The sequence below is a fragment of the Sabethes cyaneus genome, chromosome 2 (assembly GCF_943734655.1).
Source record: "Sabethes cyaneus chromosome 2, idSabCyanKW18_F2, whole genome shotgun sequence".
NCBI classification, from domain to species: domain Eukaryota; kingdom Metazoa; phylum Arthropoda; class Insecta; order Diptera; family Culicidae; genus Sabethes; species Sabethes cyaneus.
In genome coordinates, this window is record NC_071354.1 from 170180880 (window position 1) to 170432994 (window position 252115).

Here is a 252115-nt window from a genome sequence, read left to right on the forward strand (position 1 = left end):
CACGGATATATTTTCAAGTTGACAAACCTGGCGAACTTATTTAGCTTTTGCCAGAAAAGCGGAAAGCGAAAACTTTTTTAAATGATGGCTGTCAAGCAGCGAAAGCTTAACTGGTTTTATTGCTGCTTTCAGCAGAGCATGATACGACTAGGGTAAGTTATCCTATAGTGGACCGTTTACCTAAAAATGGACCTCGGGTACAGTTTCGGCGTTTAAAAGCTTATGCTTCTTATTTCCGAGGAAATATGACATGAAACAGAAAGTACTAAACATACCACACATTCCAGTTTATAAAGATTTAGCTGCATTCAATTAATATTAATGCCTTAAAATCGATATTTTCAACAAGTGAGGGTTCATTATAGGTTAACAACGCAAAAGATGTCGCCATTAGTGAACCTTCTCCATGCAAAATACACTAGAATTCCTATAATGGACCCGGTCGCTATCCTATTGTAAATCATAAGGTCCATTAAAGGAAAACGGACATTCCAATCTGTTTAAAAAAATGTGCAAAATATAGAGATTTGCAACGTAAATTGATGTTTTTAGGCTTAATCGAAAGTTACTCGTATTGTAAGCAGGGTTGCCACATGCACAGATTATTCTGTGTTTAACAGATATTTGAAACAAATCGCCTGTACAGAATCTGTATGCATAGAATAAAGATTTTCGCCAAATTACACAGATTAAACAGATTTTTGAGCTTTTACATGAGAGTGAAAGGGACGGAAATAGTCAGCAAAATGACTCTCCATCTCTTTCACTCTCATTGTTTTGTATTGGACAGATTTTTGCACAGATATTTTTCCTCGCCGTACAGATTGTCAGATTTTTCCAACAAAAAACTCACAATTATATGTGGCATCCCTGATTGTAAGTGCCATCGGTTGCGTGTTTAACGTTATCAGTTTCAAATAATTCGTGGAAGAAAACTACTCAAGTACTAACTGGTCCACTAATGGTTAATTTACCCTACTTGAGCTTATAACCTGCTGCTTATAGCGGTTATGAAAACATTCTGAGGAGTGGGCCACTTGGTCAGAAAGCAGTTTTATAGCGGTCATCAGAAAGTTCTGGTGGGGCTCATAGTTTTATTGGCCGTTTTATTAGATTGATCATGAAAACCACTATACGAACGTAATAAAGCTTGGAATTGTTACTTGGGATGGGAAGGTAGGGTGTCATTCCAAAAAAAAATTAAACACGAAAAGGGATTGATTTTCAATGTACAGTAATCCCCCCAATAAGGACGCTAATAGGGACCACGTGAATGGAAACTGTGTTAATGGAGTCTACGTAGCATGTGGGAATTGACTTAATTGGTTCCAGCATGGAATAACTCGTAATCTTGACCGTATAGAGCGTTGGTGCCTTCGACAAAGTTTTTCAGCAGATCGAGGGTTTTTCGTTAGAATGTAGCATTTAAGAATTGCCCCACTACGTGGCGCTAGCGTATATGTAATATTTTTTGTATAGGCTGTATCTTGCGCTGCTGACTATCTAGAAAGTTGCGGTCTTCGGCAAGGTTACTCAAATGACTGCCACCTTCAATGTGGCATGAAAAATAGTGCAGAATTGACTCAACGGATGGCGCCAAAATCAAATAATAAAATAATAAAATTAAAATTACTTTTTGTTTTCTAAATAAGGTTAAGGTTCTAAATTAATCCCTACAGTCGAAGACCATTTGAACCCACCCTTGAGCCCAATGCCAATGCAATGATTTTTGTTTTAATACTGTACATGTGACGTGACGCAGTAGTTCTCAAAATGAGGAGGAATTAGCGACTGTTTTATCCGAAAAAAGCCTTTGGATGTAAAATTTGCTACTTTGCATCAGCTAGTTGCTTGCATTTCTTTACAAACTTGCAGAGGATGTTAGATAATTATTGGTATTTTGACCGGCATAATTTTAACTGATATTTCATATGTTAATTGAAAGATAATAAGTTCCCAGCTAGCATTTTCATATGTATAAACAAGGTAAAAATCAGCATTACGTACAGATATACATGCTAAATAAATCGTATTTCATGCGCAAAATTGGCATATCCGTACTATTTTGGAGGCGATATATGTGATTACGAATAATTTTGAGCGTTACGACTTACGACTATATAAGTATTTATATACGATAATATCCGATTAGGCGCGAGTCGCTCCGTACTACTCTACGATTTTGTGCTGAAAATCATATGTATGTCAGTCATTATCATTATATACGACAGAAAATCAACTTGATCCCACTTTATCCAGCTTTAGTTACGATTTCGAGTTTGTTAGGAAATATTTACGATAGTTTTCGTACATTGATATACGAGTTGGTACTAGCTGGGTTATATTTCAAATTAACGGTGAACGGTGTTTGTTTTTCGAGGAACTTAACAAATGCGAATCGGTGCAAAGCGGTGCTTATGCAAAATGTGCATCCAATGACAAATATTTTATTCTTTGAGTTAGCTCCTTAAGTCGGTTAACGTTCGCAAACTGGATGCCAGTTTCAAACCAGTTACCTGACGTTGACTAGTGCTACAAGCAGGGATGGTTCGATCACTGTGAGTTAATTTTGATTCATTTGAAAGTACTGTCTCATCCTAGTAAAATTTGGAACAGTTATAAAAGGGACATTTGTAGAACTAGTTATTATCTACAATATTGTAGAATAAACTTCTTGCGGTGGGTTTTATCACCGTAACTTAGTTATTTATCATCATCATATTTGTTGATTATGTTTACATTTAATATTTTTTAAAACTGTGGTTCTACAATTGATGAAGGCACGGTAAGGGAAAGTAATGAAAAGTTTTTTGAAATGAAGTGGAAAGACTGGAAAGGTGAGAGGGGGAAGGAGTTATTGGTAGCTACGCTTAACAAGTTATCGTTGTGACTCCTACCTTTTGTCCAATGCTGGAAGGTGCATGGGTCGAACCAAGCTATAATCTGAAATTAAAACCGGATTCGAACCCACAACATTACTTTACTTGCCCCTACCGTCCCTTCATCAATCGTAGAACCACCGTTTCAAAAAATAATATACCTTGTTAGTCGCAAGGGCCTGCACAGTGTCATCACCCCGCCAGTAAACACAAAGTTAGATTAAACTTCTCAGTCGGTGGTTCAACAATAGATGGAAGAAGAGGCACGATCTGTGTCTAAAAATAACCCAACCCATGTCGCTAGCTTAATAAGGGAGGTTGTGCAGTCTCCTTTTGTCCAGCGCCTCTATGGTTCAAAAGTATAAGCACCAGCGAGCCACATGCCCTGGCGGGTATAATCTTAGATTATAGCTTGGTTCGACCCATGCACCTTACAGCACTGGACAAAAGGTAGGAGTCACAACGACAACTTGTTAAGCGTAGCTACCAACAACCCCCTCTCCTCACCTTTTCACTCGTTCCTCTCTATTTCAGAAAACTTTTTATTATTTTCCCCTACCGTCCCTTCATCAACTGTAGAACCACCGTTTCAAAAAATATTAATATATGTTTGACGTTTGACCGCATTGCAAGGTCAAGGCTGAAAACACAAGGTTTAGTCTAGTTTACATTTGACTCAATAATAATTTTCGTAAGCAAAAACTTAGGCACACATAATTTTCTTATTAATTAAACGGCAGGAATTTGATGTGAAGTTAAATGCTGTTTTTCCAAAAGAAATGATTAATAAAGGTAATGACTATATTGCAATCTTAACCATGTTGGAACCTCTTTAGAAATTAAATTATATTGATTATATCGATATTTCAAAGTATGTATTCATACATACCATAAATTAGAAATGTGGTCAGTTATTTAAGGAATAAATAGGACAGCGGCTGTCAAATCCCTCTGCAATCGAACATCCAGGGCCATTTTAGTTCAGTTAGTCAATGAACTGCGAAATGCAACCATCCAGACTGTTATTGTCGTCATAGCCGAAATTTTGTCCATTGCTGCAATTCCAAAATTCAGCCAACTAATGCGACATACACACGCCGTGGAGCCGTCCGTTCGTTTGATCGAACTTACTGCCCGATTAAATCACGTCCAATTAATCAATACGAAAAAGGATTTTTGCCTCGCTAAAGCTTACACTTTGCAGCATCGGCACGGGTTCTCTCCTCATTCGGTTTTCCGGTTGCAACGGCCGCGGTCGGCGTTGCGATACGAGTATTGATTGCCCGGTCGGTTGCGCTGATACCGTTAGGTATTACGAGCCTTGATGAAGCAGCAAAAAGGGTTCGCCAGAGATTACTGGTTTGTTTTCCGGACTGCGACGAGTTTTTCTTTTTTTTTGTCGGTGTGTTCATCTCTGCTTTGCTATCCTGCCAGCCAAAGCGCCATGCAGTCGCTTGGCTTATGGTTCGACGAACGTGTTCAGTTTGATTAATTGGCGAACAATATGAGAGATTAGGGGATCGACGATAGAATCGAATGAAAAATACAAATCAACTAAAGCGTAAGCCGCAACGAATGGCCTCCGGTGATTTGTGGGCCGATCTGTAATGGTTCGTTTTTCTGTTTCGCTTGTTTTTATTCAAATTTCCTATGTATGTACCCACAATAGCCGGCGAGAATATGCGTCAAAAACTTGCATTGAATAGTAAAAGATTTATAATGTTTGCTACATGCACAGTGCATAGAATAAATCATTGCCTTTGGCACGATTTGTGATTGAAGGTTGAACGATGACGGTCGTTCAATTTTTTAGGTGAAATAGATGCAACTACAGCGAAACAGTCCGGTTGCTTTCATTTTTGAATCAATTTTGCAGAGATCAAATAATAACGTGTAACTTATTCTTAAATTTGCTTTGTGATTTTACACAAATATTCATTTGTGTTTGAAATTTCGTTTCAGGATCCTCCGCTAGTGCCAAATCGTCAACCCTCCCGCTGCCGCATCGTCTGGGTCCGGAGCGGCCACAACCGGTGCGAGAACGTGAGCGTGAACGCGACCGGGATCGTGACGGATACTACAGCGACCGAAACGAGCTGATACGTGAAAGGGAACGGGATCGAGACAGAGACCGTGGCTATCTCAGTGATCACAATTCGAAGTAAGCTATCAAACAGCTCCAAAATTTTTACTTGCTAACCATTATTTGATATCTACTCGGATAGCTACTCAACGGCTACTCGCTGTGCATCCTGCATCGGCGAATCGGCACGAGCTCAATGGTTCCGCCACTCGGACGGCTGGCGGTCTGGTAGCTCGACATTTGGCTCTGGCTCTGGGCCGGGTTTGGTTCCCGGACAAGCGCCAGGAGCCGGAACGGTCCCCGGTGGTCACAAACGTTCACCGTGGGATTCTCTGCCTTCGCTGCGTCAGGATTCCAGCCTAAATGATTCGGGCTACAAGAGCAACCGGGCAGATTCGTTCGAGCAAAGGTAGGTTACAGCGTGTGCCAAGAGACACGGAAACGGTACGGGATTAGTATTATCAAACTGATGTCAAGTTCTATCTCGTCCAGGGGTGTGTTCGATCGGCAGGACAGCCTCCGGTCGGACTACATGAGCGATCGGGAACCACGGTACGGCATCGTGCAGCAGGCGTCGATCGACAGCACCGATTCGCGGCTGTGCTATCTGACGTCCTCCGAGGTAAGTGGAATGTTTTGCTATACCGATATTCTGCCACTAATGACAAAGATTGTATTTATATACCAACATGTGTTCAAATGTTTGCATATTATAGATTTAAAACAAATTATCACTAATTTGGTTTCGAATAAGCCAAACTCAAAATTAAACATTGAGGGAAATTTACTTTTTAACGTATGCTGATCATGCATACTATATGAATCGTACTATTTTTAACACAGTTTAGTGCAAACGGAAAACAAGGTTTAAATTTTAAATTATATTCTTCTGATCTTTTGCTATTATACTAACTTGTTACAAGGAGAGGTGCATTCGCGGGAAATGGCACACATAAAATTGTAACTTGAAAATCAAGTTTACGTTTTACTTTTTCCACTTTAAATGATCGAGTTTTACCTTTGACTCTACTCTTGAAATAGGCAGCTTTCCTTATACCTTATTTTTCACTTTCTCATATTATGATGAGGGAGTATCAATTCCAGACGAAATAGAAGAATTTTTGAAAATGTCGGAATCCTTTCAGCTATTGCTCCAATGAAAACCAAACTTAGCTACAACTGTCAAAACTATAAATACTGTTTAATGAAAGTGCTTCCCTTATAAAACTGCTTTTGATGGTCCTGGTCATCAAATTTTGGTTCGAAATTCGGATTGTTTAGTAATTTTTGACAGCTTAAACATAATGCACGGACAACAGTACAGTATAAATGCTTAGATTGTTCTATGAAAGCTCCAGATTCATATGGCCAGGGAAATTTTTGAAGAGATGAATCGTTTCGACTGGCTAGTCATGACAGTATTGCTGCAATTTGATTACTCTTTTATACAGATAAACAGATTTAATAGCTGTATTCGACCGTGTTTAAAATATTGCTGAATCGGATGGAGAAGCTTAGAATTTCTTCTGCATCCACAAGATGGATGAGGTCTTACCTTACCTGCCGTATGTTATGCGTCAAAATCGGCCCATAAGAATATGAAATGTTTTGCAAGTTATCGGGAGGTCCTAAAGGAAGCAATTTAGGCCCATTGCATTTTAGATTACTCATCAAGGAGCTCTCAATAGTCTTACCAACTGGATGCCGCTTGTTTTGTGCTGACGACATTAAAATATACCTGTCTATAAAAACTGTACTTGACTACTTGAGACTACTACCAACGCTCAAGTCATTTGAAGGCTGGTGCCTCAAATATTTACTGACAATTAGTGGCCTCAAATGCAACATGATTACGTACCACCGCAATCAGAATCCGATTATTTTTATATACTGTATTTCGGATTATGCACTGCAACGAGTTGACCACGTTCGTGACTTAAGTCTAATTAGACGTAAATCTCGATTGTGCGCTTACCTTTCGCTTGCATGAAGTAACACGTGGGACCTTTAACTTAACAAGTTCCATCCAAAGTAACAATATGAATTTTATTGCACCCTTAATGCGGTTTTCATGACCAATTTTTTTGTCATAAATATTGTGGATGGCAGCCCAGTTCAACACAGTCTACAAATTATTTGATTTCGGCTTCTCCATCGATACATTTAAGGGGACATAAATGACTAAAATATTTGTAAAATTAATTATTTTTTTACTTCATATTTTGATTCTGCAGCCTATCCGCTTATTTAGATACTAATTTTGTAATGATCCGACCACGGGAAGTGGCCGAAAAACGATCTTACATATAAGCATTCCAGTGCAACGTGGAATAACCTCGACGGAATAAACTATAAAGCTTGAGAAAAACGAAAAAGAAGAAGAAAAGATGGCCAAAAAATGAAATTTTATCTTCTTTTCCTTTTTTCTCTGATTGTGTTTCGTTAACAAAGCTCAACAGTTATACAAATCTTTGTCAAGCTAATACCAACAAAACAAAAAAAAGTTTGTTTCAATACACTGAGTGGTTTCTGACAGCAAGGTACATAAACTTTGAAAATCGTGGTTTTTAGGAGGGGCGTTTTATTCCGTCTAAGTTGTTCCACGCCTCACTGGAATGCTTAGGTGTATGATCATTTTTCGGCCACTTCCCGTGGTCGGATCATTACAAAATCAGTATCAAAATAAGCAGAAAAGACTGCAGAATCAAAATCTGAAACAAAAAAAATAATGAAATTTTCAAAAGTTTTAGTCGTTTATGTCCCCTTCACTTAACTCTGCCGAAAACAATGATTTTGTGTTTCTTTGTGTTTAAAGTAATTGTATTTAAGTTTTTGTGTTATTATTATTATTCGCATTCATTAAAACCACACTCATACTGTGTCCAATGAATTTTTAAGTAAACGAAAAATACATACACTTATATTAGCTCCATGTTCAAAGCAGGAGTTGAATAGCCAAAAAGAGTTCGATGGTCCTACAAATTGATAAACTGAAGTGCATCAACTCTTCTGTTTCCAATAAGTCCACTGTGACTAAGAACCCTTATATTCGGTCCTTAACTTGGTCACGACAAGACAGTTTTTAGAGGAGTGATTGAATACATTCCCAGACATGATTTGACTTTACACCAAATTCTTTTTTTACACGGGGGATGCATCCCGTGTAAAAAAATCCGTGCAAAAATGAATTTCGAGAAATCGTGTAAAAAATCGTGTTATTTCGAGAAACCGTGCAAAAAAAGACGTGCAAAAAAAATTCCGCGTAAGAAAATCCGTGTAAAAAAAGAATTGAGTGTACAACTGTTGTTGGCAAAATTTTCGAAAAACCGTGTTAGCTATATTTTGCTTTTAATACGGCTTCTAAAGAATGATGTTCGATTACAAGTATTTAACCATCTGGAATCAAAGTTGTACCACATGCAATAGTATAACTTTCCATCATATTCTTGTTTTTATTGGCTGTTAGTCTACTAAAGGTAGAAACGATTTTGTAATCTTTGCAAGATTTTCAATAACTACTGAACAGTAGTTATTGAACTGAAGCGGACTCTTACGCACCCAGTGAGTGAGGCAAAAGTACGCATAATGTAATCTCGTTACTTTCCATTATGTTTGGATGTAAGTAAGGTCCAAAATTGAAGCCAATATTTTTCGAAACAAAATCTCTATTTCATATTACAAAGGATGAAAAAAGCTAATGATACACATTATCCAAAAAATTCAAAAAAGATACGATAAAATTGTTCGTGAGAGGTCAACGCGAGCCTACAAAGGCTTGTCCTTCCATGCCCTTTTGGATTCTTGTAGATCCGCAGAGCCTTTTGAAAACAGATTCTTCATTGTTCGTTTAGTTCAGTGATGCCCAGGCATATGCATGGTGCGGGCCAAATCAGATCACCCCACGAATGCCGCGGGCCGCAATGAACTCTGGCTATTTCTTCGCATAACAAAAGGTAAAATATGCGGCAACAGAAACCATTTTCATTTTAGGAATCACTACAAGATTTAAACCGGAAAGCATTCAGATTCACAACATGCACGAAGCATAACGACTAAACTGAGTGACTCTCGTGTCATCAAATGCTTTACTTATAAGCCCACCATCCTTAACATCAGTTAGCGAGCCACAGTTTGGCCATCACTGGTTTAGTTCCTTTTAAAACTTCAGTCTCAGTTGGAAACTTTTGCCACAGGTTTTTCCTGCAGAAGATTGCATTCCAATTGGATTCAACTTAACGGATGTGCAATATTGCAAATCTACCGAGAAGCAAACGATGCCAATCCGTTCACAAGCGAGTGAGAGAAGCATAGCATCCAACGCTTACTTCACTGACGCAAGCGTAGGACAAGCAACCGATGGTGCTGTTTGCATACGTCCTGCTACCTCCACAGCCTCGTAGCGTTATGTACGCCTTCGCTTACACACACATATACACTCGCAAAACCTTGTCGCAGTGACTGAAGAAATAAGAAAGGGAGTCCAAAATAGATGCTTATGTCATTCTGTTCGATAAAACGAGAACACGTGTGGGATTAGACCACACAGGTGAGGGCTTCATAGCACTGCGGGTGTACTTGTAATTATTTCTGACCAATATTCCGTCTTTGTTGTGGGTTCTTGCGCTTGGCAACTGGTTGAATCTCTACAGGAGTCACATTAGATCGCTTTGAAAGATCCAGGGGTTCATTATGACCAAGTTCGCTGGAATCTATTCTACCTGAAGTTGAAGGTAGTTAATCTGGCCGTGTAAAACCTTGGTTCATTATACTGTCCATAGCAACAGGACATTGTGGAATGTCTGTTACCCACAAACCTTGAAGACGTGTATCGTTTTTCAATTGTGGCACATTTACCGTAAGCAGAACAAATAGCCATGCTATTTGGAATTGTGTAATGACTCTTCCCGTATGCATAATTGTTGCATGCATTCGTCTCGAAACCCTTAAAACTAGTGATCCAATGGTTGGAGTTAGTGGCTTTTATGAGTACTCAGGAAACCAATAAGCATTATCAATGCAATTCAAGTGCAAATCAATAAGTATTTAAGTCACCTCAAATGCTACTTAAAAACTATTTTGGCGAAATACACAACCATTTTACTGCTAATCCTCTTACAGTGCTATAGTAATGCTATATATGCAGTCAAAAATCTAATAAACAGCAATGAGCTCAAAAAATGCTAGATATGCTAAAAAGCGACTGATTTACTGCTATTGTAATGCTTATTGGTTGCCGGGTAGTAATCGAAAATATGTGAATACCATTTTGCCGGCAAAAAGCACAGCTTCCGGGTTAAGATGAGAACCGTGATTGTCCAGAATTCACATCTGGACTAGAGGCTTTCGTTCTCTGACTGTAGTACTTTCACATTCATAACAATACTGTTATTGTTTTGGTTGAACTATGAAAAAAAACGAAATATAATCATTTTTATTACTTAGCACATTTTGACAGTTCCAAATATGATTGGATTGTGCGACAAAAACTATTTTAACGACAAATAATTTTTACGAGACACAGACACTTGACAAAAAGCAAACAGTATTGTACGTGTAATTCAGAAACATTTTACGTCAGACCTAACATGTAACACTTTGTAGCAATCCCTGAAGAAGACTGAAATACACAGTTGAAACATTGGAAAGATTACAAAATCTGTTCTAATATCAATAGACTGACAGCCAATTAAAACGAGAATATTAAATTCTACAGTCGACAGAACAGAAAAACCGATAAAGAAATGATAAAAAATCAGAGGGGTTGTGCACAAGACACGACCGCAAAGGTGACGTAGGACTACGTAAGTCTATTTGTAGCGATAGTAGGATATATCCATGTATGTAATAATACAATTCTCGCGTAACTTTTTAAAAGGACCTAAGTAACAATGAGAGATTCTCTTTGGGCCTCTTCTCTTTCGATTGCCACGGCGATGCAAATGCACTTTAAAACATCAGCCTTGCATAAATCGGTTTCTGGGGTCAGTAGCTAGCTAATCGTCAAGAAAACTTTTGTTGAACTGCATTTATGTAGCCGCAATAATCGGAAGAGAAGGCGACCAAAGAGAGTCTCTCAATGTTACTTAGGTCCTTTTGAAAAGTTACGCGAGAATTCTTCATTATACATGCTACATGCGTTGCACGTAGCGTTTATCAAAGTAGGAACATTGTATACGTTCAATCTTCAACAGATTTAGGAGTTATTTCTATGAATTGATTAAATCTATTTTATTAAAACGAATCAGTCACACTAACAGTAAATCAATTTCCATGATCTGTTTCTGTCTTGAATAGTGCTTTTCTTCTGGTAATCAGTACACGGTACGCGCTAGTTTTCAAAAAGCTGAAAATTTTACGCAAAACTTTTCTGCAACTTACAAAAGAAGAACACTGATTTACAAGCTGTAGACGCTTTGGAAGTGATAGAAAATATCGTCAGTGACCAGAAAACTTATTCCCGCCATTTGTTGGTCGTCCGAAACGGCAAAAAATTCAACTTTTCAGGTTGCCCAGTTCAGGTGGCCAGCTGCAAGCGACGTGGGATAATTCAGGTGTTTTTATTGTCGTGAGCGGCACTTCCGCAGTTAATTATTCCATGACGGCAGCCAGCTCCATCTTCAATAGTTTCCTTTCCTGAGCAGCCAATGAATACGACTGACCGGGAACTGCACGACTCGAGCGTGACTTTCGCTGGCCTTGATGCATTCTCCTTTGTGCCCTCCAGTCCAAACATGCCAATAATATATTGGCAGTAGCTCAGCTAGCGTTTGAATAATGCTGTTCGCCGGCTTACCTCGTGTTATGTACCAGAGCAAGTGACAAGAATCGGTCTCGCCTATTTTTCGTAGTCCATCATTCTATCATCTACGTTGAATAAAATGGAGCATTTCAATTTCAGTCTGATCAAAAGAGCAAAGTTACCAGTGAGCCGTTTGCCTTTTGCTGCCAAAGAAAAATTACGCTACGCATTATTACTGTAGCATTGGTGATGCATAAATTTGTGTTGCTAAAGAAAACCGAGTGAAAAGCCCTAAGTTCAAAGTTTCATAAGTTTCATCAATTACCGAAAACCGTTTTTTTCCATGTGTGGACTCATTACTGCGACCAGTATAGTTGATCTATTGTAATATCGCCCGGGTGTTTGCTGTATGACCTGCACTGCATTTCTTTTTTGCTATAATCGCTATTGAGTGAGCGATATGCTTATTAAATTTTATGCGTGCTTGCGTGTATTGGGGTTTACCCTTCCTTCAAAGCTTAATCTACTTTACCCACTTATTCCTCGCTGCCAGCACTATCCCATATTATAGCCGTCCCTGGCGAGGACTCATTCGTACCTCTGACCAGTACACTTAACTATAGGAGGGACATTTGCACTGTCAAGAGGCTTCAGAGGGTAAATATAGAATTCAGCACGAAGGAAGGATAAATGGAGGGGCCTGAGAATAAACCCATGCTAAAGTCACTTGACATCGAATGGCTTGATTCTACTAAGATTCGAACCCACGACCACTCGCTTGTCAAAGCAGACTCGGTAACCTTGCGGCTACGGAGCTCCCCACCGAAAACCGTTCATTTAAGAACGAACAAATTCTTATATGAAGATGGAAAAGATGTTACTAAAACTATTTCATTTTATTAAACCCATGGTTTTATGCATATCAATGAACAGTATGTTTCGACTTAAAATAACACTTTGTCGACGTGATATGTTGAAAATTTAAGCCTTGTTTTCCGTCTTCTTGGGCAGCAACAAAACGGCTTGGATGTTCGGAAATACATTTCTCTGAGCAGTGGTGACACTTTGTTCAACTCTTCGCCGTTGCAGATGGCCAGCTGCAAGTGACGATAATTTGAACGAACGAAAGCCGCTGACCGACTGACGAGTGACGACGCGCACCGTAAGGCAAAGGCAAACAATGTTTCAAATACAACCTTTATAATTATACCAGGGATGGGACTCGAAAACTACCTGTCCGATCCTGTGTCGCAAGTTAGCTGCTTGCCGATGTGTCGCCAACGAAAGCCGCTGACCGAATAACCATGCGCAGTAAAAGGCATAGTAGCCAAAACCATATCAGCACTGACGAGGGAAGGCAAAAATATGAAAATAATTCAATTTTTCAATGACGCGCATTGAAAATCAATAGTTTTCTATATTTTCAATATTTTCCAAATCGATTTTCCGATCAATTGGTGTAAATATCTTGAAAATCTATTGAAAATTTACTGAATTATAAGCCGAAGCGTGCACGCATTTCCACTTTGATGACGTTATTTCCAACAACCAATCACGAAGCGAGAATTCTGGTAAAACACAGTTCAACACGAAGAATCCATACTTTTCTTCATTTGGGCCAATTTTTAGAAGATTTTTCAATCGATTGGTGTAAGAATACTGAAAATTTATCGGGAAACCACTAAGCTATTAGCGTTCAAAACCTGACCACTTTTCGAGAAAGATTTTTTGGAATTACCCCCTGTACCAACTACCTTCCTGAAAGACGTAGTCTTACGTCAAAAGACGACGAAATAGCGATAAGAAATGCTAAAAAAGACACCACCAAGAATAAACCAAAAATGCCACAAAAGACGATAAAATACGACAACAAATCACTGAAAAGAGACAACTCAAAGACGTGTAGATGCCAGAAATGTGATGTTATAAAGAACAATAAAGGACTAATAGATGCCGAAAAGACAAAACTGGATGACAGGCAGACGAGAGCAATATTCACATTAATAAAAAAGACGAAAACCTAAAGACAAAAGACGAATTACTCAAACGATGTAAAATGTAAGATGCAAGACGAAAAACAACAGCGACGGGCGAGTGATAACAGGTCAAGAACAAAAGTTTTGGAATGATACAGGTCAAATCTAAAATGTATCATGCACTGATTTGATTCATAAAAGTATTAATTTCCTTCAAATGCGATCAAGAACAATATCCATAAAACAAATAGATAAAAAGTGATCACGTTTAGACGGAATTTATCCATGTATACAGGGTGTTAGGTGAATCGGTGCAAATATTTCAGGCGGTAATAGAGGACCACATTTGATGAAAAAATCCTTCTACGCATATGGTCAAATTTCAATCATTACCGACTTACAAAACATTTTTAGTTTTCGGTTCTGTTTACCTTAAATTATCTCTAGTAGGTATAAAAAATATGCTTTTTCGTCAATTTTCTCCTAGAAAAGCGTGATAAAGTTGACTGCTTTTATCTACCAATTTAAAGCTCTTGTACCGTTCAGCAATTCGTTTTTCTGACGTGAAACGGCTATCTCTTGTTTCGTTGCAATTTAATTTTAAAAGTATTGTTCTGGATGTTAAATTAGTTTCTAGAAAATACACGAATTCATACATCACGCATAGCACACTAGATCACCGCGTGCGAACGAACACAATCTGACGCTGATATTGATAAGTACATAAGTTTATAAGCCGCCTTTTGTGCGTTTTAAACGAGACTATTTTTACACAAATTTCGGATTTCATGCGGTTTTTTACGCGAATTACGGAAGTTTCGCAGTTTTTTACACGATTATCGGAATTTATGCGTATATGCTGTATGAGTCTATATTTACGCGAAGTTTTGAATTACACGGAACGTATCCTTCGCGTAAAAAGCGACTTGAGCATGATAAACAAATTTCCGTTTATAAATTAATAGTTACGGCCAAGCAACTTTTTTTTGAAACAAAAAAAAAATCAATGACGTTTATCTCTTACATAGATACAGACATATTCGTGTGTGCAATTTCCCACGTATGTACCGTTTAGTTGTGATAAAGAACGGTTCGATAACTTTGACTCAATTTTGATTTATTTGACAATACCGTCTCAGCGAAGCAAAATTTGAAACATATGTGATATTTATAGAGCTAGTTATTATCAACAATTTTGCTGAATAACGCTAGGCTGTATCTTTTGTATTTATAATCCTATACAACTGGTACCCCCTTGGTAGCCAAATAAACATTTACTTGGCTACCAACGGAGTAGCAGCTTTGCAGCATCATGAAGAAAAAAGATACAGCAAAACTTTATTTAGCAATACTGTAGATAATTACTAGTCCTACACATGTACCATATAAAACTTTTTCAAATTTTGCTTGACTGAGACGGTACTGTCAAATGAATCAAAATTGAGCAAAGTTATCGAACCATCCCTGGTTGTGATTGGAGCATAAGTTCCCTCCTGAGACTAATCGTTGATTTCCTTCTGGTTGAAGTATGAAACAAATTATCCATCAACTATTATAATAAATTCTCATATATAAAATAAATGATGATGAACCAGTCAATTCCCCACTGTGATGAATGTGATGTGGCTGTGACGGAAAATTCACAGCTTCCCAAGCAAGGTAAGTGCCATACCAAACATCAACCGCTCATTAATTCGCATCTGAATCCGAAAAGTAATGTTTCAGTTACCTGCCTATCATATACACTACTAAAGTTGTTAAACATATTTTAACAAATGGAGCCTTTAACCGCAAAGTACAAACAAACCTCCCAGGGACATCGAAACCCATGTCGTTGCTATCCAAAACAAACACTTGAAATGGTATCACATTTACTGAGAAATATTACCATCTCAAAGGGGATAACCCCTAGAAGCCAAAAGCTCACTCTTCACCGACCATATCGCACTCTGCATACTACGCATGGAAAGCACACAAAAGGTTCGGATGCCTAAGCAAGCAGGGAAAAAGCAAGGAAAAAAACTCCAAAACAGCAGGAGCGGTTCCGCCCAACTTTTAAGCAGCAGAGTTTCAGCTATCGGGAGAAATTTATTACTACATCGGAATGGGTAGTTAACGTTGCCAAATGTATCTGTATACATTTGTGCAAGCATAAATTCTGATACAGTGTCATACATAGTTTTTGAGAATTTTTAACTCCCTAACTATAGTCCAATTTCCGCCACAAAAAATGAATACCTACATCAGGAAAAAGCATGCCAAAAACATTCCTATAGCTGCACGCATGTATTTGCTATCGTTGACCGCAGAGACAAGCATTTAACCACGGAATCGCAAACAACATTTCTTTGCCTTGTCTCGCGCCTAACGTTGCCTGTAGGAAGACTTCAGGTACAATCGAATAACAAACGGCCGCAAACAAGAGCCCCATCATTTAAGAATGGCAAAGGTGATTGAAATTCTTTTCCCTTTTTAATGATCCCCCCGAAATGGAAGGTCTATAAGGATCGATTTCTTTTTTTTTTTTTCGAGCCGTACCCGGTTTCCCAATACCGTTGTTGCCCGGGTTCGTGTTGTATTGATTGGGTGGAATATTAAAAATTTATAATATCTGAAACAGTTTGAGCTGGAGGGTTGCGCCAAAAAAAATCGAATACTAAGTAGAGTGTTGAATTATGCAGATGTAGAAAACACCGGCAATACTGGGAGGGAAGCTCATTGGAGCCTATTGGAAAAGCGAATTTTTGTTGTTTGAAATCTGTAGGACCAATCGGACGTGCATTGCAGCGAAAAGTCGATGATAAGAATGTTTTCGATTGATAGATTATTCTCCGGTATTCGGATGACTCAATTATAATCAAGTCAATTAATCAAATATTTTTTGTCCCGATTAATAGTAGGAAAATGAAACAACCTTCATAGTCCCATAAAAGTTTTTTTTCATTCGTCTTATCAAACTCTAAATAGAATAGAATTGAAAACCTCACCGATAACTCCAATCACAATTTATTTTGAAAATTTTGTTTGAAAGAAGAAAAGCTTCACATTTATCAATTGTAAGTTTATAAGGAAACAATCGGAAGCAGTTAAAAGTTTCCAACACGACTGCTACTCGAAAAAAAAACTCTACTTCGCAATCCTATACTCAATCTAATTTCGATGGTGTACATTCTGTAACTGTGAAAACAGTTATCTTTAAGGAGGTGCTCACAGAGGAAATAAAAAACTGTTTCCATTACTCAAAAGCTTTCCGCTTCGATGCGTTCTTCAGATGTACGCTGGGATAAAGGTGGTACTTTTTTTTCAAGACTATTTTCCATCCATCCAGTCTTTGCTTTAATATGGTACGTTGCTTTTGATCGAAAATTATTCTTAGTACCATTAACTACTCCTATTTCAAACTGGCTTCATTATCTATGCTGGTGAATTTGAGAAATTGAGAAACGAGGCCCCTAAAAGAGATGGTCAGATTTTAAACCGATAATTTTATGCGCTCTATATTCAGTAACAATTTTCACTGGGAAACCAACACCAAACAATCTGTCAGCCTATGGATGACCCCACTTCAAACCTAAACTTTCAATACGAACCCCCCGCCCGCCCTTCTGGAGTATCAATTTTCCCCCTTACATTTGCTCCAGCTGGTGGTTGAACTTCGAACAACGTTCGGTCATTGTCGACCTTCAGCATAGCTAACAACTTTTTTTTTTTCATCCAAATCGACTGGTGAAGACGAAAAGTTAGTCGACTTCGTGGTCTGTGGCAGGTAGTGTTGGAGGCAGGGTGGAAACCTAACGAACCACATCAACAGACAGCCCAGTCGCTCAGCTGACTCCAAAAAGGGGGATGATATTTCAACTTTGCAAACTTGTTTTTGTTATTTTGCTCTAAACGTGGCCATGTAAAATGAAACCTGAAAAATGTGAGCTCTCGATAAGATAGGTAAAGGATTGCTGCATGACGGTCGTGATCACATTTTGCTCGAAAAGTTTTCTTTTTCTCGGTAGGTATGGTGATTGATTATCCCATTTCCCTGTTTGTAGTTTGACATTGGAAGAACCTTATCTGTACGAACCGGAATTAATGAGTTGTTAAAACCTTACGGGCTAGATAAGGTATCTTTTTCTATCTAACAGGAGCAATCTATCATCAAATGACGAACATTTTGATTTGAACTGTTCCGTTTTCAATTATTTTATTTTGTAAATTTACATTGTCACATTTCAGTGGCAATGAAATATATTAATTCTAAATCTTACTCTGCACCAACGAAATTATCTTCAATATTTGCTCAGGCAGCAATTATTTACATCAAAGGCATTAATTTTTCAGAAGTATATCACATCGTAAATGACTTAATTATTGAAGCGAATTATTTAGAAAACCATCATAGCATATTCATCGGACTGATATTTTGGAAATTTTATTCAAAGCCCAAACAGATAAAACTCTTTACCCAACTAGAACAGCTTCGCAAACAACAGCTGAAAACCCTTTTCCTAAATCGATTGGAAGAAGCGCTCTAATTGGCCGAAAGCAGCATCGATTAGGGCAGTTTGCAAACTTCGTACATTCATTTAGGAAAACTTTTCAACGTTCGCTTTCTCAACCCCACCTCTGTCCAATTTGGAGCTTGCCATTTTGGCGTTCCGGTTCGGCCGGGCAGACGGTCGAGAGTGGAACTATTTGCTGCGCGCAGCAACTCTCATTAGTATAAAAATGTCCGAACAACTTCACAACACTTGGCAGCAGTACAGTGGTAAACTTTTTCTTCTGCCCAACAGTTGCATTCTATCGTTACGTCAGAGCCACGACGCCCCAAATGCTGCGAACGACGAAACGGTTGAGGGCCAATGCAGACTTCGATAGAGCGATCGACGCTAACGATAATGAGAACTTTTCAATTTAATTGATATTGATTTTGCAGCATCCATCGGTTGAAATCATCACAATGTGTAAAAGTGCTGGCTCGTTTTAATTACGTAATCGTTCGTCACATCCATTTAATTCCCCAATTCAACAGCCAACTGGGCCCTTTGTTTGGTAATGCACTTCGAAGTGCTCTGGCTCAGAGTGCATCTATGAAATTATTCCATCCATAAAACTGTGTCACACACATACTTGATATATCGGACAAAGAAGAGCAACCATTAAAATTTTTACTGCTGCCAATTTTCGTGGACTACCGTTTTATCGAGATTTATAGGATGGCTTGTGGAAAGGTTAGCAAACCGTGCGCCTCCATTGAAACCAATGCAATGCGTTCCGCCGCTCGACTCTTCCTGAGTCAACTTCGTTTCGCGACTAGGAAACCGAATGGATTATCCAATTATATAAACAATTGAATTTGCATGCACCAGCACGGAATGAACTTGCTGGCAGTTCGAAGTGCAACAGTATAACCTGGTAACCATTATTCATTTGGCTCACACACTCGCACACACAACGGGGGTGTGCCAAAGTTCTAATTTACATGCAAATGGTGTGGAAAAATCACCGATCCGTAACAGCAATGGACAGCACAGCAGCGGTGCGGTGGTTCCATTCGGGCGTTGTATGCATTTGAGTCTGTTAAACTATTATCGAATTATCGTTCCATCCGGAAGGTGAAATATTGTCCATCTGATGCCTATAAAAATATATGTATAAATGATCACTTTTAACCTTCACAGAAGAGTAAAGTGACCTTTCAGGGGTGGTAAATGGTTTAAGTGAATAAAAAATTGTATATTAAACGAGCTGCCATAAATTTTTAAATCCATGTGGAATTGCAAACCGTTCAACAAACATGTAAAATGTTTGGACCCTTAAAGTTGAACAAAACTTTAGTTTGGGACCCATCAGGAAACCGTTTCTGCAGAGAATGCAATACTGATCCCGCTGTGCAACTGGTACCGCGGTTGATTACCAAACTGAACGTTTGCTCTGGTGAAATATGTCCCAAGACCCGACCGCGCACTGTCGGTTTGCTTTACTCAACAAAATTTCGATCAGCACTGAGAGTGAGTAAGCGAAATTTTCCCGCAAGTGGTTACATTAAATGTAATTGCTTTATAAGCTAATGTGTGGGTGCAGATATTGATTGCATTATTGGACACAGATGGTGTGATGTGTGATATATTGCTATCGGTGAATTTTTTTGCAAATTGAATTTTCGACTCATAACTCTCCCAGTTTGCTAGCCAGACTAATTTAACTTAACGGGAAATGTAATTTATTAAGCTCGAATCGATAACTGTTTCTGGCGGCAGAGCTGTGGTGCCATCGGAAAAACCAATCGAGAATCCAAATGGCAAGTAAGTAGCAACTTAAACGGGTAATGCCCCTCTCTTTACTGCTTGGCTCACAGTGCATAATCGGTTTAATTTTTGGCCGTTAACAGAGTTATCAAGCCCAACCAACCGAAACGTCAATAATGTTGTTTTGCTTCTGCTGCTCCAGCCTCCAATTTGTTTTGTTCCTAGTACGATCTTTAATATTAGGCAAGTTTTTCACAGGTCTTTTAATTTCGTTCTGCACGTATTTGCAAGACAAATATTCGTGGACGCTAACACCGATAATCTAAAATTTCATGGTTGTTCTTAAATTAGTAAACATGGGTCAGGTTATTTTCAATTTTCGCCAGAGAAGCTCGTTTATTTTCAGCATAAAGTACTGTACACGTGTTTTGGTTTTATTTAGAGCTCACTTCGTACAATCTAAGTTGGCAATAAAGTTTCGAAAAGTACGGCTTGAAATTTAATTTACCGATTTATCTTTTATCGTTTTATATTTGTCAACCAAAATTATTATCTATTGTTCATGCTTATCATAGCATCATGAATGCTCGTGTCCTTTAAAACACTTATGTTAAACGTAGTTAATACTTTACCATTTATAATGGACGAAACTATTTTATATTGCAAAAAAAAACTTGGCGTGCAGTCGCAAATGTGCAAACATAAATACGACGCAAGGTGGAACGTTCACTTGTGAAGCAATGGGTCACATTGTTTATATGTCTCATCATATGAGTGGTGCATCTGGAAATAGTACACTCACTGTCCGTGGACTTCTGCAAAGTTTTTACAAAATGGATTTTCAATTCGACCTCAGCGCCACACATCGTGGCGAATCGTGGGAGCGGTTAGTCCGTTCGATAAAAACTGTTTTCGCTGACCTATCAACCACTGGCCACTATTAAAGAACAACGGGCGTCTTTATAATTATTATAAAACACAATTTGTGAGCAATTACACCATACAGTTGAATATGTAGCTGTATCCAACTTTTGCGAGACGTAATTTATGATTAACCATTCTCAAATAGCTCGAAAATACGATTTATGATCTATTGGTTTTGTCATGCCTAGTATGATAAAGCTACTATTGTAAGAAATAGTTACACTATAACAACTATAACGCTTTTTTGTTTCACTTCCAGTTGTAGATTAGCTTAATTATATCAAGTTTGCCTTTCCAGATTCAATAAACGTCGTTGTGTGTCGCCAGAATGTAATGAAACTGTTTGCTCCATCATAAGCATTGTTAATAAACTTCGTTTTTAAATCCTCTTGGTTTACCTTTTCGGTTTTATTTTAAAACTTTACCTTAATAAATATTATGTTATTATACTGAAAATGTTCGGTAGTACATCTAAAATGTATTAAGACAGGAAGTTTGGTTCTGAAACATTTTATTCATAATAGGCCCTACTTGCCCCGGGTGCTTTGAAGTGTCGTAAATATCTCTTAACAAATTCAGAATCGTAACTAAAGCTTAACAAGGTCCGCCCAAGTTGATTTCGAATCCTATATGATGATAATAACTGAGACACATACGATTATCAGCACAGAATTGTATAGCAGTACGAAGGGAATCGTGCTTAATCGGATATTATCGTATATAACTACGCATATAGATAAAATATGTATAATTATTCCTAGTCACGTATATCGCCTCCAAAATAGTACGTACATGCTAATTTTGCGCATCAAATACGATTTATTAGCATGTATATCTGTAGGTTATGCATATTTTGAACATTTGATATATATAAAATAGGCCTGTGCGAGATATCGAATAATTTCGTACAGTTTCGCCTAGCCCGCCTAACCAAAAATATTTCATTGAATTTCGTCAAATTTCATTCGAAATTTCGCGAAATCGAATTTTAAATTTCGTCATTTGCGAGATTTCGCGAAATTTCGAATAAAATTCTAGATAATGGAATTATAACAGTTTGCAAGATTTCTCAAGCAACTCATCAAAAGGTCCAATATAACCATGAGAGATCCTCTTCGCTTTTGCTCTCTCCGGCTTCAGCAGAGAAACAAACGCACTTGTATGCATCTCCATTGCATCAATCGGTTGCTGGCATCATTGGCTAACTAATCCTTAAGAAATCTTGCGTTGAAATGCGTTTATGCGCCGAGGTAATCAGAAGAGAGAGACTTTGAAGTGAATCTTTCATTGTTAGATTGGACCTTTGATAAGTTGCGCGATATTTGTTTTAATTGTGTGCATCGTATTTATGTTTGTATTCTCTTCACAGTCACCAAATCTCTGTAACGTTAATTGAACATGAAATATTAACACAAAAATAGGGCCCTACTATGTAAGTCATGTCGAGCAACTCGACTCGACTCAGTCACTGTCGAGTGTCTAGTAAGAGGAGAACGGGTAACATAGCGGCTCAATGCACCACTAAAATAAAACAACTCGCTCGTCATTTCTGAAGGTTGAGTCACTCACTTTTTAGCGGTTGAATGAGATGAGTTACGCAATGAAATCTTGTCGAATATGACTTACATAATACCAAAAGTAGACCAGTCAAGAAAACTTTCGCCGTGACAAAATCGGAGTCGAAAGGTGGTTCTATGGGAACTTGATGCAAAATAATTCGTCAACCCTAACTCTCTGTCTTGAACAAATATTTGAATTTAAAAAACGAAATAGGGTGATTCATCTATTTTGAACAGGCGTTATGGACAAATTTTGCTTCAGCTGCAAATATCAAGTTAGGTAACATGTACATCCGCCTATAACGCCGAATCACGGAGCTTGACAGATAAGTTGGGTTCGAATCCAATTATACTTGTCTCACATTATAGCTTGATTCGGGCTGGTACCGAATGGCCGAAACACAACTGGCCGAATTTCAACAGCAGTCACAGAAGGCCGAATCACGAAAGGCCGAATCACGAAAGGCCGAATCACGAATAGCCGAATCACGAATGGCCGAATCACGAAAGGCAGATTTTTTTCGGAATGCCTAAATAACTATTCAATGAAAAACATGAATTGGCAAGTAGTTAACAAATACCTTTAATCAAACAGAAAACAAAATAAGCAACACAACTATTTACTATAAAGTATAGATGATTGATAATTTTTTGTTCCCCTAAGTGCAAATAAACTTCGTACATTATAATGTGCAAGACCTATTTACCAAGTTAGTAGCGAATGTTTCCTAGATGATTCACGGAAAAACGGTCGCAGGCCGCGAGTGTGCGCCGGTGACCTGTCGTCGGACCTGCAGAAACCACTTCTATTTAGGTGCATGCATTTTCCTAGGTTTACTGACTAGTAGGGATTATCTCTTAGTTAAGTCCAAATGAGCGACAGCGAGTAAGGACAGCATATACCCCACGTTTTTGCAGGTTGAAGGCCGTGAATATTTTCGGCCAAATATGACGTTCGGGCTTTTGTGATTCGATCTTTTGTGATTCGGCCATTCGTAATTTAGCCATTAGATATATTATGCCATTTGTAATTTCAGCCATTTGCGTTTTATTCATTCGTGATTCGGCCATTTCTGTTTCGGCTATTCGTAGGTAATCCCTTGATTCAATCCGTGAATCTCCCAGTTTGGCAAAAAGAACGGATTTCGAACCTATAAGTGTTGCTTTAATACTTCTCCCCGGATATAATTTTCGCTCTTTCCCACGTTGCGAAATACTATAAAACACATATGTTTCATTACTTTCTTCTAGTGTTTCCTTCGACTCTTAGAAAGAATATTGTTAAAAAAATTATTTTTTAAGCTATCGAATGATAAACTTGGAAAGCAAACTGAGTTAAGAACTGAGGAAGGCGTCAATTCGGGTCTTTATCAAGGATGCTAGAATGTCATGCTACGGTTCCTTTCAGTTATCAGCGAATGTGGTTGATTTATAACGCCGAGTATTAAAGTTACTCAATAAGAGAGTCTCAACAAGAGAGCACAATCTCAGCACGTTTACGGGTCTTATGATAGGACGTTATCCGAGCAAATGTTATCTTCAAAATCTTGATTTTGTACAAGATGATGTCTTTGACTTCTGTAATGCTGAAAACGAAACCTCGGAACTACAGAGACTACAGATTACAGAGGCGACAAGGCACTCAAAAATCGCTAAATTTTGAATCAATCTTTATTTGTGATGGTACTCTCCGTTTTGATTCAAAATTTAGCGGTTTTTGAATGCCTTGTCGCCTCTATACTCGGAACACCAGGCAGTATCTACGGTTAAACAAAAAAAACTATTCCGAGTTATGCAACACTGATTCGCATTCGGCAATTTCCACGAAATTGTTAATAGCACCATTCATTGTGATAGATTGAATTGAAGTATAATTTTCCTACAACTAACATGTGGACATCGAGTTAAAATATCAATTAGCTAACGTCCTCTGCATCTTACTAGGTCATTTCAACACTCTACTTTACAGCTATTTGCATACTTGACAGAAAAACAGTTGAAACTGTGAAAATTTGCAATCAACTAACTGACGCAAAGCAGCAAATGAAACGCTTAAAAACTATTCTCGGATACGACAGTCGCTGATTATCCTCGCTTTGAGAATACGTCACATGCTGCGTTACGTCACATGCACAAATCCTGCTTCAATCCTGTTTCCATGCAAGACAACAGTTCCGAGCAAATTCTTGCAGTATATGGATGCAATCTGGCAAAAGGAAAGGATGACCGCTCACTGTTCTATGCCGTTTCACTTTCAGGACAGCAAATTGGACTAGATTCATTGTTTAAAGATAAAATCGGTTGAAGAAAAAGGGTGGTATTGCACTCTGGCGTACTTTCCAAGCACAGATATCAAATTGGTAAAGGTTTAAACGTCGTTTAAAGAATCTTCGACCTGTTGGGATGGGGGGTTTTGTTACTTTTTGCCTTTCTACTATATAAATATATAGTATAAAGGTATAGAAATCACTTGGAAAACCGGAAATGGAAAGAAGGTCCTGCGGGCCGAATGTTATATACCATTCGACTCAGTTTCGAAAACTGAGCATTTTCTGTGTGTGTGTATGTATGTGTGTGTGTGTGTGTGTGTGTGTATGTGTGTGTGTGTGTGTGTATGTGACGCTTTTAATCTCACTCACTTTTCTCGGAGATGGCTGGGCCGATTTTAATGTTCTTAGTGTCAAATGAAAGGTCTAGGTGTCCCATTGGTCGCTATTGAATTTCATACTGATCGGACTTTTAGTTCAAAAGTTATGTATAAAAATACGAAAAATATGGGACTTCATTATCTCATAGGTCTCTTAACCGATTTGAACAAAATTGATTGCATATGAAAGAGGAGCCTTGGAAACCCTTAACTTCCAAATTTCATGACGATTGGACTTGTAGTTTGAAAGTTACATAAAGAAATGTGAAAAAATAGTATTTAAAACATATTTATGTAACATATAAGCATTAATTTAATGAAAAACATCACACATTTCATGATTATTTGAAAATTACTGCTGAGATCTATCAAACGAAACCGAGTTATTTAAAATCGGACGCTTCATTCAAAAGTTATTCAAACTTTAACACTTAAGCACCGTATATTAAACCGTTAAAACGTGTGAAATCAAAACATATCAATTAAATGTTGATTGTATTCAATGTATAAGATGTGTGTGATGTATGTGTGTATGTATGTATGTATGTATGTATGTATGTATGTATGTATGTATGTATGTATGTATGTATGTATGAATGTATGTATGTATGTATGTATGTATGTATGTATGTATGTATGTATGTATGTGTGTATGTATGTATGTATGTATGTGATGACAATTTGCAATTTTAAAATTTGCAATGAAATTCAAGAAAAGTGAGAAACATGTCAATTGTCTGAAGTTTTTGAAGCCTCTTCGTGGAATACGAACTCTGAAATTAAAGAAAAGAAAAAACTTTTACCGACTAAATTCCACTATTTAATATTTATTCGCGACAGATACGTATACGCTTTGAAATAAGACACTGATGAAGCCTGCACGTCGTAGGTGAACTACGTATCTGTCGCAAATAAATATTAAATAGTGGAATTCAATCGAAAAGTTTTTTCTTTTCTTTGATTTCAGATTTCAACTGTCATTTTCTTCACTTGCTGTTATTCACAATTGTACAAGAAAAGCAAAAAGCGAAGAAAAGCAGTTTATTTAAGCATGTAGGTATAGTGGTGTATAGAATCAAAAATACTAGTGAGTTGATTTTTCCAAATAAATTTGTACAAATTCCAAACAAATTCTGCGCATCAATAGATGCGCTTTTCAATCAATAGATACTAGAGCTTAGAAATGTTATATGAAAAATAGGAAGTAAACGTTGCACGGTAGAAATTTTGTAAAATTTGTTTTCGTTAGTGATATTTTAAAGGACAGATGTCTTATGTCATGTATCATGTTTTAATAAATAAATCAAAAAAAGACAAGCACTGGGAATCATATCGTTCGTATTTCCCATTCTCAAGCATGTTTATGGCACAGCTTTGGCACTATTTTTCGACCTCATCTTGTTTTCCTAACCCTCTAACATTGTAAAAACGATGCGGTCAAGCTAATGACTATCTTTTCATGAAAGTACATTCAAAAGAAGCTTAAGTTTTGATTTTCATGCAAAAATAATTATCTGGAGTGCTAGCTAAGAAATAGTTCCATTTCTCGTTTTCATATCTAATGCTCTATTCAGTAATTTTTTTCTAATTCAGATATATTGCAAAATTGAAGCCAAGCAAACCAATAGTAAAATTTTGAGATCAATCATTTTGTTGTAGATATCCTTTTTCTTCAAAAGCGAAATATAATAATAATTTTTCTGAACTCTTGTTTTTCAAAGATGCTAACTTTTGAATGCATGGTATTAATATCAAAATATCAAAAAATGTGCTATGAACAAATACTTCATATTGTCAATTCAAAACAAGTTTCGTATGTGGCTCAGAAGCCCGAAAGTTAAGGCCGTCTGTAGTCCCGTTAGAGGGTTAATTTCTAATTTTCTATACATATTCATTCAAGTCTGTAAAAATTATGTTTTGTGTTTACATTATTTTTCTATAAATATTATAAAACTAAATAAGGTGTTCATCAAGTAACATAAATGACGCTGACATGTATTTACGCACCCAAGGAAAGCAAATATAATTATTCTACACAATACGTTGTGAATTTTACTGGCAAATAAGGATTTTGAGGAATACGGAACGGATATTTAAAAATATAGTCTAATATAATATCTATACATCTACAATTAAGTTCCTGAGAAATTAAATAATGATTATTGTGGCAGTAGAAAGGCTAGGTCACGCCGCTAGGTGGATTAATTCGGGTTTTTTATAAAAAGAGACCACACTAAACAGACGGCGGGTTTTATTGTCATCCTTGCCTGTGAAGCAAGGTAATCACAAAAAACTATTATGAATCGATTGGTATTCAAACCATCAAAATCCATACATAATTGGCAGAGCTCATTTTTTCGTTTTTTTCGTAATGATCGCATTTTTTGATTTTTTGGTCCTACGTCAAAAATGACAACTTTAGAGCTCCGTCATACATATTTGCGACGCTGCTGAAAAGGTGATTCGAAAACTATCCCCAATAAGCCTCTTTGTCGACCGGACAAGCCAATTGATAAACACTACGAGTGTACCCTATTATGCACACGGACGATAGGCATATGAACGTTAGGCATACGGACGTTAGGCATAATGGACGTTAGGCATAATGGATGGTAAGGCATAATGGAAGACAGACATAATGGAGGATTTTTTTGTATATCCAGCTTTTTACGAGTCATAATGGTGGACTGCGTAATCCGTGTTCGTAATATTTGAACAACATTTTTGCAAAACGCTGCAGAAATAGTGCATTGCATATAGTATGCGTCAGATTAGATATGAGTAGCTGAAACACAAATGGCCGTATCACGAATAACCGAAATTCAACTAGACGGAATAACAAACGGTGCATCAGATTTATTGGCAGAATCAAAATGACCAAAATACGAATGGCCGAATCACAAATTGCCGAAATACACATGGCCGAATCACGAAGGGACGTATGTCATCGAAAATATTCGCGGCTTCCAACCTACCGAAATGTTCGTTATAAGGCTCTGGGGGCACACAATAAAGCATCTAAGAATATGCTTAAGTAACATTTATTTTGAAAATTTTCAAAATTTTTGTTGCATTAGTGATACTCAGAAGTATTTCAGTGCTAAGTTTGCATTATAAATAATGCTGATTGCCTTTACTGTACAATGTGTTCTCCACATAAGAAAATGAATGTTTTTCGAAGATCTTGATCACTTCCAGATGTACCAAAAGGAATTCTTAACACATAATTCAAGTAATGTTTTGCCTTTCTACTATATAAATATATAGTATAAAGGTATAGAAATCACTTGGAAAACCGGAAATGGAAAGAAGGTCCTGCGGGCCGAATGTTATATACCATTCGACTCAGTTTCGAAAACTGAGCATTTTCTGTGTGTGTGTATGTATGTGTGTGTGTGTGTGTGTGTGTGTGTGTATGTAACGCTTTTAATCTCACTCACTTTTCTCGGAGATGGCTGGACCGATTTTAATATTCTTAGTGTCAAATGAAAGGTCTAGGTGTCCCATTGGTCGCTATTGAATTTCATACTGATCGGACTTTTAGTTCAAAAGTTATGTATAAAAATACGAAAAATATGGGACTTCATTATCTCATAGATCCCTTAGCCGATTTGAACAAAATTGATTGCATATGAAAGAGGAGCCTTACAAACCCTTAACTTCCAAATTTCATGATGATTGGACTTGTAGTTTGAAAGTTACATAAAGAAATGTGAAAAAATGGTATTTAAAACATATTTTTGTAACATTTAAGAATTAATTCAATGAAAAACATCACACATTTTATTATTATTTGAAAATTACTGCTGAGATCTATCAAACGAAACCGAGTTATTTAAAATCGGACGGTTCATTCAAAAGTTATTCAAACTTTAACACTTAAGCACCGTATATTAAACCGTTAAAACGTGTGAAATCAAAACGTATCAATCAAATGTTGATTGTATTCAATGTGTGCGATGTATGTATGTATGTATGTATGTATGTATGTATGTATGTATGTATGTATGTATGTATGTATGTATGTATGTATGTATGTGTGTATGTGTATGTGATGACAGTTTGCAATGAAATTCAAGAAAAGTGAGAAACATGTCAAGTCAGAAGTGTTTGAAGCCTCTTAGTGGAATACGAACTCTGAAATAAAAGAAAAGAAAAAAACTTTTACCGAAAAAACTTTTAAATTCCACTATTTAATATTTATTCGCGACAGATACGTTTACGCTTTGAAACAAGACACTGATGAAGCCTGCACGCAGGCTTGGCATACACTTTTCGCCTCGATTTTGCTCTTTTGATTACTGCATCTCAGCTAAGCAAAATTTGAAAAAGTGATGTATGGGGCATTTGTAGAATTTATTATTATCTTCAATATTGCTGAAGTAAGCATTACTGTGCATTTTGTATTTATGGCGCTATAAGGCTGCTACCCTCTTGGTAGCAAAAAGAGCGCTCTTTTTGCGGCATTGCTGCCCTACAGCGCCGTCAATACTAAAGATACAACTTCACTTTCTTCAGCATTATTATAGATAATTACAAGCTCTACAAATGCTCCATATGTCACTTTCTGAAATTCTGCTTGGCTGAGGAGCAGTAATCAAAAGAGCAAAATCAAAGCGAAAAGTGTAAGCCAAGCCTGCCTGCACGTCGTAGGCGAACTACGTATCTGTCGCAAATAAATATTAAATAGCGGGATTCAATTGCAAAGTTTTTTCTTTTCTTTGATTTTTGATTTCAATTGTCATTTTCTTCACTTGCTGTTACTCACAATTGTACACGAAAAGCAAAAAGCGGAGAAAAGCAGTTAATTTAAGTATATAAGTATAGTGATAGGATCAAAATACTAGTGAGTTGATTTGTCCAAATAAATTTATACAAATTTCAAACAAATTTTGCGCATCAATATGTGCTCTTTTCAATCCTTAGATACTAGAGCTTAGAAATGTTATATGAAAAATAGGAAGTAAACGTTGCACGGTAGTAACTTTGTAAGATTTGTTTTCGTTAGTGACATTTTAAAGGACAGATGTCTTATGTCAGGTATCATGTTTTAATAAATAAATCAAAAATGACAAGCACTGGAAATCGTTTCGATCATATTTCTCATTCTCAAGCATGTTTATGGTGCAGTCCTAACCCTCTAACATTGTAAAAACGATGCGATCAAGCTAATGACTATCTTTTCATGAAAGTACATTCAAAAGAAGCTCAAGTTTTGATTTTCATGCAAAAATAATTATCTGAAGGAGCGCCAGCTAAGAAAAACTTCAATTTCTCTTTTTCATATCTAATGCTCTATTCAGTTATTTTTTCTAATTCAGATATATTGCAAAATTGAAGCCAAGCAAACTAATAGTAAAATTTTGAGATTAATCATTTTGTTGTAGATATCCTTTTTCTTCAAAAGCGAAGTATGATAATAATTTTTCTGAACTCTTGTTTTTCAAAGATGCTAACTTTTGAACGCATGGTATTATTATCAAAATATCAAAAAAAATCTACACTTTGGGCTAAAACCACTCAAAAAAAAATATCAAAAAATATGCTACGAACACATATTTCATATTTTCAGTTCAAAACAAGTTTCGTATGTGGCTCTGAAACCCAAAAGTTAAGGCCGACCGATTATAAAACTAAATAAGGTGTTCATCAAATAACATAAATGACGCTTACAAGTATTTACGCACCCAAGGAAAGAAAATATAATTATTCTACGCAATACGTTGTGAATTTTACTGGCAAATAAGGATTTTGAGGAATACGGAACGGATATTTAAAAATATAGTCAAGTTAATTATAGATGTTCCTGTGAAATTAAATAATGATTATTGTGGCAGTAGAAAGGCTAGGTCACGCCGCTAGGTGGATTAATTCGGGTTTTTTATCTTGATATCATTGAATACTTAATCACTGGTGTGATATCTCATGTACGAAAATCCTGTAAAGTGTTGAAAACTCAAGACTTAATTTATAAATTAAAAAATTGTATGCGACGAATTCGGTAAGCGAGTTGTATTTATAATTTATAACCAAAGAATTGTACAGTCAAGTTTATTCTGTTAATGTTAAGAATCTAGCCTTCATGAAAGGTTGTCAGATGTAGAAACTTAATGCCACATGCAGAAACCTATTCATTAAACAGAAGGAAACCTGTAGGGTGCATCCCAGTTCGTGCGGTAGTGGAGCTGTGATCAGGGTCCCATATTACTGAAGCGGTTTCTAACGGGTGACAACTAAAATTTTGGAATTTTTTCGAGGCCCCTATACTCACAACAAACGAGCTCAGGGAGAAATGAGAGTGTATATGTGTTAGCTCTTTCTCTCCTCTTTCTGTCAATATTTTTTGTTTTGTTTATGCTGGCCAAGACTTGCTTAAAATGGCGTCAAAACAAGAAGCATTCCGCGAGCTTGTTGTACCCTTCTACGACCTTCCACCGAAATCTCGGGAAAAACGTTCAACGGTACAACGTTTAAATAAAAAGCAAATATGTTGCTCCTTCGACTGTTTACCATATCCTAAGATGCCCTACAACTATTCGCAAGCAAGGTAGTGGAAGATCGGCCAAAATTATAGACGCAGAAGGACATCGTTCTCTTTCTCGTTTCTTTAACAACAAGCCCTCTGGTTTGTCTTAATTGATAAGATGCACCAAACGAATGTTTGAAGAAAATCTTGATACCGTTTGTACAAAAATAGAGGATAGAGCTTCATCGCATTGCGCCAAAAAACCTCAATCGTTCATGAATACCCATTCGATCCCATATTTACCCAAAAACCACGATCCGAAAAATCTGTCTAAGTGCGCCCAATCGAAGATTTTTTTGGGATTTTGAGTTCCTTGGTGAACAAAAATAACTGGATTGCCACGAATTGCAAACAATTGATTGGTAGAATCAAGAGATGCATTCGCAAAGTTGACATGATGGTCGTACAACGCTCCTGTTTCGACGTCAAATGAAAGCTGTTGCAAAATTTAATGTATTAATGGAATCGCGCACTGACAGTCGTCGACTGATGCACCGCTTCGCTCAGTCGATAGAAGAGACAAGAGACTCGCAATCCGTTCCGACCCACGAATCATCAATCACAAAACGCATACACCGATATCCGAAGAGCCAACGAACTAGTCTAAAGCTTTGATAAGCCGAATCGAAATGTCACAAGAAACAAACAAGGTGTACATTATACTAATGTCTATTTAACAAAAGATCCGCCTCAGCTGTTGCTTCTGCTCTTACTTGCTAACACATCGCTTTCTTAATGTTGGGGGCCCCATTTCTACTACCTACGGTTTCTCGGTGAACGAAGTGTGTTTTGTCGTTATTCTAATCCGATCGCATCATTGCTGGTTACAAACACGCACAAATCGAAGGCCGTAGCCTATCGCGAATTGGATGTTACACTCGCACTATCTGGATGTCTTGCCGATGCTGCTTGTCTTTGAGCAAGTGCTCGTACGTCTCGGGATCAGCTATCAAGTCCGAGTCGGCCTACGTGACCAGGTCTGTCGATCTGGTGATTCTGCGCGCGACGCAGGTCTCAATGAATACGGTTCAAACAATACGGTCCTCGTCCGGCCGATAGTAGCTACCCACTGTAGAAGTGTCGTCGAAGCACGAAAATCAGATTGGGTAAAGAAAAAAGCCCTGTAATGAATACATCGATATTGTCTACGTCACATCACATGTCAAATTGCGTTGCCGTTTACCTCTTTTGAGGGCTTGTCGTTGTTATTGATAACGGTACTGCTTCGATCGGGCGCACCATATATCTACGAGTGGATCCTGGATCGATGTTTGTCACCTATGCTTTGCCTTGCTGTTTGGATGGTTCAAGTCGTGTACTTCACACTTCAGGCTGCCAATTAGATTTAGGTTAGGGCTGTGTTACCGCGTGTTTGTCATTGGTTTACCTGTGATCGCATGAATTTTCCCGTCGATGACTCCGTGTGATAATTGAGATTGATCGTGAGTGTCTTCTCCTCACTCAGCAGGCTGGTAATTCTAAATAGTAATATAGTTACCATTACTATTTCGGCGATAATTAATCAGGGTAGCTACCTGTTATGCTTACACCGGTGCGTATCGTAATGCGTCCGTTAGGAAGATGTGGGTTTCCGCACTCAATATCACAGGTTTAATGAAGCAGAATAATATTCACGCGAGAAGCGGTTACGCGGAAGCGGAATAAATCCAAAATTAAGACACGTCACCGGAGTGATGACTAATCCACTTCGTGCTTCGCCGGAAACTGATCTGCTCTTGCGAATGTGTTAGGTAGCTTAGCATTGAGAGCGCTTTCTAAGTGATCTCTTTTGGAGAGTTGGTATAATTTTTCCGTAGTTCTTTTACTACAGACGTGCGGGCTGCGTACTTACAGCGACTGCACTGTGGGAAAATTGAGCGCATTTTGTCGGCATAATTTCGAAGTGTAACAAAGCTTCGCCCAACAGCCGATTACGGACCGTTTTCAAATGTACACTAATTTTTTTCCAATGATGGATAATGTATCTTTAATTTCGGTAAATCAGATCTTCTTCATGTATCTTTGTCTTTTTTTGACGGCTTGAGAAAAAAATTCGAAAATTTTAGTTGTCACCCGTTAATAACAGTCGAAAAAGCCTAACGTATAAGCATTTCAGTATACACTTGGGTTCTTGAATTCTTTGGTAACATTGCTAATAAATCCGAGTTGACAACGGGCTTTTTCAATGATGCTTTCGTAGTGATTTCTAAACGCAAGACCAGTGTCTAGAGTCAGTTTGTACTCGTACAGTTATACTTGTACTAGTAAAGTTAAATGATAAAATACTCTTTTTACGATTGAAGCTAGTTAGTGTTGCATAATTAGCGATACTAATTTGCATTCCATCGACTCCACACCACTCTGCATATTTGTAAAGTAAAGTTTGGACCAAATGACAGTCATCAACATTGAACACCTTTTAGTCGTCAGTATAGACTAAACAGGAGCTATTTCCGAGGCAACCGATTGCGTCGTTAATGAATAGCGAAAACAGGAGTGGGCCTAAGTTGCTACCTTGTGGCACACCTGAGCTGTTAGTAAACCAGCATGCAATAATATGATATTTTACCTGGATTACTTAGAAATTTGCTTACATTTTTAACAAAAACATTTCTGTTGTACTATGTTTGGTTGGAAAATCAGAAACGCTCGAATTTTTTTAAACATTGTTTTGTGTTAACAAGTCGATTTACTATGCGCGCGTACAAAGTTTCATGATATTCGGAGATTTCGGTCCATTTTGGATTTGTACAAATACCCTCTTGCTGATAATTCAAAAACTATCAAGCACACTTTGGCCTTGTAAACATTAAAACAAAACAAAAGTCCTTCTTCACAAACATAAGCTCGCCCAATGAAAGTACAGCCCACAATCGAATCGATCCGCGCCCTTAGTGCCACTTTTCATACTATTCTACCCGCTGCTGGTTTCCCAAACGGATTGTTTCGCTGAAAGTTTCGCTCGCTGGCTGGTCACAACTGCCGCAGAATTCTCGTTCGACTCCAGCGCGGTGCAAAGTTTTAATTGTTTCCGAGAAGTAATCCATCGTTTATTGTATTAATCACCGGTTGTGCTGTCTTTCTTCTCGTTTCTTCTCCTTCGCCCCGGGGACGGGGAACCCGCCGGAATGCGCAAAGTTCAAATCATCACCGGCAAACACCTTCCGGAGAAAACACCTCGAGCGAATCAAGACTTCAATTACATTTCACCTTTCGTTGTCCAGAGTTGGAAAACAAAAGTTTTTTTCGCTCTTCTGCCCCACCGGATCGACTGTTTTCAGCCAACATTGTGCACCAGGTGACAAACACAGCCCGGTGATCCTGGCAGTGCCAGGAAACCCCATTGAATTCGGGTTGAAATTTTTGGTATAGAAAATTCATCATATCAACCCTCTGAGCGACGCCGGTCGAGATCTTAAGCAAATTTACGATTTGACAGTTTCGGGACACTTTTCGTTCAGTTCCCTTTCGGTACCGATCGAACGGGTAGACAGCCGGCGAAGGAAAACGTGACTGCGGCCGGGCGGGTGACAGAACCAGATACCAGCCAGCCCAAATGTGATGATGCCGAGCACGGTTCGGAAAACTGCCATAGCCGTTCAATAGAGAAGAAAATGTACATTTCAATGATGCGGAATCGGGGCTCCCGGGGCACGTAGCGACGACAGAAAAGTTAGGCTTCACCGACGCCCACGGAAACGCACGTGATGGGTGATGTTCCTTCCTCTTGGATTCGGCTGTGGCTGTCGGGAATTTTGCCGCTGACTGGCGATGAAGATTGTGCTATTTGGCGGTTAATTCTTCACAAGTTGATAAGTTTAGCGAAGTCGGTGTATATGTGTGTAGGTGTAATTGCATGCTTTGGACCGAATATGTTGAGTTAAGGTAACATGATGGTAGATTTTCAATCAACCTAAAGCAGTCTTATGTTGAAGACGCCACTGAGATAAGAATGTTGTAATCTGTGTAGAACGATGGATTGCCAAATATGGCTTATTAACAAACGTAAACATTATTAGTTACTGAAAAACTTTCTCCCATTAATCATCCAAAACTTTCAGAAATCGGATTATTTTGAATCATCCTAAGACCTTTCGAAGATAATCATAAGACTCGAGGTAGACTTGAGTTTATCATGAGTCATCGCCCAGGCTAATGCCTTCCCAATTATAATCAAATCTAATTTCATACTTCCGAGCATCCGAATCCGAGCAGGCCAATGAAAATTTATGTCCTGCGTCTTCCGTCGCTTAATCATCATCTCCGCCGGCCCCCGCCTACATCCGTTATGTAATAATAGTATATCTGCTGCGTCTTTGTGCTAAGCTGTCGCTACCGTGTCGGCCTCCTTTCGAATTGATACCGGATATCCTTGGCCAATCATAATCAACTCAGGACCGCGGAACCAGCAGCGCAAGCAACGACCAAATTGTGAACAAATTACGTCAGCGTTTTTCTTCTCGTCTACTGATTACGCTGAAAATGATAATATAACAGAAAAGTTTCTTGGTTTGTCGAGCCCCGTCATGACTTCTGCTAAATAATGGATTGAAAATCAATCAACGGGTGAATACCTAAATCGAAATTTATATTCCTGTCACCGCAATGTTCGATAACAAAACAACTTGGTGCATGGAATGGGATTGTGAGCTTAGTTTTGTTCTTTTTTCGTCATCACTCTTTGAATAAATTACTAACTGGACGCAAAACAACAACATCGATTAGGAAAGTTAGCTTCTTGCTTTGATGGATACAAGACAGCATTCCATAATAAAAGATAAACCCAAACAATACACAACGTCATCCTGCAAACAAAATTCACCAACTCGAAAACTAGCTGAAAATAGCAAAAATGCCTTCGGGCGCACCTTTATGTACAATATTGCCATATTAAATTTCTAGTTATTTACTATTTAATTTATCATGCAAACTGTCTATCTCCTCAGGTTTTATTGAAATGCGGATTAAGAGTCAGCCTGAGTCAATCAAAAACTTCAGTTCATAAAATAAGTTCAATTCTCATTAATTAAAACTATTCCGGATTCCGCAACTATTCCTTCTTCTACACAAGTGTACCTTTCAAACTTAACAATCAAATTTTGTGCAATATAATCAATCCACTACAGTGTTTAAAACAAAATAAAAAAAACAGAAATACAGAAAAATAGAATTTTGTAAGATGTAAGATAATAGACTATTGTATTAAATGAACACCCCCGTCATGAGCTTTGTGCTTGCTATTAATTGTCAAAAATATCACGACAAAAAACAGAGCAAATTCATTTTGTCTCGGTTCAATTTACCAAATTCATTTGATGGTAATCAATCTTGCAGTCTAGTCAGATTGCGATGTTTAACGCGTGACTGCAAGCTAAATTTATTCCACCAACGCGTCGCAATGCTGAGGTACATTCCCTCCCGGGGCAAAGGTTTCACATTAAACTCCGTTTCAAATCTAAATTTCAACATCGTCGATTTAATTTCGAAAACAGAAGCTCCGTTAAAAGCAGTCTGCCTTTTTCCGAAATTCACAGCTCGTTGTTTCGAGTGTACCTACCTTTATCACTGCCGTTTGAGACTCTTGAAACCAGCCAGCCAGCTAGCAGCAAGGCATTACCGTAATTGATCAAGCCGGCGCGGCGGCGTCAGCGGCATACCCCCTTGAGATACACAAACGATATACGGTTTCTGTCTTTGATCTTTTTCGGTACAAGTGAATTTAGGAGCAAATTTCATTCATACATTAGTAGCTCAATTTCGTGAAAAAGCTCCCCCTGTTAGGCATACTTGAAATTCGAGCATGGCGAAGAAATTGAAATCAATCACGATGGCTTCCGAGTGACAGAAGGAAGTATTACCAGTAAGAGAAGATTTTTTAAGTGATGGGTAACAAGCTGGGCTGAAAATAGAATATGCTTAATAGTTTTCTAAATATTCTGACAGTTCAAGCTTTAAGGTCTCTGAACCCCCTCAGAATAAGATTTTCAAACAAACAATCACTTCCGACGCCGGCCGAGAGAAATAATTATCCTTATAAATCATTCTGGGAAGCGATCATTTTGAGAATAAACTACTCGAACAAATAATACATTCGTTGGGTAAATGTACCTAGGAGGAATGTCAAAATTGGAAGAACGCAACAAAATGTGATGTTAGACTACGAAATATTAAACGGCCTTGGGGTCTATTTGGTTTACTACCATACTCAACTAGAAATTGAGAGCTGGGAGTTCGAATGCCACCTTCGCTTAGTCAATATTTTTGGTCTAACATCAAGATTTTTCAGTTCATCCAATTTTACATTTTTCACATGAGGCATTTACTTTTCCCAAAAAGAAAAAAAAAGTAAAGTGACCGAGAGTCGATAAAAAGAAAGATATTGTTTTCTTTTTGAAAAAATTATCAGTGTTGAAATTATATCTCCTGTGCAAAAATTTAGTCACTGTGTCATGCATCTCGTAGAAAACAATATCTATTGATTCTATACGTGTAAAGTTTACTAGCATTATCCATAACGCGGGTAATATTTTTCCAGTATTTATCACAAATTGAAAAATTTTTAATTTACTATGCTCAAATTACACAGGTCTGCATCAAAAAAAACTGCATAGGATTTTTCAACTGATTCTTATAGATTTTTGTCCACAGAATTCAGAAAAGATAATAAAAATTGTCCATCACGTCACGTTTTCATGTAATACTTGTTGAATAATCTCGAAAGTTGGTTTTAGACATAAAGCAGCAGAAATATCCCGGATGTAAATTACATTAAAAAATTGATTTTTACATCAGAATTGTATTTATTAATGTAAACCCTTCCATGTTTTGGAAGAAAACCATATACGATGGAGAAACTATGGAGAATAGCATTTTAAAGTAAATTTGGTGCGCTCAAATGCACCCACTTGCGCTCAGTCGACTGTGCTGCCTTATAGAAGCAAATTTGATAAAAGTCATGTATGAAACTTTTGTAGAACTGAATGCAATCTACCATCTTTCTGAATTGAGTACTCCATTACTTTTGTATTTACGTGGTAATAGTATTGGAACTTTATCCTTAGCTCAAACAAATGTTCTATTTATATAACAAGGCTTAAAGGCCGTCTTTATTATAAATGGAATAAATAATGCACTACTCTTTTCAACAAAATTGTAGATTATATTCAGCTCTACAAATGCTTCTTACATATCTTTTACAGATTTTGTTTCTGTGAGGCACAATGAATTTGCGTAAGTGAGCGTACCTGAGTACATTAACCCAGTGTTGAACGACAAAAAAAGAGTAAAGATACAAATTTCAGTCCAGTAGTATTTTTCCTGTATTTATTAAGTAAAAATTTACTGAAATAACAGAAAAAGATCTTATTTAGGTTTTTTAATACGAATCTGTGATAATAATTTTTCCATCTAATTTGTGACTTTTCCACATAAGAAGCATAATTTGCAAAAAATCTGTACGTGATGGAGAAAAACGGAAATCAATTTTGGATTCAGCACCCCAAAAAACATATGATTCACCTAAAATATCTCATGCATCTGAAAAATTTTTTATTTTTGCAGACCTGTGTTATTTATAGACTTCCTACTCTACGTGTAGTGAAAGATATCAGAAATGCTAATATACGATTAATTTAATGGTTATGTTAATGATTATTGGCTACTTGCCCAAGTAACAATTCTAAAGCCACTTGGTTTTAATTGAATTTTATAAAGGTATTCTTAATCATTACCTTTGGCTGTATTAATCATTACCTTTGGTGTTATTATGGTATTATGCAACGAGTCAAAACACCTGAAAATTAAATTAAAAAGAAAACTTTCAAGGCTTCATCAGTGTCTGTTTTCGAACTCCGAAAGTTCACCACGTCTCCTATAGACTTATCAGCTGTAACTCACATGCGTCACCTCACGTCTAATTGAGAGCAAATCGTAGGTACGCTATGTAACGCTAAAATTGTAACTCAATCAGCTGCAACTACGTTACTTTTGCTCTTCTTGAATGCAATCTGGTATATTTGGTTTGAGTCTTTGCTTAATGTGAGTGATTCTTACCCCGAGAATATGGCGCCCTATCAGGGGCTTGGTTTTGGTTACAGGCAAGGCTCTTATTATATATAGACCGTAAGTGTGACGTAGCAGTACAATATGGAGCATCAATCAAAATTGATCTTTTCACGGTTGCTTGTGTTGTGCGCAATAAATCTGCTAGTTTTATAGAGCTATAGCTTATAGAGCTAGCGGCAACACCCTGACCAAAAAGATTTATTACTGCTATTATGAAACATTAAAGTTCTACATAAAAATCATTTTTTTATTCGAGGCCGTATTGTCATATTCCAGTATTTGATTTTAGCTCGCAAACTAAAATTCATCAAAGCAAAGTGTTTTGCAGAAAGAAAGTTATTATCAATCAGTTTTTCTGTCACACGAACTAAAATGATTTTGCTAGAATTTGAAATTGATTAACTGAAAATATTTATTTTGTTAAAACAACCAGTTTTCAAAAATTGCCAAATTTCGTTGGCACGTTTATTTGATCCACCTATCATATCAATATGCACGATAAAATTTAATGCGCATATACTCCATTCCAATGGAGATTGCTGAAGGTTTATTAATTATTTAATGGGACATTACGTTATGGTCGCTATAAACCAAAAAGATTAGGATGATCTAACAGCAAAATTTAAACTTTTCTGTTCACGGATATATTTTCAAGTTGACAAAACTAGCGGACTGATTTAACTTTTTACCAGAGCAAGCTTTACGGTTTAAAGCTTTGTAGCGAAAAACTTCATTAAATTATAGCGGTAGCTGTCAAGCAGCGAAAAGTATAATCGGTTTTATTGCTGCCTTCTGCAAAGTGTGATATTAAAGCTTTTAACTCGATTCTTAAAGAGGTTATAAGGAAGCTTTAAGGCGGTCATCAGAAAGTTCTGATGGAATTTGGTGGAGCTCATTGTTTTAAAGGGTGTCCCACATCAAATTGCGGAAAAAACGCTGTAGAAAATTACCTAGTTGACCGATCTTTTTCAAACTTTCAGGCAATAAAATATTGCCTATTAGTAACCTTTTGGTATATATATTTCATTCAACTTCAATACTATAACCGTATGCTCGCACCTTACGCTTAATAACTCGTAAGGTTCTGTACAACACTTGGATGCAGCTTCTTCTGTATGGAAACTCAGTTTTTCTTCATGTTTTCCTCCGATTTGACCTCCTTGGGATGCTTCCGTAGAGCTTGCTTCATAAGAGTTCAGTATTTTTCGGTGGACCTTAATTCCGGTGCATTGGAGGGGTGAGGCACCTTGGGTACGAAAGTAACCCCGTTGACTTCGTACCACTTCAGGACATCCTTTGAATAGTGGCACGAAGCTAGATCCGACCAGAAGTTCGTAGGGCCCTCGTATTGCTTCAACAGAGGAAGCAGACGCTCTACAGTCCCGGTAGTCACGAACGGCGCACTCCGTTTGCCACATGAGCAGATTGCTTGCCAAAAAAATACATGTTTGGCAAACTTTGGAGATTTCTGCTTCCTTATTTCCTCCGGAACATCAAATCTGTGCTGGGTGGAACATCAAACTTGTGTTGGAAGCAGGGCTTCGACCGATCCTTTTTTTCTACCGCAGTCCCACCAACGCGCATTCAAGTTCACACCGTCCGTTTAGTGATGGAATACGAACGCTATGCATAACACAACTGGCAGTTTGCTCAGTCAAACGCCGATGGCACGCAGTAGTATGAACGCATTTTAAAGCTTTTTAACATTTTCGTTTCGATCAAGTTGCCTTTACCGTTTGGAGCAGCGAATGACTGCAAAACAGTCAAATGACTGGCAGTCACCACGCTTACGAAAAGCAACCGCACAATCGTATGATTCAATACTACAAAAAAACAACCACTACATGTGCATGGAAGAAGTCGGTCGGGCTCCGCCCAATACAAACGAATATTTTGCTTGCGTCGGACCGACGTCCGGGTGACAAACTATTACTGTGAGCAGCCGATTTGGAGACAAAAAGAGAAACGAAAAAATACGTCACCGTATGCTTCCAGTCAGCTTGCAGTTTATATTCTCAAAGCGCAAAGCAAAACGGGAGATTGACTGTTTGCTTCTGCAGAGATGCCGCATGAATTGTAAGACGGCAGCAGCGCAAGCGGCAGATTGACTGAATTCAAAAAACAGTCAAATGATCGTACAAAGAGCGGAGTTTGAATGCAGAAAGTTCGCATTCACGGCAGTCACATTCAACTTGCGATCCCTTTTGAAGCCCTGGTTGGAAGCTCCCGACTCACAGTTGAGTGCACGATTCCGAGTTTTTTTCCGATGTCCCGATAAGATAGTTGAGCATTTTCCAGGTGCTTGAGCAAAATCAATTCGCGACGTTGCTTTTCGAGTGAAACCATTTTTTCCAATTTTCGAGAAACTGACAGCGATAAATATACAGTGTAAACAATACACTCTAAACTACTTCTACTCAAATTTTCAAGAGAAAAATACCTATTGGGTAATTTTATACAGCTTTTTTCCGTGATGAAATGTGATGTGGGACACCCTTTGTTAAAGGTTTTATGAAAACCACTAGAGGAACATAGCAAAGCTTGGAGTTGTTACTTAAGTTGAGATATGTCGGAGCTAGCACGAATAGTCATCATGAGTCCCCAGGCAAGGTAATTCTAACAACACCAGTTTTGTGTTGCTTTTGACTAACGATAGGGAGAAGAATCTTGTTGAAAACCGCAGGTTCCATCTGAGAATAATTTCGTAGCATGAGTTAGCAAAAGATTCTGGTATTGGTATTGAATTTAGCCTTCCATGAAACTCCAAACCATCAGTATCGACACACTTGAGTATCTTGTAACAAAAACTTTTTTTCATTGGGAATATATATTTCGCAGTCGCTGTGCCGTAGCACCAGCTTCCTACTTTGAATAACTCTTGTCAACTCCTGCTTCTTCGTTAATCTATGAATCCGTTATTCTGTTAGCCCGTGAATCCTTGAACATTGATCAAGATTTTGCCGACTTGCAATCATTTCGCTCCCTAACTCGTTTTATCGTGGTTTTAGTCTGAACCGTAGACACAGGTTCATGTCTTTGGCTGATTTTATACGCACCCGTTTCTTTGTACCTTTTTGTGGTGCGGAAGATAAGTTACATGTTAACCCAATCTATATGACCTGTTTCAAAATCTCATGCAGGGCTTGAGAAGGAATCGCAAGTTAACTATAACTGCGCGAATGCGTACGCTTTCTGTATTAAACTTGCACTTCAAATACGATCATTTGACTGTTTTACCTTTGTTATACTATATAACAAAGGTTTAGAAATTGGTCGAAAAACACGAAATTGATCCGAGGCCCGTAGGGCCGAATCACATATACCAATCGATAGAGCTCGACGAACTGGGCAATGTCTGTGTGTGTGTGTGTATGTGTGTATGTGTGTATGTGTGTATGTGCAGCTCATTTTCTATCGCCTGTTTCTCGAAGGTGGCTGAACCGATTTGACCGCTATTACTTTTGTTTGAAAGGTATTATTGCCTAGTATATCACTATTGAATTGCTTTGCGGTCCGACGTTTCGTTTAAAAGTTATAAGCAAAAATGTGAAAACTACGTGACACGCGTTTCTCCTGAACTACGCAACCAATTTTAACGATCTTAGTACCAAACGAAAGCTCTTGCTGTTACTAAACTTTTTACCAAGTTTTATTGAAAACGGACAAGCAGTTTAAAAGTTAGCCTTAAGAAACCATTTTTGATAATGTTCAAATGATCGCCTGTTTCTCAGAGATGGCCAAGCCGATTTATGCGCTATTAGTTTTATTTGGCAGGTAATATAGCCGGATAGATCACTATTGAATGGTTTTGGGATTGGACGTTTAATTTGAAAGTTATGAGCAATCGTATACACCACACCAAAATTAACAATAATTTACAATGATTTTAACCAAGATAATTTACCTAATTTCAATTATTTTAATATCAAACGAGAGGTTTTGACACTACGAATATATATGCAAAATTTCAGAAGAATTGGTTTTACCGGTCAAAAGATATCAATCCTCAAACGCTCGCGCCAACTTTTGCAACACAGTTACTCGCGCGCAAAACCAAAGAAAAAGTGTGCACTAGAGTTTTGACTAGGAAAACTTGTTTTTAAGTTTATCGAACCTTTGGAAGAGTTTCTTGAAATTGAATGCTCTATCATCTGGTGCAATTTAAATTTGGATTAATCCCCCTAAAAGTGAAAAAAAAATTTTTTTCAGTTTCAATATAACACATTGATATGTTCTGCAAAGTTTTAGAGCCTATTATTACAAGAAATTTTGCTGAAGACTGTAACCTGAGATAGAAGCCAAGACAGAGAAATCTTATTTATTGTTTCTGTATTTGTAAAATCAGTTTTTCTAATTTAGCTCTTTTTGTAATTGTTGTATGACTTTTTCATGTGTTACAAAGTTATACAAATAGTAAAAATACACAACTTTGCTGAAAATAGTATACCTCTATGTTTGCTTGTTTAGGAACTGTAGAACTTTGATTATAAAAATATCCTGATTTTAACCCCGAATTACTCGACTACCAACTGACGGATACATTTTAAACATTTTACATTTGCTGATAGTTTTGCTACATACAGACATCATTTTTCCATATGAAGTAACGTGAAAAAATTCCAGTTTGGGGCCAATAGCGGTACACCCACGGTTGCCAGTATGCCAGATAAATCTGGATTTTGCCAGATTTTTGATTGCGCGCCAGACCAACAGACAAAGCTTAAAACCTTCCAGATATTTGGCACTGTGCCAGATTTTCGATTATCCGTCTTGCAAAAAGGTCATCACTTCTAATTTTGGACAAAATTTTGCATCTACTGTGAGCAAAACGTGCAAGATTTTTTCAGGAAAACGCCTCCCCGTCGGACTAATTTACCACCAGATTTTTGCCAGACACTTTTATTCATGTTCGCCAGATTTTTGGGAAAACCAGGTGGCAACCTTGGGTACACCTCACATGCTGCTTGCTTCGTTTCTGTGCTCTCGGTTTATGCTGATCTATTTTCCTAACAATTTAAAGTATTATTGCATTGAATAATTCAGACATTTTGCTGAACATTTTTTTGAAGAATATACGTTAGTTAAACTCCGATTGGTAAATATGGCATTCAAAAACCTACACATGTTATTCAGTATACAACAGCGTGAGTAACCGAAGGTTAATAAAAATTGATGAAATTTTTTCAAGAAAACCTTATTGATGCATAGTTATGCATAGTTCAAAAACCTATAAACTAGACCTTTACTACGCAATGTATATGTTAAAGAATAATATTTCTTCTTACAACTTACTTTTACTTGCACTTACCCACATTAGTAACAACTTACTCAGCAATTTCATAAGAAGAAGAACTATCAAAATTTGTAAGTGCTACTATTTTGTTCAAATTTTGTAAGCTTATTCAATTTCCAAAATTTTTATGTAAACCAACGCACAATGCAACGTTAACTAATAGATGAATTATGTTCCGAAGACGTGTCGATTTCTATCTCAAATAGCAAGTAAGACCGTATAACAAAGGTTCCTTTCACCAATAGGTGGATTAAATCAGGTTTTTTTTTCAAATGCAGTCAATCTGCCGCTTGCTAAAACTGTAACCTACAATCCATGTGGTCTCTCAACAGTACAGCTAGACTACAGTAAAGTTTGTCGCCGGGCCGACGCAAGCAAAATGTTCGTTTTTGTCGGACGGCTTCCGATCGATTTTTTCCATGTACATGTAGTAGTTGTTTTTTTTTGTAGTATTGTTGACTGTTGACTGTTGACTGTTGACTGTTGACAATTGACTGTTGACTGTTGACTGTTGACTGTTGACTGTTGACTGTTGACTGTTGACTGTTGACTGTTGACTGTTGACTGTTGACTGTTGACTGTTGACTGTTGACTGTTGACTGTTGACTGTTGACTGTTGACTGTTGACTGTTGACTGTTGACTGTTGACTGTTGACTGTTGACTGTTGACTGTTGACTGTTGACTGTTGACTGTTGACTGTTGACTGTTGACTGTTGACTGTTGACTGTTGACTGTTGGCTGTTGACTGTTGACTGTTGACTGTTGACTGTTGACTGTTGACTGTTGACTGTTGACTGTTGACTGTTAATTGTTGACTGTTGACTGTTGACTGTTGACTGTTGACTGTTGACTGTTGACTGTTGACTGTTCCCAGCTAGCTTACTTACTTACTTTACTTTAGTGGCAACGGTCCGTTACCGATCCTGCGCCGAACGAATTATAGTCCTCCAGTACCGTCGGTCCTGGGCTGCCGTTCTCCAATCCCCACGAACAGCAGCTGAACGTGCATCGTCTTCGACAGCACACACCCACCGGGTGCGGGGTCTGCCTCGGAGTCTACGGCCTCTTCCTGGTTCTCTGCTGAAAATAGTTTTGGCTACTCTTTCATCGGGCATTCTGGCCACGTGTCCAGCCCACCGCAGCCTGCCACATTGCACTACCGTCACTATATCAGCATATTTGTATACTTGGTACAGCTCGTGATTCATGCGTCTGCGCCACACTCCATTTTCCATTTTGCCACCAAGTATAGATCGCAGAATTTTACGCTCAAAACCCCAAGCACTCGCCGATCAGCTTCCTTTAGCGTCCATGATTCGTGTCCGTAAAGGGCCACCGGGAGGATTAGTGTTCTGTAGAGCGCCAGTTTTGTGCGGATTTGCAAACTACGGGACTTCAGCTGGCTACGTAATCCGTAGAAAGCCCGATTCGCGGCTGCAACTCGTCGTTTCACTTCGCGGCTTACATCGTTGTCACATGTCACGAGTGTACCAAGGTATATAAATTCCTCCACTACTTCATATCGTTCCCCATCTAACTCCACCTCGGCACCAACACCACTTGAGCTCCCACGTTCCCTACCAGCAACCATGTACTTCGTTTTGGCGGTATTAATGGTAAGTCCCAATCTCGCAGCTTCCCTTTTAAAGGGCCTAAAGGCCTCTTCTACTGCTCTACGGTTGATTCCGATGATATCGACGTCATCCGCAAAACCAAGAAGCATGTGAGATTTCGTGATGATAGTTCCATTCCTTTCCACGTTTGCTCTTCGTAATGCACCTTCCAAGGCAATGTTGAATAGCAGGTTAGAGAGTGCGTCCCCTTGCTTCAGTCCATCCAACGTCACGAAAGCAGCTGAGGTCTCACCCGCTATTCTAACGCATGATTTGGATCCATCCAGCGTCGCACGAATCAGCGTAACTAGTTTCGTCGGAAAACCATGTTCTAGCATTATCTGCCACAGCTCATTTCGTTTAACTGAATCGTACGCCGCTTTAAAGTCCACAAACAGATGGTGTGTCTGCAAGTTGTACTCCCGGAACTTGTCTAGTAACTGGCGCAGGGTAAACATCTGATCCGTCGTGGAGCGACCCTCACGAAAACCAGCTTGGTACTCGCCGACGAAGGACTCCGCTAACGGTCTCAGTCTGCAGAACAAGATACGGGAAAGCACCTTGTAGGCAAAATTGAGCAATGTAATTCCTCGATAGTTTTTACACTCCATTCGATGTCCCTTTTTGAAAATTGGGCAAATGAGGCCATCCAACCACTCCTCCGGCATTTGTTCTTCCTCCCAGATCCTGACAATGGATTGCTTCGTACAGCCGCTCGCTCCCCGCTTTTAGAAGTTCAGCCGGGATACCGTCCTTCCCAGCAGCCTTACCGTTTTTCAGCTCACTGATTGCCTTCTTAACCTCCTCCTGTGTTGGTGGCTCCACAGCTTGACCATCGCTTACAATTTCTATCCTGTCCCTGCTGATCTCCTCATTTACCTCTCCATTCAATAGTGTCTGGAAGTGCTCCTTCCACCTGGCTGCTACCGCCGTTTTGTCGGTAAGCAGGTTGCCAGCACTATCATTGCACATCACAGGCATGGCAAAATTCCTGCTTCTCACCGTTTTATAGAAACTCCGTGTGTCGTTGCTGGCGTATCGCTCCTCTGCGCCGGCAAGCACGTGCTCCTCGTACTCGCGTTTCTTTAGACGATGGATTCTTTTTTCTGCAGCTCTAGTCTCTCTGTATTTCTCTCTGTTTTGACGCGTTGCCGCAGTGAGCATGCGACTCCTGGCCTGGTTCTTTTCGTCTGTCACTCTCTGGCATTCGGCATCAAACCAGCTGTTACGCTGTCTTCCACGCGTCGTGCCTACCACCTCTCTCGCTGTTGTTTGGATGGCACCATGGATGTTCCTCCACAGCCCATTTATATCTTCTTCTTCTTCTACCTGCTGTTCTGCGATACGCTGGTGAAGCTTCCTGGCGTACTCCACTGCAACGCCGTCTGCCGTTAACCGCTGGATGTTGAAACGCAGCGTCCTTTCAGTGCGAGCTTTCGCCGTGTTCGACAGCCTTGCGCGAATCTTACTCACCACGAGATAGTGGTCAGAGTCGATATTTGGTCCACGAAAAGACCGTACATCGATAACATCCGAAAAGTGTCGACCGTCAATCAAGACATGATCGATCTGAGAGCTAGAGTCTCCATTTGGATGCCTCCAGGTTTGTTTCCGAATATTCAAACGTGGAAAGTAGGTGCTACAGATCGCCATCCCTCTGGCCGCGGCAAAATTTATGAGCCTCAGACCGTTATCATTGGTCGACAGATGCAGGCTATGTCTTCCAATAACTGGACGGAAGAATTCCTCCCTCCCGATCTGCGCGTTTGCATCTCCGATGATGATTTTCACGTCGTGTTTTGGGCACTCTCCATAGGTCCTCTCAAGCTTGTCGTAAAACTCGTCTTTAGCATCATCGGATTTATCATTTGTCGGTGCGTATAAGTTGATTAGGCTATAGTTGAAGAATTTGCCCTTAATCCTCAACACGCATATACGGTCATCTACGGGCCTCCACCGGATAACTCGTTGCTTTTGTTTTCCCGACACTACGAAACCGACTCCAAGTTCAGCTTTCTTACCGCCACTGTAGTAGATGTGGTACTTAAAAGAAGTGCCTGCAATAGGGTCTACTGCACGGAACTCCCTTTCTCCGGAATTTGGCCACCGAACTTCCTGAATAGCAGCGATCTCCACTCCGAGTTGATGCAGCTCTCGAGCAAGCAAGCCAGTCCGTGCCGGTTCATGGAGAGTTCGGACATTCCAGGTACCAAGTTTCCAATCGTTATCCCTTAATCGTTTCCTTGTCCCTTGCCGTGTCCTATACCGATTGTTCCGTCCTGAATTTCTTTGTTCGTTGTTCGTGGTAATTGAGTTTTCGGTATACTACCTCACCGGGGTCGCGATACCTACATCCCGCTGATGGGTCTGCCATCTTAGGTATAGCTTGCGGGATACAGCATTTCATATTCAGCCGCCCGTTACGAGACAGACGCTGTGTGAGCCGCCCCTCACCTGGAGAACAGGCGCTCTAGTTCGCACCTCCTAGCTTAGCTGCTTCAGTAAGTACGTGAAGCATTTCCGGGTAAAGCCATCGACCGTCATCATTTGGCTTAGATCTGCGTGGAGGCGCCAGGTGGGAGCTTCAGAGAGCCAGAGCTATGTTTGACGCTCCTTCCAGGTAACTCTCTCCATTTCATACCCGTTCCCAGCTAGCACCAACTCGTAAATCAATTTACGAAAACTATCGTAAATATCTCTTAACAAACTCGAAATCGTAACTAAAGCTGGATATAGTGGGATCAAGTTGATTTTTTGTCGTATATAATGACAATGACTGACATACATACGATTTTCAGCACAAAATCGTAGAGTAGTACGGAGCGAGTCGCGCTTAATCGGATATTATCGTAAATAAATACTAGATAGTCGCAACGCTCAAAATTATTCGTAATCACGTATATCGTCTCCAAAATAGTACGGATATGCCAATTTTGCGCATGAAATACGATTTATTTAGCATGTATATCTGTACGTAATGCTGATTTTTTTATACATATGAAAATGCTAGCTGGGTTGACTATTGACTGTTTATGTTGATTGTTGACTTTTAACTTCTTACATTCATCGAAAACTAAAGAGAATTGTTTCTTTTGTGATACTTTACTGCTTTGCTCTTCCTTCAACGAGTTGTCCAATTTTGTCCCATCTTGCTTATTCTGCCGGAGCACTACAGAACACATGTTCCCGAAGTCACTAAACAAATCGTTTCATTGCGTAACCGATGTTCTTATTAACATATGGAGCAAATTAACTCTAGTCGCGAGGGTGTCAAGAAAATATTAACTCTGATATAAGTTGTGCACTGTGCAAGATAAGTTATTGCATGCAAAAACAGTTTTTGGCACCGTTCGAGGCCAGAACAAATGATTTTACAGAAAACGTCTTGCACGTTGAACCCCTCTGTATGGTTGTTGAAGAGAGTCGATTTTGTCGCACTACCTCCCGACATCCTTACGACGTGCCCAGCCCACCATTGCACAATAGGCAAAAACGAGCTCGTAATCCCAAGAATTAGAAGCCGCTGGTTTGGCATCTTACAAGATACCTATTCTTATGTAAAAAATGCAGGAAATCGATTGGTGATGGTTTCATCCTGCGCAAATTTCGGAAAGTGGTCCATTTTGCCCTATTTTCCCCAAAAATAATGGTAAAAGCTAACCAAACAGTATAAAAACTCATTTGCCGCCCATGAAACGAACTCAAATAGCTTCCAATTGTTGTCAAAACATCAGAAGAATCAAATCCCATCCATTCCATACTGTGCGAAATGCAGGTATAGTCAATTTTCCCCAATTCACCCCTAGATACATAGTAAAACCTAATTAGAGCGATTAAAACTAATTGAAAGACAGGGGTATAAACTTGAATAGTACCAATATACTCAAAAGACATCAGGAGAGTTGATTATCATCGATTTAGTACCGTGATGAATTCACAATCGGTTCTTTTGCCAGATTCTCTCCTAGATCTACAAAAACACGTTCATTTGTTATTGCGTAAAAAAAATCGTAATTTTTCAACGATGGTGTCTTTAGAGAAGTTTATCAAAAAAATACAGCTCATCTTTTCAAACTATCAAGGTGATCTTATATTCATCTATCAGGCTGATACAAACTTTTCTTTTTTTGAATACGCATAAAAAAAATTTTTTTCTCCAGAAAAATTATAGAACATACTAAAATGAGCAACTTTGCTGAATATAGTAACTATCTATCCTTTACTAGTTGCGAGATATAATGATTTATTTAAAAAGTACACTTAAAAATCAATTCTGCACAATAACTCCGCATCCAATTAATTTATTGCTTTCAACTTCAACTCCAAAGTTATGCAGTATGATAAACTACACATTTTTTTTGAAGACTGTTTTTACTTTTGAGTTTGTTTTAATCGCTTTGATTAGGTTATCTATGTATATGGGCGTGATTTGGGCAAAATGGAATATTTTTGCGTTTTGCACAGTATGGAATGAATGGAATTTGATTCTTCTAATGTTTTGACAAAATTTGGAAGCTATTTGACTTCATTTCAAGGGCGGCAAATAAGTTTTTATACTGTTTAATTAGTTTTTATCACGATTTTACCAATTGCGACTTCGTTCTTGCCCATTGTGCATTGCTTGCCGACTTCCGCTAGAATGTACGATGCCTCTTTCGAAGCAATAAGTGCCTGTAGCTCGTGATTCATACTACTCCGCTACTTTCAGATTGTACTCCGCCGAATATTGTCCGCAACACCTTCCGCTCGAACACGGCAAGGGCACGTATGTCCCCCATGAGCATCGTAAGAACATTCATCAAGTTTATAAAGAACTAGCGATCTAATGAAGATTCAGCTTCGAACGGCGGCGTATGCTGCTTGATCTTAGCGTTTTGCAAAGGACCAAAGTAGGCCCGGCTTCCCGCTTAAATACGCTGCTGGATCTCTTTACCAGTCTTGTCCGCGGTCATCTGCGATTTCAAATACACGAACTCATCTACGACTTCTAGTTCGTCTCCGTCAACGGTGGCCGTTCGTAAGAAGCACACGATTGTCGTTTTTGAGCCTGGTACCTTCATGTACTTTGTCTTCGACGCATTCATTTTTAGCCCGCTTTTCCTAGGTCTCCGCTTTCATACTGGTATAGATTACGTCCGCCATCGCAAAGTTTCTGACTAAGGTATCATCTGCGAAGCCTACTTAGTTTATCCGGAAAACCGTATTCGTGCATTATCTGCCTGAGTTGGGCTCGATCGACTGTATCGTATGCTGCTTTGAAATCAATAAACATGTGATGCGCGGGCACGTTTTACTCCCAACATTTCTGCAAAATTTGTCGGATGGTAAAAACATGGTCCGTAGTTGCACGAGCATCCATGAAGCCCGCCTGGTAATTCCCTATGTAACCCTATGCTATCGGTGATAGCCGGTGTAGCAGAATTTGAGAGAGTGCGTTATAGGCTGGGTTTAACAGCGTTTTGCCCCGATAGTTGCAACTTGCAACAGTCGAGCCGATCACCTTTTTTGTAGATAAGACAAACCACTCCTTCCATATATTCCTCAGGTAGCTTCTCCTCCTCACAAAATCCTGGAAATAACCCAGTAAAGCCGTTGCCAGCATTTCTCGACCATGTTTATACTTAAGAATTTATAACCGCTGTGAGAAGCAGATTGATTTATTCAATGTATGAAGATTGCCATAGATTTGGAGCCAAAACAGAGAAGATTCGCTCCGGATTCGTGTTGAATGATGAAAGCATGCCATAAAAACCGACTATTTTAATTTTACGAGTTTTAAAACGTTAATTTCTTATCCATGCAGCGCAGAGCCGTGAAGGAAAGTTCGATTTGGATGTTAAATGGAAATTCATCATTGAATTGCTAAGACAACAACAAAAAATTTACATCACCTCATTCTAGTGATTGATGAATTTGAAATTTTAATCATACTCTGCTCGGATTTCCTTCGTTACGCAAACGACCAAGCAAAAAAATATAAATACTTAAAGAATCCATCATCTCTTTTACAGCCACAAGTAGTTTCAAGCAGTAGTGGCAGCATCTGCTCGAGATAGAACGAAGCAGATATTCTGAGAAGGTCATCACAGGTTTTTTCCCTCTTCTTAGATGTTCATCCTTTAAACTGCTTGGTCCGTAAGCCCCAAGGATAAATTTTCATCACAGCTATCGCAGCATGGATCACTACAACAAGCACTATGGTGAATGTTATTCGATTTATATCCTAGCAACAAAAACAGATGCCACAGAAGAAAATAAAAAACATTTCCCCAGCACTTGTGATGACGAGCCGCTCTGTATCACACCTGGAATGCAACTTGAACAATAGGTTTTCATTGCACCAGGGAAGACGATGGAAAAGAAGTAATCCTTTCACCGTTAGATACTATACTAGAGTAACTGACAGGAATAATAGCCTTAGCTGAGTTTATCAAATTTATATCAAAAGATTTCCTATAAAATATTTTAATATTTCGAAACGTAAGACTTGCCTCTTCTAAAACAACTGATGTTGAACCTCAGCTGTTTAATATATCTGCACCAGGCAGAAACATGTTCAATCCAGAGGGGCTTGAAAGATTGAACCTATCGTATCCTTTGGCTAGAAAACGGATATTTATCTCATTGGTCGCACATAATGTGAGCTCGCACGTCATATGTATTTCTAAATTCAAAAAGCAAATCTCTAGCTCTTTGATTCCAGTTATGTTGATGCTATTAATAGGCACCTTTTGGACAGCATAAGCCCTTGATTAGCGCCAACTAAAACGATATAAAGTCAGACCAACAGTTTCTCTTGGATTATCTTTCCGCTGCGCTGTGGTAACGGAACGCACAAACGGTGTTTCGTTTAATAAACGCTTAGCTCGAATGTTTTCCTTTTCGAGGAAAGTGAGGCAAAGCAGAGCTGAAAGCTCTACCGTCTAATGCGCTTTAAAGAATGGTTTTTATAAGTGTCACGTGAGATACCTGCTATCGAGCATTATTGGTTATCCATAAACAAAAAAATTTGATGTGCATGGATAGTAAATTGCATTCCTTAAAACAATAGTAATAAAAAGTGCAAAAATGCGGTCGGTGCAAAGCAAAACACACATCGAATTCCTCTGGATACTCAAAATTTCAAGAAAATCAAATCGAAAGTATAAAATTAGAAAAGAAAAAATCCTTTGAGAAGAAATGGATGCTTGAAACCGTCTAATATTTTTTTTCAATAATGGCATGAACTGAAAAAAAATTAATCATTCCTTATGTATGTGACAGAAGTATTTGAAACAACGTTGAAATCAATAATGAAGTTTTTCTTGCTTGTAACTGTCAAAGCTTTTCACAGCTCGATTAATTAAAAACGGTGCATTAAAATTTTCTTTTGTACCAATTTGCCCCAACTTCCCCTCGCTGAGGAGGCAAGTAAATCCTATTTAGTATCCTGCGGCCACGGCATGTGCGGCCGGGACCGAACAAGGCGAATGAAGAATGAACGGTCGCAAATTTCCAGGGGTCGAATTTCTGCAAGCTGGAAACAATGGCCAACAGCGCACAATAACACAAGAATAAGGAAACTTAATTAGTCGCAAACAAAGACCATTATCAAATGAAATGACGGAAACTCGGTCGGCGTTGATTGGAAAACAACGCTCGTCATCGCAGGACGACAAGCTGTGCTGGTGGAAACCTACTACAAGTAGTTTTGCTTCTACACTTGAAGCTAAACGGAATATTTCGGACTGTCAAGGACCAAAATTAGTACAAACTCAGGTATAAAGCGGTTTCACTGCGCCAAATTGTACTGTAGTATTCTCCATATTTAGACACTCAGTTCAAAAGTGCCTTCTGTATACTGGCTGGTTATCAAGACCAATTATTTGGAAGAGTTCAACTATCCAACCAAATTTCATTTTCATGTTAAAATCATTTTTCAAAGTTAATCCAGCAAAACAGAGCGCGAAAAGAAATAATAATTTCCGAATAGTCATGAATTAGTATCCTATCCATAACGGACTCGTTATCTTTCAGTACTTTTTTCCTGTGAGTGTTTATGAAAAATCCAATATGCATTGCTTCGCATGAGATTCATCGAGCAAACCTTCCCGTTCACTTTAGCAGAAAATAAGCAAATAAACTGAACTGCTTGTAGCCAAAAAAAAAGATATGCTAACTCCATTCGAAACGATACAAATTGATTGGATTGCGTTTTATCCCTAGCAGGCAATCTCAACTAACGGCAAGTGGTACCGGCCAATGGCCAATGGGAATTATCACACCTTCCCGCTACACTGCCGCGGGACCAAAGGAACGAAATCTCGGACTCGAAACGACGAATCAATTGAATTGGCACCCCCACCCGCTGCACACACAGGTCAGCTTACCGCTCTCTGAGCATGCAAATCCCTTATCATCTATTCAACGAAACTAATGCTTTCAGGCAAAAGGGCGAACCATCGAACGGTTAGCAAGCATCCAGTTTTACTGGCCACTATAGGTAATCCTTCAAATGCCCTCGTCGCACCGACGTCAACCGCCCCTGCGATTGATATTGGGAAACGGCCGGCCAAAATTTGACAAGACCAGTGTCTTAAAATTTGCTAAATTCAGCCTTTTCATCCGATAATATTAAACATTCAGTAGACCTAACGAACAAACTAGAACTAGGACGAATGTAAAACGAAAATAAAACCAGCAAACGTTTTGAATGGTTAAGTTTTATCAACAGAAAATGTAATCTCATGGAAAATATCAAGTGGTTAAGCTTTTGAAAACCGCAACAGATTACTTCTAGTCAGTCATGCACGAAACACTGCTCTTCAATATGCTACATGCTAGAAGTGTTTAAACGAACTAACTTTGACGGGCAAAGCCCGCCTTCCCCATCCGGGATATTTTCCCAAGTGTAAAATACTATTTCAAATGTACCGTTCATAAAAACCGCATGCATATAACCTGTTTACAGTGAGCGATGTTCCACTATCCAAGGATCCCCAGGGATCAAACTTGTTCTGCTGATTTAAATAGAACAACAACCACTTGCTTTGCCAGCAGAATGCAGTTGCGACGAGAAAAGTGTGAGAAGTGTGGTAGCAAAATGGCACGATCTGAGCCAGGAATGTACTGGCACCGGGGAGAATTTCCATCCACTTTCTAACTCAATGCCGAACGGGTGTGAAACTTTCCGATTTCCCGTATAGATTGAATCAGACTCTAAATGTTGCCACACGTATACACTGCTGCCGGATCGATTTACCGTTGCCGAGCCCATCCATCACCGTGAGCCGAGATGCACTCGGGAGATGCGATGCTGTGCCCTGGCTCGATTGGTTGAAATAGTTTTAACGAACGGCATTCAGCCTTTCAAATTCTCCAGAGTTTTCATTTCATCCGCACTGTACCGCCCTAGCTCTTCTTCCGAATACTGGGATTGACAATCATCTAAATCGAGCTGCAGGACGATATATCGACACTTCTAGTCAACCAACCCTAGAGAATCCGATGAATAGGGAAACTTCGAATGGAAATCGAATGAAATATAAAATAAAATTTGTTGCAAAACTAGCAACCGACTGGAAAGTGGCACATACATCAATAGATACCGGAGATGCCAGCGCTCTGCAGTAGTTGTCAAGTCAAATAACTAAGCTATGCTTGAGTCCGGAATGGGTATAGGACATTCCGTTCTGCCAGCTCTGCCACCGACCGAACACAAAGTCAGCAACAAATGCGGTTGCTTCCTTTTTTCCGGCTTTGCAGTAGTAGCTACTGTGGTTTGCATCAAAACGTTCCAAACGCAATAATACCTTCCTTTGAATCGACCTCTTTTCGAGCTTCCGATTGGACAAAGCCTACCAATTGGATAGATGAACAGACCCGACAGATTGCCGAGATCGTTGCCCGTCCGGAAAAATCGGTGGAAGAGAAATCCAGTTTCTTCTGGGGGGGATAAACGACCAATATACGGCCTTCTGTTTTAGGATTTAGTTATCACTCTTTTTCTCTGATTGCTGATCCGGGTGTGACACGGGTAAGGGTAAATGTCGTATTTGAGTATTTTTTATACTTGATTTGATGACTTATTTACTGGCTGTAAACATTTAGTTGGGTGATTTAATTAAATGTAATTTCGAAGAGCTGTTCATTAGCTATGACTTGATTAACACTGAATAGGTCAAACTTTATGGGCGACTAGGTATTCATTCCAGTATACGGATACACTGACGGCAAGGCAGGACGTTGACAGAAAGTGGAACAGTCAAGCATTAAAACATTCTGTAGATTCATTTTATATTGTATGACAGAGCCATCTACCTGTCTTCTAGCTTCCGGATTTTATAGTCAGAATTAAAAGAAAAACGCACGTGATCCGCATTTTGTAGCTGGCAAAACTATTTCAAAACTTTATTACTGTAATTTGCAGACATGAAAGCTAAACTAAGTTATATTCTAGCGAAGACTACTGCTGTCCGAAAGCGTATCCTTGTGCTTTACATAGCTTAGGCTGATTGCACATATCAATGGGTGCTACTCAGTGATTGACCAAAATTAGTGAAATTGGGGGTGGAAGTGAGTTGGTAGTGATCAATCATTCTTATTATGCAAAATTTTAGGGATTAATAACAGCACCGGCCAAGTTCTTGCAAACAGGTGGAAATGGGCAAATAATGTTAGTGTTTTACGAAACTATGAAAGCGAGCACGAGAGCGGATATATTGCCAAGAAACTCAACATAAAACCCACGTATACAGACAACGGAACTTGTAATGTATGTTCGTAAGCCTACAGGCAGAGGCGTAGCGTGGCATTGTGGCGCCCTTGGTGAAGACGCAGATCGGCGCCCTTGGTGAAAACGCAAATCGACGCCCGTTTCGTATCCTAAATCAGTGGTCCTTCCAAATTTATCGTTTTATCGAGTTGCACATTCGTGCACGATTCGTAGAGTATCCCTTTTCAAGTATTTCGCTGTACTTAACGCATGCATTAAAAAAATGAGCTAATTTTAGCGATTTTCCATGCAGTGGTGGTTCGATGACTCTACCATCTGCTGGTGAATCCACCTATACATTGCAAATCGTAGCAACCCTGTTGTTTACAGAAACTGCGGTATCAGTTGATTTGCAACTGCAATGGCGAAAATTATCGAGCAACTACGCTCGATGCTTTATTCGTACCGTCAGCTCCACCCCGGAGCTAAGAAATTGGATATCGTAAGACACTTCGTGTCCGCCGAATATTGCCGATCCGACATTTACAACATCCTCTACCTTCTGGAGATCATCGCCATCCGAAGTTAATCCAGTTTTAATGCATACGTTACTGTAGTTCAGATCCTTTTTGACGCCCTGAAGAGCTAACGTCTGGCCAACCACCAGCTAAAGGTCCTTGTTCAGAACTTCTAAAGCCGGCTAGATTTCAACGGAATACGAAGAGAATCACTACGGGAATCGGGAGTCACTACGGGAATTAAGAGTCACTTTGGTAACACATGTTTAGCGTCAAACAGACAAGCTGCTGCTGGGTTTTCTAATCCGGTACAAGGGTGGTTAAAATACATTAAAATAGCGGCAAAAAAACAAAAGCATGACAAAAAGACGTCTAAAAACAAAAAGGCACCATAACATACAAGTAGGTGATAAAAAGATAACGAATATGCGATATAAAGACGACGAAAAGTACGACGAAAAAACATCAATAAATAACGTTTTTATGGCACAAAAAACGATAAATGAGTGTCAGAAAAAAAATTACAAACACGCCGAAAAGATGATAAAAGACGATGGAAAGATGACAGCAAACAAAGAAAGGGGGTGAAATAACGATTAAAAGATACTAAAATAGCAACAAAAAAGACGACAGAAATGGCAAAAAGCCGCCGAAGAAGAGACACATAATTCTTAAAACAGGCGAAAAAAAATCGAATGAAAAGATAGCAAAAGGACTACGAAAAGATGACAAAGATACGATTGGGAAATGACAAAACGATATTGAAAAGACAAAAAACAGCAAATAGACAACCTTAAGACGATGAAGAGGCAGCGAAACGACTGTGAAAAGGCAACGGAAAGTTGACAGAAAAGTGATGACAGGTAGGCGACAATACTATCAAAATATGATGAAAAGACACCAAAGAAGCGACAAAAATGCCAAATGCGATCGGCGTGAAAATTTGCATGTAGGTGTTTTTGGGGCCAGAGAAGGTTTTCTCGATGGCAAAAGACCCTTCCTCCCACTAAGAGGAAGGGGGGGGGGTTCCCATACAAATCTATGCCTATAAAAATGGATTTCTGTCTGTCCTATGTTCCTTATAGAATCGAAAACTACTGAACCGATCGACGTGAAAATTTGTTGTAGGGAAGGTTCTCTCGATGGCAAAAGACCCCTCCCCCCACTAAGAGGGGGGCTCCCATACAAATCTATGCCTATAAAAATGGATTTCTGTCTGTCCTATGTTCCTTATAGAATCGAAAACTACTGAACCGATCGGAGTGAAAATTTGCAGTAGGGGTTTTTGGTGCCAGGGAAGGTTCTTATGATGGTTAGAGATCCCTCCCCCCACTAAGAGGGGGGGCTCCCATACAAATCTATACCTATACAATTGGATTTCTGTCTGTCTGCCCGAATGTTCCTTATAGAATTGAAAACTACTGAACTGATCGTCGTGAAAATTTGCATATAGGGGTTTTTGGGGCCAGGGAAGGTTCTTATGATAGTTAGAGACCCCTCATCCCACTAAAAGGGGGGGCTCCCATACAAATGAAACACAAATTTCTGCATAACTCGAGAGCTAATCAAGCAAATGGAACAAAATTTTACATGTGGGTGTTTTTGGTAAATTGAGACCCCTCCCCACTTTAGGTAATTATCGGTAATAAGGTAATAATCACAAATGAAATACAAATTTTCTCAACTCGAAAACTAATTAATCAAATGTAGTAGCTAGTAGATTAATAAAAAGCGATGAACAGATGATTATAAGATGGTAAAACAACGACAAGAAATACCGAAAAAGACTACAAATGATGACAAAAATGCCATCAAGAGTAATCAAAATCGCCACAAAAAACGACAAAAAATGATAACGAATCGCTGAAGAGAGACAAAAATATGATAAAAAGAATCAAATGTGCAAAACAAACGTAAAAAATAAACGAAAAACGACTAGCAGACGTTGAAGGACAACAAGAAAACAACAAGAGAACACATATAAAAAAATACGAAAACTTAATGACAACAGACAAAAATTCCAAATCGACAACGAATGAAAGCTGACAGATGGAAAAACGGAGACGGGCTCATTGAAGGACGGTCAATGATCGCTAAATATTTACGCTGCAAGCCATACTCCAAAAAAGCCATGCAAACAGAGTTCCTGCACACCATTGGTTCGTTTATTTCAAAGCAGCATATGATACCATTGACCGTAAAGAGCTATGGAAAATCATGGACAAGAACGGTTTCCCCGGGAAGATGATCATACTAACTGTGTGGATTGTCGATAATATTCGAATATTCGGCTTCGTTAAGCTTCGTTGCCCTCTCACGCCTGCTGTTCAACATAGCTCTACAAAGTGTTATGAACGCGTGTGGCACGATCTTTAACAAATCTAGTAGATTGTCTGCCGATGACAATATACTCCCCAGTTAGCATTTTTATATGTATACTAGCTGACCCGACAAACTTCATATTGCCAAAATTAAACTACGTTGTACATAAATCGTGAATCTCGGTTGACCTTTGTCACAATCTCGAGTTTCGCAAGTTTCTGAGGAGTTTATGGGTCGTTTAATATACTCATAGTTTATAATATATATATAATATATAATATATAATATAGAGTAAGGAGGGGTAAAAGTGCGATTCAACGATTTATCCGTGCAGATTCCGAGTAAATTTTCTACATTGGCATGGTTGGGTGATTACTTTGACAGCTTGAATCTAACGTAAACTTTGGTTGCTTACGAAGCATAATTGCTGAGTTATGTGCAAATGTTATTTTACGGCGGTTTTGATTTAATTTTTCGTTATACGGCAAATACGATATCAACAGTAGGGTATTAGGGTAAAGAACTAGTTTTAAGCAGTCTAAGCGGGTCACTGATTGTTTTACCTTATCACAAGCGATGGGTTGACTAAGTGGGGGATATCAGCATACCAATCTTCTTGCTATCTTTAGTTCTTCAAGCTGTTACCATTGGAAGACACTATTGTTGAGCTAAACTTTTGATTTTTCGCTTTAAAAGTTGGAGCGGCGGAACTAATTTTGAACACACCGAACCCATCTTCACTCGCAAGGTGCTATTTTAAGCAATCCTGAAATCTGAATTTTTTTACGTCCCGTTAAAAAATCCCTCGAACTTTTCCCCCTATCCAGTAAGTTCGCGTTCCTATCCGCGACCTACTAATCGGCATCTGATGCGTAATCGGCATAGCGTATCGGCATAGATGCGTAAAATGCCATCTGTCTAAATTGTTTATCGGGGCATACACTCACCGCACCGTTCGGCAAACGGTATTCTTCGTCTCTTTTATTCTCTGGTTTTCTTATGGGAAACTGCGAGTTTGACGTCTCGCTCGCTGTTCATAAGGATGGTGGGAAAACAAAAGAGGTAAACATATAGCCCATATAGCAGTACAAACGATCCGCTTAGAACAGTGTTGTCAAAGCAAATAACATTGAAACACATCGTTGCATTATTAAATCACTGAGAAAATCTTCGAAAATTATTGAAAAAGCTGTCTTTTGTATTGTTTTTAATAAAGAAAAATTAATTATGAACATACATTTCTCTTGAAAGTATTGAACCACGTTTTCACCATAGGAGGTTTCAGTTAATTTCAAACTTAAAATTCTTATTTTCAGAACCGAAACAGTGTCTTGGCAACACGATAGTTCATCAGTTGTCTGCAGCTGCTGCTACTGGTGAACAGGTTCCGTCAATTCAGAATTTGTTTTCAGTTTTGTTAGGAAATAATAAAACTTTTGGCTAGTGACAAAGCCTTAGATAATAGAAAAAAAGAGACTGAATAATATGGTATGTGACAATTGAGTGCTTGACTTTCAGAGTGGTGGTAATCAGTGCTGAAAATTTGATGAATTCGTTAGTAGCGAGATGGCGATTGCTGAAGAGCAGCTGAAAAATGTACGTTTTTGGACAACAATTTTTAATTCATCATATTTCTTGTCGGAAACCCAGTAAATTGTGTTTGTGTGAATCATATGTATGGTTAAGTGATTTGTGAAGATGATCCTATCAAAAGATTTTGAAAATATGAATAAAAAAGTGCATTTTCGAATCATTTATGTTCAACTGATTAAAATAGGTAACACTGCTTAACTCGTTCCTTACCCTATTTGTTGAAAATTTGTAGCAGCGTTTTACATCACTCACATATCTGTTTTGAAAATACGGCGAAAATAATTTACAAAATATATTTCGCTTTTCCGTAATTTAATCTAACCCCGTCAAGCGCCTAGCGGGGTAAAAGTTCGATTCACGGACGGGGCAAAAGTGCGATTCATGGACGAGGCAAAAATGTATAACTAATTATATACAGCTTTGGGCACTATATGACAGATACTAGAAATGAAAGATCTGCAGAAAACTGTGCTCTATATGTGTTGGCCGAAGAAAAACAATGTGTTTCCGCTGATGAAACAAAAAACAAACGTTTGGAAGTTTCGATCTAACGAAGGCTGCAATACACCAGCGCAAAATAGAAAAGATGCAAATTGAGAATATTCCTTACCAAAACATAACGCAGATTGAAGATAATATGGTTTTGTTAGCTACTGCTGGGCTAATTTCATGGATTTTAGCTTCGAACTTTTTCCCCGCGGTATTCGCACTTTTGCCCCGCTAGTGGGGTAAAAGTGCGCTTCTGCACTTGATCAGAAGAAAGAAGAATTTATTTTGCAAAACACTATTACCGCAAATGATTTATAGTTGAATGTGAAGACATTGAGTAACTGCATCACTATAAAATATATTATGTTGTTGTCCTTCTTTATATCTCACGAAAATTGATGACAACTTCAAACATCGCACTTATGCCCCGCCCTACTCTACTCACAGTAAAGTAGAAAACAACTCCTCCCAGTGCTTAGCCTGATAAAATAAAGCGGATAGCTTAAAAATATACGCCATGATTATATAACATTTCGCCGAATACCATTTTGCGGAACACCACTTCTCGGTTGACCATAACGTGGAATATAGAGTTTCGCGAAAAATATTACGCGGGATGTACCATTTCACGGGAAATCATTTCATGGAAATTACAATTTCGCTGGGGTGATCCTTTCCTTACTCGCTGTCGCTCGTTCGGACCCAATTGAAAGAAAGTAATAGAGGTCAGTCGACTTGTTATTGACTAATGTTTTATGAAAGAATCTAAAATTTCTCGAGTTCGATTAGTTTTCGAGTTACGCAAAAACTTCTGTTTTATTTGTTTGAGAGTCCTTATCCCCCTGCCACAGGGATGAGGGGTATCAAACCATAATAAAAAAATTCCAGCCTCCAAAACCCTCCACATGCCAAATTTGGTTCCATTTGCTTGATTAGTTCCCGAGTTATGCGGAAATTTGTATTTCATTTGTATGGAAGCCCCCCTCTTAAAGGGGAGAGGGACCATAATTCCCCTTTTAAAGAGGGGAGGGGTCTCAATTCACCATAGAAAAAATTCTTGTCTCCAAAAACACCCGCATGTCAAAATTTGTTCCATTTGTTTGATTAATTCTCGAGTTATGCACAAATTTGTGTTTCATTTGTTTAGGAGCCCCCCCCCCCCCCTCTTAGTGGGGGAGGGGTCTCTAATCATCATAAGAACCTTCCCTGGCCCCGAAAACCCCTATATGCAAATTTTCACGCCGATCGGTTAAGTAGTTTCCAAATCTATAAGGAACATACAGGCAGACAGACAGAAATCCATTTTTATAGGTATAGATAAAAGTTAAAAATCAGCTTTAAGTGCAGATATTTGATGCACAAAATTGGCATGTACGTGCTATTCTGGAGGCGATATACGTGATCAGGAATAATTATACGCATTTCATCTATATACGTAGTTATATACGATAATAACCGATTAAGCGCGACTCCCTCCGTACTGCTATACGATTCTGTGCTGAAAATCGTATGTGTGTCAGTTATTATCAACTTGGGTGGACTTTATTAACCTTTAGTTTCGATTCCGAATTTGTTAAGAGATATTTACGATAATTCCCGTACACTGATGTACGACTAGCACTTCATGACCATGGCGATAGGCTGCTTCTCGGTTTTGACCACAAAATTATTGAAGTAAATCCATTAGGTTTGCCCCAAAATCCTCAATCAATCGCAGCTGGGAGACGTTGAGAGGATTGGCAGTCTTCGGTATAACGTTTATCTTCAGCCAGTCCATCTCCTCTAGTGATTGCTTGGCATAATGGGCCGAAGCCAGTTACGACCAAAAGGCGATGAAGGTGACAACTTCCGACACGCACTTCTTACTATATATCCCGTTTACCGCAAGCCCCGAAGGATAGAACAGCGACTTGGATATTCCCTTCTCACCAACCATAGAAGGACTTCCTTCGGGGTGCAGGAGATATATTTGACATCATCACTTACCACTATGATGGAGGAGATAAAGTACCCGGTCCCCTGCCAATCGTTGGCGTCCATTCATAAGGAAGTGTTTGATGCAGAGACTGATAAACTGGATGAACTAGAAAATTACGATGAACGCCACGCTCTTCCGATTGGTACGCGAATGTTTTAGTAACTTAACTACTGCCGCACCCTTAGAGTAGGTAGTCTAAAATCCAATTTTGTTTTATTCTCCAGTTCAGTTTTTTGAATGATTACTCTTTGTTTCTACCGGCGAAACGATGGATTTTTATCTACGGATCGGTGCGATAGAACCAAGCAATACGGCAAGTCCAGTGTAATTTACCACCACTGAGTGTGTTGCTTTTATTATTTTTACTTGTATTAGAACCAACTTTAATGCAACTTACATTCAAATTATTACTTGACATTACTCTTTATGGATTGTCCTTTCGATATTGATGAAAAGATAATGTAAGGTGATTACTATTATTTACGATTTTTTGTCGAAAAAAAGTCCACTTTGGTTTTCTACATGCTATGAGTATGATGAAGAGAATGTGGTGTTCACTCGGAGTAAACACATCGAATTTTTGAGCTCTGATTCAAACTAATTGCACTTTGTGTGGATTCTGCATCCTGGAGGAAGTATCAGGCAGACATTGTCGTAATACAGTGAGAATAGCAACTATCCGATGTTGCTACCCTGAGGAACACCTGAGGTAGTCGCCAGAAGTCGCAAAACTCAATGATCCCAAGTTTTACAGAGAGATAGTGATTTTCAAAGAAGGATTTCAACCACCGTACAAAAACTGCAGAGACACCGAGATGCTTTAATTTGGCAAGCAGTATGGTGTGGTCAACGCGATCGAACGCTGCTTTAAAGCATCGATACATAAAGTGTCAACTTTTTCTCCTCCTACAGGTTGTAGACAAAATGAGCTGAACTTCGCCTGATTTGTGCTAATATAGCGACCAGGAAAAAAGTCAAGCTGATCAGTTAAGATGTATTTCGCAACGCTTCTGTGCAACGAGCCGCCAATAAGGATCTCAAACAATTTCGAGCCAATGCAAAGCCCCATAATCCCGCGATAATTGATAATATCGTTTTTGTTTCCCTTTTTGAATACAGAAATTACATAGGATCTTCTACCGTTTTATCTATATTTTTTTATTTATTTTTATCGATTTTCTAGTCTCTCCAAAAGTTCGATGATCAATTAAGCACAGGTAAAACGTACGCTTGGTAACAGTTAGTTATTAAATAGAGCAAGTAAATGCCAGTTCCGCTAAGTTCTGATTAGGAAATAGCAAACCCGGTTTATTTTAAAATGGTAAACTGATAAACAATCGTTCATATTTCTCGGTTAGTTCAACATGTTTTTCTATGGTTTCTCGCGAATGTACGCTGTTGTGAAAAACAATCTCCATTGCGTTAAAATAATCAAATTACGCCTGAAACCAACCGTGTATCGTGTGCATACGCAGCGCGGAAATAGGCTGCAGTACGCGCGATAAGTTTCGGATGCAACTCTAGTTGTTGCTGCTGCTGTTGCTGCTAGCGGAAAACTGCCTGCTCTCCAGTCCGTACGCCTACCCACCGCGTTGTCCACGTTGGAGCACAAATAGCTTTCCCGGGTGCAGTTTTGAGCGATCCTGTAAAAAAAACGTTGCCAGTTTGCAATGTTCTGCCGGCAAACGCATCGGTAGTCAGCTGGAAGACGAGCGAGAAAACAGTCAAGCGGTGTGGTATATCCCGTTGTCGTTGGCACCATCGTCATCGTCATCATCATCGTTGCAGTTTTTTGAAGCCTTTCTGCCGACAGAAATAATTGCAAACTTTGTGGGTGTGCTTTTGTGCAACGGGAGAATATTATATTATGCTAAATATGAAATGTTTGCACTTTGCAGCGGTGTTCTAATTTGGAGCTGCTTTCTATTTTTATCCCCGGATTGTTTTTCCTGATTTTTTTCCGTGATCTTTTTCGTACAATTTTTCGTGCTGTAATAGATTTTTATTCTTAGAAAATAGCTTGCAGCTGCCACAAAATCTGTGGTATGGAGTCCGTTCACGGACATTTGGTCAACAAGAATCGAAGCAGTGCAACGCAGATTTATAAGGCACGCATTAAGACATCTCCCGTGGTCGGACCATCAAAATCTCCCACCCTATGAGGACCGTTGTAAACTGCTGAATGTGGAAACCCTATGTAAAAGGAGAGATGTATCCAGAGCCGTCTTCGTTGCCCAACTTTTGAAATGGGAGGTCGACGCTCCAGAACTTCTACGTATGGTTGATGTAAATGTTATGCCTCGACCGCTTAGATCTCGAGGATTTCTACGGCCTGCCTTTCACCGTACAAGTTACGGACTACATGAACCAATTCACGCGATGTGTTGTTTATTCAATGAGGTGTATGAACATTTTGACTTTACAATATCGACGAATACTTTTAAGAATAGGATAAGAAATAATGTGACTTGATATGAATTTTATGTCTCTATGTTTGATTAAGTTTGTGTACCAATGTTATTGTTATTATTAAAAGATAATGGGTTTTTATGCCGATTTGAGAATGGGATTAAATCTCAACTCAAATAGGCTTTTCCCATCCACAGTTTAAATCTTCATTTAGACATTAGTTCCGATGAAGTATGAAAATAAAATAAATAAATAAATAAATAAATAAATAAAATATTTTATGCTAGACAGGTAAGCTTTGTGCCTGTTGCTATGGGCCGTCAGGAAATAGTAACTGCATCTCTTTCCTTTTATTAAATGTTTCTAGAAGTTCCTTGAACTCTTTGCATTTATTTTGAGATTTAGATTTGAATTTACCTATCTGAAAACGCTAGAATGTTATTAATTTCGTACTTAAAAGCGACAAAATAAAACGCTTCTATTTATAACCTTTCCAACGGCAACATCTCTGTTATACCAAGCTTCCGAGAAATACACTGCCAAACGAGATAATGATAAGCTTATTTGTTATTATTAGACGACAAAACTGGAACTGACGGACAGAAAAAGCTTTATACTAAAATTGGACTCTACAGACGTAAAAATCTCTACTACAAATAGCTCAGCTCCGTGACTCGGGGCAGTATTTGGTGATATTCAGACTTGAGTTTAATTTTAAATCCAGGTCAGGAAGCAATGAATCTTTCAAACTGGGCCAGTAGCTCGTTAGTTAGGAAAATAAATTCACACACAAAATTGCCAAAGAACAGTTTAATAAGACACAGGTAACAGCATGGAATATAAAGCTGGCCACAAATAACCACCCGTCTCCATATATTTGCTAGTAATGGAGGCGCATTGTAATTTTACATGATAGTCAATGCCACAAGAGTTCGTGAATGTGCATGAAATCGAAAAAAATTATATCAGCAATTTCATATAAGTTTTCAAAACCATCGTATGATCGAAATTTGGGCCGAAATTACCTAATTACCAAAAAAACTAAATTAAGCAATGTATAAAAGTTCTGCCACAAAAGACGATCATTAAAACTGTCGCAGTGGTCTTTTAACCCAATGCCCTTCTGGCATACAAAAAAAATGTATAAAAGTTAGAAAGAAAAGCCAGAAGTAATTATTTTTTTCACAACGTTTATTCACTTCTTACAACATTCTTACAAGCTACATTTTTTTTTTGGCTAAGTCCTTCAATAAATCAAGTAAGTAATAAATTAAAGTAATCGGAAATACCTACATACCTGACAATGCCCCCAAAACCCGGAAGCAGATATATAATTCAAACAAAGCTTAATCTGCACCTTTCACTCAATGATTTACCGCCGGAACAGGCTATAAACTATCGAATTATCGAAGCCACGCAATCAATATTTCGTTTCCTTTCATGTGCCTACGTAACAGTAACAAAGACACATACGAACAGTTTCGGTAAATCTAATTTTGAATAACAAACTACAGCGAAACAACTATGTTTGTTTGTAAATTTTACTGCTCATAAATTTGTTCTACCCTGAAAAGTTGACGCAGTAGCTAGTCAAAAAGTAAATTTACACGCATGAATCATAACCCCATCCTTGTAGAGGGCAAACATGATCCGTACTCGGTAGCTTCCCATACAGTACATCCATATATTGTACATATACTCTTGTAAAATTACTATCAAATCAACCATATTGATAGCAAACAAACCATTAAATTGCACAATTACTTGAAACTAAAAACTTCCTATTGCTCCTCATGTAAGCTCCTTCTATTACTGGTAGACGATATTATCAAGCAAAATTCTTCCACTACTTTTACTGGCAGCTTCCTTTCCACGTTCAGTCAGTAAGTGGTTTATCTGAGTCTGGTCAACCACGACTGTTACACTCATTGCTTCATAACCATAAGTTTCAATTCATTTGGCTCGTAAACACATTGCTATAGGGCCGGACCGGCCTCCTGTCCGAGCGAAATGTACCGTAACGTTGTCGAATTCAAGTAAGCTGCTGCTCGGAAAGCTCTCATCAAGGATATTCCTTCGTTGAGTTTACGTCCCTTAACCCTCCATCGATCCGCAGCCAGAATACGAAAATCGTCGACTCAAAAGCACTATTGCTTTCAGTGGTTGACCATTGAACTAAACGGCGATGGTGGAGGGTGTCCCTTCTCGTGGGAAGAAATAGTGCCAGTACTGTATAGACTTTTCAGCAAAAACTATTGCTGTCATAATTTCACCTGAATTATGCCATTCTTGTTTGCAAACAGAAAAGATATTTTGTTAGCTGAAATATTTTAAACCTAAACACTCAAACCGAGATACCCTGATGGCTTCACCAGCGACAGCATCGTCACCGCAGCCATCAACACGATTTGCCTGCCTGTTCAGTTCACTATAGTGTTCACTATCACCGGGGATACACTTCCATGCTCGTCGTCGTGCCGACGACGGCGTCGGACGTGTGCCATTCAATAAAGGTCTAAATTTATACCGCCACCACCACGGAGGAAGGATACACACATTATATCGTACCGCGCTTGCCACATTATCACTGCGGTTTCCTTCGCAGCACTGATGTGATGAGTGAAGCAGCCGTTCACTCTTCGGGAGGCTCGGATCAGAACGGGAATTTGGAAGACCTTAGCTCCTCGTACATTGTAGGGCCACTAGGTGGTTTTCCATTCGCAATATCCATTACGTAGCTACATATTTGAAATAGATTATTTCTGTATATCATCAAATTGGCTTCCGCCGATGCGTTCGTACGCTCGAAGAGTCTTGTCAAGTATCAAACCCCCACGCGCGGAGTGGTCGGTCGGTACGGGTTCTCATCATAGCTGGCACATCAGCAGTTGACCGTTGGAAAAGTTTGCACAACTTTGCTCAACTGCCAGTGGCCGGAAGGCCCTTCATAGTGGAAGGAGGCCAATTGTAAAATTGATGCTTTCAGGAAGCGGAACTCCGAAACGACAGACGACGCGCGTTGCATAAAGGACTGCGTAGGAAAGGGAAAGGGACCGACGAGAGGCAGACGGCTGCCTGGTGGTATTTCCCCGAATTTCGGCGTAATGAAACTAGGCCACGGATGACGTCAGCTTAATTTTGTGGTTTGCGGTAATGCCTCGGCTGATGGCTATTAACGGAACTGCTTTTTACGCATTCACTTCATCGTTGCAATTGTAGTTAGTGTGACAAGCTAATCTTATTGTGCATTGGTCGTCTGTAATGAGACAATTAATAATGTACAATGGTAATTTTTTACAATGAACACCAGTTGAAAAATGCTCTTTGTTGGAAGCCTTGGCATTATATAATTTAGAGTGTCCTAAAGATATTATAAACAACCTGTAGACATACCTATTGTTTTAACTATCTAAATTTTGAAATTATTTCAGATGTTTTGTCTTTTTTCACTTAATTGGCTGTAGATGTTTATTTTGGTTGATTTTGACGTAGACCCCGTCTTATAAAAAACCATCATTCCAAAAAATCTAAAAATTTGAGCACCCGGAAAAGTTGTTGGGCTTTAAGTGCTAATAATACAGCGATTTTTTTTTTACTCATTTTCAATTTTTTTGACTCAATGGATCGGAAAATCTTCTACACATCGACTACAGTAATGGAAACTATTGATTTTCAAATGCGTACTATTGAAAAAATGTCATGCCATGTCTTATTTTTGTATCTTTAAGCAATTATTCTGTACGCACTGAACCCTCAGTCTGCCTGTCCTAGCACAGCCCGATCAGGTCGGAACCATGTACTCTATGGCTGGGTAGATGGTTCGTTTGTCGACACCCAACTGATTCGTCAGGCTCAGTTTGAAAGTTCTACCCTATCAACGGGTACAAAAACCGGCTGAGTATGCTACATTTGTTGATGATTTTGTTAACATGAGACCTGACAACCAGCTGCCTGTCTAGCGTGAGTCCGACGTAAATGACCTCATCGGAGCACTGACCTCATCGGTAACGGAACCGGACTCTCAGCCAGAACAGGCTTCGGTGATCACAATTTTCCAACTTGTAAAAAAATCGGTCAGAACATCCAGACCTCTCTGAAACTTACATATGGGAGCGCGTATGACGCGATCTGCATACATGATTACTGTGTCGTCCTCAAACTGAGACGCCACCCCCTGGGAGCGAGGAATGTCAGATGTATATATGTTATAAATAATGGGCCCCAAGACACTTCCTTGAGGCACATCTGCAAAGATGCTAAATTTTTGCTAACAGATAATATTTTTGAGATACAGTAGGATTTCGAATTTGGGAACAAAAGCGTGTCGCTTATGTTGCCAAAATCGAAACCGTACCAAAATCAAGACCCTTTTTTGATATGAAAAAATTGAATATAATTGCGTTAAATGTTGTTAATTAACGATTGCAACTGTTTTATGTTTACAAAATTCATCAAGAGCTATCCGCACGGTGCAAGTAAGTTTTTGGCGACCTGCGGTAAGACGTAGTCCTACGGCAATAAAAATATTATTGTTCGAAACATTCTATAACCGCAAACTTTTTTTCATGAATCCACTTGGAGCAATATTTCTTCGTCATTTAAAGTATGTATGCGAAAACTGATTGATATTTAAGCATATTTTTGTAAGTAAAATATTTTGTGTTGCCAAAAACGAATACTTTTGTTGCCAAAATCGTAATCCCACTGTATCAGAAATACACTGTCATATAGATAGCTTCTGATGATCTTTAAAGGATATATCGGAAAATATATCGGAATGCCTTTGTGTTATCCAAGAGCGCCATTGCGGTCGTCTTGGATACCGACTTGTTCCGCTGGATTATGCTTGTAACTCCATCGAGATGATAAATGGTGAACCCTCCCTTGCGAAACCCCTAATTGTTCTTCCAGAAAGACATTATTCTCATCAGCGAACGAAAGAATCTTTGGCTTTGGATTATTTTTTTTTTTTTTTTGTTAGATTATAGTCACTTTAACAGCTCATGTCATTCGTGACTTCTATGGGGCTGGGATTTGAACCCGGGTCTGCGGCGTGTGAGGCGAGAATACTAACCACTACGCCGGGACTGACCCCCGGTTTTGGATTAACTTTTCAAACAGCGTAGAGCAGAGAGAGAGAGAGCTGAGATCAAGCTTATGAGTCAGTAGCTCTTGCAACCAGAAGGATCACTGACTTCAGCACCGGGATGACCTTAGCTGACTTCCAAATTGAAGGGAAGTAGCCAAGCTTCCAGCACCTGTTGAACAGGTTTGCTACAAAAGCAAATGAACTGTAGCTCATCCTCCAGACGGGACAAAACAAATCCTTGGCTCCTTCAAGCCAGTCGTCGTCTGTTCGACTCTCGGCTAGGCGGTGCTTGCTAGTTAGAGTCAGTAGGATTGTTGCACTGGCCCCGTAATTTTCCTGTACTCTAACAGCCGGCTGCGAAGTCTGTCGATAAAGAAGGGTAATGTCTAAAGACGGTATAAACCCATGGCTTTTTTTGGCTCCTTCTTGATGACTTTAATCATGGGTCAAAAATAATTTTGAATGAAGTGAAATTGCTTGTTTGTTAGCTCATGAATTCGTTATTGAATCACTTTAAAGACGGTGTTTGGAAGACTGTTTGGAAGTTAAAGCTCGACCCAGTTGGCACGATGCTAGTTTCAACGGGGCCGATTAAACATTAGTTTTCGTTCATGTTCAAAGCTGGTCACATGCCTGGGAAAATTCGGGAGTTGGGGATGAGGTATTTGATAAGGTTTCCAATAATCAGGTTTTCAAATTCTCATGTAATTTAAAATGTTGCATGATGAGTATTTGTTTATCTTCACACTGGCCATTTCCCCCGCGGTTATTTAATCCGGAACATATCCGGATTGTTCCAACACAGCTCAAACCTCCTAAAATTGTTGCCAAAGGTAATTTACTGCAAAAAATCAATACCTGCTGCATTTCATGAACATTTTGGAATTGTCATTGAAGATTTTTTTAAATGTATATGAACAATCTACTCTTTAAAACCTCAAACGGGCGTGACTTAATAGTTTGTCCAACGATTTCCAATGTAAAGGAGCAAATTCGATAGCCCGTTACCTTGCTTCAAATCGTTTAACGTCACAAACAAGTCTGATATCCCACCAGGTGCTCTGACGGTTGAATTTGAATCACTAAGGGTAGCACGTATCAGCCTAACCAATTTTGTTGCGAAACCATGTTTGAACAGCACAATTCCTCACACTTCAACATGTTTAATTGAATACTACGCCGCCTTGAAGTTTATAAACAAATGGAGTTGAGTTTGTAAGTTAAATTCTCTGTAAATTCTACGTCAAAAAAAAATAGTGAACATTTGAAAACGGTCCGTAATCGGCTGCTCGACGAAGCTTCCGTTTGATGTCGAAACAGGGGCGTTGTACGGATGTCATGTCAATTTTGCGAATGCATCCCGTTATTTTTGTACACCAAGGAGTTCAAAATCACGAAACAATCTTCGATTAGGCGACACTGAGAGAGATTTGTCGGGTTGTAGTTTTTGGATACAAATAGGATCGAATGGGTACAATCAGGAGCGATTGTGGTTTTTGGCATTATGCGATGATGCTTTATCCGGCCAAAACACGTTTTGTCCATCTCCTTCTACATGATGTTTTTGCAGGGATACCAGCGTTGAAATTTGTTCCTCAGTGTATTCCGGGACTCTTGCCTTCTTTCGTCACTTTATTCCGACCCTTTTCAATGCTTTGCAGAGGTCCTGGTGGGAACAGTTGAACTTTTTTGCGGCATCCCGTGCGGGTGACGGAATCCTTGTTGTTGAAGGCACGTGAAAGAGAACGAAGTCCTTCTGCATTCGTGATTTTGGCTGGTTGTCCACTACCTTGCTTGCGAGTAGTTGTTGGGGATCTCACGATATGGTAAATAGTCGATGCCGTTCCTTTTAAAATGTTGTGCCGTATACTTTTTGCCGATATCTTTGTGCAATTCGTAGAAGTGTACAACGCGCTCGCGAAATGCTTCATGTTTCGATGCCATTTTGTGCAAAACTTAGCAAGCTTAAAAAAAAAAACTGTCAGAAAGAAGAGAGAGAACTAACACATACACACTCTCTTTTCTCTATGAGCTTGTTTGTTGTTATGCACAGGGGTCTCGAAAAAAATCCAAAATTTTGGTTGTCACCCGTTACTAACTTAAAGAGCACATATTAGACTGGTCTGGCTTCCGTCATGAGATATTTCAAAGTCAATCATCGGTCTTGACTCCTTATGAGAGCTGCTAAAATTTGTCAGTGAAGCGTAAAACCGACATATTCGAATCGGAAAATCATAGAGAATAGCTTTCAGATACGAAAATTCATCTGAAAAATAAAGTTATCTATTTTTGCATGTTTCTGGTGAAACGTAGTCGATACGATAAATTGTAAATTTGTAAATTGTAAATCAAAACAGTTTCTTAGAAGCGTGGGTTGGTCGAACGTTAGCCGTGTCGATTATAATTTGGCCGCCCATACTGACGTAGTTCTACGGCAACCATGCGGTCCTGTCTTGTATCACAACCCCTCTGATTTTTTAATTTTTTCACCTCGCCCAAAGTTGGTGAATCCACAACTTATCCATCATCCTCGGAGTAGAAAAAAGTATTAGAAGCAAAATAATTGACTTTAGACCAACTATGCCCAGAAACATTCTTCAACTATTTTTAAATAAACTATCTTTATATAAACAGAAACAAAATACTGAGGGTCGCAAAAACGTAAAACCCGCTTCATACCATTTACATACATAATAAACAAAAGAGAGCTTAATAAACTTCTCTGTGGCACATCAGTGCAAGAAGTGCTGTGAGTTCTGTTGAAAAAACAGCTTTTAAACCATTTGAATGCAATATTTGCAATTCCAAAACACTGGATTGTTCTCAACCATAACGGTCTATAAATTGATTTATATTTCATATTCAAGATATGAGCTAAGCTAATCGAATTTTTTTTAAATTACACTTTGTTACTCGTTTAATGTTTCTGATAATCCCTTATACATCTAAAACTGGTTTAAAGCTGGTTTCTTAAATTAAAGTCAGCAAGACGCTTCAAATGACGTGTGTTATAAATAATTTGCAGACTTCAATCATTACTCGTAATTGTTGACGTTGTTCGTAATTCGACAAAAATGATGAGAATTTCGCATATGTACATAGGGTAAATTAACCATTAGTGGACCCTTTAGTGCTTCAGTTGTTCTTTTTCTTTGAATTATTTTGAACTGTTAACGCTGAACATCCAACAGGTGACACTTAAATATTAGTAACTTTCGTTTAAGTCTAAAAAGATTTCAATTTATATTGCAAATCTCTATAGAGTAGGACGGGGCATAAGTGCGATGTATGAAGTTGTCATCAATTTTCGTGAGATATAAAGAAGGACAACAACATAATATATTTTATAGTGATGCAGTACATTGAATTTGTCTTCACATTCAACTATAAATCATCTGCGGTAATAGTGTTTTGCGAAATAAATTCTTCTTTCTTCTGATCAAGTGCAGAAGCGCACTTTTACCCCACTAGCGGGGCAAAAGTGCGAATACCGCGGGGCAAAAGTTCGAAGCTAGAATCCATGAAACTAGCCCAGCAGTAGCTAACAAAACCATATTATCTTCAATCTGCATTGTGTTTCGGTAAGGAATATTCTCAATTGCAGCCTCCGTTAGATCGAAACTTTTCCAAACGTTTTTTGGTTCATCAGCGGAAACACATTGTTTTTCTTCGGCCAATATCTGTAGAGCACACAGTTTTCTACAGATCTTTCATTTGTAGTATCTGTAATATAATGCCTAAAGCTGTATATAATTAGCTATACATTTTTGCCACGTCCATGAATCGCACTTTTGCCCCGTCTGTGAATCGAACTTTTACCCCGCTAGGCGTTTGAAGGGGTTTAATTATTTATTTATTTATTTATTTACTATTTGATAGGGCTTTCAACCGTTGGTTGGTTCGCCCCAAGAAATTTTTTTACAATTTTAATTACAAGATTTCGGTACATTAATAACTAATAACTAACTAACTAACTAACTGCACTAATACTAATAACTAACTACATTAATATTAATATATACTATCTAATCTAATCTTATATACTACGCTAAGAGTTTAATTAAATTACGGAAATGCGAAATATATTTTGTAAATTATTTTCGCCGTATTTTCAAAACAGATATGTGAGTGATGTAAAACGCTGGTACAAATTTTCAACAAGTAATATCCTCCTGTTGATACCGTATTTGCCGTATAACGAAAAATTACATCAAAACCGCCCTATAATAACATTTGCACATAACTCAGCTATACTTCGTAAGCAACCAAAGTTTATGTTAGATTCAAGCTGTCAAAGTAGTCACCCACCCATGCCAATGTAGACAATTTACTCAGAATCTGCACCAATAAATCATTCAATCGCACTTTTACCCGCATCGCACTTTTATCCCTCCTGACTCTATTTTTTTCAAAACAAATTGTAATGTCCGTTTTCCTTTTATGGACCCTCGTGGTTTAACGATAACGACCGGGTCCATTTTAGGAATTCTAGTGCATTTTACATGGAGAGGGTCCTGTAATGGCGACATTTTTTGCAATGATAACCGTATAACGGACCCTTACTTGTTGAAAATGTCGATTTGAAGGCAATAATAATAAAATGCAGCTAAAATTTTATAAGGAAAAATGTGTGGTATGGTTTAAATAGACGACTTTTGCAGTCCACGAAAATGATTTTTAAACGATATAATCAACGACCGAAACGTCGGATATACAACAAATATCGTTTTAAAATCATTTTCGTAGACTGCAAAAGCCGTATATCTAAACCAAATACTATCCACAGTCGAAACCAGTACAATGTGTGATATGTATCGTAGCTACTTTCTGTTTCACGTCATATATCCTCAGTTATAAGAAGTGCCAATAAACACCGAACTTGAACCCGCGGTCCATTATAGGTAAAGGGTCCACTATAGGTTAACTTACCCTAAATGATTTCGCTAAAACCAATCTCAATCAGCAAAATATAGAATGAATGATACCAAGATCTTATGTACCTACTCTTCAAAATATGCGCGGAATGATAGGGGAAGGGCGGTAAAGACGGACACCTTAAGGTCAAGAGTCAATATCTACTCAAATATAACTGTATTGATTGCAATTTTCATACAAACTGAAACTTTAAGTCTCTGTCTAATAAAGTTACAGCGTGTACTAGAAAATTTCTTCCAAAATTTATACTTTTTTTAATATTATAAACATTATGTATAAATCAGAGTTTCTGCGCATGGGCGGGAAAGACGGACACTTGATATGGGAAAGACGGACACTCGCGAAAAGGTGTCACGCGCCGACGAATTATCAGTATTAAGAATGATTAACATATTTTATCATGTATTTAGGAAAGAATTGGCTTGGGAAAACCCCCTACCCAATTCCCCCTTTGAGCGAGGAAATAAAATGGTTCCCTTTTATAATCTTCAATATTTTAATTGGTGATGAATTAATCGTTTCTAAAAGTTGGCCTATTCCAACTGTTAAATGGTTTCTGGATACTTTTACATGTATTATATGCAAGTATTTGCAATTTAAATCGTTGTTAGGCAAAATGAATACGGAATCTTTGTGTCCGTCTTTCCCTACCTTCGGGTGTCCGTCTTTCCCGACTTGGATACCATTTTTTCAAACTTTAATAACTTTTTACTGAATATTCAAAAATTCACTAGATTTCCGATGGACATTCAGTGAAGGGTCAAACTAACGTAATGTCGTCGATATAGCACAAAAGTATTGCTTTTTAACGATTTACCAGCTATTTTCTTCACACACAAAATTACATCGGTTAGCGTATGTAGGCATTTTTTCTTTGTTTTGCTTATAAATTTGACAGCTGCGCTGCTAGAAATCGGCAGTTTAATTCAAAAGTGTTTATTCAGTCTATAGAAACATTTCCCATCATTGGTTTGCTTCAAAAAATTATTGTTTATGAAATATGATAAGTGTCCGTCTTTCCCGCAGTGTCCGTCTTTACTGCCCTTCCCCTACATAACTCTTTTGTTCTTCTTAATAAGAATGAACAAGTACGGTATCATCTCTCAGACAGAAAGCAGAGACCGAAGTTAGTGTTTGGGTTGCTGGTAATGACTATTGGCAACAGAATAGAACGTACCAATGATCACCATTGTATGAATGGCATACAGTTTAACAAATACCGAAATTGGAACTTAATCGATTACAATTTGCGGTTTTTGTGGTCGCCCAAAAGAATAATATTCGATGGACCGGAAAAGCCATAGTTTCACCCTGTATTGCTCCGTTCGCCGATCGTGTTATAGAACGTATTTCGAAGTACTCTACTAGAAGGCAATCCAATCCATTGGAAACATATATCATTGCGAATTCGCTATCGGTCCCGTTCGATCGAATCCAACCAAGTGGAGCCGGGATAAGCCATCAGCCAGCGGTGCCATTCTGTTCAGTTCAGGAGCATGTTTCATCCATCCGAGCCCGACCTGGATCTGCCCGGCAGCCAGACAGGGCTCGATATTTAATATTTCCACTCGATTCCTTCCATTTTTTTCTCATCTACCCTTCTACCGTTTCCGCCAGCAGGTCGCTCTCGGTATTGCGTTGCAATTTATGTTTCATTTTCACGGCGACGATGACTCAAAGCACATTGCCATCATGTAGTCGAGTCGAGTGCCGTTGTAGTTTGACTATGCTGAAGCAGAATCTCCGGATAGCAACCTGACACATATAGCAAATGCTGTACCACTTCTACTACTGTATTGATTACGAACGAGCTAATGTACAGCAATGTAAGAAGATAGTATAACCGCGATGCAAACGGCGCTGTGTACACTGTGGGAAATTGCAATTTGAAAGTTTCCATCAACATAAAACCGTCGAAATCGTATGTTTAATACTTGTGGAAAAGGGCAAAGTTTTTGAATTACTGAAATAGTAAAAAAAAATCATTTTGAAACTTTGTTTTAAAACTTAAGCTTAAAGTAACGTAACTTCGCATCTCCGCTAGCAGCTTGATATACTTCTTCTGGATGGAGCTAAAACTCGATTTTCCGAAGCGCGGCATATGCCGTGGCATTGTGGAAGACTTTCTGAAACAAAAAAGAACAGAACCGGAAGCACAAGAAAGCAGGAAAAATTGACTACACGGAAGGGTACAAGCCCGAACCACGGGTTTGCAACCGTACAGCCAGCCGGTACCATTCATCATCGTAATCACTGAAAGGATTTTTCTTCCAGCTTGTGCCGCCGCTAGTTTGCTCCCCGTTTTTCGTCGGCACTTCTTCCGTCATCAAACCCGTGCCAATGAATCCCACTCGCTAACCGTGTCCTTGCATTGGCCAGGAGAAATATTGCTAGCATAATCCGACGTCTCCATGAGATTATTTCCAATCTGGCAGGTTTAATGTGCTGCGACCTGGAAAAAAGTGGGCAAGATTTCATATCGCATCGCATGGCCGTGCTTGTGTGTATGGATGTGTCAGCAGGTACCAATGTTCGACATGCCACTGCGATTGAGTAATACAATATAGTGCTCCCACAACCGATCGTCAACACAACGCACCACTCAGTGACGGGTAAAAATGCGCACGGTTGATTTAGTGGAAATATCTCTGCACTGTTGCTTCAAGTCGTGATCCATCATCCGATGTTGTGTGACTTTTGAGAATATATCCCGATCAAGTGTCCGGTTGTTAGAAACGGATTCCTGCGGAAACGAACGCTGCCCCGCCAGCCGTACCCCGAACAAGCACATGTGAGCTTGAGTTTCAAATTGTCCGTCAGGACATATCTGTGTTCGCATCCTGGACACAGTGATCCAGTGATAGAAGAGACTCGTTGAGAGAAGCGGAAATGTGACCACTCTGTTCGAATTAACTCGACTCGATGAGCATGAAATTCCATCTGAATATCTCAATAGCTAAAAGGGTATCCCTCTCGAACAAACAAAGAGTAGGGAACACAACTCTAAAGTTTGTACCTCTAATAATCAAAAGACGGATGAGTAAGCGTGAAGCGGTTTATTCGCCTGCAGAATAGAATGCGGCCAAATTTGTTCTATTTCCCCACATATGGTGAATTCTTCATAGCAATGGTATTTTTTATTCTCAACAACTAGTTTCACCGAGTTCTACATGTTGTCAGAAATCAAAACTTTTCACCAACTGTCAGTAACAGCTTCAGCAGATGCTGTCCGGTACGATTTTTCTCCTTACAGCTTACGTAATTCATGGCATTCTGCACAGAAGTTTTTGTTCCATTTGAAAATGTAACATCACTATGGTTAAAAAAAAACCTTTCTATATTGTGTCTCTCCTTTCGAGAATGCTAATTAAAAGAGCGGAACCCATCGCAATCTGGTCGTCGAGAGTGTGTTTGTGTATGTGTCTATGTACGTATGGTTGTGTTTATCCTCTTGTATGCAAATGCAGTTTCGTGCAAACCGGACGTGCACTGGCCGATTGTTTCTTTTGTCACTGAAATAACGAGCTGCAGAAGTTATATCCTTCTACCGGATTTTCGTTTATATCACAAAGCGTATCGCCTACGACATGCCGTGTTCTGGTTGAGCATTCCGAAACGATTTTAATTAATTATAAATTCTTCTATTCGGCATTCCAAACAGTCAATGCCGAGATGGTGGTCCTGGTGTAATGCGTTTTCCATTGAATCGAATGTTAAAGGGCGATGAGCCTCATGGATTCGATTTGGTTTAGTATTTCATATGGTATAATTTGGCTTGTTGAAACTGAGAACTTTAGAAACCATCGTTGGTTTTAGTCAAATGAGTGTATGATAACTTTGCTAACGTTTTTCAGTACCTACTTAAAATTAGCCACTGTCAGGTTATACTACGTTATTGAATGACTTCAAAATTATTTCTAAGAATAAAATACAATCGTTTTGCCATGCTCAAAATCACGATAAAAACGATGCCCAGGTCGTTTGCTTACCGACCGCAAGAAAATGAAGTGCGGAATACAGGGAACGCCTGAACAACATATGAAGAAATCAAAGTGCTGGTTGCGGTGATATTTCCACATAACAATTAGAGTAAGGAGGGGTAAAAGTGCGATGCGGGTAAAAGTGCGATTCATTGATTTATCGGTGCAGATTCCGAGTAAATTCACTAAATTGGCATGAATGGGTGACTACTTTGACAGCTTGAATCTAACGTAAACTTTGGTTGCTTACAAAGCACAGTTGCTGAGTTATGTGCTAATGTTATTTCAGGGTGGTTTTGATGTAATTTTTCGTTATACGGCAAATACGATATCAACAGGAGGAAATTATTTGTTGAAAATTTGTAGCAGCATTTTACATCACTCACATATCTGTTTTGAAAATACGGTGAAAAGAATTTACAAAATATATTTCGCATTTCCGTTATTTAATCTAACCCCGTCCGGCGCTTAGCGGGGTAAAAGTGCGATTCACGGACGGGGCAAAAGGGCGATTCATGGACGAGGCAAAAATGTATAGCTAAATATATACAACTTTAGGCACAATATTACAGATACTAGAAATAAAAGATCTGCAGAAAACTGTGTGCTCTACAGATGTCGTCCGAAGGAAAACAATGTTTTTCCGCTGATGAAACAAAAAACAAACGTTTGGAAAAATTTCGATCTGACAGAGGCTTCAATACACCAGCGCAAAATAGAAAAGGTGCAAATTGAGAATATTCCTTACCAAAACATACCGCAGATTGGAGATAATATGGTTTTGTTAGCTACTGTTGTGCTAATCTAATGGATTCGAGCTTCGCACCCCCGCTAGTGGGGTAAAAGTGCGAATCGGTACTTGATCAGAAGAAAGAAGAATTTATTTTGCAAAACACTATTACCGCAGATGATTTATAGTTGAATGTAAAGACATTAAGTTACTGTATCACTATAAAATATATTATGTTGTTGTTCTTTTTTATATCTCACGAAAATTGATGACAACTTCAAAAATCGCTATAATGCCCCGCCCTACTCTATTGTGTGATTATAGATTTTTCAAAGTCGTCGTCCAGTGTTGATCAAAAGGTCTAGGAATTTTAAGAAATTTTGAACGCAGGCATAGTCTATGGCCTTATAAACAAAAACAATATTTAAAAAACTAAACTAAGTCACTAAATATTGCAAAATACTTCAATAAAAGTTTGCGAATTTTCTGGAACATTCTTAATGTAAAATATGATGATGCAAAAAAGATTTCTTAGCAATCCTGATCATATTACTGAAAAAATCCAAATTTTTTTAGAATAGTAACAAATTTTTTAAGCACTTTCATAAAAATGGTGCCTGTTTTAAACTGGAAGAAGCAGTCGGAGACGAAATTCATATCTTAATATTAGATTTAAGTTACATCCAATTAACCTCGAGATACACATAACACTGCACAGTGGTCCAGCAGCGAAAATTAAGTGGAAAGTTTTTTGTGGTTCAAAATAGCTCCCCACAATGTTCAGCAAAGTTGTACAAATCCAATAGACAATTAATGCGAAATCAACGACTAAGTTCCAGTTTGGCTTGTGAACACATAATCCATAATAACTTTTTATAAGAAAGAGATAGAAGGATAATTTCTTCGACAAAGTTGTAGCTAAAGATTATATAAGTAACTTTGCCGAAGACATAGTAGGCGTATTTCTAGGCGTTTCTAACTTACATGGTGTTTTATAAAAAGACCTCTCAAAAATCACTTTTTCGCTGATTTCTGCAAATGCAATGGTTTTATTGCATCATAATGTCTTGCAAAGTTGGTTATCTTATCAAAAGACATATTTTTGTAGAACATTGTATGTTGAAAACTCATACGTATAACGAGTTCTAACGTTTTTCCTGTGTTTTTTTAGTCTTTTTTGGAGTAGAATATCTCAAAAAGGGGCAAACGAAAAAAATTAAACTTGGCCGTTTCTGAAAGCTTGGAGTTTTATCTCAAACATATGTGAAAATAAAAAACTGGTTTTTTCTCTAACTCGAGTAATTTCAGTTTAATTATTTCATGTTTGACCATTTTCTACTATGCAGTATTTTCTAATATCTTCTTGAACATGTAAATAGTAAAAAAGAAATTTGTCGTACCATGACACAATTTCTTCTGATTGCCACGTAAAATAGTCTTCGAACTCCGGATAAGTTTACAGATCTAGTTTTTTGACCTTGTGCTAGTTTTCGAACCACTGCTGAAATATTCATCAAATAAGTTTTTATAACGGTAGTTTTTACAATTGTTTATTGTCAAGATATATGGACTTCGCCCGTCATCCAATCCATACATATAAATATAAATTATAATACCAAATACAAAATAATATAAAATGCAGTGGTATTAGTGTACATGAAATTGACCTCTCAGAAATAGTCAGAAAGTTTTTTCTTAATAGTATCAGACGACATGTTTAAGTTTAGTATGTTTCTAAAATTGTTCATTAGCTGCATACAGCGGCAGGCTGGTTCATTACTCGCGTAGTTAGTTCGACGGTGGTTTAGAGTGAAGGGCCTTGGTCTCCACAGAACTACTGTACTCTGGTTAGCAGTTATCCTGGATTTCAAATAATCACTGTCGTATCGTCCTCTCTGCAAATGAAGCTCAGCACCAGCTGTTTTTGATAAATATCTAGATATCTTACAATTTTCATTATTTTACAAATAGTCATGGAAATCTTCATTTGGATATATGCACATGAAATTAAATTTTATATTGATATTTCTGATTCTAGTCTAAAGTAATCTTTTAAATTGCTTTAGTGTCAGAAAGCTGAGAAGTCTTCAAAATTGATGTCTTATACGTATTCAGGAACAGGAACATGACTATGATCGTAGTAAAAAAGGAGGAACATTTTCAAGCAAATCCTATTAGAGTCCTGGAGTTTTTTGTCAAAAGATTTGAGGGTACCGTTACTGTTATTATAAATTAGTCTCTAAAATGTTCGTGAAAGTAATTCGGTAGTTTAGGAGATTATTTCCCATTCAATTCCATATTAGCTATATAATGTTAGTACACGGCGCAGATATTATTAAGGCCACGGCACAACTCATAGGGTTATGAAGCGAAGAGGTACAGGAAACGCGAAATAAATGTATTTGTAAGTTCAGGGAATTTCACGTCAGAAAATTTAACCGGATTGCCAATTTGGAGGATGTGTTCAAACGCCTCCTGCTGTCGTCCGATCCAGTCATTGCAATACAAAATCGTTCTTATTGTACACGTACTCTGGAGCTTCCACCAAGCGCAAACCAATTATTAATATAATAAATTATTATATTGCTAACAATAATAAAATATTTCGAAAACAAAACATTTATTGAATCTCTCAAATAAATGACTACGCTTTTTTTCCAAATCAACGATATATTGATATAAGGTGGTTGAAGTTCGAAAAGGATCTATAGGTTTTTTTCTCTTTTACCTCTTTGCCTGTTTTGATATACTTACCTGCTATTAAAAAATGGCATAAAACTAAAATAACAGTTAACAATATTACGTATGAAATAACCAATATTTTTTGCTTTTTTATTGAAAATTAATTTTAAAACATTATTGATGGTAGATTGAGCATATTTGCAAAATAATGAAAATTGAAAGATAGATATTTATCAAAAACAGCTGGTGCTGATAGAAAACTGATGTCATATCTGGAGTTCGAAGACTATTTTACGTGACAATCAGAAGAAATTGTGTCAAGATACGACAAATTTCTTTTTTACTATTAACATGTTGACTTTAATCGTCTTCAAGAAGATATTGGAAAATACTGCATAGTAGGAAATGGTCAAACATGAAATAATTAAATTGAAATTACTCGAGTTAGAGAAAAAACCAGTTTTTTATTTTCACATATGCTTGAGATAAAACTCCAAGCTTTCAGCAACGGCCAAGTTTGATTTTTTTCGTTTGCCCCTTTTTGAGATATTCTATTCCAAAAAAGACTAAAAAAACACAGGAAAAACGTTAGAACTCGTTATACGTATGAGTTTTCAACATACAATGTTCTACAAAAATATGTCTTTTGATAAGATAACCAACTTTGTAAAACATTATGATGCAATAAAACCACTGCATTTGAAGAAATCAGCGAAAAAGTGATTTTTGAGAGGTCTTGTTGTAAAACACCCTGTAAATTAGAAACGCCTAAAAATACGCCTACTATGTCTTTGGCAAAGTTACTTATATAATCTTTAGCTACAACTTTGTCGAAAAAATTATCCTTCTATCTCTTTCTTATAAAAAGTTATTATGGATTATGTGTTTACAAGCCAAATTGGAACTTAGTCGTTGATTTCGCATTAATTGTCTTTTAGAGTTGGACAACTTTGCTGAACATTGTAGGGAGCTATTATAAAACGCTTAGCCGCAAAAGTAAGTTTCCACTTAACTTTCGTTTCTGGACCACTGTGCACTGGTCTAACGACGTTAGGCATACGAACATTAGGTATACGGATGTTTGAGATACGGACATTAGACATACGGACTTTACGCATAATGGACGTTAGGCATAATGTACGATAGGCAGAATCAATGCTAGCCATAATGGAATAATTCAGGTAGGAATAATGCACGATAGGCATAATGAACGATAGGCATAATCGACGTCAGGCATAATTCAAAACATCACTTTTCAATTTAACAAAAATTCTTTTGGCATAATGCGGTTTGATATAAGCTGGTTTTCCACAACAACATTGGCATAAACATAAGGGTCCATTGAACAGAAAAACAATTGCCAGAAGAACCTGTCGACATAATGAGAATGACATAATTTTATGACTTTTCATAGATAATTTGGGTCAGACGGCTGTAGGCTGCGAATGTTGCCGAAAACCCGTCGTCGGAGATAACATCCACTGTGGGGGACATGTCCGATCTGTCTAGGGTTATGCGCTTTCCTAAGTCTACCAACTCTTGTTAGTTTTTCCTAGTCCTGGTTTCGACAAAGCATTTCGTAAAATTATAGCACCATAGTCAAAGAAAAACGACACACACTTCTGCATTATGTTTTTATTTTGTTAACTATTTGTAGCCCAAGCAGTTGAGTATAGATTATTGACACTTCTTTCTTTTTCCTAAGCGTAAATGAGTTACGCTCATTATAAGGTGTGAGACCTTATTACAGTATCAGCAGCAAACGTTTCCTAGATTATTCAGAGTGTTCTCCGATCACTGCAAGAGGGTAGCATCCGCAGAAATCACCACTATCTACGAACATGCATTTTTCTACGTTTGCTGACTAGTATGGGTTATCCCTTAGTTGAGACCGAACGAGCGACAGCGAGTAAGGACAATACATACCCAACATTTTAAGCGGATCGATGCCCGCGAATATTTTCTATTATATATGACCAGTGGTAAATCGGCCATATTTGTTTCGGTCATTCGTAGGTTATCCGACTCACCCTATATGCAATGCTTTTGACGTAGGACTACGTCTTTGTTTACTATCTGGAACTGGGTAGCACTTTGTGAAAACGAAAATAGAAGTGTAACGTTGGAATGAAAGATTTCAAATGCTAATAACTACTAAACTACTGGACGAACCTAAACAATTTATATGTCGTTGGAAAGATAAAATGATCAGCAATTTCATGGAGGGGGCGAGAGAGCAATTTTATGGACGGCGTAAGAGGGGGAGCTCCTATACAAATGAAACGTAAATTTCCTCAAAACTCGAGAACTAATCAAGCACATTGAACCAAATTTGGCATGTAGGGGTTTTAGAAGGTAGGATTTTTTTCGATAGTGTACTGAGACCCCTTCCCCTTATAAAAGGGAGGGCTCCCATACAAATGAAATACAGATTTCTTCATAAATCTAGAACTAATAAAGCAAATGGAACTAAATTTGGAATTAAGGGGGTTCAGAAGGTAAGAATTTTTTCCATGGTGAATTGAGGTCCTTCCCCTCTTTAGGAGGGGGGGCTCCCATACAAATGATATACAAATTTCCTCATAACACGAGAACTAATCAATCAAAAGGAACCAAATTTGATATGTGGGGGTTTTTGAAGGTAATAAGTTATTCTATGGTGTACTGAGACCTCGTCGCCTTCTAAAAGGAGGGGAGGGGGGTTGCTCCTATACAAATGAAACACAAAGTTTCTCAACTTCAGAACTAATTAAGCAAATGGAACCAAATTTTGCATGTGGGGGTTTTTGGAGGCAAGAATTTTTTCTATGGTAAATTAGCACCTTTGCCTTCTTTAAGAAGGGTGGATCTCATTTAAATGAAATACAAATTTCCTCATAACTCGAGAACTAATCAAGCAAATGGATCCAAATTTCGCATGTGGGGGTTTATAGAGGCATGAATTTATTTTACGATGGTTTGAGACCCCTCACACCTGTGGTAGGAGGATAAGGACTCTCAAACAAATAAAACAGAAATTTTTGCATATGTGCAATATTTGCTGCTATGTAACAAGCGGTAAATTGTGAAAGTACACTAGTAAAACCTTCTCGGAGCAAAAGACAGTGAATCAACGCCGTTCTTTACTGTTATTTGTAACCAATGGCCCTTTTGAAGGTCACAAGCGAGTAAAAGTAAGATTATTGAAACATGTCAAGCTGCGCATAATCATATGTATTACAAAAATCTGGGGGCTGGTCAATCATTACTATTTCGACCTTTATGATGCACACAAGTGATTTTTAAAAGAAATCTTCAATGTCTCAATGGTTGCAGGCGTTGTACTTCTAAAACCCCGTCCACGAATTTTCAAAGTCACCATTGCATTCAATGAAGAATTGAATCTGAATATTTCGGTCTCTTCTATACATTTACTTAAACAATGGCACTCACAGATTCTTATAAACATACATATGCCAGAAATGTAGTTTACATTAGTCTTTGATCTAATGATCTGATATAGTCCTACGTCACCCATTCGTACAACCCTTAGGGCTGTATACCTTGTAGTTTTTTAAACTGACAAGAAAACATCACTATCGGTCACAGACTTAGGGCTTAACCATATACACCACAGTGTAGTCCTGTCGATCCAAAACTTCACTGTACTGCACGTATAGGTGTAGCCTGCGGAACTTTTTTGAGAAAACTTAACTTGAACTTACTATGAGAAAGTGAGTCAATGGAGGTGCATGGTACATTGTGAATTTCCTGGACACTTGAGTAACAGAACAAAAAGAAAATAATATTGTTTGAAAAAAGATGATTTTATTATGCATCAAACATTTCTAAAATCACTTGTTTGTCCACCTGGAAGTGTTAATAAACTTTTCTCCTGGTTGATTGCGGAACACTTGTTTGGTGATCTGAATTGAAACTACAAATGAAATTTTTATGCTGAATAGGGGGAAATCATGAAATTCCGAATTTAAATAATCTCTGACTTAAAGTATGAGTTGCGTGCGCTGTTTTTTTAATAATTGGGCAAAAAATATGCTTGTTTACGTTTGATCAGCTTGTTGACAGCGTTGAATAATGATTGTGAAATAGCGATACCGAGTGAGTATATCATTTCGATTCGAGCGTTATCAACTCATATTATTCTCTCCAGCTCGACGATTCATTGCGACCGAATAGGATAAGAGAATGTTTTTTTAAATGGTGGTTCTACAATGCTGGCAGGTACATGGGTCGAACCAAGCTATAATCTGAGATCTGGTTAGACCCATGCACCTTTCAGCATTGGACAAAAGGTAGGAGTCACAACGACAACTTGTTAAGCGTAGCTATCAATAACCCCCCCCCCCTCACCTTTCTACTCTTTCCCCTCCATTTTCAAAAACCTTTTCATTACTTTCCCACCGTTTCAAAACAAAATATTAATATATGTTTGACCGCATTTTAAGGTCAAGACTAAAAACACGAGGGTTGGTCTAGGAGAATGTTTCCAATTGATGAAATTTAAATCGCTGCTGAGGTGGCGATGAGCCATCATTGCGATGAAAATTTGCAACACTGGTGCTATCATCGAATTTTATTACATGCTTTTAGTATGAGATCCATAAAAGGTCAAATAAAATATACATCTGCCTATTGCAAAACCGAGGTTGAATCAGGCGGTAGTAGAATGTTTTTCAACTTTTTTTACAATAATTACATAATAATGATATGCCACAAAACAACTCAAAAATGAAACAAATATTATTCCAATATAATTCATAAAATGCAAATACAAAACTTAACCAAAAAAAAATTTTATCATTTGACACAGAGATACAAAAATATGACACAGAAATGATAACAAATATTCTAATTGAATACAAAAATGATACAAAAAATAAATTTGATCAGAAATAACAAAAAAATAATTTGATTAACACATAAAAGTAAAACAACATAAAAGTAAATGCAACAGTGGTTCAAAAATATCATAAAAATGGTGCCAATTAATATAAAAATGCCAAAAATAATAAAAGTGTTACAATCGATGAAAAATCACAAGTAATATTATCTAAAGAACGACAGAAATAGCACAAAAATGACATAAATACATACTACAGCAATGTTCCGATTTTGTCAGCTCCCGATTTTGTCTATCCCCGATTTTGTCTACCCCTGATTTTATCAGCTTTTTATCCCGATTTTATCAACCTATAAACTTTGTTCAACTTTTGTAATTTTAAACATGATTTATAAAACTTTTCAGTCTGCATACTATTCTGATTCCCTGGGAAGAGTTTTTGAATGAAATTATGCCTCTTTTGCGCGTAATACGGGGACAAAATTAGGGTATTTTTATGTGAAAAATTTTACAATACAAAGTGAAGATAGAGGTTTACTATATTCAGCAATGTTGTGTATTTTCACTATTGCTATAACTTTGTAAAACATGAAATAGTCATACAACAACTACAAAAACAGCTAAATTAGAAAAACTGATTTTAAAGATTTTCCATGTATGAGAAATAGGTTTTTCTATCTTTGCTGAAGAGATAGAAGGTTACTATCTCCAACAAAATTTCTTGTAATAATATGCTATAAAACTTTGCAGAACACACCAATGTGTTATATTAAACCTGAAGAAAAATAAAATTCCCGGTTTTGTCAGTTTTCCCATTTTGTCAGCCCAAAATTCAACATGGGGATGACAAAATCGAAACATTACTGTATTTCTTTTTTAATATTTTTGCCATAATTTAGTGTTGGCTTTATATTAGCTTTTACTCAGCTGATCCGTTGACATTGTAGTTCTTTTGTCAAGTTGTAATTGATCATGAGCTTACATCATTTTGTTTCAGATTGAGGTTGAGTTTTATCGACAGCATTTTAATCAAACTGCGATTTGGATAATCCACGGTATCATTGAGACGTAAATTTTCCTTTCAGTTTTTCTTAGAATTTGTTTCAAGATATTGTTTATTGTTTGACGCATTTATGCAGTTCTTAAAGTTTCAAATGCAAGCTAAACGGCATTTAATTCACGGTTCAGTGTACGGTTATTTTACTGTTAACCCTCTTATAACTCTAACATGGCTGCTTCGCAGCTGTTTACTGACAAGAAGACTTTGAATAGAACATTTAATGCCATTTTACAACGGCTATACAATCAAACAGCCAATATACAGTAACGTGCAGTAAACAATGCCAATAAAAAGCAGACTTACTGCTTATATTAATACTAATTGGATACTTAGGTACTAATACAAATTTTGATACGTAGTAAAAGAAACTGAGATATTTATTCTTAAAGTTAAACAATATTGTCACTCAATGAAGAATAAGATAAAATAGATAATAAAATCAAAATAAACACAAAATTGATAAAACATTGATGCGAAAATAATAAATGCAACCGATATACAGGTTGTAACTTGTAACACCTGGTTTATAAAGCTTGCAATCACACGTCGAAGCCCAGAAAGTTATCAATATGATTTCACCGCTTGCCAGCATGTAGGTATGACATTCCACGCCTGAAGTTGTTTGCTAATAATAAACTCTACAATGGCAGCTTGTGGACAGGTCCACAATTGATAATATCGTCCCATTGCAAATAGAAAGGTGCTGGCTGTGAGTTTTATAATTTCCAGAAAACATCAACTCAGCACATGCCGCAAAGAGCAGGCAGTCATAATCGTTTGCTCAACCTGTTATACCTATAGGTAGCTGCAGACAGGTGATTGTGGAACTGAGCAACAAACAATGAGTTCACTGAAGCTAGCATACCTAGGTACTATACATACAATTGCTGCACCGACCACGTGGTGTGGCACATTGCTTGCAAACGGTAGTTTATGAGTTTGACGCCATCAGCTAAAACTTTCATTCGCTCGCAAGTGTTCCAATGCAATAGTAGGGTTCATTGTAGTTTGTGTATGTTATGGTGACGTATAGAAAGATTTTGTTTTCCTATGTTTTAATTCACTTTGAAATTTATTTATTCTTGATTTGATAAAAATTTTAAAATTAAGCAAGACTGTGGAACTAGAAATTTTTAGTTGAACCATTCTACGATTTTCATCTGCTTAAACACTACCACGCCTATACAGGGCAGGAATGATTACGCAATCATTTGTTGGTTCACAGCTGATACTTATTTTTTCTTGCTTCGCAATTGTGCATTTTCGCGAGGACATCATCATGAGGCCGCGTGATGCCCGGGAGCGGTTCGTTTTGATTTCATTCCGCGTAAGTACACATACGTATATGAATGGTACGTGGCACTCGCCGTGGCGCGATGCGATAGCACTATGATAGTTAGGATATTGCCTTGAGGTCGCTTCCTTGTGCTGCCATCATCCGTAGAGCGATGGGAAATTATCTCGACTGCAGCGCGGGAAAACAATGCACTGGCCGGTAGCTGGCAGATGCCGAGCGGCATCGGAGATGTGGAGGGAACTGTCATATCTGTCGATTCGGTGATTATTATTTGCTTTAATTGTGATTCCAGTGTGTTTGCTATATGCAAATGTCATGCATTTGAATTCCATAGAAGTTTGATCGAAGCGGAAATGCTAATTTTGTAAGAGAGTAAAGTATTGAGATGTAAGAGTTTCATTATTTAAAATAACTAATTTGCATAATAAGTAGTGTGAAGAGCAGTTACACAACATGTCAAACATTGGGAATATTTTTTACAGATTTTCCTGACTGATGATGCGTTGATGCGTGCATGGTAACCATATAGAATTAACTCAAAGATTCTTATCGAATTATATGCCAAAATATTCACATTGGTGCTCTAGATAATTGCAACCACAAGATGGAGTGGAACTGATTTTCAAACCCAATCTATTTGTGGTGAAGGACGACCATTTTCTACTAATTCAGTTTATTTCCGAAAACTTCGCTCCGGTGCTAAGTGAGGCTTTCTAGCCTTGTTAGCATTCTTGGAAACACTTAGAAGTGTGCAAACGATAAACTGTCACTTTGCTGATGTCCGGCACCGGCACGCTATCCTATTTCACGGAATCGATCACGGTTATGCTGGCAGTTCAGCTTGCTAGGCTGCTAACGGACACTGCCGGGGAAAAGGCAGGAGCAAATTTAATTCCTCACGATTATGATGTTTGACTTTCTACTTGAGTCGGTAATTTTGTTTTCCCGTCGAACATGTTTTTCTGGTTCTAATTCCTTGCTCTCGTGTTTTGCGTTCAGTGGTCGTTGTGCAGGCTTCAACAGGGTATAATTATGTTGTCGAGAAAAGCTTTTCTTCTTGTGGGGGGAAGTAACTGTCATTTTCCCGTACTTGCTGGTCTCGCTTTTCCGCTGCCGGCCAAGGTGCACTAACCGTGTTACGGACGTACTGCTTTACATTTTTCTTGCATTAAAATAAAATAAAAACGAAAAGCGAAGCTTGACCGAAGAGATGTAGTATTTTGCATGGTCGTTTTGTAGATTTCACGGGACATGACAGTATGCTAACGACCAAATGTTTATGCACTTGCGAGTGTGGGAAAACTTGCTGGTACAATGTTGATGATTCTATAATTGCATCGGGCCCTCATTAAAACCCAAGGGCTTGTACCTGCGAGCGAGCAATACCATCATTTGTAGTGTTTGTATATTTTTTGGAGTGGACTTCACGGTCAATGGGCGAAATCAAGTTGTTACGCCCAAGTAGACAGCTTAAAAATTCGCACAACGATAGCAAACATTTTAATAATGGTTGAAAAAATCCGTGTTCAATAAACCAAGCTAACGCTTCCAGGTGTTTGCAACGATTGATGATTAATTTCGATCTCAAAGCATGAAAAGTGTACCACTTTGGTTTGCCTGAACAAGCGAATGGTGTATAATTCCCAAAATAATTTAACGTTGGATGCCATTTCTTTTCAGAATGCCAACCAATAGGCTAACAGGTGCCAGCTACAAAAATAATTTTCTTGCTAGCCTTTCTAGGCGACCTCCCGTAGAGCCTACCAGCAGCAGTTGGCGTTAGCAAATGAGGTCCTTTGTGTGTCACTAGCAGCAGCAGCAGCGGCGGCGGCGGCAGTAGCCTATAGATCGGTCTTCCGGCCAGGCTGACGCAGACAGACCGAAGTGGTTTAATGATGAGACTCACAAGGTTCATTAATTTAGTTACTTGAGCGATTCAGCTAAGTACGTCTCAAGAGAGATAAGACTCTTGCCCTGCCCTGCCATGCTGGTTGGTATCTCGGCTAGGTTGGCCGCTCCTTTGCTCCTCCGGCTGCATTGCCACAGCACAGCACCGCATACAACACACTGAAGCGGAAGCATGGACTCACGGTCCGTTGGTCGATTCGATGCCGTGCGTGATCGGAATTCGGTGATAAAATGAGCCAAAGCTATCTCGACGATGGCTTATCGCTTTGCCGCTCACTTGTTGGATGAAAATTGGGTTCGTGGGGCAATTTATCTTTGTTAGTTTGGAAAGTTAGTACAAAATCGATTCCGGATTGGCTCTCCTGTTCCACTTGTGCCGCAACGTAATGGTTTTATTTTTATCCAAATTGCGGAAGCAGCTTTGTGAGGATAACCTCACTGATCGCTGTGATGGGCAAATTGAAATTTATTTATAAGATACATACGACTGGAACAAGCTTCTAACGACGTGATTTTATTTCATTGTTATTATCCGCAGAATTCAAACTAATCTAAATACTTTTGATGGTTTTATGTAAAAATGGCCGCAATGTGCTGTTGTTTCAGATAAATTTGCTTCTATTTGTGACCACCCAATTTTGCTTCTAAATTCGAATTATTCCAGTGCATTTTCGTGATGTGTAAAAAAATTAACTAATATAACGAATATAACAACAGCTTGAAATCGAAGACCCCATTATTGACAAGACTGACCTCTCTATTATTTTTCCATATGAACGTCATGCGTCAGCATAAGCGACGCTTCTATTTGCGATGGTGGTAAATTTTGCATGAGTGTTAGTAAGCTCTCCAGAATTCTGTATTGGTGTTTGTTCAGTTTTGTTGGCATGGCGGTATGAATATTAGAACTCACTCACACAGATGCATCCAGGGACCACCTTGGCCGGCAGAGCGAGCTACCATCAGTGCCTCCCGAATATTGGCAAAGCTGCCAGTCTTCTTGTAATGGGGTCTTCGTTGAAATGCCTGTTAGCTTCGAGGTACGATGCTGGTCTAACAAGCCAATCGTCATTGCTTAGTTTAAACCTGCAATCGATACGTCCAATCTCTTTGTCCGATTTCCATTTGCCCAGCCTCAGCCATTACAAGCGACGGTATTTGTCCTCTGGTTTTTTTAGAATTTATCAACTGCCAGATCACACCATCCATTAAGATGAATCTTGATCTATCTGACAAACAATGCTTTTCCGAAATGTTTGTGAAGACGCAGACAACTCACTGATCCTTAGCAACACGTATCGGACTTCCTTCACTTCCCACCAAAATCCGTATTCGAATATCAATGTCATTCATGAACCCTAAGAGTTTGCGAGATTTCCTAAGGATGGTTCGCTGCACGCATGACTTTGAAATAGAACCTTTCCATGAAATGTGGAACAGCAAATTCGATGGCCCGTCACCTTGCTTCGGACCATTTAACGTCACAAACGAGTCCGATATCACAGTCGTTATTTTGACGCTGGATTTTGAACACGTATCAGCCCAACCAGTCTTGTTGGAAAACCACGTCATGAAATGTGCATTCCTGTTAAATCATGACTGAAGTGCCATATCAGACAGCACAAAATCATGAATAATAGTACTGCAAGAACCTCGTGATATCATGATTATTATTCATGGTGTATTTTTATAAATCATAAGCTAGAAACCTGGAATCATGAATCATTTTGCTCGTTTTGAAGATCAAATTTCTATCCGTGATCCGTCACAGCTCATTTCGTTTAACTGAGTCGTACGCCACCTTGAAGTCTATAAACAACTGGTTGTATTTACGAAATTTATCGAGGATGTGTCGCAACATCTGGCCCATCATTATTTTCTTTATTCTAAAATTCTTGCAATTAAGACTTACCAAACAACATTTTGGTTTTTATAACACTCTTATGATGGCATTTAAGAACCAAATTTGTCATGAAGACCGCCATAAAAGTACAATAAAACTTCTGCAATGTAAGGGGGGTTGTCAGTCTTAATGAACTAAACTATAATAAACTAGAGCTAGTAATCATTCGCTTAAATTTATGCAAAGGTTCACCAAATTCAAAGCATTGTTCAAGACCACTAAACGTTCTAGTAGAGCATGCAATCAGTTCATTGCGGCCAAATTCAGTGCGATGAAATCGGATTGTAATTTTCCGGGTCAAACTACGGCAAACTACGGCAAACCAAGGCAAACTACGCTGGGCCAATCGTATGAACTTCCTCTGTTCTCGTTCAATTCGGAGGTTCCAATAGAGTTGGCGCAATACAGTTCTTTAAGGCAGTGCGGGTATCTAAAATCTCGTCCATTTATCACAATATATCTCAACTCATGAGTCGATTTTGAGATTATCTTTGTACAGTGACGATCGACAGTCAGTTTCGAATCACACCAAGGTCATTCTAAGTGATTTGATGCGGTAGAACGTCATAACCTCGCATTTAGAGACGCTAATAGTCAAGTCATTCACTTTTCACTAACTTACAAACATTTGCAACGATTTGTCAGGTAAATTTTAAAATCGTCAATCAGTCTGCAGCCTTTTTCAATAGCAGAGGTAGCGTCGTTAAAAAATAAAATGACCGAAAATGGCCCCAAGATACTGCCTTACGGCACACTTTTACGACAGATACTTCTGCTGTATCATGATGCCAAACTGCTGGCGCCCTAGCTGCTCGAGCAGTACCCTGTCGTCACCCACGAAATTCAGGGATCTACAGTTCTAGATATGAAGCTTCCATTACATAACCTTATTTATTTGCCTTGCTCCCTGCAAAATGTTCCGAATCGATGTAATTCAGTGATGTTGTAATTGTAATGACGTTGTTGTGAGCCACCTTATTCTTCTATTAGCAGTATAGAGCTGTACCAAGATTTCGTCTTCATTGCACTTGGTTATGAGCTACAACAACCTAGTCGAGCCATCTAGCACTTTGGGCCCCACTATTCCTACTAGGTGAAATCCGATCTCTTAAAGAACTCTACCGACACTAGGAAATTCCTAGTGCCGGTGGAGTTCTTGAAGAGATCGGACTTCACTGTCCAATCGTCCGGCATGCTTGCGACGTGGTCTGTCAACCGTAAGCTCCCAACTTTTGTCAGATGTACGATAGGAATCGCTCCAAGTAGTGTTTGCAGCTCATGATTCATACGCCCACGCCATTCTCCGTTTTCCGTTTGTACTCCACCAAAAATAGTCCACCCATCACTCAAAGACGGCAAGCAGTGTTGAAAAATTCATAGCAGCAAAAAACTCAATGAGATCTCAGGCACGTGAAATTTCAACCTTGATCACAAGCGCGAAACTCACATATGAATTTCTCTCGCAATTATACGCGATGTCTCTGTTGCTATGCGATGTGAACCAAATTCAGCTGTGAGCATTTTGCTTAATTCTTCCACAGCTGGCATGTCATACAACGAACCAGAGAGCTAAAGAGAATCTACCGTCAGAGAAGACATCAGCAGCGAAAAAAGCTAGCACACATTCATAAATTAAGATGGCAAACATATTGGCGGAATTTACGTTTTTCCTTCGCGGAAATCGACATTTTCTTAACTAGAAAGTAACAAGCCTAATAAGAATTAGATTTGAAGAATTTGAATGTGTGCTTTAGTTTAACTTTGCGATTTATTTAGAGATTCATTCCCTCACGCTCACTCACAGCTACGTATCGCACGAGAGAATGCCTATGCTGTTCAACAAGGAATTTGTATGTATATGTGCATAGCTCCGGGTAGCAGTTGAAGCAAAGCAGAATGTGATCAAGTGGGAAGAAATATGTGTGAGTTTTGTGCTTCTTGCTATGAAAACATAAAAACTCACGCGTGATTTTTTTCTGCATAAGATCAAGCTGACATGATTCACAGTTGATTTTGATTTCTGATGAGTTTTGAGATTTTGAGTTTTTACCATCACTGACGGCAAGTGGCACGTATGTCTTCCGTAAGCATAGTTGCTGTCTCAAGTCCGTAGAAGTTTAGTCTCTGTCCGTGGGTGGCGAACATTGTTTTTTCGACGCATTGATTTGTAACCCAATCCTCTTAGTCTTCATTTTCAGTCGTGCATTGCCTCCGACGTCCCAAGGTTTAAAGTAATGATGTCGAGGTAGTCTGCGGAGACTAGGAGTTGACTACTTTTACTGAAGATCGTTTCGATACCCGCTCGCCGGATCACATCTTCAATAGCGATGTTGAATAACATACAGGACAGTCTATCCGCTGGCGGCAACCCTCTGCGCAATTCAATGGGACTTGAGAGTAACTTCGAAATACACACGTAGTACACCACACGCTCCAAGGTAGCTTTTATTAGCCGCGTCAATCCGTCCGGAAACCCGTCCTTGTGCATTATCTGCCATAGCTGTTCGCGCTCGACTGTATCGTATGCTGTCCTAAAATCTATCAAAATATGATGCGTGAGCACATTGTACTCCCGACCTTTCAGGAAGATTTGTTCGTAGTAGCAGAGGCCTCCATGAAGCCCCCTGATACTACTCTACAAAATTTCTTGCTACTGAGGATAGACTACGTAAAAGTTACTGTGAGAGAAGCCTGTAGCCCGCGGTGATCTGCGTAATGCCGCGGTACTAACAGTAATCGAAACCGTCGTCCACGTCGATGGAACCTTCCATCCACTCTTCCGGTAGTTCCTCCTCCTCCAAATTCTGGAAATTGTCCAATAAAGTGACGTTGAGTGGTTCCTTACTATTTGGAATTCTGCCCGGAGTCGATGCCTACCGGTGGCTCTATTAATCTAGAGTTGTTTGAATTCGTCGTCTAGATTGGCAGCCAGCATGCTATTATCGTTTGTAGACCCTTCCAAGTTTACTTCTGTTTGGAATGAAACGACGCATATTCAATTAATTAGAAACCCATGGTGCAGCTAAAGGGGCTCCGTAGCCGTAAGGTTACCGAGGCTGCTTTGACAAACGAGTGGTCGTAGGTTCGAACAATAGAAGCATTTTTAAGCAGTGTTTTTAGCATGGGTTTATTCTCAGACCCCTCATTACCCTTCCTTCATACCGAATACCATTCAAAGCCATGACCTGGCTCAATGGAACGCAATGAATCCTGGGAGCCAAAGGCGGCTTTAATTGAAAAAGTACTAGCAGAGAGGAACGAGGAAGTGCATACATAAAAAAACGATACAGATAGACCTTTCATTGCGGCTCATAAATCTCTGATATAAGTGAATGACAATCCTGAGCCTAACATACGCACACATACAGAAAATGATCTGATCGAAAAACTAGCTCGAAATTTGTTATCCCTTCGAGGATAGAGGCAAACCCTCAATTAAAAAATACTTTCTCATAACCATGCAACTATTACAGAACAGGTCCAATCGAAAAATTGTTTGTTGTTTACTCATGTATGAAATCTGTGCTTCCGGACATCGTATCAAGTTGGCCAATTATTACTTTTACCATTTTGAAACATAGGCAAAAAGATACTTCATATATTTATGCCAAACCCTACAAAATCCAAATTCACAATCATTGGGGTTTCAGAAACACTGGCCCAGAAACGGGCTGACATTCCCAATCAATTTGAAAAAAAAATCGGCAATTTGCGGCATAGCAATCAGAAGCAACAGCGAAACGATTCGGGTACAACAATCCCGGTGTCCCATTTCCCACCAACTGAAGCTACAGTGGCTGCAATTGACGACGAGTGCAATTTCCAAGGTCGTTAGGTAGACCATTCTCGCACCGGTCTTCGTCTCCATCTGGTACTGGCACTGGCGCTGCCTGGTGCGGTGCGAAAATCACCATGTTGATTGGGAAGCCAAACCCGTCGGTCATGGTGCCGGCCGCCGCCCGAACCGATCCCCTGGCAAACGGGAATGAAGACCGAGAAAAGCCATTTCCATTTCCCCTTTCTATTGCCTGGCTCTGATGCTCCGCAAAACAACAGGATACGGAAACAATTTCATCCGTACTAAAATAGTTTTTCGAGGCAAACAAACATACACATCAAATGATGAGTTGATAGTCGACCACTGCCACCCGTAGAGCGGTCGATTGCTGCACGGTGATGTGGTTAGGCCGGGTGGAAGAGCCTGCGATGGAGGACAGTTTTCGCACAAAGCTTTTCGGGACAGGGTAGCAGCCGGAGTGGGAAAACTTTTCCCATTGTCACTTGTTTCCCGCTTCGGTCGGTCTTATTTATAGCTCATGCCCGTATCAGATTCAATGTTTGTCGCTCTATCCAAAACGATTGCAATGGAAGGAAATGGTTAGGAAAAGGAATGCAAATATAGTAGAAGCCTGCTCTCAACTAGAAGCTAGCGTAAATATGGCCACATACACCGCGTGAAGTGTTTTGCTGGTGTTTTCAACACCACCATTTGTGATGATCCGTTTAATGCTTGAAACTGGAAGGAAACTAAAAGCAAGGCGCGTTCCAACAACAAAATTCGAAATTTGCGGATAAACCACGCGTGTCTATAGCAAAGATAAATAATATAGTAAATCGTGTTGGTATTTAATGTATTTAAACCTTATAACATAGGCAAAGCCTTACGGACATAAATCGGTTTATGAAGAACAAACAGCCAATGCCATTAATGGTACTAGAAAGCGAAGCATAAAACCTTCTGCGGAAGCTCCCTCCCCCCCGATGTACACAGCTATGTTTCGAAAAACAAGTGGCCACGGTTATATGAAACTATAAATAAAGACAAGTGTTAATACCCCTTACGGAAATTGCCCCTTTGAATGCTACCTCTCAGCGAACAACTCATAAAGGACGACTGAGAGTGACATGTGTAGTAGCAGCTATTCAAATGCTCTGATGGATGAAATCGTAAATTAGAACGTAGCCTAGCAACCTCGAAAATCGATCATGATCCAGCAGCTGCCTTGCGAAGCCTAGCATCAGCAGCTGCCTGCTGCTAGCTTGGTATCATCCGATTGCTGCAACCATTTTCCTTGACGGAAAACTTTTGCCTCGCGTGTATCCGCTCTGCTCCCGCCCGCACGGTTGAGCTCCAGCATTCGCACCGAACAGCTCAACAGCTTTCGACTTGACAGGTGCTTCCTTTGTGTGTGCGCTTTTACTTTTTGTTGCCGTTCTGTTTTCATCGCTAAGTTGTCGTTACGGTCAGTATCCGTATCGCTATGGCACACACTGTGGCAACTGGCAAGCCTCTGAAAGCTCTCTCCAACCAGCCACAGCGGAGTTTTCGAACCCACCACGAGATCAATGTGTTGGTGGGTGGAACATCGAAACTCTCGCAAGCGGCTGCTGCTGCTACTGCTGCTACCGTGACGTGACGAAGAAAACTCTCATCTTTTAGTGTACACTCTCACAGAGATCGGAACAGCATCACGCGATGCACAACGGGTGGCCTACGGGTGCACGGGGGTCAAATTTAACTGCAATTCCCTAGGTGATCGTTAGCGGAAAATATTGTTCAAAGCATAACGGGTTGACTAATGACTTATTTCTAGCGCCAACAGTGTCTTTCTCGGATAAATAATGATAGCATAGATTTACGGTGAAACATTTTTGGTGATATCGGACTGTCGTTTCGGATTGAAAAATAATAATTCGGAATTTTGATTTCTGAGTTTATTATGAAATTCTATTATGAATCTATTATGAAATTAATAAGCAGTCATTTTTTCACAATATTTTCAATTTTTGAATATATAATTATCTATTATTTTCTAGGATTCTTAGAAATGTAAATTGTAAACTTGATCCCAAAATTTCCACCACACCCCCAAGCAACAATGTGAGTTTTATTGTACTCTTATGGTGGTCTTCAAGACCAATTTGGATCTTAAATTCCATCATAAGAGTGTAATAAAACTCAAGTTTTTACTTGGGCCACTTCTTGTGTTTCATGCACCTGCGTGCTCGAACTTCTTTTGACGTAGGACTACGTCTTACGGCAAGTTTTGAGATAGGGTGTCATTCCAAAAAATCGAAAAATGCGAGCGTCACGAAAAATGAAAGGTTTTGAACGCTAATAGCTCAGCGGTTTTCCTATCGATTTTCAATATTCTTACACCAATCGATCGGAAAATTCTCTAAGAATTGACCCAAATGAAGAAAAGTATGGATTCTTGATGTTGAACTATTGAAAAATTGAAAATAATGAACCTATGTTTTACCAGAATTCTCGCTTCGTGATTGGTTGGAAGATTCTTTGCGATGATCTAAACCTATACCAATTTGATATCTGTGCTTGGGAAGTAAGCCAAAACAAGTGACAAAGTTTCCTCATTTCAACGAGATTTCTTAACACCGCGATTAAACCTAGTCCAATTTGATGTCTGTGTTAGGGAAGTGTGCCAGAAAAAATGACACAAGTTCGTTGTCCCAACAGATCGCAAATTCTTTACTACGAGACGATTAAACCTCGACGAATTTGATATCTGTGTTGGAAAAATGCGCTACAGCTCTAATGTTCGGTCATAATACGACTCTGTATGAATACGCATGCTTGCCGTTTCATTAGAAGTGTAGTGAAAAGATGTGCTGTTGATAAAATAGGATTGAATTGGTAAAATCCCTTCAACGTGGAGAACCATGGGTAATAAAAACAATCTTTAATTTCAGTAAGGTAGCCGGAAAGCAAAAGTTTGTGTTCTTAATTTTGTTAAATTGTTTTCAAATGCACAATCTTCGGAGAATTGAACGTATGCAATGTAACTACTTTGATAAATGTTACATACAAGGCATGTAGCATGTATATATGTTGCATATAGCATGTATACATGAAGAATCGAATGATTACAAGCATGAATACATGCTACTATCACTACAATGACACTTACGTAGTCCTGCGTCACCTATATATGCGGTCGTGTCTTGTACACAACCCCTCTGATTTTTTTTCTTCCTTTCGTTTTCCGCCAAATAATTGTTCACACGAGCTTCATCCAAAGCTCGTCGGTCGTTCAGCTTCATTGTCCACATTCTATGGCCGTAGAGAACCACCGAACGAATTACGATCTTATACAACGCGAGATTCGTACGAAGTTGCAGACAGACTCCGCAATCTACCTAGCTCCTTACGAGCCACAATATACTTTGTTTTGGCACAGTTTATAATGATCCCAATACCCGTAGTTCCATCTTAAGATGCGCATATGCTTTCTTCACAGCTCTACGTTTTACAACAATGAATCCATGTCGTCCGTAAAGCTTGAAAACATGTGACATTATGATACTACTCCTCTGCACACTTTGAATAAAACCAACCGATGCTCTGTTGAATTGCAAATTGGATCACCCGTTTACTTGCTTCAAACCATTTAACGACACATACGAGTACGCTGTCTCACCCGCTATCCTGATAGCGTTAAGACGTTAACGGGAAACTAGCAGTCATTAACTTTTCGTCAGAGAGCCCAATTTCGGAAGCAGTTTTTAGACCCAAAAGTGGGGTTCTGTTTATAGAAATGTATTCACTGCATTCTTCTTGCCAATCTGAACGCAGCGAATATATTTTCATGAACAAAATTTTTATTTCAAACAAAAAAATTTCTTGCTTTTGAAATTTACAAAATCGATGACAGCTAATTTCACCTCAAACCATCAACAGGGATCAGCCTAATCATTTTAGTTGAAAAAGCATGGTTAATCATAAACCGTCATAACTCATTTCGCTTAACTGAATCATACGCTGTTTTGAAACATGTAAACATTACTAATACGTAATACCCCAGATAACAAAAGATCGTAATAAAAAGTCCACATTAAATCATATCTATGTCAATTTTACATTACAATTGAATGATGATTAGAGTATGCCAAAATAAAGTGAACAATAAGTTGTTTTGCAGTCGTGCGCGTCATCATATACAACTCATGACTGCGAATTATTAAGAAGTATAGATGAGTAGGATAGTCAGCAGGATCGTCGCACTAGCCCCGTAACTGTCCTGTACTCTAATCGATAGCTGTTAAGTTTGTCGATAAAGAAGGGTCAAGTCATAGAAAAACGTTTAGTCCCAATTGCTTTGCTATCGAGTACGCTGTGTAGCGTACCTCTCGAAATCTACATTGGTATTCACCAGCAAAAGATTACTACAATGATCTCAGTCGGTGGAACATGATCAGGAAGAGGATATTGTACACCGAGTTGAAAAGGGTTATATCTCGATTATAGCTGTAATCGAGTCGATGGCTCTTTCTGTAGATCGGATATATGAGACCTTCCAATCATTCCACCGGTAATGCCTCTTCAGACTATACCCGGACCATGATCCGATAGATTGAACAAAGAAAACGACTTTCGAAAGTGCTGTCCTTTCCAGCGGCTTTACCGTTTTTCAGCGCAGCCGTTGTTTTCTTCGTCACACTGAAACTCGGCGGATCTACAGCCTACCTTGCTTACTTATCATGGTTAGATGTCCACTAGAATTTGACCTGCATAACCTGTTTTATTCCACTAATCATCTTACACGGAGTGGACCTATGCGTCTGATACCAACCGGATTCGAGGCGAACATCGTTTTTACTAGGCTGTTGTCAGGCATTCTCAGAACAGATCCCACCGAAGTGTTGAGCCATGTCAAGGTTCATCCTTTTCCTCCATACACCATACACCATGCTCACATACCCTGCCAAAGATTGTCTTACTTAAGCAGCACACTTTTCGTACTTATGGTTGCAGAAACTTATCTATGACTGAAATTAGTCAAAAATCGATTACCACAACTGGTTCATGACACCTGTGCTAGTAGGATCGGCACACGACATTCGACAACGACCAATGCTTGGAAGTCCCTGTCGAGTATTGTCCATGTCCTGTACCCTTAGAAGACTACCGGTCTTATTAGCGTTTTATACATCTGAATACGATGGTGAAGCTTACCAGACCTAAGAATCTTGCGGAATCCGTAGTAAGCACGACTTGCAGCAAGAATACGTCTGCGGACTTCCCTGTTTCATTTGTTATACGACGTCATCAACGACCCAAGGTATATGAATTCCTCTATCACTTCCAACCCCCGGGCATCTACCATGTTTCCTGAAACCGCCACATTATGAGGTGGCGCTATATGCGTTTTGCTTTTAATAAACAGCATTCACATAACAGTGGAAATGACGAGACCAAGCCAACGAAACTTAATCATGTATGTATCAATCATGTGATATGGAAGTGAATTTTTTTTATGAAACTCATTAATAACTCATTGATAATTATAATTTACATTCAACTAAGAGGTAACGGAGGTTTCAGATGAGATAGACACGCAAAATAATCCACACATCCTTTCCACGTGAAAAATCACGTACATTTCTCTACAGGGAGTTACGTGAATTTCAGTTGAACATTATTGGAAAATACAATAACATCTATCTGATTTCCACGTAAATGCACCCATACTAATGCAAACTACGTGGAATTCACGTAAATGCTACGGGAAAAGTTGGATGGAAAATAATCACATAACTTTCCCGTAATTTCGACGTAAAAATTATTTTGAGTGGATGATAACCCAACGAATATTTCTGCTGGTGCTGCAAAAATACCGTGTGATTCGTTCTTTTGCTCACATACTTGCATACATGTGATCCAGCCAATATTGGCTTCACTTATTTTGTTCGCAAACGTCAAAGTTGCCACCGGGGTGATCACTTCAAACTCTTCCCCATCGTTTAAAACACTATTATGTAGTGATTACTTTTTGTTATTATGAAATTATTATATCTTCGACTCGGAGTTGCACAGATAATTTGTTTAACTCTAATAGTTGTATCCAACGCTTATAAATAAATTTGTTAATATCAAAATCGAATATGTCCCCGGCATCATTGAAGACACTGCAATACATAACCGAAGGATCATAATTACTATTGTACTTTGTGCGATTAGAAAGCTGCCACAGACAGAAATGGTTTCTGAATTGCCGTCGAAGGACAAGGATGTTTACCTCCGTTTAGTATTCCGAATTTCAAAACTCTTTATGGTAATTTCTTTCTGGCAGCTAACGAAACGGAAGGTCAATCAGTTTGCAGCTTTCCTCGTAGGCTGGTAGCTCTAGAGAATCGTTCCAGGGCAGAAAATGCAGAGCGTATCTCAGGATTTTTTTGGATGCTCTCCATTCTATTGATATGCACAGCATTATATGGTTCCCATGCAACAACACCGTAATCCAGAATGCTGTGGACAAGTGCACAGTACAACGATTTAAGTGCGTATGTATTCTAGAATGATTTAGTGTTTCTTTTTACGAAACCTAGAATTGCGAAAGCTTTAGCTGTTATCGTTATATCATCGTGAGAGAGAGTGAAAATCGCCTTGAAGAGCGCAACCGTCAAGTCCGCTCTTAATTTCACGGAATATCTTTAAGTCCTCTACAAACATAATCTCAGAACAGCTCGAGTGACTGCACAACTTGTTAACAAAAAATACAAATATCAAGGGTCCAATATGACTGCCTTCCGATACATCAGATGGTGTCTCAAAATAAACCGAATTATTGCCATTAATGCTGACAAAAGTGGAGCGTTCGGTGAGGTATGATCCACTGTGTCGTTCGGGTTTGTAACCACATATACCTCATTTTTTCTACAGCCAGTAAGTGTGGAACTTTGTCGAACGCCTTCATTGGAGTCCTGAATTACTCCAGACTATTCACATCATTGGAAAAATAAGACAATCTAGCGAACGATTGAAGATGTATATTACGGGCAGACTTGTTATTTGCTCACTCATTGTACAAAAAGTGCAACTTTTTTATTCAACACACAAAGTTCAAACAAAACGGAGCAGAATAAATCGCAACTGAGTAAAGTTCTTTTAATAGTTTCAATTGTACTACTAGCAAGTATGCAAATAGCTGTAAAGTAGAGTGTCGAAAGGACCTACAGTGGTAACCCGAGTTTGTCACGTTTTTTACACGGTTTTGTCACACTTTTGATTTGTCAAAATTACTGTAGCAAAATAATTCAAAGTAATCTATCACAATGAATGGTGCTATCAACAATAAATAAATGATAAAAAATAAATTTCATGGAAATTGACGAATGCGAATCAGTGTTATTAATGATAACCTAGAATAAATATTTACTTTTTCCCGTACAATGACAAGCAAGCACAAGCACAAGCAGGTTTGACCGTACAATTACAAGCAAGCAAGCTAGATCCTTAAGTAAGTTAACTTTTCAACTGCATACCAGTTTCAAATCAGTTACCATAAGTTGATTAGTGCTACAAACCGTGCAAAAATTGTCAAAATACGAAATCAGCAGCAATCATTAGAAGATGCGTAATTGTGGCCTGATGATTTAACTCTTACTGGAACCACAAAGTCTAAGAAACTGATAGAAATTATATACGAAGTACAGACATTTGGGATATTGAAACTTAACTCAATTTAACATAGGTATATAAATGTTTTAGAGCATTTATTACAATACAGTAAATTATTAATTTCCGTACCAAACTGCTGAACATTTTTAAATTGTCAAGCTTGTCGAATTGTGCCCACATTCGTAGTCCTTCGTGAACCCCTCGTTCGTTCCCCTAGGCACAGTCCTTCATACTTTTTTATTGCTATTCGAGCTATCGGAAATCCAACGAAATATTTTTAAAAATTCACGAATTACGCAAAAATTTTAAGTTTTCCGAAACGGTACGAAATTATTCGAAATCTCGCACAGGCCTATAGGCCTATACCACAGACATAACTCTTCGAAGAAAACTTTTTAAAAATCATCATACCTCACATTTAGGCTGAACACTAGCACCATCTATGATCGACATTCCCAAATATCAAATAACAACAGGAGTATCCCTCGAAGTAGCAAGTATTTTTTATGGGGTATTCCCTTTCTTTCGTCAAAAAGCGCCACTTTGACCAAAACGGAGACATTCCTAATTAAGCCCAAATTTGAAATGACGGTTTAATCGGTACGGAGAATGGAAAATGAGTGTTATGTCTGTTTATCTGTGCCTATACTTACTTTATATTTGTTTATGCAATACAATAAACTTTATGTGCAACTCAACTCCTATTTTTCCAGTTTACCAATTTCTTCGGCGTTCCTCATGTTAGCATTATGAGGTCTCTTTTGCCAGTTTTTTTTTTTTTGTTTAACTGGATTTGAACTGGATTTTTAGAAGGTTCAACCATCGTAATTGGAAATGCTCAAAATTAAATCTATCACTTTGGTTGAGTAATAGGAGTCAGGTAATAATCGCTGTTTTGAGTTGTTGCGGTCCCAAAAACCACCATTTTTGCGTTAATTTTTTTATAAATATCAGGCTTTTCGAATTACTAGACCGATTTCAATTATTTTGATATGAAACAAATGGTGAACCGAAAACGAACCTAATTCTGCGCACCGCAAATTTTCCTTAAAAATCATAGCATTCTAAAATAAATAGCTCTGTGTATACATATTTTCCTAAATGTGTTAATTAAATCAAACTTTGCAGGAGCTGAACGTTAACTTTTTAAAAATGTACAAAATTTCAAAAATATATGATATTCGTGATTTTATGCTTTGACAAAAGAAACCATCAGCTCTTGTATTTTTTAGACAATTCTTTTAATCAATTCAACTAAAACTCATAAATATATACTGGAATCTTCCGAGTAAGGCGATTGGTGGTGCTGCACGCCCATCGCGATATCTCAGCTGGTCATTAAACCAATAAAGTTGATTTTTAGGTAGTTGACTGGGTTTTACTACATACTAACAATGTACTAAAAATCAATTTTATTGATTAATGGGCGTACAGCACCACCCACGGCCTTATTCGGGGGATTCCTATATCCATTTTCTTGCTGATAAAACCAAACTACCACGCGTCTCCATCGCATTATCGCTGCTTAATTTTTTTTAAATTGTTTCTTAATCAAAAAATCACAAATAGGTATCAAAATGTTTAACATAAAAAAGCAAAGCCATGGGTATAAACGTCCTGTTGAGAACTTGACCCTTCTTTATCGACAAACTTCGCAGCCGGCTATTGGAGTACAGAACAATTACGGGGCTAGTGCAACGATCCTACTGACCTTACACACTTAAAAATTTTTACCAAACTCTGAGCAGCCGAACGTTCGGTAAAATTCGATGGTGCCAATCGACGTTTACGGATCATTACTAATGTTTGGCATCATAAAAAATTTTTACGGAACGTTCTGCTGCTCAGAGTTCGGTAAAATTTACGGTAATTTACGAACTCGGTTTTTTTAAGTGTATATAGCAGCACCTCCCAGCCGAGATTCGAACATACGATGACTGGGTTGTTAGGCCAGCATCGTACCCCGAAGCTAACTGGGCACCAATGTTTAACATATTATGTAGAAAAATCTAAACTGTCTAGAAAAACATCAAATTTAATACAATTTCTTTTAGAAAATTCCATTAAAATAACTTTTATTAGATACCAAAATTATTTAAATCGGTTCAAAGGCTCAAAAGTTTTATCTTAATATTTTTATTAAAGAGGCCACAATAGCGTTTTTGATATCACTATAACTGAGAAAGGCGCTTTATATCACTATAACTTAGACGTTCCAAATGCTAAAATGCTGGAAAAATACGGGTTTAAAACTTTCCGGAAAGTAACAAGTAGGTACTTAAGTTTAGAACAAAATCGCAGCTCTTTTTATTTTGGATGCTGCTTTTTCCATGAAATTTCTGTGTATAAATAAAGTTTCATTAAAAACAGAGATAATCAAACCAACGATTGACCTATTGAAATTACTCCTCTGCAATACAATTTGAGCAAAAAGCCGATTTGTGCATAACGGTTTCAAATAAACGCTACCAGCCTCGTATATTTCAATTTAGCATTATCGAAGAATGCTACCGACTGCATCGCCTGAGTAATTGAATTCCGTTTCAATTTGATCGCAGTTATCGTCATTTAATTCAGCTGAACATTATCTATCCCACTGTGCCGAAACGAACTCGGGGGACAGGAAAGAACGAAACATTTTTTTTCTGTCACTCCTCCTGACCTACCGAACCACGACCCGTCTTCCGATCCTTAACCTACCGCTCAACTTTTCCATGTCGGTCGGTGCCACATAGATAGGTACACCTTCGTCCTGCTCCGTTCAACTGGTGCCGCCTGTTCTCTGTGTCTGCAATTCAGTCCACCCACCACCCGCAGCAGAGAGCAGAAGAGCACACGAAGAAGACGGCAAACCAGAGCAAATGCCCCTCATGTAAAGGCACTGAGCTTAGACGGGCTCTGCGAAATTGCCACTTCGTTCGGATGTCCCACCAGTGTCTCTCTTTTTCCACGTGCAGTTCTCCCCCTCGTGGTTTTCCTGCACCCGCACCGACGACCAAATCGGTGCTTGGTAGCGCGTAGTTTCAGCTATAAAAACGAGGAACTATTTTTTCTCCCGCGCGCGATCCGTGCTTGTGTCCGTGGCAAACTTCCGTCCCAATTTTCACGCGCGAAGTCCATTTCCGAAAGCTGTCGGGTCAGCGTCTTTTGAAGAAGAAAAAAAAACAAACGACAAATCTGCCAGATGAAAGAGAAGAGAAACACAAACTGCAGTTAGAGGCCTTCTGGTCACTTAGTTCCTAGAAAAATTCTGTTCCATTTCATCGATTCGATGCTTTGACATCGGAGAAATATCCATAATATAGATCCGTCGATACGTATCGGTATATACGGCACAATTCAATTAGGCCGTCAGTTTTCGCTTTGTTGACGAGAGCAAATGTGAATGAGAGTTTGGCTGGCTGGCCGTAGCTCGTGGCTCGTGAAAAGTCGTAGAAAACGACAGAGTGTTGTGTGCAGTTCCCGTGCTAAAATCGCATTTATTTCGCGTTCCTTTCGGCTAACTGCCAGAAAAGATTGTTTCCGTTTCGATTCGGTACTTTTTGAGGTGCTTCTGTGTTTTTCAGTTTGCTCACGCGTCGATTTTGGAGCCTTTTTTCCAGTTATTTCACGTCGTCGCGTGTACAAGCGAGCTTCGTACGTGTGACCCTATTATTGACCTACTTTCGGGTTACTCGCACGAGTCGGTAGCCTCTGTCAGTGACCCCAAAAAGAGCGCCGCACTGAATTGAACTGTAGCAACACCGTACTACGAGGACAATGAAAAAGTGCTGCTTAAAGCTAATCAAACGTACGACGCAGGAAACGACCCCTGTGGCAGTGACCCCACAGAATCCATCGACAGCCGTGTAACGGCGACGCAGCTGCACCGAAACACGGACCAGCTCCAAACATGTAATCCATTAGCCAAAATGGCATTTCTGCTTGCCTACGTAGTTCGACTAGCGAAACGTTCCAAATCTGAATATAGTTTTCCTATGAAAAATGTAGCATTTGTTCTTATTTTCCCTCACACGTACACATACCGACGCACAGACACAGTATATCACCATTACTATGGGACATTCATATACTCTCTTTTAACTCAACAGTCAAACTCAGTTCGTGGTAGCGAAAAATCTCTATTCTGGTAGCATCTGCTTTTGTCAATGTACCGTAGATCCTTTCGACTTGGTAGCAATAGCAAGCTCTCTAGATGTTTCCTTTTTCTTGATGTATGCGTGCGGCTCAGGCTTTGTTTATTTTTCCACTATCCATGCTCGCTTAGACGAAACGATGGCGGATCTCTGTGCATGCAGCATCGCACGTGAGCCAAGTTTTGCATCTCCGGCGCGCTAGAGAAAAAGAGCGGAATTTTCACATTCACATTCGAGAATGCCAGAGGTCAGAGCAACGCTCTTCACAAAAGAAAAGCTCCTGCGCAAATGAGCTTTGCTCTGGGATGGATTCATGGATTTGTTTTTTCTGCATGCATGTTAACTGCAATATGAAAACCTCAATGCATCATATCTAAACAAATAATGTAGCTTTTAATGTGCCATTGTGTTGCGTATTTTACTTCCGAAGCAATCCAGCCAACGACCGTTGAGTGAACACCAAAAATAAAGATTAATTCAATTAGCATGCTGCCTTCTCTTGTAACAGTTTAGTCACCCGTGTGATGCAAGGATCAGCTCTCTGTCTCTATGTGCATATTTTTGAACCCGTGTATCCACCTGCTTGTTACTAGCGCAAAAACTGCGAGAGAGAACCAAGGCAAACTCTGTTGAAGTGCGTTCGATATGGTTCGCACTTATGTCCCCTTGGGATCACATAATTGAGAATGAAAAAAGAAAATCCTTTCCGAGGTGAGCCACGATAGCGCAAAGTGCTCTCAGTGTTTTCCAGCTGAGATTAATACAAGTTTCCAGCGAAAGAGTAAGAGAGCACTTTTCGAAGCAGCACGCCACTATGGGATAATCTACCGCATTGGTTGGTCACTTTTATGCAAAGTCAGTAGTGCAACATCAGTAGCATAATTAATATTGTTTTCTATGATAAACGCTACGAAACGAATATTTTTAATAAGGGAGGAGATATTTTTGGTTTTATTTGCCAAAAATATTCGTTTTCGTACAGACAAAAGCAAAGCACCATGTGCCCCCATTATAATATTACAACTATATTTGAATTTTTACTTTAGTTTTAGTCTTAAAGAGACTGAAGTCTTCTATCAAAAAAGGTAAAAATTTGTTACCCATCGTACAATCAAATTATTGTTTGTACAAATCGCCTACAAGAGTTAACAAATTCTTCTTGACCTTTTTCTTTACCACTGACATGCAAGTTTCGCAGTGACGCGGTGAAACACTGCATTTCATTTACTCAGAAATGTTTTACAGAGCATCAGTAAGTATTGCCTATGTGGAAAAATATGGTTACGTAAACCAAACTATGATTCAAAGATATCAAAGATATCAATTCTAAGGAAAACAGCCTATCTCGCCTCTATTATAAAAGGAAACGCGTGGTCATTTTTCGTCTAACTCCGCTGAACTCTTGATTAAGGCTAAAACTGATTAAAAGTTGTCCAATAGAGTAGAAAATCAAATCATGACGACATTTAAGGGGTTTACCAATAGAAATGATGTCACGCTAGCAACTCACATCATACCGTGATAATTACATGTGAATTTCTCATTTACGAAGATTTACCAGTTCATCCTGATTAGTTTCTCGTTAACACAAAGTTTCGAAATTGTCCATACATTCTATCAAAATTAAGGAAGTTTTGTCGCTAATTAAAGCGTAATACGATTAACATGGAGCGCCATCTTGCCCTACAATACGTCGAATAATTAACAAGTTGGAAGTGAATTTTCCTTCCACGACTTGAAGCTTTACACAATGCTACAATGCCAACTTTACGTACTTTGCGCCAACGTTGAATTAAAAGACACGTTACAGGACTCTGATCCGTCGTCGTCGTTGTCCTCACCTGAGAACGGGGGTGGTTCGTGCTGTTCCCAGCTGTCGTCTCTGTTCAACTTAATTTTGAACTACTTTTCGCTGATTTCCCAAGCGTTTCAGAAGTTGTAAGTTCCTGGAAAAGTCATCTAGCACGTTGGACCCCTCTATTCCTGGTACTGGTAAGGTTGATGAAGAGAACCACTTTCCTCCGGCATCCCTAGGAAGTGTGCGGTCTACCGTAGCTAACCGACTTTCGCCAGATGTACGATGGAATATCTCCAAGCAGTGCCTGTTGCTCGTATTTCATACGCCTCTGCAGCTCCCCGCTCGTTCCCACCTACATGCACCTTGAACATTAGTGAGGAGATTCAACTAATATTGTTATCCGCAGTCACCAGCGATCCCAAATACGCTGGTCTCGATCGACTGTATCGTATGCGGCTTTGAAGTCAATAAAGATATGATGCGATGGCACGTTTCTTCAAGATCTGTTGGATGGTAAATATTTGGCCCGTAGTAGCGCTAGTACCCATGAACTCCGCCTGATGATTCCATACGAAAACTTGTGGAAACTGGTGAAACAGCGTCATGCTGCGAAAGTTGCAACAGCTGAGTCGAATACCCTTTTGGTAGATGGGACAAACCACTCTTTCCATCCATTCCTGCGGTAGCTTCCGAAATCTTGGAAACAACCCAGTGTAGCACCGTTGCCAGCATTTCACGGCCCTGTTCTTTCTGCAACTTCGCCATTGAGGTGTAAATCGAAGAACTGCTCCCACCTGTCGGGTGATCTCCAGGTGGCTTTGTGAATATCTTTGCGTGGACAGAAGCTGCTTCGGATCACCAGACCTTGTAAAACTGCGAAGTTTATACATCATTGGCCGTTACCGTTCGTGTCGGTGTGCAGGCTTGCCTACTTACTGAGTTGGTTTTACCAGTGTTCGCCACATCTCGCTACACCTGGTCTTGCTACTGGGTTCGCCGTAAAGACGCGCGACCTTGTGCTTCATTCTACGCCTCCATACACCGTTCTCTTGCACGCCGCCATGACGGATCTTAGCACCCACCGTTCGAGAACTCCGAGTTGCGAGTTGAACTGCTCGGTCCTCTTCTAGCAGTATGCAAATTTCTTGCCCGTAGAGGGTAACCGATTTAACTAGCGTTTTTTACAGTGTGCACTTTTTACGGGGGCTTAGATTGTTCGACATTAAGTATCCACGTTGTCAGAAAAGCAGATAAGTTGACTGGATTTACTGAAAATCGCGCCCCGCATTTCGACCGTTCGTCTTATAACACCTTCAAACGCAATGTTAAATAGCACAGACAGCACAGGATCCCATCCATCCTAGCCAAGATAAGTCTGGTAAACTTACCCGAAAAGCCGTTTTCGTCCAGAATTTACCATAGCTATTTTCGGCTTACACTATCATATGCGGCTTTGAAATTAATGAACAGGTGATGCGGTGATGGGGATTCGGAATTCGCGGCACTTCTGCACCGCAGAATTCGCGGCACTTCTGCACCGCAGAATTCGCGGCACCGCATATAGGTGGCACAGAACTACGTTAGTCTCTTTGTGGCGATAGTGGCATATCCATGCATGTAATTGACCAAACTCGTGATTTTAGTCATGACCTTAAATGCGGTCAGGCATATATTAATGTTTTTTGAAACGATGATTCTACAATTGATGAAGGGACGGTAAGGAAAAGTAATGAAGAAGGATTTTTTTGGGAATGGAGGGGAAAGAGTGGAAAGGAAGGGGGGGGGGGGTAATAGGTAGCTACGCTTAACAAGTTGTCGTTGTGACTCCTATCTTTTGTCCAATGTTGCAAGGTGCATGGGTCGAACCAAGCTATAATCAGAGATTATAACCGGATTTTAACCCACAATACCTGCCAGGGCGTGTGGCTCGCTGGTACGCTACTTCATTATTTTCAGTTTTTCAATAGTGTACACTTACGAAATAATAGCGTTCTTCATTTGAGCCAATTCTTAGAAGATGTTCCGATCGATTAGTGCAAAAATATTTAAAATCGATCGGGTAACTGCTACGCTATTAGCGTTCAAAACCTGACGACTTTTCAAGAAAGATTTTTTGGAATGACACCCTACCCAGCCAAATCTTGCCGTAAGACGTAGTCCTACGTCAAAAATCCAGCATATCGCTTTTCTTGTAGATAGAGGGCAAATAACCCTGTCTTTCCACTCCTCCGATAGTGTTCTGTATTCCAAATCTTGACAATCAGTTGATGCAAACAGCCAGCCAACCTGACCGGGTTCTGCTCCAATGCTATCCTTTCCCGCTACTTTGTGATTTTTCAGCCGCTGTACGGCTTCTTCAATTTCCCTTATCGATGGGGGTGGCACATCTGCGTTGCTTGGTGCACCAATGAAGTCACTTCCTTCACTATCATGGTCTTCCGCCTGCACGTCATTCAAGTGTTCATCGTAGTGCTACTTCCACGGAACAGCTGCTCGAGTTCTACGCACTCCTTCTCTTCCTGGTAGCACTTCTTCTCCTGGAAGAGTCGAGTTTGCTGTCTCCGTTTGTATCGCTTCATCTTCCGATGGTTGGCTCTACCCAGCATTTGTACCCGCGCAGCGTTCTTCACAAATTTCTTCCCCCACTAAGAGGGGGGGGCTCCCATACAAATCTATACTATAAAAATGGATTTCTGTTTGTCTGCCCGTATGTTCCTTACAGAATCGAAAACTACTGAACCGATCGGCGTGAAAATTTGCATATTGAGGTTTTTGGGACCAGGGAACGTTCTTATGAATGTTAGAGACCCCCCACCACTAAGAGGGGGGGCTCCCATACAAATGAAACACAAATTTATGCATAACTCGAGAACTAATCAAGGAAATGGAACAAAATTTGACATGTGGGTGTTTTTGGAGACAAGAATTTTTTCTATGGTGAATTGAGACCTCTCCCCTCTTAAGAAGAGGAATTATGACCCCTCTCCTCTTTAAGAGGGGGGCTTCCATACAAATTTCCTCATAACTCGAGTACTAATCAAGCAAATGGAACCAAATTTGGAGGCAGGAATTTTTTTTAATGATGGTTTGAGACCCCTCACCCCTGTGGTAGGGGGATAAGGACTCTCATACAAATAAAACAGAAATTTTTGCGTAACTCAAAAACTAATCGAACTCGAGAAATTTTAGACTCTTTCATAAAACATTAGTCAATAACAAGACCATCAAAAACTATCAATAGTAACATTAGATAATTCAGCGCGAAACGGCCACAGGCCGCAAGTCTTGCCGTCGACCTGCCGTCGAAAGCGCCGGCCATTTCGGGGTGGGGGGGAGCCCCCCGTACAGATCACCTCTATCTAGGTTTATTCATTTTCCTAGATCTACTGACCTCTGTTACTTTCCTTCAGTTGGGTCACCTCTGCGAAATGGTACTTTCTACGAAAAGATTTTCCGTGAAATGGTACATCCCGCGTAAGGTTTTTCGCGAAATGGTATTCTGCGAAACTCTATATTCCGCGTTATGGTCAACCGAGAATTGGTATTCCGCAAAATGGTATTCGGCGAAAAGGTTTGTAATGATGGCGAATACAGTGGACCCCCGTTCGTTTGAACGATTCCTCATGCAAACTAACGGGGTTCAATTCTCGCGTAACTTTACAAAAAGGACCTAAGTAAACTTGAGAGACTCTCTTGGGCGTCCCTGTCTTCTGATTATTACGGCGACTTAAATGCATTCTAACAAAAAAAATTCCTCACGCTTAACTAGATAGTGACACTAGCAAGCGATTCATGCAAAGCTGGTGCTTTAAAGTGCATTTGCATTGCCGTGGAAGGTGAAAGAGAAGAGGCACAAAGAGAATCTCTCATTGTTACTTAGGTCCTTTTGAAAAGTTACGCGACAATTGGGTTCGAAATCGCTACTTGCTCCAACCCGCGGATCACTCAGCTTGATAAAAGGAAACGAACTACGAACCAAGTAAAAGTTCCTTCAATAATGACCCTCCCTTACCTATTTTTCCCTTCACGTCACCCTAGAGTGGGGTACTATAAAAAACTTTTGATTTCATTACTTTCTTCTATCGTTCCCTCCGTCTTTTGGAAAGACTACCGTCATAGATTTACTTCCTCGTTATATTTTTTCTCCTGCACATTTTTCAAAAAAATTGTAAGGTTTGGGTCGAAGAGTCTCAGAGTTTTATGAAATTTTTGTTCGGGACGATAGTTTACAGTCTTATCGTCAAAAGTCTTGTGGCAACGAGTGAAGCGAATAGGGGTAGGCAAGGATAAAGAGGCGCAGCACCACGACTTAGATCCCGATGAGGTAAATGAATGAGTTTTTCTTGTCCAACTGTACTACGAGTGGCACTCTGGAAAGGAATCCCCCAAGATCTACAGTGTATGCAGCGTACGAGTTTGCTTTACGACCAGTACAGAGCTGGGAGGTCATAAATGCCATTTGGGGCGTTAAGACGAACGCAATAGGTCTAGACGGGCTACCTATCAAGTTTATTAAGATAATCTTACCATTGGTAATTGAACATGTAACTCACTTGTTCAACGCATTCATCGTGTCGTCTACTTTCCCGGAATGTTGGAAGCATGCAAAGGTACTGCCAATGAAAAAGAAAGCTCACCTGAACGATATTACGAATCTACGTCCGATTAGCATATTATGCGCGCTGTCCAAGTCCATTGAGAAGCTTCTCAAGCAACAAATGGCACACTACATCGAAAGCAACAATCTACTAACTGACTACCAAGCTGGTACCGCTGTACTAGCGGCACATGATGATTAAGGAGCGATAATCGATAAAAAAGGTGTTGGTATTCTTCTACTGCTAGACTTTTCAAAGGCTTTCGACATAATTCCACACCGGAAGCTGCTTCCAAAACTGGAAGCTCAGTTCAACTTTTCTTTTGCGGCTGTTAGCATGCTGTATGCATATCTACAAAGCAGAAAACAAACTGTATACCGTGGTGGTCGCTGCTCCAGCTCTGCTGAATCTACATCTGATGTACCGCAAGGCTCAGTTCTAGGACCGTTGCTGTTCTGCCGCTACATAAACGATCTTCCAACAATCTTCAAATTTTGTTCCATCCAGATGTATGCTGATGACGTTTAACTATATATCGGACGTCATGGTCCTTGGACATCGGAAATGCGGATCTTGAACGAATTTCAGAATGGTCACGGCGAAGCGGGCTTGCAATAAATCCTACCAAAAGTAAAGCGCTCTTCATAACAAGCCAACGTCGGCGTGCAATTGGATTTTTGCCTCCAGTGTCGTACATCGTGATAGACGGTCAAAACGTCCAGTGGTTAGACAGTGTGTACAACCTAGGGTACGTATTCCAGAGTGATCTACAGTGGGACGGTTTGATATCCCAACAGTACGGGAAGATTTATGCTGGTCTACGAACGCTATACTCCTGTATTTCTTCTGCAACGGTCGACACTAAGCTGAAACTGTTTAAATCACTAATCCTGCCGCCCTTTTTATTCGGGGATATATTCCATGTTCGCCTTCGTCTATGGATTGACCAGATACGACCATGTGTGAGCCATCTGCAAAAAAATCTGCTGGGTGATCTCTGCAAGCGTTCTACGCATACCGATCCTGCTTGTTCTTGAGAAAACTAATAACCACGCAAATTTCGGCCATACTGCATCGAAGATTGATAGAGTCGAACCGCCGTCGCTTGCAAAAGTCGGTGACCCATTCAAACAACACTACAAATTACGCCAATTCACTGTTCATTCGAGGTGTTATAAATTGGAATAGTTTACCTCCCATAATAAAGCGCTCATCATCGGAAGCAATTTTCAAGCGGGGCTGCATACAGTTTTGGAACCGTAGTTAGATTAGGTAGTAAAATTATTTTGTTAGAAACTAGCAATAATATTACAATGACTAATACAATGAGGCAGTATTTAAAAAAAGTTTGTACCTTACGCTACTGGAAATAAAGCAACTGACAAATGAATAAAAACAATATTAAAAATATTCGACGCCTCATACATTTCCAGAAAACTGGAAAATAAATTTTCCGATTTTCTCGGACATCACTTATTTTAAAAATCTATCTGTCTTCGCCTTTTGAGGAGGCGTTTTCTTAGCGTGGATAGCAACATCTTCAAATTGATTGCTATTTCCGAAGTATCACGATGGATGGAGGGTTAACTTGCGGGCAAAATATAAATCACAAGAATGTAAAACCACAAAAAAATGATAATTTAGATAATGAATAGATTATGATTACAATAGATTCAAATAACATCACATCGATGATGTATGTTTGCTATGCCGAAAAGAAATAAACAATTTTCAATTGCCACTCATGTGAAATTTATCTGCCTAATTCTATTAGCATACGTATGTTGGAGTGCCTCATTCGCGGTGCGAAATTGCACCCTTTCTACTATAGCAAAGGAAAAACTCTCTAATCAAATGGGCAAAACAATTTGCACCACCGTGGCTGCAGAGCAATTCCGCCGCCTTTAACCCACCGTGCGGCGCTGACTCTCTTCTTGCTGATTACTCATCAGCACGGTACAGCTCTTCGCAGCCATCATAAGAGCTTCAATTACATCACCATCGCCACCCCCGAGAGCTTTTTCTCAGCATTCCTTTTACAAGGTCTTTCGTCCGTACTCTTCTCCTGCTGGACTATTCTCTCCCATTTTTTTTCCTGCAAACTTGCAGCGTGCGTTCGCTGGTTGCCAATGCGAAAATGTAAATTGATCTCAAATTTTCCACTCTCCCGTGCTCTTTCCGGACAAGTTTTTCCACGAGGAGAGCGCTGACAGCAGCAGGCAAACCACTGGAGCTTGCATACACCTTGAACGCTCCCGCTCGCGGGAAACGATGAGCAGATCCGCAAAATTTTCCTCCGAATATGGGCGTCATGTCATCATATTCGCGTACGGTGCTTTCTCCAAAAATCATCCACCTTTTTCCGAAAGTTTAGTTCAATGGTGATCCTCCTGCAGTAACTATTGTTGTTTGTTGAAGAAGTAAAAATTGGTCCCGCGAAGTACACGCAACTGGCTGGCAGCAACCCTGGGGGAGAGCAGATTCGTTTGCTGCTTCTGTTACTGCCGTAGTTCTGCGGAGGATCTACGCGAGTGTGTCGCTAACGGAGAAAAAAAAATACGAAACGAAATTCTGCGGGTACCTCCTAGTGACTTTCTGGATTCGGGGAAAAGTGGTTACGAAAAAAGCAGTCGGGTTGTATATCTCGTTTGTTCCGAATTTCTCGCGTTTTCACTGTCCCTCCAGTAGTGCTGTGGTTAGAATCGAGAAAAGATACACGTATGCAACGCACGGTTGTTAAATTCTTAACTCTTTCCAACTGGATGGAAGAACGAATAAAAGGGCGAGCTTGCTTGAACGGTGCTTCATACAGTTAAAAATACAAATCTATTCGTAGGGACCTCACAACACAAAGCTCTAGTAGAAAAAGAAAATAACATTCACCAACTCACTGCCTGGCGCCTAGCGAATAATATTACTTTCTACCCGCGTAGATAGATAGTGCAGCGCGAAGTGTGTAGCGGAACAACAACATACACAAAGGATCTGAAGCTCCCAGATTTGCTGCTGTAGAGCGAGCAAAAAAAAGCAGACTGGAACACACTGGTAGCTAACGAAAACAAGTATCTTGTTGCAAGTGGAACATTTATGTAATTGTTGAAAACACCAATTTTCTGAACCAAAGCTAGCAGGGTATCTGTTTCTTTGCAAAAGGATACCAAACAGAAAGAAGAAAAAAGAACATTGTTTGCCAAGTTCTGGGATCGAAACGTTCGAATGTTGTATACGAGATAGTGTGCCGTCATCAGCAATCCTTTCGCGCTCGAAAAAGGGATATCTTCCAATGTCGTTGAAAACGAGAGCAGCACAATAGAATAGAATGGACGTACTAAATTGCGGTGAATAGGACCTGGCAGTAGTAGGAACGTGTGTGGTGCACCGGAGAGCCTCAAGGATGCTGACAGTATCGGTGGTGCTGATGATGACTACGACGATGGTGTGACAATGTTGCAGGCGGCAGGGCAACGAGCGGTTCCGGAATCTGTGGCGTCTACGACGGTGTCGGGAGTACGACGAATGTGTGCATATCTCTGTGTAGATTTTCCCATTCTGAAGGAAACATAATTGTGAAAATAAATAGGAAAGTTTAGGGGTTTTCACGAATTCTTGGATACATCCCGACGCGGTGGAATGCTCTACCATACATAAGAGTTAATTTAAAGTGCGTTAAATTAAAAAAAAGGATTGGGAAGATTTTGCGCTTTCCTCTCAGTAAACAAAGAAGGAAGCTTTCTTTCCTACTGAAGAAGCGTGGAATATATTTATAGAATCCAAAAGTGTGTTATGTTATGTGAAGAGAAGTGGCATGAATAGCTGGCAAGTGATATTATACTATACTCACCCAATATTCCGCGATAGGCCTAGTGGTACTGGATCTTCGATTTCAGCTACCAGTGATAGTACTGTTGATAATAGTGATTACGTAAACAGTAGCTTCGCGGAGAAGACGTTTCGCAAACGTCATCGCGGGCGTCGACGGCGGTTGACCAAACGCAGGGCCAGTGAATTAACCGCAACGACCGTGCATCGTTTACCGGCTGCATTCCCTAGCACCCAGCGCTCATTCTGGCAGCGTTACAGCAAACTTCGGGCCAGCAAAAATCAAATCCGGAGCAGGATAATACTTGTAACGGCGGAGCGTACAAACCAGCGAAAAGTAACGCCAGCAACGGTGCGGTTGTCGAGATCAGTGAAGGAGGTAGTCACAGCAGCGAAAACAAGAACACCCTTCTACTACACTGCTGCTGTGTGATCGTACAAATCACTCCAGTAGCCCCAGGGCGCAGTCACGTGACGACGACGGCTTCGTCCGCCAAAAAGCCAGGCTCAGGCGGTGACGATGGCGCGGGTGGAGGGCTAGCCACTGGTGCTGGTGGTCGCACTCCTGTCTGTCGCTGTAATGCACAATACAAACTACAGGATCTAAATGCCTTGCAACAGCTGCAGCAGCAACAGCAATCGCAACAACAGCAGGGTGCAAGTGTTAACACCAATGTCTCCTCCTCTACCGCCGCCATTGGTGACACCGTTCCCGGTAGCAGCAGCGCAACCGGAAGTCATCATCACCACCATCACCCCGCGTCCTTTCCAACACCTATGCAGCATTCGCAAATCAGTGGTGCCCCGACGAAACAGAGCCAAGAGTTAACGAACGAAGAACTCATCAAGTACCTTCAACAAATTAACGCCGACATCAAGTGGATCGAACAGCTAAAACAATACAAATACGAAATAGAAAAGTTCTCCACCACCGAAAAGACTGATGCCCGTAACATCAAACAACAACAACAACAGCAACAACAGCAGCTGCAGCAGCAGCAACAACAACAACAACTCGTCAATGGTCATGTGTTTGCTCCACTTCCTAAGCAGAAATTGGACAGTGCAGCAGTGGTCCCACCAGCAAGTCAGCAAACCGGAGCCATAGCAAAGACGGAATTCTTCGATCGTAGCCTCAAGCAACGCCATTCTTCTCGTTCCGTCGACGAACGAACGGCCCGGCGAGATGAAGAGGAGTACGCCAAAGAAAATGGTCACCAGAGGCACTCTTCTGGCCCAAGTGACCTACAGCTGTTCAAATCCGATATTTCCGAATGGTTGCTCAACCTGCCGCTGAAGCGAAGCGTAGAATTCCTGCAGAAAGCCAAATCCGCTCAGCTGAAGTTCGAAAAGGAACAACAGGAACAAGCCCAGCAGCAGTTCGTTAAAAAGCCTCTCCAACGCCAAGCTTCCGGTGGTACTGCCGAACGAACACTTCCTAGACAGCATCCCTCTAATGTGCCACGACAACACTCGGCAGGAACGGGCGAAATTGCACTCACCCGTGATGACATCCTGGAATGGCTCAAGAAGCAACAAATTTTTAGCAAAGTTAACGAGGAGACAGGTGCTTCGAAAAAGTTTAAAGATAAAGAGGAAATCCCACTGCAACATTTTGATGCTCCGAAACAGAAAACCAGCGTTTCGAAGTTGCAGAAACGGCACTCGCTAGGGCCTAACGAAGAATTTTTCCATAAAAATACCACCGATTGGATTCAGTACCCGCTGAAACAACTCAAAAAGCGTACCGTCGATGCACCCCAAAGCAGTTGCACCGACATTCGACGAAAGGATAGTCGAGACCGAAGTGAGCATACTCACCGAGAACGCAAACTTCGTCACTCAGCCAGCGAGGTTGTGACCTCAAGTCATTCCGGTCAGCTACCGTCGCGAGTTCCCCCACAGAAACCAGAGCGCACGTTCCGATATCAGCTAAAAGAACGTGAGCCAAAGCCCTTACCCCAGTTGACCAGCGTCCTTCCCCAGCAGGGCGTCCCACAGCAATACCCTCAACAGACAACTTCATTTACTCAAAAACCAACCAAGAGAGAGCGCTCGCGTCGTCACAAAACTCAACGCTCCGCTACGGTTGGAGATATTAATCAAATCAACAAGCAAACAGTGCAACACCCAAGCTCTGCTGGTTATCCTTCGCGGCGAACAACAGAACGCAGCCAGTCACTGTCAAAATGCACGGACCCAATGTGTTCAGCTCAGTCGTTGTGCGACGATCCCAATTGCTATATATACGATTACTACGACACGCCCCGGTGCGCATCTCTTCCGCGGGTCAAAACCACCACAACCCCACCGGCCACCAGCAAGTGTGGTCCCTTGTGCTACGAATGCAACAACAAGTGCAACTCTCTACCCCGCTGTACCGATGCTCGCTGCACGGCACTGGCCGGTGGCCCCGGCAGCCGGATATCCTCAACGCAAAGAATCAAAAGCAATTCACTGCCACGGAATGCCGAAATGGCCCAGAAACGATTGTCGCGGGAAGATTCGCGCAGTTCGCTGCCCCGGTCCCGGATCAAAAAACGATCCTCATCCAGCAGCAACGGAAAACTGACCAAGTCCCTATCGGCCGCATCGCTAAACTCACGACGACGTCGTCACAAAACCGTACACTTTGGAGAAAACCTCCTGCGAGAGGTCTGCCAGAATCGAAAGCTAATTCAGCCTCTGCAGGAAACGCCTTCCGGTGCGGCACCGATGCAGCCAAACATTCAGATGCTGTACAACTTCGTCGAAGGCGTCCTGAGTGCTTGGGTGGACGACGAAGACGAGCACAACAAGTCCGGCCCGGATTCGGAACCGGAACGGGGTGCCATACTGAAGCCGATGCACCGCTGCAATCGGGCCCGGTTTCAAACGATTCGACGCGTTGTGAATGAAGCCGCCGAACTGAAGGGCTCCTCGAAGCTGGGCAATTCCCGGTACCGCCATCGGCACTGGCGCGGTACGGCTAAGGACTGCAACGAGCGGTTCCTGAGAAAGGTATGCTTGATTTGATTTCTCTAGTTTATTTCGTTCTAGATTATTCGCTGTAATGCTTGCATTACAATCGAACTGTGAAACAAGTTTGAGCTTGAAATTAATTCCTTCAAAATGCTGCCTTTAAGTCAAATAAGAACTACTCAATTAAAACTTTAATTTACTGGTGTGCCCACGCACACGCACGTGGGGCACGTGCCCCACCTTCTGAAACAAACTTAATGTACAGCAAACGAAGTACAACCGGGAAGTATGGAGTCGTTAATTCAATAACCCGGTGTTGAATAACAAGTAATTAGTGAATTAATTGCGTAAAATAGATTCAATCTCAAGTCCAAATTAACTTTCATTTCGTGTACAATTTAAGTCCATTTTCAAGTACTATTTGAAGTTTAAATTAATATCCGTTTTAATATCCAATCACAAGCTCAATTTAATGTCTCATTTTAAGCCCGATTTCAAGTCTAATTTAGTTCCAATTTCACCGCTAATTTTAGGTTCTATTTCAAGTGCAATTTAAAGTTCGGTTTAAAGATCAAATACAAGCCTAGTTCAAGTGCAATTCGATCCAATCGAGGTCTGATTTCAATGTCCCATTTTTAAACCAATTTCAATTTCACCACCGATTTAAAGGCCAGTTTTTCAAGTGCAGTTTTAAGTTCCCTCATGGTTCACTTTTAAGTCCAATTTTGTGTCCAATTCGAAGTCTGTGTAAAATAGAATTTCAAGTTCATTTTCAACATACAGTTTAAGCCCGATTTCATTACTAATTTAATGTCCCATAATAAGTCTATTTTATTTTCACCTCAGACTTAAGGTCCAATTTCAAATGCAATTTAATGTCCGATTTTAAGGCCAAATACAAACCTAGTTCAATTGCAACTTGAAATCCAAACGAGGTGCAATTTCAATGTCCCATTTTAAAGTCCAATTTCTAATGCAGTTTTAAGTTCCCTTAAAGTCCATTTTCAAGTCCAATTTTCTGTCCAATTCTAAGTCTAGTTTCAAATCATATTTCAAGCCTAATTCAAGTCCGATTTTTTGTCCAATTTAATGTCCCATTTTAAGTCTAATTCAGAATCTAATTTAGTTTCAATTTCAGACAAAATTGCAAGTGCAAGTGCAGTTTAATGTCCGATTTTAAGGTCAATTACAATTCTATTTTCATGCTCAATATGATATCCAATTGAGGTTGATTCAATTTCAATGTCCCATTTTAAAATCAATTCCTAGTTTAATTAAATTTCAATTTTACCACCGATTTCAAGTGCAAATTCAAGTCCCGCAGTGGTTTAAATTAAAGTCCATTTCTTACTCTATTTTAATGGCCATTTCACCTCAACTCCGATCTCAAGTTAAATTTATACATAATTTTAAGCCCAACATAAATGTCCTATTTTAAGTCTAATTTTAAACTCAATAAATGTGTCCTACTTTTAGTTCAATTTTAAACCTAATTTAATGCCAATTTTGAAATCTAACTCGAATTGAATTGAAATCCAATTTGGCATTTGAATTGGAATTTAAACTGCAATTTGGAGTATAATTGAAAGCATTATTAGAGTCTAATTCTCGTTCAATTTAATTGTGCCATGTTAAAGCCAATTTCAAGCCAAATGTAATTCCATTTTCAGCTCCGATCGGAAGTCCAATTTCAAATCCAATTTTATATCCGATATTTAAAAGTTATTTAAAGTCATTTTTAATTTCAAGTCTGATTTAAAATCCAATCTCTAGTCCAACTTGAGTTCAATAACAAGTTCAATTTCTAATCTAATTTAGTTTCAATTTATGTTCGACTCAAAATCCAATTACGAATTGAATTAACTTTCAATTCAAGTACAGTTTAAAGTCCAATTTTCAGCTCAATTTTTAGATAAGTTTCAAATAAAATGACAAGCCCAAGTCCAACTTGAAACTCAAATTCAAATCTATGTGCTAAACTAAAGCATAGTTCAAGTGCAATTTGAAATCCAGTTGAGGGCCAATTTCCATCTACCATTTTAAAACCAATTTCTAACCGAATTTAATTTCAATTTCACCACCAATTTCAAGTCCAATATCAAGGTTCATTTTCAAGTTCAATTAGAAGTCTAGCTCTAAATCAAATTTGAACTTCAATTTCAGTCCGATTTCATATCTAATTCAATTAGCCATATTAAGTCTAATACTGAATCTCATTTAGTGTCAAATTTGACCTCCAATTTCAGATAAATTTTCAAGTGCAATTTAACATCCGATTTTAAGGCCAATTACAATTCTATTTCTAAGTGCAATATGATATACAATTGACGTTAATCCAATTTCAATGTCTCATTTCAAAGCTAATTTCTAGTCTAATTAAATTTTATTTTCCCAATTTTTAAGTACAAAATTCAAATTTTATTGAGCTCAAATTTAAAGTCCAATACTGAGTCTGAGTTAGCATTCCAATTTCACCAATAGCAGGTTCAATTTAAATCTAATTTTAAGCCCAATATAAATGTTCCATTTTAAGTCTAATTTTAAGCTCAATTTAAATGTCCCATTTTAGGTCCAATTTCAAGCATAACATAATTCAAATTTTGAAATCCTGTATTAACTTCAATCCAGATCAACTTGAATTGAAAATTCAACCGCAATTGCGAGTACAATTAAGATCTAATTTCAAGTTCAATTTAATGTCTCGTGTGAAATTTAATTCTATTTTCAACTCCGTTTGAAGGTTTGATTTCAAATCAAATTTTATATCCGATATCAAGTCCAATTTAAGTCAAATTTATTTCTAATTTCATGTCTGATTTCAAATCCAATTTCAAATCCAACATCAACATCAAGTGCAATTTCTAATCTAATTTAGGTTCAATTTACTTTCGATTCGAAGTTTAATTATTTCAATTCAAGTCCAGTTTAAATCCCAATTTTCTGTTCAATTTTGAGTCCATTTTCAAATAAAACGGCAACCCATGCAAATCCATATGCTAATCTAAAGCCTAGTTCAAACACAATTTGAAAGGCAATCGAGATCCAATTTCAATGAATCATTTTAAAGCCAACTTCTAACATAATTTAATGTCAATTTAACTTCCGATTTCAAGTCCAATTTCAAGTATAAGTTCAAGTTCCCTAAAGATTCATTTTCAAGTCCAATTTCATGTTTTGTTTTAAATCAATTTTCAAGTTCAATTTAAACCCGATTTCATATCTAATGTAATGTCCTATAATAAGTCCAATTCTGAATCTAATTTTAATTTCACCTTCAATTTCAGGTAAAATTTGAATATTTAATCAAATAGATACGATTTGAAGTTGAAGTTCAAGTCCGTTTTCATGTCCAATCACAAGGTCTATTTTAAGTCCAATTTAATGTCCCAATTTAAGTCTGATTTAGTTTCACCACCGATTTTAGGTCCTATTTCGAGTTTAATGTACGATTCTAAGACCACATAAAGCCTAGTACAAGTGCTATTTGAAATCCAATGGAGGTCCAATTTCAAAGTCCCATTTTTGGGCCAATTTTTAATTTAATTTAATTTCAATTGCACCCCCGATTGGAAGTCTAATTTCGAGTGGCAGGCTCCCTTGAGGTCTATTTTCAAATCCAATTTTATGTCCAATTCGAAGTCTCGTTTCAAATCAAATTTCAAGTTCAATTTCAAAGTCCAATTTAAGTCCAGTTTTTCGAGTGCAGTTTTAAGTTCCCTCATGATCCACTTTCAAGTCCAATTTTAGGACCAATTCGAAGTCTGGTGTAAAATAGAATTTCAAGTTCATTTTTAACGTACAGTTTAAGCCCGATTTCATATCTAATTTAATGTCCCAATTTAGTTTCACGCCAGACTTAAGGTCCAATTTCAAGTGCAATTTAATGTCCGAAGGCCAAATACAAACCTAGTTCATTTGCAATTCTTGTTAATGTTTCATTTTAAGTTCAATTCTAAATCTAGTTTATTTTAATTTCACCTCCAATTTCAGGTAAAATTATAAGCAAAATTCTGATCTTAAGGCCAATTGCAATTCTAATTCTAAATTAAGGTGGATCCAATCCCAATATCCCATTTTAAAGTCAATTGCTAATCTAATTAAATTTTAATTTTACCACCAATTTCAAGTGTAAATTCAAGTCGCATTGAGGTCCAATTTCAGGTCCGATTCCGAGTCTATTTAATTACAATTTCCCCTCCGATCTCAAGTTCAATTTAAGTCTAATTTGAACCCCATTTAAAATGTCTTATTTTAAGTTTGATATTAAGCCCAATATAAGTGTCCCGTTTTAAGTCCAATTTCAAGCCCAACTTAATTGCAATTTTGAAGTCTAATATTAACTCGAATTGAATTAAAAGCTATGTATAACTAGAATCCAGATTAACTGGAATTGGAATTTCAATCGCAATTTTGAGTACAGTTAAGGTCTAATTTTAATTTAGTTCAATTTAGTCTAAGTTCAATTTAATGTCTTATGTTAAAGCTAATTTCAAACCAAATATAATTTCATTTTTAACTCCGATTTAAAATCTGATTTCAAATCCAATTTTATATCCGAAGCCAAGTCCAATTTGAAGTCAAATTCATTTCTAATTTCAAGTCTGTATTCAAAGTCAAATTTCTAATCAAATTCACTTCCAATTACGTGTTTATTTTACTTTGAACGTTTACTTAGTAACTAATGAGCTACTAGCATTGTAGCACCTTTAATACAAAAGATTCAGCAAAACTTTATTCTGCCAAATTGTAGATAATAACTAGTTCTATAAAAGTTCCATATATAACTTTGTCAAATGTTCCTCGGCATTGACGGTATTGTTAAAGGAATCCAAATTGAATCAAAGTGATCGAACCATCCCTGGTATGCAGTTCGTGACGTTATCTTACTAAAAGAGCTTGCTTACAACTAAGTTAAACCGAAAAAAACTATTCTGTGTTATTATTTACAGCACAGATTTGCATTCGTCAAATTCCATGAAATTGTTGATAGCACCATTCATTGTGATAGTTTGATTTGAAGTACATATAATTGTCTTACAACTAACACGTGGACAACCAGTTAAAATACCAATTTTTTCTATTTCTATTTTGAAACAAATGCAGCTAAAGGTTTTAAAAATCAAATTCCAAGCCGATGACAGTCGACGATCTGAAAGGAGGACCTAACAATATTCTTTTTTAAAATAGCCAATACGTTTTTTGAAAAAAAAAACGAAACTAGAGACATTGTCGGCATGAATCAAGTTGCTTTAAATTTGTCTAAGCAGAGTGCGTATATGGAACTAATTAATGTTAAGCAACTCATTTTTTAGGATCACATTGGTTTGACTCAGTCTACCATCTCTTCCTGACATAACAAGCAATTTTTTCTCAGATCCAGTTTCCCCTATTCCCATTTGCCATGTATATCGGATATCCAACCTCTTTTTGTCGAAAACTTTGTTCTTCGCTTATTGACCGTAGGGAAGTATTCCGGTAACTAAAGTTTCCACGTACCATCCGTTAAAAGCTGCAGCCACTGGTACCTGTCCCTCGAGGCTTGAACCAACTTGTCAAGGCGGTTTGGTCGAGTTGCCGAAAATCTAGAGTTATTCAGCGTTAAAGCTCCGCGATATAAAGTAATAGAGCGTTAATAAATAATTTAACTTCTGCCATCAGTGTTAACAGAAACTAGTCGATGAGAGAGCGTCTGTCGTCGAGAACCCCCATGACTCCTTCATGTTTTGCACCTCGCGTTCCCACACGCCACCCAAGTGAATGAGGAATTCTCTTTTCTTCCACATAACACAAATCCTAATAACCCTTAATTAACTAATTCCAATATAATTCCAACAATATTGAAAAGTTATTGGTAATGATCGAACACAGAATATAGAAAAGACATAAATGCCCTTCTAAATTTTGCCTTAAATCTCTTTAAAAAGAATGATTACAGTTGATGGCATCATTTCTTGGCATTAATCAACATTCGAGATTAAAACAAATGCTGCTTTCTTAAAACAAGGAAGCATTTACCATGATTACCGAGCACACATCAGCGACCATCACATGACTGCTCTTCGATCAATCAGCCATAACACCACCGCCAGAGCGCAATAACATTTTCTCGAATCAACCGCAACATTTACGATTATAGCTTTTACCTTGCCATGCCATTTCTCTTCACCTATTGTCCGCTCACCCTCGGCAACAGGAAAAAAAACTTGCTTCCATGCTGCGCTGATATTAATAATCAAGCGCTGCCAATGAGCAGCCAACTGCAAAAAAAATGAACGAACACGCGAAATTATTCCCCGCCGTGCCATTCTGGAATTGTTATGCCACTGCCATCAGGTAACCGTTAGAATTTTCCGGTTCTAAAAGATTGCACAAACCTATTGCTGCTCAGCGGGGAAAAAATGTGCAACGTCAGTGAACTTTTCCGTACCCCCTTGTTACACGTCACCCTGCTCCGGATTTAAACTGCCGCAGTTTGCATTTCCACATCACCTTCCAGGGCGCTTCACACTGCTATAACCCATATCCGCTTCCGCCAACGGTGCCGTAACCATTCCAATGCTGAATCCACCCCTCTGCAGAGGGAGAGGATTCGTGTGCTACGCGTGGAATTTCAAAGCACCACCAACAAGGACGACAGCAAACGGGTGCTTGCACAGCGGCGAACGGCTACGTGTAAAAACACAAAAAGAAAGAAAACATAGTGCGATCTTTCAAATCAACATTCATACAAGTGTAACGTTGATTATGAACGCCTTGACGACCCTTACACCACTTCTCCATCCAATCCAACCTCTCCATCATTATTTCCATGTCACATGGTAAGGCGCCGCGCCGCAGTCACAGCCTTCGCTGCTCCGCCAACAAACGGCGAAGAAAATTCTACTACAGTTCAGCAGTTGGCTGCCTTCGCTATTTCACGTTTCCGCTGTCGGTGTTAACCTCTGCAAAGACACGATTGCACTATAGGTACATATGACAGAAATTTCCCCCCATTTTTCCTTCAATCATAAGAAACATTGCAAATTCGATGGTGCATAATAGCCACCAGCAAAGCCCACTATTTCTTCTGTAGAAGTGTAGCCTAGAGTAGATTTTCTACTTTGACTATCGTTTCTTTTGGCAGAAAAAAGTAAAAAGTTCAATCCGAGACCCGGTCAATGCTGCAGGATTGCTACTCACGGAATTAGTTTTTAGGATAATTAATCAAAACATGCGATCAGTTTCGGCACAACGAGCAACGAGCGTGTTTTCAGTTCGGAATTCACTATTTGATTCTTTTTCTTTGCTTCGAGCGCTGATTGATTGTATAGCCTAAAACGAACGCTGCAAACATGCGATCTATTGACATTTACTCGGTCCACTGCCGTAGGATTTCAGTTCCTGCTGCTCGTTCCGTTGCGTGCTGTTGGTTCTGTCTGTTTATTTGATATCCGGTTTTATTTTGATTATGTTTTGCAATGTTTTTAGAAGCTTTGAAGCACTTCACCAGATGCTACATTTTGGGGCCTCTATGGCCGCCCGGTATCGTTCGATAGCATTCTGTGTGTACGTGACACATTTCAGCAGCAACCCCGAGGGTCTATCCGTAAAATATTTCACTGCTACTGGAAAGTTACCAAATACGTCAGTGCCAGTTACCGGTGATGGAGTTTGACATATTTTTTCCTGCCTTTTTGATTAACTAGATGCTTTCAATTTGTGTGATGAAAGCTTCGGTTTAGAACAAACCTTGCTCTAACTTAGAAACCTGTTCCAAATCATTCGGTAAAACGGGAATGCTTTTTCGAGCGAGATGAAACGAGTGAAAGTCAGTTTTTCCTTTAAACAGTTTTCTGGTACGCTGCCGTAAGATGTTATAAGATAGCGCCGTCCAGTTTTTGCTATAAATAAAGCGCACCTTTTTAGTTTCTTTTCAAAGCTTTGAAACTATTTCTAGCAAAACTGTTTGAACAGAATAAAATAGGCAAACTGCTTTACTGATGTTGCAGTCATTCTTGTGCAAGACTTATAAGGATACTATAACGTACAGCTCTTGTGCTATTGCTTGTGAACTTATCAAAGAACTATTCGGCATCTAGTCGGAATAGGTACTGCCTGTTCAGGCGTGGGACTCTGTGCCATGAGAAATGCCATGCCCGAAACCGTTTGTGAATTTTTTAATCAGTTTTTCTGTCGTTGATAGAGAAATCAATCTTTTGATATAAGAAATTGAATTAAAATGAAGAAAAAATCGAACATTCCATGGATTAGAACATACTTACCGCTTTTCTATAATCTTAAAATGCTTATGCTAGAACGAGTGACCTAATTTACAGTACGTAATCGACTACTAACATAAAAATTGCACGATGAACCAGTCGCGTGGGATTAGCGTTACCTTATTTATTGTGCAATCTTTGTACCTTTAAGAACTTTTTAAGTTAATGATGACGTCATTAGCAATAACACCAGGAAACTAGCTTTTTCACGATTAAATTCCACTATTAATTTTATTTTCGAACTCGAAAACAGACACTGATTAAGCCTAGGCGAAATACATATCTGCCATGAATAAAATAAATAGTGGAATTTAGTCATGAAAAATGTTTTCTTTAACTTCCTTATTCCTGAACGAGCTGCAACCGTAACAGTACGTAAATGGATCTACACAGTAGCCAGTAGCTACATAAATGTGACATCTGCGTTTGTGAAGCTGAGAAACCATGGAAAAAATAACTTCAAAGACAACTTCAATTGCTCAAAAAACTAATTTCATGCAAACTTGAAAATTTCAAGTAAATCTTCAAGAAAATTCAAACAACTCTTCATGAAGCGTTCATTTGTCTGCACTGGCAACCAATTTTTATGCTGTCACATCCGAAAGTCTTCTTTCCAATCTGTTTCCCTAATATCCGTCTGCAACCATGACTGCCAAGGCACAAGTTTTTAGATTTTAGATGCTGGTCTAACATGCCAGTCGTCGAATATTCGAATCTCGGCTAGGCGGCGCTTCTAAATAGAGTCAGTAGGATTGCTGTAACTGTCCTGTACTTTAATAACTGGCTGTGAAGTCTGTCGATAAAGAAGGGTCAAGTCTTAGTAAGGACGTTAAAGGGGGGGCTCCGTAGCCACAAGGTTATCGAGTCTGCTTTGACAGACGAGTGGTCGTGGATTCGAATCTTACTAGAATCAAGCCATTCCTTGTCAAGTTACTTTAGCATGGCATCACTCTCAGGCCCTTCATTTACCCTTCCTTCATGCTGAATTCTATATTTACCCTCTGAAGCCTCTTGACAGTGCTAATGTTCATCCTATAGTTAAGTGTACTGGTCAGAGGTACGAATGAGTCCTCGTCAGGGTCGGCTATAATATGGGATAGTACTGGCAGTGAGGAATAAGTGGGTAAAGTAGATCAAGCTCTGAAGGAAGGGTAAACCCAAAAACACACAAGCGCGCATAAAATTTAATAAGCATATCTCTCATTCAATAGCAATTATAGCAAAAAGGAAGGCAGTGCAGGTCATACAGCAAACACCCGGGCGATAACACAATAGATCAACTATACTGGTCGCAGTGATGAGTCCACACATGGAAAAATAATATGGACGTTTAAGCCCAAAGCTCTTTTTTTACTACTTTTAGAGACTCTTTTAGAGCCTCAGAAAAAGCAAGGTGATGGTGCTGTAGTCCGCTTTTGGAACTTGCCCTTCTGTTTCTATTCAACAGACTTAACAACCAGCTGTTAGAGTACAGGACAATTGCGGAATATTCAAGAGCATTGCATTGTTCAAAAACAACAACAAAAATAAGTCGTGAATTTTTACCATTTATACTTTTGAAGAAAAAAGAACAAAATGGCGAAATATTTTTTGAAACGATGGTTCTACAATTGATGAAGGGACGGTATGGGAAAGAAATGAAAATTTTTTTGGTGAAGGTGGGGAAGAGCGGAAAGGAACGGGGGGGGGGGGGGGGTATTGGTAGCTATGCTTGACAAGTAGTCATTTTGATTCCTACCTTTTGTCCAATGCTGGAAGGTGCATGAGTCGAACCAAGCTGTAATCTGAGATTATAACCGGATTCGAACCCACAACACCCGCCAGGGCATGTGGTTCGCTGGTACTTGTACCTTTGAACCATAGAGGCGCTGGACTTCAAAGGTACCTTTGGTTCAAAGGCACAAGTACCAGCGAACCACATGCCCTGGCGGGTGTTGTGGGTTCGAATCCGGTTATAATCTCAGATTACAGCTTAGTTCGACTCATGCACCTTCCAGCATTGGACAAAAGGTAGGAGTCAAAATGACTACTTGTCAAGCATAGCTACCAATACCCCCCCTTCCTTTCCGCTCTTCACCTCCTTCACCAAAAAAAATTTCATTTCTTTCCCATACCGTCCCTTCATCAATTGTAGAACCATCGTTTCAAAAAATATTAATATATGTATGACCGCATTTCAAGGTCAAGCCTAAAAACTTGAGATTAGTCTAAAATGACGAAGCTCAAAGTATTTTTATTAGCAGTTTATGTTCTTAATTTGAACGTTAAATATATCTGATTTGAAAGAATATCTGTGTAAAGTTTTTGACATAAAAAACGAAAAAAAGATGACGCAATGTCTTACCCGGTTTTGCACGAAAATCAAAACTTGAGCTTCTTTTGACTATACTTTCAAGAGAAATAGTCATCAGCTTGACCACTTTTCGAGTTTTTGATTTTGAATTACCACCGTTACTTTGCTGTAAGACCTCATGGGGAATCCTCATGGGATCGGCATGGGATGTTGGCTGGTTTGAAGAAAGTTCAATTTGGAAGATACATTTTCGATCACTTTTGTCAGCAGTGGATCTTTGCTCACAAAATTATCGCTTTTGGTTCGTGAACTTAAGGAAAAATAAAGCTTAAATAAGCGATAACTTTGTAAGGAAAGGTCCTAGAGATTTACAACCTTCTGCGATAACATGTGTTTTGAGTCCTTCAATAATCGCCTAGAACCATATACTCTTGTAAAATGCAACCAACATAAGCTAAGTATGAAAAACTAATTTTTAAAGAATTTCTAAAGAAAATGTTCTATAGCTCTGCACTCGATAGAGATAGAAATGTCATTTCTTTAGCAAAGTTTTTTGCCTTCATATTTTCTATAACTTTGACAAAGAAACCATGTGTCTATCTATCTATCTAACATAAAATAATGGACGTGTATCGAGCCTATAACGCACGCGAAACACATAAAACGTATGCTTGCCGTACTCTCATTTGGGTGGTTGGGGACAAGCGGAACCCATACAAGTTTATAGTACTCGACTTAAGCTTCAAGATGAAGCGCTGATGTCATAAGTTCGCTTGCCCCATTTTACCTCATGGGATCGTGACGCTATGGAAATTTAAAGCTTGAATATGCGATAACTTAGCAAGTAAAAGTCCAAGAGATTTGCGGTCTTCTGCAAAAACATGTATTTTGAGTGCTTCAATAATTGCCTAGAATATTGTATTCTTGTAAAATGCAACCAAGACAAGCTAGGTCTGAAAAACCAATTTTTAAAGAAGTTTTTAAAAATATGCCCTATAGTTCAACACTCGATAAAGATGGAAATTTTATTTCTTCAGCAAAGTTGCTTATTTTTACATTATTTACAACCTTTCCGAAGAAACTATGTCTATATTTCCTAATACAAAAAAGTTATTTTTTTTATTTTCGTTATAGTAAGCGCTGACTAACTTTTGACAGTTTTAGATTAAGGAGGATATTTATATGAACAAAAGTGCTGTAGACCATAAATGATAAAATGAAAACAAAGGACAATTGGAAAAAAGTTCCACTTTTCGCCCTATTGGACTACTCTGCGATGGGGTCCTCGAAGAGAACGGATATCATTACACAGTCGTCCGGCATCTTTGTAACGGTACCAGCCCACCGTAATCTCCCAACTTTCGCCATGTATACAATGGGAATCTCTCCAAGAAGTGCCTGCAACTCGTGGTTCATACGCCTCACTACTCTCCGCTATCCATCTGTACTCCGCCAAAAATAGTCCGCAACACCTTTCGTCCAAATACGGCAAGTGTCGTATGTCTTCCGTGAGCAAAGTTACTGTCTCAAGTCCGTAGAAGACTACCGGTCTGATTAGCGTTTTGTACATCGTTAGCTTTGTGCGGCAACGTATGCTCCTTGATCGAAGCATCCTGCGGAGGCAAAGGAGGTTCAACTTCCAGCTTGAATGCCTCGTTGAATCTTATATAATTGTCGGCGGTGACCAGAGATCCCAAATATACGAACTCATCAACCATCTCCAGTCCATTACCGTTAATAGTCACTGTTCGTGGGAAAACTTTATTTTCTCTGGAGCCTCTTCTTAACATATAATTGGTTTTCGACGCTTTGATTTATAATCCAATGCTCCTAGACTCCGTTTTTAGTCTGGTGTAGACTGCTTCTGCCATCCCAAAGTTTCTAGTAATGATGTCAAGGTCGTCTGCAAAGACTAGGAGTTGGCTACTTTTGCTTCAGATCGTTCCTCTCGTTTCGATGCCCGCTCGCCAGATAACTCCTTCAATGGCGATGTTGAATCTATACCTATAAACAAGGATTTCTGTCTGTCTGTCTGTCTGTCTGTCTGTCTGTCTGTCTGTCTGTCTGTCTGTCTGTCCGTATGTTCCTTATAGAATCGAAAACTACTGAACCAATCGGCATGAAAATATGCATGTAGAGGTTTTTTGGGGCCAGGAAAGGTTTTAGTGATGGTTAGAAACCCCTCCCCCCACTAAGAGGGGGGGCTCCCATACAAATGAAACACAAATTTCTGCATAACTCGACAACTAATCAAGCAAATAGAACAAAATTTGGCATGTGGGTGTTTTCGGTGACAAAAATTTATTCTATGGTAAATTGAGACCCCTCCCCTCTTTATAAGGGGAATTATAACTCCTCTCCTCTTTGAAAGGGGGGGCTTCCATACAAATTTCCTCATAACTCGAGAACTAATCAAGCAAATGGAACCAAATTTGGCATGTGAAGGTTTTCGAGGGCAAGAATATTTTCTATAGTAAATTAGGACCCCTCCCCACTTTAAGAGGGGGGGCTCCTGTACCATAGAAACACAATTTTCCTCATAAATCGAGAAGTAATTAAGCAAATGGAACCAAATTTGGCATGTGGGTGTTTTTGGAGACAAAAATTTTTTCTATGATGAATTGGGATCCCTCCCCGTTTTAGGAGGGGGGATCCTATACACATGAAATACAAATTTTCTCATAACTGAAGAACTAATCAAGCAAATGGAACAAAATTTGGCACGTGAAAGTTTTCGAGGGCAAGAATATTTTCTATGGTGAATAAGGACCCCTCCCCACTTTAAGAGGGGGGGCTCCTACACAAACGAAATACAAATTTCCTCATAACTCGAGAACTAATCAAGCAAATGGAACAAAATTTGGCACGTGGGTGTTTTTGGAGACAAAATTTTTTTCTATGATGAATTGGGACCCCTCCCCACTTTAGGAAGGGGGGCTCCTATACAAATGAAATGCAAATTTCCTCATAAATGAAGAATTAATCAAGCAAATGGAACCAAATTTTGCATGTGAAAGTTTTCTAGGGCATGAATATTTTATATGGTGAATTAGAACCCCTCCCCACTTTAAGAGGGGGGGCTCCTATACAAACGAAATACAAATTTCCTCATAACTCGAGAACTAATCAAGCAAATGGAACCAAATTTGACACGTGGGTGTTTTTGTAGACAAAAATTTTTTCTATGATGAACTGGGACCCCTACCCACTTTAGAAGGGGGGGCTCCTATACAAGTGAAATTCAAATTTCCTCTTATCTCGAGAACTAATCAATCAAATGGAACCAAATTTGGCATGTGGGAGTTTTAGATGGCAGAAATTTTTTCTATGGTGAATTATGACCCCTTCCCCTTTTAAGAGGGGAGCTCCCATACAAATGAAATTCAAATTTCCTTATAACTTGAGAAATAATCAAGAAAATGGAACCAAATTTGGCATGTGGGAGATTTTGGAGTCTTGAATTTATTTTACGATAGTTAGAGACCTCTCACCCCTGTGGTAGGGGGATATGGACTCTCATACAAATAAAACAGAAATTTTTGCGAAACTCAAAAACCAATCAAACCCGAGAAATTCGAGACTCTTCCATAAAACATTAGTCAATACAAGACCACAAAAACTATCTATAGTAACACTAGATCATTCAGGACGAGACGGTCGCGAGTGTTGCCGGTGACCCGCCGTCGGCAGCGCCGCCCACTGGGGGGCTTGCAAAACTCGAGATTGTGACAAAGATCATCCGAGATTCATGATTTATGTACAACACAGGTTAATTTGTGGCAATACGAAGTTTGTCGGGTCAGCTAGTAACATATAATATAGTTTATTCCCTTGCCACAACCCTCTACCTCGATTCGATGGGAGTTGAGAGTAACCCCGAAGTACGCACGTAGCACATCATTCGCTCCAGGGTAACTTTGATCAGCTGCATCAGATTATCCGGAAAACCGTTCTCATGCATTATCTGCCATATTTAGCTGTTCGCGCTTGACTGTATCGTGTGCTGCCCTGAAATCCACTGAAATATGATGCGTGGGCACGTTGTACTCTCGACATTTCTGGAGGATTTATCAAAAACTGAAAATTTCTTCTGTAGTAACACAGGCCCCATAAAGCCTACGAAATTTTACTTAAAAATGTCTGGAACATACTATGGCCTTAAAATTTTTTAAATGAAATCATACTAAAGCAAATTCGATTTTAAAATCGAAAAAACAACACTGCCACCTAAAGTAATATTTTTCCAGATGTTTGGGCAATTTTCATCAATTTCAAAACAATAAGCTAAACAAACATCATAAACAAATATATTTAACACATATGACATTATATTTCCAAAGATTAAAACGTGGGTATTTTGAAAAACGCAGGGTTGGGATTTTTACTTTTTGATCCAAAATGTACAATCTACAAAAATTAAGTTCAAATCCGAGAGGGTCGTTTGAACTTTTTATCAGTCACTTCGTACGTGATGTACTAAATATTTTTACCATTCAGCATAAAATTTTAAACAGATAAACCTCAAACAGATTAACTATCAGACAAATGAGCTCTAATTGGTGCACATCTGAAGCCGAACAACCTAATTTTGCTTCTTTGGATTGCTATTTGGGTTCATCATGGTTGTTTATTTGCAAAACAGTGACAATTTGACAACATCAAAAATACTTTTTGGCTATCGTTATTTTCCACAATCACTGCTACAAATTATGAATTGCGAAATAATAACAAACTTAATTAACCCCCTAACGGTTTCAGTTCCTCATCATCTCCGATCCTACGCAGAGTACGGCTGCTGTCAGGCTGCTGATTGTCGAGAGGAAAATTTAATCCTACATCATTACGCAACACCGGGATCTCGGCGTCCGTGGAAAATTGTTCCCAAAGCCAGCTACCATGTTGGTGTCGAAACAGCTTTTCAAAAACTTCTTCCTTTCCCTTCGCCCCTTAGTGTCCTTGTACCGTCCCCTGCTTCCCGTTCGAACCGCTCCGCCCGGCACTTTGTTCTAATTAGCTTCCGGCAAATTTAATGAAAAGATTCTCCAACCTTCTATTGCCTTGCATCGCATTGGCGCACAGGAAACCCTTTTCCAACGCTTGTCACTATCTGCAGGCTAGAGCCCAGAAAGCGACCATCAGGATAAACACGTTCAAAAATAACATATCTCAAGGCCGTCGTCGTAAGCACTTTGCACTAGCCGCAGGGTGAAATCCCAACTCCGTGATTACGGCCTTCGAAGTGCTCTCTTCGCACGTTGCGATGCCTTTAACACAGTTTTCCATTCTGAGCAATCTACAGCAGCGGCAGAAATGAACCTAATAATTCTACAATCATAAATCATTGCAGGATTTCTGCATGGCTTTCATTATCAGGGTAATGCTAGGCAAAATTCCGCCTGACGCATGGAAATTGTAAAATTATTTCATTAGGTACTCACAACCTTTTACCTAATGTTTGTTTCATCCTGAGCGCTTATGAATTTAAAATAACAAAGAATTTTTTTAGCCAGGCAAAGTTTTCCTGCACAGCAGCTCGACAAAATTGTTTAATCCCTTCACTTACCTGCGAGATGAGAAAATACTTAACGTGTTTTGCAGAAGATGAATTCTGCTGCTGACAGCTAATGCCAGGGAACGAGTACCTTCCGCTACTTTCGCATAAACCAAGTGATTGTTTACTTTACGTAATCACCTTGCATGGAAGAAATATGAAAACAGCCATAGATCAGAACACCAAGTGGGTATGGAGAGGACAAACTTTATTAGAAAACGTCACATAAAGCTGTTTCGTCACATCGTTGAAGTGGGTAAGGGGATCGACGTTTCTCGCTTGTGATAGATAAAGAGCTACAACCTGAAGTAATTTTGATTGATGTGTATTACGTCGGATCGCTGACGTTCGAATAAAACAAAACCCCCCCTCGCCCCCCCCCCCTCAAAGCCCAGAATCACTTGACAAACCAATTTATCGCCTCACCATAAGCTTCGGTGGGGCATTTGTGGCTGTTTACATGAGACCCTGACTTTGAGGCGAGTCATACCGGGCGCTGTAAGTCAATTGAGATACTGTCAAGCAGTTCCACAAAGTTGATCAAATGTTTCATTACTACAACCGATTCTCATATCGTTATTCACAAAAACAAATTACAAGTACGTGAATAATAAATGCTGCAATCTTTTGAAAAAGGGTCTATGACACTTTGTAAATAGACACGGTAATGAATTCCGGAATGAATCGAGAATACAATTTAAATGGATGTAATGATATAAAAATAGTGTAATCCCTTCGCCTCTGCGTAGCGAAAGCGACTGAAATACAATGAGCCTATTCCAATACCTTAATCGCGAGAAATGAGTCCCCCATTCAAATAGCGTGAATTGAAAATGAAAATGTCCACGCTCAATCACCAAAGGCCGTTTCACTGTGCCACAGTTAATCCTCCCGGGGCCATATTTTTCCCTACTTTGAATAGACCGATAAGTTTTTTTTTCGCTGTATTGTCCCATCTGCTGACCCACTCCGCCCCATAAGCAGCACCGAAATGTCAGTCGACTGCTCTTGAATGCAATGTTCCCAACAGAAACATTTCCATCACTTTGGCACCTCGCTGACGCCGGTACTGTGAACAATAATAATTTGTTTGTACTACATTATTCTGCTCTTGTCCGGCAGAATTCACTCTGCCACTGCTGGGTCGCTGGCTGGGTTCCAAATGTCGTACAGGTCACGGACGACAGATTCGACCGACCGAGCCTAGAAGCTCACCGAGGTAACTTATACAGCACACGAAAAAGCATAGCGTTTGCTTCGACCAGGCAGGATTTTCTAGAGGATTGAAACGGCACGTTTGTATGGAAGCTTGTCAGGGATGAATTTAACAGTTGTATAAAATATGTAAATTGTTTTAACTCTAAAAAAAATCACTAAATATTTAGCAATCAACTACCTTTAGCACAAATTTTATTTAATAGCAAGTTTAAATCCAAAGTCGGAACGTTCCCAAATACGACACTGCCGAAGGATACAAATTGTTGCAGGCAGTGTGCAGTGTGGTTATTACGTTACCGGTGTTGAATTGCTGAGCAAAACCATGAAATTTAAGCAAAATAACAGACTTCTCATTCCGACTAACAATCAGCATTTTATGCATCAAAATTTATAACCCACGTCAAAGTTCATTTCTTCGAAGGTCACTCACTGCCGAGCAGCGAGCAGTAGTCCTGCTGATAACAATGCCGCGTCAACGGCAGAGATTTACGATTTGGCCGGAAAAAAGTTACAATAAAAGCTTCGCTTGGCTTGATTGATGAATCAGGATAATGATCGAAAAGCATGAACGGTGAACGGCTTTTCACCGTAAACAGGGGCTAGAGAGAAATGCTTCTCTTAGTGATATTTGAAAGCAAGTTTTATAGCAATAATTTGCAGCAAAACACAAAAAGTATTAGGTATTAAGTAGAAATAAATTTTTAGTTCTGGTTTTAAAACCAGCCGCCAGACGGGCAATTCTCAGATTGCATATGAAAGCTGTCACGTGATTTCATCAAATGTGTTCAACGTACTTTTGAAAACATTGTAATCAAATTATTTTTATTTTTGAGATATTACTCCAAAATACAAAAACAATATTCAGCTACACTTCCGGCTGACCGAATTCCATTTGCCGGGCCTTTCATTTAACTTCTACCTTCAAATTCTATGCAACCACCTCGTCCAATGTGCTCAAAGCAGGTTCTTCTTCAGGTTCCGCTGAACGATAGTACAAATGTTTCTAGATTTGGTCGAACTCAGAGGTGTTGGGAGGGTTTTTGTCCTTCGGTACTACTTGAAGGTTATTGGCGGCGTACTACTACATGAACTTTGTGCCGCAACGCCGGAGATTCGGCCAAAACAGCACGGAACAATCGTATTGCTTCCACAAATGCTGCGAATGTTTTTCCAGTCATTCGGTTATGTTAATTTCCTAATGACCCGGGATGAAAAGAAATGTCACAGATATGCATTGACAAGCTATTTCCCAGCTAACATTTTCATACGTATATCAAAGTGAAAAATGAGAAATATGTACCGATATATATCTTGAAAAATCGCACTAGGTGCACGAAACCAGCATATACGTACTATTTTGGAGGCGATATAAGTACTGCAGATTATTCGTAAACAATTCACATTCATAAGTATTTGTATACGATGAGATCCGACTCAACATGATTAGTTCCATAATCATGTACAATTCTGTGATGAAAATCGTATGTAATTTTGTCGTCATCATTTTGTACGATTGAATATAAACTAGAGCGCGATTTAATAAGCTTTGTGTACGATTTCGATTTTGTTTAACGACAATTAAGATGAGTTTCAAATATTGATAAACGATTTGTGGTTTGTTGGGTTACCTAGACTAGATATTTTCAAATCGAAGAACGACAGTTTCACATGCTTAAAAATGTTGGCCACCTTTCCTCTGCTGGGCAGGAAGGAAGCATGATTTTGTCCCATCCAGCGTCGCATGAATCAACTTAACTAGTTTCATCGGAACACCATGTTCTTGCATTATTTGACACAGCTTGTCTCGTTTGATGGAATCGTACTCCACCTTAAAATCCATAAAACAGATAACGAGTCTGCATATTCTACTCCTGGAACTACTGCAAAAGCAAAGCCATGGGTATAAACGCCCTTAAGAACTTGACCCTTCTTTATCGACAGACTTCGCAGCCGGTTATTGGAGTACAGAAAAACTAAGGTTATTAGAGTACAGAAAAACTAGTGTAAAGAACCTATTGACTCAATAGCGGCACCACCCAGTTGAGTATCGAACTTACGACGACTGGCTTGTTAGACCAGCATCGTACCCCGGAGCTAACTGGGCTGGTATCTAGTTACTGACACAGGGTAAACATCTAATCCGTCTTGAAGTGACCCTCACGAAAAAAAAGCTTGGTACTCGCCGACAAAGGTCTCCGCTAACGATCTCATCTGAACAGTGCACGGGAGAGCGCCATAGACACATTCCAGCGTTACGGGACACTATCCCTACTATGCAGATCCGTTCCTGTTTCATTAAATCCCTGGCATTGTAGTGGAAAATGAAGTACTCTTTAAACAATTATTTTACAAGGTATTTGCCAAAAAATTGGTGAAACAGGAGGCGATTTACAGGGTAGCAATGGGTGTTAATTGTGTCCCGTAACGCTGGAATGTGTCCATATAGACAGAATTGAGCAATGTTATGTCCCGATAGTTTTTGCACACCCCCAGCTGCACTTTTCTTCTAATTAAAAAAGAAAATTAAAACTTCGCGTAAAAACCGCTTAGTTAAATTCAACATTTTCACAACAATAAACAACTAATCCAAATAACAATTTGAGTTTTATCACACTCTTATGATGGCATTTAAGACCAAAATTGGTCTCAAAGACCACCATAAGAGTACAATAAAACTCACATTGTTGCTTAGGAAGTCTAACCATAAAATGAAAAACGATATAACCTAACTGGCGTCTAACCCTTTGAAACCATCGACATGGGCTATCCTATGAAACATCTACTACAGTCAGAGCTCTTAAAGACGGGTCGATTCAATCTGTACACTAGATTTCTTCTGTATAAGAGGGCAAATTTATATCATTATATCAAATCAGTTTTGCCACATGTACAGATTTATCTGGAAAAGTACACATTTTTTGGATTTTTTTGATACAGATTTTGTATGGTACAGGTTACAGATTTTTGTCACAAAGTACAGATAATAACAGATTTTTCCGAGTGTCAAAAACTCATCCTTTTCTCTCAGTGTTGTTTCTTGAAATCAATACAGAATACCCGATACTACTAGAAAAGTACTCAGCGCCGCCCCGTAAAGATGACGGAAAAATGGTAGAATTACCTAGACAATGTTAGGTAAATTTTGCTTAAAATTTTGGGTAAAAACAACGTAAAGTCTGAGTAAATCAACAAAATACACAATTTCTTCACTGTTATTGATATTAATATTATCCATTTTATGCCATCAAAATTACCTAATAGTGGGTAGCAGTACGTTTACCTAAAATTTACTTCTTGCACGGAAGTACCGGTTTGAGTAAGCATATACATACGTGTTTAATAATTTTTCTGGGTATAAATGAAAACAAAACAAAACGTATCTGTTCCTTAGTTTAGAAAGAATATGTACTAACAAACAAATAAATAATTTAAACTTGTGTAGTTTTTAATTCTAACAAATAGAATCGTAGCGTGACATTGTGACACACTCCCTCGTTCCATAAATCCGTGTTCTTTCCGGTAAGATTTTAACCGCCAACCAGATTCTGAACCTGCACAAAATTCTGGACCACATCAGAATTTGAGTTATATTGTGGAGCAGGAGTAGATTTTGGGCCACTTTTTTTTATCAGGTTTTAAACCACCAACAATATAGTGCACCAGGTTTTGAATTAGTTCTGGACCAGGACTAAATTGCGAACCGTGTTTTCAATCAACTTTTGTTTCAGATTTTAGAACAGATTTAGACTAGATTCTAGACCAAATTTTGAACCGCATTTTTAATCAGATTTTTGTCCTGGGTTTTGAATTAGACTTTGGATTAGATTTTGGACCCAGATTCTAGACTGGACCTGGACTGGTCAGGACCACATGCTGGACCTGCATCAGATTCTGAACCAAATTGTGGACTACATTTTTATCAGATTTTGAATAAGATTTGGGACCCCACGTTTAATCACTTTTTGGATCTTATTTTGTTCCAATTCAGGACCTAAACAAGATCTTGGATCTGTACCAGATTCTAGATCAAAATCACCACATTGCACCACATTTTTATCAGATTTGAACCAGATCTTCGACCACAGTTTTGATCAAAATTTGGACTAGATTCTAGACCAGGACCAGTTTGTGGACCTTGCCCCGATTACGCACCACATTTTTTTATCAGATTTTGGATCAGATTTTACATCAAATTTAGGTCCCGATTCTGGAAGTGGAAGGGATTATAAACCAGATTTTAGGCAACACTTTTGATCAGATCAGATCAGATTTTAATCCACTAACCAAATTTGGGTCAGGTTCTGAAACAGATTCTGGAACTGGACTGTATTTTTGACCTGGACTAAATTGCATACCACATTTTTAGCAAATGTTGGTACAGATTTGAACTAGATTCTGAACTAGATATTGGACTACATTTTTAATTAGACTTTGGTCATATTTTGTATCAGATTCTGGACTTGAACCAGATGTTGAACCTCCATTAGATTTTGAGCCAGGCTTTCGACCACATTTTTGTTATCAAATTTGAACCAGGTTTTGGATAATATTTAGGACCACATTTTTTATCAGATTTTGGATTTTGGATGTGGGACCAGATTATGAACCACATACTATACCAAGATCTTCCAGTATGCCTCGAGGTACGATGTTTGTGTTTATGTGCGAGGAAGATAGTTATATGTGATTGTTATAAAGCTCAAATCATCTAACATTTGGACGCACTGTATATTTTGCTGCAGTGCTCCTGGTGGCCTTGAGAACGATTAAGGGGACATGAACGACTAAAAATTTTGAAAAAATCATAATTTTTTTATTTCAGATTTTAATTCTTTAGTCTTTTCCGCTTATTTTGATACTAAATTTGTAATGATCCGACCACGGAAAGTGGCCGAAAAACGATAATACACATAAGCATTCCAGTGTGACGTGGAACAACTTCGGTGGAATAAAACGCCGCTCCTGAAAAACCATGATTTTTAAACTTTATGTACCTTTTTCTCAGAAACTACACAACGTATTGAAACAAACTTTTTTTTTTGTTTTGTTGGTAGTAGCTTGGCAAAGACTTTTATAACTTTTCAGTTTCGTAAACAAAACACAGCTTGAGAAAAACGAAAAAAAAGAAAAATAGATGCCCGAAAAAATAAAATTTTTTCTTCTTTTTCTTTTTTCTCAAGCTGTGTTTTGTTTACAAAACTGTATTCATTCATACTTGGCAATAGTGAATGAAATCAAATGTGAATCATTCATTCATTTTGAACTGTCGACAACGGCAAAAAAACTACATTAAACGTTAACATTGCTCCGAAATTTTAATTAATTCCCTTCAACCAGGTTTCGGTTGATTTTAAAAAGCAGGCAGTTAAAGAACTAAACTTTGAGACCTAAAATAACAACAAAGAGTAAGAAAATTGACTGACAGGTTAGACAAGCAATCATCAAACACTGCATTTCATGAATAAATTGTATTGAAAGGTAGTAAACTGAGAAAAATAAACACTGTCAGCAGCTCAGTAGTCATGTCCATGGGCTGACAGATAAGAATATTACCATTTTCTATTTCTTACTATTTTTTCTTTAAAGTGCATAAATAACCTTCATTTTGAGTTCTCTACATTTTTTCTATTACTGTGCTGTAGTTCCGGGATAGACAGTCAAATGACACAGGCATAGTATTTAATTAACTATTTGTACTAAAGTAATTTGTGTTTTGAGCTCTTAACAAATTTGGCAGCTTTATCTGAGTACGTTTGCTAATTGATGGTCTAGTTTCAATGCAAATTAAAAGTTCATCGGAATGTCGTCAGCATCACTTCAACATGAGTGTTTCTGCTTTTTATTTAAACTACTTCAAAGCAAAAATCACTGAAATAATCAATCATATTATTTCGATGTTGCATGTTTACCCGGTAGCATTATTACGCATGTTCACGTGAAGTTATCGAAAATGTTTTAGGTTTTGTTGAACCATAAATTACAATAACAATACGACTTATAAAGCATAAAACACATGAAATATTCGATACAAACGCTAAAGAGGCAAAAAACGAGCCAAAACGTTCGCTTATTAATATTGTTTTCCATTAAAATTGGCTGCAATTGAACGCGACCGCAATTAGCATCGATGCAAAATGTGCGGAAAGTACGCTGCCAAACTACACTCACCGAAGCTGCTCTGGGGGTCCAATTAGCCACCCCCCATTTATCGGCCATAAATAAATACATCCGTGTTTAAATATTGACAGGAACAAAGTTATATTAATTGAAGTTATTTCAGTTACTGCAAGATAAACTAAACCTTCTATTTGTTCTATCTCTTGGATACCGATACTTGCATATTAATTAAATACATACACAAGTTATTCTAAACTAAAATTAAGAGCATTGCTCGTATGTTAGAAAAAAAATTTGCTTTTCAGATTGAATATTGATAATCAATCATCACCTTTCGAACCTTCTGCAAGTTTTGCAATTGAAAAGGTTCCTAAATTAAACAACAGGAATGTCTAATAAATAAAAAATTTCCAATTCATGTTGTTGCACCTACAAACTAAACGAGATACGATATAGGTACGCGATGATAAACGAATTCATCGAAGCCTGAACAAACGCCAACGATGTGTGTTAACGATGCAGGCCCGTGTGGTGATGAAAATACGAATTGGAGCTCCTAACGACAGGACTTTCTAGAAACTGTACAGCCCGACATGTCAACAACGGCAGAATAAGAGAACACCGGAATTAATTTATCTGTGCTCTTTGAATCATAATAAATTAATTGGGGATATTTTCATGATTTAGGTGCTACCAAGTTTCGCGGCAGTTATCCGTTTGCACTTTTTGTCCTGCTCGTTGACAACTACTATAGTACTGAGAAAGGTACCAGCTACAATATCTAATTTAATTTCACTAATTCATCCCAAAAATTATGAGTAGGAATGAAAACGTGATTTGTAGGCACGATTGCAAAAAAATACCAAGGACAAAACTCAAAATTGCGTTTGGTTTCAATGTTACGGATCCTATATAAAAAGATATTCAATGATAGATTGGTGAAGCGGGCAATGGAAAAAAATATAAAAGTTAACATTAATTCTAACAATCGCTATGTGCGCCCATCTAAACTAAATAGTTTTACCACGCCAACTGAATTTCGGCAGCTTTCATCAGATAATCCGTCCAAATATCACACACCATTTAACATTCAGTTAAACACCATTAACAACGCCAAAGTTCCTAAAATAAAAGTCACAACCATGGCACCGAAATACTTTTCCCGAGCACTCAACGATACCTCAAGGCGAAACTCTAGCCCAGCCAGATAGTAATCAAAGTGAGAAATTTGATTACACCCACCCACTTAAAGCGGAGACGGCGACGGCCACGGCTCGAAAACCGGGATCTTAGTCTGCACCCGGCTTCGATTGTTCTGGCAAAAGAACCGTGCTAAACCACACGCAGATGTCTGCTAATTTTCCGGCTTACCATATACTCACTTCAAACCATTTTCCAGCACCGTTCGGGAAACCGCCCCCAAGGCGAAGCCAGTCAGCAGGACACAGTTTACGAGTTCTCCAATGCACAGTGGGGCGACTCCATACAAACGCTGGCCAAGCAAAAAAATCTCTTTAAATCAAGGATAATATGCGGTTCTTAAGTAATTTTGGGGTGCTGAGCCCGAATTTCAAGTTTATTTTGCATTAGAACGTATATTTTTTGTGTCAGGGAGAATTTTCAACCATTTTTCAAGTATTTTTTAAGAATAATGACGTATAAGAAATGAGGGTCATTTGGAAAACTATTGCAGATAGATTTTTATAGGATAAAACATTATATAAAACAATTCAAAGCAAGTATGAGCTTTAATAATCAACACAAAATCCATATAAGTTAATATTAATCATAAATCGAAACTTTTCCCCTTATTAGTTTTCTTAATCTTCTTTATCTCCATCTTCCTCCTCCTCTTCTTCTTCTTCTTCTTCTTCTTCTTCTTCTTCTTCTTCTTTTTCTTCTTCTTCTTCTTCTGCAGAATCACTAGTTTCACGTTTCGTCTTCAATAGTAATATAGCGTTCTCAGAAAGATTTTTTTAATTACATTTTTCCGTTTCGAGGAAGCCATAAGCTTTATCTGGAGAAATAAGAAGACGAATAATTCTATCACGATTTGTATTTTCACACTTATTTTTGCATGTAAAATATTGTCTTATAAGGCAATAACCTTATTTTCGTGAGGGTCAATACCGGTTCAGTGGCTAGCATTCACGCCTCTCACACCGACAACCGTGGTTCAAGCCAACCCCGCAGAAGTCACGAATGACCCGTGTTGTTAAAGTGACTATAATTAAACAAAAAAACTTATTTTTGTGCTTCTTCTGTCATTCGTCCTATCAGCAATATAGTTGTCTAGATTCATTTATGACAGCGAATTCAAATTCATTGCATTGCAGTTGCATTGCATTGCGAATTCAAATTCATTGCATTGCAGTTTATTATATGACGACTATACCCTGACGTAAAGGTTTTTGGTATACAAACAATAAGTTTCGAGTTTTTCTGAAATAATGTGTTCAAGAACTTGCTATAAGAAAATTTCTCAACCTTTTAATTAATTTCATATCAATACCCGTGATTTCAGAATTAGTACCAGGATTGGCATAAGATCGTCGAGCTGAATTTCCGTCATTACTATCGCTGTATCCTCGAGATTTCCTCCAGGCTCTAAAATCTGGTCAATATGGAACATACATTCGAAGCAGCCTATCCAACAATGTAAAGGAGATATCCCATAATTAAGATATCCACCGTTTACTTTGAGTGTTTGCATTTTGTCTATATTGTTGAATTCTGATATAGTAGCCTTACAAGCGTAACATCTGTGCTCTGCGCTACTCTGCGCTAAATGAGACTATATCCATTTGAAAGCTCATATTTTACGCTAACTTTTACTGGTAGTGTCAATAGTGGCGAACCTTGGCTTCAAAACTTTTAAGCATGTTTTACGCGAAAATATGGCACTTTTTTTAATGAAAATTAATATTGTGTCATACTGTGATAAAATTACTGCATACTCAATTAATGGGCTTTATTCAGCACTATTTTTTGAAGAACTTTTCTTTGGACGCCGTTGAAATCCGAGCTACCATTAGACCTCTGGCATGTTTTGAAATATTGGGTTATTTTTCAAAAAAACGCTACAACATGCTGAGATAGAATACTTTCAAGATTCATAGAAAATTCAAATTTTATCATATTGATCTAAAATTTTGGATTTGAACACTTCAATAGTATAGAATCACAGCAAAAATACAACGGAGAGTCGAAATGAACTTTCATTTTTTGGCTGCTGGCCAGCGATTCCCCACTGTGCAATGGGGCGGAAGTACGGAACGTGCCGGTTGTGCCACGTTGTTGGAAGGCCATGATTGAAAGTCCCTGAGCAAACACATTCACACATACAAGTTTAATGAAAGCGATAGAGAACTTTTCCGACTCATTTGCTCCAAAACGTCCAACTTTCTTGCCTTCATAAATCAAATCATGGTTAGAACTCAACCTTCAGCCTGGTGAAACGCAGCAGCGGGAAGCAACGTTTGCCTATCGGTGGATCAGAATCATTAGCAAACCACAACCACGATTCCTGAAATTATGATTACAGCTGTCTCTAAATAATGATACGAAACGAACAGTAAAGCTGAAAATTATCTGCGGTAGGGAAGAAAATCCTTTGATTGATTTAAAATTAATCATTCCAAATCTAAATTAATCCAAATCATATCCAAAACAAAGTTTACCATTTCTGTACATCAAAACTGTGAAGTAAGAATTTTAAACTGGAATAGAACGCTGATAACGTTTTGAAGTTTAATAACGGTTTACAAAAAAAACAAGAACCGAAAGTACAACCCAAGAAAGTGGCACAATTTCATTCCACATATTGTTTATTATACTCAACCAGATAAGAGCGAATTTAAGTGGTTTCTTTCAAAAGCCAGCTGAAGAGCACTCCCGTCAGTCAGTCAGTCAGTCGGGCAGCCAGGCAGTGTGCAGCTCTTCCGGTAAAAGTCACCGTCCTGAAGAAAAAGTGCTCGCCACAACTATCATCTCCAGGTCCAGGAAGGGAGCTCAAACTTGACTTGGCTTCTTTTTCTCCGGCGACGGCTTGTGGTTTACAGAACCATTGACCCAGCTAGAAGAACCGGCGGGTTCGAGAGCCTCTGCTGCGGGCTTTGAACTAAGTAGCTCGCGAAAGTATATTTATTTATCGCATCCCATTTCCAGGAACTACTATCATCACTTCAATATCGGGCGGGCGGGCGGTCGGTCGCCTGACGACGTCGCCGTCGAGCCGATCAGTTGAAATTACATCAATTCAGCAGGGTAAATTGAGTTTTCCTTCGATGCTATTTTCTCCACCGGCTGTATTCAGCCCACGCGAGGCTAATTGGTTCATCGGATGGGGAAAGTCAAAAATATAGAAAGCGCGCCCTCACCCGCCCCATATGTAAGCTCAATGAATGAATATTGTTGTCGATTTTCAATCGTCATCGTTTGTATTATTGAGTATATTACAGTAGGAAACGTACCTGGGAAAGATTTTCGTTTGTCGGAGAAGGACGATCGAAAATTGCTAGAAATAATTGGATTATCGAAACAGCATTAGGAGAGTTTTTGAACGTTTCGATATCGATTTAAAGGCTAGTGGCATTTTAAATTGATTTCAGAACATGCTGCGAAAACATATTTATTTATCGACGAGCGAGAACATTTTCCTCTCACAAAGGATGTGCGGACCGAACATTATTTCCAGATTGCTGGAAATGGTCCAAAAATAGACAGATGGCTTATTCATCGCGAACCAGCTAGCCGCGCGGTCGAAGCAGCCAAGAATCCGTGAGACCGTGCCATTTTTATATCCTACCGAGGACGATTTTTTTCTTTTGTTAAGCAGATGATGTGGCAACTTTCTTTTTGTGTAAGGAAATAAATTCAAAACACCCCAAAACCTCAATGATACCTGCTATGTGCATGCTTGTTGATGCGTTGGTAATCGATCTTCTCACTTCAGTGGGATTGTACGGAAAAAAGGCATTAGTGTCATTCGACTGAAAATAATGAAGTGTTTTTCTCGAGCAATTTTTGAGCTGCGGCCAGCGGGTTCCTGTTTATGGAAGTTTCTTGTGTTGGAATTTGGATATAACGTCGTCCGACATAAGAGAAACTTCAAATCCATTCCAAATCCAATCCAAATCCAATCCAAATCCAATCCAAATCCAATCCAAATCCAATCCAAATCCAATCCAAATTCAATCCAAATCCAATCCAAATCCAATCCAAATCCAATCCAAATCCAATCCAAATTCAATCCAAATCCAATCCAAATCCAATCCAAATCCAATCCAAATCCAATCCAAATCCAATCCAAATCCAATCCAAATCCAATCCAAATCCAATCCAAATCCAATCCAAATCCAATCCAAATCCAATCCAAATCCAATCCAAATTCAATCCAAATCCAATCCAAATCCAATCCAAATCCAATCCAAATCCAATCCAAATCCAATCCAAATCCAATACAAATCCAATCCAAATCCAATCCAAATCCAATCCAAATCCAATCCAAATCCAATCCAAATTCAATCCTGTTTATGGAAGTTTCTTGTGTTGGAATTTGGATATAACGTCGTCCGACATAAGAGAAACTTCAAATCCATTCCAAATCCAATCCAAATCCAATCCAAATCCAATCCAAATCCAATCCAAATCCAATCCAAATTCAATCCAAATCCAATCCAAATCCAATCCAAATCCAATCCAAATCCAATCCAAATCCAATCCAAATCCAATCCAAATCCAATCCAAATCCAATCCAAATCCAATCCAAATCCAATCCAAATCCAATCCAAATCCAATCCAAATCCAATCCAAATCCAATCCAAATCCAATCCAAATCCAATCCAAATCCAATCCAAATCCAATCCAAATCCAATCCAAATCCAATCCAAATCCAATCCAAATCCAATCCAAATCCAATCCAAATCCAATCCAAATCCAATCCAAATCCAATCCAAATCCAATCCAAATCCAATCCAAATCCAATCCAAATCCAATCCAAATCCAATCCAAATCCAATCCAAATTCAATCCAAATCCAATCCAAATCCAATCCAAATCCAATCCAAATCCAATCCAAATCCAATCCAAATCCAATCCAAATCCAATCCAAATCCAATCCAAATCCAATCCAAATCCAATCCAAATCCAATCCAAATCCAATCCAAATCCAATCCAAATCCAATCCAAATCCAATCCAAATTCAATCCAAATCCAATCCAAATCCAATCCAAATCCAATCCAAATCCAATCCAAATCCAATCCAAGTCCAATCCAAATCCCATTCAAATCCAATCCAAATCCAATCCAAATCCAATCCAAATCCAATCCTAATCCAATCCTAATCCAATCCAAATCCAATCCATATCCAATCCAATTCCAATCCAAATCCAATTCCGGTCAAAATCCATACCAAATCCAATTCAATTCATAACCAATCAAAATCTAACCCAAAGCCAATGCACATCCATTCCAAATTAAATTCAACTCCAACTTAAAAAAACCTAGGGCATAAACGTCTTTCTTAGATATGACTCTTCTTTAACGACAGATTTCGCAGTCGGTTGTTCGAGTACAGGACAGTTACAGGGCTAGTGCAACAATTCTACCGCCTCTATCCAGCAGCAACGCCTAATCCAATCTAATCAATTCCACATCAAATTTAATTCTTTTTCAAATCCAGTTTAAATCCAATCCAAATCCAAACCAGTCCAAATCCAATCCAAATTAGGGCCGTCGGTATTGGGCACTTTTAATGGAAACCGATGTTTCGGTATTAGTGCAGAAAATACCGTTATAATATCGGTATTGGCAATTCGAGTTTTAACTTCAAAATTATGACTCAACAAAATAGAACAATGTTCAAATGCTTACAGAAAAGATTTTGTCTGCAACGTTTTTCACAATTGAAAAAAAACGCACTGCGCTTCCATCGAGGTTTGACGATCGGTTCTGCAACGAGAATGTTTCTTTCGTAGGAATTAATAATACCTAAGGAAACTCGCTTTTAGCTATTTTCAAAAATCCGAAACATAAACCGGAACATCTCTGTATAGTGCTATTTTTTCTTCTCTGTTCTCAATTCTACTATTCACTGTTAGCCGCTTTGAGCTTCAGCTTCAGCTTGTTTAATTAAAGTAAAATTCCGCAGGTTTTCCTTAAAGATCGTTAGGCTTCAAAATCTCAATGAATCGAACCCTGCATTCCGATCCTTTTTTTTCCATTCCGTTTTGAAAGCTTCGAATATTTTGATAGTAATGTCTGAGCTTTAATTATCAAGTTGAATATCTAATAGGGAATGCTAAGCTATGTCTACTTTATGCACTTTGAGTTAATTTTGCAGCCAGAATAATCTACTGCGCCTTAAACAGGTTTAAGAGCTGCAGTTATTTGACTAACCGCTTCACAAGCTTCTTGTATTTCGTTTTATTTCACGTGACTTTTCAAACCAATAGAGTTTAAATTCAAAATGAAAAATATTTTCAGCATTTGCAGCAAACTGCTTTTTAATTAAACATAATTCTTTTCCGACATAGGAGCAGACAAATTTTGGAAGCAGAATTTTAAAGGAGTTCAAAAAAAGGCATAATAAAGAAATACCGAAAAACAACTCCAATACAGATCCAATTATAATCCAATCCAAATACAATGCAATACAAAACTTATTCAAATCTAATTCAAACCCAATTCAAAACCAATTCAAATTCAATCTAAACGCAATCCAAATCCAATTAAAATCCAACTCAAATATGATCCAAATTCCATCAAGATCCAATCCAAATATAATCCTAATCTTATTCAAATTCAACCCATCAAATCAAATCAACTCCGAATCCAGATCCAATTTAAATCTTATTCAAATCCAATCCAAATCCAATCTAAATCCAATCCAAAACCAATGCAAATCCTATCCAAATCTTATCCAAATCCAAACCAAATCCAATCCAAATCCAATCCAAATCCATTCCAATCCAATCCAATCCAAATCCAATCCAAATCCAATCCAAATCCAATCCAAATCCAATCCAAATTCAATCCAAATCCAATCCAAATCCAATCCAAATCCAATCCAAATCCAATCCAAATCCAATCCAAATCCAATCCAAATCCAATCCAAATCCAATCCAAATCCAATCCAAATCCAATCCAAATCCAATCCAAATCCAATCCAAATCCAATCCAAATCCAATCCAAATCCAATCCAAATCCAATCCAAATCCAATCCAAATCCAATCCAAATTCAATCCAAATCCAATCCAAATCCAATCCAAATCCAATCCAAATCCAACCCAAATCCAATCCAAATCCAACCCAAATCCAATCCAAATCCAATCCAAATCCAATCCAAATCCAATCCAAATCCAATCCAAATCCAATCCAAATCCAACCCAAATCCAATCCATATCGAATCCAAATCATATCCGAATCGAAAGCAAAGCAAAGCCATGGATATAAACGTCCTTCAGAACTTGACCCTTCTTTAATGACAGACTTCGCAGCCGTTTATTAGAGTACAGGAAAATTACGGGGTTAGTCCAAAGATCCTATTAACTCTATAGCGGCACCGCCCAGTCGAGATTCTAACATACGACGACTGGCTTGTTAGGCCAGCGTCGTACCCCAGAGCTAACTGGGCGGGTAATCCGAATCCAACCCAATCCAAATCCAAACCAAATCCCATGAAAATGCAATCCAAATCCAATTCAAATTTAATCCAAATCCAATCTAAATCCAGTCTAAATGCAATCCAAATCCAATCCAAATTCAATCCAAATCCAAATCCTATTATCAAATATTAATTCAGTTTGAATATAACTTCATTCAGATTCCAAATAACTGTAAGTGTGGAAAATTTTTATTCGAAACGATAAATTAATATTTCGTCGTCGTCGTGACGTCGGCAGAGAGCCAGGCATCTCAGAAGGTGAACAATGTCTGATCATCGTGATTGGTACGCTTCCTCCGCTACAGTTTTCAGGCCACCAAATATTGTTTACAGGATCTTCCGCTTGAACACGACAAGGCCGCGTATGCTTTCCGTGAGTAGCATCGCAGCTTCAAGTCCATAAAGAGCTACCGGTCCTAATGATAAGGTCTGGAGTAGATTGCGCAAAGAACATGATAACAAAGTCTTCTGCGAAGGCAAGGACCTGTCATGTTCTTTTTGAAGACAATTTCATGAAAATGATGACCGCGACTACACCTAAGGTGCTCCATACGAAGGGTTCCGTTTTCCACCATTTTGTCGACTAAAAATGCTGTAAAAACTAAATCACACGATCTGGGCAACAAATTTACAAGTCTAAAACGAGAGATTGTTTGCTCACCAAGCACGCCTCTCAGTTGGTCCATTGTACTGGGTGCTGTGTGGCATACAGCGCCGTCTTGTTGAATTCACATATTGGTCAGTTTGAATGCTTGCAATTCGGATAAAAAGGTCTCTAAATATCTATCAATAGCGGTTACCATTGGTTATAACGAGTTGGCAACTTCATCTTTGAAAAAATATGAACCAATAACTCCTTCGCTCCATATAAAGCAACAAACAGTGACTTTTTGTGATTGCAAAGACAAAACTGTGGCTGTTTATTACAACAAAAACGAAAATGTTGTTTTTGGACGAAAGCATCCTCGCTAAAATCTTTTTTCATGAAATGAATGTCATTTCAACTATGAATGACAACTATTGGGCCATTTTCTCGTCTGACTACCGAATTTTCTCTTCTTCTTTCTCCGCTGCCTTTACCTAGAATTCATGGAGACTAGAATGGATATGTGTGGACTAAGCAAATCCTATTCATCCCCTTGTAGTCAGCATTTACACCGTTTTGTAAAAATAAACCTAAATTTATTGGCAGTAAAGCTGTTCTTCAAAAGGAAAGGAATTTCCTATCCAATAGTAAATAATTATTCCGAATTGAATATTAAATATAGCCGCTTCAGGAACTTAAAACAAGAAATGAATTTCACAGAAAAAAACTCACGATATCGCTTGTCAGCTTAAACAATCAAAGAAACATTCTCATAACATCAACAATAAATGAAACGTTTCAATTTGGGCGTTCAACCTTTATTGCGTCCCCCTCCGCTCTCGTTCCGGCTTGTGCCTGTGGGCTTGCGTATCTAATTTAAAAGTAATCCCCAAAGCCACTTCGTGGACCAGCACTGCAAACAAAATTAAGCCTTACAAAATTTGTCAATTTTTCGCTACCCTGCCCCGTTTCAAATGGGATTACGATGTTTTCTCGGCGCGAAGCGGAAAAAAAACCCCGATTATGGTCAAATTATTTGCTATCCTTGTAGGTATAAGGTTGTTAAAAATACACTCTCAGCTACCGGATGCTCTTCGTGGCATTATCTTCATTTAGTCGCTTTTTTCGGCAATTTTATGGTGCTCGCTTAGGACCCGAACCCGTGAAGAAATAAAACCAACAGCATTTCTGCTTATCATCAGCCGGATCTGGTCGGCTGCTGGTACTAACACCCGGAGATTCAAATTATGAAAAACATTACCATACCGATGATGGTAATGACAGACGCTTCCTTATGCAGCGAGAAGAAGTTAATTGAAAGATTTAACTTTTTGTGCGAACAAAATAAACGAGTTCTTTTATGAACGTGCTCCATCTACTAGCCCATTTTGTTACGCCAAATCTTCAGTTATGGCTTCCTGTATTAGGATGCGTTACAAATTTCAAAGGTAATGAATGCCTACTGCAAAATCGTAAAAGACAAAAATGGTTATCAACCCAAAGAAAAGAAACTAAAATCCACTCCGAATAATGGCCACTGTCACTGTAACTACAGCCAGCCATCACCGTGCAATGTGTCGACAAGGCTTTTTCAAAGCTCACCCTCCGAGTCAAGGATTACGATCGGCTTCGTTCGCAACTGTGGTTCTATGTTACGTGCTCACGTTACTATGTAGGTACATATCTGTATAAGGAAGAGCACACTTGTTCGCATCATACTTTTTTGATCGAATTTCGGTTTCTTGCAGACCAGGCCCAGCGGCCAGCGGTCACGATGGACAGTGTCAGCGAGTGGATTATTACGTATTTCCTAGCCTTTGCTGTAGGCTCACTACGAGCGAGTCCTTTTCGGTTGTCTACCGACCTGCGTTTACAGTGATGGAACGATGCAGATGATAACAGCTTCTTAGGTTAATAATCTCGTTAATGATGAAGATTTTTGCTCTCTTTTTTGGGTATAGTGATCAAACGGAAGATTAATTTTTAGAAGCAAAACCATAATAAAATTTTTTTGAGGAAAAAATTGTTAGTCAATATAAGCAGTATTATTTATAAATAGTTTGACAGAATACGTAAATTTCTTACTTAAAATAGACAGTTTACTACAGTAAATATAAAATAGGTTCAAACTAACCTTTTAGAGCCGTTATCGGTAATTGTAACCTTAACTGTTCTGACACCGATTTAATTTAAAATTGCCTAAGACAGCCGACTAAATAAAATCCAGCATCAGGTCAGATTAAGTATTTTTAATCTGTATTGACATCATGATTAAAAGTTTGGCCATTAGGGAAAAGCAATCGCCACTCGAATTCACATGAGCGACGTCTATTGGAATTAAACAAGGTATAAATCATGATAAAAGAAAACGCAGAATAACGAAGTTGAAAATTCTACGACCGTTTTCCGTTCATCATCTAACAGTTTTCCTTATCACAACGCGCGTAAAATCAAACGTTCAGTCTTAGGAGCATCCAATTTAGGCTTTCAAAAAAGCGTCTGCCAAAAGCTAGCGCATTTTCCCGCTCCGCAAGAGATGAAATTTAATTATGCCTGCTGGCTTTACCGAGCTCCACCGAGCTCCACATCCACCCGCATCCATACGCCCGTACAGCCGCCTGTTGTTAGCATCCCATCAGCAGCCAGCGTAGGGATTAATGTTCTCTAATCACATTTTGCACTACACCGTACTTTGAGGGTCACCCCGAGGCATCTACGTGAGGCATAGCTGGCTGCCAGAAGCGATCCGGAATCATGGATGGTCTTTCCCGACCCCGTGTACGCCTTCAAGTGCCGGAAAATTCACAGCACCGTATTGGATGCGCAGAGAAAAAAAATGTCATTGACACTTTCCCCACCCATTGCGTTTTAACTTTAAAACCATTCCGACAGCAATCCGGAGTGAACTAAGAGCGAAGAGGAGCAAACTCGCCCCCCAGCCACGTCTCGTTGTTATCCCCTTTTGGGGTAACCTTCTACATTCGTTGCCAGCGAAATACCAAAATGCGAACTTCGATCTGATTTTTTATTTGGAAGGGCTGTTGCTACTTGTTTTGAAGCTGGCAGGTCGAAAAGTTGGTCATGGGAATTCAATCCCATGGGTCGGGTGGGTGATGCGGCAGCGGTCGAGTGATTGGTTCACTCGACGAGTTCGGTATTGATTGAGATGACATCATGCCGACCGACCCGTAGTCTAGTGCGATTAATAAATCCTACGCGAAGCGGACAGCGAAATATGCACAGGTTGGGTTTTACTCGTGGAGAAATTTTATTCATTACTGATTAGTACATTGAATTAAAATAGGTAGGCGTTTCCGGGGAACGAAAAAAGTTGTTATCATTTGAATTTTAAATTTTGACATTTAAATTTCAAATTAAAGCCCGGAAAATGCATAATCAAGCATCGAAATAATGTCTTCTAAAGAACCATTACAGGGTATGATGGTGGAATAATCAAACTCACAAGAGTGACGTTTCACGCCATTTTGTTATTGAAGCCGGAAAAATATTTCGAGATTCGCCTTAAAATTAACATTAACAACAATTTACTATGACCAAATATTTAGTCGAAATGTTTGTGCAATGAGTTTATGTTACACTGAAAGTCGAAGAGTCCACCAATTTTAACAATTTCTTCCCGTAAACGGTCTGTCGGACCCAAATGTTTTTTTCCGTATAGTTGTAGATAATAAATTAATAATTTTGTAAAAACACAGTCATTCATTCACTTTTCTAACTTCTGTCAAGTTTCGAATTGCCGCCTAAAGTACCCCGTGTTTTTTTTTTTGTAGTATTTAATCATATGATAGCGCAGTTGCTTTCCGTTAGTGTGGTCACTGCCAGTCTGTTTTGCAGTCATTGGCTGCTCTAAAAGGTAAAGAAAGGTTAATCGAAACGAAAATGTAAAAAAATCAGAACGCATTCCTTCTGTTGTACAATTAGGAGGTATGACTGAGCGAACTGCTTGTTGTTGTATGAATAACATAGCGTTCGTATTCGACCACTAAACGCGCGGTTTGAATCTGAATGCGCGGTGCTGTGGCTGCGTTAGAAAAAAGGACCGGTTAAAGCCCTGCTCTGGATTTTTCAGGTGTTCCAGCTGACTTTTTCACGTCGTTCGAGTTCCATTCCGTACTGCTCCGCAACGTGACGAAATATTTTGACGAAACTTGACCAAAATTCATGACTTTATGAACATGTAAACAAAGTAATGTCAAATGGTTTTAGTTCCTACAATAAGAGGTGTGCCTGTGACTCACGTCCAAATTTTTCTTAACGTTAGACTTTATTCCATTGCGTTTAAGTAATTCAACATCCAATTCTGTGCGCTACTTAATTTTATGCACCAACTAATCCACCTATTTCATTTGCATCGATAAATTCCCGATCTTTCGTTTAACCAACCTATTTCGTCTGGTTCCATAGGCCTGTTGTAATTCATCACCCTACTAAACCAACCAACTTAGTTGGTTCTAGGCGGTCGATTCAGTATAGCTACGAATAGGTACATCCCCCTGTAAAACTCCCATAAAGCTTGTTACAAGAATAGACCGATTAGTAGGGAGTAAAATAGGGTGATTCGCCCTAAGCGAACCGACTAAATAGAGGGAAAAATAGAAGAGGTTTTATTTGAGAGTGTTTGAAAATTCAAAACTGTGTAAGGCATTTTTAAGCTTGGCGATTAAATGCATTTCGGCTGATTAAAATTAGTTCCAGTGCCTCGATTTTTATTGTAAAAAATCAGATGTTTAGCATTAGAATTAGGACTTTCAGTGATAAAAGCTTGAAAAACTAGAGTCAACAAGAATATTGCTGTTCTGGTATCCTCGAGTTAATCAATGATTCGCTTTGACTGCTTAAAATAGGTTCTTTACCCTTTGCGGACCGAAAGATATCAGCACACAGTGGGACCATTCTGGAAAAAGGCGGTCAAAAGTCTTTTCCCACTTTTCCTGACGTTTACGAGCTTAGGCGTCTTAGGTGAAGTTTCATAAAAAAGTATTCTGCATCTAATGGCATTTTCATATAATTAGATATTAAGGGAATAACAAATTTAAAAAAATTAATTTTTCATGGGAAATAGATAGCATGGTCATATGTTCGGAAAAGTTGTAGAACTTTGAATTTCATTAAACTTTGTCGAAGATACTAAGTATCTGCATTATATGGTTTGCGAGATATAATTGACTTTCTGTCGTGACCCCCTTAAAATCAGTTTTTTAAACTTTTTATACACAAAACCTCATCTAACAGGTTCGACATGTTCTACAAACTTTTGGATATTATCAAAATACGTAACTTTCTAGAAGGTGTAAATATCATATATTGCTTTATTTACTTTAAAAATTGATTTGAAGCATAAATTTTACTGTTTTTACAAGTAATTTTTTCCGTAAATAGGAAAAGTTAGCTAAAGTTAGCATCACTTGAACCGCCATAGAATATAGTATAAGTGTGCCAAAAATCTCAGCCGGGTCTGGTCGGGCATTTTGGTTATTTCAATTATGAATTACATACATATGATAAAAATCAAAAACTAACTTTTTTGTGTTACAAGATAGAGAAATGATGTTTTCGGCAGAGCTGTAGAACATGTAAAAACAAGCAGCTTTTCTAAAGAAATGAAATTTCTATCTCTATTTGGTGAAGCGTTATAGAACATTTTCTTTCGAAGTTTCTTAAAAGTTTGTTTTCATACTTAATTTTTATTGGTTACGTTTTAAAAGAATACATAGTTCTAAGCATCTATTAAGGACCACTAAAATTGCTTTTAACGTGATTTTTAGCGTATGTTTTCACACGAATTCCGAAATTTACACGATTTTTGGAATTTACGCCGATGTACTCTACTAAGACTTTTCACGCGGTTCTTGTGTGATTTTCTACCCGAATTTTGAAACTTACTCATTGTTTTACGCTAATTTCTGGCCTGATTTTTGAATAGGTCCTGTCCTCAAATAATAGATTCTCTTTGTGTTCCCTTTCCTACGCTTATCATAACGATGCGAATGCACTTGAACGCATCTTTTATACCGCCATCCGGGTTGAGATTGTGCCAAAAACCAAAAATGTTTATTTGTGAAAATTTATTATATCTATAGAAACTGGTGACCTAAATTCAAAATGATGATGAACATACCATATTTATTCATAACTTAGAATGGAACACAGATAATATTAGCAAACTATTTAGCCTAAACAGGGCTTCAAAGTTCGCGATCAAAAATCCTCGAAAATAACGCTTGTAAAAAATGTCCCCCATAGACCAACCCATACGAGAAATCGCATCAACTTGCTATTTTGAAGGTATATAAACTAATCACTTACAAAGTATTGAAAGGTTATTATGCGTTGGATAAGTTTTGATTACGAAAATGATATTTTTCGAAACTTTGTACTTTTCGAGCTTCACGGGGGTGAGATTGTGATCGATCCAATTTGTGGATTTCACATACTCAACAAAAATACGTCAGTATACACCAGTATACTCACATTGTTTACTATTGAGCACAATATTTTGACAGATTAGATTGCATCATCCATTAGGTCTGCTAAATAATTTAAACTAATTTTTACTTTTTCTCTGGAAATTTCAGATACTTTGAATAAACACTCTAATATAAGACGAATATATCATACCGTGTCTAAACTGCCAGTTTTAAGGAGGGGGCAGGGGGGTGAGATTGGCCGCATGTTCTACGGCCGCGGGATCTCGAACGAAGTAATGGTTACTTTTGTTAAATGATCAAATAGGTATGCCCCCTTAGGATACACTCCTTCATATATCTCCCCCTTGTTAACCCTAGAAACGCTACTGGGTATATAAAGGCTGTCCATTGACTACAAACTCATTTTTAGTTATTTCAGACCTCTCCGGGTTATTTTCGTTCATACTTTTTGTATGATGCGTTGTTTTTGGCCGACCACCTGCCCCTAATAGTCCACTTTTTTTATGGACGGCCCCAAGTGAAATACTTTATACTACTGATATTTATGTGTATTGTTTATAAACATGCTAATGTTCACTGTTTAGGTTTTTAGCCTAACTTTATGTTTTTGGCACAATGTCACCCCCTAAAAGGGGTGAGATTGTGCCAAAGTTCATGCACTTCCAGTAAAATTAGGTTTCATTGTAACTAAACCACCTCTACGGTAGTTGTTAATTAAACAATTTAGTATATATTGACAGGTTTGAAATCAACTTAGTTCCTAAATTGTGTGTATACCGAGCTAAAGAACAAAAACATATGCTTTTTTGGCACAATCTCGCCCCGGATGACGGTACATGAAATGGTTGCTGGAATCATAAACTAACTAATCGTATATAAAAATTGTTTTGGAAATGCTTGTGCAGCGTGGTGATAAGCGCAAGAGAGGAGACACGAAGAGAAGCAGTTAGGACCTATTCAAAGGCCGGCGAGATTTGGGAATTTTGGAATTTACGCTGTCTTTTTTTTTCGCGCATGTACTATACCAGGACTGTGGGAATTTTCGTGTTTACCGAAATTAAACGAAATCGTTCGAAATTTACCTTAGATTTGATGGTACGATACTATGAACTACAGTTAAATCTATGATAAATTTTGCTTGGTTTCGTTTAATTTCTGTAAAGACAAAATTTCGCGAAGCTTTTTGCTCTAAAATCGTAGTTTGGAATTAACGAGTGTTTTTTACGCGAATTCCGGAATTTACACAGTTTTAATTTACGCGGAATTTGAGTGTACTCAAAACATACGTTATTGTAGAAAACCACAAATCGCTAGGACCTTTCCTGGTAAAGTTATCGCATATTCAAGTTTTATTTTTCGAGTTTCTACTTTACGAGTTAATGACCGGAGCAACATTTTGAGTTTTATTATACTCTTATAATGGTATTTATGACCAATTTTGGTCATAAAAACCACCATAATGAAATAAAACCTTCATTGTTACTTGGAGAGATAGAATGGAAGAATTGAAGACGAGAAATCAATACTTCACCTTGAAGCAGTGTTGACAAATTCATAGCAGCAAAAAACTCGATGTGATTTCAGACACATGAAATTTCAACCTTGATCACAAGCGCGAAACTCACATATGAATTTCTCTCGTTATTATACGCGATGTCTCTATTGCTAGGCGATGTGAACCTAATTCAGTTGTGAGCATTTTGCTTGATTCTTCCACAGCTGGCATTTCATACAACAAGCCAGAGAGCAAAAGAGAATCTACCGTCAGAGAAAACATCAGCAGCGAAAAATGCAATACACATTCATGAATTAATATGGCAAACCTATGAGCGGAATTTACATTTTTCCTTCGCGGGAATCGACATTTTTTTAACTGATTAGTAACAAGCCTAATAAGAATTAGATAAGCATGTGATTTAAATGTGCGTTTTAGTTTAACTATGCGATTTATTTAGAGATTTACTCCCTCACGCTCACTCACATCTACGTATCGCACGAGAGAATGCCTATGCTGTTCAACAAGGAATTTGTTTGTATATGTGCAGAGCTTCGGGTTGAAGCAAAGCAGAATGTGATCAAGCGGGAAAAAATATGTGTGAGTTTTGTACTTCTTGCTATGGAAACAGGAAAACTCACGCGTGATTTTTTTCTGCATAGGATCAAGCTGACATGATTCACAGTTGATTTTTGATGAGTTTTTAGATTTTGAGTTTTTACCGTCACTGCCTTGAAGCATAAATCAAGTACAACACACTTGTATATGTGATGCTTCCCAGGTAATAATTTCAGGTGGTTTGAAGCAACGCTTGTTAAGATTGTATAACGTTCCTTCGCGGACTTTTCCCTCAGGCCAAGTGGATCGCAGATATTGTTGCACCTTCGAACCATATCGGACTGGATTCCAATCCAGTAGTTCAGTGATTAATAAAATATATCAATCAATAATACTCATATTTTTAGTAGCAAACTCATTGGCTAGCTCGTAAAAAAAATTTGAATTTAAAAAATGTTTGGTGTATTGTCTTTCGAATGAGAACGAATTTTGTCAGAAGCGGAGAAAGTTCATTTGGAATTGGAAGAAGTAGGACGTACAGTGCACAGGGAGTCGTAAATCATCTCTATATATTTGCTTTTCAGACTCTGCAACGTTGTAGATAACCCATTTTTGAGGTTTTCTATAAACCGTTAATTAACATTGATGTTGATGTGATACTGGAAGTTATAAGTTTAGAATGTTGTAACTGTTCCAAACTTTTCCTCACGGTCAAATCAACACTTTCCACAGAAATTAGGTATACAGTCCGATTGATTTATTCGCTCGACTTCTGAAGTTAATCCATTTCTTTTGAAAATATTCAAATCTCTCTTTTAATTGTATTAGGAACCACGGGTATTTCGATGGTGCCTATTTGAAAGAATCGTATGATTGAGCTGTTATGTTGCAAATCTTCAAGGATTAAACTCACTTCGCCCTAGACGTTTGCAATTAGTAATCTTTTTCAGATGTTATTTGAACATTGATCATATAAAAATTATTAAATTTTTATTTCAGTTGTAAAGATGGATACTAAATGCTTTACCCAAAAGCACTAAGCTCTATTACGAGAATTACAAAATGAATAACAATTAGGGTAACCAACGTATTTTGGAGCCCATCAGCAGCTGTACATAATTTGGACACATCCATTTGATTTTGCTATAAGTTTCCAAATTATGTACAGCTGCTGATGGGGTCCAAAATACGTTGGTTACCCTAATTGTTATAGTTTCATTATTTTCTCATCATTCGATTTTCGATATACGGATACGGTAGTGTTAAAATAATAAGTTAAATTAAAACGTAGTCGTATAAAAGTCGTATAAAATCATCATCCATCATCAGTAAATTATTCATTTCTAAGACTTCATTTTTAACGTCACTTATTACACAAGTTAAATTCACGATCAATAGCGTCGCGATATAATATTAAAAATAATCTGATATGAACACATGTTGGTACATCTAAACTTTTCGTAAAATTTTCTAGTAATATCCTACACAAAAAAATTAATATTCTTTTCCGTTTTTGTTCTAGGTAAGTCACTTCCAGAAATCTATCATACTATTGTAAGTATTAAGTAAGTTTGAATAAAATGCAATAATAATACCCTAAAAAACTTTTGAAATATTGAATAGAACATTCGGCACGTCCTTCGTTATAATGCAAAAATTCAAAAAATACCAAAGCAAAACAGCGCCCTGAAAAAATGAGACACTGCTGCTTCCAATTTATACCAGCAGCAGTGTAATAATAATATTGTCCACAAAAATCTAGCAATGTCATCAACCTCGGAAGGCCATTTCCGTGGAGTAATTTAATCATGTTTACTGGAATGTCCTATTTTATCATCGGTATCTCATAACAACCATCAGATAAATCTGGCAATTTGCGCTTGGCATCCAAAAGTGCCGGAAAGCTGGTCTTCATCGGAATGTCCGCTTTGGTTCTGACAATCTCAAATGCCTCCTCCTTGAACACACCAGACCGCTGCTGCTTCAACTTGACTTCGGTTTGGATCAAACGTTATGCTCTTTTTTTTCTTGCTTGCTGATAATTCAGACATTGCAAAAGACTGATTACGAAACCATATAATATAGCCAGCAGACTATTCATCCAACCAAATAGGCTCACCCTAGCGGAGGTCTTACCGTACGGAAGAAAATGCTAAGCAACGACCGCTAAGATTGAGCGGAACCTATCCGTTGGCATCTCAAGTTCGTTCTTCCACGAACTAATTATGTATCGAGCAGCAAATGATTTAATTATAACCGAGAAGCACTCCAAACCCGGTTAACCATCATCCGATAATCATAGTCGAGACCTGGCTTAGTGAAATGTGCTAATTAGTTTCCAGCTATTGAGCACGTGGAATATGTAGTTCGTTCGGCTGAATACCATTTGTAATTGTTTATACTATTAAATTTTCATCGCAACATAAATGAGCAAACTTATTGGATGCTCCTGAGCATTCGATGCAGTAATCTTTGATATTTAATTTATAATAGGGACCATGTCTGAGCTGGTAATCGATTGTAGGTCGTGTGACGTAAATAGAAAACTGCACACAATGCAGTGTATCTAACAATCGTAAGGACGTAAAACTGTTGATGAATAAATAATGAGCATTGCAAATCTATTTATGCACGATGCGTTGTGGCTATTCCTAGACTCGTTACTTGACCAGTCAGTGTAAACCACATTCCAATGACTTATTGTCTTGTGGTGCATTCCAAATAAGCATCATCATCAAATATTCGTGTGGGTTGCACAAAGGCTCTATTCATCTCAAACATCTTAAATCATGATTTTGGATTGAAAATATCTGGGTGTAAAAAATATCATCATAAAGCTGTAAATCTAGCCTTTCCTAAGCATATAAACCGACCCTGTAACCCATAACCACAGCAGAAAAAATCCTAAACGAGCTGTTTCTCACGCTAATGTAATATTTCATGAATATTTATCCGCTTATTTCCACCAGCCTTGGGCTTAGCAAAATTGGGCTTTAGCACGTCGAGCAGAATGACTGAACCGTGACGAAGCCTCCGGGGAGAATGAGGTAAAAAACCGATAAAATTCCCACCCGACCGAAGCTGGTAGCAACGATGACGATCTAGCTAGAAGATGGAAATAGAGTATCAGTGGGATTCCTTTCCAATGTAGACTGTTTACAGAAGCATCCCCGCTAGACAAAGACTCGTTTACGCGAATGGCATAGTTGTTCGGTATGGTTTTCCACATCCTTTGTTTAGATTTAGATCGAAATCATAACAGGCAGTTACATTTGTAATGTAAAGTTCGATTAAGAATTTGAAATTTATGCTTTCTACAGTCACACTTTGGAAAGCTTTTTGTTGTTGAATGAATATACAGCACCACAGGATCTGATATTTGATGCCTTGGTTTTCCAACAATATTTGACACAACCTATATATCCACCCACTGTAGTAGATCCTGGCAAACAGGGTGATGCTGCGTCACGAACAATCTTTCGTTCGTTATCTTATCGTATACAGCAAACGTCCTGAATAAATAATTTCATTTTAAAGTGTGTGTATCCTATACAAAACGGTTTACGGTTATGACTGCTCGTTCTTAACCCCATCCTCATTCAGGACAGCCGTTTCATTTTCAATAACCTTTCAAGATTATGTTCACATACCGCTACACGCAATGTACAAACACGCGTGATAAGCCTTACTGGCACGGATATGTATATCTGTAAGTCCGGTTCATATTCATGTAGCGACATCGTGTCCTATCGTTCTTCAGTTTAACGCAGAGATGAAAATTGTTTTGTAGATGCCAATGTCTTGACACTAAACGTGCAACTCCTCCACCAGAAGAGAAGCCTACAGGCCAAGAAGCTGGTGCGAATGACAACACTAACCTAACCTCGCGTTTGAATGAATGAGGACCAGCGGAACAAATTCTTCAGCTTTTATCATTTATTTCCTTGAACCTTCCCGGAATCTGCAAACCGTGCACACCACGCGCACCCGGAAAACTCCAGATACCAGTCAGCACTTTTGTTGCGCCTGGCTATCGTCTCCATTCGTTCCCTCTAATGACTTTGTTGTTTTTTTACGACTCACTTATCAGCGTCGTCATCGTGGCGGTAATCATCATTATCGTAAGTAGAATCTTAATTTCTCTTATACAGTGTCTTTTTCCCTGTTCAAGCCCTGCAAGGCAGCGGAAAATGTCGCCGCTTTGACTTGTGCCACCGGCCATTGTTCGCATATGTTCCAGTTCTCGTAAAAAAAATCGCATCTTTTTTATTGCAGCTGCAAAGAACCCTGATAGAGAATATGTTTCATTTCAATTTGCTCAAATCACTCCATGATACACGTTACTTATTCTGACGATCTGGAGAATGCCAGACGCTACGTAAGGACTTGCCGGCATGCGCTCAGAGTAGAGCAAAATTGAGACTATGATGTTTCTGCTTTCTGGTTCATTGCAAACAACAATGATGCTGAAAGCTGTCATGTAACTGTTTTGGGAATGAAATGTAAAATTATGCGGCTCGTTGATCTATTCTGAAGCATATATGAAGTGTGTGCATGGGTGTGTATGTGTGTTAATACAAAAGTCGGGCCGCCTTTCCACAGCAAATCCCCGATGCGGATCAGTACGACAGTCAAACCGAAGTTGTCGAATGCTGAAGCAGCTTGTCGCTTACTCATGAATGAATCAATCTATTTGCAATGGAAAACACAGATAAGAAGAAACATTGTTATGAAAAAGTAGTCAAGGGACCTGGTAAATCCCTCCGAAGTGGTTCTGCTTTCCACATGTAACTGTGCTATGGGGGTGCCCCTAAAAGCGGCGCCTGACTTTACGGACTTTTGGAAGTAAACACGCATCATTTGACTCGAAATCGACAAATGTGACTGTTTGTTTGTGGAAATCAATGTTATTAGATTTCCTCAAACTTGGTTAAATCAATCTTGTCGAACTTGGGGCGTGGGTTGAAGGTCACACAAAGTTGCGAAACAGAACACAGGTGAGTGAGAGTTTTCCGAACATGACCAAGATGGAGAAAATGAGAGATATAAAATATGTCGCATCGTTTTTCACATATTATTAAGCTGCCTGGTAAACCTAAGTAACTAATTTGATAGTAGTAAGCTGCCTGGTAAACCTGAGTAACTAATTTGAAAATACTGAAATTGAAATTTAAGAAATTTCAGCTAAAAATTATTTGCTTGGTTGTCTACTTTATCGAGGAAAGGTCTACTATAGTTTCACAAGCCAGCCGAACTTTTTAATTATGGTTTTTCGAGTAAAGTCGCAAAAACTAACCTGCTTAGCTTAGAAAACCAAATAATTGTCTTTTTGAGTCAACTTTTCTTCTTTTGCAAAATTGATTCTTGACTTTTTTCTGATCAAAAGTAAATAGTAGGTATACTATCTTAATCAAAAAGTATATTCATAAATTATATGTTACTTTGGTGTATTTAGCAAGTCCACGAAAAAAGTACTAGTAAAAACTTTAAAGTTCTGCGATTTTGTTAAAAAATTTTGTATTTGTTCCCATTTTGTACTCCTCCCCAATTTTTTATTTGGCGTTTATTTATTCTTAGAGCGCCGCTTTCTGTTTGAGGGTAGTTTAGAAAATCACCATTTTAGTCACCCTTCCTTCCACCCTTCACTGATTTTAGAATCAAATGAAAGATATTTTAATAAGTACTCTAGGCTTTTGATGTTCGCAAAGTCATTGGAAAATTTTTGACGTATATATCGTTGGATAGATAAAATGACCAGCAAATTTGTGGAGGGAGTAAGAGAGAACTTTTATGGTGGGCGTCAGAGAGGGGGGGGGGGGCTCCTAAACAAATGAAACACAAATTTTCTCAAAACTCTAAAACTAATCAAGCAAATGGAACCAAATTTGGCGTGTGGGAGTTTTAGAAGGCAGAATTTTTTTCTATGGTGTACTGAGACCCCTTCCTCTTCTAAGAGGGGGCTCCCATACAAATGAAATACTCATTAGTGGCTCCAATTGACCAAATCCGAGTTGCAGACCCTTCCGTTTAACTCCTTCCGTCAGATTCTATACAGCCACATCTAGTTTGTTTGTCGCAGGACGTTAATTTGCCTTTAAGTACTTCTCGCTTCCAACAGTGCACAGTTACCAAAAGAAGGGCATTTATTTATTCCACAAAAAAGCATCAGTAAAATTTCAATTCAAAAATTGTAATTTTTCGTTCTGTGTAAATATTTTAAGTGCCAAAGCGCGAGCTGATACAGTTTATACTTATTTGAAAACCGCTTTTGCTACCGTTAAGGAGAAATGAGTCGTCATTGATTCTATAAATTTCATTGGAAACATATCTTACGGACAGGCAACTTTTCGTATAATCTGGTATAACCGCCAGTCTGTCACGTTTACAAGCAGAAAGCAAAAGCAAAGCCTAAATGCTTCATTCCGTTATTGAAACTTGATCTTCTGTTTTTATACGACAGCCTTCGCAGCCAGCTGTTAGAGTGCAGAACAATTGCAGGGCCAGTTGGTACGATCCTATTGACTCTAAAAACCTCTCCCAGTCGAGATTCGAATATACGACGACTGGCTTATTAGGCCAGCGTCATACCTCGAAGCCAACTGGAAGGCGTTCTGGTGCGCCACCGGGTAGCAATTTGGGACCACTGCTATTCTCTATCTACATAATCCCATGTAACAATTTCAGGCTGACCCAACGCATTTATAGCTGATTTTATTCAACCTGTGGCTGAACTATGGTTTAGTTAATAAATACCGTCATCCGGGGATACTTGCAACACCGGGGTTACTTGCAACACTTTGGCGCATCGCGCTTTAAACAGCTCTAACGCATGCCATTTTAAAGAAGGGATGTTTACCTATTGTTTAGTTAAGTTTAATCCATTACATCATTGTTTTGCTTGTTTTTATACGATTGGAAAGTAGACATTACTTTCAGAGTAGGAAAAATGGATGTGCACAGTTGCGTCAGTTCATTGACATAGAATTATTGTTTATTGTTTGGTTCCTGTACATAATAAGTGCATCATATAAGCTAACAAATAGCAACTTTGAGCTTTGTTTATATTTTGAACTTGAAGAAGAAACGATGAGTTCGTGTTGTTACTTCCAATATGGCGCGGCTTGCAGCACTTGTAAAAATAAAAATTATGGTTATAGACAGTATGTACAAAGCAAGTTTGCATCTATACGATGTTATTTTGTCTACCACCATCTCCAGAAAAATTAAAATTGTGAAAAATTCCACGTGCCTTGAAACGGCAATTTGGAGTTCACCGACATGCTGCATTTTCACCGAATATCTTTAAAAAAGCGATAGACGAAATTGGGAAACAAAAAACGCCTCCAGTATCTCTTGTTTTGCTACAAATACATTCAAATTATCTCGAAATAGTCATTCACGGTTTGAAATCAGATATAAAATCATAAGAAACGCAAAATCAGAAAAGTGTTGCAAGTAACCCCGTTTACTGGGTAACTTGCAACACCCCTATTTTCGCTTCATTCTGCAGATTCATTTAGTTTATATTTTTTCTCATAGTCATAAATCAAAAGTACTCACCACTATACAAGTTTTGGCTACTTACACTTGGACCTAAACGGTATACTTCGAAAGTTATACTAAGTCAAAGTTCAAAAGTGTTGCAAGTATCCCCGGATGACGGTACCTTTTTTCATCTCTTATCCATTCGAGCTTGTTAATAGCTACTTTCGCAACGGCAATGAAGCTCAATAAAGGCTTTTTAATTTCTAATAACTTCGATTCGAATATGCAGGCTAATTAAAAATGGATGTCAGCTTCTTTCGGGAATTGTACCGTCATCTTCTAATCCATCTGCTGGAAAGATAGTGAAAATATCTTTGCACCTGAACCAGTTGATAATGTCGATAACTGACATATATTTATGCTGTCGCCGAATTACAAAATTCAATGATCTGACAGCATGTGTGCTGTGAGCAAAATAAAAGCTTGGTAGTAGTTTGTAAAGCCACTTTAACACCCTTAAGCAGCTTTAAAGTAGTTTGAAAGTTGAAATTTTTCGTATTCTTAGTAGAATACGAAACCTGGAATTAAATAAAAAGAAAAAAAAAGACATCCAATTTAATTCTACTATGTTTATTTATTCTTGACAGATACGTATTTCGCCTACGACTTGCAAGCTTCCTCAGTGTCCGTTTTCGAACACAGACACTAAGAAAGCCTGCAAGTCGTAGGCGAAATACATATCTGTTAAAAATAAATTTACACAGTAGAATTAAATTGGATAAGTTTTCTTTTTATTTAATTCCAAGTTTGAAAGTTGTAATTCTAGTGAAATCTTCAACTAGTTTATAAAGCAACTTTGACACCTTTAAGCAGTCGTAAAGCAGTCTGCTGCTTATTCCTGTTTAGAAGTGGATTTTTCAGCAGAACCAAACAAACAAACAAATATACCGAGCGGCTTCAGCTTCTTTAAAATATCACATGGTCGAAAATTTTTCAAAAACTTAAATAAATTGCTTTTTGCAGGACCATGTTAGGATACGGGAGGGTATTTCCAGCCCATTAAACGGTAGCCTGAACAATATTCAGGAATTACGTTGAAACTATATTTATTCGAGACAAGATTTTTATACCAGTTGATAGAATAATATTTACTGAATATCGGCGTGTATTTTGGTCTTAATGAAACGCTACTGAATTTGTGTTATAGTCGCGAGAAACGATGAAGTCGCTGCGGCTAAATTGGGCCCATTTTAGTGGTGTCTGTCTTTTTTAAATCCGACCGGCCGAAATAGCCTGCACAGGGATTAGCTGCTTTGCAAAAACAGATCAAAAGAGAGACCGATGGATAACGAGTCGCTATTGCCTTCATTCCGGGCTCATTGTAGATAACTAGTTTTGCAGTGACAACGGCTTGCTGCTGGCACTAGTGTATCATTGAATCGTTCATATACATTAGCACCAGAAGCAAGTGGTTGTCACTCAAATACTAGCTATGTTAACACGATGGAAGCGTTTCAGGCCTCACATATTGGCAGTAGTGTGAATAACGCACCATATGCTGGAATTAAAAACAAAATGCTGCTAATGGCTAGTGAATGAAAATTGATTTATATTTTCATATCAGAGGGGAATTTTTGTGTTCTTTCGTGATAAAAAGAAGTAGAATTGTTCTGTGATAGCATATTCACAGCTATTTAGTTTCTAGAATAAGTAAACGTGATCATAATTGTGACCATCATCAAGAGCGGAAACGCGTAAGCGATTGCTGCTAGTTTTTTCAGCCTGATTACGTGCCAGTGGAAAAACAGTGGTTTTGATGTTTATTGAATAAAATTTAGCAAATTACTTACATTTTTATGAAAATAGTTATAACATATTAAAGCCTATGAGTGCTACATTCGTTTCAATATTGTTATATAGCGGCAAAGTTTTTATTTGGGAAAGTGTAGCCAAAAAAGGTAATGTAAGTCGAAATTAGTAGCGTGCTGGGAATACCCTCCCGTACCCTATATCAGCATTTCTAAATAAATTTTATCACTGAGACGCTTTTTCAGATGATTTATAACAAACAAACAAACAAACAAGCAAACATTTCTCAGAAAAAAATGTGCATATCAAATTATACAAAGATTTATTTGTGTTTGCACTGCTGAAGTTTAGGATCGTTTCATACTTCCGTGTTCTTAAATAGCAAATATCTAATGCAAATAAACAATATTCCACGGTCCGAATTTAGTCCACAGCTACAATGAAAAATACTCCAGATTAGGTACTGCACTGCAATATATTGTTGCTATGTCCTAAGTAACAATAGTACAAACGTTCGTAGCTCATATTTGCATCAAATTGTAACAATTTGTAACAGACAATCAATTTATAATGAACGTCAAAAAAGCACAACGAGAAATAATGGCTCCGCTGGTCAGTGACTGTACGTGACAAACTGAAAGCTTTCCATCAGTGCAATTCCCTGCACGGCTACCGACTCGTATCGAGCCAATCCTTCAGCTTGATACAGAATAAAACATTCTGTACCACGTGTCATACTTCCCACACGAATTCCCTACACGGGCTTAGAGGAAAAAATAACGTTTGCATTATTGTTCCCATCAGTCCGCCAGATAGCAAAACAGCCTATATCTGTCGTTCAATCAAATTGTGTACACCATTCTGCCTCTGGAAACTGTCAATAACACGAATATGTAGGTTACAGCAGCAGCAGCCTACATTTTCATACAACCCGAAAATACGAATTCACTCCGAGTGGAGATTCTGCGTGTTGTAACTCGGCAAACCTCTCCGATTAGTTTTCGCCCGAGCTGTAATCTAATCTATGTCGAACCGAGGGGAATCCAGCAGCGTAGATTTTTAGCAATCGATTCCCAATCCATCAAGAAAGCTCTACCGTGCTATGCTAGCAGCATAGAGTTTCTCCTCGAAGCTCGAATATTACTCTTCCCTGCGGAGCTATCTCCTATCGACGGCCGCAGCTGACACATTTTCCCATTTTTTCCGAATTATTTTCACGTTATTCGAAATGAAAATAAATTCCTTCCGGTGTGGCAAAGGCCCATTGAAAATATCACGGGTGAAATGGGCTGACACCCGGGATACATTCTCGTTTCGTGTACGTATTTCAACGACACTCCATGATACCGTAACTAAAACTCCCAAAGCCCATTGCAGAGCTTTCGTTCGTTTTCCGGGCGAACAATTCATCCCGACACATTGACATTCATATCGTTTCCCTGAGCTGCGGGGTCCAAAAATTCGAACGTCATTCGTCGGTACCTAGAGCTAAGAGTAGGAACTCATCGGTAGAGACTGCCGCAGAATCAAACACACATTACGTATCCGTTCCCTGCTGCCGTCGTTGTCAAAAGTCGGGAATAGACTTTTCCACATTTTCGTGGTATCTTCTCGCGGCAAGCTAGTGCAGTAGAGGAAAAAGAAAAGTTATGCGCTTTTCGTGCGCTACTATTGCAAATCGCGTCTGAACGGTAGGATTTCCCGCTGAGTTTTGGCTTCGAACCTTCGAAGAAACCCAAAGCCGAAGCTCTGTCTGTCTGTATGACATGTCAGAATTATTACAAAGACCCCTCGTCGGGAGGAAGTATTTTTGCGACTCATTCGCTAGAAGAAAATGGGTTTCCCTAGGTGGTGACCCTTGCGGGATTAACTGCGGCTGGGTAGGAGATGCTTCCGTAGCGGGCGCATCCGGTCGGTGCCGGGGGCGGACGGGGAAAAGGATTTTGGTTCCGGTAAGGTGTGCTGATGGAGCAACTTACGGAATTGAGCATTTGAAGCTTGAGTGAAATTGAATGACGGTACACAGGCGAAAAAGGTTCCCCCTGTTGGCTGATTACCATTCAAGGAAAGATTTATCATCGGGGTGTTTGCCGGCATGGATGCCTATTTTGTACCGTATTTCATTTCCGAAAATAAATGCCCATTTGTGTGCGCTCGGAAGATGCCTAGTGGTTGCGAATTAGGATTTTTAAAATACATTTTTTAGTTCCATAATAGAAAATTTATTGAAATTTATTTCATAAAGTGTTAAAAATAGTCACAAAAATTAACGACGTGCAAACTAAAACTCATGAACAATGCTAGCCGCTTTCAACGTCAACTGTTTATAGTCCGACGTATGAGCATATTGTAACTAACAGGTAGAAATTAGTTAGTGAATATGAGGGCGTGCTAGCAAGTCCAATTCAAATTGTTTAACTTTTCTATCGTTTAAATATATTATCTCTCTTAACGACTTGTGGGTCACAGTATTATCTTGGTGAAATCATGATTTTTTTATCTTTTCCAAGTATCTAAGTTCGCTCGATTGTAACATCCGATTGATTCAATAACGCAATGCAATAGTCTCGCATTGACCTTTCGATAGAAAAGGGAGCGAAGTCCCAAATCTACAAAGGTCATGTACTCCCTGGCCGGTTTCAAATTTTTTTTTACTTGGCTGATGTTCTTTTGAATTTCGGCTCATAGCGATGAATCCATTTTTCATCCATTGCTCTTTCCAGAACACTGCCCCGGATATTTCACGCTAGGAAGCGTATCTAATGGATATCGGCCGAAAATATCTGTTATATTCCGGTAAATCCAAAGTACCACGCGTCTCCACTATAGCAACTCCTACTATTACTTAAAAAATAGTATTACAAAAACAAATCACACATTACATAAATTTAGTTTTTTTTAGAAAAGGCACAGCTTTCTAAAATGAAAAGAACTTCTTGGATCTTTTACTACAAAAACACAAAAAAACTAATAATTTTTCTGTTTTTGCAAATACAGTAATGTTCCGATTTTGTCAGCCCCATGTCGAAATTTGGGCAGACAAAAAGGAAAAACTAACAAAATCGGGAATTTTTTTTTTCGAAATTTTTTTCAAAATTCAAGACTTAACACCTTGCAATATCGAAGACTTCTATTACAAATTAAACTTTAACCCCCAATTGGTCAACCGAAAGTTCAATCAACCAGGCACAGCACACTGGTCCAAAACCAAAAAAAGTGCGCATTAGCTTTGAGCAGGAAAACTTGGTTTTAGGTATATGGAACCTTTGGAAGAGTTTCTTAAAATTAAAAGTTCTATCGTCCAGCGGAATTCAAATTTTGATTAATCCCCCTACAAGTGCAATAAAAAATTTATTTTTCTTCAGTTTCAATATAACAAATTGATGTGTTCTACAAAGTTTTACAGCATATTATTACAAGAAATTTTGTTGAAGACAGTAACCTTCTACCTCTTCAGTAAAGATAGAAAAATCCCATTTCTCATGAATGAAAAATCGTTAAAAACAGTTTTTCTATTTTAACTGTTTCTGTAGTTCTTGTATGACTTTTTCTTGTTTAACAAAGTTGTACAAATAGTAAAAATACACAACATTGGTGAACAGTGTATACCTCTATCTTTGCTTGTTTAGGAACTGTAGAACTTTTACTATAAAAATACCCTAATTTTGACCCCGAATTACTCGCAAGAAGGCATCATTTTATTCAAAAACTCTTCCCAGACCACCAGAATAGTTTTAGGCAAGCTAAAAAGTTTTATAAATCATGTTTAAAAGCACAAAAGTGAATCTAAATTTATAGGCTGACAAAATCGGTATAAAAAACTGATTAAATCGGAGGTAGACAAAATCGGGTGCTGACAAAATCGGAACATTACAGTATAAGACAAAAATTTGGGCTGCAGTTTTGTATCTTTCCTGAAAAGCATATTTGAATTACTTTCATTTGACATTAAAATCAGCATTAGTTGCGAATTTTTAAAAACGTTCCAAAGGCTGAAAAAGAGCAAAAATAATGACACTTCAACTCAGAAAGATGCAAATTTTGTACAAAACTGTATGTACTACATGCAGACTTAAGATTTTAGCCTAAAATCCAGCAAGTAATTGTAGGATTGCGAATCTGTTTTACGCAATTAATTTGCTTATCGCAAAAATACCGTTCGATTAGATTGATTACTTCGGACTTTCGAGTTCCACCGTTTCTTTTACATTAAATTTTATAGAAAAGACGAGAAATATGTGCTCCAGTCTGGGCCCGCCCGTGCACTTCAAATTGGATTTGAAATTAAACCTAAAATTAGACTTGACAATAAATTAAAATTTGGATTTCAATTGCAACTTGGACTTGAGCTTGGATTTGGCATTTTATTTAATTACAAAATTGGTAAATTGGGCTTCAAGCTGGACCTGGAATTACCCTTAACATTGTATCTTGAAATTGGACTTGAAAAACGAATTAAATAGGATCAGAAATTAGACTTCAAATAAGACATGAACTTGGACTTGGTTTTGAACTTAAGTTGAGCTTGAAATTGCGTTCGAACTCAAACTTGAAATCGGAGTTGAAATTAAAATTGAATTTGACTTGAAATTAGACTTCAATATGGACTTAAAATTAAATTTGAAACCCAAATTTTAATAAGGTATGAAATCAATCTTCCAATTGAACTTGGACAGCTTGAAATTCGATATTAAATTGGGATTGAAATTGGACCGAAATTGAAATTGGAACTCAATCGGCCTTCAAATTGCACCACTCTGAATTATCTTGAAACTGGGTTTGAAATTAGACTTCAAATTGAACTTCGAATCGGAGTGCGGAGTAATTACAATACCTAACACGCAAAATTGGACTTCAATTCGAACTCCAGACAGACATTCAGAAATTTCGCTCCGATCACAATCAAGCTGTATGCTACAACAAACGTCGATCGGAATTCAGAATATGGTTTCTGATCCAAACGTACCCGATCAGAAGGTAGAATCGAAGTGTATATTGAACTTAAAATCGGAGAGAAAATTGGAATTGTATTAGGCTTGAAATTATACTTAAAATGGGACAATAAATCGGACAGGATTTTCAACTAAAGTTGGGCTTGCAAATGCATTTAAAATTAGACCTGTAATTGTAATTTAAATCAGAGATGAAGTTGTATTAATTTAAGGCAATAAATTAGACTTGAACTTGAGATCGGAGGCAAAATTGGAATGAAAATTAGATTTGAAATTAGGCTTAAAATAGGACTCTAAATTGGAATTAAAACCGGACTTGATATTGAACCTCAATGGGAATTAAAATAGCTCTCAAAATTAGACCCGAAATTGGATCTAGAATCAGAGTTAGAGAAATTAGAATTAAATTAGACGTGAAATTGGCAATTGGATTGTCTTGGGACATGTCCAACTGGACATGAAATTAGAGTCATATACGAGTAAATAAAAAAGAAAAAAGCGTCCGGTGGTGGTTTTAAACACGAGGCTTGCCGTAGTGACTGTCCGAAACGCACTGCTTGTTTCTATCGCATTAACCGAGCAGATCTTCTATCTTCTTGGAGGTAGAAAAAAGATCAGTCATACAAAAATAATATCGTCACATAGGAGTGTACAATCAATGTTGCGAATCGAGCGAGAAGTCAAGTAGTTTCTTTACACGGTTTATTTTTTCGATTATTAAGAACGGGACAACTTAGGGACCATTCTTTTATTTCTCTTAACATTCTTTTATTCTTTTATCAATTTGAGAGTGACCCGACATTCGTCATGTAGTTTGTAAATGGTCCCTCAGTTGCACCGTTTTTGAGTAATCGAAAAAAAAAAACAAACCGTGTAATAAAAGACTTGGGTGTATGAGAAACATAGCATTCAACGCTTAAGGGGAAACCGAAAGTGGCTCAAAGATGGCTGGATAAATGGCTACCATTCTAAGCATGTATTGTTTTGCGCCTTAAAAATGCATCTGTATTGGCAGAGCACGCTTTCACCTCGTAATCAGTGCTTCCAGCGCTATTATAATTTCCTAAAACTTGTAATTCAATTTATCGATCTGCTATGTATCAATAAACGCTCAGCAAAACATAATTGCTAATGGAAAATAAATTTAACTGAACATATCGATCATTACGTTTTCATAAAAGCGACCAATGTATAATTTGGAATTAGTTAATAGATATTTGGTTACGCACATATTTCGTTGAACTAGCGATTTCCGAAAAAGCAGCAACACAGTATCAAACTTTCGTCACATCAATAAGCTTTTGAAGAGCTTCCAACTTTCGCCGCATCGATGAGCTTAGAGTGAAATAAACAAACAAAACGCAAACGCAGGAATCAAAAACGCAATCCGATGCAAGCGGATTAATTAAACATGCTAGTGATCCTACGCATTATTCAGTTGCTGCTGTTAATTTTGATTGAATCGGAATGCCTTGACAAAGAAAACAAACCCTTTTTCGGGATGTTTGTAGTCAGTGCGGTTGGCTGCGGATCAGCTGTTAATGTTTGCAAGCTCCGCTATTTGACATATATTACCAATACTAATGCAATATTCAAATAAACGTTTAGGTTTTTAACGAACACATGAGATGTACAGTACAGTGTTTGTCGCACTAACACAATAACGTGAGCCACTTTCGGTTCCGCCTTAAGCCGCGCACGCAGGATTAAAAGAAACAGCTTCCGGTGCTGTGTGCAAACATGCTGATTACCTCACACTCGTGCATGCACAACCTCACATCGTCTTCCTGCATAGCTTATTCTCGAGTCAAAAAAATCGTGGGGAATCAGCGGTCCGTGAGGCTGGTGGAGCACTGGGATAAAAAAGTTGCAATACTTTTTCTTCTTCTTCTTCTTTTTCTTCTTCTTCTTCTTCTTCATCTTCGCTCTCGATTCTACTTACGGGTGGGAGCACGAGCCGTCGTAAATAATCGGTATCAGCAGATCGGACTGACGAACGACGAGCGACAACTGTTAGCTAAACACACAATCGTAAAAACTCGTTGCAGTGCATGAAGAAAAAAGAGCGGAGGTTTAAAGGCATGTTTATGTCGGCGTGTTCGTTAGAATGAGTATGCGTGTGTGAGAAAATTAGACCACACGAGTGTGTACAATGATAGAATTGATATAAAACAAAACTGGGCATTAGACTACCTAATACGGGCGGTAGCAGTTGAATGAGTAAAACATTTGAGTACCAACCGAAAGAGCGTGAGTGCGAAACGGTGACCGGACGAGATCCATAAATACGATAGCCATACGGACGGTTGCTATACGTACGAATGCCATATAGACGAATGCTATAATGTATGTTTACCATAATGGACGGGAGCCATACAGACGGATGCCATAATGTATGTTTGCCATAATGGACGGAAGCCATAATGTACGTTTGCCATAATCCATATATATTATTTGTATACAGACAATTCAAATTATAAATTGTAATCAAGTCATGCAGGCACCTTCACTGGCGTGCCCATTCTGGGACACCCACAGTGGTCCAAAAGGACGAAAATTTCATTTTACCGAATAGGCTTGTAAAGCTACGAATCAGCCTATGAACATGTAAAGCTTGAATATGCGATAACTTGGCAAGTAAAGGTCTAAGAGATTTTCGGTTTTCGCCTGGAACAGTGTATTCTCGTAAAATGCAACTAACAAAAGCTTAATATGAAAAACTAATTTTAGAGAATTTTCAAAGGAAATGCTCTAAAGTTCAGCACTCGGTAGAGATGGAAGTTTTATTTCTTCAGCAATGCGGCTTGTTTTTACATTATTTACAACTTTGCCGATGAAATACTGTCTATATTTCTGACCACGAATAAGTTATTTTTTAAATTTTTAATATAGTAAGCGATGACTAACTTTTGACGCTTTCAGATTATGTGAGGTATTCTTGCAAACAAAAACTTCAAAGACACTATATTGCTAAAATGAAACAAAAGACGCAAGGAAAAAAGAACACTTTTCGCCCGTTTAGACCACTGCTGCACCTTCCCTAAAAATTTAATATAAAAACGAATAATTTCTGTAACTGTAATTGGAAAGCTCGGAATTGTCAATTCAATTGTCCGGTATTCCTGCGATAAGAGATTTTGATAAAAATAAGTTGCGTTTGCATAAAAATAGATTTAGCCTCAGGTCCAATTCTAACTTTCATTTGAAGCCCAATTTCACAGTAAAACATAGTTTGTAAGCATATTCAGTCTGTACGATTTTTTGTCGAAGGCGGTGTTAAATAAAATAAAATAAAAATAAATTCATTTTAAAGTACGGTTTCAAATTAAAATTTAATTTCAGTTTAGAATCCAATTTTATACACTAGAATCCCTTTTTATGTCCGTTCGTTGTTCGTAATTTTTTTACGTTCAAAATTCGAACTAACGTCCTCTCTTTTTACGTCAAAATTTTGAATTAACGTGAACTCTTTTTGCGACCGATTTTTTTTTTTTTTTTTTTTTGAGTGGTTTTAACCCAAAGGGTCATTCACCACTTGCGACCGATTTTTGTACGACCCCCCAATAGTAGTTTATGCAAAAAATACGTTCTGCGTAAATTTTGAAACTCACCCAAATTTCGAAATTCGTATAAAAAACTACGTAAATTCCATAATTTGCTTAAAAATGGCGAAAATTTCGAAATTCGCGTGAAAAACCGCGTGCATTTCGAAACTCGGGTAAAAATTATCGCGTGAAAGACGGCTTTGAATCCAATGTAATGTTCAATTTCTATCAATTTCGTGTCCAATTCCAAGCCTTATTTAAGATAAATTTCAAGTTTAACTGCAAATTTAATTTCAAATCTAATTTAGTCCAAAATGTTTAAGTTCAATTTTATGTCCAATTTCCAATTTAATACGAATTTCAAATTCGATAAGCAGAAGTCTAATCTCAACTCTAATGTCAAGTCCAACTTCGTATACGTCATCTTTAATGTCTTAATTCAAGAACAAATTCAAGTCTAACTCAATTTCTATTTTAGCCAGGCTTTATTTGCAGTTTTATACTCAGTATATCCTTTTTTTACAGCACCTCAAAGAAACAGAATTCGACAAAGTGGTGTATAGGGCAATTGTAAACCTATTGCTATTTGCAATAGTGTTGAAGAATGTATAGATTTATCTTTGGCGCTTTAGAATAGCAATGTTGTTGGTAGCAGCCCCTGCAGCCGTTTTAGAATATTACCTTGTGACACGTGGAATATTCAGACCGGATGGACAAATTTCGTTTTTTATTTGTCAGAAACAAGCTTTTCGAGCTTAGAGTTAGTGTAGGGTATTGTCGTTATCATCGTGCCACTCTTATGGTCGGGCCATCACGATTTTACAGTTTTAGTAACTTATGATATCTATAATACAATCATTGCAAAGCTTCTTACTGTGATAGCAAACTTTCCACAATATTGTGAGTTTCAATCGTGTATTCAAAACACCCGTACTGAATGCAGTGACTAAATCTTACAAAAAAAGTTTTCCAGGCGCAATGAACTTTTCTTCAAGAAATGATTAATGAAATGCAATTATCGAGATAAATTTTGAAAATGTATGAAGTGTGTTGTGCTTGTGCTGCACAAGAAGACTATAGAAAAATCCCCTCCAGTAAGGTGTTTGGGAAGGCTAAGGTGAAATACCAGAAAAGCGCTATTTGTACAGGTCGGGCCACTTGAGTAGTCATGGTTGGACCACCATAATTTTAAGCGCAGAAGCACAATGATCGCTAGAGAATGTCAGTCACGTAAAATGTGATGAAATAAAGCAAAATTAATACGATAAAAACCAAGATTTTTGTTGTTTTTTTCATTGTAGTTGTACACTTCGGAAAAGGCGATTATAGCAATATTGATTTTACAAGATCGCCAAAATTTCGCAAATATGCAATTTAAAATAGGGTACTTGTACCTATATGAGCCGCTGTACACGGAATTTATTCTTTTTATGTCTCTATATAGAATTTCAATGCGTATGTCTTAGATTTTCTGTGGTGGCCCAACCTGAACAACCTGGCCCGACTGTGACAACATTTTTTGTCTTCGCGTAAATGCCTATAACTTTTTTATTTTTCAAGTAATCAGTTCAAAATTTTTCAAAATGTACCTTATTCTTAGACCTTTGCTACGATGCATTTAGATTTATAAAATTCCTTTTGAAACGAAAGTTATGGGCGAATTCCAAAACGTGGCCCAACCACGACGACACTCCCCTAATTATCTCGATCGAATGAAAAATTTGTAAATTGTAAATCAGTTAATAGGTTTCCACTATAAAATTCTTCAAATTCTAAAAAAATTGACATTGTTTATGCCTCTCAACTGCACATAACCAAGCGTCCTCGTCTTATTTGAAACCAATGGAGACGCCTGGTATATTTTTTATTTATTTATTTATTATTTGATTATATCGATCCGACATGACCGTTCTCAATGAATTGGATTGGGAAAAGCCTAGTAGAGGCCATCCTCTTGGAGGTATAAAACCCCCACCATCTTTTACAATTGACACATTGATACAGCTAATTACATAATTTAATGTCAACATTTCATGGCCAATCCCTTAATTCTAATTAAACTAAATACAAAAATTACAGTCACATTATATAATACCACAATTTACAATTTTTTGATAAAATTTGTTTGAGGATTCACAAATTCGTATAAATGTCCCACCGAAGAAAAAGCACGGATGCAAGCAGTGATAGGTTCATTGAATCCAAATGCTATACGGTGCGATTCAGGTTGCAGGAATCCCACAAAACGAAGGCCAAGCAATGAAGAATATTTGGTGAATCGATTTCTCCGTTCAACACCTTGGCGACAAGTACAGTACAGTACAGCAGCATGTATAAAAATTATCTTTTTTGTGTACTCTTTAAATTTCGGTCCTGCTGGCCTTCAACAGCGTTATTGAACCGATATTCAAGTACAAAAACGTTTTGCAAATCTAACAAAAAAAATCTAGCATGCATTTTGCACTAAAAGCTCGAGGAATTCCCCTGCGAAAAAAAGCGGTTCCAACCAACCATATGGTCACCCCATGCCCCCCGCCCGAGCGGCATTAGCCTAACTCAGGCACTGCAATTTCCCAGCACATTCTCATCAGACCATATCTGTCACTGCTCGCGGATCCATTCCAGACGCAATTTCGTGATGGCATCGACGTTCAGCCCCGTAATATGCCACTCACCTACAGCAGGACTGTTTGAAGTTTGTAGCTGCTCCGATGCCGATTGCCGACAAACCGTGCTCTGTCCGTAATTAAATTCAATTAGAAAATTATTCCAACAATTCCGTGCAATCATCCAGAAGACCACTCGTTATTCCGGCGGAACATTGCAATCAGCTCAAGAGGTTCACAGACACAAAAACAGACAGCGGAACCTAGGGGCAGGGCAGGCGTCGGTTTGCACCATGGAAAGGATCGTTTTTCCCTCGGTGATACCTACGCCACACCGCGGTAATCTGCCTTTGACATTTACGGTTGAACAATCGCTCTGTTACAGCGTAGCAAAAGTTGACGACGCAACAAACGTTGACGTTGGGCACATACGAGCGCAGCTTTTTGCGAAAGGGAACATTTTCATTAACATTCTCCTAGCCGAGTGCGGTGAGTGGTGCAACACTGATACCGGTTGTTTTCAAATTCGCGAAAGTGATGTCGCGTGACCTTTCCCGGTTCGGTCGAGTTGAACCAGAAAGTCAGTCTGTATTGTGAAACCCGGATTGTTCTAGCTTACGGCACAGCGAGGTAGTACTACCGCGGTTAGCGTCAATTTATTGTTTCCGAATCATCCGGGAAGTAGTACTCAAAAGCTCGTTTTCAATAATGTTGATGTGTATAATATAGGTTGAATGGACCGCACTCATGAATCAGCCTACAAAAGCATTCATTATGAAAAAAAAAACATTTTATGGCCTTACTTTTAACCAATTTATCGAATCGTTGTGCAGCGAGCAAAAGCAGTTCATCAAACTGTCAATAAACGATTTTTTTTTTCAATTGCTTTTGCAGCAGCTGTGCACGGCATTGATTGTGGGAGCATGCAGCGCCCATCGGAACAGGGGAAATTAATATTTTATGGTTATTAAGCAATTTCGGTGGAAAATGTTTGTTTAATTGGATTTTGTGAGCGGGCTGCTCAAGGAATCAATAAATCCGAAATATAAAACCTAACAGAGCATGCAACAAAGTTTCACACCTGAACCAACAAAATATTGAATGCAACGATGATGACGTAATTTGAGTATCGTTTCGTTGGTTGAGAGTTGGGATATCAGCCTCGCAAACGAGAGACTGCAGGTTCGAATCCAGACTGGACTGGTGCAATAATAGTATTGCCATGACAAGCACTAAAAGTTAACTTTCAAAATGAAAGATGAGGTTTTGAAAATGGAATGCAGTCTTTGCTTCCTCATCGTTTAGACTCGCATAATTTCCTGAGCAATACCACATTTAGGATAGAGGTGAAAGGGAATGAGTGAGATCAAAGACATCTGTCATCAATTTATTATGATTATACTGCAGCACACTATAATATTCTGCAGTTTCCAACAAAATTTCGCTCTCAGAGTGCCACTGGAAAACGAAATGCATAGCGCGTTCTATTGATAAAAGCCAACAATTGCTGCCGGTAGCGATGCTATTTTATATCTACTAACGGAGCATCACAATGGCCACTTCAGTTTTGCATTTTGCTGTTGTCAATGTCCCGCATTCGGAGTACCCTCGCTTGTAGTGGTATTTCTTTCTCCAGTTTTCCAAAATGTTTTGTTGAAACTTCTTTGTGAATTAGGAGTATTTTTCCAAAACAATTTTTGTTATTCATTCGTCTGCGTTCACCTTCAAAATCTGCACATTGAACTATCATGATCAAGAGTCACAAGAACACACCCTAAAATGAAACATGATGTAATTGAATTAGCTTATGAACTAGTGTATTTGTTGTCCATTGCAGTTGAAGATACTGTTCACTACGAGTACATGTACCCTATATCTCATTTATTCTTTTTGCTCCTTATTCTACTACCACCGCACACCGACCATATTGAATTGTAAATATCACCAGCGAACTTTTGGATTTCAGCCCACCTATACCTTGTCTCAAGACGAATGCTGAATTTGTTCCGTTTTACATTTTCCGTGTGGTTCCCATAGCATCCCAAACAGTAGGTAAGACACGTGCTGCATCACAATTCGATAATCTTCGGCGCCAGCCAGGAACCAGAAAAAACGTAGCGAAATTCTATTTCTTGCCATAAGAAAAAATGAATAATTCAATTTTAGGTAAAAATACAGCACGGGAAAAAAGTTAAGAATGATACGAAGAAAAAAAAATTCAGAAAAACTGCAGGGGTTAGCAGAAAAAAAACATTGTTGTAGTTCTCTCTTACTCGTTGGTTGTCTTTCTCGTTTTTCCAAGAACCGTACGGTACGGATTTTTCGTGTGGCGCTGGAGACGAAATTGAATCTACCTACGCCGAATCACAGAAGGTGGAGTTTTCTTCCCTTCCCCCCTTCTCGCAAGCCGTAGCTAAGTTTCCCCGTAGCCCGGTTAGCCCCGTAGCAATAGCGAGACCGGCTTGAAATAAAAATAATCTTTGATTTCGAACAAGACGTTGACACTCTTATTTCCTCTCCTCCTGCTGCGAGCTACCGCAGCTTATGACGTAAATCTAGCGACATCTGGACGGTATAACGAGTAGCAGTATAGTAGGTACGAGTCGCTGACTTTTCGCACAGCTTCTCGTCAATTCCCGAAACCCCACGGGCCATGTCTGTCGACTTTGAATGTGTTTTTTTTTTTCGACTAGGTGCATCTAACCGGAAATATCGTAATCGACGTGGCAAGAAATAGACGTGCTACAGTAGTTGATGTTTGGACGTTTCGAGGACAGGCAATCGGGTGTTATCGATTCAGTTTGTCAATATATTATTATAATTTCTGAGCTCGTAGGACGTTCGGTTTCCACACCAACGATTACACCCTTCGTTAATTCACGGCAAAATCGATTGATTAGGGCTTAGTCTGAGAACGTCTCTGAGACAGGAGAAAGCGTCAACGACTTGATCAATTAAAAGGGTGCCGTAAAATTTAGTTTTCGTTGCGAATCTGGCTGGTTAAATAGGTAAAAGAAGTAATATTTTGAATTAGTCATTAGCTTCATGAGACTTACATTGTTGTGAAAATTAATTTCATGCGCTTTTATGAAGTAGGGTAAGGAACGAGTTAAGCAGTGTCACCTATTTTAATCAATTGAAAATAAATGAGCCGAAAATGCACTTTTTTATTCATATTTTCAAAATCTTTTGATAGGATCATCTTCACAAATCACTTAACCATACATTTGATTCACACAAACACAATTTACTGGGTTTGCGACAAGAAATATGATGAATTAAAAATTGTTGTCCAAAAACGTACATTTTTCAGCTGCTGAAGGCAATCGCCACCTCGCTACTAACGAATCCATCACATTTTTCAGCACTGATTACAACCACTCTAAAAGTCAAGCACTCAATTGTCACATACCAAAATTATTCACTCTCTGTTTTTCCATTATCTAAAGCTTTGTCACTAGCCGAAAGTTTTATTATTTTATAACAAAACTGAAAACAAATTCTGAATTGACGGAACCTGTTCACCAGTAGCAGCAGCTGCAGCAAAACTGATAAACTATCGTGTTGCCAAGACACTGTTTCGGTTCTGGAAATAAGAATTATAGGTTTGAAATTAACTGAAACCTCCAATGGTGAAAACGTGGTTCAATACTTTCAAGAGAAATGTATGTTCATAATTAATTTTTCTTTATTGAAAACAACAGAAAAGACAGCTTTTTCAATACTTTTCGAAGATTTTCTCAATGATTTAATGAAGCAACGATGTGTTTCAATGTTATTTGCTTTGACAACACTGTTCTGAGTCGGACCGTGCGTACTGCTATGTTTACCTCTCTTGTTCTCCCTCCATCCTTATGAACAGCGAGTGAGACGTCAAACTTGCAGTTTCCCATAAGAACACTAGAGAATAAAAGAGACGACGAATACCGTTTGCCGAACGGCGCGGTGAGTGTATGCCCCGATAAACAATTTAGATAGATGGCATTTCACGCATCTATGCCGATAAGCTATGCCAATTACGCATCAGATGCCGATTAATAGGTCGCGGATAGGAATGCGAACTTACTGAATAGGGGGAAAAGTTCGAGGGATTTTTTATGGGGACGTAAAAAAATTCAGATTTCAGGATTGTTTAAAAAAGCACCTTGAGGGTGAAAATATGTTTGGTCTGATCAAAATTAGTTCCACCGCTCCAATTTTTAAAGCGGAAAATCAAAAGTTTAGCACAACAATAGTGTCTTCCAGTGGTAACAGCTTGAAGAACTAAAGATAGCAAGAAGATTCCCAGCTAGAATTTTCATATGTATAAAAAAGGTAAGGTAAAATCAGCATTACGTGCAGATATACATGCTAAGTAAATCGTATTTCATGCGCAAAATTGGCATATCCGTACTATTTTGGAGACGATATACGTGATTACGAATAATTTTGAGCGTTACGACTATATAAGTATTTATATACAATAATATCCGATTAAGCGCGAGTCGCTCCTTACTACTCTACGATTTTGTGCTGAAAATCGCATGTATGTCAGTCATTATCATTATATACGACAAAAAATCAACTTGATCCCACTTTATCCCGCTTTAGTTACGATTTCGAGTTTGTTAGAAGATATTTACGATAGTTTTCGTACATTGATATACGAGTTGGTGCTAGCTGGGTTGGTATGCTGATATCCCCCACTTAGTCAACCCATCGCTTGTAATAAGGTAAAACAATCAGTGACCCGCTTAGACTGCTTAAAACCGGTTCTTTACCCTATTAAGCGTTTTATAAAAATTGAAATTTAATTCAAAGATCGTTTTACATGCTTTATGCTACGCACAGTAATTCCGTTTAATATCATGGCTGGCATGCTCAGGCTGAGGCACAATGGGTGCCCCACCATGTGTAAAAAATTTAATGCAAAAAAATAATTTCTGAAGGTGTTACCAGGAAGTAAAGCCATTTAATATCTGGACGCACCCTATTTTACTGCAGGGCTCCTGTTTGTTTTGAAGTGTTCCCTCTTTCAGTGCTGAGAAGTTTGTCGCGATTAATTTTGTTTCAATTTTGTTTACTTGATAGAAGCCGCGAACCGAACATTAATTTGGACACCCATTTCGAGAATCCGACGGGATGGTTAAGTTCAAAATCGCGGAGTCGTGTACAGCAGTCTCAAACATTTCCGGGAGCGGCATGCTTTCGATCGGTAGAATCGATGAGAGAAGGATTTCGACCTTTTTGGGCCAATAGGCAACTAAACAGAATACTGAAGCGCAATCGAATGGCCAAAAGACGTGCTCATGGATTCAAGGAACCTTCCCGGATAAAAGTTTTAGAAAGCCAGGGATCGAGGTGATGTTCATATCAAATTCAAACTCGTTTTTACCGATCAATTCGCAAGAGATCTTATGATGCGACAGTTACGGACAAAAAAACAGGTTTTCGTGATAAACAACACTATGTGTTCTCTGGTGGATATTGATACGGTCCACTCGAGACATAAAATAGCCGACATAGTATTCTTTTTGAATATCCTCTCAGAACGAACAAACAGCCAACCTCTGAGCAGTCGGTTAATATTTAACGATAGTGCAGTCACACTCCGACAACGCAGGACCTTTGAGCCGCCTTTTCGGTCCAGAAATTATTCGCAGCACGAACCTACTTCTCGCTTCATGAATGCCTACAATGCACTGCAGCATATTATAACCATTGGCATGAGCTCGGATGTGATTAGGCATAGACTTAGTTTATACTTCAGAGGACAATTACGTTAACTCTAGACTATTTATTTTATGACTTGTAATTTTTGTAACTTTTGTAACCTGTAGAATTAGATTTATAGTCATTATTACTTGTATAGATTTAAGAATGGGTAAAGGGCTTGAAGCCTATATTCGAAATACATTCAAATAACATTTCAAATAAAACGTATAAGCAACAGTACTTGAAAAAATGTATTCTTTCATATATTAAATCTCACAATGGACCTGTACAGTTATGGTCTGATTTGGCAAGAAGTCACTACCACAGAGAGGTACTACAGTGATATCGATTCCTCAACTCAACTACCCTTAATTCCTTCCAATTAAGAAATATTGGATAATTGTCAAACAGAAGTTGAAGAATGGTGGAATTGTAACTAGGTCTGAGAGATGGTGGAACAAAATGGTCACTCAGGTTAGCCAACAGAGTGTCCTAGATATGATGAGTGAAACTCGAAGAAAAGTTCGAAATTTCATCAAAACCAAATCGGAATAAATTTTTAGATATTTTTCCTTTAAAATGCAGTAAATTACTTGTATTTTTTGTTTCATTTACATGGTTCCATTTTTTTGCGTCCAGATATTAAATGACTCAAGCTTTAAATAAATGTTTATTAAATAGCCCAGTATTTTTGGAAAAATCAAACTGCACAAAAAAGATCCAGTCTTAAGCCACAATTTTAAGCCCAATTTCAGGTAATTAACTTCAAGTTCAAGTTTTATTTCAATTCCAATTTTAAATTCAATTTCAAATCCAATAGCAAGTCCCATCGCAAGCAACATTTTAAGTTTTATTGCACTCTTATAATGATTTTTTTTGTTAGGGGGACTTAGACTACTTTGTCCATCTTATAATTTAAGTGATGATACCGATGATGAGACTTAACCCGATTCAAACGACTTCAAATGTTTTCTTATTCTTATAATGATACTTATGACCAAAAAAGCAAAGCCTTGGGCTTAAACGTCTTTTCTAAGACTTGACCCTTCTTTATCGACAGACTTCACAGCTTATTAGACTATTAGAGTACAAGATAGTTACGGGGCTAGTGTAAAAATCCTACTAACTCTATCTAGCTGCACCACCTAGCCGAGATTCGAACAAACAACGACTGGCTTGTTAGATCAGCATCGTACCTCGAAACCAACTAAGTGGTGATATTTATGACCAATGCTTGCCATAAAAATAATCATAACAGCGTTATAAAACCTTCATTGTTACTTGGGATTTCAAGTTTAATTTAAGTTATATTTCTTGTCCCATTACAAGTCCTACTTCATGACTGATTTTTAGTCCATTTCGAATTCCAAATGCCTCCAAAACCAAATTTGGTTCCATTTGCTCGATTAGTACTCGAGTTTTACAGAAATTTGTGTTTCATTTGTATGACAGCCCTCCCTCTTTGTGGGGGGAAGGGTCTCCATCAAAACCATCATAAGAACCTTCCCCGGCCCCAAAAATCCCTACATGCAAATTTACACGCCGATCGGTTCAGTAGTTTTCGATTCTTTAAGGAACATACAGACAGACAGACAGAAATCCATTTTATAGGTATAGATTTCAAGTCAAATTAGAAGCCAAAATTCAACTTTAAATTCAATTTAAAATCCGGGTTTCAATTCCAGCTGGAGATAAGCTGCAATTCTAAATTGGTCCAAGCTTAAGTCCAATTTGATGTCAATTTAAAGTCCTACGTCATCTATAATTTGTACTTTAATTCCAAGTACGCTTCCAAATCGAATTTGTGTCCAATTTTACGTCCAATTTGAAATCCAATTTTAAGTAAAATTTTGTTTCCAACTTCAAGTAAATTTTAAGTCTAATTTCAAATTCAATTTTATGTCCGATTTCAAGTTTAGTTTAATTTAAGTTCAATTTCAACCCCAATTTTGGAGTACAGTTTTAGGTAAAATTTTAAATTCAAACTGAATTGAATATGTCGATTTCATGTCTAATTTCAAATAATATTTCAAGTCCAACTTCTAATCTAGTCCAATTTTAAGATAAATTTCAAATCGAATTTTAAGTCCAATTTAAGTCTTATGTCATGTCTAACTTCATGTCTAATTTCAACTGGAATTTAAAATTAAAAGCTAATTCCACTTAATCAATTTGATTCAAAGTTCAATTTCCAGTTTAATTTGATGTCAAACTTCAAGTCTAAATCAGTCCAAATTTAAAGCCAATTTCATGCCCAAGTTGATACCCATTTCAAATCGAAATTCAAGTTTAATTTTGTGCTCAATTATCATTTCAAGTCTAAGCCCAAGTGCGAATCAGCTCAAGTCCAAGCTCAATTTCAAATGTAAACCTAAATTCTAATGTAATGTCAAGTTCAATTTTAAATCTAATGTCAAAGTCAGTTTCAAATCCACTGTGATGCCCAGGCTGGACCGCTTGTCCCGCTTTCTCAATGTAACAAATTAACCCGTGCATTGTTTGCATCTCCGATACCATAATTTCAACAATGATGCCATATAAAATAATGAAATTGGTGCTTTTACTTCGGAGTAAACGGAAATTTAAGAGATGATGTGGCAACAATGGAAACAAAAACGTTAAGCATGTGATTAAAGCTGAAATGTTCATATAGTTCCTACAATATTTTCGTTTTTCAATAAAACTGCTCGTCAGTCGTCAATCACCAAATACGAACACAACGACTTTGATTATTTGACGTTTGCACTTATTACTCTTTTCGGGTTTAGAAATTCTTTCACTTTAATAATTGCTTATTTAGTTATTTCACCTTAAGCGCACATTTGTCCGCACTGCACTGCAATGATCAAAAAGCAAGCTCATTGTGTTGATGCTAGCCAATCCTGTTCCGTTCTATCCAGTTCCTTAAAATTAAGCTGCAAGATATGTTTCCTAAGATATGCCTTGATCAATACCCAAAATTGTTCAATTGGTCTATACTTTGTGGACAATTAGAGTGATTCGTGTTGCTTGGAACGAATGTTACATCCTTGGAGGTATACCACTCTACCGTTGATTTCGCGTAATGCAAAGGCACTAAATTTGAGCTAAAAAAGCTTACCAGATCGCAGCCTTTTTACTAAATTTTTCGACTTGAACGGATGTTTGAAACTGGTCTCATACTTGTCCTTCTCGCATCGTATAATAATAGCCAGAAGTTTTAGTCGGATTTCACCGTCCAATCGTCGTCCATTATGTAACTATATCAAACACTAGTCTCATCAACAGACGACATTCGTCGTCCATTCCGTCGTCGAATTCCTGGCAAGTATCGTATCGTACAGCTTTCGCTCTCTGGCCCTGATCGATGCTTCTTGTTTTGAGGTTCACTTTGGCATGTTCTGCTTCGTATAAGTTTGCAAATTAATACGTTCTTTTGTGCGATGAACATTTGATTTTTCTGGTCATTTTTCATTCTGAAGCCTTCTTTTGTTCGAACGCCTTCGTCTTGCTACCAACGGGGTAGCAGCCCCATAGCGCCATAAATACAAAATATAGAAGGATACTTTCTTAAACAATATTGTAGATAATAATTAACTCTACAATTACCTCATACAGCACTTTTTCGAATTCGATTTCGCTGAGACGTTATAGTTAAATAATTGAAAACAGTAAATGAAGCCTGCCTGAGAGAAAGGAGACAGCTGAGTTTGTTTTTGTGCACCAAAATAAGCCCAACTGTGACAGTGGACAACTGTCAGCACGGACTGAGTAAGAACTGTCACAGTAAACCGAACGATTAGAAACTATATTTTCAAGAGTGTCGTACATGCATGACATGAATCAGAAAAAGACTAAGAAAACAACATTCAGTTGGGTTCTCTCGCTCAGATTTTGGTGATCCTATTGACACTTACAGCCTCTCCTAATCGAAATTCGAACATGCGACGGCTGGTTTGTTAGACCAGTATTGTACCTCGAAGTCAACTGCGAGATTCCATTGCGGTAAAACCAACCTGTTGGTTTACGAGCCGTTGGGCCGGACCCTAGGTGGAACTCGTCCCATCCCCCCATGTTGTCGATAATTGGCACAATTTGGGGCGAACAGAAGTTGACGGCAAATAAACAAGAACAAAATAAAACACAAGATACTACATGAACGATATTTTTTATTTTTTTATGCTCAAGTTATTTTTACTCATGGGAGGAGTAAATATATTTTTGGTAAGAACGAAAATTGAATGAACTGGGGCAAATGATATGCAAACAGTGAAAAATAATTGACTGGACAGGTGGGATGCTGATAAACAGCAAACCGTTGGAATTCATATAAAATTATCTTCGTTCTGTCGAAAGAAGATTGTGTCTAGCTTAGCACAATCCAGATATATACAGACTTTTACATCGATAAAATAAGGGTAAAATGCAACTGATTCAATCAAAACATCAAGAAACAAACATGTACTGGCAAAAAATATACTTCCATTGGATTCCACATAAAAATAGCTCTCTTATGACGTGAAAATAATCAATTTATTCCCAGCGGTACACAAAGATATTGACTTTCACATTTCTTTATATCGAGAAAACTTCATTTGGCCAATACAAGAAAAAAAACACGTGCCAAATATTCACACCGTTGGAGTCCTTATAAACTATCTTTCTGAAATTGAAATTGTATTGAAATTGATCTGTATTGAAATATGACAATCCGAGAACAACAATTGCTAAAGCATTTACTTTTATGATAACATCCCAGTCCAATTTTTTTCTCAAATGTCATATGTTATATATAAATATAATCAATTATTTATTAAAACAATCATATTTGTCCGAATTTGCCCAAAGTTTGGTTTTATTTCATATCCTCATAGACAAATCATGCTTTCAGTGAGGAAGGTATTCTCACCTATTACGTGTTACGTATTACCATTTAACTCAACTAGAATACGTGAAAATCCACCATCACTGTTCCTGGCTACGGTGCTCCAGATATTAGGAATGAATACGTGCTCTTGCAATACTTGACAGATTATTATCATAGGAATATCTATAGAAATATAATTCTCTTCAAGCGTTTGAATAGCAATGAGATAGGTATGTGCAATTTCATCGATAAATACTATAAAATGCATATATGACCCATTTTTATGCTTATATTTAATTTACAAAGCAAACATTTGGAAAGTATAAAATCGAGTTCGTTCTCTTACACTGACCAATGTTGCTTTCCGTTGCAATTATCGCCAGTGGCAACAATAATAATTCGTTCAATTAAATCTCCGTCAGAGAAGCGACAGACTTCCTAATTTGTTTCATTAAATATTCAAACCATTAAGCGGAAAACATAAATAAAAGTTAAAACTACGAACCGCCTGCAACTGCACAACTGACAGCTGCTAAGAATTCCCTTACCATCAGAACGGAGTGAAGCAATAAAAAGTGTTGCATACACTGGAAAGGAAACCGAGCACACGGACTGGAAATAGGTAATCCTTTGTTTGCACTATAATATGGGTACCTACCGCAGGAAGAAAAAAAAAACTACACAACAAATCCTTCGCTGCATCAGAAGTGTAGCAGCAAAGCAGCAACATCGGATCGGATCGGAGCGCGACGCCTGCCTGGTGCGGAACCGACCGGTCGTCGGTCGGTAACACCGAAAGCGTGAACACTGAACGTCATCATCGCCGTTGTTGGTGTTCACAACCGGCGCACCTTTTAGGCTCGATGCCCACTAGCGGGCACCAATTCTCATTTGCATAATATTCAAATGTGCACACCACGGCGGATAAATAAATGAGAGATAATAGGGTAAGGAACGAGTTAAGCAGTGTTACCTATTTTAATCAGTTGAACATAAATGATCCGAAAATGCACTTTTTTATTCATATTTTCAAAATCTTTTGATAGGATCATCTTCACAAATCACTTAACCATACATTTGGTTCACACAAACACAATTTATTGGGTTTCCGACAAGAAATATGATGAATTAAAAATTGTAGTCCAAAAACGTACATTTTTCAGCTGCTCTTCAGCAATCGCCACCTTGCTACTGACGAATTCATCAAATTTTCAGCACTGATTACAACCACTCTGAAAGTCAAGCACTCAATTGTCACATACCATATTATTCAGTCTCTTTTTTTCTATTATCTAAGGCTTTGTCACTAGCCGAAAGTTTTATTATTTTCTAACAAAACTGAAATCAAATTCTGAATTGATGGAACCTGTTCACCAGTAGCAGCAGCTGAAGCACAACTGATGAACTATCGGTTGCCAAGATACTGTTTCGGTTCTGGAAATAAGAATTTTAAGTTTGAAATTAACTGAAACCTCCTATGGTGAAAACGTGGTTCAATACTTTTAAGAGAAATGTATGTTCATAATTAATTTTTCTTTATTAAAAACAACACAAAAGACAGCTTTTTCAATAATTTTCGAAGATTTTCTCAGTGATTTAATGAAGCAACGATGTGTTTCAATGTTATTTGCTTTGACAACACTGTTCTAAAGTTAGATCGTGTGCACTTCTATGTTTGCCTCTTTTGTTCTCCCACCATCCTTATGAACAGCGAGTGAGACGTCAAACTCGCAGTTTCCCATAAGAACACCAGAGAATAAAAGAGACGACGAATACCGTTTGCCGAACGGTGCGGTGAGTGTATGCCCCGATAAACAATTTAGACAGACGGCATTTTACGCATATGCCGATACGCTATGCCGATTACGCATCAGATGCCGATTAGTAGGTCGCGGATAGGAACGCGAACTTACTGAATAGGGGGAAAAGTTCGAGGGATTTTTTAACGGGACGTAAAAAAATTCAGATTTCAGGATTGCTGAAAACAGCACCCTGCGGGTGAAAATGGGTTCGGTGTGTTCAAAATTAGTTCCACCGCTCCAACTTTTAAAGCGAAAAATCAAAAGTTTAGCTCAACAATAGTGTCTTCCAATGATAACAGCTTGAAGAACTAAAGATAGCAAGAAGATTGGTATGCTGATATTCCCCACTTAGTCAACCCATCGCTTGTAATAAGGTAAAACAATCAGTGACCCGCTTAGACTGCTTAAAACTAGTTCTTTACCCTATTTATTGTATGCATTATATTCTGCATATGGTCGGCACTCTTCACGCTCTCGACACGCTTGACTCCAGAATATGGAGAATGGTGGCACCAAAGATCCGGCGGAAGAGCGGGAAGTTCTTTTATGCTACGGTAGTTCCCAACAACAGGGGAAGCGCGATTTGCGCTGGGTTATGCAACAAATCCGTGCGCTTTTCTATGAGCCCATCCCGCACCGCCATCTTGGCTTGCCATCCGCGTGTCGGTGCCTACCTTGGCCTTCACTAGGAGCTACTTCCGTCCTTTGTTTGTCCCAACGCCGGGCCAGCCAACGCCTAGCGAAAGCGTGAATGTGGAGCGTGAGCATCCAGATGTGTATGCTACATGGGGCATACAACTTTCAACCGACGACGGCCCCCAAGATGCACTTATCGTTCACTTGAGCATTCGCGATAATGATTCGTTGCTTCCAGTGGCAGCGCTGAATGTGGCACAGCAGGAGCAGCAGCAGCAATGGGGCACATCAGCTCAGGAGGGTTGTAAGTGAGCCAAGTTGAATTGTTGCACAAAAGCTTCGAATTCAATTACGAATGAATACACGAAAAAAGAGAGAGTGGCGCGCGCTCCTGTACCTACCGGATGCTGACCTGCGGAAGCGGCGCGCCCAGGATGCTTGACACCTGATTTCGTAAAACAATTGCACATATTGATCACAGAGAAAGAATAACTGATATTGGTACAACGTGGCTCATAAAATCTCTAAGGATGGATCGTTTGACAGAATAAATTTCTAACGTTAACGTCACATTGTCCTTTTCTGTGTAGTTCAGATGTCGCTTTCAAGAATTATTTATTTAATTTTTCTTCCAGAATACTGGAAGAAAACGATCTTTTTCCTAGTAAGACAAAAATGTGATAAAAACATCGAATCTAATTACTTATAATTAATTACTGGAGTGACTTCACTATGTATTGGTTCAAAGCTTTTCGAGATACTAATAAACAAGGAACTCATGCTAGCCAAACTTGACCGTCTGGGTGTGACCTCAAATCTTATCTACTGATTCAAGTCGAACCTGACTGACCATCACACTGTGCATCGAATTGGGTTCAATTGAATCAGAAAAAATCCTCAATCGTTCAAGAGTCCCACAAGGCAGTAAATTGGGACTATTACTGTTCATCATATTTACCAACGACGTGTGCATGTGTTTACCAGAAGGTTGCAAGCTTCTGCATTTTGGATTATCAAAACTCCTTTATCAGATATTACAAAGAGTTATTGATGCTGCGCCGAATGCATTATGGTCCTCCATTACTGTCGGGCTCAGCTACCGTTCTCCAATCTCCTCGAACATCAGCGTGCATCATCTTCGACAGCGCGAATCCATCGGGTGCGTAGTCTGCCCCGGTGTCTGCGGTCCAGGTTCTCTACTGTGCTGAAAAACAGTTTTGGCTAATCTTTGGTTAAGCATTTTGACCACGTGCCTTGCCGGACACAGCCTGCCTTACTACCTAGGATGGCCTAGTACTACCTTCAGTATGTTAGCATATTTATGCTCCAAAACGCCAAGCACTCATCAATCAGCTTCCTTTAACGTCCATGATTCAGGAGGTGCATGAAATCCTCCACTACTTCGTATTGCTCTCCTTCCAGCATTATCTGCCAAAGCTCATTTCGTTTGACTGAATCGTACACCGCATTAAAGTCCACAAACAGATGATGTGTCTGCAAACAGTGCTTCTCAACTAATCTCCGCGAAAGCTCTCAGCTTACAAAATAAGATGGATACGAGAGAGCACCTTATAGGCAGAACTGAGCAATATCATATCTTTGTACTCGAATCGGTGTCCTTTCTAACCACTTCTCCGGTGTTTATTCTCCCACCCAGATCCTGACAATGATCCGGTGAATTACTTCGTACATCCGCATGATCGCAGTTTAGCCGGGATACCGTTCTTCCCAGCAACCCACCGTGTTTTAACTCACTAATGGTCTTTTGTACCTGATCTCTTGTGGTTTCACAACTTAACAAATCGCTCCCAATTCTTATCCTATTCCTATTTAGCATAGTGGTGTAATTGGTTAAACAACACACTCGACTAGAGATTGAGAGCTGTGAGTTCGACTCTCATCTTCGTAAAGTCTATATTCTTGGCCTAATATCAAGAATTTTTCAGTTTGCCTGAACCTACATTTTTCGCATTAAGCATTTATTCTTCCCCAACAGAAAAACATATACTTTATGCAATAATGATCGTACCGCGTCATTTAATTCATCTATGGTCGTACCGAACCATATACAGGGGTTAGACAAAATAATCGAAACAGGCAAAATCCGTCGAGAAACAAGCAAGTTACGGCCATTTCCGTGAAATTAGTACCAATAACATTCATTGCTATGACCACAGGATATGACGCAAACCATATAAATAAGAGCGTCAAATTTTAAGGTTTTATGAGCCACTGACACTGGAAGCATTTCCAGGTCCGCAACTTGCCATAGCAATCCTGTAGCAGATTCTAGAGACTCCGGTTGAAGTGGTCTTTTTCATAAATATCCGAAATTATATCAATGTAGGCTGTTTGGCATCCATGCAGTGGACCCCCGTTCATTTGAACGATTCCTCATGCAAACTAACGGGGTTAGCTTTTAATTTGAACAACTGGTAACCCCAAATATACTGGAGCTTGTGCGAACTGGCTGCCCTGTTCTTTGTTATTGTTTTGGTGGTTTGATTCAATTGGCAGTGGCAAGCAGCGAATATTTCATTCTCCGATCAGATTTCTACCATAATCGTTGGAAAAACGCATTATGAAACAGATTAAACACGCTAGATCAGTACAAACAAATCGTGTTTATGTGCATTGTCTGCATAAGCAAATTATGTCATATTGAGAATGACATTTGAGCCATTTTTAATTTTCACGTCGTGCAAACCAACGGGGTTCAAATTAAAAAGTGTTCAGATTAGAAACGGTCAAACGAACGGGGGTCCACGGTATTTGTTATGGTTTCGGTCATGTTTTAAAATGGCCATAAAGGTAGGACGTTACTGGCAATATTTCCAGCACTGATTTCACTGAAATGGTCATATCTCGGTTGCTTCTCGACGGATCTCCGTTCTCTTGTCACCAATCGATTGGAAATGAAATTTAGTTTTGGGATAAAATTTGAATATTATTGCATTTCCAGGACAGAAAAAAGATAAAAGCGATGAAAAAAACAGTTTTCGACATACCACCGGACTACCCGGAATATATCCGGTGTCCATTGGCTGTTGCAAATTTTGAAATATTTTAGAGAAATAAAAATTTCTCCGTTGAATGCAACTGGTTTCATCTAAAAATGTCTTATGTTGTAAAAGTTATGGCCATTTGAATTTCATCAAAATTTTGCCTGTCCCGATCATTTTGTTTAACCCCTGTACTTTCCCGAAAAAAATTACTTTAAATTTTGTAGGAGAAACTATGCACTTGCAACGGTTTTTATTGTTTACATTAAAATGTATGGTAGATTTATTGTAAAAATGTCACAAATTTAAATTTTATTCATTCATTTTATTTCTTATTTTGTGGAATGAATTGGCCAAATTTCATTACAAATTACCTGCCTTTTTTAATTAAATTTTGCTTTGCCGCTTTGAAAAAAATACCATGACAGGACGATAACATTTACAGTAAATGAAAATTTTTGTTCCAGAAAAAATCGATTTTTTTGTTGTTAAAATACTTAAAAATCCATGATTTTTATGGTAGAATCTCTCAAAACCATGAAAGTTATGGCGGACTACAATAAATTTGATGGTATGATCTAATTTTTTGACAATAAATTTTAATGTTTTTACTGTATTTCGTACCGTACTGTTACAATGCTTCTTATCTTTGTGTTATGGTTATTTTTGCGGGTCATCAAATGATCGAATCGAATTATTTTACTTATTGATGATCGTACCGAACCATATTCATCATTCAACAATGATAGTACCAGATCATTTATGGTACCCCGGGGCAAGTGGGACCTAAAAAATGCATAGTTAGTGTTTATTCCACTGTGTTATCTATACCTATGATTATTATTTCAAAATTCTTTCTGTACAGAAACTCTTCAGTGGTATCACTTCGAAGGTTTAATTACGAAAATGGCCTATCAATTTACATGAAATGAATCTGAAGGACAATTTTCTAAAACATGGCGATAGGTCCCACATGCCCCGGTAAATGGGGCAAGTGGGACCTATATTCAAATTTGATTAAAAAGCATAAAATAACAAAAAATTGTGTAAGTTAATATACAGCAATGTTAAAGCATTGCAAGAAGCAATCAAAGACAATATTTGTACGAATGGTTCATCCAAAAATTGCGTTACAAAATCAGATCACAACGGGTGACTTCATAATAATTTATATAAAACACAGATCGTCAGCAACTACGCTGTAATGTATTATTGTAATGAGATGTAGTTGAATATGTCGCTGTATCCAATTCTTGCGAGACATAATTTAGGATTAACCATTATTTAATAGTTGCCCAATCTTATCTGTTTGTAATTTAATCTGTTTGCCCAATTCGGTAGAGCTACTCATAAGAGTTAGTTACGCTATAATAACCACAACACTTTATTGTTTCAATTCCAATTGCAAATTTGCTTAATTATATCAAATTTGCCTTTCCAGATGCAATTAACATCGTTTAGGTGTAACCAAAATATGACCAAACTGTTTGTTCCCTCATAAGCTGTGCTAATGATCTTCTCTTTTGGGTGCCCTCGGTTAAGGACTAAACCTAAGGTTTTATTTTAAAGCTTTACTGATATAAATATTATGTAATTGAACTGAAAATGTTCGGTAGTACATTTAAAAAATGCATTAAGACAGGAAGTTTTGTGCTGAAACACTTTATTTTTAATAGGTCCCACTTGCCCCGGGTGCTTTCAAGTGCCTATACTGTTCCGACCCATTTTTTTATGCCGTTTGTCAAATTAAACAACTAGCTTTTGGATTTATTTTGTTAATACGTATCATTATATTTACCTACTGCCTGAAAAACATGTACTTTTACGAAAATCCTGTGGCCAAAATATCATTTAAAGAAAGGTGCGTCAAACTTACAACGCAAATTGAAAATAACGCTCAAATTTGAAATCCAATTTTGGTGTTTGAAATACCAGTTATAAATAATTTATAATTTTAATACATGCGTTTGAGTTGTATCTTTCATTTCTAGAAAGGTTCGGTTGGATAAAATTAGGTTCAAGAGAGTTATGAGCTCCATTCCCACTTACCCCGTATTCCCACTTGCCCGGGGTACCTTAATTGATTTATGGTCGTACCGAACCATATACGTCATTCAACAATGATCATATCGAATCATTTAGTTCATCTATGGTCGTACCGAACGATATGTTTCATCAAAAATTGATCGTACCAAATCATTTAATTCATCTAAAGTCGTACCGAACCATATACATCATTCAACATTGGTCAAATCGAATCACTTAATTCATCTATAGTCGTACCGAACCATATTCTTCATCTACAATGATCATACTGAATTGATTCACGATGGTTGTACCGAACCATGTACTTCATACAACAATGATCGTACCGAATCATTTTCTAAAACTTGTTATTGTTTCAGCCACCGAGCCACTTCATACAACGGTTATACTAAACCGTTTGAAATCAATATTGTTACCAGAACATTTGTTCAACGGTTGTACCGAACCATTCCATACAAATGGTCATGCTGAGCCATTTTCTCACAATTTATTATAGACTATCGTGATCACGAAATCATGTTATTCAATAGTTGTACCAAGCAGTTTTGGTAAAATAAGTGTAGCAGACAATTGGGTCTTATACTTATTTTCTCCTAATACTGTTAACGCTATTACTAACAAAAACAGAATCGTTTTCTGTTGTTAAGTTATCGAAATGAACAGTTGATTATAATGAAAACTGATCATTTTTGAGGTTTCTTCTAAACGACTTGAGATTATTTCCCAATCAGAAGATTTCTTTTCTTAGTTTGCAAGGCATCGAACCTACACTTGTCTTCTTCTTTCAACTAAAGTGTTAAAAACATTACGTTTAGGGCACGCCCGAATGACTTGTTCCACTGTAAGGTCACATTGAGGAGAGCGTTTCTGCGTGCCAGATAACAAAACAGTCAGTGTCATTTTGCTTTTATCTTCGACCAAATTAGTGTTCATTTTATTCCACTTCCGGAAGATAAGATATCGCATCCATGGATTGTGTCCTTGTGCTACTCGGCCGCACTCATTCGTAAGAAAGAAAGGAGAAAATGCTCCCCCAGTAGGTATCATTTCCCGACAGCAGTGTTACCTGATGTTTATTTCGATTTGTTGTTTTGTGGTGTCAATTTTGGGGGTTTTCGGTAATTTATTTCATGCCAAAACCGTATCTCGTTGAACCTTTATGTAATAAGTAATGGTTTTATCTTGATGATTTAACTTAAAGATTTAATGCGGCCAAAAAACTTTACTTTTTACATTTTAATAGCTTGAAATTTGAAAAAAAATGTTTTAAAAGCTCACAATCTTTTTCACATTAGGGGTTCTGGTCTTCTCCCGGGTGACACCGGTTTTAGGTAAAATAAAGGAAAATATTTCACCAAACCACAAAAGCAATAATAATAATAATAATCGAGCTATCACTGCTGTCCAAAGGTGAGCTCCTTTTGCCGAGGAAGAATAGAACGAATTGCGTTCATTACTTTAACATCAAAGCGATATTGTACGTGTACCCAAAGCTGCGTCCTTGCCTCTGTTTTGTCGTTTCCCGCACAGTTTATGCAAATGATAAAAGATATTTCGCTCACCTCAAATTGTGGTTGGGCTTGGGTGTTGGAGTTGAGATTATTAGCTTTTGTTGCTTTAGATTGTAGGCTATAAAAGGAATACATTAGGAGTGCTAGAAAATACTTTTTCCTGTTATATAGAAATATTCTTTTTGTTGTTTCGTCGAACCGCTTCAACAATATTGATGTAAACTTAAAGAATATCGAGCATATCTAGAGGACGAGAACCTTCCGCTGCAAACTTTTCTTTTGTTAGAAAAACAATGTCATATTGCTACCATGCAATTACCTGGGTCAACAGAGCTATATAGAAAAGTTCAAATCGAACTCACACTCTACTGAACTCACAGTGTACTGAAAACTGCATTTTTCCAATTCCCCTCGGTGAATGCACCCAGACGACCAGAACCCGAAGAAAGGCACACCGTTGCAGAATGTACGTAGTACGGAAAGAACCAAAGAAAACTAAAGCAAATACGGCGCCAACGGAAGGAAGTGAACCCGGCGGTGGTGGTGGGCTGGCAAGGTAAGGCAGAACCGGCTGCGTAGATTGTCAAGGAACACAAATATTTGTAGCCTGAAAGCACAATGTTCGACTGCTTTTAATGCTGCTGCCGCTGCTGCTGCCACTGCTGCTCAGTCAGAGTGTATTGCTTGGCGGGAATTGAATACGAGATGATGTTTGTATAATTTTCCGTGTCTTCCCTGCGTAGTCTTTATCCATGCTCCTGCTAGGGTGGCAGGACGTTTGGCCGTCCAACGACCACCCCGTACAAGAGTTTTTTCATGTATCGTCCCGTTATGGCAACAACTAGGTATTCAGTGAAATGATATTTTACGACGGATTTGCGTTTATACGAATATAAATCAAGCTGCATGTTTTTGAACTGGAAATCCAACTTTGATGTGCTTTTTGCAAATTTGGGTACTAGTGGAAGAGTGGTCTTATGCTATTCAAAATTCATAAGACAAAATGGGGCCTAATTTAGATATATTGTAGTCTACAATCAGCTCTATAGTTGCTTTTTCTAAGAATTTTTCCAAGTTCCACATGCCTAAAACGATAAAAAACAATTAAAGGACATAAATTCATGTCCAGTAAGCTTACCAAGCCATTTCGTTAAAATTAAGACAAAATTTATCGACTTTGCCCAAATCAGGTTAGTTACATAGCTATTGCACCAAGGAGGCGATATACGAAAGCACCGAAATCTGGGAATGCTTGATGATATTGCACCAACGAACGAAGGATCTGCGCCATACTTGTGGGAGTGCTGCTGTTAGCATGCTTCTGACTGCCTACAAAGTGCCTTCATGGAGGTAGTTGAAGTTTGTTTAAAATGTCGGTGTTTGTTCCCGTTCGTTTTAACCGCTAAGGAGTTTCGTTCGTTCGTTCGAGAGTGGTGGGTGGTGATGGTGGGAGAGATGCTGCTGCAGGAGAAGGGTTTTAGTATTATTCTTATTTTGCCGACGACGATAAATCGGCAGAATAAATAAACGTCAACATACTGCATCCGAGTGGTCCGTGCAGTTCTAAAACTCGAAACGAGATAGTGGTTGAATAAATAATGTACTGGAAGAAGTACCGTGCTGGGTGAACTGGAATTGGCTGTACGATTGTCGGTTTTTCGGTGGATTTCTTTTTTGCAAATAACAAGAATACCACTGCAGCAATCTCGCTCGTTACGGCACGAGTGCATTTCAAAAGGGCTATTTCAAGTGATTCAAACTATGACGAGAAAAATCTTGTTCATATGTTCAAAATCATCACTTGCAAAATATGTAAAAATGAATACTGATTAGGCGAAAATTCCTAGACAACACAGCAGTAATAGCAGAACCATGAATTCGCAACGTGGTGAGCCCAAATAGCAGGTTCGACGTATGTAAAATTAATAACGAAACAACTTCCGCACCGGTCAAGTCAATCAAAGCGAGAAAACAAACAACTCGTCACAACCTTCACCTGTCGGATAGATATTCTGGTTAAGGAATTATTCAGCGGAAAATGCTTGATGTGCGTGCACCTGCAGGTACCTAGCTAGTTGCTGTTGACTGGCACTATAGTGGAAACCTGTCTCGTCTAGCATCGGCAGGGCACAGTATCACTGACCTGTCGTGCCGTTTGAAATACATTGCCTGCACTGCAGCACTGCTGGACAGCACCACCCGACCCGTCAGCTCTGTTTGTAATATTTATGTTGGAGCTGATGGGCGGACCATATCCTTAGAAATGTGAAATCTCGTTAAAAATAAATCACGGAACGTTCAAGGGTCGGTGGTCGCCTGGCGGAGAAAACGATGTCGTTCGCCACTATTTCATGGTTGTGTTCGGTTGCGTTTACTTGCGCCCAACTGCGGCTATGTCTGTATGCATGCTGCCTCTGCCTGCACAGAAGGATGCTGCGAATGAAAGTAAACCGTTTTTCCGTTGAAGTACGGCTGGACTGCCTGCCGGGAAGGTGCCAACGCAGTGAATATACTTCCCTCAGATAACCGGGCACAATGTCTAAATGGTTCTATGTTATTTCAGTTCGACCACTACCGGGCAGAAGGAAAAGTTATTCTGCCACTGGTCGGTGATGTAGAATGGTGTTTAGTTAGGAGGAGATGCAATCAGACGGTTTTTAGAAGCATCATGAATTAGACTGTTTTTTTTATCACACAAATAACCGAAAAAACTTTTGGTTGTAAATTTCTCTGTTATTGCAATTGCTACACGATCTAAGTGGTTTGGATGGGGAACTATTTATTGGTGTACTGGGTCGTTCCTTGCTGGAAGTTTTATGCGGTATTATGCTTTGATTTCTTTTGCAGCATTTTTATGACTTAAGATTTCATGTTCGCTTCGAATGTTGGTATTTAACTTAGCAACTTGTTTTTCTACTCATGTTTGAAGATCTACCAAGACACTCGGATTCAGATCTAGGAAAATATTTGATTGTGATAGTTTTGTTTTTCTATAAACAAACGAACAGTTAAGGAGAATTGGAAAGAATTGAAATGAAATTGAACTCAATCATACAAAAAGTACGAAATCAAAAGTAAACTAGCTTAAAATTGCATAAAAATTGCAACAGGATCAGCTTTCAATAAACCCTCAGATTAATTGAATTTGTCATATATTTATTTGAGTTTTAGTATTTTTTTAGTATTGTTAATTCAATTTATGATAAAATGATTAAATCATTTTCTAACAAGTAAAACCATCTGAAAACTACACTATTAGATCCTCATTAGATCTACATTGGATTGAGTATTCTAGGACAAACAGTAGACATGATCACTGTGAATGTTAGAAGAATTAAGATCCCAACACTGCATACGGATTTTGACAGCAAATCCATGGAAAAACTCAAAAACGGTAATTCCATATGCATTGTGTAGGGGCCTTTAGACTGGAGCTTCCTTTCACGTAAGCTTTTTCAATAAATACATAGGGTTACGGACCCTGTTCGTCATACGTAAACAGAATCCATACTTTATTGCGAGTTTTTATAAGAATTAATCCGCAAGTTCTCAAGTCTTTAACACCAGATAAATCTGACATGTATTCTTTGAGCCGTGTGCAAGAGCTACCCAACTACTATAAAAAAGTGGAAATAGTTTGAATCACTGCTCAAAATTTCAAGTAGTTACTTCAAGCGATGAGCAGATTCTCTTCGTCATACTCAAAACTGGTAGAAAAACCAAGAGGCAGGGATGGTTCGATCACTTTGATTCAATTTTGATTCATTTGACAGTATCGTCTCAACCGAGCCAAATATGACAATGTTATGTAAGGGAAATTTGTAGAACTAGTTCTAATCTACAATTTTTCTCAACAAAGTTTTGCTGTACCTTTTGTAGTTACGGTGCTACAACGCTAGTAAGGCCATTACAAATATTTTAAAAAGTTTTTGTCCCTCCAGTGTTGGGCCACTGAAGGGGAAGGGGCGAAAAAAAAACAAAGAGAATTTTTTAATCGAGCAAAAAAAATATGGATTTTAGGCATTTTTATTTTAAGTTTAAACGTGAAAACCAAGTCTATTCTTGCTTTTAATATATACGTTGTTAATTTCCAGGCAAAAATCTACGAAAAAAGACAAAAACGAAAGATAATTTTTTTGGCCGATTTTCGGAAATTCCGCTGTTTGAATTTTCATTTCTATTTCATGCTAGAAGCGTTAACTCAACTCGTACACTTTATTTTTCAAGTTTTTCAGGCTGTAGAGCCCACAGACAATTGATTTTATAAAAAAAAATTTAATTCATGTCCTACAAATTATTCTTTTGCCCCCCGATTTTTCAAGCCAATTTCCAAGGGGGGGTGACAAAAGCTTTCAAAATGATTTGCAATGGCCTAACTCATCAGTGACTAAATGAATGTTCATTTAGTCAGTAATAAGATACTAGCATTGTAGCGCCGTAACTAAAAACCCGAATTAATCCACCTAGCGGCGTGACCTAGCCTTTCTACTGCCACAATAATCACTATTCTCAGGAACATCTCTAATTAACTTGACTATATTTTGAAATATCCGTTCTGTATTCCTCAAAATTCTTATTTGCCAGTCAAATTCACAACGTATTGCGTACAATAATTATATTTTCTTTCCTTGGGTGCAGAAATACTTGTAAGCGTCATTTATGTTACTTGATGAACATATTATTTAGTTTTATTACATTTTCGTGATTTATAGAAACATAATGTAAACACAAAAGATAATTTTTGCAGACTTGAATGAATATATATATAGACAGCCTTAACATTCAGGCCTTAGAGCCACATACGAAACTTGTTTTGAATTGACAATATGAAATATGTGTTCATAGCAGATTTTTTGATATTTTGATATTAATACCATGCGTTCAAAAGTTAGCATATTTGGAAAACAAGAGTTCAGAAAATTTATTATTATATTTCGATTTTGAAGAAAAAGGATATCTACAACAAAATGGTTGATCTCAAAATTTTACTATTAGTTTGCTTGGCTTCAATTTTGCAATATATGTGAATTAGAAAAAATAACTGAATAGAGCATTAGATATAAAAAAAGAGAAATGGAAATATTTCTTAGCTGACGCTCCTTCAGATAATTATTTTTGCATGAAAATCAAAACTTAAGCTTCTTTTGAATGTACTTTCATGAAAAGATAGTCATTAGCTTGATCGCATCGTTTGTACAATGTATCCCGTTAGAGAGTTAGGAAAACAAGATGAGGTCGAATAGTGCAAAAGCTGTGCCATAAACATGCTTGAGAATGGGAAATATGATCGATGTGATTTCCAGTGCTTGTCAATTCGATTTATTTATTGAAATATGATGCATGACATAAGATTTCTGTCTTTTAAAGTGTCACTAACGAAAACAAATCGTACAAAATTACTACCGTACAATGTTTTGCTCCTATTTTTATATAAAATTTCTAAGCTCTAGTATTTATTGATTGGAAACAGCATCTATTGATGCGCAAAAATTGTTTGCAATTTATATAAGTTTATCTGGAAAAATCAATCCATTAGTATGTTAAATCCTATACACCACTATATCTAAATGCTTAAATTAATGCTTTTCTTCGCTTTTTGCTTTTCTTGTCTAATTGCGAGTTACAGCAAGTGAAGAAAATTTATTTATTTATTATTTATTATTATTTATTTATTAAAATGACAATCGAAATCTTAAATTAAAGAAAAGAAAAAACTTTTTCCGATTGAATCCCACTACAGTGGGATTTCGAATTTGGCAATGTTCGATTTTGGCAACAAAAGTATCCGTTTTTGGCAACACAAAATATTTTACTTCCAAAAGTATGCTTAAATATCGAAACGTGCCGCTCGAGCCAAAAATGCTGATGCTTAAATATCAGTCAGTTTCCGCATTACTTTAAATGACGAAAAAATATTGCCCTAAGTGTGTTCATGAAAAAAAGTTTGCGATCATAGAATGTTTCGAACAATAATATTTTTATTGCCGTAGGATTATGTCTTACCGTAGGTCACCAAAAACTTACTTACACCGCATGGATAGGTCTTGGCGGATTTTGTGAAAAAGGTTGCAATCGTTGATTAATAACATTTAGTTAATTTCCAATGCATTTACATTCAATTTTGTCATATCAAAAAGGGTCTCGATTTTGGCACGGTTTCGATTTTAGCAACATAGGCGACACGCATTTGTTGCCAAATTCGAAATCCTACTGTATTTAATATTTATTTGCGACAGATGCATAGTTCGCCTACAACGTGCAGGCTTCATCAGTGTCTTATTTCGAAGTGTATACGTATCTGTCGCGAATAAATTTTAAATATTGGAATTCAGTCGGAAAAAGTTTTTTCTTTTCTTTAATTTCAGAGTTCGTATTCCACATTCCACTAAGAGGCTTCGAAAACTTCAGACAATTGACATGTTTCACACTCTCCTTGAATTTCAATGCAAATTTCAAAATTGCAAATCGTCATCACAAACACACATATACATACATACACACATACATACACACATACATACATAAATACATACATACATACATACATACATACATACATACATACATACATACATACATACATACATACATACATACATACATACATACATACATACATACATACATACATACATACATACATACATACATACATACATACATACATACATACATACATACATACATACATACATACATACATACATACATACATACATACATACATACATACATACATACATACATACATACATACATACATACATACATACATACATACATACATACATACATACATACATACATACATACATACATACGCACATACATACGCACACACATACATACATACATACATACATACATACGCACACACATACACACATACATACATACATACATACATACATATATACATACATACACACATACATCACACACATTGAATACAATCAACATTTGATTGAAATGTTTTGGTTTTACACGTTTTAACGGTTTAATATACGGTGCTTAAGTGTTAAAGTTTGAATAACTTTTGAATGAACCGTCCGATTTTCAATAACTCGGTTTCGTTTGATAGATCTCAACAGTAATTTTCAAATGATAATAAATCTGGTGATGCTTTACATTGAATTAATGCTTATATGTTACAAAAATATGTTTTAAATACAATTTTTTCACATTTCTTTATGTAACTTTCAAACTACAAGTCCAATCGTCATGAAATTCTGAAGTTAAGGGTTTGCAAGGCTCCTCTTTCATATGCAATCAATTTGGTTCAAATCGGTTGAAGGACTTATGAGATAATGAAGCCCCATATTTTTCGTATTTTTATACATAACTTTTGAACTAAAAGTCCGATCAGTATGAAATTCAATAGCGACCTATGGGACACCTAGACCTTTCATTTGACACTAAGATCATAAAAATCGGTACAGCCATCTCCGAGAAAAGTGAGTGAGATTGAAAAGCGTCACATACACACACACACACACATACACACACACACACACACACACACACACACACACATACATACACACACACAGAAAATGCTCAGTTTTCGAAACGAAGTCGAATGGTATATGACATTCGGCCCGCAGGACCTTCTTTCCATTTCCGGTTTTTCGAGTGATTTCTATACCTTTATACTATATATTTATATAGTAGAAAGGCAAAAAGATACAGCAAAATTTTATTCAGCAAAATTCTAGATAATAACCTGTTCTACAAATGTCTCATACATAACTTTGTCATATTTGGCCCCCTTAAGACGGTACTGTCAAATGAATCAAACATGAGTCAAAGTGATCGAACCATCCCTGCCAAGAGGACATCTATTTTTTGAACAAATAGTGAAAAATAGTAATTTTCTAACACATTCTTTTCCTCAATAGCGAAGAGAAAATACATAAATATTAATACCAGGTTAGTTTGAATGTAATTCGCATCAAAATTGATCATAATGCTGGTTTCTTATCTATAGGGGAACTGGGGGTAAAATGAACTATCATTAAAAACCGTTACTGATAACTATCAGTAATTTCAGTACGTTACTGATAACTATCAGTAAATATCAGTAATTTTACCCATCACGGCATTGTAGGAAAAAAATAGGAAATTGTAATAACCGCATTATTCATTGTAATTTTACATTGTAATTTATCAGGTGGACTTCATGGGGGTTCGCGCAACTACCGACCAGATTTTTACCATCTGACAGATTTTGCAGAAATGTTAAGGGTACATTGTGTCCTCGGATCACATCTTTATGGATTTCAAAGCGACATACGATACAGTCCATCGAAACCAACTATGGCACATAATGCACGAAACCGGTTTTCCGGATAAACTGACGCGACTAATCAGAGCTACATTGGAACGAGTCACGTGTTTCGCACGTTTCGGGGACACGCTCGAGTCCCTTCGAGACGCGGCGAGGGTTGGGACAAAGAGGCAGCTTATCCAGTATGCTGTTCAAGGCAGACGCAAGATTTCCATCAAGGGTAGAAATACATGAATCACGACATACTTTCACTGCTTGAGAATCCCAGAGACTCTCATCTACATCTGACGAAAGTCGGTAAGGTACGGTGGGCCAGGCACGTCGTAAGGATGCCGGACGACAGAGTAACGACAACAGTTCTTTTCAACAACCTCACCGGCACCGGAAATACGAAGACTCAACATACAAGATGGCTCAAGTCGAAAGCGATTTATGACTTTTTAGACGATCGATCGAGTTGAATAGAGACGACTGCTTGACACAGCACGAGCCACCGCGGCTCTAGGCTGCTGACGACAACGACGACAATATTACTCTCGTCTATCGTACGCAACTACCGACCATTAACTTTAATCCAACTGATTTTTCTAAAGGGACGACGTAACTGTATCAGCACAGACTAACAGACGTAACACTTGGAACATATTTTCTAACAAAACATCGTTTCAATGACACCCTTAAAACTTGGGAAAAACACTAGCATCACCTGGTGGAGTCTTCCCGCTACGCAAGGCAGCTTGCTATAAATTTAGCAATGCTATAAATTTACTTGTATATCATCTGACAACAGCACCTGCGCAAGTGAGCGGCGTTCTCGCGCAGCGACTGTTGTTTGAGTCTTGGGTTAAGTGAATATTTGAAATGATCGTTTTATTGGCGATCAAATGAGGCTTCGGTGTTACGTCTGTTAGTCTGTGGTATCAGTAAGCAGTAATCAGTAATCAGTAATCAATAGCTGCGGAACCTTACTGATACTTAGTGATATTCTTGCTTACTGATAACTGTCAGTAATTAATGATAGTTTTCCCATCCCTACCAGCTTGAATGCGGCGTTGAATCTCCTTACTAGTATTGTTGTCGGCGGTGACCAGAGATCCCAAATATACGAGCTCATCGACCACTTCCAGCTCATCACCGTCAATAGTTACTGTCCGTGGGAGGAGAACGTTATTTTCTCTGGAGCCTCTTCTTACCATATATTTTGTTTTCGACGCACTGATTTGTAACCCAATCATCCTAGTCTCCGTTTTCAGTCCGGCGTAGATTGCCACCGCCGCACAGTGGTCCAATCAGCGAAATACGTGATCGTGTGATATTGCGCCAAAACGTGAAGTTTTTCACATAATGTGTCTTCAGGAAAATTTCTTGGTATAACAATCCCCTTCTTGTGAGAGAAGTCCTTGGGTGATTAATTCCCTTAAAAGTGAGATAAGAAATTTATTTTCTCGTACATTCGAGATAGAGGTTTGGTACTTTCGGCAAAGTTGTAGTAAATATCAATGCAAACAACTTTGTCAAGGACACCATACTTGTATCTGTTCATGGAAATTATCTATGAAGTGTTATTCGTGGCCAAACCCTTAAAACAGTTTTTAAACCCTGACTTATTCTTCACAACTTTTACGTGTTCATAGTGTTCTAGAAAGTTGTTCATCTTGCCAAAATCAACGTTTTTGTAGAACATTATTATAAGTAATTTTCTGCAGTTTCGGAGACTTTGAGCATTTTTGATGAAAAATGGTACTACTTTGAGCTTATATATTTCCCAAGGTGGCAACCATTTGCCACCTTGGGAAATATTTAAGCTCAAAGAAGCACTATTTTCAATCACAAAAGCTCAATATCTCCGAAACTTCAGAAAATCACGTATAATAATGTTCTACGTTGATTTTAGAAAGATAAACAACTTTCTAGAACACTATGAACACGTAAAAGTTGACCAGAATAACTCAGGGTTTAAAAACTGTTTTGAAAGGTTTGTCCATGAATAACGCTTCATAGACAATTTCCATGAAGGGATACAAGTATTGTGTCTTTGACAAAGTTGTTTGTATTAACATTTACTACAACTTTGCGGAATATACTACCCCTGTATCTCGATTGTACGAGAAAATAAATTTCTTATCTCACTTTTAGGGGAATTAATCACCCAAAGACTTCTCACACAAGAAGGAGCTTGTTATACCAAGAAATGTTCCTAAAGACACTATATGCGAAAAACTTCACGTTTCGGTGCTATATCAAACGATCACGTATTTCGCTGTTTGAACCACTGTGCGCCGTCCCAAAGTTTCTAGTAATGATGTCGAGGTCGTCTGCGAAGGTTAGGAGTTGGCTACTCTTGCTAAAGATCGTACCTCTCGTTTCGATGCCCGGATCACACCATCAATAGCGATGTTGAATAACATGCAGGACATCCATCCCATTACCGCAACCCTCTGAGCGATTCGAAAGGACTCGAGTGGACCTCCGAAACGTGCACGTAGCACATCACTCGCTCCAAAAGATAACTTTGATCAGCCGCGTCAGTTTGTCGGGAAAACAGTACTCGTGTATTATTTGCCATAGCTGTTCACGCTCAACTATATCGTATGCTGTACTGAAATCCACGAAAACATATTGCGTAGGTACTTTATACTCCCAACAATTCGGGAGGTTTTGTCGGAGAGTAAAAGTTTGATCCGTAGTTTGATTACGTAGTGCCCCCGTAAAACTCGCCTGATACTGTCCTACGAATTCTCCTGTTATTGGGGATAGACTACGTAACAAAATCTGAAAGAGCACCTTGTAGATCGCGTTGACCAGCGTAATGCCGCGGTAATTGCGGCAATCTATCGCCCTTTTTGTAGATGGGATAAACCACACCTTCCATCCACTCCTCCGGTGAGTTTTTCTCCTCCCTCCTTCTGAAGTGCCATTGCTAGTGGCTTTTGGCCATTTTTGTAGAGTTCTGATTCTGACGGAAGTCAGTCCTGTCCGGCGGCTCTATTATTCTTCAGCTGACTCATTTCTCGCCGGATCTCTTTGAGATCGAGAGCCGGCACGCTGTTATCGTTTGTAGGCACTCCTAGATCAACTTCCGCTGCGTCTCCTTCTGTTATATCGCCATTGAGATGTACATCGTAGAACTGCTTCCACCTGTCGACCACCTCGCGCTCGTTTGTGATTATATGTGGTCCCTTGTCCATACACATGTCAAGTTTAGGTGTGGTTTAGCCCTTACGAGTTTGGTTCACCTTCTCGTAAAATTTGCGCGCGTCTTTAGTCCGGAATAGTTGTTCCAGCTCCTCACGATTTCTGTCCTTCTGGCGCTTTTTTCTCTGCAGGATCGTGGTCAACTCATTCCGTGCTCCTCGATGCTTGACCAAATTCTCCCTCGTGGCATGTTTAGATTGTTTTTTTCCTCTCCATCGCTTGTTGGTATTCCTTGTCAAACCAATCATTTCATGCGCTCGAAGTTTCTTCATCTAGCACCCCGTTACGGCCTCATTGACGGCCGAGGGTATCATAGGCCATCGGTCTTCGAGGGTAGAGGAAGACCTTCCTCAAAAGAGGAAGATAGAGCTTCATCCAATACGCGCGTAGCTCTCGACAACTCGCGGGTTGTCTTATTTCCTAATGTTTAACCGAAGAGGGCGGCTTTGTCGAGAAGTATAAACGGCTTTGTCGATAGTAGGTAATGGTCTGAATCGATATTCTCAACCCGTAAGGAGCGTACGTTGATGAAGTTCGAGAAAAACCAGCCATCGATGAAAATACGGTCATTTGGTTCAAGATTCGTTGGTCAGGTAATCTCCAGGTGGCTTTGTGGGCATCGTTGCGAGAAAAGAAAGTGCTTCTGATCACTAAACCTCGGGAAACTGCCAAAGGTGATGCAACGCTGGCCGTTATCGTTCGTGTCGGTGTACTGGCTATGGGGCCCGATCACCGGTCTATACATTGCTTACGTACCGACCAGGGCTTTATATCCCAGATGACGATCTTGATGCCCCAACTGCAGCTGTCGTTCGTTCGGCAAGCAACTGTCGTTCGTTCCCGCCAGCTGCGTATAGAATGCTTCCTTCTCGTTGTCGAGTCTACGTTCGTGTGGACAATGCACGTTTTTAATGGTGTAGTTGAAGAAACGGCCTTCTCACTTTTGCGACAGATCTCCTGCAGTACCACGATGCCACGATATTGAATAGCAGGTTCGGGAATGCATCATCCCCTGTGTTCAACCAACCTCACGAAAGCAACTGACATGCAACCCGCTATTCTGATGCATGATTTTGACCCATCTAGCTTCATACGCATCGGCTTAACTAGTTTCGTCGAAAACCATGTGTTCTAGAATTAATTGGCGCAGCTTATTTCGTTTGACAGAATCGAACGCTGCTTTAAAGTCAACTACAGGTGATGAGTTTACAAGTTGTACTTGTGCTCCCGAAACGTGTCTAGTAACTGACGTAGGATGAAAAGTTTTCTATTAATATCGAGTTTTATATCTAAATATCGAAGTAGTTGAAACAAGGTAGGTATTAAACTATTTTTACCACAATCACTGAGATCCGATACATATATAACAAAGCGACAGTGGTAAATCTGGCGTTTGGATTACAGCAACCCATTCCATCGAAAAGGCAGATATCACTTCCTCGCCATCATCAAATATATTATATTAACAATACAGTTCACTCTTCTACAATCCTGAAGACACGACTACTAGCGCCATAGCGGCATAAAAGGTTACCAATGTACACCGTAAATTCGACACGTCTATCGGAAACAACTCAACTTTCAGTACAGAGTTAAGCCAATTCTAGATAGAATTAACAAAAGGGCGAAAGCCGGAAATGTAAACAAAACGGGAGAGGGACCAGCTTAAGAAAATCAGCTCTCGCTCGGTTTGTTCGCGCTTGCGACATTCGCCGTTTTGTTGGTTCTATCTTCAATTCACGATTAAGAAGCTCTATCGCTTTTGCATTCATGAAATAGACCAAATCATGCCGTCAATTGACAGAAACCGGCGTAGCGCCTTTGTTTACATTTTGGACTATTTTCTTTTTCATTTATATCGAATGTAGCGTGTGTGTTGCACGTTTTACAGGTATAACGGCTTTTCTAATTCAGTTATGCTGCTGTTTAAACAACAAACATGCCGTTTAAACACCTGAATCTTTGCTGGATTCTGTCATTCGTTATGTAAACAAAGGAACCAGCATGGTATGGATAGTAACACAATTAATTTTTATACCTAAGCACAATCTACAAGAATGACGTCATAGCGTTAGAAATAGCACATTGTGTCTACCGCACCTTTTCTTATGTATTGGTTGCACGCTTAAAAAATTTTATTACAAAAAGCTTTTAGTCACCTTTTTGTCCACAAGAGGGTGTTACTTTTGCGTCTTTTCAGATATATATGGGAATTTGCGAAGTGAACCATATTGTTAATATAATATATTTGATTACAGCAACCCATTCCATCGAAAAGGCAGATATCACTTCCTCGCCATCATCAAATATATTATATTAACAATATGGTTCACTTCGCAAATTCCCATATATATCTGAAAAGACGCAAAAGTAACACCCTCTTGTGGACAAAAAGGTGACTAAAAGCTTTTTGTAATAAAATTTTTTAAGCGTGCAACCAATACATAAGAAAAGGTGCGGTAGACACAATGTGCTATTTCTAACGCTATGACGTCATTCTTGTAGATTGTGCTTAGGTATAAAAATTAATTGTGTTACTATCCATACCATGCTGGTTCCTTTGTTTACATAACGAATGACAGAATCCAGCAAAGATTCAGGTGTTTAAACGGCATGTTTGTTGTTTAAACAGCAGCATAACTGAATTAGAAAAGCCGTTATACCTGTAAAACGTGCAACACACACGCTACATTCGATATAAATGAAAAAGAAAATAGTCCAAAATGTAAACAAAGGCGCTACGCCGGTTTCTGTCAATTGACGGCATGATTTGGTCTATTTCATGAATGCAAAAGCGATAGAGCTTCTTAATCGTGAATTGAAGATAGAACCAACAAAACGGCGAATGTCGCAAGCGCGAACAAACCGAGCGAGAGCTGATTTTCTTAAGCTGGTCCCTCTCCCGTTTTGTTTACATTTCCGGCTTTCGCCCTTTTGTTAATTCTATCTAGAATTGGCTTAACTCTGTACTGAAAGTTGAGTTGTTTCCGATAGACGTGTCGAATTTACGGTGTACATTGGTAACCTTTTATGCCGCTATGGCGCTAGTAGTCGTGTCTTCAGGATTGTAGAAGAGTGAACTGTATTGTTAATATAATATATTTGCCATCATGCAAATGACAAGTAACATAAGCAAGAGCGCACCCCTCCCGATAAATATTGAAGCTGTGTGTATGTGTACATATATTGTGTGTGGGAAAATATGTGTGCGAACATGCCAATGTATTGCTTACATGTTTGTGTACATGCATATTCTAATATACACACACCAGTATGTATCAGCTCAACTTAAACTCGGCAGGTTGCCAGTCTTCTTTATGGAGTGTTTTTGATTACAGTCACCCTTATTCTACCAGGCGAGTGACGTGACTAATTTGGAGTCACCGCGAATGAGGTGACAATTCTCACCTAGGTGCCTCGCTTTGTCACCTAGGTGACACGGTTTGTAACTTAGGTGACAAGGGTTTGTTACCTAGGTGACACGGTTGTCACCTAGGTGCCAGCACGGCCAGCACTCAATTCGACTCGCCGTGGCGAGTCACGACCAATGACAATTGTCGTATTGAGTCACGTGCTCGCAGAATAAGGGTGAGTAACTTATTAAAAAATTCGAAATTTTCGGAATTTTATTTAAATAAACGTCAAAACAGGATGTCCCACAGTATCTCAGAGCAACAAAGTTACACTATATAGATAAGAAATTTTATGACGAATAGCTTTGCTGGTTATTGAAGAATTGAAGCTAGTTTTGGAGTGACAATAACTTGCTTCTGGCGCTAGTGTATATGATTTGATCCATGCCGTGACAAATTCATTGTAAACGTTTGTTGTAATCGTGTTTGTGTTTAAAATTATGCTTGGATGCTGAAAATGATAATTCTAATGCTTCTCTCTGCTGCTCCGCTGAAATAGTAGTACTGACTGATGAATAAATATATTGGAAAGTCGATTTGACTTAATTAAATGTGATGTATTTTTCAAACAGAAATTTTACACATGGACTTCAATTTTCAAGAAAGTTTAAAAAATGAACATTTGTTTTTAATAATGGATTTTTTCAATTCTTTCGCAGATTTCCGACGATGATCGCATGAGCTTGACGACAGCCGTGTCAGATGAGGACGACGGGGAAAGTGTAATGGCCTCACCGTACAAAGCGAAGGCAACTGGCACCGCCGCTGCGTCTTTCAACTGTACCGGAGCGGTTCGGAAAGCAGGGTAAGTGATGCCTAACCATTTTCCTATCTAGATATACAGAAACGAGTGAATTAATTTCAACGAAAAATGAAACCATCCCAGATTCCTCTCGGTTAAGAAATGGCTCCTGCGCAAGAAGCACCAGATCGAGCTGGCCCGCAAGCGCGGCTGGAAGGGCTACTGGGTCTGTCTGAAAGGTACCACCTTGTTGTTCTATCCGTGCGATTCGCGCGAAGGTCGCTCGGTCGAGGCTGCTCCGAAGCATCTGATCATCGTGGACGGCGCGATCATGCAGCCAATACCGGAACACCCGAAGCGGGACTACATTTTCTGTCTCAGCACAGCGTTCGGCGATGCGTACCTATTTCAGGCGCCCTGTCAGGTCGAGCTGGAGAACTGGGTCAACAGTATACATAGTGCCTGTGCTGCAGCGTTTGCAAGACATCGTGGTAAGACTGGTACACTACATTTATTACAAGAGGAGATTTTCCGTTTAGAAAAAGCAATAGAATCGGTAAGTTGTTTCCATCGAACAAGAACCCACTGGTCATAACCCAAAACATTATCCTTTTCTAGGACCATAAACTCAAACACATGGCCGATCTACAACAAAGCGTGGTCACCGATGCCGACACGCGTCACCAAATCCAGCAGCAGATTCTACAGTGGGAAGAAAATCTCGAGCGATTACACTGCGAACAGTTCCGACTGCGTTGCTACATGGCTTCTCTACAGAACGGAGAACTTCCGAATCCTAAGGTAAATCACGCAGTCACAAAAAAACACCTAATGCTTAACTTTTCCTCTACAGTCTCTCCTGACACACGTCTCACGCCCCACGAAAACCACACTGAACAAACTGGGCGTCTTTACGGTGTCCTCGTTCCACGCATTCATCTGTGCGCGGTCTCCCTCGCTGCTGAACAACCTGCTAGCGGGTCGTGGTGCTACCAAACGGCGTCCACCGATTCTGTCCCGGTCGAACAGCGGCTCGAGCCGCCGCTCGATGCAAATGAGCAACCGCGATGAGACGGAAAAGTCATACAAGGTAGCCCTGCCGGAGAACAGCTTCGCCACTGTATATCTGCGCGACGGTATGTCGGTAGAGGAGTTCCTCGCGAGCGCCTGTCAGCGCAAAAATCTCAACCCGATGGAGCACTTCGTGCGGGTCAAGAAGCGTCGCGATATGGAAGATCACAACTACTTTGTTCCTCATCGAAATGATCTGATCGAAACATATGTAAGTTACCGCCTACATGTGATGAGTTAAAATATATTCTCTACATTGCTTTGCTTAACAGCTACATACTCATGAAATGGTTGAAGTTTGCGCTAAGATTTTGTACCAAGTAGAATTACAACGAACTACACTGGAGCAGATGTGGGGTTTTTCGGTCGAGGCGGAACTGATCGAAAACGCAGACCGACAGGATGAACTCTGCTGCTACGTAAGCCGCGTCGAGGATAAGAGCTTGGCTATGCAAAATGGTAAGCTGAGTTTTTCATTTATTCTTTTAATCCCTCTAACTTTTCAACTATTATAGGAGTTATTAAAGGCGACGAAATTATTGTGATAAATGGCGCGATCGTTTCCGATCTAGATATGATGTACTTGGAGAGTGTTCTCCAGGAAGAACAGGCCTTATGCATGATGATGAGGTTTGTTCTGTTCTACTATGTGCTTATCTATTAATGGAAAATAATAATGGTTCTGTTACAGATCATCACGTACAGAACCACCGGATCTAGTGGGAATTCTACGCTCTACCGATGATATCATCGAATCACTCGTATGTCCTCCGCCACCTTCCGACCCGCCTGTAATTAGCGAAGAAATGATTTCCGGGCTAATCGTTCCTGCACCTGGATGGCGTAAGTTTGGTCGTTTTATCGTGATCTGTTACTTTTCTATTTTCTTAAATTTCACTGTATGAGCGTATTGTACACACACACCCTATCAGGCAACTGAATGTTTTCTTTCAAATCTTGGATGTTCATCACAATAATAAAAAAAACAAAGGGCTCATAATTTTAACACCCAATCATCGATGATGTTCTTCTGCAAATGAAGGACGTTCGTGTATTTCAGGTAAGGAGGTCTACTCACCAGAGATCGAAAGCTCTCCGGCTCCATCGGCCAATGACCCTCACATGGACCGCTCGAAACAGTCATCACGTACCAGTAGCTTCGAAATAGAAAATTTGCTCAAATCGGCCGAACAGGTTACCGGCTTCTGCCGTTCGCCGCAGGAAACTCGCAAATCCAGTCCGACCGGATCGGTGGCTTCGAGCGTTTCAAATGCCATGCTAACCCCCTCGCGTCAGCTCACCGATGCCGAGAAACTGCGCAAAGTGATTCTCGAGCTGGTTGATACGGAGAAGACCTATGTTAAGGTACGTAATTTTTGAAAAATAAACTTAAGTGCTTAAACTATTTATTTTGACAATTCCTGCAGCACTTAAACAATTTGCTGGAGTACTATTTGGAACCACTGAAGCGTGAAACATTCCTATCCAATGCTGAAATCACGGCTCTATTCGGAAATATCCAGGAAATAGTCACATTCCAGCGGCAGTTCCTGAATAACTTGGAGGAAGCTCTAGATCTCGAACCAGATTTCCATCAGCTGGAACATCCTAGTCAATTTAAGGTTTGCCATAATATTTTCTACATAAAATTTTTCGAGTACCAAAAGCGTCCACTTTCAGAATGTTCTCTTCGCTATCGGCTCAGCCTTCCTGTACTATGTAAACCACTTCAAGTTGTATTCTTCCTTCTGTGCCAGCCATAGCAAAGCTCAAAAGGTTCTCCATCCGAGTAAGTGTCAAAAGATTAAAAGATGCTCTCCGCCCCTATACAGCGTGTCTCTTTTGCCCGTAGATGAAGGTAATCAAGCACTCCAGGAATTCCTTGCCGCCCGCAATCCTAAGCAGCAGCACAGCAGTACCTTGGAATCATTCCTCATCAAGCCGATTCAGCGAATCCTCAAGTATCCACTGCTGCTCCAGCAGTTGCGCAATCTGACCGATCCGAACGCGGCCGAACATCTGCACCTGGTCGAAGCGCTGAAGGGCATGGAAAAAGTCGCCGAACACATCAACGAAATGCAACGAATCCACGAAGAGTACGGTGCCATCTTCGATCACCTGTTCCGTCAGCATCAGAAGTCCTGCAAGCAACCGATAGATCTCAGTCCTGGTAGACTCCAAACAATGAGAAACGGCATTGTAAGGTTATTCTAAGTACCGTTTTTCTTTCTTTATGACAGGTGATTTGCTGTATTACGGAGGTGTCGAGTGGTTAAATATATCCGACTTTTTGGGCAAAATCAAGAAGGGCCTCGAACTCCATGCTATGTGCTTTGTTTTCAAATCGGCGGTAGTGTTTCTATGTAAAGAGCGACTGCGTCAGAAGAAAAAATTAATGGTAATTAATTAATGATTTTCAAATAAAACTTTCTCGAGGTGAAATTACAAATCTATCTCTTGTTCGCCTCACAGGGGGTTTCGAGCAAAAATGCCACAAACGAAGTGGAAATCATCCGCTATCAGGTGCTGATTCCGGTGACCGAGGTACAGGTACGCGCCTCTTCCGCCAAAGACATGGACTCACACTTCCTCTGGGAGCTGATCCATCTCAGATCGCAATTACAACGAAGATCGGAAAAAGTTTACGTGCTGTCGAATAGGTAAGTTGTTTACTATCGCTTTCCGATGCGGTAGCTTTCTTTGTATAGTCAGCTTACTGCTTCGATAATTTCTTCACTGGCGTAGGAAACGATTTAAAAAATCTATTAATTTAAATCGGCTTATCGCAAACGATAAAAGCACACGACACGAAGATGAAGTCGATAAAATATGGTAAGAGAAAGTGGCGAAAATGGAACCTTTTCTCAACGAAAGCACTGCGGGTTGTTCGTTTTTTTAACACCGTCCTTCATGTGTGTTTAATTTTTTTAGATGAGAAAAAAAGTTTAATCAGCTTTGCTTCAATCGAAGGCTCACCAATAATTTATCTCTTATCACGGACGTAAGATATATCGTCTATACCATTTGAAAAACATTACACTTGAAGAGTGAATATTTTACATTGTTGAAGTGGAATTCATGGAAAATAAAGTAAAGTGAGTCTTAATCTCATGCCAGCGTTCGAAACAAGCACTCTCAAAACCAGTCAAACGTAACTTCTCGGGAAAGAATATGGCCTATGTGTAGGTATATATTGACAATGCTTTAATTGAAGCTTAGCATTTATCACTATTGTTTCGGAAAAGTTATGCTGATCACCGTAATATGAGGAATTGAATTATCAAGGACGCTACTTCGCTCCTCTACACAAATCTACCCTGTTTCCATCCAAGTTATTTAATGTGAAGACCGTTTATTTTGGGTAGCTTTCAACAACATAAAGGCTTTTTGAGAAAAAAAAACTTTTTAGCCCTATTATTAGCCCCCCCCCCCCCCTGATCGGCTTGTTCCTACTGGCTTCGAAGCAACTTTGCAGGGTAGTTGTCCGGCATTCTCGCAACATGCCCTACCCATCGTATTTGTCCAGCTTTAGCCACCTTTCGAATACTGGGTTCGCCACAGAGCTGTGCGAGTTCATGGTTCACCCTCCGCCTCCGTACTCCGATTCCCTGTACGCCGACGAAGATAGTTCTTAGCACTCGTCTTTCGAAAACTCCGAGCACTCGCAGGTTCTCCTCGAGCAATGTCCACGTTTCATGCATATGGAGAACAACCGGTCTAATAAACGTCTTGTACAGGGTATACTTTGTAAGGGGGCTTAGTCTGTTCCACCGCAATTACTTTTGACGCCTCCAAATCTCACGGCTGGTATCATGGTCCACCGTTCCCAATGAGCCAGGGCCCATCGCCGTCGATTCGTCGGCAAAGCAGATGAATTGATTGAATTTGTTGAAGATCATGCGCCGCGTGTTGATATCTGCTCGGTACATAACACCTTGTAGCACTAGGTTGAACAGCAGGCATGAGAAACCATCGCCTTGACGAAGCCTTCTGTGTGATTCGAGTGAACTCAACAATCAAGTCGAAATCCGAACACAGCACTGTGTGCCATCCATCGTAGATTGAATCTGTTTGATAAGTTTCCTGGGGAAGCTGCTCTCATTCATGACTCATTCATAGTTTTTTTCGGTCAATGGTATCACATGCGGCTTTGAAGTCAACGAACAAATGACGCATGGGAACTCTGTATTCACGGCCCTTTACGATGATCTGGCGGAGTGTAAATATTTGATCCGCTGTTGATCGTCCTTTAGCGAAGTCGACTTAATAAATTCTCACAAATCTGTACGTAATTGGTGATAGATGACGGAAAATGATTTGGGACAGCAGACAGCACTTTGTAGGCGTTATTGAGAATGGTGTTAGATACCTTTTCTCCGTTTGTCGCACCGTTGAAATTGCCTTTCCCGCTTCCATGGTTCTCCGTCTGGGCGTCATTCAGGTGTTCATCGAAATGCTGCTTTCACCTTTCCGTCACCACGCGATCGTCCGTCAAAATACTGCCATTCTCTTATCCCGACACATTTTGGCTCGCGGCACAAAGCTTTTGCCAAATTCACTCAATTCCTGGTAGTCACAGTCGCGTTTGCTAAGAACGATGCGGCCGCTGCAACTCCGCATACTCCTGTTCTTCAAGGCAGCGCTTCTTCTCCTGGAAGATTTGGTTTCGTTGCATCTTCTTCTGTTGCACGTTCTTCTGTCTTTCCATGTTCCGACGCGTGGCACTGCGCATCTTGGCCGCCAGCGCAGCGTTCTCTCCTCATTCATTACCCTCCAATATTCATCGTCAAATTTATTGTTTTTATGGTTGAAACCAAGAGTAAGTAGCTTAGAACATTGTTGCACGCCCAATTTAGGGAACAGCTTACCTCATTGATTACAATTGCAGTACATTCATTTCACAGTTCATGGCACATTGTGGCCCACTTTTTTGACATTTAAATTTGGAAATGTTAGAAATTGGCAGCCCTGCCAATGTTTGTTATTGTCTAAACGATCAAAACAGTGTGGCTGGGCGCAGGCGAATTTGACAGGTTTCACACGATCAGCACAGTAAGGCACAGACTGAACAAAATTTCTATGAATGAGGTGAACGGAATGTTCTCAGCGACTTACCCTTGGTTGAAACATATAATATCGTTCAAAGTGTCAGTACCGAATACAGTGAAGAGAAATTCTTGATACGGCACTAGCCACCTCAGCTTTATGCTGCTAGAAGAAAGAAGAAGTCGAAAATCGATGTTTGACGCCGTTTTCAAATCCAAGATGGTGGACAATCGTTTAATATTCTGCATTAAAACTTTTGCAATAGTGATTTTTCTACAAAAGGAGTGGTTATTAGAAGTCTAAAATTGATGTTTTACTGTATTTTCAAATCCAAGATGGTAGATAAACGAATATGAACGTTAATAACGACAATAACAACACAACTTTTTGCGCAATTGTTGAAACTGAGTTAAAAGAAATTATTCTGAAAAAATTGACTAAAATTACATTTGGAACAAAATTGCAAAATTAGGTATTGGCAAAAACGTTAGATCAAGAAGACTGGCATCTCTTCCACACGTCCATACAAATGGCAAGCAACAGCGCACCCCTCCCGTCTGTGTGTACATGTGTTGATGGGAAAAGATGTGTGCGAGCGAGGCAATGCATTGCATATGTGTGTGTTTTCCCCCATAAGCAAATTTACACACACTACTATGTGTTATTTCTACTTTAACTCGGCAGATAGCATTGTTGCTACTCTCTCTCGACTTTTGACAGAGTTACCAGTCTTCTTGATGGAATGTTTTGGTATTAGACTACCTATTATCGCGGTCGGCAGTAGTTTAGTTAGTAAAACGGTTGAGTACCAACCGAAGGAACGTGGGTGCAATCCCCGCCTGCCATCGCCTCGATATATTTGAGGTCTACATCAAAATTTTCCAGTCCATCCAATTAGTCGATCTTCGCATCAGACACTTCCTCACCTTCCAAAACAAAATTACAAGATTTGTTTTAAATACAAAGTTGATAATAGTCTAAAACCAAAAGTTGCTTTTCTTCCATTCTATGTATTACAGCACTGGCGATTTCCGCAATGCATTCCTGAAAACCATTCGACAAATCATTCGTGAAAGCGTACGAAATATGTCGATTCCCTCGTTAAAAAGCATGGGCGGTAGCATGAGCTCGATGACCGGTATCGGAAGCTCATCTGGAAACTCGCAAACTTTGGAGCGTCCCAAACAGCAGGTAATGTTGTTGTCCTCACAGCGTGATATTGTCAAATACTCATGAATCTTTTCCACGGCAGCCCCAAATAATGCAAGGTTCACAGACACTCGGCAAACCCAAAAAGTCCAAAATGAACCAACGCCATTCCTCAGGAAACATCGACTATGACAACACAACATCCGGCAGTCAAGAAGCTGACGATCCTCCCGTGCCACAGTACAGCGGACAGTTCCGCATGCGCAGCAAAACTGTCGGTGACGTAGGAGGTAATGTTCATGAACTTTTACTAAAATCCTTACAAGACACTAAGCAAATTATATCTTAACAGAGCAAGTTGCTGCCTGCAGAAGAAATCTCAGTGAACGTGAACCTATAGATAAAGCCGACCCTGGGACAAAGTCAGAAGGTGAGGATGACTCACAGCATGGCACAGTTAAACCAAAATCCACCCTGGGTAAGACACCGAATCATCTGACTTTGAGGTAAGTTTTGAGTTTAAAGTTACTAAAAAAACAGATGTTAATATTGCTGCTTACCAGTACCACGTCAACGCTGTCTGTCGGAAGCAACGGCAGCCAGGCACGCCTAATACAGTCATCGCATCCACCAGCTACGTACCACCCGGTGCTGATGAAAGATCTAGGTAAGCAAACTTCTCCTAGTAGCGATAAAAATGTCATAGAAATGTTCGAAGCGAAACATGTAGAACCAAAACAAAGCGATAATGACAGCGCAATGGATAAGCATCTGAAAAACTTGAATTTAGACAGCTTAATCGAGACCGATATCGTACAGTACATGGAAGATCTGCGAGAAAAACATCTTGAAAGTGAACAGGGAAAACAGACAACGACTCCAACGCCGACCGCGACCACAACTAGCGCGACTACCGTCACACAACACACTGTCACTACAATATACTCACAGTCCCAATGTAGCGGTTCTAGTCCATCTAAATCCATCGAAACCGTCACCGAAGCCAGAAATGGCATCAGTCCACCCAAAGAAGACTCCAAACAGTGCTCCCCGGAAGAACTACCCTCTCCTCCCCCGCAGCAAGGCTGTACCTCCCCGAGACCTGAAACGAAAGCTAGCGATCCACGCAACATGCTCAGCGCTTCTTCAGCAAACTCCTCGCCGGAGACCACAGCAAGTCCAAATATCGAGAAATCCAAATCACCTAAACGCGGAAAATCGGTCGAACGAGAAAAGAGTCCTATTAAAATAATAAAAATTAAATCCCCTAGAAATAGCATCGACATCGAACGAAACGTCAGAATCGAAAAAAGCCCGGATCGTGCTCGACGATCCTCTAGTCCAAATCCGAACAAAAAAGCCGGTGAAGGAATCCTAAAGAAAAAGGTTGTCGCTAACGGAAACGTCGTTAGTGGTATCCTGAAACGTCCCGCAAGTCCCAGTGTCGGAAAACCTTCCGAGAGCTCCGATAGTACCACTTCCAAAACCGATCCCAACCTATCGTCAGATTACGAACAGTACCAGAGCTCGAACCGATGCTATCTATCTATGTCCAGTGAGTATCTGGGTGTCGAGAAAGACTATCCACATATTTACCAAAATGTAAAGGAAGAAAAACACCGACGGGCTAAGCGAAGTGCCTCGGTTGGCAGCGCAGAGAGGAAAAAATCGGTCGAAGCGTACGATACAGCATACGGCTACACACCCAATACCAGTTTCGAAACGACGTCTTCCATAGAGAGTAAGAAACGGTACAGTCTTTCTTCCGAGCGGAGCAAATCTATCAGTCGCAGCAGCTCTCCGGCAAACTTATACAGCCGTGATCCTTCCCCATCGCGATACTATGCACGGGGTCTTTCTCCCCAAACTTCCATAACACGTGGTCTGTCGCTTTCCCCTCAGTCTTCCTTCAAAGGAATTTCCCCACAAAGTTCCTTCAGCCGCGGACCATCTCCACAGCGCAACTACAGTCGTGGAACATCTCCCCAAAGAACCTACAGCAGAAGTTCTTCTCCCCAAAGAAGTTACCGTGGTCCCTCACCACCCCGCGGTTACTATAGAAGCCAATCGCCTCCTCAGCACTATGCACGAGGTCTGTCGCCTCAACAAAGCTACAGTCGAGGCCCGTCCCCGCAACGCTACTCACGCGGTCTTTCCCCACAACCACGCAGCAGTCGTGGATATTCCCCGCCAAAGCAAAGTCGTAGTGCAATATCCCCGCAGCGATTCTACAGTCGTGTTCCCTCCCCAGACCGACAATACCAACAACGAGGAGCCACTCCGAAAAGCTATAGCCGAAGTTCATCGCCTCAACGAATGTATCGTCTTACGTCGTCCCGTTCGGTCGACAGCTCCTCCTTCCTGGACTACGGTCAAAACGCGAACCTCCATTATGCCCGTATCGATCACGAACCTCATCCTCAGCACCGCAAACCTCAGCCTCTTCCACCACAGTCAGCTCAACACCATCAACCGATTTACGCTTCTTGTATGGAGTGTATCATGCAAGACATGAAACCTCCATAACAAAAAGCCCGCGCACGGCAAAGTCGTGCGCGGAAGAAATCCTCCAACCGTGCCAAACTCTACCACCAGGCCAGTTTCGATAAACAGAGTTCGTTCGATCACGATGAAATTCACGTCTAGGGTAAAATCGGTTTTCTTCAGTGCCATTCTTTATTGCTACCTTAACCAATCGGTTCGGTTACTAACTATTCTATCCATTCATATGAAAAGCAATATTCAGGGTACGAATACTCCGTAAACATCGACCGCTGACTGCATAGTAATTCCTCACTCGATGGATAAAAATAGCCTTCTGATATGTCCTAAGTTTCGTTAACTGACACCAAACCAACTAAACCAAATTACCAGCAGTCAGCACCGACGAAAGGAATCTTATAAATATAACTAAATACCAAAACACAGAAAGCTAACAGAAGAATGTATCCATTTATAACAAACGATAGATGTCCTAGCAGGAAAATGTTTAACCGTTTTACACACATATACAACTTCAAAATACAGTCAAACTATATGGATATAAAAAAAAAACATAATAATCAAAACAATAGTAAAAACAATGACCACATAACAACATGATGAATCAAAGTTTAAACCTCTGCAAACAAATGAAATGAAAATAGTGGCAGGCTTCGTAGCAGCAAAATCAAAAGTAAGCATAATCAAAAATGTTCCGGGTGAAAGATAATTTAAAAAAAAACCAAAAATAACCAAATTGCCGCTGTCAACGGATCCAATGAAGGCTAGCGGGTTAAAAGTTGCAAATCAAGATGACTTTAATAATCGGAGGTTTCATTTAAACTGAAACAACTGATTGATTGTAAATATGTTAATATGATAGAAATATGTTAATATTTCGTTGATTGCTGCTTGTAGCGAAACGCTGGTGATTTTTTTTCGGAAAATGCCAAATCTATTATTCGATATCTAAACATGGGGCGTTATTAACTCTTAATATTTAACAAGAGAACCGTATAATCTTTAACATTAGGGCAACATGTGAGAAACTATTAGATCTCGGGTAATTTTTCAAATAGACCTATGTGACAATGAGAGATTCTCTTCGTGGCTCCTCTCTTGCGCTTTTTACAACGATACTAATGCATTTAAATACGTCAACTTTGCATAAATCGGTTGCCGAAGTCACTAGGTAGCTAAATGTTTTAACAATTTTCTTTTCAATGCATTAGTATCGTCGTGAAAAGCGGAAGAGAGAAGACGCGAAGAGAATCTATCATTGTCGCATAGGTCTATTTGAAATACCCGAGAAATTATCTGGCTTACATAGAGGAATGGAGGGATTGTTGTTGGCCACGAGCACCTTCTATGATTGTTTCGCGGTACAAATTTGTATTTATTTTAACGCTATAGTTGAAAAATATCAACGAAGAGCGACCATTGGCCGTAATAGCAACCCTAGTCATCATAAATGTCAGTGCTTAACTTCTAGTAGCTATTCCTCTTCTTCTTCATGATTCTTTTCTTCATCATCTTCGTATTCCTCCTCTTCTTCTTCTTCTTCTTCTTCTTCTTCTTCTTCTTTTCTTCTTCTTCTGTTTCTTTTACTTTTTTGTTTCTTCTTCTGCTTCTTCTTCTTTTTCTTCATTTTCATGTGCTGACTCGTGCTATATCAAGAAATCGACTCCACTCCGCTCGATCCTAGGCTAATCGTCGCTGATTGAGATCCTCAGTTTCTGGCGCCGCTGTATTGTGGTGATCGAACTAAACATATTTCGCCGTACTATCGTCCGGCACCCGCGCAACGTGACTGACCCATCGTAACCTCCCAATTTTTGTCCGGTGTACGATTGGAATTGAAGTGATGCCAACCAGCTCGTGATTCAAACGCCTACGCCACTTTCCGCCAATACCTTCTATTCGTAGACAGCAAGTGCTTACTTACTTACTTATGTGTCCATGTCCATGTCCGAAATCAGAGATCTCCACTACTGACGGTTACCCGCCATGGCTTTTACCTGTCGCCAGGACAGGTTCTCGTCTACAGCCCGGATGTCGTTGGCTACGCTCCGTCGCCATGAGCCTCTGGGTCTGCCTCTTCTACGCTGTCCTTGTGGATGTCCTTGTGTTCGCTCCTTTCCTCAAGGTGTGTCCGATCCACTTCCACCTACGTTCACGAATTTCTGTGGCTATCGGCCGTTGTTGACACCGACGATGGAGTTCCTCATTCCTCCAGTTATCAGGCCACCAGGCACGAATAATGTATCGCAAATGCGTGTATACTTTTTTGTACGCAAAACTACAGTCTTAAATCCGAAGAGGACTATCAGTTTGATTACCGTTTCGGCTTGCCACGGCTCCTTGATCGATGAGCCTTGCGGAGATAAACTTAGCCCGTTGTCCGACTGTAAGTCGTTGAATCTCTTGAAAAGATGGCTAATGTATATGAACTCATGAACAACTTCAGGTTTGTTCGCCATCTCTCACTGTCCAAGAAATGCGAACATTGTTTTTTTTTTTTTTTTTTTGAACTTATACTTATCATATTTTAGTTTTCGACGTATTAATTGTTAGCCCAATCCCCAATCTTCCTAACTTCAACTTCAAGTCTGTCCTGTCGTAGTTGTCCTCTTTCGCCGTCCTAAAGTTTGTAGTAATAACGTTGAAGTCGCTTACGAAGCCCAACAGTTACGTATTCTTATTAAAAATTGCATTCCAGTTTTTCTGATGTTTAGTATGCCCTCCTGAAATCGACGAAAATTCTACATGACTGTCGTTTCCGTCAATAACTATTTCCCATTTGTAACGCTAACGATAACAAACGTGGTATGGTCTGAAATTCGTACACAGAAAGACGATTTTTCTATCGCATTAAAGGTTCTGGCGAAAATTAACGGGAAATTCGAGTACTTTTGTCTCTTTCACATTCTTCCAAGCTATCTCATGATGACAGTGATGGCGAAACAAGCTCTCTGTTTCTCTTATTGTACGGTGCATAACGAACGTTCCTCAGAACTATGGCATACGCAATAGCGTATGCTTTACACTGTAGTTTTTATTTAGTATTATTTGGGTAACTTCTTAGATCAAATTCGAAATGCGAATTTATAGAAGCGGCAGATTCAATCACATTGCGATGCTCGTAATATCCCACAATGACTGGACGTTATAGTCCAGTTATTTCTTGAGGATTTGTCGGAGTATGAAAATCTAATCTGTAGTAACGCGGGTTCCAGTAAAACTCACTTTTATCCATTCCTTGGTGATTTTTTCTCCCAGTAAATGCTAGAAATCAGCTACTGACGAGCTGTTACTAATGTTTACTTTCCATATGATCATAAGGTTCTGCCGGAAATCGGTTGCTTACAGTGACTCTAGTTATCTTCAGCTGTCGGATTTCTCGCCGGATTTCCTCGAGAAGCCGGAGTTTTCACTGAAGAACTGCTTTCCCCTGTCATACCTGGTTTAAGACCAGGTTTCCCTCCTCGTATAGCTCTTACAAGATTGATTCACTTCTTCATAGAACCTACGCTTGTACGCGCTCGTCGATAATAGGTTCAATTCTCCCTCGTGGCAATGTTCAGAAATATTTTCCAAGCTTGTTTCTCGCCCCATTACTTGCCAGCATTACGCACCTCGCAGAAAGCGAATGTTGACGAAATTTATTCGCAAAAAGCCGACCGTTGATTGGAATATGGTCAATTTGGTTCATAGTCCATTAGTCAGGTAACCTCCAGGTGGCCTTGTCTTTGCGCAAAAAGCAAATTCGTCTGATCACCAGGCCTCTGAAGTAGTAGTTGATGTATCGTTCCTGAACGTTGCTTACTTAAAACCTTTTCTACGTTCATAATCTTCATAACGATCTAGATGTCTCATAGCGAACAGTTGTCATACGTTGCCAAAAGTTTTTTCTTCCCGCCGTTGGGTCTACGTGCGGGCAGTCCACATTGAGGATACCGTAATAAAAGCAACCTTTTATCGTCAATAGACCAATACTTCCCGACCAATACATTACAGGATTTTATCCAGCGCTACAATGCCAGTCACCAGCAGCGCGTCAGAGGCTCCATCACTTCCTCTCCCTCCGCTAACAGTATACAGTCGGGGTGGCTCTTGATGGTGTATGATGTTTCAAGGACGTGTCTCCGTTGTACGCGATCCCAGGCTACTCGTCACCAATTCGTTGAGCGTCTCGACTGTCGCAAGTTGGCTTCAACATAGTCGAGCCATTTAACGGGTGGGAACTAAAATTTTGGATTTTTTTTCTCAAGCTGTCAAAAAAAGACAAAGATACATGAAGAAGATCTGATCTACTGAAATTAAAGATACATTATCCATTGTTCAAAAAAAATTAGTGTACATTTGAAAACGGTCCGTAATTGGTTGTACGGCGATGCTTCCGTTTGATGTCGGAACAGGAGCGTTGTACGGCCGTCAATGCAACTTTGCGAATGCATCTCTTGATTCTACCAATCAACTGTTTGCAATTTGTGGCTCTCCACTCATTTTTGTACACCAAGGAACTCAAAATCCCGAAGAAATCTTCGATTGGGCGCACTGGGACAGATTTTTCGGGTCGTAGTTTTTGGCTAAAAATGGGATCGAATAGGTATTCAGGAACGATTGAGTTTTTTAGGCGTAATGCGATGATGCTCTATCCGGCCAAAACACGTATTGTCCATCTGCATGATGTTTTTATAGAAAGGGGATCAAAATTTTCTTCAAACATTCGTCTGGTGCATCTTAATTGATAGCCAAACCAGAAGGTTTGTTGTTGAAGAAACGAGAAAGAGAACGATGTCCTTCTGCGTCCATAATTTTGGCTGGTCTCCCACTACCTTGCTTGCGATTAGTTGTAGGGCATCTTAGGATATCGTAAAAAGTCGAAGCCGCAACATATTTGCTTTTTAAATGTTGTACCGTATACTTTTTGCAGAGATTTCTGTGGCAGTTCGTAGAAATGTACAACGCGCTCCCGAAATGCTTCTTGTTTCGACGCCATTTTTAGCAAAACTGGGCAAGCATAAACAAAACAAAAAATATTAACAAAAAGAGGAGAAAGAGAGCTAACACATACATACTCTCATTTCTCTCCGAGCTCGTTTGTTGTTGAACATAAGGGCCGCGAAAAAATTCCAAAATTTTAGTTGCCACCCGTTAGCACGCTCCGCCTTTCTATGTATAGTTCCGGGGGAGTTGTTGGAGAGAACAGCTTTCACTGTAAAATCTTCCGGCATACTTGCGACGTGGCTGGCCTACCGTAGCCTCTCAACTTTCGTCGGGAGTATGATAGGATTCTTTCCAAGTAGTTTATATGCCTGCGCCACTCGCCGTTTTCCGTTGGACTGCGCCGACATTGGTTCGCAGCACCTTTCATTCAAATACAGTAAGTGCACGTATATCTTCCGTAAGCAAAGTTACAATCCCAACTCCGCAAAGGACTTCCGGTACATTGTGCATTGTCAGGATTGTCCAGAGCTCAAATATATGAATGCAGCGACTACTTCGAGTCAATCGTTGTCAATAGTGGCGCCCATGGGAGGCGAACGTTATTTACTCTGAAACCTCTTCCTACCATATAGTTGGATTTTATGCATTGATTTATAACCCAATGCTCCTAGCTTCAGTTTTTAGTACAGTGTAGATTGCCTTCGCCATCCCACAGTTTCTAGTAATGATGTCAAGGTCGTCTACCATGCTGCATCAATATCCGGACACTTAAGCAGGTCATATTTTTAATATGCTCCGTAAACAATAATTTCGCAACATTCTAGTAATTGCTTTGTACTATAATCAAATATAAAGCTTAAATTTGCAATAACACATCAATTTTACAATCAAAACTCAATAAAATACATTGAAATAAGAAAAATTAACAGACTTGTCGTGGTCATAAATCCGGACACCTCACATCACAGTGAATCAATATCCGGACACTTTTGAATCATTTTCCGGACAGGTAAAACTTTCTCATATTTTGTGTCAGAAATGTATGCCTATAAGTAAACAACTTATCACGTGTTACATGTAGTATTAAATAATCATCTCTCTGCACATTTTTTTACTTTTAATTGCACTTTTGTGTCATTAACGGTACGATTCTAGTCAAGTACGACACTGACTCACTTACCTAACCAGAGAATGAAAATGATTAAGTGCTTCTACATTAAATGCCTTAAAGTATTTTGGATTTCCAAATATTCTGCCGGTTCCATGGATCGAGGCTGCTTCTTGTACCGCACCTTCTGCCTGGTTCAACGTGTCCTTTCGCATTTTCTAAGAAAAACATTAGGCAGCTACCATCAAACAGTCAAACATGTTCGGATTTAAAAACATGGTGTTGTATCCGGACAGCGTAGTTATTCACAAAAATACACCTTATTTCAACACATTAATGAATGACACCGTATCAATTGATTAAAATTCACCTTCTTTGTCGATGCTAAGTTAAAAAAATTGGTTTCTTTGAATAATAAGTTCCCAAAACCTTAAATCGCGAAAGCACTACTTTTTAGTAATCTAAAAAACTCGCAGAACAAAAACACTGTTCGACACCAACTGTACGTTTGGATTTATTTAAGTTATTTCGCTCTGCCTACTTTACCACCGATTATGTTTAAACGATCTTAGATATATTTGCAAAGTAAACCACATAGCTACACCTCATAAATTGAATATATTATTACTTAATAAGGATAAATTAGTGAAGGCGTCCGGATATTGGTACCGTCCGGATTTTGATGCCGCATGGTACAAAGCCTAGAAGTTGACTAATTTTGCCGAAAATTATTTCTCTCGTTTCAACGCCCGCTTGCCGAATCCACCTTCAATAGCGATGTTAAATAACAAACAGTCCATCCCCTTGCCACAACCCTCTGTGCGACTTGAAAAAGCTCACAAGGAGTCCCAAAAACATGCACGTAGCACCGCACTCGTTCCAGAACATTTTTAATCAGTCGCGTCCGTCTGTCCGGAAAACTGTTCTTGTGCATTATCCACCATAGCCTTTCGCGTTCGACTGTATCGTATACTGCCCTAAAATTCACAGAATATGATGCATGGGCACGCTATAGTCCCTATACTTCTAGAGGATTTTCGAAGTGTAAAATTTGATCCGCAGCAGAACGGGCCCCTTCTAAAACCCACCTGATATCGCCATAAAAAATTCTCTTACTATTGGAGCTAGACGCCGGAAGAAGATCTGGGAGAGCACCTTATAGGTAGCGTTAATCATTGATAATTACAGCAATCTACTCCTCCGCTAGTTTCTCTTCCTAAATCCTTGCAATTATCGAGTAGCATGCCGTTGCTTTTAGTTCCCTATCAATTTTACAGAGTTCTAGGAGGCTCAACCGCCCGAATCCATGCCAGATGTTTCGAACCGAATTTTCTTGGCTGTTCGTAGTTGTTGCATTTAGATAAGTTACCCTACTCGGTAGCGTGACCCTCCGAGTCTCATGATTGGACCGCCAGTCTGGCCTTGGATTTCCGAACAACACGTTTCTTAATTCATTCGCCCGTTCCAGGTCAGGCAGTGTCGTGAGTAACTCCTAACATGGAGTACAAGCACTCACTTAGTTGAAGCATCAATAGACTTCCAGTAGAATCATTGTCAAGACTCTCCCCTGACCTGGGGACATACGCTCAACTCTGGCAAGGCTATTTCATCATACGACCCCCGGATTAATTACCCGATCTCCACTAATGTTGCTACTAGCTCGTAGTACCCGGGATCCCGGGACAAAAAGATAGGGATATGAGTTACTGTAAAGTCGAATTCCCAGCACGTAGCCATTTTCCAGTGACTGAATCTAAAACGTCGTCAAAAACAACACTGGACGGGAAATCCCTTCATAGAAAGTCTATGGGACGGCCAGCGTAGTTTGGGGTACGGTTTGGGGTTAATCTTAATGGGGGTCCTGACAATTTTGTAGACCAAGAGAGATGTCGAGGAGGTGAGTAATGTAAGTGGATGGACACAGCGGGTTTTCGGACTGCACCGTTACAGCTATACTAATCTCTAGTGGCCATTCTTACATTGAAACTCCCGGATGACCTCTCTTGTGTTGTCTTCCTTGCATCAGATCTTGGGATATGTGAGCCTCACGGGGCACTTGTCTGTTACGGAAACACCCTCTGATACTGATACCACTGACGAACTGACATGACACATTGAAGAAAATCCTTTAAAAACCATCGTCCTACACATTTTGCTTGCACACTAGCACCCTCTGTTATGCATGTCGCGGAGTAGGTTGCATTTGCACGGTTTTATGCTGTAGGGTTTTTACATTTGTATGGTTTTATACTGAAATTTCGAAGCAACACTCGCGCGCCGCAGTGTGGTCATGTTGCGAAATATGCTTTTTTGAAAAATGAGTGGTTTTTGATTGGACGATGGAATTTACGCGAGTGTCTCGTCTGTTTGTCTGTGCTGATACCATAGTGTATGTTAACTATAATGGACGAAAGCTATGATATGAGGTAGCCATAATGTACGTGCCATCACTAAGGGTGTGACTAAGGATGACTAACTGGAGATCCTAAGAAAACAAATAAACGTAATAAGGACGGCGCTTCGGATAGTGAATTGCCGGAAAATACTTGCATCCAGAGGCCGTCTTTCCCTAAGTCACCTGTCAGTTAGAGTCGTTAACAGAGAACAGAGATGTTACTCAATATTATGCCAAACATATATTACAGCTTTCGTATATTATGGTAAACGTATATCATGGCAACCGTTTTTATGACAAACGTTCGATTTGCAATATTAAAAATATCTAGCTGATTATGGTCCGTTGACAACAACTAACTCAACCCCGGAAACAAAACATAGTAAATATACAGAGAATAGTCAATCAAAAATAAACATACATAACGTACATAACATTTAATATATAGTAAACATAGCCAACCAAACAACAGATGCAAAACCAACATGTATTAATGTCTTATATAAACAATTTACTAATAGAAAAAGCAGATGGTCAATGAAATATACATTCAACAGAGAATACAAACCAGTACTCAGATAATAGAATACTATACAACATTTATATAGACCCCAAAACCAACAAACAGAAACCTTCCTCATATAATACATAGAAACGAAAGAAAAATACAACAAACAAATGATTAAAATTAACAATTGATACAGGTGAGTTTATCATATAATTAAAAAAATGGCAGCCTATAAGATAAACAAGCTTGAGCGAAGTGTTGTTTCGTGTAAACTAGCAAACAGGCCGGCTACAGACGAACGGATCGATGCTACCTACCACTACTGATGCTACTACTGCTCTAAACGATAGCCTATAATCCTTCTACTAAGATACGACTACAACTACCACTATTACCACTACTACTATTACTTCTACCAGTACTACCAGTGTTATTACCATTGTTTTGCTAGTCAACAATTTTACTCAAGACAACGCGCGGGAATTACAAATGACACCTGACTGTTGACGTTATACTTTCTTCACTTTACTTTTCAAATGGGATGCTCCACAGCTGTATCATAGATGTTAGAGTTGAAGCGCAGAGAAAGAAAATATAATACAAAAAAATAAACAATATTTTATATAAAAGTTGTGATTTTGTGCCAATTATCGTATAAGCAACGTTCTTATATTACTAGTATATTATTACCGATTTTAACAGACATAACTGATTATAGATATATATTGAATTTGATAGACGGCGGAAAACTCGAAATCATGAACAAAAGTTCGTTGTTTATACCGATGTAACAGAATATTAACATTGAATAGAAAAAAAGAAAATGAATATATTTCAAACTTCATCCGTAAACAATCCTTAATTTGGTGATATTAGTAAAGAGATCAAAGTGTTATTTTTAGCAAGTGGATGTCATTTAGCGGAAAGGGATGTAATATTTCTACTCGTAAGCACAGAAACGGAGTCTATATTTTGAAGCCAGAGAAGTAAAATAACAGGAGCAAAAGAGCGCTATCTAAACAGATTTTTGAGCTACTTTTGTGTTCCCTAGAAAATTCTTCCATTTTTAACCAGAGAAGCGGGTAAGGCAAAATTAAATGATAAAGCAAGCGAAAGCACCTTACTGAAATGTAATCAGTCGTGATTTTTCATACTTTGTAATCGATCTTATCATAACACGTACCGTATAGCACATTGTATACCGTTTTCCGAGTAGATTCTTGTATAGTGACACTTAACATGAATCTTAACCCGTAGTAGATTTATTGCGTACCAACATTGTATGATATTCATACAAATTTTAAAAACATTACCTTTAGTAAACGTTCAGTTCACTTGCGTTTGCCTTCCAGCGGAACAGCAAAAAGGATATTGAATGCTCTCTTTCCCCTGTAAACACTCGTAAATGTAGAAGAAGTCAATTTCGAAGAAATGCGCGTACCAGTCGAAAACCTCCTCTCAAAACAAAACAAAAATGGGCTTACCCGGTAATTAGCGAAAAGTGTCGAATGGTTAACACACCTTTTTTGGTTTTAGTTTCCACCGCCGTTCCACGTAGACTCTACGACTACAGTCCTTCCGGTCCGGAAGTGGCAAAAAGTTTGTTTTTCTCCCATCTAAATCTACCCCTACCCAACGCCCCGCCCCTGAACCACCACACACCTTGGTCATCACTGCCCTTACCACACCCCCACCACTACCACCGCTGTATCTAACTATCACTAGCAAAAAAAACAACAAAATTGATTCCCCCTCGCACAGAACTAAAAATTTTAACACCTTAACATTACTGATTTTTTTGTGTTTTCTTTTACGTTTCGTGTGATGTTGCTTTGTTAGATGTTATTTTACGATTTTGATGTAGCTTAATTTTGCATTGTTCAAATAGAAATTTGACATTGTATCATTTTAGTTCAGTTTCATTTTCATTTGTAGTTGTGTGAAAAAGTGCTTTTTATGGTATAAAAAATATAAATGATTCATAGTGAAACAAAAAAAAATTAAAGATTGCATGAAATTGACAGTATACTGATGTGTTCTGTATAGCATAGGGGAACACTAACAAAGTTTACACCCTTTGACCGATTAGCGTAAGTTATTAGACGTAACAAGCAGGTATTTTGCCGAGGTGCTGTACTAAGTTTTAAGTTTTCGGCAAAAACGTAAACTTGCGATAACCAATCGCCTGATATCAAACTACATTCAAATCATTAAAATTAGCTTTACACTAGGATTGTATGTAGTATTAAGATTGCATTAGGACTCTAACGTGATATATTTGTCCCCAAGTGCCCCCCTCGACGGTATTTTTTTAGAAACATTTTGAAGTTTTGAATGTTTTTAAAATCGTGTATCCAGTTGAAAAGCTTAGGAATATGTATAAAACGTGATACGTACCGCCATGTTTGAAAAAATTCATTTTTTGAATTCTCGGCATTCAATTAACTAATTTTGATCCCAACAACAAAATTATTAGATTTATTACTAACATCGAAAATAGCATCCACTTTTAGTATCGCTACTGTTTATTCAGTATTGTTGTAAGGAAGCTACAAATTTTTTCATTGATTTTAACTTAACTGTTAGGGTAACATCCATTTATCACAATTCCGACGTATTTAGTTGCAGAAACTCACTTATAACTGAAAAAAGTTACGTAATAGTTACAACAACTGTTTTGTAACAACCGTGTTTTTTCCACGAATTTAATCCGTAGAGGTCTGGTTCCAGAATTTACCAGAATTTATGTCTTTATTTGATTTGATAAGTTTGGAAGTTAATTTGGCACATTCAAAGCTAAAGTTTTATAATTTTACACTTTGCATATTTGAGATATTTTCAGCTATTGAAATAAAAGTTGGCTTTAATTCTAGCAGAACGCTGCGTGAGCAAAGTTCTAATAAACTAAATAAAAGTAGTAGTAAATGATTTCTTTGCGAATATACATTCGTTACTCACTTTACATCGAGCGAGTACGGTTTATAAAAGCACTTGGAATTATTAGTTAGACTCCCTTGCAAGTATCACGGAGGCGATAATATAGTGTAGTTTGTTGATTAATCTTACCCGACTTTGTAGAATCATTTACCGTAGAACATATAAGTATTTCGTACCTTGTAGTTTCGTTATAATTTTTTGTCGATATTTTTCTTTCGATTTCCATCAGGTTAGCTCGTTGCTTTGTTTGTTTTTGGTATTCTTTGGGTGGAACGTGTGTTATACCGTTTGATCAGCCGTAAGAGAAATACCGGCACGAAAACCGGTGAAAGAATGAGGATTCGATAGCCGTGAAGGATGTAACCAAGTGTGACAAGAGTAGAGCTGGAACTTTTTATGCAATCGAAACGTAAAATCTTTTCCTATCAAGCTTTGATCTTCTTGTACCAGTATCACACACAATCGGAATCCGCAATTGGCATTTAGTGACAAACAATTAGTGTTCAACATAAGAAGAAGCACAATTTCATAATTTTTATTCGTTATAGCTGAATATCGATAAGCTAAAAAAAAAGATAAATTATACTATATTTAATAATTACCATTTGGGTTTCATCGACTGACCACTTTGTGGTATTATTATTATTATTTTATTTTTTAGTTTTGTTTCCAAGCACTGTGAAAGTCTAATTTTCCTCCAATATTCTTGGTTCGCCTTTCTCTCACTATCATCCAATTGGATTTTCCACAATGCAAATCAATTAAATCTGGCCATTTTTACTTTTTCTTGTTTAATTATAGGATCCCCGGTGTGGAAGCCTAGAGACATGATTAGTTTAGGTGATGCCCAGTCTTCTTCGACCGCACGTAAAGATGATTCTAGCAAGTAAACCAATTTCAAAAACAGTCAATGCTCTCTAGCAAAGTTTACCCAGTAGACAGCAAAACATAGCAAATATATGAGGGTTTTGATTGGCAACGCGGTGCCACGGGAGAAGACAAACTGGCAACACGCGCCTTTGACAGAGAAAGATAACGTTACTGGAGGCTCATCTTTGCTGGCTACTGAGCGAATTTTGTAAACATTCAACAAAATGCCCGGAAAATGTACGCGTAGGGTTGGAAGTCAGCTCTTTCCGTTTCTTTGTTTCCTTTTTCTCTGAGGATAAATTTTAAGAGTGGGCATTTCCTCGAAAATGAGGAATATTGTTATATGAAATTTTCGCATTCAATGACTGAGCGCGATGAGGCAAAACGACATATGGAAAACTTCCGAATCTAGTCAAAACATAATGCAAATTACATAGAAAAGTGAATTTTTATGAAAAAGAGCAAACTTTAGTGATAATTTCTAATTACACGATGTAGTTAAGTATATGCAAGTTTATGATTATTATTATTATTAAAAAATGAGAGAATAGAAATACTAATCACAAAGACACACACACATACACAATGACAGAAACTGTAGCAAATGAATGTCAGTTAAATCATATTCTCGATACCAATTATGAAATACAGTTGTTTATTTTACTTTGTATTTCTGGTACTTTTTAAAAACACAGAAATAAAAAAAAAATCTTGCAGCTATATTAGCAGTAACTGAACTTTTACCGCTAATATGAAGATGGGACAGCAGATCGAACACATGACTCTATTCGATTGTGAATTCCTATATACCATTAATTTCGAGTCATGCAAGTTGTTAGTAAAAAATGCAGTTAGAAATAAAATATGAAACATACAAGAAAGGGAATTGAATTTTATAAATCGCAACACATATTATAAACCTTTAAACCCTCTAGACGAGTTTAATCATCTCCCAAAGCAGGCACGGTATCATTTGTGTAGGATGAAAAAAAACAGAAAAAAATAAAAATTTTGTTATTCTTCAAACAAGCGAGTAAGAAGAGAACTTTCGATAATCACTATCAATTAAAGTAGTTAATTAAAGATTCTTCCTCAATTGGTTCAAGAAATTTTTCTATAAATCTAGCGATTTTAGATACAATTGAGAATAAAACAATAACACACAAATAAAAAACAACAAGTATACCTTGAATAAAGGACTAGAATTTTCCCTGGACAAAAGCTAAAATTTCAAAATTTTATTTGAAATTTTTAAGCACTAATCAACACTATAAACATTAATTTCCCGACACAGAAAGCAACAATGGTAAAAAATGAACAAGTAAGCAAAAACACGGTGAAATTTAGAAAAAAAATCTTATAACCCTGCAAAAACCATACACTATAGTTGAAAACACAAATATTTCCTTTAACGTAAAACAAACCAGACAACTGCACGCGTTCTTTCCCTCACAGAAGTATTTATAAAAGTATACATACGACAAAAAAACCCATTATTGAAATTAAAAAATAAAACAATAACGAGGTGGAGAACAAAATTTTTAATAAATCCAATAAACAAAGTAGTAACACGCAGTAACAATTCTCAAGATATACATAATGCGCAGCAACATCACGCAAAACATCCTCACCCGTTACGAAACTGATCTAGTAATTTCCTAGTTTTATCAGTTCCGAATCAAGCAAGTTACAGGCCTTCATCCCTCTCGAGAGAAGGCCACCAAAGTATTTATACGATTTCGTTCCCTCTACCCCTACCGGACCTGTTGAGGCTAGTTTTTAAAAAGTTCGATCGAATAACGGTAAACAATAGGAATTTACTAATAGCAAATGGAGGCGAAATTCGATGTCATTGAGTTAAGTGTGGTCTTTTTAGCTAGTGATGAGGAAGAATTAGTGACGAACACCGGGTAGTTTCACCTGACTTTATGACCGGTCAGAACCATTTATGATTTCCGAATGTGAACAAAAAATCCATCTTTCTCTACGTTAACAAACTAATCACACACTTTCCTGAAAATTGAAACCAGAAGACGATGTGAATCGAACAGTGATTGCATTAGGAATACATTTAACAAAATTCTTATAAGAAAACAGAGAAAAACAAATTATCGCAAAAAAAATTGTTACTCAATCAATAATATATGGTTATCATACACAGAAAAAAAACAACACAAATTTATAAACAAACCAAAATAAACTACAATTCAGTGGATCTTTTTATGGAGTAAGCCTAACGAACGTTCAGAATATGATTCTTCACTAAATCAGTAAACTTCTTCTTTGCCACATAAAACACGCATAAAAGTCCCATACACACACAGACACCGCAACACGAAAAAAATATATACAAACACGAAAACTATAAAACACTACCTAAACCCATTGATCACTCTACTTTATGAACACGACAAAATAAAAGAGAAGAAAAAAAGACACGTCAAATAAACGACGAATGAAGCAAAAAAATCCGAAGCCCCATTTGGTTAGATTAACCGCTAAGAATATGAACACAACTATGGAAAGAAGAGAAAAACAACTAAATTGTGCCAATTAATTAAGCAGACAGCAGAAAATGAGAGAAATAAAACACGCATTGATTGACGTTTGGAACAGCAAAAAAAAAAACAAAAAGAAAAACCAAACGAATGATAGGAATAAGAAAGTTTATAAAATCGTGAAGCTCCATACATCGGTATCCGCACGGTGGGCGGTCTGAAGAATGCACCACCCACAGTCGCAGCCTGAGAAATCGGCCGGAAGAAGCATGTTGTTATCCAATTGAATGTAACGTCACACAAACACACACGCTGGCACACTCCTGTGCTACTACACACACTTCAGAGTGATTTTTTCCATTAAGGTGAAAACAGTTGCCCCGAACTGGAATCCAAGCGAAAAGATGACAAATCGAAATGAATCGTACTGATCGGTTGGTGAAACAGAAAATACACAAACTCAAGATCAGTCAAAGGAAACACTGCGTAGACATGATGATTATGATAACGATATTGATGATTATGATTATGATGATGATAATGATGATTATGATGATGAAGATAAAGATGATGATGGTGAGGAGAGAAACTAATTCTTGTTTATTTGTTTTGTAACTTTTTGAGATGTCTAAGTATTCAATAAATAAAGATAATTATACACAAACACTGAAATGTTTTCATTTTATATACGCATGGTAGAGGCATTCCATCTGACATGTTTAGTGCTAGTCTAAGACAGCACTCGATCGCAGTCTAATGCTTGCTACTGAGAGCGAATAGAATAAAAAATTGGGAAAAATCAAACATTTGAGAATCACTTATATAATATTTGTCCATGAATCGCACTTTTGCCCCGCTAGGAGCTTGACAGGGTTTGATAAAACTATGGAAAACCGAAAAATAATATGTATTCTTTTCACCGTATTTTCAAAAGCGATATGTGAGTGATGTTAAACACTGCTACAATTTTTAAACAAGTGAAATCCTCCTGTTGATATCGTATTTGCCGTATAACCAAATATTACATCAAAACCGCTCTAAAATAACATTTACACATAACTCAGTAACCATGCTTCGTAAATAACAACTGTTTACGATAGATTCAAGCTATCAAAGTAGTCTCCCATCCATGCCAATGTAGTCAATTTACTCGGAATCTGCACTGATAAACGAATGAATCGCACTTTTACCCCCATCGTACTTTTGCCCCTCCTTACTCTGATGGTTGTATTCTCGTCTTTTTACTTCAAAAATGTGTTTCTACAACTTTTACCTAGACTGTTCTACTGGACTGTTATAGAATTATTACCGTCTTTTAAGTAAAATTGCTGCAATATTCTATTCAAGTTTAGAGACCATCGCCAATCACTAATATAGCCTCAACTGTGTTAGCTTCGACTGATCTAACAAGCCAGTCGTCCTAAATTCAATTATCAACTGGAAGAGACTGGAAGAGTCAATAGGATCGTAGCACTAGTTTTGCCGAAGATAACTCCTCTCGTTTCAGGCTCGCCGAATTACACCTTCAATAGCGATATTAAATGACATACTTTGAGAGCAGTCCATCCCGTTGCCGCAACACAATCCACTGCGTGATTTGGATTTGGCGCGAAAGGACTCGATAATGTCCCCAAAACACCCACGTTGCACATTACTCGCTCCAAGGTAGCTCTAATTAGCCGCGTTAGCTTGTCCGGAAAACCATAGCAGTTCGCACTCAACTGTATCGTATGCTGTCCTGAAATCCTGAAATTCAGCGTAGTGCCGTGGTAATTACAGGAATCGAGCTGATCACTCTTTTGGTATATGATTTTGGTATATGATATGATTTGGTATTAGGCCAAATTTCCAGGTGTTTTGGAAATCGTAAGTTGTTTTCGACCTGGTCCTACCATCAAGGACCCCTCTATTTCTGGAGAATCGTTTTCGTTGCACTGCCTTCCGTCATCCGTACGATGCCTAGCCTATCGACTTTCGCCAGATGTACGATGAGAATCTCTCCGAGCAGTGCCTATAGCTGATGATACATACGCTTCGTCCGGCATCGTATGCTTCTTAATCGTAGCGTTTAGAGAAGGGTTGTTCGCGGTCACTAGTGAACCCAAATAAAATATACGAAAGCATCGATCACTTCAAGTGCATCGCCGGCAACGGCTACTATCCGTGGGAGACGCGCGTTTGTCTCCATTGAGCCTCTTTTTTCATGCATATGGTCTTCGAAAGATTTATTCGTTTTCAGCCCACTCCAGCTTTCAGTCTCCGTAAGTTGCCTCCGCCGTCTGCCGCGTCCCTGGCAATAATATCAAAGTCATCTGCGAAGCCTAGGAGTTGGCTACTTTTGCTGAAAATCGGACCTCTCGTTTCGATGTTCACTCGTCGGATCACCTACTCAAAAATGATGATGAATAGCATGCAGGTTAAGCCGTCATCATGTCTCAACCATCGCCGTATCTTGAAGGGACTCAAAAGTGTCCCCGAAGTTCATGTAACACATGACATCACTCGATCCCATGTAGCTGTAATCAGTATGCGACTATCTGTCCGGAAACCCCTATTCATGCCTTATCTGCCATAGCTGATCACGATAGACTGTATCGAATACTGCTTTGAAGTCAATAAAGATGTGATACGTGAGCACGTTGAGCTTCTGATATTTCTGCAAGACAGAATACAAAGATGCCTGTCCTGCATGTACTGCACCGATTTTGCCTATTTAACTGTATCACCTCAGCCAAGCAAAATTCGACAATATTATGTATGGGACATTTACAAAGCTAATTATTATCCATATGATTGCTAAACTGGCCTGGCAAAGGGTGTGTCCACCCATAACCTCTTTTCACTTACCCATATCCCTACCACCACGTGGTGCCGGCTGAGATACGCAACCTCGGTTGTCGTACGCTAGCAGGGAAGGGGGCACAGTGGCTGCCGCCCACCTTAAGATGGAACCCCCGTCAGCAGGATAAGGACCTTAGGTTAACAACGTACTGTATCCGAAAACAAAAAAATTAATGAAAACGAAACAAGAAATCAATCTGGATTATTTGCAACGACCTTTAGCATGAAAAGATGGACATCAATGGGAACATTGAATTTATACTGACCCTTACCCAGCAGGGCAAGCTGGCTCAACTTGGAAGGGAATCTGGCCGCCTAAAACCTCAAATCTTGGGGCTGAGCGAGGTCCGCTGGCCGGGTACTGGCGAACACAAGAATCATTCGAGAAAGTCTTGCTCAACTCGGGCATTCGAGGTGAAAATGCTACCGTCATCCGGGGCGAGATTGTGCCAAAAAAGCATATATTTTTGTTCTTTAGCTCAGTATACACACAATTTAGGAACTAAGTTGATTTCAAACCTGTCAATATATACTAAATTGTTCAATTAACAACTACCGTAGAGATGGTTTAGTTACAATGAAACCTAATTTTACTGGAAGTGCATGAACTTTGGCACAATCTCACCCCTTCTAGGGGGTGACATTGTGCCAAAAACATAAAGTTAGGCAAAAAACCTAAACAGTGAACATTAGCATGTTTATAAACAATACATATAAATATCAGTATAAAGTAGTTCATATGGGGCCGTCCATGAACTAAGTGGACTATTAGGGGCAGGGGGTCGGCCAAAAACAACGCATCATACAAAAAGTATGAACGAAAATAACCCGGGGAGGTTTGAAATAACTAAAAATGAGTTCGTAGTCAATAGACAGCCTTTACATAGCCAGTAGCGTTTATAGGGTTAACAAGGGGGAGATATATTAAGGGGTGTATCCTAAGGGAGCATACCTATTTGATCATTTAACAAAAGTAACCATTACTTCGTTCGAGAACCCGCGGCCGCAGAACATGTGGCCTATCCCACCCCCCTCCCCCTCCTTAAAACTGGCAGTTTATACACGGTATAATATATTCGTCTTATTTTAGAGTGTTTATTCAAAGTATGTGAAATTTCTAGAGAAAAAGTAAAAATTAGCTTAAATTATTTAGTTTAAATTATATATTTATGATGCGGTTTGCTCCAAAATGGATGATGCAATCTAATATGTCAAAATATTGTGCTCAATAGTAAAGAATGTGAGTGTACTGGTGTATACTGACGTATTTTTGATGTGTATGTGAAATCCCCAAATTGGATCGATCATTATGGCTTGGCACAATCTCACCCCCGTGAAGCTCGAAAAGTACAAAGTTTCGAAAAATATTATTTTCGTAATCAAAACTTATCCAACGCATAATAACCTTTCAATACATTGTAAATGATTAATTTATATACCTCCAAAATAGCAAATTGATGTGATTTCTTGTTTGGGTTGGTTTATGCGGGACATTTTTACAAGCGTTATTTCTGAGTATATTTGTTCGTGAACTTTGAAACCCTGTTTAGGCTAAATAGTTTGCTAATATTATCTGTGTTCCATTCTAAGTTATGAATAAATATGTTATGTTCATCATCATTTTGAATTTGGATCAGAAGTTTCTATAGATATAATAAATTTTCACAAATAAACATTTTTGGTTTTTGGCACAATCTCACCCCCGTGGCATAATCTCACCCCGGATGGTGGTACTCTAGAAAGGGAAGTTGGATTCCAACTGAGCCCAGGAGCACATGCGGCCCTGATAAGGTGGAAACCGATAAATAAAACAATAATCGTTGCCAGATTCAGAACACGGATTAGAAACTTTACAGCAATTCGGTGCTTCGCACCAACAGATGCTGTCGACCTGCAGAAGAAAGAGAGTTTCTACAGCCAGCTGAACAGCGTGGTTAAGAAAATACTGAGGGGAAACATCCAAATCCACGTGGGCGACTACAACGCGAAGATTGGCTCAAACTCAGACCTTGAACGTGTCATGGGACGCCATGACCTAGGAGAGACGAATTCCGTGATAATAACAACATGGTCATTGGTGGATCGCTCTTTTCCCATGGACCAGCACATAAAGTCACGTGGGTTTCCCGCGACAGCCGAACAGAACTGCACCAGCCGAAAATGGCAAAGGACCCTTCTAGATGTACGCAACAAACGCGGCGCTGATACGTTTGCGCGACGCACGTGGCCAATGACGGGAGAAGAAAGTTGAGTGCCGTTACGACGTCCGCAGATTGAAGAATCAGGGCCTTTGTCGAACAACTTGAAACCTGAGCCTCAGGGCCGTCGAAGAGCAATGGACCGGCGAAAGAACGCCTTCATCATGATCAGTGACAAAACCGTTTGCAAAGCGCGCAGCGGAGGGAGTGGATTTCGAATAAAATTTAGAGGAAAATCGACGAATGGAGAGAGGTGAAAGCCGGCATTAAGCGAGCGCGTACCAGATCGGCTAAGACAGCTGCCCGTCAAAGATACGCCGAACTGGAGAGGGCTGTTAAACGAGCTTGTAGGCGGGACAAGAGAGCCTGCACTAACGCTCTAGCCGAAGAAGGGGAAACCGCCGCCACCAATGGTGATATCCGTTTCTTGTGCGATTTTTCTCGTCGCCTTTGTGATGCCAGGATGAATACAAACATATCGCTAGAGGCAGACCGTACGGAATAGCTTAAGCAATGGACTGAAAATTTTGAACAACTCTTCAGAGTTTCAAATGTCAGAAACAAACAAAACCAGTAGCGTATGACGCCAACAGTTCGTCGAATTAATCGCGTCAACTCGGAGGCGCCATCGCTGAATTTGAAGCAGTCATTAAGAGTATGGGACAGACTGTATTTCATGTCGATGATATTTCAGCCAAAATGCTCAAAGCTGACCCATCTTTGTCATCCCAGATGATGCATCAGCTTTTCAGCAATGTATGGGAAACTGCAACTTTTCCGGAGGATGTACGGCATATTGGTCAAAGTCACTAAAAAAGGGACCTTACTGAATGCGGTAACAGGCGTGGCATCACGTTCTACTGTATTACTCTCAAATTACTCTGTAAAGTCATCCTCAACCGGATCAAGGAGAAGATCGACGCTACTCTTCGGCGGCAGCAAGCTGGATTCCATGCTGGGTGATCATGTGTACACCATATCACAACGCTCCGCATTATATTGGACCGGATCAACGAATTCCAGGACTCTCTTTTGCTAGTTCTCGTTGATTTCGGAAAGGCGTTCGACCGACTCAACCAGGAAAACATCTAATGCGCACTTAGTCGTAAAGAGTTCCAGATAAGCTTGTCCATCTCATCGAGGCTCAGTACGAGGCGTTCACGTGCAAGGTTTTGCACAACGGCGTCATGTCCTACCCAATGCTGGTGTGCTGGCTGCTGGTGTGAGACAGGATTGCATTTTATTACCGCTTCTGTTTCTCATCGTTATGAATTAGATATTAGTTGGAGCAATCGACAGTAGACCGAACAGAGGATTGCCTTGGAATCCTCTAATGATGAAGCAGCTAAATGACCTCGACCTAGCCGACGATATTATCTTGCTCGCACAATGCCGAAACGATACGCAAAGCAAGTTAAATAACCTCTCCGAGAGCTCCCAGATAGCAGGTCTCACAGTATGAATAAAACAGTTTGCTTTGTTTTCCGGTGTAAATCTTATGGGAGAGTTTTCTCTAACTCTTTTATTCATACGGCCTAATATCGTGGTAGCCAGGCAACGCCGGATGGTGATACTGAGACTGATATAGCCACACGGGACAGGA

The 252115-nt window shown here is 38.8% G+C and overlaps 1 protein-coding gene and 1 long non-coding RNA gene across 2 annotated transcripts; one reads left to right on the forward strand and one right to left on the reverse strand.

Moving 5' to 3' along the window:
- Positions 1-32213: 32213 nt before the first annotated feature.
- Positions 32214-33231, reverse strand: LOC128738276 (uncharacterized). Its single transcript, XR_008412087.1, has 4 exons — positions 33108-33231; positions 32960-33050; positions 32756-32904; positions 32214-32693 (listed from the first exon to the last, which is right to left on the reverse strand). It is a non-coding gene; the product is annotated as an uncharacterized LOC128738276 (long non-coding RNA).
- Positions 33232-123439: 90208 nt separating this feature from the next.
- On the forward strand, positions 123440-243001 carry LOC128738275 (protein still life, isoforms C/SIF type 2). Its single transcript, XM_053833284.1, has 19 exons — positions 123440-123739; positions 220378-220523; positions 220605-221016; positions 221079-221261; positions 221314-221742; positions 221804-221990; positions 222047-222161; positions 222223-222383; positions 222592-222896; positions 222959-223153; positions 223212-223320; positions 223384-223701; positions 223772-223929; positions 224004-224191; positions 227597-227768; positions 227830-228016; positions 228079-228232; positions 228290-228393; positions 242907-243001. The coding sequence occupies exons 1-19, from the start codon at positions 123455-123457 to the stop codon at positions 242993-242995; spliced, it is 3897 nt and encodes a 1298-aa protein (XP_053689259.1). The 5' UTR covers positions 123440-123454; the 3' UTR covers positions 242996-243001.
- The last annotated feature ends 9114 nt before the right edge of the window (positions 243002-252115 follow it).

What these genes read in the sequence shown, in the direction of transcription:
- LOC128738275 (XM_053833284.1), top strand. Translation starts at nt 123,455, where the DNA reads ATGCAGCCAAACATTCAGATGCTGTACAACTTCGTCGAAGGCGTCCTG. An exon ending in TAGAAAAAGCAATAGAATCG is followed by an intron (nt 221,017 to 221,078) that starts GTAAGTTGTTTC and finishes ATCCTTTTCTAG; the next exon opens with GACCATAAACTCAAACACAT. An exon ending in AACTGTCGGTGACGTAGGAG is followed by an intron (nt 228,017 to 228,078) that starts GTAATGTTCATG and finishes ATATCTTAACAG; the next exon opens with AGCAAGTTGCTGCCTGCAGA.